General features: G+C 41.4%; 12 protein-coding genes across 18 annotated transcripts; 7 read left to right on the top strand and 5 right to left on the bottom strand.

Moving 5' to 3' along the window:
- The first annotated feature begins 12,848 nt into the window (after positions 1 to 12,848).
- Positions 12,849 to 63,579, top strand: micu1 (mitochondrial calcium uptake 1). Its single transcript, XM_080781642.1, has 12 exons — positions 12,849 to 12,981; positions 17,224 to 17,388; positions 20,870 to 21,062; positions 26,365 to 26,527; positions 32,070 to 32,113; positions 48,304 to 48,418; positions 49,935 to 50,017; positions 51,087 to 51,287; positions 53,733 to 53,870; positions 57,112 to 57,220; positions 61,460 to 61,549; positions 61,740 to 63,579. The coding sequence occupies exons 2-12, from the start codon at positions 17,225 to 17,227 to the stop codon at positions 61,901 to 61,903; spliced, it is 1,464 nt and encodes a 487-aa protein (XP_080637768.1). The 5' UTR covers positions 12,849 to 12,981; position 17,224; the 3' UTR covers positions 61,904 to 63,579.
- Positions 63,580 to 67,289: 3,710 nt separating this feature from the next.
- nolc1 (nucleolar and coiled-body phosphoprotein 1) lies at positions 67,290 to 76,189 on the bottom strand. 4 transcript variants are annotated; one of them, XM_080781821.1, is made up of 13 exons: positions 76,065 to 76,189; positions 75,652 to 75,707; positions 74,941 to 75,092; positions 74,722 to 74,831; positions 74,503 to 74,614; positions 74,142 to 74,236; positions 73,134 to 73,245; positions 72,523 to 72,621; positions 72,181 to 72,414; positions 69,562 to 71,412; positions 69,184 to 69,293; positions 68,965 to 69,045; positions 67,290 to 68,836 (listed from the first exon to the last, which is right to left on the bottom strand). In XM_080781821.1, exons 1-13 carry the CDS (start codon positions 76,173 to 76,175, stop codon positions 68,678 to 68,680), a joined length of 3,282 nt encoding a protein of 1,093 aa, XP_080637947.1. In that variant the 5' UTR covers positions 76,176 to 76,189; the 3' UTR covers positions 67,290 to 68,677. The 4 variants fall into 4 exon arrangements, with proteins under 4 accessions (XP_080637947.1, XP_080637948.1, XP_080637946.1 ...); XM_080781822.1 differs by having other exon boundaries at positions 69,562 to 71,301; positions 74,722 to 74,834; XM_080781820.1 differs by having other exon boundaries at positions 74,722 to 74,834.
- Positions 76,190 to 76,687: 498 nt separating this feature from the next.
- Positions 76,688 to 78,457, top strand: mrps6 (mitochondrial ribosomal protein S6). Its single transcript, XM_080781610.1, has 2 exons — positions 76,688 to 77,162; positions 78,348 to 78,457. The coding sequence occupies exon 1, from the start codon at positions 76,800 to 76,802 to the stop codon at positions 77,154 to 77,156; it is 357 nt and encodes a 118-aa protein (XP_080637736.1). The 5' UTR covers positions 76,688 to 76,799; the 3' UTR covers positions 77,157 to 77,162; positions 78,348 to 78,457.
- Positions 78,458 to 81,769: 3,312 nt separating this feature from the next.
- Positions 81,770 to 92,234, top strand: psap (prosaposin). Its single transcript, XM_080782589.1, has 14 exons — positions 81,770 to 81,932; positions 85,787 to 85,920; positions 86,076 to 86,150; positions 86,600 to 86,725; positions 87,557 to 87,766; positions 88,302 to 88,445; positions 88,576 to 88,632; positions 89,536 to 89,703; positions 89,826 to 89,918; positions 90,055 to 90,238; positions 90,324 to 90,487; positions 90,976 to 91,056; positions 91,190 to 91,297; positions 91,426 to 92,234. Exons 1-14 carry the CDS (start codon positions 81,899 to 81,901, stop codon positions 91,459 to 91,461), a joined length of 1,614 nt encoding a protein of 537 aa, XP_080638715.1. The 5' UTR covers positions 81,770 to 81,898; the 3' UTR covers positions 91,462 to 92,234.
- A 2,605-nt stretch (positions 92,235 to 94,839) lies between these two features.
- On the top strand, positions 94,840 to 102,274 carry bag3 (BCL2 associated athanogene 3; the record flags this gene model as incomplete). Its single annotated transcript, XM_080782333.1, has 4 exons — positions 94,840 to 95,040; positions 97,935 to 98,279; positions 99,296 to 99,634; positions 99,930 to 102,274. The coding sequence occupies 4 exons, from the start codon at positions 94,840 to 94,842 to the stop codon at positions 101,010 to 101,012; spliced, it is 1,968 nt and encodes a 655-aa protein (XP_080638459.1). The 3' UTR covers positions 101,013 to 102,274.
- A 1,169-nt stretch (positions 102,275 to 103,443) lies between these two features.
- inpp5f (inositol polyphosphate-5-phosphatase F) lies at positions 103,444 to 130,344 on the top strand. The gene is made up of 20 exons (XM_080782511.1): positions 103,444 to 103,986; positions 106,291 to 106,371; positions 107,504 to 107,640; positions 109,263 to 109,388; positions 109,946 to 110,125; positions 110,232 to 110,288; positions 110,640 to 110,838; positions 111,060 to 111,239; positions 111,768 to 111,835; positions 113,777 to 113,901; positions 114,002 to 114,079; positions 114,312 to 114,432; positions 115,928 to 116,056; positions 118,864 to 118,981; positions 120,377 to 120,575; positions 123,244 to 123,315; positions 123,406 to 123,479; positions 124,368 to 124,496; positions 124,992 to 125,079; positions 125,641 to 130,344. Exons 1-20 carry the CDS (start codon positions 103,890 to 103,892, stop codon positions 126,767 to 126,769), a joined length of 3,387 nt encoding a protein of 1,128 aa, XP_080638637.1. The 5' UTR covers positions 103,444 to 103,889; the 3' UTR covers positions 126,770 to 130,344.
- A 3,169-nt stretch (positions 130,345 to 133,513) lies between these two features.
- mcmbp (minichromosome maintenance complex binding protein) lies at positions 133,514 to 143,498 on the bottom strand. The gene is made up of 16 exons (XM_080781408.1): positions 143,331 to 143,498; positions 142,966 to 143,057; positions 142,625 to 142,765; positions 142,126 to 142,167; positions 141,422 to 141,511; positions 141,120 to 141,249; positions 140,684 to 140,835; positions 140,041 to 140,138; positions 139,772 to 139,944; positions 139,316 to 139,439; positions 138,440 to 138,557; positions 138,127 to 138,292; positions 137,448 to 137,581; positions 135,608 to 135,772; positions 135,005 to 135,093; positions 133,514 to 134,251 (listed from the first exon to the last, which is right to left on the bottom strand). Exons 1-16 carry the CDS (start codon positions 143,389 to 143,391, stop codon positions 134,125 to 134,127), a joined length of 1,902 nt encoding a protein of 633 aa, XP_080637534.1. The 5' UTR covers positions 143,392 to 143,498; the 3' UTR covers positions 133,514 to 134,124.
- Positions 143,499 to 144,345: 847 nt separating this feature from the next.
- sec23ip (SEC23 interacting protein) lies at positions 144,346 to 163,799 on the top strand (the record flags this gene model as incomplete). Its single annotated transcript, XM_080781329.1, has 18 exons — positions 144,346 to 144,478; positions 146,281 to 146,801; positions 147,189 to 147,408; positions 148,563 to 148,756; positions 149,229 to 149,318; positions 151,454 to 151,574; positions 152,355 to 152,444; positions 152,594 to 152,735; positions 152,867 to 153,075; positions 153,988 to 154,097; positions 155,566 to 155,733; positions 155,850 to 155,945; positions 156,397 to 156,576; positions 157,015 to 157,170; positions 158,114 to 158,216; positions 159,334 to 159,525; positions 160,092 to 160,254; positions 161,912 to 163,799. The coding sequence occupies 18 exons, from the start codon at positions 144,346 to 144,348 to the stop codon at positions 161,991 to 161,993; spliced, it is 2,970 nt and encodes a 989-aa protein (XP_080637455.1). The 3' UTR covers positions 161,994 to 163,799.
- A 143-nt stretch (positions 163,800 to 163,942) lies between these two features.
- Positions 163,943 to 170,268, bottom strand: csgalnact2 (chondroitin sulfate N-acetylgalactosaminyltransferase 2). 2 transcript variants are annotated; one of them, XM_080781330.1, is made up of 9 exons: positions 170,108 to 170,268; positions 168,661 to 169,367; positions 168,204 to 168,436; positions 167,421 to 167,637; positions 167,100 to 167,201; positions 166,793 to 166,971; positions 166,321 to 166,415; positions 166,101 to 166,182; positions 163,943 to 165,988 (listed from the first exon to the last, which is right to left on the bottom strand). In XM_080781330.1, the coding sequence occupies exons 2-9, from the start codon at positions 169,080 to 169,082 to the stop codon at positions 165,696 to 165,698; spliced, it is 1,623 nt and encodes a 540-aa protein (XP_080637456.1). In that variant the 5' UTR covers positions 169,083 to 169,367; positions 170,108 to 170,268; the 3' UTR covers positions 163,943 to 165,695. The 2 variants fall into 2 exon arrangements, with proteins under 2 accessions (XP_080637456.1, XP_080637457.1); XM_080781331.1 differs by having other exon boundaries at positions 170,122 to 170,266.
- A 1,091-nt stretch (positions 170,269 to 171,359) lies between these two features.
- Positions 171,360 to 182,100, top strand: tial1 (TIA1 cytotoxic granule-associated RNA binding protein-like 1). 3 transcript variants are annotated; one of them, XM_080782645.1, is made up of 12 exons: positions 171,360 to 171,560; positions 171,977 to 172,073; positions 173,996 to 174,094; positions 174,243 to 174,297; positions 174,397 to 174,484; positions 175,972 to 176,047; positions 176,333 to 176,441; positions 177,978 to 178,073; positions 178,524 to 178,608; positions 179,747 to 179,870; positions 179,965 to 180,143; positions 180,279 to 182,100. In XM_080782645.1, exons 1-12 carry the CDS (start codon positions 171,532 to 171,534, stop codon positions 180,400 to 180,402), a joined length of 1,161 nt encoding a protein of 386 aa, XP_080638771.1. In that variant the 5' UTR covers positions 171,360 to 171,531; the 3' UTR covers positions 180,403 to 182,100. The 3 variants fall into 3 exon arrangements, with proteins under 3 accessions (XP_080638771.1, XP_080638772.1, XP_080638773.1); XM_080782646.1 differs by lacking the exons at positions 171,360 to 171,560; positions 171,977 to 172,073; positions 173,996 to 174,094 and adding an exon at positions 175,158 to 175,227 and having other exon boundaries at positions 174,245 to 174,297; XM_080782647.1 differs by lacking the exons at positions 171,360 to 171,560; positions 171,977 to 172,073; positions 173,996 to 174,094; positions 174,243 to 174,297; positions 174,397 to 174,484 and adding exons at positions 175,158 to 175,227; positions 175,445 to 175,512.
- A 1,854-nt stretch (positions 182,101 to 183,954) lies between these two features.
- On the bottom strand, positions 183,955 to 193,445 carry pkd2l1 (polycystic kidney disease 2-like 1). Its single transcript, XM_080781891.1, has 15 exons — positions 193,131 to 193,445; positions 192,453 to 192,566; positions 189,881 to 190,008; positions 189,059 to 189,312; positions 188,285 to 188,509; positions 187,749 to 187,977; positions 187,486 to 187,656; positions 187,221 to 187,402; positions 187,015 to 187,135; positions 186,805 to 186,903; positions 186,550 to 186,671; positions 186,330 to 186,447; positions 185,334 to 185,467; positions 184,731 to 184,857; positions 183,955 to 184,188 (listed from the first exon to the last, which is right to left on the bottom strand). The coding sequence occupies exons 1-15, from the start codon at positions 193,411 to 193,413 to the stop codon at positions 184,060 to 184,062; spliced, it is 2,436 nt and encodes an 811-aa protein (XP_080638017.1). The 5' UTR covers positions 193,414 to 193,445; the 3' UTR covers positions 183,955 to 184,059.
- A 39,413-nt stretch (positions 193,446 to 232,858) lies between these two features.
- On the bottom strand, positions 232,859 to 233,314 carry atoh7 (atonal bHLH transcription factor 7; the record flags this gene model as incomplete). Its single annotated transcript, XM_080782889.1, has 1 exon — positions 232,859 to 233,314. The coding sequence occupies one exon, from the start codon at positions 233,312 to 233,314 to the stop codon at positions 232,859 to 232,861; it is 456 nt and encodes a 151-aa protein (XP_080639015.1).
- Between the last annotated feature and the right edge of the window lie 5,675 nt (positions 233,315 to 238,989).

Here is a 238,989-nt window from a genome sequence, read left to right on the forward strand (position 1 = left end):
TTTGACGTAAAGTGAGACAGACAGACAGAATATTCTGTACACTGCACTGTTTTTTATGTTTCCTTAAGCAATAGATTAATGTGCTCGTCCTCATATTTCGATGAGGGCTTCGGTCTCCTTATTTGACCATGTCACATGGTAACCTAACGGGACATCTTTTGTACTGCGTAAAATTAAACATTGCTTAATTTCCTTTATTTGCTACGGATTGCATTCCCACCTGCACCGAATCGAAATCAAGTGCGATTGGAAGCAAAGCGAAACCCCCGTTATTTGGCGGAGTAGAATGCGGTTCTTTGATGCGCATTAGGATTCGAATGAGCCTTCACACCTGCCAAACAAAGCGCATTTTCTGACAATACGCAGCAGGATTCGTTTTAATCGCAGTAAAGCTTTCTAGTGTGAATGTCACCTTAGTGACTTCGTCCTGCGGGATCCCGAGACGTTCCAAGGCCAGTGAGTCGATGTGTTTCCTCCAACTGCGCCTTGGTCTGCCCCGGGGTCTCCTCCCAGTGGGACGTGCCTCGAGGACCTCCCAGGGAGACGCCCGAGAGGCATCTTATAACCAGATGCCTGAACCACCTAAGCTGGCTCCTTTCCAGGCAAAGAAGCTACTCAGAGTCTCTCTCGTGTGACTGAAACCTATCTTTAAAGGCCTCTACATTGTCCGTTTTGTTCCTTGCGTGGGAAAAACTCATTTCGGCCGCTTGTATTCGCAACCTTATTCTTTCGGTCATGCCCCACACTTCATGACCATAGGTGAGAGTAGGAACGAAGATTGCTCGGTAAACAGAGAGCTTTGCCTTCTGGCTCAATTCTCTTTTCGTTACAACAGAGCGGTACAGCGATTGCAATACCGCCCCTGCCGCTCCGTTTCTCCGGCTGATCTCCTTCTCCGTCCTCCCCTCACTCGTGAACAAGACCCCGAGATACTTGAACTCCTTCGCCTGGGGTAATGTCTCATTCCCTACCCAACTCAATACAAAAACTGTTAACTGTGAGTGGACGACACCATAAAGCATTACACTTTGTAAGTGAGGGTCCACCGTTTTCAATTAATCATAACATTTAGAGATGTACACATATACACTTCTATCCACACTTTTCCTGGGCTGTGTGTGCTCCAGTTCCTGTTGATTTCATTGGATATCATTGGTCATCTGACCAGTTTCATTGGCTTTCATTGGATCAAATCGACAGGAACTGGAGCACACACAGCCCAGGAAAAGTGTGGATATAGCCAAAAACAGGAAATCATCATAAAGGGGAAAAGGGTGAGTGGGGGATTCAGATTTTACAGGGGCCAGTTTAGAATTGCAGCCGTCCGTAGGTGCCCTTTGTAACAGGTCTGGACCATTTGGTTCAATTTGAACACTCTCAGAGTTAATTAAGGGGGTCTTTGCACATAAGTTCAGTGAAGAAGTGGTCCGCACACAGGCTTTGCTCCAACATTGTTTATTTGTGTTAAAACACCATTCAATTAGGCCGTGAACGGCCTTCATCAGGTGATCTTTGCAATTAAAACATTTGAGAACCACTAGTACTATAGTTGGACTCCTAATGTGCCATAGAATCGTAGCAAATAATTGTCATACATATTCTGAAGAAAACCTGGAAAGACATTCAGTAAGTGGGTGTTATGATCAAAATAAGAACATTATAATGGTGTGTAAAAATATGTCACAGACAAGACCAAGTCTTTGCCACAGACACATTTGTCCGTGTACGGACATGTTGGTGACCCCTGAAAAAAACACTTAACACAAAAGGATGACACAAGAAAGCTGCAAGCATATTGTGGTCCCAATAGAAATAATTATGGTAGGCCTATGTTTGAATTTGTGTCAATGAAAAATATTAGCATGACAATTAACGGAATTAGTGCATGATACCATGCATTATTGTGGTGAAAGTAGGTTACTATAGAGACACTGACACGACTCAATTGATAACGATGCCCGTGGATCGAGTCATGCTTCTCTGGTTATGCACCACCCATTGTAACTGTCAGAGTGGCCTGTCTGTCTGTGTGCCATGGCCCATGTCTGTGTGCCCTTATGCGTTTTGGCACTCAGCCTTCTTCAGAGCACATAAAATAAAGTGGTATATTTGGTGGGTGGCTGCAAATTTAACTGCATCTTCAATCCAGAGATTCTTCTGAAAGAATGTTGAGCCCAGGGGGAAAGGCAGTTAGTGTTGCATCATAGTGGGAGATCGGATCGTATCGTCCTCTTTGGAAGATACAAAAACCTATCCTTTTCCGGTGGATGACCTGTACATCTTAGACTTATAAATCCTAGTCTGAAGACGTTATGCAAGCTAGCAGTTCAATTTGGTGGGAAATGTCTGCAATGAGCCCACAAAGCCCACCTAAAAAACAATATAGGATCTAATAACGGCATAGATCTTGACCTTCATGTTGCCAGTCTGTGATGTCAGTCATCTATGACGCATCTACAGTATATGTATGACTCCAGATTTTGTCAAGGTTTACATAACATATTATGAAAAAACAATGTGTGGAGTGGACTGGAGGTATTTCTTTGGCAAATCTTTGTGGGATAGCTCCACACACACACACACACACACACACACACACACACACACACACACACACACACACACACACACCACACCACACCACAACACACCACACTCTCTCTCTCTCTCTCATAAACAGCTAGCTATATAATATAGAGACACGCTGTAAAAGGAAGAACTAGAAATTCCACATCATGGTTGTATCGTATGTCTATCACCTTCACAAGAATGGGACAGATATGAGATCACAGTGAACTTAACCTTTGACCTTTGACCACCTTTGACTAGCAATTGCTACCTTTGTAACAATTGCATACAGGAATACAGGAAACCTGATCCTGGACCTTTGTGTTGGTACAAAACTAGTTTACTTCAAGTCTATGCTGCCACGTGACCAACCCAGTGATCATTGGTCACAATGAAAACCATTTCTAATAATTTCTTCCCTGAGTCCAAGTGAGGCTTCCTTAAAGCATTCCTGATCTTGTTCACAATCTTGCGACCGATGGACTGACAACCCGGAAACATACTGTATAATGCTACGCTGGTAGAGGCCGTTAAAAAAACCAGAAGTTCTGCATTGCAGTCGTATGCCTCCGCCGGCGCCAACCAGTCGCAATTTATCTGTATCTGTCCAGTATATCTAGTGCATGAAGACTATAAAAAGGAACTTACTGATCATGTTTTGTGAGATCACAGTGAGTGACCTTTACCCTTGATCACCTATTTTCTAATCAGTTCAAGCTTCGTCCAAGTGGACGTTTTTATCAAATGTCATGAAATTCCCCCGAAGCGTTCCTGGAATATCCCATTCATGATGTTGAGATTGAGACAGACGAGGTGAGGTCACAGTGTCCTTGACCTTTGACCGCATCATTATAATCAGTTCATCTTTGAGTCCATCTGGAGGTTTTTTTTCCAAATGTCATGAAGTTCCCTCAAGGGATTCCTGAGATGTTCACAATGTTGGGACGGTCGGGCAGACGGCTGGATGGACCAATGGACAGACGGATGGACAGATGAATGGACAGCCGGACAGAGGGATGGACATCAAGGACAAACAACCTGGAAACATAATGTCTCCGACCATGGCTGTCAACAGGGGGAGCTGCCTCTGAGCCACTGAAAATGTAGGGCATGGCTTTCACAAAAAGGCAAATAACTCACAAATGCTTCATGTAATAGCACAAAACAGAGGCCTATCATCATTATTTATTATCATAAAAATCCCATATTTGATAATGAATAAAAGATGGGGCCTATGAAAACAAAAGTACAGTGCTGTTTTACAGCAAATCCCTTAAGTCACACCAACATTGTTCTGGTGAAATAGTTTTGTTATGTCCATTTAAGTTTAAGTCTTTACTATAGACTGCCCACTTCCTTCACACATCACAACATGACACAGTAAGCTTGCAGACCACTATGGCACCACAGAATGTAGGCTAGGGCAAACTTTTACATTGAAGATTTATGCTAGATTAAAAACTCAGGGGCATATTAATCTCATCTGAATGTTGCTGTACTATGGTGCATCTTGGCAGTGCTGCTGTTGAATGCATACCATTATGTTATTATTAGTTTGTCCTCCACTCACCAGGCTATGTCACAGAGTAATACAGGTTCATGGGCATGGCCAATACATGTTCAAATCTAATTCCACTGATCTACCATGACCATGACTTTGAAAAAGGTGCTGGCCAGGCTACTTCTTGACAAATGCCAGCATTTTTAAGGATAATAATAGGAGTGGTAACATGATAACCATAACTCACCTTTAGTCATGGATTGTTGAGGAGCCGTCTTTATGATGGGCCAAGCCCTTTATTTGACTGTTGTTGCCACACCTGCATTGGTCGAGGCGTTAAAGATATGTGATTGTGATTGTGAATGTGTTACAATGCCATGAAATTGGTGACTTCTCTCTGCCTTAGCCTTAGGGAAAAAGATACACACCATTCTAAATCCAACACCACAGATTTAGACCGTGTACATACTGTACTCATATATGTACATTAACAGTGCAGTGCAGGATAGCATTACATATTATACAACAACAATGTGCAGTGCGTGTGTCAGCTGTTTGTGGTAAGAAAGTTGTTGAGACTGGTGGTGTGAGATTTGATGCTCCACTCCGGTATTGGTTTTTAGATGGAAGGAGCGAGAACTGAACATGAGCATGTGGCTAGCTAGTGTCCTTAATAATGTTTTGGGCTTTCCCTGAACTGAACTTGTGTCCCTGTACCAGAGGACACACTAGGGCTATAGGCTATAGCCCTAGTCTGTCCTCTGGTACAGTGCCAAATGTGTTGGTGGTCCAATTTAAATGCAAATTCCCAGTCATGGACGAGGATGTGTTCAAGGCCTTGGGTACATTGATTTACACAGTGAAAACTGATGTGTCGTCTGATTCATATTTTGTCGTACAGCGGCATCGCGTACAGAAAATATAAATGTAAATGTAAATACGTACAAATATATTTACATTTAATATATGTAAATATATTTGACTAGTCTGAAACATGCCACCAGCACCCACAGCACCCCGAGCGGGAATCGAACCCAGGACCTTCTAGCTGTGAGGCCAACTGTGCCACCGTGCCCTCTTTTTAGCCTTTATTGATAGTTACAAGTGAAGATAGACAGGAAAGAGGGAGAGAGAGAAGGGGAGAGACATGCAGCAAAGGTTGTCATGAGCAAGACTCAAACACGCGACACGCTGTCAGGCCTATATGTGGCATGCGCCTGGACCACTAGGCCAGCGGGTGGCGGGCACCCCGATTCCTTGATTCTTCATCCATCCGTGATAACAGCATACATTAATGCATGGTTGTGTAAGCGGTTGTAAACAACAGCGGATATAGCAAAGCGATGTCTTGTTTCATGAAGTCATTTGAGTCACATGTTTTGACTGCTTACTGTGTCGCACGTTACTTCAGATCACATGATGAATCTATAAAAAGAGCAGACTAACAGCTGTTTGCTCTATATGAAAAGGTCTGAGGCCCCACTATGCCATTGCAATCTAAATAAAACAATTTGAGTTATCAAACTATTTCCCTTATTTGGTTATGATCATTGTGATTAATATATAGGCTGGAATTCAATAGCAGAAATATGGATTTTGAATTTGACCCCAGCTACACCTAATTATACAAGAGAGAGAACTTTTCAACATTGCATAAATGCAGTCAAGTATTTGTACTTGAGGTGTGTATGTATCCATGTGTGCGCATGTCTGTGAGACTGATAACAAAGCCCTACACTGAAGTGTCTGTCAGCACCTAATGGATTATCCTCTCCCAGAGAACATGTCACACCCAAAGTGCATACACTGTACAGTTCAGTAAGAGATGGCTGAATAGTCCATAGTCCACTTTAAGTTTTATTGAAAATAAAGTATCTATATAAATATTAATTCCTACAATAGAACACAGAGAATCAGACAGACCAGCTAACCTCTCACTCTGTCTCAAACGTGTGTGCATGATGACACCCACACCCACACCCAAACACTGAAACGTGAACCTGGGTGGTTTGTCTATAAAGTAAACACACTTCCTCACTCACCAATTCAATGAGGGTCCACCTGAGCCATCTGTTATCATCAGGCATATACCACAGGTCACATTTCACAATACTGTAGTTTCTATTCAGATGTGTACTTGTCACACTCCACGTGCTGTAAAACCAGCAGTGCCGCACATCCTTCATACATTTCCAATTGTATTCTTAAGGGCTTTGCTAGGTAATGGTGGAAATAGAGGCCCTGTAATGAATCACTCAGAAGGGAAACACCCTCTTGAATCTAACACAAGCTAGATAATCCCCATCGTCACAGCACAGTGGTTACTTCAATGTCGAGCTGAGTTAAGAGGTCCTTCCACAGACCCGTCTTATCTCTTGTTCCACCTTTGCACTCTCTCTCACAAAAGATGGAAGGTAGCAAAGCGTGTTGTGCCATGCTGTGACAGCACAGCCCTAGCCTAGCCTAGCCAATGGTAGAAAAATCCTCATTTGAGTCTGACTAATGACCAGTGCATGAGCCATGAGCAGTTGAAACCTGACAAGATCAAACCAAGGTCTGTCCCTTCCTTGGCTCCCTCCCTATGAATGACACCCTGGCCAGCGCTCCGTGTCCTAGACTATTCTCCAGAACCTGGCACCCAAGCTATGGAATGATCTCTCAGTCAGGACTGAGCAGATTCACTCCCCATTTTCTGAAAGCTCAACTCTTCAGACTCTACCTCACCACCCGCCTAGTTAGCGCTCCTCATTTCTTGTATCAACTCGTCATAGTGTTTGCCAATGGCTAAGTAGGTTATTTAGATGCTAGGTTTTATGTTTACCTGGTATCCTAGTTTGCACTCCATTTATGGTCTATTCCTGACATGTATTCCTATATTGCATTTTGCAACTCTAAATGCTCAACTAAACCACTAGCAGATATTTTTGTTTAGTGTTTTTTCCCCATATAAAAACATTCCTAATTCATCACAGTTTTTCATAGTCTGGAAAAAAAAGTTATAGAGTCAAACTGAAGCCTAAGCTTATTATGTCTATCCCCTAGATGTTGTGTGTACTACATTGCTTTGTCATTAGATGCCATTTCACTGGATGTTTGATACGACCCATTTCTGTACTCTCAAAGCCTCAGCCATGTATAAATCAGGCTCAGCTTGTCTGTACATGTTAACTGATACTTGGAGTTCCGAGGTCTCATGAGGACAGAGTAGACTGTACAGTGCAGTATACACCATGTGTGCATAACTTTCAGGGAGATGGTGACAGTGCTAACATACATTTTTTTAGCAGCTTCCTTTCCACTGATTTACAACACAATACTAACACACAAACTTTGCAATATATCCACAAAGAAAACTATTACTATACAGATAGTGCTCAGAATTGTCCTTTCAGTAGGATACAAGTGGTGCGATTAATCTAAAAATAAAACTGAAATATGGGTCTAATTAATAATATGAAATAGTCCAATACCTCATGTGCCACTGCCCAAGCACTTTCCCGATCAGGGTTGGCCATTAAGTCTTTACTAACCAGGCAGATGGCTTCCGGGACAAACGTTGCTTTATGCCAGTTAGAGGGGTACCTGGGAGCATAGGCGGTGCCTGGCAGGGAGCTTGATTTGACTCAGGGTATGAGTGACCTGGTCCATATAGGTTCATGTTTGTTACAGGCTTTGACATTGTTGTACTAAGTTAGAGCCTCTTCAACAGTGTGTGCAAAAACATAATAATAAGGATCATGATAGTCATAATGACGCAAAATAGCAAAGATCAATATAGAGATCAATATATGCCTATATATGGGCACATATTGGCAATATTATTGCCCGCTTTTGTTCCCAGCTGACTGATTTGTTCAAGCCCCAATGTCACAAAGTCACATTGACACACTCCACATTTGGGCATAGCTGCATTGGGAACTCCTTATTGGTTATGGCTGAGTCATAGTGACGTGCGTGTGTGTGTGTGTGTGTGTGTGTGTGTGTGTGTGTGTGTGTGTGTGTGTGTGTGTGTGTGTGTGTGTGTGTGTGTGTGTGTGTGTGCGCACGCGCGTGTGTGCGTGTGTGTGTGTGTGTGCGTGTGTGTGAGTCAGTGAAATAACACATTACAGTTATTGCGAACTGTGTGTCTGTCTGTCTGTCTGTCTGTCTGTCTGTCTGTCTGTCCCGCTATCCAAATATGGAGTGTGTTGCATCAGCAATCACTCAGCTCCATATATGGGCACAAAAGGGGCCAGGTCCACTCAGCTCCATATATGGGCACAAAAGGGGCCAGGTCCACTCAGCTCCATATATGGGCACAAGAGGGGCCAGTGATTTGTTTGTTGTGGACCTGGCCCCTTTTGTGCCCATATATGGAGCTGTTTTCACTAATTTCACAGTACTACACAGTTCTCACTAATTCGTAATTTATTCTAATTGTTATTGCAATTTACGATCTGCGTTCGCTTCCCGCGTTCGCGCGTCTTACTTGTGTAGTAGTATCAGTTAAATGAACAAGTACAGTACAATGCAAACATGGTGGTGTGTCAGTATAGTATATATTATATAGGCATGATAGAGCATAAGGAGTCAAATATAATCCATGTCACTTGAGATCAGGAGTCGTATGGCCTGTGAATAGAAATGATCCCAGAGTCTGCTACTCTACATTGATTCTACATTTTGCCAGATGGTAACAGAATGATACTGTGCTGACACTCCTTTGGTGCAGATAAGAGGTCTAGCATGGCTGGCAGCTCAGTTCTGGTGATGTGACTATTGTGTTCATATTTATTTATTGGGTCAGGTGCATTTTGTGTTAATATTTTAGAATGTATTGCGAATATAGTAGGCTATACTACATTGTATGTTTTTGTGTGTGCATGGAATCATAACAGATCTGGACATGGGGGAACTCCCTTTTGTGAATTATAGTAGGCTAGTATGTGTTGTAGTACTGTATACACAGTGCTTAGTTTATTGTATATTTAAACTGGATAACCTTTCAAACGGACTTCAATTTCCTAATTGCTTGGCATCTGGTCCAGGCAATAATGCATTCCATTATAGTATATGGCTATGTGAGAGCGACAGAGTTTAGTGAATTAGATAAATGGCTTTCACTTGGAGCAATATGCACACAGTATACCATTGTGGACATCAGCTACTGTAGCTTGTGGGAAGAGTGCTATTTTAGGGAAGCTATTCAAGTGGTACGTTTTCCAAAGAGTGGACAGTAACATACTAACAGAGTTCTTGTGACAAATTGTTCACATTAATGAGCCATTCACTGGAGGACTTCAGGCACTGTTAAGTAGCCTCCCTCATTAAAATGAACAGAGACACAAAGAGAGTGAGAGAGAGTGAAAGAGAGAAAGTAAATTGGTTTGAAAATAGGATTGCTTGAGATAGATAGGCCTACTGTATTTGTGATTTAAAGTACACAGAGACAATATTATGCTCTTATGTCCAGGTAATTGCAATAATCCTACTGAGACTTTATTGAAAACAATACACTGTGACTTGCATCAGCATTGCAATAACAACATCAGAGGGCATGAAGTAGATCAAATTAAGCCCATAGAAAATAACAACAATAAACCGTTAATGTAATTTGACCTTAGTGTCCAAGCGATTAATTTGTTATTGTAATAGTCCAATTGATTAGGAGGCATTTTGTTTCGATTGCTCAAGTTCTGGCCATATACCTTCCTTTTAGGTCAATAAAGGCTTGGCAAATGCATTACATAATACATACTGTACACTCCTTATCTAGCTGAGTGGGTAGAGAGTAGAGACTAGATTAGGCTGTCTGGGAGAAGGTTAGAAGGTTCCAAGTTCGCACCTCGGTCTACAGTACAGTATGTGTGTCCTTGAGAAAGACAATTAAGTGTCTTATTAATGGCACTCAATGCTCCTAATTAGTTAGAATGGGTAAATGTAGAAGAAACATTTCATGTACATATACTGTGACAAAAAATACCTCAACGGAGTACCATGATTGTATTATCTACTATATGAATCCCCAGGGGAGAAACGAGGAAAACAATGTCCATTAGTCTATGAATCAATCTAAGACCATTTTTTGTCAAATATGTTTTTATTGAACAGATAAATTATTACAAACATTATTATATGAAATACTTTTTTTATGAAACAAAATGAAATAAAAAATAAAAAATAAAGACAAAAAATATAAAGAAATCCCTTAACCCTCCCACCCATACTGCTCAGTGACATTGCATACTATATAATAAGATGATAGAAAGCTCATGGAAAACATCTGAAAAGAAAATGGCGTAGTCAACCATATCAATGGTATTCTGTCTATTAATCGTTTCTACTCAGGTAATGGACAAGGGGCAGCCAAATCTTATCAAACTGTCTCTCCCTGTTTCTCAGGAAATTAAGACCATTAACCATATGAACCTTAGCATCCCTATTCTGAGCATGTCAGAAGAAGAAAGTACTTCACAACGCAAGCTTGTAGATCGGCTATTTCCAGCAGTGTAGAGTTAGACTAGAGAGGGAAAAAAGGAGAGTACCAATTATAAAACCAGAGCTTGATGCTACTTTCATAGCCACCAAACATTGCTTCACTAGTAGTAATATATTGATGCCTTCTTTGGCAATGTAAACGTATGTTTTCTCATGCCAATAAAGCCCTTTGAATTGAATTGAATTGAGTATTCTGGTGTTAAATAGACAGGCTTTACATACAATAATAACACACATAACCAAGGGCTGTTAATAAACAATGCAAATTGCATGTCTATATTCAAACTGGCAAAAAGGAGGACTGGCCGGAGGATGGACAGACCATAGCCTGCCCCAAGCTCACAGTTGTGAGTTACAGTAGGGTCGTACATCAGCACAAACTGAACTCAGATGTGAGGGTCACGTTGCGACTATAAGTGCTATAAGTGTGCTATTTTCGACACTTCTCATGCCGTATAGACTCCAGAAATGTGAAAGCACTGATCCACTTGTATTTTGTCACCTTATGTAGCTCTGCTATTGAATGTGCCACCAATATTTTATTAACCAGTAATTGTATGACCAGTCCACAAATGAGGAAATGTACTACACTGGCGATTATTGTCTCTCTTGTTAGCATAATCAGAATGGAGAAGCTGAAAGATCCCACACGTAGGCCCTACTTCTGTTAAAATAAACATATTAACAAGACCTTCCCTTTTTCCCCCACCCATTGTAGCATTGTATTCTGTCTCTGCTATGTCCATAACCTCATTAACATTGATATACTGATCAAACGGAAATATGATCTGTATGTTCATGACACACCACCTCACCTCAGGACCTCAGTAGTTCTGTTCATTGCCTGTCACATCATTTATTCAGCCTGGGAAATGTGTATTAGGCAATGGCATTACTGGCATACTGCACAGAATACATTTGGATTAAGAAAGGCCAAAGCTTTGAGATTCAGATTGTTACGGGGGCCAGTTTCGAATTGCAGCCGTCTGTAGGTGCCCTTTGAGAGCGGTTTTGAAGGAGTCAAGGGATTCGCATGTCTTAATGACTGTTCTACATTTTGGTGGCATAGGAGCGAAAATAATTTAGTCCCTTGTTTCTGCCGAATCTGGGTTGTACATCGTTGCACTCCCTCTGGTGTTGTGGGTGTGGACTTCGTTAACATTAAGACAGGTACATGGGTATCTTGGTGGTGTATCAAATCTTGTGGACCAGACCCATTGCAAGATGCTGTACTCTGTCGTCGACCCTAAGCCATTCCAGCCCGTCAAAGTGGGCAGGGGTGAGGTGGGTTCGGGGTTCAAGTAGGAGCCTGACCAGTTTGTTTTGGGAAGTCTGGAGCCTAGTTTTAAGGGCCTTTGAGGTGCCATGGCCATGGCCATGGCCCATATATACCAGCCAGCCCTGAGCTCGGCCAATCACAGCAGAAGTTAAGTAGGTTACTCCGGAAGAAGAACAACAACCACCACACTAATAAATAATAATAATAATTTACTAGAAAGGTGCAATTCTGGGAAATGTTCGTGGTTGCACCGACCACACATGGTATGATGTATGATCAGGGACAGATTAACCCCCACGAGGGCCCCTCATTTATTTTTTCGTTTTTTGGCCTACTGTATATGTAACACAATCAACGTATAGGAGCCCTTGTCAGGGGCAGGCCTGTGCGGTACAGGTTCTCCGAAGGGCCCCTGAGAGCTGAGGGCCCCTGAGGCCTGGCGCCACTGGCTAATTTGGCTTGTAAGATTATTGTGTATGATTATGTCATGAATGTATTGACCCACATGACGTCACTAAAACGTTTATGGATAATAAGTGACGTCAATTAGTGTTGACACACTAATTAACTTGCAACTAAAGCTGTCAAATACTTGTCCCAAACCACACCAATGATTCAAGGTTCAAGGTCAGGTCAAGGTTTCTTTATTTTGTCTCCCAAGGAAGATTCTCCATGCAACTGAGTACGAGTACGGTTGCATCATGCAACCATTATCCCCAATGGCAGTTGCAAGGGGTTAATACGCATTGTTGACATCATGTCAACTGTTTTGTTGCAAGGAGTTGCAAAAGTAGTTGCGACTAGTTGCATTGGTGTGGTTTGGGCCTAGTGGAAAACAAAAGTACAATTTACCTCTTTGATGTAGTGGAGTAGAAAAAAATAAAAAATACTCAAATAAAGTAATGATTAAATGTACATACCGTACTTACTACTTAGTTACTTTGTTTCCTCCACATAACAGGCACAGAGACATCTATGGGCACAGATGCTGATGCGCACGGTCGGGGGCGTGGCCAAGGGCGGGGTTATTGTTGTGGACACGGAACTCACTGCTGTTTTGGTCTCCTCCTCATAAGAGAAAAACGCACCTCGAAACGTCGAAGAAGCCGTCATTTTGGACTGAAAACAGCAGGACGCCTTTGCGGTGAACCTCAACGTGAGTAACAAATGCATTCCACAGTCGCAAGTCAAGTCGTCTTTGAAACGAAGCGCTACTTTGACGAGCGAAATACGAGAGAGTAAACAGTAAACAGGCTCAGTAGCTAGCGTTAGCTGTCCTGACTCCTACTGTAGCAGATCTGATGACATCTTATCTTCTATACCTGCTGTATTGATGATGACAGCTTATGAAAGCAGGCAATGACAATAGTTTATGTTTTGAATGCGCTTAGAGATTAGTAGCTTCGTTTCCGTGTGGTGTTTTGAGCAGCGAATCTTTGTAATAACGACAAGGTTAACCTGATGCTGCATCATCTGCATTGATCTACTCTATTATTCTACTGTATATTTGAAACAGAAGGACTGGGCATGATCATATGATCATGCCCATGCCCATATGGACAGAAACTTAGAGGTATATATATGCCCATGTCCATATGGACAGAAACTTGGAGGTTTTCATGTTCACCTAGCCCTGAAACATGACTGTCTGTGATTACATTATATATAATATATAATGTAATTATATATATTATATAATGTTCACCGGGCGTGCATTGACTACTACACTACCAACTTACCAAGACAGTGTTGGGTAATTCAGCATCAATCATCATTCAATGTGTTGGTCAGGCATTCACATTTAGTTGTGCTGCTGTCTGCTGAGTTAGCTTATAAGTGTTCTGATGTCTGACTCTGAACTAGCTGCTCAACTTACTACAGGACCATGTTGGCTTATTCTTTATATCATGAGTGGTGTATTGCAATTATGACAGTTGCCCACGAATGTGCAGCCTTCGTTTAGTTTTCCATCTTCAAGAGTTAGTAAACACCCTCTTCCAAAAGTAATGAAGGCTGTACTGTGGGATTTTTCTTTCCTGATTGTCTGTTCTTTTAGAACAGAAAATCTTAGAAAGACCAAAGTGCATGATGATGCTGCTGATAGTGATAACTGATATAAGATAACCTATGAAATATAACATCTACACCAGACCTCTTTGCCTACTAGGTGATCTACAAGCTTACCATGCCTCTAGCTGTGAGTGTGAGGTGTTGTGAGCTTGCCTTGTAGATCAGCTATTTTCGACTAGTGTTCCCCTCAGAATATGATGCAAGGGTTGAAGTGGTTAGTGTAAAAAAACTAGTTTCATTACCGGGTATGCCCCTTTTGTAATAACTGTGAGGACCGCCTAGGGGTCCCTGTTGGTAGATGGTTTTAAGTGGCTAACAACCTGTATTATAGTTTGTATATGTATTGTATGTATATGAGCTCTTTGAACTTGTAAGATGTGTCTGTCATTGATTGATTCCTAAAAATAAGGAAACAAAGTGTGTCCCATATCAGTTCAATACAGGACACGTCTTTTAGTTTCCAAATATGGGATGTTTCCGTATTTAAAGGGATTTGGCAACCCTACTCAAAACCTGTCCCAACAGTAATGTGTCCCATTACTGTTGCTAATTCGAAAACAATGTGTTTGGTTTGCACTACTGAATTGGCCAGATTGAAAGAACTTTAAATACTTGCTCCACTGAGATATAATAATGAGAAAACGTAGTGTTGTTTACTGAGACGCATTAACAAAACCAGTCATTATGTTATCTTGTCAGGATCAAGTTATGTGAGACAAGAGAATAAACTGGCTACTGAATGTAGTATCTAATGAAGTATCTAATTTTCTTGGCTCAGGCTTGATAAGAAAGGATTAGGCAAATCTTTATTCATCTCTGGAGGGAAATTCTGTCAAAGTAAAACAAACAAAAACAAACCAAGACAAATCAGATAGTTAATCTTAAATTAGACACAAAATATCTGCAATGGGTCTCTGAATGAATCTGTCAAGAAATCTGTAGAGTTTATCAAACGATAGTCATGACTAAGTTATCACCAATTAACGTACAGTATGAGTCAACACAACAGTGAATATATTAATTCATATTTGCAAATTAATATCAACAATGAATATATGAATGACTATGTCTATCAATCAAATTTATTAATATCGGAACGAATACGGTACATTAACCACTTAAACCCACCATCCATATTCTGTGGCTATTTTTGGGGACGATACATAAGTATAGGGTTTAAGGGTTAATATAAGTTAACAAGTGGTACAGCTTACCATTAAACAAGTGGTACAGTATGTCGATGTTTGGCTGGCAAATTGGCAATGTAGACCTAAAGTCCATGTGCCCATTGTCATGGGTTACTGATCACTCCAATTATCACCTTCCTTGTCTTCATTGTCTTGTTTTATTAATTCTGCTAAATCAGTTGGTGCTTGAATGGTGCCTGAACTGTGTTCTGTTGACAGGTAGTGTTGTAGGTCCCAGTGGGGTGAGCTCCACCATGCCTGTCACCGCCAGTACACACTACCACATTAGTACACACTAATGCAATTGTTATTCATCTTTCCGTGACAATGATGAATTAAAACCGCTGTGCTGTCGGAAGTTTTCATAGCTTAGCTGCACAGTTGGCAATTTGTTTTATCCTTTGATGATTGGGCTCTCCTTTTCATTAATCACGTAAGCTGCATTTTAATTCGTCGTACGATATTGTTGCACGGTGCACGCTGATCTACAAGCTCACACAATACAGTGCATAAGGATGTGCTTTGAGCTTGTGTAGATCTGCTCTTTTTGAATGTTTTATTTAACCTTTAATGACATGTTCAATGCCAGGTTGAAAGTGGAGGTGTGAGGATGACATTTTGCACTGATTTGCCTTAGGAGACAGGTTTGTCTGCAGTCAGTACAGAGAGAGAGAGAGAGCTCTGCAGTTAGTACAGAGAGAGAGAGAGAGAGAGAGCTCTGCAGATTGAAGGATTTGTTTTAAGCTTTGCTTCTTTAGGTGGGTGTTAATTAGTTTTGTGAAGAAATTAAATTCTTCTATGTCTTTACCCTAGACTATTAATGCTTAAGATTCTAAAAGTAATTTGGACAATGATGGGATAATAGTATTAGGCAATTTGAATCAGTTACATTATTCCTTCTCCTTCTGTTACATACATTATTTAGATTTTGTAGATTTTTGAATTCTGGACACTGCCAGAAATGATGTGACAGAGAACCAACCCACAATGCAATACCACATCTATCACACATAGCAGGGACTGTTGGGTACATTTGACTATGTTTAGATTTGGAGTAATGCAATCTGTGCAATACTTTAAATTGAATCAATCTGTAGCTAGAATTGATAGAGCAGTTCTGAATACTAGACGGCCCTCCTACCACAACTCATCTGATATTGAAATGCCCAGCTTCTCAGCCCAAGCATGTCTGAGATGACCAGAGTCCTGGGTATGATTTTTGACTCCGTCCTCTACTTCAATGGTCGGTAGTCAAAACGAAGCAATTCTTATTATTTGCATTTTTATTTGTTCATGGTTAGGGACAGGGTCTGTTGCCTGTGAGTTTCAGAATTGATTAGGACTTAGGGCCCTCTTGGTTGTTGGCAGGCAGGTTGCTCCAAAGAGCAACCTGCCTGCCAGTGCCTCGTTGCCTGTGAGTTTCAGAATTGATTAAGACTTACGTACATTCGTACAAGGCCAAGCTACTAGTTTCATTTTATACGCGCTGGTCCCGGATGAGCCTGAACTCGGCGTTAGATCCTCAGGTAGGTGGTTGTTCCTAAAACTGCCCTCATTAAACTCACCTCATTACCGGGGGCGGTTGGACTTATGCAGCGCAGGCACCAAAGCTTTGGAGTGCCCTGCTTGTCAGTGCCTGAGAATCTAAGGCTGTTAAAGTCAGCTTGTCCTCTTTTAAATCACTTCTTGTTCATCTCCATTTATGGCTTTTGAATACCTTCTATTCGCTTTTAATGGATGTACTTTATCTTTTTATTTTTCAGTTTACAGTTTTTTTAATCTCTTTTGTGTTAAAGGTGGTGTAGTTAGATTTTAGTTTTTAAGTTAAAGCTCTATATAGCTCATATGACTTCTCTCTCCTGATTGTATAAAATTGGTTATTTTAACAAAAGAAAATGACTTATTGCATCTTTAAGTTGTTACAAATTAAGTTAATTATTCAGTCATTAGTCATTCATAATAATGATTATTAGTCATTTATCATTCATCTTGCTTACGATGCATTATTAGACATTCTGAAGTCTTCTGAATTGGTGTCAAGAATAAATCTTTCGATTACCAGTGTTGCACACAGGACAAAAACTTAAGATGTCTCTTTCTTTCTTTCTTTCCTTCCTTCCTTCCCATCCACCTCTCTGCAGGATGTTCCGCTTGCGGGCATTGACGGCAGCTTCGGTGGGCCTGGCCCAGATGTCCCGGCGCTACCACAGCGGGGCAGTACGGGGGGCGGGCCGCCGGAGGCTGATGCTTGCAGCTCTAGCCGGGGTGACGGGGGTGTCTGCTGCTGCTGGACTGCTCTGGACCAGGTTGGTCTCTGCACCCACCACCAGTGCACTCGGTTGACTCTTCCCTTTGACTCCCATTCATAACCACTCCTGCGCCACTCCTGCGCTATTTCATACTTCACTGTATGACGGTGTCGTGCAAAAATAAGGATTTTCATCTATAATGACAGGCCCAAAATAGGGATGCACAAATAGGGAGCACTTTTCCCAATCCCAACCATATGTTCATATAACTGGTAAACACTAATGCTCATTTATAAGATGGCACCATTTCCTTTCTACTCGGTCTGTGTTTCAAGAGGTAGGTGGTCTGTGGACAGTTCAGAAACCCACCTACCAGTGACATCATTGGATTCCAAGCTAATGGAATTGACAGCCTTTCTCTTCCTGGAATTCAATCATATATCAATATTAATAGTTATTTTTTATATCAATATAAAAGTTTTAAATCTTTGTTTGAAACTACCACACTGAGTAGGCAGGTTTCTGAACTCATCACAGGTCACCTCTGAGACGGTATATAAAAATGCAATCCCCACAAAAGGCAGTCCAGAGCGTGTGTGTGGACAGAATGGGGCCATCCTAATGAGCATTAAAGTGAGGAGTAAAACTCCAATTTTCAACATAAAGGTTGAAAATGGGTGAAGAGCTCTGTAAAAGTGCTGCTTCTGTGCTGTGATATTTATAGTTTTAACTAAGCCATGCACTCTAAAAACAGAGGATGCTAAATATCACTAAAATGGTTCCAGAAGAGAACCTCTAAATTACAGTACAGGGGCTTAGCAGGTTCTTTGATCAGCAGTGCCCCACCAATATTTCTTGTGGGTGTTGGTTGGGTGGAGCAAATCCTGTTAGCACACCCTGGCCTGCACCTCACTAATACCCTTTTAACATAGTTTATGGTGTGCTCCACCAAAATCATTTGGGATTCAGCTGAAAACATATCTGGAGTTGTATGCACTGTTGGAAAGAGGATATTCTGCAATCATGCTAATATTGTTTGTACTCATAGGCCTGCAGAGTGCCCTTTGGTCATGGTTTCAGCACAGTGTTACTGCCATTGATTCCCCATTGTCAAATTAATGTTTGACAATGAAATAAAAATACTAAAAAGTATGTGAAAATGTTTTGGGGGTACACTTTGGCATACTGGAAGTATGCACAACACATCTGGTGCTGATCAGTACAGCGGTTTGCAAGATTAGCCTCGCACAAACACACGTACTCACAGACCCATTTCTAGACATCATTGCATCGTACAGAGCCACACATACGTAAGTATGCGATTGTTTTTCTTACAATCGCTCAGGAAGTGAGACAAGAAGACAACCCGGGCGGGAACAGTTTAGTGTTTTTCAAAATGCTGATTATCTTTTGGTCATCATTAAATAACTAGGTAAAGAAATACGTACAGTATATCACATTCTCTGTCATCACAGTTTATTTAAAATGTGCTGTTTAATAATAACATCTTCTGAAACTGACATTTTACTGTCAGACCAATGCATGGATCAGATTAGAGTTGCGTCCAAACAAAGAAACTAAACTGAGTTCTGTTGTCAAACTGCTTCTAGATTTCTCATCCAAATTGGGCAGTTATTTCCAAAGTGATTAAACCCAAGACTTTGTTTTATTGCATTCTAAAGAAAAGTAAACAAAATAAAGAAATCTCCTAGAAATCTCCAAATTATTTTAAGATCTGATTGATTTGAGCAGAGCACACACTAACATGATTATTCTTTTAAAGGCCTATCAATAATGAATCACAGAGGGAGGAAATATAATAAAATTGAATGTTAGCAGTTTACATAATCCGGTTGAAATTCATATACATTTTTTTAAACTCTTGAAGATGCAAACATCATCATCATCATCATTAAAGCATCATTAGAGAGCCAATATGGGTCAGGAGGTAGAGCGTCTGTCTTGGAATCGGTATGTTTCTGGTTTGATTCCCGGCTCCTCCTGCCTTTGTGTCAGAGTGCCCTTGAACAAGAACTGCTCTCAATGAGTGGCCCTGTGTGTGCCCTCGGACTCAGTGAGTGAATGCGTCTGGGTGAATGTAATGCACTTTCTAAAGCGCTTTAGATAAAGCAATATAAATGCATCTTTATTATGAGAAAATGAATGAGACGAACAAAGTTTTACATTTAAGGTGTGTTGATGAATGTGTGGCATCAACTCACGCATCATGCATTGAGTAACAGGCAATACGGTTTCTCCTGTATAGCTGAAAAGGCAGCAAACCATCCTTTCATTATTTGGAACAGAGGGAGCTTAAAACGGCTCTCTCCATGCACTGAGAGGCATGAGGGAGAGCCCACAGTTAAAGCACCCCAGATAACACTCACACTGAGTAAACCAAGCAACCAGTGCCGAGTCTGAGAACAATACACACAGTCACACACATCTGCAGATAAGCTTAAAGTCAACAGATAGTTACAATTAGTCAACATCCTTTTTTTTTTTTTCAAAACAAACATCTCACGATATGACTGGAAAATATTGCTCTAGCAACTACATTTATAATCTTCATCCTATTTCACTTGTCATGTCATGTAACTGTTTTTTCTTTATTGGGATCTATATGAGGCAATACTATATGTTGGAGATATGTATCTGTCAAAATCCAATAAACAAACAGTAAACGGAAGAAGAAAACATATAGCTTAACCATTTTATATGATATGTAAAGTACACGTTATCAACAAAATAATATTACTGGGCCCGCTACAGAAAATTGCAGATGAACAAAATGTGAATAATGGGATTTTCATATTATAGACATTTCCCCTGACTATTCCTCTAACAAATTGCCCACAATTTCACAAACAGGCTACCTCCTGCAGAGCCATTCCCGAAAAGAAATTGAATAGCTCTTCAGTGCTTGTTCAGCCTCATGCAATTGCTGCTCACTCTGTTGAAGTACATATTTCCTTCCTGTCACGTTCCGAAAAGCCACCATCCCCTGGGTGAGATGGGCTTTATGATGGCACTCCCATGACTAACAATACTAGTGTAGTTAAGATGCAGCGCTAGGTCTGCCACTGACCTGAGAGAGCTCTTTGGGGACACAATGATAAATAAAAAAGCAGTGAGCATGATGGATTGCACCATAGGGTGCTTGAAAGTGATAGGATGAGACCAATTCCAGGCCCCAACCTGAGGCCTAATGCTGGCCATGTCTCATTAAACTGAATTATTTAGCACCCCTGCGTGGGACTCTGCTATTTGTTATTATTACTATTCCGATTTTCAATTTAGTCTCAAAATGTCCAAGTGGGTACTTGTCCATGGCAAACGACACATGCACAAACAAGAATGCCCAGAGCAACAGAGCATCCCTCTCTCACTCTCTACCCCTCTCTCTCTCTCTCTCTCTCTCTCTCTCTCTCATTCCATTTATTTGTGCAGCTATGTTTGCATTAATGTCCGATTCTCCGTGCCAACCATACCTCCCCACAGGTCCTAACTTGAACCCTGTTTGCTTGTTGAAACGCAGAGCACATGCCGATGCCGGGCCATCCGTCCGTCACGCAGAGCAAGCAGAGGCAAAGGCAGCAGACTTTGCAAAAGATGCAGAGTCTGTCGTGGAGTCTGAGAAGTCTGTGGAATCCAGCAGTGAAGGAGAGGAAGGAGAGGAGGGCGGCGTTGAAAAAAAGATGAAACCACGCTCTGGATTTCGTGACCGCAAGGTAATCAATAAACGACAAACATCCAGACATATGCAGCCATTCAATCAGTCCACCATTTGCTGTAATTGGCCCGTAAGATGGCGTTTTTAGAGCACACCCCGCCCAATGTCCCATAAGACATTTTTGTATTTTGACAGTATATTTTATGGCGCTGCGCAAAAGCCAATCAGTGTACATATCCATTGTCATAAATGTACCACCCACTAAATGTCATTGCTGTTAATTAGGTTGTGGATGAAAAAGTACTATAGCAAAAGTACTTAATTATTTTCAGACGACGTGGCAGAAGAGAATGAAGCTGTAACAATAGGCAGAAGTTTGCTTTACAAAACATGCTGCAGTGGGACATCTTTCATGTATGTGTGTAGATGTGGAATGGAAGCATAAATCTCCTTGCTGCAGTCAGCTGGAAATGTTTTGATATCTGGAATGTCTGCCTAGAATAACTAGCCTTACAGTATATTGTCAATGAAAGGTGTGCTTTGTGAGCATAGTATGTCGGATAATGAGATAATGAGGCTAGTTTTTATAAAGCATGTTGTCTTTGAAATGTAAAGTGTGTGTGTGTGTACAGTATAGTGTTTTTCCTGGCTCAGAAAATGGGGCGGGTGACTGCACAACAGTAAGCATGAATGATTGGTCCAAATTATCATGACTACTAAACACATTGTGTTACCTTATTTGACAGCATTTTCCTGTTATTTAAATTCTGATCATTTCATCAACAAAAAAAAGCTTGTACATGGAAAATCACTGATCATTGAATATCAAATGATCTCCTGATTTTGAATCTGACATAAGGAACCGTAATAGACCATAAAGCTTTTCATTTGGAAGGCTTTGGTAAGCTGCCTGTAGCATTACGTTATTTTCAGAAGGTGTCTAGTAATTCATTTTCAATGAGAGGCGAGCGAGCAGGTAGCGAGGCTTAGGTGATCTGAGACGACAATCCAGTGAAACTGTCACTCTTGGGCTCGTTTCACACATGTGCCCAGTTGCTCACCCGTGCCAGAGTTGACGTGCTGGGCAAAGGGGTTGAATGGGCTGAACTTGAAACAAGCTATTAAATTAAACACACTTGCAGAGAATTGCTATTTTTACTCTCAATCATTTTGGTGCTGGTGATTTTCCTTTGGCGCTGACTAAAACGTCTTTGGGGGCCACAAATGTCTCTATGCAGGAAAAAACTGTGATACAGTATGCGTGCATGTTTACTTGTGTGCTGTAGACTGTGACAGCTCTAGAGTCTGTCAAAGTGTTGACGGATTTATTTTGTATGGTGTCTATACTGCTATCTTAGCAGACCTTATGATATTACACTTTTCTGTTTCTGTTATCATAATTAGAGTAGCTTGTATCGACAGTGAACTTTTGTTCTCATTGTCATTATTTATTTTGTGTACAACTTAATTACAACATGAATGCAACATTACTGTGTAATTGGAGTATCTTGGGCTTCAGTCTTCCTGTAATCGTTTGTGTATGTGCATGTGTGAGAGTGTCGGGCGGAAAAAAATGGGATAAGCCAGAGATGCTAAATCCTTTTTAAGAAAAAACAGCTTTAGCCTCCATCAATGAATGTGGGTGATGATCCTCAGATCAATATCCTGTAAGTGTAAATGAGATGAGAGCTACAGAGAGATGACATGGCTGACTCGCTGTCACTTTGGATATTCCCTGGCTGGCACCACCACTTCTTCGTCTATATGCTAATAGCTGTGGGTGATTCCCCCAAAGTCCTGTAGTCACTGCAGAATCGTGCGACGTGTTGTAAGGTGGCTATTTTTGGAAAGCAGATTTAAGTATGAGAGCTCGGCTTTAACCACATGAACAATAGCGCACCTATTGTCGGCCGAACATTTGGGGGAAATTGCAGATCTATAAGCTCACAATGTGTTGCAACTCGCAACGTTGCGTGTCGTGAGCCTGTAGATCTGACACTTTTGCAGATGAGATTTGGTCTCAAGGGAAAAAGTAGTGGACCAGGCGGGGACTCGGACAGCTAAGTCTATTGAGTATTGATTGAATACTTTATTATCTGTTTGCTAAAGGTACAGATGTTGGTTATACAATAATAATGCTAAAAGCATAATAGAAATACCTGAGACCATGAGATCCTGTGTATTCAATACATATAAAGACATACAACACTGTGCAAGAAATTATGAGTTTATAAGTGGCTGTGACACATGGAAGGTGAACTCACAGTGTTATAGTGCCTTTCCAAGGAACTTTATTGTAATTCAGTTACCTGACTCCTGCGTGTCACAATGTCACTTGGAACAATTTCATGAAATACAGTCAATGAAGTGAAAAGTGGTCAGGAGGAGATAGGTTAAAGGAGTTTGTGTCTCCTTTAAAACCGGAGGGCTTACCTTTGGGCATCTTCAAAACGGTAGGATGAGTTGTGGTGCCTTTGGCTTGGCCAGGCATTTCTCACACCATTGCTGGTGTGGGTGGAGACAGCGAGGGAATGTGTCCTTATTAACTGACTAACACTATTTTAAAATGGATTTCTATAGTATTAAATATGGCGTATTTTGGCCATAATACGAGGCATTATTGATTTCTTTTGATACATTATTTATTTGGATGTTTGGTATCGGCCATTGGCAGTTATTTGTGTATTGTGTGTTACTTTTGTATTTAAGTTTTTTGTCATATCTGCCCGTGCTTTTGTTTACATGGCCTTAATCTCTCAAGAACAGATTCTGGTCTGCGCTACCGAATTTTTCCGGCAAGGCCATTCAGAATGTGTTGATAGGGGGAATGGAAAACACAGTCACACCGCAGGAAGTGGAGGGCTGAGGCCTGGCCAAACGGGCCAACATCCTGTTATACACATTCTACTGGGCCCTAAATTGAAAGGAAACAAACAGAAGAGGGTGCTGTTTTTTCTTTTTTTGCCGATGGGTTCCAGGATTGACATGGCCTAAAAGCCACACAATGAAATCATTATTTTGATGACAATTAATCGTCAATAAAATGTCATAATCTTGACATGATGTCGTCATTTCATCGGAATGAGATGATGTATGATGATAAGAGCGCCCCTCACGTCACACAGGTGTGATTTGTATATCTGTGGTTCCCCCGTGTCACCTAGGGTAGATGCCCTCACAAAAAACATGCAGCAATCCGGCCTGCTCACTTATGTATTGAAGGAAGCATGAGCTCAGTTCGGGGCTTTCCCCAAGTTGGGAAAGTAGAGCCCAGGATTACACCTTAGGGCAATTGGCACCAGGTGAAAAATGAGTATAAAAAACGAAACAAAACAAACAGCTTCCTAGTGTGTGCCGTGTGATGTTACCCATTATTCATGCATGCTGCTGTGATTGAGGTGACCCTCACTTGGGGCAGTGCTGTTGGGAAAGGATTGGGGGAAAACACTGTCTGTACTCTGTCCCAAACAATGACCCCTGAGTTCCTTCAGCTCACTCCCTAAAACCACGCTTTTCGATTATTATGCTGTAATGGAGTCGGGGAGCTGGAGGCTGGAGTCATTGACAGCTCCATTTTCTGCAGCCGCCTACACTCTTGTATTCGTGTCACCCCCCTCCCTCCCTCCCTCCCCTCCACTCGGCTCCTTTCACTCTGTCTGGAGTGATAGCTAGGTTTTTTTATTTGACGTTTACACATCACACTGATTTTCAGCATTACGGTTTTGTTATCGGGTTAATATTGCATTAGAGTCAGCCATACCTCTGAGTGAGCAGTGTGTTTGTTGTGTTCCCTGAAACATTGCCAGGGTTGTGCTGAGAAGTTTTATTTCAGTGTTCTCACTGGGATACAATCTGTGAATGTGAAACCTTCACCACATGAACACTTCCCTGGCTGGGGCGATGTTTCTGTAAAAATAGCAGATGTTTGTCTATTTTCGGGCAAGAGATTTGTTGCAGAGGGAAGAAGTAGACCCCTGGGGGACCCTGGTCAACTAAGTCCAGGAAGTAAGTACTACTCGTACTTCCTGGTTAGTTGGGATCCAAATGGACACTTAAAGAAGAAATCCAGACCAAAATACATGTACCCATGTCCCATGTTGAACCATTATAATCCTGTCCCAACATACTGTACATGTTGGGTGCTGGCCTTCAATTGTTTTAAACGGGTGACAAACGGTTCATGTATGAGTACCAGGACACTATTAATAGACGATCCCCCCCTCCCCCCATAACATTACTAAACTCCTGGTTAGAACACACTGACCCAGTCTCACACACGCGCACACATAGCGCATTCATGCACACACGCACACTTGCACGCACGCGCACACACGCATCGCGTTCATGCACGCACGCAGCATTCATGTGTGTTGCTACGTGCTAGGCTAACGTTACTTTTTTGCTACTACAGTAGGCTGCACGCATGCACACACGCGCCACGTTCATGTGTGTTGCTACGTCACTCACTGGGGTGTTAACATCTCCAGTTCCCTGTGCTTTGCTGTAGTTTAGTAACTTTTGTAGCTGTTCCGAGCACAGCATACAGCCCATTCAACTCTGTGCGTGGCTGTGTTGCTGCCGCTGTTTGTAAACCGAGTGAGCACTATGTGCATCACATGATCACAGGAAGAAAATTGTCTCTCTCTCTCAAAATTGTACAATAAAAGACATACCGGTATATTTCGTCTATGCCTCTCTCTCTCTCTGTCATTAACAGGCAACAGTGCAACACTATCTCTCTGTCTTTGCGCCACTTTTGCCCCTACTGGTACTCATAGTCACATACCGTAGTTTAACACGGACATTGCTGTTCCTTGGAGTGGTTGCACCACTGAAAAAGTTTAGACCTACTAAAATTCCCGCATTAAAATGAAGGCCACTAGCTCCATTCTAACTGCATTTTACTGTGGGAGGGGTAGGGAAAATGGAGAACAGGGAAATAATGCAAGCCAGGCCAACATGTATGTTGGGACAGCATTATAGGCTGATTCATGGGAACATGTTTCGTGTTACGTGTTTTGGTCTGGATTTCTCCTTTAAGTGTCTGTAACTCCAAGAGTGTACAAATGAAAGTGTTCCATTTGTACACTCTCAGAGTAAAATGAACAAACATTTTACAGTGTACTGTAGCTTGGGGTCCCAGAGATAATCCTTCTTATCAAATGGTGCTCCATGGCCTAATGCATATCAAACTGGGGAGAACCACAGATATAGACCATAATGAGTCTTAACTCATCAGGCAATTAACTGAAATGCACATTAAAAGTGTGATAGCGTCCCTTTAAGTGCAAGTACATTACATTAGACACACCCGGCCGTCATGTCCTAACTGTCCTCTCTCTCTCTCTCTGCTTTACCAGGTGATGGAGTATGAGAACAGGATAAGGGCCTACTCCACCCCGGACAAGATTTTCCGCTACTTTGCCACACTGAAGGTCATCAGCGAGCACGGAGACGCCGAGGTTTATATGACGCCCCAGGACTTCATACGCTCCATCACACCCAACGAGAAGCAGCCAGAGAGTGAGTTATACCCACCGCCTCGGTCACTCCCGAGTCCTACCACAATTTTATGTTTTCTTTCTTTCGTTTCAGCGTATCGATTGTTTTTTGTTTCCCCCCCTCGTGTCTTATCTGTGTGGACGTGAGGCTCAGTCCGCGCCTCGACCAAGGCACTCGACGGGGCCCAATGATGAATCCTAAATGTATCCCAGAGACCTGAACAGCCTGGTCTAGAGTCTGTGTGCATTGTGTGTGCGCCAGTGGTGGAAGAAGTACTCAGATATTTCACTTAAATAAAAGTAGCAATACCACAATATAAAAATACTCTATGAGTAGAAGGCCTGTGTTCAAAATGTTACTTGAGTAAAATATTCTTAAAGGACCACTTCACCACTTTTCAACCTATCGTCATATATTTGGTCCTCACTAATATTCATGATAAAATGCCACTATTTTTTTCTACTGTGTCTCATAGGAAGGCTGTGGGCATTTCAGAAACCCGTCCACCAGTGACATTATCGTTAAGGATATTTTTCTTCTAAGATTTATTTTATTTAGATTTTTATTATCGTGAGCACCACCGTGAAAATATAAAGGTTGGGAACCCCTGCTTTAAAGTACCTAAAGTAAAAGTACTAAAATGCTTGATAATTGCAGATCTACAAGCTCACAAGTTGTGAGCTTGCATAAAATGGGGCTGAAGTGGTTAATGTAGCCTATGTTTTATATAATTTATATCTGCAAAGTAACTAAAGTTTCCATATAATTGTAGTGTAAGTAAAAGTAAAATGTTTGCCTCTGAGATGTAGTGGAAATGGAAGTAAAAGTACAGAAAATTGCTTACTGTACTTGAGTACAGTACTTGAGTAAATGTACTTGGTTACACTGCAGATAGAGACCAGATGGTCGTCGCTGAGGGCGATACATCGCCACTCTGGTATGGCCATTTAGATCACCCTTGCCTTACCCACCATGTCCAGAGTAGCTAAATGCTATGGGCCCCCTTCTCCCTAAACGTCTTTGCCTTTTTGCCCCTCCTATATACAGCTTTTGTCCCCACACGTCTCAATATTTGCCATTGACAATGAAAGGAGAAATTTGGTCAAATGTCCGCCAAATATGACGTAAATTTAACCAACCAATCACATGAATTCAGTTGTTCATGAGATGATGTATGGTGATGATATGATAAGAGCGCCCCTCGCTTCACACGGGTGTGATTTCTTTTTTAACTATTTTGAAAAACATTAAAAAAAAGAAAACGGCAAAGAAGTTTAGGGATAAGGGCCCGGCGGAAATTGGAGGAAAGAATAGAGTCCGCAACACTGGTGAGGATGCACAGCTCCACTGGTTTAGAGCGGCGGAAATAAGACCCCCACCCCCTCATTCCATTGACGGGGGCATTCAGACAATGTGCTTGGCATTCGAGGACCTGTGCCAGTTGCTGTGTTTAAAACCCCACCAACCCTGATCTGAAATATGAAGAGAGGCAGGAAGGTGGAGCAGAGGCAGAGTTGTCCAATTGGCTGTGAGGATGATGGGTCAATGGGGGGTGGGGAGCAGGGGGAGGGGGGGTGCAAGGGTGACAGCACAGCAGTTGGTGTGTTAATCTGAGGCATAGCACGCAGAGCTAGTGAGATATATTTGATCAGGGGCCACAGGTGGGTTGGGAAGGCAGGGAGCTTAACTTAGCATTGGTGTGTTTCAGCACTACACTTCACTTCACCAGTGTGGAATAGAGAATGCAGACTTCTCTGTGACGTTTTTGAGTGGTGCAACCACTCCAAGGAACAGCAATGTCCGTGTTCACCTACGGTATGTGGCCATGAGCACCAGTATATGACTATGAGTACCAGTAGGGGCGCTGTTGTGCTAGAAACAGAGAGAGAGAGATAGTATTAGTGCTGCACTGTTGCCTGCTAATGAGAGAGAGGGGAGAGGAGGGGGGGGGGGGGGGGGGAGAGAGAGGGGAGTTGCACCACTCAGTTCACACGGGTGTGATTCTTTTTGCAACGTAGTACTAGGAGTCTGTTGCCTCCATGGCGGGTCTATGCTCTATGGTTGAATCATGTGATGAACACCACCAACTGCACGCCTCAGGGCAGCACGTCCATGCTGCCCTGCTCTGCACAACTCAGCACTTCCAGATATTTATTGGTGTCAAGAATCTGGCCTAAGTTGGCTCTGCTCCAGCGCCTTCCATCTCCTGGCGCAGCGCTGTCGTCCAACCTTGGTTTTCTCTGTCCCTTCCTCCCTCTTACCAAACTTAAATTCAAGTAATAATGCGGAAGGCACTAAAGAGATTCTGCAGGGTGTTTTATTAAGTCATAGACAGTCATCTCCGCATCCTCTCCTAGCCAGCTCAGTTGCTGTGGGATTACCAAGCAGAATACTCCTGGGTCAGCCTTTCTGTTATAATAATGATAATAATAATAATAAGTCTCTAGACGCTCAGAGGCTGACAGCCCACTGATGATTCTTTTTATTTTTTGGCTCAGTAGGTTTTTATAGCCCATAGTGGTATGAAATGAAATTACTAAATGATAAATGAGGTTTTAACCCCTCTTTTTCCCCTATTTCCATTTTATCAATTTGGAGAGGGTCTTCAGATTGTCACAGTAGAGGCTTGCCATTGGCTTCCTGTCAGTGTTGACTGCTGACCTGAAGGTCAAGAGGTTATTGATCCAGTCAGAATGCAGTAATCCCTGTTTGCTTCCTGATCAGGTTTGATCAGAAACTGAAGTGGAAGGGATTTACTCAAATTTATAATGTGTCAGCATTCCAGCAGATGTGTTTTCACCCCCATGGCAGGGTTTGGAGAGAATTGTTGACAGACGTGAGAAAATAGCCCAAATTACTGAAATTCTGTATGGTGAGAGTCTAAATCCCTATCCCTCAAAGGCAATGCATTTGTACCCACTTCAGGCAGCTTAATTATTCTAGCCCTCTTACAAAATAAAGACTTTTCCTCCCCAAGCAATTAGTAATTTAGCGTGCCATGTAATTTGGCTATTTCACTTGTATGCCTTGGCAACGCTCTGCACCAAAAACCGAGGAACCAATCATGGCTCCTATTGCATGATGGAACAAGGGCCATCACCTGGTACGCCATCGACCCACACACCCCTGCCACCCCATAGCCCCTTTCCTGTAAAGCACTTGTTCTTTATTCTTGTTCTGTAAAGCATTTTGAGCTACATTTCATGTCATGAAAGGTGCTATACAATTAAGTTTTATTATGGGGCGGCGGTGGCTCAGGGGTAGAGTGGCAGGATGGTAACCGTAAGGTTGCCAGTTTGAACCCGGGCTCCCCCAGAGTTGCTGTCGAAGTGTCCTTAAGTAAGACGCTGAACCCCTAATTGCTCCCTATGTGCTGGTTGGTGCCTTGCATGGTTTCCGCTGCCATCGGTGTATGAATGTGTGTGTGAATGGGTGAATGTAATGCACAATCTCTGTAAAGCGCCATAGATAAAGGTGCTATATAAATGCAGTTAATGCACCATTTATCCATCCATCCATCTTCAACCGCTTATCCGGGATCGAGTCACGCGGTTAACGGTTCCAACAGAGATTTCTAGTTTTCCCTTTACAGAGCAATGTTAGCGACTTCCTCCTGGAGGATCCCGAGGCATTCCCAGGCCAGTGTGGCCTGGGAATGCCCCCCCCATCTGGTCCTTGGTCTGCCACAGGGTCTCTTCCCAGTGGGACGTGCAGTGAGGACCTCTCTAGGGAGACGCTTGGAAGGCATGCCCGAAGTCAAGGAGCATCAGTTCTACCTCTCACGCATGATCAAACTTCTCACCCTATCTCTAAGGGAGAGGTCGACCACCTGTCTGAGAAAACTAATTTTGTCCGCTTGTATTCGCAATCTCACTTTCGGTCATGACCCACACTTCATGACCATTTGGTTAGAGTAGGAACGAAGATTGCTCTGTAAATCGAGAGCTTTGCCTTCTGGCTCAGCTCCATTTTCGTCATATCAGTGCGGTACAGTGACTGCAATACCGCTCCTGCTGCTCTGATTCTCAGGCTGATCTTCTGCTCCGTTCTCCCCTCACTCGTGAACAAGACCCAGAGATATTTATTAACTTTAAACTCCTATTATTGTTGTTGTTATTATTATTTTGTGATTGGTTAAAAAAGACATTTCCCACTTGACCTGTCATTGCAATGGGATTTGTTTAACTCATTTGGCGCCTAGATCGCCTTTTGACGCCTCCCATCCAAACGCCCTCTGCGGTGAGATCGCTTTCGGACGCCTATTTTAATATCAATTGATTACACAACTGTGTCCTGTACGTGCTCATAACACCCCGGTTCCGGTGCGGTGGGAAAAACGAGTTTTTAGGATCGTAATATCTCTGATTCTTCTTTTTGGGTCAAAACAAGCTTGATTTGCGGATCATTTCTCTAAATGATATGATCCGCTCTTACATAATTCAGTCCAGTTCAGAGTCTATATTTAATCTCGAAAATCACTGAGTTTACACTCTGTTTCAGCAAAGTCAAGTGCATAATGAAAATCATTGCATTAAATAGAGAAACAGAGTTCTAAAATTCACATAAAAACGAAACAAAAAAAACAAACAACAAATTATCAAAACTAAAACACAGGCAAGATGCAATTATGTATACGAAATGTGGCTTCCTGTTAGCACTTGCGATGTCATGGAGAGAGCTGCACTTTGATGCCTGTCAGCGTGATGTCATGAGGTCACAACAGGCCAAGCGAGGGTCATCAATTGGAGGAGATGAGATGGAGGCGACGATGACACGGAAGTGAAAGGGGAGGGGAAAGGAATGGGGAAGGGCGACTGCAAAGATGTATTATTAATGCTCCCGAGTGTCGTTCAGTTTCATCATTCACTGTCTCGCTGTGACATAATGACATTGATTGACCCCACGGCACTGGGTTCAGGCCACCATGTGTGTTAAGTCATCGTATAGAAAGCCTACGTTCTCCATCATGTGAGCTCTCCTGCTGAAGATTGGCTCCTTCTAGCAGCTGTCACCATGTATTCCGCTTTTTCTTTATTGGCTTATTCAAAATGTATATGTTTTATGCCGAAAATACCAGCTCTACAAGCTATGAGATTGTACATTTTATTGTTGGCGCTCTACCCCTATGTATAAATCAGGCTTTTCTCTTTAACAAGCAAACAAGCCCCCCCTTTAGAATGTTACTATGATAAATGATCAGGGGAATCGATGCAGAACACTGTCAAGAGTTTATTTGAAACATCCTCAGTTGTGGAAATGGTTTGTTAATGGTCATTATTAATCCGCGGTACATGTCGGTGATTGCCCAGCATTACCGTAATGACAGCATGTAGTTGTTTGCACTCCCTATGCTGCAGATAAATGTAAAAAACACACATGTAATGTAACTACTCTGGCCCCTGTTTCTTCCTGGGTGCTTTATGGTCTGTAAACACATTCTCTCCCCCTCTCATTCTGACTCTTTGTGTCTCGCTCAATACCTGTCTCCTAATTGGTCTTTCTCTTCTCATGCTATCCCTCCCTCTCTCTCTTTTTATCTCCCTTCTGACTCCTTCTCTTTTAGACTTGGGTCTGGATCAGTTTCAGGTGAAGCGCTACGATGGCAAGGTAAGACGTTTGTGTTTGTGTGTGTGTGTGTGTGTGGGGGGGGGGGGGGTCGTCGGTGTGGGTTGGTGTGTGGGCTGTCAAGGGAACAAGAGTTCCCTTGACAGCCCACACACCAAGTAACCATGTATTCCAGTTGAATAATGGCAACAAGCACTTTCATTATCACCTTTCATATCAGCCCCATTCCTCAGCTCTGAGATTAATTTAAAGTTAACCCCTGGACCTTTCTCCCCCAAATGTCAATGTGAACTGAATTATAACCATCTCATCTGTGCTATGTATTTCGTACAGTATGTTTAGTTTTCCTCTCCCTGCTGTGTTTCTTATGAGCCTATCTAAGGGTTTTATTTCTCAGTTTACTTGGAGATCAAACTGTGAACATAATGAAAGTACAAAACAGATTATTGTGGCTTTACAAACATATTTTAAATTAATAACCTACTTGATCATTCTACAGTGAAACATAAAAGTATCTTATGTGATCTTATATAGATTACCAACCGGGTATTGGCCGTCGCCTGCAAACCAACCAAGAGTAGTTATATCAATTCATGATGCCCACCCGAGGTTGGATACGGAGAGCAACACTATATGCTGGTTGATAATTTGTACTTCACATAACCTTATTTTATCACAAAAGACATTTTAAGAACAAGAAAATGACATTTATCATCACTTGAGTAGATTATTAATGTCATTCCTGTACCCTGATGAATGAAACGGTATAGTCCAGCTGGGGTTTCCTGGCAGTGTGGGGAGAGAGTTGGCTCAGAACAAGGCAGGTGTTGCTTAATCTGTACCGTGTTGGTGTCGCTCACCGAAAATAGCCGATCTACAAGCTTACAACGCATCACATTGCTATGCGTGGTGTTTGTGTGTAGCCATTCTGTAACCTGCTGTTTGACACTCTGAGAGTTGACACGGTGTCTGTGAGTGATTCAGAGTGCACAGCTTTAGCTCGCCATGTAACCCATAGGGAAGATATACGGCTGCTGACCAATCACTCCCTCTCCCAGGACAAATAAATCTTGAGACTGCGAAATCTTAACGTGACAAATATGGTATAGGCCTACATAATAATAAATAATGGGTTAAAATGGTAAATGGTGCATTTATATAGCGCCTTTATCCAAGGCGCTTTACATAGATGCATTACATTCACCTATTCATACACCGATGGCGGCGGAAACAATGCAAGGCACCAACCAGCACATCAGGACCAATTAGGGGTTCAGAGTCTTGCTCAAGGACACTTCGACACTAACTCTGGGGGAGCCCGGGTTCGAGGTGGCAACCTTGCGGTTACCATCCAGCCACTCTACCCCTGAGCCACCGCCGCCCCGTGGACGGTATAGCCGCCGGTAAGAGAACAACCTGGCTCTCAACGTCGACAAAACAAAAGAGCTGATCTTTGACTACAGGAGACCTAGAGACCACTCTCCCATCCAGATTGGGGGTGCTGCAGTGGAAAGGGTCAGAGAGTTCAAATTCCTGAGGGTGCACATCACTGAGGATCTCACCTGGGCAGTACAGACTGGGAGTGAGTGGTGATGAAAGTACAACACCGCCTCTACTTCCTGAGAACGCTGCCATGCCACATTGCCAGCTACAAAGTCCTAAATGCTTTCTACAGAGGCACCACAGAGAGCATTCTGACTGGCTGCTTCACTGCCTGGTATGGCAGCTGCATCGACCTCAACCGCAAAACAATGCAAGCCACCCCAGACTGTTTGAGATGCTGCCGCATGGAAAACGTTTTTTGCAGTCTCTCAAAGGCGAAAGTCACTGGAAATAGACTGCAAAAAAGCTTCTTACCCGAACAATCAGATACATGAAGGAACTGATAAGAACCAGAGCGACACAGGGCAAAGGAAAACGCTAGCCCCACCCCTCGCCCTCTTCTCGCACTATTATGTCTTTCTAAACTAAATTGAATATAGCTTCGAATTGTACCTTTTTTAAACTACATTTTGTTGTATATGGAACGTAACCTACTGTGAAGCTGTTCACACATTCTTTTTACCTAACTTTGCTACTACAGGGAAAACATGCACATGTCATGCACATTACTATTTTTTTACTCTTTGATTGCTCTTTCTTGCACTCTTCATTCTATCCCTTTGTTTGCTGTGTTTTTGTTGTTTTGAATTTTATGTAATCTATTCTGCTGCATTGTCTGAACTCTGAAGCAAGCCAAACACAAATAAGTTTTGCTCTTATGTACCTGTACCACAAGATGTAACGATACAGTACAACATTTAATCTATCTGACAATACAAATATGAATTATTAATTTATACATTTATGTTAAATAAAGTGTGGTTCTCTGGGTGTCTGGGGATAAGCTGAGCTCTCGGTTACTTGGCTTTAAGTTTAATTCTAGGTATAATTATACAAAAGCAATTTGACTTACGGGTAAAACTGACAAAACCTTTCACATTGTAACCCACTCTGGCCTTCCTCATCAGCTTATTGTTGGGATTAATAATATTGCTGTCTGTCTATGATGACATTAAATTATTTCAACAATATTATTTTCCACATCTTGTTTTGTAGTGCCAGTTAAGTTAAACTTTACTGGCTTGAAGTCAGTCATAGTACAACTTATTATGAACCATTGTTCTTGTTGTTCATGCATACTGCTAACAATAAATGTGACTGATAAAAAAAGAAAACGAAAACGAGGCAAGAGGCTAGTAATGGCATGGCCTCCCTGTCCAATCCCCTGTGATCTTGATAATTAGGTAAGTAAATGGATGTATAGATTAACCAGGAAAGCATCTGTGTCATTTTAGAAAAATACAGATATACAAGCACACAGCGTGTCTACATCTGCACACACACACACACACACACACACACACATGATTGTAAACAGAGAAAGATGTCCACAGCGTATCAGAGAACCGTAAGCCATCGATACATAATTTTATGAGGGGCTGGATAATCGATACAGCATTGTGATGAATAATATGGTGATACTCGGCTGTGTCTAATTGTTTTGCACAGTGCTTCCCTGCACTGACAAACTAGCAGCTTGTGGGCACGTTGACTAGTGTGACTAGTCACTCACCACACTATTTCCACAAATGGAAATGTCCATCTTCAAACATACTTACTAACTTCAACACATAACATTGTTTTTTACAGTTTCAAATGCAACCCAACATTCATGGCTTTCGTGGATGCTTCCGTTTCATGACGTCATGCAGAGCAGATTATGCTGCTAGCTAGGTACATCATTACATAGGGTACATGCATACTGTATATGCGTGCACAGAAATGATTACGCCATTTTGCAGATTCATTCATATGCCCACTGGACTGTTAAAACCCAGTTTGTGACCAGATTGGGATCTTAGTCATTTAATCTGTTACAATAAGCGCTCCAATAAGCACTCACAATTAAGCTTTTGAGATTGCATGCAATGAAGGTCCATAGTCGCAATAACAAATGTCGATTTCTCTGCCAAAGCGTTGGAGCAAATGGAATAGAAACACACAAGTAATTATTTTGGTGACTTTGACAATTTGTCAATGCAGCATTAGTAACCTTCACAATGTAATTTGTGCTTGCCCATTTAAAATATGTGACATAGCCAATATATTAGTGCTATAACAATGGGCACAGAACAAACCAAACATGTTTCTATTTTTCTTATTCTAACTTGCCATGCACATTTGAATAAGCTGTAATGATCCAGACATTACCAAAGTGAGAAGCAGCTGTATTGAACAGGACAGTGGTTAGTGACATTTTACTTTCATAAAATATGATTGTGACATTTAATGTCACAGTCAGCCAGCCCTCTGGTGCCTAACAGAATAGATTTGACTTTGAGAGACCAGTAAGACGCGCAAACGCGGGAAGCGAACGCAGCTTGTACATATTTGGGTTTTGGACGTATAGCTGCTTTGGGGACTCCTTATATGGTTATGGCTGAGTCATGGTGACACAAATCACTCAGCTCCATATATGGGCACAAAAGCGGGACAGACACAGACAGACAGACAGGATCTGCTAGGTCTCATAGTAAGTGCTCATTGCATTCGCAATGAGACTCAAGAGGTTCTTCCCTTTATTTCAGGCACCATGGAAATATGTCTATTTTTGTGTTTTGTTTTTCTTGTTTGATTTCCTTTCACCCCTTGCTTTCTTCCTTTTCTTCTATGGAAACTAACGATACGAAAAACAAATTTCAGCCACTTCTTCACTTGTGACAATAAAGCTGATTCAGATACAGTACGTACCCATGGTACAATAAAGCTGATTCAGATACAGTATGTACCCAACAGCATTCAGTACATTGTGCCGCATGTACAAAATATATTCAGCTGGTTCAATATCAATGAAAATAACTTGAAATCCAAACTTTGGCTGGCTTGTTCTCATGCTTAAAAAATAGCCTTTAAATCTGCAGAATGGTCCTCATCATCATTTCCCAGGCAAATTGACTTGCTGTCATCTAAAAGCAAAGAATCATCAAAATATCACTCGGCAGTGCTCTGAAATCCTCTGCTTAGATGGAAAATGCCTCTCATGCCCATCCATAACTAATAGGATGCCAGCATTGCCATAGATAGATTAATTCCCATAACTCTTGATGACAAAAAATAAAAATAAAAACCCTCTTCTGTTCCGTCAATGATCAGTTCTTAATTTCGGCAGAATTCCGGTTTTCTCAGCAATGCATTTGACATTCATTTTTCACTGCATCAGCGTTCCCTTAAGAGAGTCACTTTCTCAGCTAAATCCTGTATAAAGGAGTATAAAGGTCGTTAACCACAGAGGTCATGATGACAAATAAGCACTATAGAAACAAGTATTTTGCATCAAAACTTTTATTCATACAGGTTGATGCCTTTATTCACGGTGCAAAATCAACCTTGTTCAGAATCAATATTATGTTTATGTCTGCATAATATTCACCTTCTAGATGTACGTGACGCAAACAACAGTTTGGGGGAAATTAAATCTGGCAAATGTATTGCTCGACTGCAAAAAACGGTTCCAGTGTGGAGAGACATTTTATTTTAACACTTTAACAGTACTGGATGTCTATAGTGACACAGTTGCTTGTAAGAGAGTACCTCTAAAATAATGCACAGATAAGTGATATGATGTAGTGTCTGTTCATTTACATCTAGAAGGTATACTATATAAGACTATAAGTATACCTTTTGATACTTGATACAAATATGAGCTTCTATATCTGTTATTTTTTAATAGCCAAAGTTTTTTTTGTAAAATTTAAGTTTTTAAACGGATATTTTCCTGGTTTTATTGGGTTAAATTGAATGGCATGAACTGTGATGTAGCGATATCATTTACACTTTTTGATCATTTCAGTTTTGAGTTCTCAATTTCCTGAAATATCCCAGAAATCTGATGTGAACAATCTGAAACAACGTTTTTAAACTTTTTTCTCATTTATATACAGTCACAATTGTTTACACCAAGGCAGGCCCACTTAATCCCTATTCAAAGGTTTTCAAAAATAGCTCAACTACAAGCTACAACATGCAATGGGTTGTGAGCTGGTAGATCGGCTATTCTTTTTTTTTATATATTTATATAATTATATACTATTTTCTAAGTTTTAGGCAAAAAAGATTAACATATTTTTTTAATGTTAAAAAAGAGGAAGTGCTTAAACCTTTGATTAGAATGCTACACACATCCGCCAACAACTGAAAAGCATACATGCTTCAAGTTCAACTTCAAACTAGTTACAGTAGGAGGTGCCTGACTTGCCTTAATCATTAAGAGAAACATGAACAAAGTAGCCCTGCCTAGTGCCTAATGATATGTTTAAGGGAAATAACAGCGGGTGGACTTTGGACAGGATGGGTCCCCTATGGCAACAGCTTGATTCACAAGTCACCGCACTCTGCAATAATGCTTCTCCACTCAACTGTAAAAGGCAGATGGACAGCAATTTGAATATGATTATGATTCATTATGATAAGTCACCTAGGCACCACTCCTCCTGTCCTGCCCCCTAGTTGGGTTTAATCACTCTGAGAACAGATTCCTATGAATCTCAACTAAACTCCCAGCATTCAGCCACGCACTCTCGTTGGGCATTACATTATCCAGTCATTAGTGTGTTGATTAAAGTAATGCTTCTAACCTCCTCATTGGTCCCCTCAGCCCCCAGGCTGGTGTGATGACAGATCACCATGCCTCCGCTGTCCATGTGCTATTCGAACCAAAAAACGCAACCAAATACCGCAGTGACGATCAACTGAGAACGTGACCCTCCTTCCTCCACTGTTTATCTCTCTCTAGTCCATACAGTCTCTACAACTGTGATTGTACAAATCGTTTTGGGATAAGCAAATATCGTGGCTATTATCCATTTAATAAAAGAATAATATTGAAAATCTGTGCTGGCCATTCCTCCCCCTCATAAAATCTAAATGGAATGCTCCAGATTTATGGCCCTTGCCCTGCCCACATGAAGGTCAACCATATCTCGGGGACTTATGTTGCTTTACTTGCCAGTCAAATGTGCTTTCCCTGATGATGTATAGCTTGGGTTTTCTCCTGAGATTTCCCTGCCCGGGTCCACTTAACCCGTCCCCTCCCACCTTGCCCTTCTCCTCTCTCTCTCTCTCTCTCTCTCTCTCTCTCTCTCTCTCTCTCTGGGCCTGCCCTCCCCCTCCTGCCAGCCCTGTGCCAATATTGGTTCGATAGTCACCCCTCACTGACTAAAGGAGTGGAAAAATTCCTCCACTCTCTCCCTCTCTCCAACAAAAAGCCAGGAAACATAGTCTGCATGAAGTAACACAGTAGAGAATTATGATACTGCTGCCCCCGTGAATATTCATATGCTCTTAAGATGCTCTTACGTCCTACCCCGAGTATGATGTATAAGAGCAAAATGTCTGCCTTGTGAGTGTGGTCAGTTTCAGCGTGTTTTTATTTATTTAGACAGTGTTTCCACCTGCAGATCATTGAGCCACAGCTCACTGGTGGGATGAGTGTGAGTGGGTGCATGTATATGTGTGCTCTCAACATCCCGCTCTGTTAACCCCTCTTTTTCCCATCTCGCAGCATACTTCTTGACGACACCAAGTTTGGCGAGGTAGTAATTTAACTGCGGGGGAAACAAACGTTTGCCGATGTTCGATTCAGCATTTCATCATTGCACGTTGGTGCACAGATCTGTGCACCAATGAAATGCAAAATTCTAAAACAGATTTTTATTTATTTATATCATAACGTTCCAATATTTGGCAATTAATTGTCACGTAAAACGTCGTGACAGCTAGGTCTATCATTCAGAATGAGTGCTCAAAGTGGAACCACGTATAAAACAATGTCAACATTTTATTTTTTGAAGTATGCTGCCAGCTTCTTTCAGGTTCAATGTACGTACATACACAGTATGTGTGCCAACATTATGCACCTCATTTTCATGTCTAACAATCGTGTCTCTTGATTGTAATTTATCCATGTTTTAATGTGGTGCTGTCTTGGGAAATAGGCCAACTCTCTCGTGTCAAATTTTAACAAGGTCTCTTGTGTTCGTTCTACCTGCCGTTTCATTATCATACCCCCTCTTGTTACTTCACAAAGTTTTTCTCCCCCTGCCCTCATGTGTTGTAATACATTGTTGTTGCAACTTGCTGTATATATTGTCGTAACTTGCCATCATTATGTTAGCTGTTGTTTAATTGCTTGTGCTCTCTCTCTCTTGCAATCATCCTCTTCTCTTTCACATAACAAGTAATGCCTCCATTTTCTCTCTCTCTCCCCCTTCCCCGTGAATAATTATCCTCAACTTCCTGTCTGCCCAAAAATCCTACCCGCTCCACCCCCACTTTTCCCCTCCTGTCTTCTCCCCCAATTCCTCCTCCTCCTCCTCCTCAATAAACCTCTGTCCGTCTCTCCATTCCCGTTCCGCCCCTCCCTCTCTGCAGGACTTCTGGCAGGTATGGGGCGTGTGCCGTGCAGCATGCGAGTGTGCCTGAATGACAAAATTGCACTATGTACACTCACTATCTACTGTAGTACTCCCTCTAATGTGCATCTCTCTCTCTCTCTCTCTCTCTCTCTCTCTCTCTCTCTCTCTCTCTCTCTCTCTCCTTTTTGGTAATTTGGAGGGTATTTCCATTCACAACCGCTAGTTCTGGGGGAATATAAGTATATAAGTAACACGTTCCTGGTTTTATTGCATCTCAGCTTCAGCAAGTGTTTAACCGGAGTCCCAGCCTCAATTATTACATCCACAAGTACGGCGGACAGGACAGAGGCCAAGATGTGCATTAAAAGAAACCCTTAGATTGGTAATAAAACTGTCCTGAATTTACATCAAGCTGAGCTCTCTTGTAGCAGAATATTTCTAGAACTCAGCAGAAAGGGGTGAATTTAAGTATTATAATTATGAGGATGGAATGATGCTCATCAAATGTCCATACAGTCGGTGTGTGCATTAAAATAAATGTAGTTTCCACCGACGGAACATCGTGTTTTTAAAGCATGACTTTGGTGGTTTGAAAAGTTGTGCCGAACTACAAGCACACGATTGTGTCCCGTCACAACGCATTAAGCATGTATTCTAGATATTCTATTTTCAGCGTGCCACACCTTATGTATATATATATATCTATTAAATTAGTTGAACTTTAAGCAGGTGTGTGCATGACCCTTTGCTTTGCCAGGGGAACTAGGAGACAAACGGAACAACAAAGAGCCAGTTACAGCCTGTATACGTTACAGCAGCAACACCCCATTGTGTGTGCCTGTCGACTCATAAAGCCCAGTTGCATTTGTTTGAAGACCTGCCTGGCGTCCAGTGTAAGGCCTTATGGAAGCGGTATGGCTGCCTTTACCTTCTCTGGTGAATTATTGAAAGAGTTCTTTCTCTTTGTGCCCCGACTGCCCCCACACAGAGATAATTAAACACTCCTGCTGCACTATTGAATTATTTAACATGCGGTAGGCGGACTAGCCAGTGCTATGTAGAATCAAAATCCTACACAAACCGCTCAAGGAATATGTAAATGTTAAGTCTTGCAAAGCTGAGATGTAATGAGCAGGTATAATAAGATATTTGTATAGAACTTATTTCTGTCACTGCCAAGTGACCGGACACCCCCCCTCCCCCATCTTATTATTCTTCTCTTGCTTTATAGCTATTCTTTTTCCTCCTTCTCTCTGCTGACAATTGTTAAATGAGCTCTAGCTATTTGCCTTGCTTTGGCACCGCTGTAGCTCGTTCCCAGCATGCACTGCTCCACTTGCCTGTGTCTGAACTGAAGTGGGAGAATGTAGTTGTAAGTGCCGTGGCGCCCCCTCTCTGCGCATGGTGGTATCACAGAGTGGTCTCGGCCCAGGAAATGGCTCTGCCTGTCAGCCAATGATCAAGCTATACTGATGTGCTTGATAGACACCCCCTCCCCCCCACCTCACAAATCCGTTGACTGGACTATCCAGACGGCAATGATGCATGATTTCTATAGCATGGTCTAGAATGGTTACAAACATGACTTTGTTACACTGTGTTTCTGAACCGAACCGAACCAAAGCCTCTTTGCACTCGCACTGGCCTTTTCGCTCTGCAATACCAAGGCCTCTACTCTCCCACGAGGCCTCTAATGTGACTGAGAGGGGACGTCTGTCACTCGGAAGGAATGCTGAGGGTTGGAAACAAATCTCTTGTTGCACCAACTGTTCTCATGATAACTCTTTCTGTTTCAGCAGGGAAGTCCCACAGGAAGCTGTAGGGACTGCCATGGCTGCACCTCTCGCTTTTTTACACCGTCACTTTCTGTAAAATCACCTACAGTATCTTCTCAATAGTGCACACACACACACACACACACACACACACACACACACACACACACACACCGCTCTATTTCTCTCTCTCTCTCTAGTATACTCAACTTTAAAACGTGTGGGAGTGCACACCTGGTCGGCAATTTGCTCCCTCTCTCGACTCGCCAGGACAGCTGCCACTCCTTAGCAGCCATAATTGTTTATCGAGCGTTCCATGCCGGTGTCCATTAATCTGTATGTCTTCTCCGCTTCTATGAATAATTATGAGTTTTTAGAAGCACACCTGCTCATTAATTACCCCTGGGACTGGAGGGGGAGACCTAGTGCATTAGTCTTCCCCGCCCACCTAGCAGCTATTCTGTCCCGGTCATCATCACAATACTTACATGCACTGAATATTAATGCTTTGTTACACCGGTGATGCTACAGTGCAGAGTTTAGTTTTCGGCACAACATCGGATTTAGCTTTTGTTAGTGATAGTGAGAAAAAACACTCCTTGGGAGGAAAACAGCCATAGCCGTCATCACAAATGTGATGAGGTCAGCACATTTGGTGGATATGGCCGAATTTAGCCCAATGAGTGTTTTTTGTGCAAAACTAATGCTTGGAATGTTTTCAGAATCATGAAAACCCCCTAGTTTCATAATGTCACATGCTACTGACATTTTGACTTTAGCCTTATATAGGATGTCAATGGTATGGTCACATATTATGCTAATAACTCCCCCCCCCCAATCTTCCTCCGGCAGCCCACCTGAGAACACTGCCAATAATGTGTTGGTTGGAGCGCCTCACCTTGCATGCACTGCAAGAAAATAAATGAAAAGAACCATGCCTTAGTTGTAGTGAAGCACAGTCCAGCTGTGCTGGGTGACTGGGGGCCTTTGGTCCCACTTCAGACATTCAAGTCGCTCTGCTCCAAATGGCCTTTTCCTGGGGCCACTCCCTTTTCTTCTGAAACACTGGTCTTTCATAGTATACCCCCTTCTAACTCACTGCCCGCTGTGTCTGCCTGTCACATTATGCTCCTCCCGTCGTCCTGTTCCAGTCCATGGTTGTGTGTCGGTCACACAGCCATCAGAAGGGGCTCACCTGTACAGAAGATGAGAGCAGTCAGCCACTGTCCCCTCCCGGAGACTCACGGATGAAAAGCATCCTTCCTTCCTTTTGTCTCTCTGCATAGCCTTGGGTTTTCATCTTCAGAAGCTGTTCACATCGTTTTATGTCTTGGCGCCCAGAATACAGTGAACTGGACAGAAGCATACGGCACTCGGGACATAACCTTAGAAAGCTTCGCCTTTCTTTTACTGACAGTGGAAAAAAACAATATAAGGCCAAATTCTGGATCAGAGTTTGTACAGTAAGAGCCACAGCATTTGATTCCCTCGTCCCTCCCTGTGCAGCCTCTCCCTCTCCCTTGCCTGTTATCAGTGTTTCTGCAGCTGCAGCAGCGTTGGAGGCCGGGGGAGCAGATCTAATCATTCACAAAACACTGCAGTCTGTCTGTACAGTGGCATTAATTTGGGCCATGAGGACCAAAATGCCACTGGCTCCCAGGCCAACCGCTAGGCCACGTGCACTCACGTGTGTGCGCGCGCACTCTCTCTCTCTCTCTCTCTCTCTCTCTCTCTCTCTCTCTCTCTCTCTCTCTCTCTCTCTCTCTCTCTCTCTCTCTCTCTCTCTCTCTCTCTCTCTCTCTCTCTCTCTCTCTCTCTCTCTCTCTCTCTCACACACACACGTGGTAGGGTTTTCACAATTCATACATAAAGAGCAGGAGTGTGTTTGACAGTTGGCTTGCGTGTTTAATATGGTTATTTTGGCAGTTCTTTTGACGCCCGCATTGAAAAGGATTGGTCTATTATGTGTTTTCATTCAAAGTGGCTTGAACAGATGTCTGTTTTCCGTTGTAATGCCACAGAGACAATGCTGGATCATCATTGACATTTATGTCTCTTTGCCATCATCTGCGGAATGATTGAACCCATTAAAGCAACAATTCAGATAGACTATAAAATAATTCAGCTCAAATTATTTTCCAAACACAATTTCTAATGTTATCCTGAACCTAGTGATGCAATATTTTCACCCTAGATGCAATCGTGCATACTAAATAGCCTTTTTATGTAGCCCGACTTTTAAATGGAGTGAGTGAAAACGGTTTACTGAACTATAACCATAATATGAGCAGAGAGTTGACATGCAAGCTGCTAGTTATGCTTAGCATCCATCATGAGTCCACTCCTAAACTTCTGGCCACGATGAACTTGATTGTGGGACTGCTACAGGTCTGATCTCTAGGCTAATACATTAGGAAGCTGACCATACACTTAACTGAGCAAGTGTGAATGTGTGTGTGTATGAGACAGCTAAATCTGACTGGCTGCCCAGCCCCCAGCCCTGTCACAGCTCTGCATTTCTGCATCAGCTCCCAGAGGACTCATGGCTGGGCAGTGTGTCATTTGGAGTCAAGCTTGCAGAACTGGCCGTGGCGTGACTGACCCATCCAGACACAGCCTACATTCAAAGTAGACTTCTCAAACGTAATAAAATGAAACTGGCTCACAGAAGCACCGACACAGAAGACACGCAGACCGGTCGACTGAAGTTCAGAGTGTGTTGAATGTTTGGTACAACTGAGAGCGGAGAAGTTGGGGATCCTTTTGGATAATTGTGTTTTAGAAGTACCACCGTTGACGAATCAAATGCAGGAGCCAAAGAAAGGAGCACTGAGGCTTGATTTATACTTAATTGAGTGCGGTGTTGAAGTATGAATCTGCTTTATCTGTTTACCAAGCCTGTGTGCTAACCCTGAGACAGAAACGGTCCATGCATCAGAATTATAATTGTGTTTCGGAGCTTGAGTTTGTGTTGCGTTTGTTTATTGGCTCATGAAAGAGCCTCTATTCTTCCTGGGGTCCTGAACAAAGCAAATACAACACAAATGTACAACTAAAAATACTAAAGTTCTCCCATGGGGTCCTCGTCCAAGAGAGAACAGATTTGATGGGGGGTTGGGGGGGCCTCCAAGCCATCACCAGTCATGTAGAACTATGGAGGATAATGCCCCTGAGCTGCACACACTCCCAGTCGAACGGGCTACGGAGCCTAAAGGAAACCTAAAGGGGTGTGTGTGTGTGTGTGTGTGTGTGTGTGTGTGTGTGTGTGTGTGTGTGTGTGTCATCATGCATGTGTTAATGTGTCAGAGACGCATGGCAGCACAGGGGATTGTGTGTATGTTTGAGAAAGAGATGTTAGCTTTAGCTATTAACCGCCAATGCCATCCAAAGATGGAATGGCTCCGGTGTAGGATGTTGGACATGCATGTGCTACAAGAGAAGCTGATTATAAAAGGACTATTTGTTTGTGCATTAGCTCCGATTGTGTTTTTTTTCGGCCACCCACACACACTCGCAGTGTTGTAAAAAAGTAAAAAAAACAAACAATTTGCTCAGTTGATTAGCCTTTTAGCACCTGTATGTAATCCTTAACCACTTATGCCATATTCAAAAAACAAAGGGAAAATATATCCAACCCCAACCTACAAGCTCAAAATGTGTCTGTTGCGTTGGCAGGTTGTACATTTCTTTTAAAAGATTTACACAATTTATTTGTGTGCCTAGAATGACATCCCCAACATAAGGACACCAGGGTGAAAGGGGTTGAGGTTGTAGTACTGTATTTGGTTGTGCTGAATGTCACTGAAACTATACCATGGGACTATATTTGTCCTTGACTATTACACTATGAGTTATTATATTCAGTGTGCCTCCATTCCGATCGTACTAATGAGGCCCCCGTGTGGTTCCATGTCTCATTTCTTGTGGACGGGCGGGCAGTCAGGTCTTTTTTAGTGAGTGGAGATCCTCCTGGTTGTCTCTCACTTAAGGCCCAGAGAGCTGTGTGTGTGTGTGTGTGTGTGTGTGCGAGTGGCATCATCACCACAGGGCAACACCACTTACTGTACGTGTCTCTCTTTAGCCTGAGTCATACTTGGTGGTGTCGTGCACCGACAATAGCCGGTTTACAATGTTTTTAGATCGGCTAATTTAGGCTCTTTTCGACAAAGCCATTTGCCATTTCTTTCCCTCTCTCTTGCTCAGCCTCCTTCCAATACAAACACACATACACGTGAAAACATGTGCACACCAACTCCTGCAGCAGCTGGCTTCATCTTTCATCTCTCTTTGTCTCTCTCTCTCTCTCTCTCTCTCTCTCTCTCTCTCTCTCTCTCTCTCTCTCTCTCTCTCATACTCATATATATATACAGTATATCTCTGCAGTACTACTTTTCCAGTAATAGCCCTCTCTCTACAGTAACTTTCTCTTCCTACCCTGCTCTCTCTGACCCACTCACTCCTCTCCTCATTACGCATAGGGGCCATTAATTATAAATGTTGCTGTAAAACATTTTTCTATATCTGCGCCAGTAACATTAATGAAGATCTATGCCAATTGGGGATGGCGATATAGTTCATAAAAGCTATATCACTTGCTTTTAGCAGTCATTTTATCTCATGCGGAAGGAGTGGGTTCATGGGAGGGGAAGTAATTTTTACATCTGGTCATAACTTTCTCTTGCGGAGACCACCACTCAATTTCAGTATTCAGCTATGTTTGTCATGCAATGTATATAAATAGATCCCAGCGCAGATGTCACATTGCGAACTCGCTTTCTAAATTGTCCCCCTCACCCTCCCCATTGCTGGAAAATAAAATACAGTTTTACCGTCTGCTCCAAATTGTAACTTAACACCAGTGTACGTACGGTTCCATTGTCAATATCACTTGATTGTGATTGTAGTTTTACACACGCGGTTAAAATGCAGTAGCTCATTTTAAAAGCTCATTCTGTGAGGCGGTTCCCCAGTCATTGTCAATGGAGCAGCTTCAGGTGGTAGCCTTGCATCTCAGGAACATCACAGTGTTGTGATGGTCTGTCTGTCTTGTCGTCTATAGCATAACCAGCGAGTTACCCATGTACACAAATGTACAAATGATGAATTACACACTGAAATTGAGCAGTGCTCTCCTGAAATCTTATGTTGGGGGGGAAATAAACGTTTTTCTCTATGTGCATGCATGTGTGTTAATCCAGCTTTTGAGAGCGTACGAAAAGAGTACGTGGGTTCATTTGGTTACATTCGTGCACTCTCAGAGTTGGTATTAACAGGAGGATGTTGTAGTGTATAGGTGACGTGAAAGCACATATGGTGCCTTTTTGTTGCCCATGGCCTCTCTGCTAGAGAAAGCAGAGCACCGGCTGCTCTTTAACGTTTGTCTTTGCTCCTCCTTCCTCCTCCTGAACCGGACCTCTTACAGACGGAGGTAACTCCACGTGGGCCCGTACAGCCCCCTCCAGCCCCGTACCCCTCAGGCATGCTCTGTCAACGTCTGTCCTCTTCTCTTCTCTTGTGTGTGTGTGTGTGTGTGTGTGTGTTTTGGTAGAACCACCTCCCCAGTATAGCGGGGGATCTGCGTTTACCACCTGTGTGTGTGTGTGTGTGTGTGTGTGTGTGTGTGTGTGCGTACGTGTGTGTCACTGTCGTGGGCATGTGGATTAAAACAAACCTTTCATGCAATGCTGTAACTATACACATGTTAACAAGGAGTGTGTGTGTGTGTCTGTGTGTCTGTGAGTGTGAGAGAAAGCGGGAGAGTGTGTGGCAGCGAAAGAAAGGTCACTTTCGTTGTTTTAAGGATTAATACATTTCCGGGTTGTGTTTCCACATATAGTTAATCAATAGTCTCTGTGTTTGTGCCACAGTGTTTCTTTCTTGGTGTTGTCTCCCTCTCTTTGTGTCGATTTCCACACTGTGAGTACAGCCACTGTTGATAATGTTCCGGGGCACACTATACTAATAGACTAGCATCCCGCATCGCTGCCCTCTCTGCCTGTTCGGCTTCATGTGTATGCACAGCACTTGCATGACAGTTGTTGGTATGATCCGACTTCCCCTGGCCTGTTGTTACCTTCCTTAACCATATATTTTCAACGGTCGTGTTTTTGTCTGTGTCTGTGCACTTTTGTGTGTCTGAGCTCAGCCACGTGGGTCTCCTCTAAAACCACTTCAGCCCCGATCCCGTACGCTTTGTCATACGTACGACGGACAGCGAACATAGCAGATCTACGAGCTCACAACTTGTTATGACGCGTTGTCAGCTTGTTTTATTAAACGTTTTTGACAGTTTCTGACATCTCCAAAATAGGGATGACAGATTGTAAGTGGTTTCAATGAGCCTCAGACACACACGGAAACACACAGACACACACACACAGGAACCTGTCATCCTTCCATGGGTCCATTTTAGACGCTGTAGGGAGCCCTGTATCGTCCCACGCTGTGGGTTCTAACACAACTCTCTCTCTTCTTGTCGGGTCCCCTCCTGGCACCCGAGCAGAAGATCGCCCAGGAGAGGGAGAAGTTTGCCGATGAGGACAGTATCTTCTTCACGCTGGGAGAATGCGGCCTCATCTCCTTCTCCGATTACATCTTCCTTACCACCGTGCTCTCCAGTATGTATTCTGATTGAACCCTATGCAACCTCAACCTTCTAAAATAGCCGATCTACAAGCTTTTGGATCAGCTTGATTGTTGTAGATGTTTAAATAGTATAAAAGTATAAAATAGAGCTCCGTCAGAGCTTTGACTAAATGTCGCAAATAGACTATTTTATTTTATATTATTAATTATTTTATAGTTTAGGTTTGTTATTTATTTATTTTGCATTCGTTTACATTTTCTCCAAAGAACATTGCCGAACTTACCTGAATAAGTGAGTCAATTATAAATCATGGCCGTTTTTAAATTTGTTCACAAAATCAATCTTTTCTCCGGGGATTTATTGTTGGCTCCCCTGCTACTCTTTTCAAATCAATCCACCAACACTTAAGAAAATCATTCAAATGCATGACCTAACTTTGACCCAAAATTACCTTGCAATTTAGCGTGTTGGATTATCTAGCTCGAGCAAGTTTTCGGTCTCTGCAAATTGATTTTCATTCCGAAATGAATGGAATCCACTGAAAATCAACCAAACCACAGCATGCGTTGGGAAACGGTTTGTAGTAATCAATGGGCTAAACACGTCAGACCTCTGCTGGTAGGGTCAATTAAATACTGTCAGGATTGCTTGTTTGTCCCGTATGCTTTGTCTTTGTTTCCCTGCTTTGCCAGCTAAAAAAAAGAAAAGAAAAGAAACAAGCACAGCCTTGGGGATTTCACTGTTCATTCTGCTTGTCTAACAAATGTCTGATAATAATTCTAGCTAGGCCAGAATGATCCTCCTGCTCAGTGGAGTGTAAATCACTGTCAGGTGTTACAACTGATAACGGTTTGTCTGGCAAGTTATCTATACTAGTTATCTTGTTTCACTGAAAGAGTGTTACTGTTTTGTCTTTGTTTTATCCATAACTGATCTACGGCTATATTGATTGATGTATTTGCCTTGAGACTGGCATTCTATTATTAATGTGTCGACAGTCCAGACTAATAGCAGTTGGGCTCTAGGTCCCCTCTTTTCTAAAAGGCCAGTAAACTTTTATTCCCAGCTTGACTTGAAATGTTGACCATTCAACATTATAAAATAAACGGTTATGGCGTTGGTATGAGATTTTCACTGAGAGATTCTCAAGGACAAGTCGTTCATTAGCACACAGGCAGGACACCTTATGCTTGGTCTCAGTCCATTTAACACTCTAATTTTTCTTGCCGTGATACTGACGCACTCACACACACACACACACACACACACACACACACACACACACACACACACACACACACACTCACTCACTCACTCACTCACTCACTCACTCACTCACTCACTCACACACAGCCTGTTCCCACCTCCCATTCATCTTTATCGGCCATACGCAGTCTCCAATGCATCCCATATCTGATCGAGTCTGTATTGAACCTTTTCTGGTGATACAGTGAGCCCTATTGTGTGGTCCTATGTTGTCCTGTGTCGATCTCAGCATATGAGCTGTGTCCCTGACTTTCTGTATGTGTGTCTCCTGTGGTGTCTAGCTCCCCAGAGGAACTTTGAGATTGCCTTCAAGATGTTTGATTTGAACGGCGATGGAGAGGTGGATCTGGAGGAGTTTGAGCAGGTTAGGCTTCAGCAGGCAGCACACCCTTGAAAAATACAATTCAGATATACCACATCGGCAACAACAAAAAAGAGCACGCCTGATCATTACAATGGAATATACCACTATATCCACATCCAGATTGTATTGGCCGTGCACCCCCCAACGCCAAGTCTCGTTGTATTTGGCTGAAAATTATACATTTTTAATATGATTATGGCAAATAATCACAGAATGTCACTGCACTGAGAGACTGCAGCTCCTGTATACTCCCGCGGCTGCTCTATACATCTCCTTACAACAGTGTTTTACCAGATTTTGCCGTTTGTGCTGCTAAATAACAGCGTGAAACCGCCATTACCCTTTTCATGTCACACACCCCCTAGAAGGCGTTCGTGCACCACAAGGGGTGCACGCGCCACCTGTGAAAATTACAATAAGCCATATTACACAAAGGGGTAATAAGGATAAGCACTGTCCTGATGTACTCTACTATCACAAGAACAGAGTAAAAAGAGCAACACTATTCTATTACAGACTAATAACTCTCTGCCATTACTGTAGGTCTGATGGGCTTTTCAGTATCACTGCAGCATTACCACTGCTCCCATTATCGCTTTTGTATAGGGGTGTTTTTTCAAATGTCACTCAGACCTCGTCAAAGAGGCTTTTATGTTCACTAATAGCTTTTATGTTCACTAATAGACTTGTTTAAAATGGGGGAGGCAACTGAATAAATTGTACTAGCTCATCACCTTTACTTGGGACATCCTCTTTTCTTTTTCTTTCTTTTTCTGTTTCTAAGGGACTTCAATTCACTATACATACAATTGTTAACAATTAACAATAACACAGATGACTGAGACTGAGATGGATTTGAATCCTCCATAGTGCCTCCAGCTTGGCTGGGCATTCCAACTGAACTGTTAGCATTGACTTATCACTGCTAGGAGTTAGTAGTGACTCAAATACACAAGGAATCGAGTATTAGCATAATTACAAAATGGAAAGAATGTAAATAGAAGAAATGTGTTAATATAAAGGTATTTTTTTTCTTTGCTGAATATCATCATGTCTTCACGCTGTCCAGGTACAGAGCATCATCCGCTCTCAGACCAGTATGGGCATGCGACACAGAGACCGCTCCACCACGGGGAACACCCTGAGGACGGCTGGTTGTAGCTCCGCACTCACCACCTATTTCTTTGGAGCCGACCTTAAGGGCAAGCTCACTATCGGCAGCTTCCTGGAGTTCCAGAGGAAACTGCAGCACGACGTGCTCAAACTAGAGGTTTGATTTTATTCCTCCGTTAACCTATTCTCATGTTGTTCTCGTACAGCAGTTTTGCCAGGTGTGCTAAGAGTTGTCGTCAAAAAAGAACCGTGGGTAGTCATGACCAAGGCTAACGAAAGGAGAGAAAGCTGCGTTCACATTGGACATGGATGCGCTACAAACTGCTGCTATAATCATACACTAGATGCCCACAATATCACCGAACATCAGGGGCAGGATGTGGAGCTGTGCAATGCTACTTTGGCAGTATGAACGGTCCAATCGATTAACATGCGTTGCCAAAAGGAAATTGACTATAGGGCACCCATCGCCTTGCAGCAATTCATGCCACTTCTATGTCCAGTGAGTGAACCCAGCGTAACAGGTGAAGAAAGCTGAATAACTAGTAAGGTGTATGTGCAGAAGAGCTTGTGAGGGGTATATTACTGTATGTCTGGGCTTTGAAAGTTGAGTTATACTCCCTTTTCCTTCCCCCTCCCACCTGAGCACCCCTTGCATGTCTGCCTCCACCGTAACAAGTGCTGATTGCTGTGTTTGGAGCATACCATATGGTTCCTCTTTTAATTAGCGTGGACGCTAGTTCTGCCGACATGCCATCCGAAGCGACTTCTTCTGCCAGAGACCCGTCGTGTCGTTAATGAACTCCCTGCTCTGCTGCTTCAAGGAGTCAAATGATAAAACAGCAGTTAACACTGGACCATCCTCATCTTTAAGACTCTGTGTCAATGCCTCTATCTCTATACCACTCCTCCCTCCCTCCCTCTCTATCTCCCCCTCCCTCTCTATCTCCCCCTCCCTCCCTCCCTCTCTATCTCCCCCTCCCTACCTCCCTCTCTATCTCCCCCTCCCTCCCTCTCTATCTCCCCCTCCCTCCCTCCCTCCCTCTATATGTCCCCCTTCCTCCCTCCCTCCCTCCCTCTCTATCTCCCCCTACCTCCCTCTCTATCTCCCCCTACCTACTTCCCTCCCTACCTCCCTTTCTATCTCCCTCCCTCCCTCCCTCTCTATCTCCCCCTACCTCCCTCCCTCCCTCTCTATCTCCCCCTACCTCCCTCCCTCCCTCTCTATCTCCTCCTACCTCCCTCCCTCCCTCTCTATCTCCACCTCCCTGCCTCCCTCCCTCCTCCTTCTACTCTCTCCCTCTAATTGCTGATGCTGCATCACTGCTTGGGCTTTAATTCAGCACCTAAAATAAATCATTTTCATGGCCGGATGTCTCGTTTTCTCTGTTGCTTAATTTACACTCTGTTGAACACGGGCCAGAAATACCTGATCTACAAGCTAGTTTCCGTTAACTATCATAATCTTGAATGCAACGTGTAGTTCATTTATACATTTTTCGGCACGCGATACCGTCGTACAACAAAGTATAAATCTGGCCTCACTGTCTGACTCACTTCTGTATTTTCCTATATATTCCATGTGTGCAGTCACACATTGAGTGTAAAATCGTGATTCAAATTCACATGCGTAAAAAGGGCAGATCTTTTCGATGGAGAGGGAGTGAAATGGGAGAATCGGGCAACCAGAGGGTATGTTCGTGGTTCTTTCTTTATGAGCCTACCCGAGCGTGTCCATGCACAGTGAAGTGAAAAAGCCGTGCTGCAGTCGTTTAATCAGCCCTTCGACTCACCAAGACGGACTTCCATGTGTGCAGGAACGCGTCAGGGGGGGCAGCCCCGCAATACTCTGCAAGTCATTCCCTTGCAGGCTTTATTTTGGCCTTGTCATGCCTCGTGAAACCGCTGCTGTCAGAAGTGTGTTGGAATTAGCATTTTGAAAGCTCGCCGAGGGGAGGGGAGGGGAGGGGAGGGGGAAGCCTGAGCAGGAGCCGCGGCTGTCAAGCGGCCACAATTGTAAATCAGCCGTATTGACCTGACACGGCCAGGCCCACTGCTGCTATACGCATGCTCCATTGGAACGCTATAAAAATGCACATGCAGAATTAATGTCGCCGCACCAACCCCCAGGCGTGATTCAACTTGAAGGCTGACACCAGTATTTACTGTTTCATCTCTCTCTCTATTCCATCCACTCCTCCCTTCATCCTGTGCCCGGCACGCAATCTTTAATAGAGCCCCACCGATGTATGTGTTAAGTCCATAATTCAATCTGACCCCTCCCCAAGTGTACATTATGGATAATTATTAATATGGACTTGGATGGTTCTGTTCTTCGTCTCAACTGCTCGCAGCCGATGTGTCCAGTTTTTAACCACTTACAACCTATTATCGGGGTGTCATTTTAGGCACAAATATGTTTAGAAAGTTTTAAAACATTTTCAGAAATAGCCGGCAAAACATTCATAAAACGTTGTTTTTCTTGTTTTGTTTTACAAATTATCGGTAATAATCAGTGGTCTAGGATTCTCCAAAATCAGGAATGGACCCAAAAATCTACCACGGCTCCGGCTCTAATTTCTCTCTCTCCACTCCTCCGTAGTTTGAGAGGAACGACCCCGTGGATGGTCGAATCACAGAGCGGCAGTTTGGAGGCATGCTGCTGGTGTACAGCGGAGTCCAGTCCCGCAAACTCAAACTGATGCAGAAGGGCCTGAAGAAGATGTTCAAGGATGCACAGGTGTGTGTGTGTGTGTGTGTGTGTGTGTGTGTGTGTGTGTGTGTGTGTGTGTGTGTGTGTGTGTGTGTGTGTGTGTGTGTGTGTGTGTGTGTGTGTGTGTGTGTGTGTGTGTGTGTGTGTGTGTGTGTGTGTGTGTGTGTGTGTGTGTGTGTGTGTGTGTGTGTGTGTGTGTGTGTGTGTGTGTGTGTGTGTGTGTGTGTGTGTGTGTGTGTGTGTGTGTGTGTGTGTGTGTGTGTGTGTGTGTGTGTGTGTGTGTGTGTGTGTGTGTGTGTGTGTGTGTGTGTGTGTGTGTGTGTGTGTGTGTGTGTGTGTGTGTGTGTGTGTGTGTGTGTGTGTGTGTGTGTGTGTGTGTGTGTGTGTGTGTGTGTGTGTGTGTGTGTGTGTGTGAGTGTGTGTGAGTGAGTGAGTGATTCAGTACTAATGCGTGAAATATAGCACTGGTTCTCAAGGACCCAGGGGTCCTTGAGGGGGGTCCAGAGGGTTCACAGCTAGATGATTTATAGTTAGGAACCGGTAACGGGTCTGTAACACTGAGAGAGTGTACAAATAGACACACTCACAGTTGAATGAATACAGGATTTTATAACAGGATTTTACAATGTAGATTGTAGAGAAAAGGAAGTTCATCAAATGAGGGCCACTGGTTTAATGCATATCAAACAGGGTTGTTGAAATGAAAAAGATTGAGAATCACTGAAATATTAACCTGACTCCGCCAGATGGGGCTGTATTGAGTTCACAATAGAGGGTATGCACGTGACATCATCAAACTCGGAAGTTATGCAGGAATGCCTACTGAGTGGCAAAAAACTACTTTCTGGCCGTGACAACCCATGCATCAAAACAGAAAAGTTTTGATGCATTAAACAACGTTAAACAATGTTAAACTCACTTTGCATGTTGCTTTGCCACTCGATGTGCCATTGACTTTAAGCATGCGCATACCCTCTATAAGTTCACAATACGTGAAGCAGGCTTCTTCCACCTGGCGGAGTCAGGTCACTGAAATATAGCATTGTGAATGTGGAAGTAGACAAGGGAGTGCATGTGCCTGACGGCAGGGCTCCACTGGGCACGTCTGCGTCGCGTCAGCGTCACAGAATGTTCCCTTTTTAATCAATGAAGGGTGGCTCCACTGCCCACGTTGCGCGTGCGTGCGTCACCATTAAAATTGAACCGGTTCGTTTTTTGACGCACGAGACGGAGACGCAACGCGCCCAAACGCGCCCAGTGGAGCCCTGGCGTGAGGGATGAGCAATCAGTCGTGTGTGCGTGCGCACACTTGTGCATGCGCGCACCTGAGTGCCTTGCTCTGATGACCTGCCCGACGCTCACACTCTCTCTCAGCTCCATCATACAAAGTACCCTGATCCCACTTCTCTCTGAATAGTCTGAACCACTCGGCTCAGCTCTGATATTCATCAACTATCCCAGTGGAATATTGGCAACTGGTAGCGCAAGGTGGTCACGGGGAAACATTTCTACTTTTCCTTTGCTCGTGCCTCTGGTGTAGTGTTCTCTCTCCTCCCCCCCCCCCGCCCCCCCCCCCCCCCCCCCGTCAGAGACATTGCCACAATGCAGTGAGCAAGAGAAATGGCCTGCTGGGATGCATATGGAAGGCAGGAAGAAAAGCACACACAGCAACACCGGCTCCATTTCGACTCAAGTAACATTTACCACGTGAACACAACACTACCGTCCCTATTCAGGGTGCAAAACGGGGAAAAATACATGTTTCATTGGGATGTTCTAAACGGGCTATTTTCCGGTGAAGACATTTGATGAAGTGGGGAAAAAAGGAGAGAGATGGTTAAGACACCCTGGGGAACCCAGTTAACAAAGTGTATAGGGTTTATATATGCACATTTTACTATGCAGTATTCAAGTATGCAGAGAGAGTGTATAAGCGCTCCCTCTTACTCAAGCGGTTGTTGTGACAGGTGGTCTCGGACCGCCGGTGCCCACGTCACAGTAAATGAGCCCCGTCACTTAATTAGCTCTATTCATGTTACACCTCCAGTATGCACATGCCCAAAGGCACTGCAGTAATCTCTCTCTCTCTCTCTCTCTCTCTCTCTCTCACACCTCCCCAGGATAGCAAGCATGTAATGTGGGGGCTCTGTGATTTGCATACATGTATCACAGATGTCAAACTTGGCTAAGGCTATCACTGGTTAAATTTCTCAATTAGCAAAAAGAGACGAAGACTGAGGGGTGGAAACGTACGTGTGTGTGTGTGTGTGTGTATATACATACATACAGTACACACACACACACACACACACACACACACGTTCTATATATATATATATACCTATATTCCTCTCGGGCTACTAGGCAGAGCTGCTGAAGCTCAGCCTCTCCGGGGAATAAAGACTTGCAGTCAGCATCTCTCTTTCTCATCCTCCCTTTCTCTGCTTGTCATCTCTTCTTATACGTTTCTCCCATACCATGAGGTAAATTAAAAGCACTCACTGTACCACCAGCTGCTTTTGAAGCATATGCCACCATCAGTATTGTGACAGTTGGGGGTGTGTGTGTGTGTGTGTGTGTGTGTATGTCGTGTAACTTCAGTGGTATTCAGTACTATGCACTTATTCAGAAAAAAATGTAAATGGTTAAGTGTGTGTGTGCTAGAGCAACTGTCTACCTCCGTTCGCCCTTGTCTCATTATTTATCTGTGTGTCAGATGGTTCCTCACAGCTGTTTCCTAAAGCCTAATTTATATTTGGCAAATGTCGTATTATCCTGACCCTTTACTTCAGTCGAAAATATGTACATTTCGTTTACACTTAATTGGGCTCACACTATAGAATAAGCTAGGTGATTTTGGGTAGTCGGGATTCTTCCCTGTTCTAGTCTGATGGAGGGTTCTGTTCTAGTCTGATGGAGGGTTCTGTTCTAGTCTGATGGAGGGTTCTGTTCTAGTCTGATGGAGGGTTCCCTGTTCTAGTCTGATGGGGAGTGATTATCTGGCAAGATTATCCTTGTATTGTGAGCAGTTCAAACATCCAATCTTAAACCTCCTGATTTCTGGGGCTGTCCTGGCAAATTTCAATTGCGTTTGATATTTTTATGGATGATTACATCACTACTGTGGGCCTTTCCAAGTGCAAGGGCAAGAGTGGCGTGCGACAGAGAAAAACAATACTATACAATACTACGAATACTCAAACACTACCAGTTTTCACCACAAAAAAAACAATAACTCCCCCCCCCCCCCCTCCTCTCTCCTTTCTAGGGTATCTCTTTTGAGGAAGTGGAGAACTTCTTCACGTTTCTTAAGAATGTGAACGACGTGGACACGGCCCTGAGCTTCTACCACATGGCCGGGGCGTCCATAGATAAAGGTACACCACCTCGTTAGCCCTGCTCCCTCACCTGGTCTCTCTGTGTCTGCCTCTACACTTTTCTTTTTAATGTTCTCGCACCCAAACGTTGCTACTTTAAATTCATCCTCTGCCCAGGCACTCTAGCTGGGTCCCACTGTTGTGTAAACCAGTGGTTCCCAAAGTGGGGTCTGGGGACCCCCAGGGGTACTTCAGGGAGTTCCAGGGGGTCCCCAGCTAAATGATAGTTAGGAACCAAATGGACCCTTATGGGTCTGTAACTCTTAGTGTACAAATGGAACTTGTACACTCTCAGTTAAATTAACTTTGATTTTACAATGTAAATTTGGGTCAATGGGGGTCTGTAGACTAATATGCATGTCAAACTGGGGGTCCTTGAATTTAAACGGGTTGAGAATCACTGGTCTCTGGAATATAATTTTCTAATGGGGAACCGCAGGCTAATAAATATCGATTTGGGGGTCCTTGACATGAAAAGGTTTGGGAACAACTGGTGTAAACGACAGATGCTCTCTCTGCATCTCCTGGCCTTACTCCCACTACTAGTTCTGCTCTTCTTCTCACATTGTTGTTGAACCACTTACGCCCCAAACTACCAGTGTATATGTTTGTTTTTAAAGCAAACATTTTAAACTAAAATATTTGCTTCTGCACAACAGTGACACGTCATCGAAAATGTTCCCTGCCTGTTTAGCCGACGACAACGAAAATCTTAAAACGTTAATAACTTGCAATCTAAATCATCCTACCTAATTATAAAAAAATGTTATGTGTTTGACAGGCCCCCGCTGTCCAGTCGCTAGTCTCTTTACCTCTATTGTTAGCTGCTACACAGACATTCACAACAACATCCGATAAACGATGGGCACATTTTATTAATGGATTAAATAACCCCGGGCCCATAGACATCAATGGCGGTGAAGCGTTGGATTTGAAATTACGTCTGTAGACCTCAGTGGCAGACTAAACCTAACCTTAACCAATGTCTAACCAATGACTAGTCTAAACTAAGTATGCACCCCAAATAAATGCCCTTCCTGCATCCCATTTTCCTGGCCTTACACCCAGTCCACACTATTCTGAAAATGTTCCATTTCCACTCATCCTCCTCCAACTTCAAAAACATGTTTTTGACCAAACTGAAAGACCACTAGTCTGGGCCAAGTACACCTGCAACACAATATACGCCAAAATGGTCGGGAGGCATGAGGTTGCACATAAGTGCATGAGACCTCTTATCGCCACCAGCAGCATCATTATAATTCCACACACACACACACACACACACACACACACACACACACACACACGTGTCATTATCAGGGGACTGCAGGTTCCGGCAGAAGGTGATAAACAATCGGCAGGTAACGGCCTCACTCTGTCTGTCCCCCTGACCATGTTATTACATCAGGTGTGTGTGTGTGTGTGTGTGTGTGTGTGTGTGTGTGTGTGTGTGTGTGTGTGTCACATACCTGTGTTCTTCAGAACGCCTGATTGTCTTTTATCAAGGTGAAGTTTCGTCATATTGATTGCAGTGACTCAGCCCCTGGATTAGAGTCCAGATGTGGCCTGTCAGCAGAGCTGTTAGTTCTTACGCGCTGATGGCACGGCTGCCCTGAAGCATGTCTGCACCTGCACAGTAACAAGCACTAGTCTGTGTGTGTGCCTGCCCGTGCACGTCCGTTAACCTGTGTCTGTAGGTGAGATTTGTGTGCTGGCTGAGGGGGGGAATGTTGACAGCGGCGGTCTGGTCTTAGGCTGGCTCTGTAGAGATCCACCAGGCGTACGTCTGCAAAACTAGGAACAGAAATCGTCGTACCGAAAAATACACTCTTCTCCCCACCATTCATCCGCACCTTGTTTGTAGACCCTTGTACTGTATCTCAGTGTAGAGTGACATTTTAAGATTCACTTGTTTGTGTTCGAAGCCTGTAACGGTCTTGCACATCCCTATATTGTGGAACTTTTAGACCAATCCCCCCAGCTCCGAGGTCACTCAGATCTGGCAGTCAGTTGTATATGAACACTCCATGGTCTTGCACAGTGGTGCGGGTGACCGCCTTTGCTGTGTTGGCACCAAGGTTGTGACACGAACTCCCTTTAAGGATAAAAGCTGCCCCCACCCTAGGGACTTTTAAAACATGCTACTTGATTGAGATAAACTATGACATTTGTTGTAGGCCTATTAATTATGACCCCACAAATAATGTATAGCACATACTGTACTCTTTATACTTTGATACAATGGGTTGTATTTTATATTGTTGTCCTGTTATCTTACTTTTTCCTTTTGTTTCTTCTCTATTCGCTGAACTCTGAATTTTGTAACTGCAAATCGCTTGCCATGTTTTGTTCCATCTTCATTTACAAACATTGCACATCACGGTGGGTCTTTGGTGGTTAGCACTGGAAAGTAAACATTCAAACACAGCAAAGCTACAGTATGTGATCGCGCACCAGCTGGTAGAAGAAAGGTCTCAGTCTCTCCCCAAGTCCCCTTTTTAGGGACATGTGAAATATGCCCTCTGTTCAATCATCTGCCCCATTGTTCCTCTTTGGCTTTGAATGCAGCCACTCTTTGATCTGCCAATTTAATTCTGTTTTCCATTCTCAAGTGACAGATTTAGTTAATTGAGAAGGCTGAAAGTGTCGCACAGGTAAGCAAGTTTCGGTACACATTCCTCATCGCCGTCAGTGAAATGAGCTACCAGCTGGGAATTTTTGAATGAATATGAATATTTATAGCTCCAATTGTGCTCAGTGAAGACTTGGAAATTAATCTGAGTCTCACTTTTCGAGCCATTACATTAGGTCCTGTTGTATTGTGCCTACTGAAAAGAAGCAGGAATGTTTTCGTAGTAATCTGTTACAGGTTTGTTGTGGCCATGAATGTTGTTGTTAAAATATTAACATTTAGCACGTCGTTGAGGTGCTGAACTGATTGGGGGTCTTAACGAGTCACGCACAATGAGTTTTAATGTTAATTACTCTTTTGTTTGATTAAGTAGGCCAGCTACCCAAAACAATAGTGAGAGATGGCAGCGTGGCCTGAGGGCAGCTGTTCTACAGATACATAAATGGTCATAAACATTGTCATTCAGAGCTACAGTGTGCCGTCCTTTCTTGCTTTTTGATCTCCGTTCATTTTAGATCCAGCACCTGCCTTCAAAGGATTTGTGGATATGCGTGACTTCGTTTGATCTTGTTTGATATCAGAAATAAAAGACTGGTGGTGTGGACTACTAGTGAATGGGCTCACGTACCCCTGACCCTGATCCCAGGTACCACCTGGCATGGCAGGTGAACCGGGAGCATTTTGGTTATGCGAGTGTTATGCGATTCTGTATGGAGTGACGCACTGCTCTCCACGTCTCGCCTTATGACCTGGGACTATTTTCTCAGCACCCAGCCCTTTCCATCAGGCGGCCCAGTGTCGTTTTTCATGCTCGTATGCCGTATTTCACCCTGCCTCCTCCTCTCCTCTCCCCTTTATTTTGTACTTCAATAATCATTGCTTATGATGGAGCTTTTTTCATCTCTCTGTTTTTGCCTTTCTTCTGTTATATGACCCTGGTGGTCCGTCTCTCTTCCTCTCTTTCTCCATTTCACTCAACTTCCCTATTTAATCCTCTCAGGTGGTTTGGCTCCTGCCCCAGTGCTGTCTCCTCCTGCAGGAAAGGAGGGGTCCTTTCTCACATTCATCAGATAGGCTCCCTGGCAGGGGGAGCTCTGTCTGCTATTGATTCCAAGCAGCTTGACTTGTACACAATGTCCTCTGAAGTCTGAACAGGTCATTTTTGAGCCAGCTCCTGTTTGTGCATGTCCTGCATTAACCCATTAAGACCTGAGACGGGATTCTACAAATATCTTCTAAATCACGTTTCTATGTCGGTGGTTCTCAAACTCATGTCAAGGACTCTCACAAAATGTATTTTGTATCTCGAAATACTTTTGTTCTAGGGACCCCCCAGAAGTAAATGTATAATATCATTATATTCAAAGATGCACACATTTTCACATTCTTTTTTTAACAGATCTACAAGCTTGTCACTATGAGCTTGTATATCTGCTATATTTCAATAGCTAAAGTTGCGTTCCAGGTCTTAATGGCGTATTACTTCTCAGTGCAAATGGTAAATCTCTGTCTGTCTCTCTCGCTGTCTCTCTGTCTCTCTGTCTCTCTGTCTGTCTGTCTGTCTGTCTGTCTGTCTGTCTGTGTCTCTCTCTCTCTCTCTCTAGCCACTATGAAGCAGGTAGCTCGCACCGTGGCTAAGGTGGAGCTGTCGGACCACGTGTGCGACGTGGTCTTCGCTCTCTTCGACTGTGACGGTAAGTGGCCAACGGTGCTGTCATACTAACACAAGGTTGTCGCGACAGCCAATCGGCGCACGGCAGCTGACATTCCTCTTCATCTGATCCTCTTTACTTAACGTCCTTTCTCATCATTTCATCATAATTTCCCCCCTCCCCTCTCCTTCGCACTACCCACCCCACCCTGGCATCCCGCCATCGTCCTCAGGGAACGGAGAGCTGAGTAATAAGGAGTTCATCGCCATTATGAAGCAGCGGTTGATGCGTGGGCTGGAGAAACCCAAGGACATGGGCTTCACTCGGCTGGTGCGCGCCATGTGGAAGTGTGCCCAGGACACGGCTTGGGACTTTGCCACGCCCAAGACTCAGTAGAGGCGTGTGTTCGTGTGAGTGTGTGTGTGTGTTCTGTGAATGGCTGAATGTGGGATAAATCGGAATTCACAACTACCGCCAAAGGCATCCTCCTATCTCCTGCACTTGGAGTGAATGCAAGGAAGTCATCAAGACTGCAATTCTGATAATAAGCATAATCAATATGCACGCATGTCATTGTGGTTTAGAGCATTGCAAACACAGCGATTCAAACACGTTTTTGCTGGGGGAGCACATCCTGAGAAGAATGTAAAATCCTGAGTTCCTCACAAGTCACTAGTAATTAATGTGTGTAAAAATGGTTTACATGCTCAGATTTAAAGCTGCAATCCCTAAAATGTAAGTCCTTCCCGGGTTTCAAACCTTAGCCAGGGGAGATGCCAGTGTTCCTATGTGAGTACTGAATTTCTACATTTCTCAATAAGACCCGGGAGTCCACCTCCAACCGCTGAAGCACATTTAGTTATATTGTAACTAGCCTGAGCTAACGCTAGACATTTCTGGCCTAGATGGGAGGGCCGCGGCTCAGAAAAACATGCACCCTTAATTGGTTCACCGATCTGTCCGTCAGCCCCGGTCTCTCCTCCCCCCCCAGTGCAGCACTGGTATTGTGTCGACCAGAAGAAACCACTGGTTGCTGGAGTATACCATTCTAACGGACTGTCAAAGTTATTTCCACAGAGTCGGCACACGTTGGTTTTTATCTTAGACGGTGTGGTGGGTTATTCAGCCATTCTCCTCATTTTCCTCGCATAGCCTCGTTTGAAGTTCCACTGGTAATGATTTCCTCACGGTGTTATTTTGAGGTGTGCACACCGCTCAGAGCCCTGACGTCACGTAATTTGGAGTGACGCCTACGCGGAAGGGTTGACTCCCACTTTTAGACCAGTGCAGCCCATGCGTAAATCCAGGCTTTCATTTTTCGCGCAGACGAAATGAAAGCCTGGGTATCGAGGCTATATTGTAACATACTCTACCATACAGATTAGTCAAAATAACTGTGAATCATTTTATTCGCAGAATAGAAGTTCCTGATTGCAGTTTTAAATTGACACTAAAAAATGTGTAGTGCAGGTGTGTTGCCTGTCAAAGGCACTGTGAGTACTTTCTGGTATATTTATTTTTGCCATATATTCTGTTAGGGAATTTAGTTCGCTAAGCAGGCCAGCAAACACCCATGCTAAAAGCAGCACTTAATAACCGCAGTTAATGTGATTTAGCGAATTCAATATTGCGTGACCTTCAACTGTATATGTACCACAGCATGTTCCATTCTATATTACTTAAGTCCCGGTTAGGATAGGACCTTCTCTAAATTGTGTGTTGGAGCAGAGTGAGACGGCAGCTGCTAATCTTGTTAAGCACTATTCATACTTAAAATAGCCAACCTATAGGACGGATTCTGCTCTGTGGATACTGCTCTGCTATTTTCTCTGAGCTACACTGTCATGCCAAGGAGCATAAATTAGGCATTAGTGAGTCTTTCTTCCTGACCTTTGGTTCAGAGCTGTCTTCAGGTCTAGTGTCTCTTTCATTTGGTCACAAACGGATCCACGGCACCTTGCTCTACACAGTGTGTATTATGAGTGTTACTTATTGAATGACTTTATATAAGATGGATATATAATAAAACAATTGCAATATTAAATGTTTTTAATAACAAAACTGTTACATAATGTGGTTGAATTGATTTGTGCCAATTCAGTTCCTTTATCATCATGGCAGGTGCAATAAAATAAAATAAATCAGTCGATACACTAAAGAAATATACAAAATTATTTCCACGGGAATAATTTGAGATAAATAAAGACATTTCAACCTAAAGCAAAGAGAGGGCTGTACAAATAAAATAATATAATATTATACACATTTCATTTATATAAAACCAATGTTTGGCTGCCAGGATGCACAATGTGAGATTATTGAGACTAATCTGAGGCTGTAAGAAGTAATTTGTCATTGTGTGGCATGAAGAGAGCAGGAACCGTTTTGAGTAATATTCCATGTGTGTGTGTGTGTGTGTGTGTGTGTGTGTGTGTGTGTGTGTGTGTGTGTGTGTGTGCGCGCGCACACACGCACGCTGTGTGTGAGCAGCAATAGTCAGCAGTTTTCTGTAATTGAAATGGACAGCATGGGCAGGCTCTGTTGCCATTAATGAATTGTCCTGCTGCTCTTCGTGCACACAGACTACTGCAGTGACCTGAGAACAAACACCCCCCCCCACACACACACACACACACACACACACACAGTGACTGATGGATGGTAATGGTGCTGAGGAAAGGAGGGATGGGGATGAGATTAGGTTGAAATGTCTTTCATCAGTATTCCCAGCCAGTGGTGTTCCCAGAGTTTGTGCCAGGACAGACACGTAACATTCAAATACATTACTGGCCAATAGAATTGAAACGTAAGCTCTATTTTATACTTGAAATCCCACAATTTTGCAACTCATTTCTTTTTCACCCAGTGTCAATTATCTAATGTACTCGTGGGACTCCCCAGATTGTTAAATCCGTGTGATATACTGTAGTGTGTAGGGATGTCCTGATCACGTTTTTTTTGCTCCCGATTCGATTTCCAATCATTTGAAAAATGACGATCGGCTCCAATTTCCGATCACCCAATCTGATCGGGACAACCCTAGTGCAGTGCTAGCGTGTTTGTCTGGGTCTACTGGGCCATGCAGGCTGCATACCAAACCACATCCCATTACAGATATCTGCCTCCTATGCTACATTTGCCTCTCAATCAGGACAGCTTGTCATTTTGTATCTGGTCACATGAAACCACAATGACTTTTGCACATTAGTCTTGGCCAATTATTTATAGACACCGAATGACCTTAAGTCTGTCCTGTGACATCAGGTGAAATGGCAAGTGAGAGCTCAAGAGATGTGCTGTGGCCATGCAGCTTCAGCAGAGTGGTCTGACTGCCATCAAGTGGCTCTTAACAGTATTGTCACTCTGTGGCGGTTTCTCCAGATAGAACACTGGTTGTTAATGTGGTCGTTCCAGGGGGTCCCCGGCTAAATGAGAAACACCCAGTCCTACATATGCCTAATTAAATCAGTAGCTGCCAAAATGATGGCCACAGAACCTCCCACCCTTAAAGGGACACTTCACCCTTTTTGCAAAAAAATACATGTTAATGACGTTTAGAAGCTTTAGATCAGGGATACTCAAATAGATTTACCTGTGGGCCACATTACAAAAATGGCAAGGGGCCAGTAGATAAAATTACGACATTAATGATACTTGATAACTTCTCTCTTTCAATTGCTTTATTTTCGCAAAATGTATCAAAGTACAATGTGCATGCACACAATATGTAAATAAATAAATGTGTTACATTTTCTTGCATAAACACAAAGAGCTGTTTCCATAACTGCACAAATTATTGCACATAACATAATAACATAACATGAGTAGCTCTTTGCCTGCCTGCCTGCCTGTCCATGAGTAGTTATTTGTCTGTCTGTCAATGAGTAGCTGTCTTACTGTCTGCCTGTCTATGAGTAGCTGTCTGCCTGCCTGTCTATGAGTAGCTGTCTGTCTGCCTGCCTGTCCAATTGTCCATGAGTAGCTGTCTGTCTGCCTGTCTGAGTAGCTGTCTGCCTGCCTAATTGTCCATGAGTAGCTGTCTGTCTGCCTGTCTATGAGTAGCTGTCTGCCTGCCTGCCTAATTGTCCATGAGTAGCTGTCTGTCTGCCTGTCTATGAGTAGCTGTCTGCCTTCCTGCCTGTCCAATTGTCCATGAGTAGCTGTCTGCCTGCCTGCCCAATTGTCTATGAGTAGCTGTCTGTCTGTCTATGAGTAGCTGTCTGCCTTCCTGCCTGTCCAATTGTCCATGAGTAGCTGTCTGTCTGTCTATGAGTAGCTGTCTGCCTTCCTGCCTGTCCAATTGTCCATGAGTAGCTGTCTGCCTGTCCAATTCTCCATGAGTAGCTGTCTGTCTGCCTGTCTATGAGTAGCTGTCTGACTGCCTGCCTGTCCAATTCTCCATGAGTAGCTGTCTGTCTGTCTGTCTGCCTGTCTATGAGTAGCTGTCTGCCTGCCTGCCTGCCAGCCAGCAAGTTGGTTAACAGAAAATAAATTGTTATGGCTGAGTAAAATAAAATACAATAAACACAATTTGCCTGAAAATAGATTACCCAGCTATGACCTTTTTCATGAAAAAAAATGAGTAGTGATATGGCTGACTGAGTAAAATAAAACAATCTACCTGAAAATAGATAGCTATAAGTGAAGAGCAATTTCCGCAATTACCATTTCCGCAATTTCCTCAATTTCCATTTCTGCAATTTCCGCAATTTCCACCATTTCCGCAATTACATTTCTGCAATTTCCATTTCCGCATTTCCACAATTTCCACCATTTCCGCAATTTCCATTTCCATTTCCAACTATTAATGGCAGCTGGGTTTCATCATTCAAATAAAATAGAATTCTGTCCGTTTAGCTATAAAATTATGTCAGGGAATAGGGATACACAGTATGTCTTTCATTTGCATTGCATCTCCCCCCAAGCTTTTATTTTCGTTCGAGTAATAGTACAACTCTAATAGTATTACTTACTTAATAATGTAATTAAAGATAACTTCATTCAGATTTATTTATTTTTATTTCATTTTCCAGATTTTTTTCCCTTTTTTTTAGATTTTCATTGGTGGGCCAGTCATAATGGTCCCGCGGGCCTGAGGTTGAGTATCACTGCTTTAGATCACTTTCCTGGGGGTCTTTGTGTGTAATATGTGGTTTTAGATATTTTAGATTGTAGCAGTGAGCCTGTTGTCTCTGCTGTCATGGTCACTGGTCTCACTACCTTCCTGGACTACAATTCCCATAATTCTTTGGTGCACTGCTCCTCCTGGATAGGGGGGGGAGAGCTGTCTTACTGAGACATGTAGTCCAGGAAGGAAGTGAGCCCAGTGTCCATGACAGAGACAATAGGCTCACTGCTACAATCTAAAATATCTAAAACCACATATTACACACATAAAGACCCCCAGGAAAGTGTTCTAAACGTCATTAACACATATTCTTTTGCAAAAAGGGTGAAGTGTCCCTTTAAGATAGTTTCAAAAGTCGATACAAGCTCACAGTGCAGTGGCACAAAGTGACTGAGCTGTACATATGCTTTTTATTAAACGTTATAAATGCTACATTTTCTGAGAAAACATGTTGCTATATACATGATCTAAAATGACACAGATGCTTTCCCGGTTTTAATGGGTCAACTCTTGAGCAAAACTGACAAATTGCTCTTATGGGGGTCATAGTGAGTCCACAGCCAACTGCATATAGAATACATGTGGGGGTCGTTAACTTCACATAAAAATATAACCACTGACCTAGAACTGGCTAATCAGAAAAAAGAACTATGGTACCCTTTTAAAGCTTTATTTAAGTAGATCAAAAGTACTTGATAAGAAAAAGAAAAAAAAGGGGGTACATTACAGTAGAATTCAACTGAAATTGATACAATTAAAACAACTTTGAGGTGTGTGTGTGGAGGAGAGGTAGTCTCGCCTGTCAACTCTACACTGGTGATAAAGCAAACCGTAACTAATGGTCTCACAAAACAAGATGGCTTGAAGAGATAGGCCTCATTCACACTGTTGCAACATTTGTCTTGTCCGTGTTTAATGGCCAATGGAAGTCACATGGTTTGACAAAACATTTGTTTGATGGCTGTGTTGTGCCCCCTCCCCCGCATCAAACAAAAATGTTTTGTCAAACCATGTGACATGCATTGGGGGCGGCCATTAAACACGGACAAGACAAATGTTGTATGCATGTTGCAACAGTGTGAGTGAGGCCTTACATGGAAAAGATATGGATGTTGAGATGGACTAAAACTGTTCAATAAATACTTATAAAACCCAAAGTGTTCTCATGTACTTTCAGAGACAATGCCTACAGTCTCCTCCTCACAATTAAAAGGAAAACAAACGAATGACACCCCAATTACCCAAACTCGACAAGAAAACAAGCATCTTCAATTTTTTTAACTAAGACCTTTCACAATAGATGGCCGTTTCAAAATTCGTATACAAATAAAAAAACTAACAATTCATTATGTCACAATGCATAATGAAAGAAACTCAACAGAACTGGAAACTACAGTTTTTTCAATATCCGAACAAGCAACAGAGGGACCCAAAACATAACTGCCAGGTTAACGGTAATTGGTGGTTTACAGCCACCTAGTGGCTAACATGAGTGCAGCGAATGGACCATTTCAACTTTGTGACGCTATCTGGAGGAAGGCATGGTAGAAGACAACTCTTCTAGGCAGCCTTATCCTACACTACACTGTTGGCTTAAAATGAGAACTCAATGGACTAATCTCCATTATCAACTAGAAGCAACTGATGACATCATCCCTGCTCGGCTCTGGGAACACATTCCTCAGTCAGGGTGGTGATGATATTTAAAGGAGTAGTTCACCCAAAATAAAAAGACACAATTTATATAAATTCCATACCCCATGAAGCCTTGAATGTATGGAGATTGGTCCCATGTCCTAAGCCAATAATGTGTGACAATCCGCCAGTCACACATTATTGGTAGGATTATTTGCTTAAGAATGCAACAAATACACAAAACTATCTCCATGAATTGAAGGCTTCATTGGGGTGTGGAATTGATAGAAAATAAGTACATTATTTTTTGGTGAACTACTCTTTTAAGGGAAATAGTCTGTGGGGACTAAAAAGAGGAGTAACACTCCAACAGTCCTATTCCAGTTAGGAAGTTGTAAAAAGGGCTCTCAGTCACTATCAAACTTAATTGAATTGATTGTAGTAGAGATTGCACCTCCCCGGTAGCTTCCTCGCTTCTTCTTCGTCTTTTCGTGGCGGAACGACTTGCCCTTGGTGAACTTGAGTGAGTCGTTGGCTTTCGAACCCCAATCACCAGTGGCTCCACGCTGGAAGGACAAGCACAGCATTGCTATGGATGGAAATGTCCATACTAAACATTCACTTCTACTTCTTTTGATAGTGAACTACTAGAACAGGGATTTGGGGCTCTCTAGGAGACTGGAAAAGAGCTCACCTTGGCTTCAAATGAGTTGTCTGCGAGACGCTGGTTCACGTCGACCTCCTCCTCCCTTACTCTACGGAATGGTACATTATACTGTGTGGCAAATAGATAGAAAAGGTTGCATGCAAGTCTGCTGGTTCAGAAGGCCAGCAATTACTGAAGCAATTTTGGGTTCCCAGAGCCGATTAAAACATTGATTTAATATGTTTTAATGGTCCGAGAAGGGCTTACCTTCGGATTGGCTTTTGGAAACGTTTGTGGCGTGGCGAGCTTGTTTTTCTTCCCCTTTGGTGTCTTCACTTCAACTTCATCCTCAGGCGAGTCTTCGTTGCCATTTGTACCTGTGCAAATCAAGAGGGTAAAGATCTGCAGTGTCAGACGGGCTGGTGACATTTAGCAGTGAAATGTATTTACTGGGCTTGACTGCATGCATGGATAGACAAGAGAGAGCGTGCTTAGAAAGGGCAATACAAACGGGGGAGAAACAAACAAGCATGACCTTTTAAATAATGGTCATTTTTTAGAGACTCCATATACCGTCTCGCTATAACCACATTGTATTTCCCTTGTAAATACCCAACAACAGATTCAATGTGTTTAATAGTTTACCATTTGTTGTGGGGGTGGCGAGTGCTGTGGGAGCTTTAGGTTTCTCTTCCTCATCCGAGCTACTGTCACTAGACGAGGACTCAGCCTTTTTAGCTGGGGTGGTCTTGGGTGTTGTGGCTGGGGTAGCAGGTTTCACAGACTTCTTACTGGCCGCTGCCTCTTCCTCGTCGGAGCTACTGTCGCTAGATGAGGACTCTGCCTTCTTGGCTGGGACAGTCTTGGGTGTCGTGGCTGGAGTAGTCTTAGGAGTTTTGGCCGGGGTAGCGGGTTTCACAGACTTCTTACTGGCCGCTGCCTCTTCCTCGTCGGAGCTACTGTCGCTAGATGAGGACTCTGCCTTCTTGGCTGGGACAGTTTTGGGTGTCGTGGCTGGAGTAGTCTTAGGAGTTTTGGCCGGGGTAGCGGGTTTCACAGGCTTCTTAGTGGCCTCCTCTTCCTCGTCAGAACTACTGTCACTAGATGAGGACTCAGCCTTCTTGGCTGGGGTGGTCTTGGGTGTCTTGGCTGGGGTAGTCTTGGGTGTTGCGGCCGCTGTTGTGGGTTTCACAGACTTTTTACTTGCCTCCTCTTCCTCGTCGGAGCTACTGTCACTAGATGACGACTCTGCCTTCTTGGCTGGGGTGGTCTTGGGTGTTGCGGCTGGAGTAGTCTTAGAAGTGGTAGCCGGTTTTGCAGGTTTCTTACTGGCCTCCTCTTCCGAGCTACTGTCACTAGATGACGACTCTGCCTTCTTGGCTGGGGTGGTCTTGGGTGTTGCGGCTGGAGTAGTCTTAGCCGGTTTTACAGGTTTCTTAGTGGCCTCCTCTTCCTCGTCTGAGCTACTGTCACTAGATGAGGACTCAGCCTTCTTGGCTGGGGTGGTCTTGGGTGTTGTGGCTGGAGTAGTCTTAGGAGTTGTAGACGGTTTTGCAGGTTTCTTACTGGCCTCCTCTTCCTCGTCTGAGCTACTGTCACTAGATGAGGACTCAGCCTTCTTGGCTGGGGTGGTCTTGGGTGTTGCGGCCGCTGTCGTGGGTTTCACAGGCTTCTTAGTGGCCTCCTCTTCCTCGTCAGAACTACTGTCACTAGATGAGGACTCAGCCTTCTTGGCCAGGGCCTTGGCTGCTGGAGTGGCAGCTTTAGGTGTGGCAGCCTTACCATTGTTGACTGCTGGCTTAGCAGGGGTGGTCTTAGCCTCTGTGTCAGAATCAGAGCTGTCTGAGGAGTCAGAACTGCTCTTTTCTGTCTCCTTTGCTGGGGCAAAAATTACCTGGACAGATGCGGTCGTGCCAACACATATATCTTTTTCGTCACTGTCAGAGTTGCTCTCTGCCGCAGGTTTAGCTGCAGGCTTGGAGGCCTGGGGAGCTGGTTTAGCTGCGGTCGGCTTGGCTGGTTCCTCCTCTTCATCCGAGGAAGAATCAGAGCTGCTCTCTGCTGCACTAGCAGGCTTAGCCACAGGGGTAGCAGGAGTGGGAGCCTGTACGGCTGGTTTAGATGCTGCTGGCTTGGCCTTGGCCGGCTCGTCGTCCTCTTCAGAGGACGAGTCAGAGCTGCTCTCTGCAGCAACAGCAGGTGTAGCAGGCTTGGAGGCTGGCTTAGCGGCGGCCGGCTCTTCTTCATCTTCAGAGGAGGACTCAGAGCTGCTCTCTGCCGTCTTGGCTGGAGGTTTAGGGGTGGAGGCAGGTGTAGGTGTGGCTGCAGGCTTGGTCTTGGGTGGGGCTTCATTTTCAGAGGAGTCGTCTGATTCAGAGCTGCTCTCTGGGGGTTTGGGGGTAGAAGCTGGAGTTGACGTGGCAACAGGTTGAACTACAGTAACAGGCTTAACTACAGATTTCGCAGGGGCCTCGTCTTCAGAACTGCTATCCGAGTCTGGAATAGATTTATGAAGAATAGAGAATACAAACAAGGTAAAGAGAAGTCCTGTGTGGAGTTTGCATATTCTCCCCGTGTCCCCTAGGGTAGGTACCCTCACAAAAAACATGCAGTAATCCTGGTCTCTAAACTTCCTTCAGCTTGGACTCCTCATGCAGAGAAGGAAGCATGAGGTCAGTCCGCTGCCCCCCCAGGTTGGCAGAGGAAGTGTAGCGCCCAGGATTACATTAGATAATTGACACTGGATGAAAATCGTGGGACAGAAATTATAGAAAGAAAAGAGAGAGAAGTCCTGCACGAAGGTAGAAGGGCTCATAGGTGCTCAACAGGGACAACTTGCATCAGGAAAGACTACCCAAATAAAATTAACTGAGTGACTAAACCCTGCAAAACAATCATTACTCCCTCCCAGTCAAACTCCTCAGTTTGGAATAAAGGGAGTCTACCAACGCGCCTCAATGCTCTCCTCCTTCGTCCTCAGTGTTTTTGTTTTGAATGCAGGGTGGACATGAATAGTTGCGGTGGTGTGAGTATCGCTACATTGTTACTCCCTCTCAGTCAAACTCATTTTTTTTTTGCATGCATTACTCCCTCTCCGTGATGTCAGAGAGATGCTCCTCCTCAATGTCAGTTGAAAAGAGACTCGCAACCCTATTGGAGGAGACATGTGGTTGTCTATACCCTTCCCAAGGCCAACCATAGGGGTTGGCAGCAACTAATATAACTAATGATGAACTGTTAAGTCCTCATATTTTGCTCTCTCACCTGAACTTGAGGAATCATCTTTTTTGGCTGGGGGTGTCTTGACTGGTGCAGCTTTGACTGCAGGCTTCTCAGGCACCTTTTCCTCATCCTCAGAGCTAGAGTCTTCCGATGAGGAGTCATCAGCAGCTGCAGCCTTGGATGGGATTACTGCAGCTGGAGTGACCGTAGCTGGGGTTGCTGCAGCTGGAGTGACCTTAGCTGCAGGCTTCTTTTCCTCTTCATCCGAGCTTGAATCTGAAAAGAGGCACACGCAGCATTAGCTTGTTAACCTACCTCAGCTCGTGTTGGAGAATGCATAATACATAAGGTGCCAATGACTGCAGCTGAAACATGAATCTTTACCCGAGCTGTCAGAACTGGACTCTTGCTTCTTTGCAGCGGCTGGGGTGGTCTTCACAGGGGCAGGTGCTGGAGCAGGAGGTGGGACGGCACTATAAGCTCCTGTCATGAAAGCAGGGAAGCTTATCAGCACAGTGGTTCATATATTATACAAACATGTGAAGGAACACATGTAGTGTAGGCTGTCAATTATTTTCTCAGAGAATACTCTATCGATTACTTTTTCAAGTAATAGAATAATTTAGTAGTGTTTTTCTTTTTTTACTATTTCTATTTCTATTTCTTTTTGACATCTACCAATCACAATATGGAGAAAATGTGGACTAATCGATTAGTCTGATAAACCAAGTTAAGCCCCATTTTACAGCATCAAGCAATATCTTAAATATATGTGTTGGTTGGAAACTTCATATACCACAACTGTTACTTTTCAGTATTCAAATAAAAAACAAATCAGATCTACAAGCTGAAACGCCACGCTTGGAGCTTGTGGATCCGCTGTAGTAGTATGTAGTAGGGCCATTCATTTACAAAATAAAATCCACAAAAAGTTTGAAAATGATATACATTTTTTAAATGATAATCAATTTACTGTTGCACCCACTTAAACACACCTTTGGGTTTTTTGCTGGGAGGAGCATCTTCCTCATCTGAAGACGAGTCCTCACTGCTAGATTTGGCGACGGCCGTGGTCTTAGCGGGAGCAGTGGGGGGTTTCACTGGAGCCTACCGGGAAGACATCAGGTTATCAAGCAAAAGTTCTACATAATATGGTCTGGTAGGCAACAGGTAGCCATGGAGAGTGATAATGGCTGTACTGGCAATTATTTTTTATAAATAATGTACAATAGGCAACAGTCTCACCTATAGGCTATAACGTCCAAATAGAGATTTTAACCAAACCTTAAGAATGCTCATTATACATGTTGAGAGAGAATGACAGGCAGCGAGGTCCCCATCAGCCATCATAGTAGAATAAATAGGATGTGAAGAGATAAGACAACAGCTTTGCATTGATGACATCAGGTAGTATTGTCTGGAAACTGATGACAGCGTGAAGTCACAGCATGACATCGCCTTATATAAAGCGACGTATAACGAAGAAGTGCATTGGTATAAGCATAATATTGGAAGTAGGAAGGGACTATCTGACTAGACTTCAGACTCAAGTGACTCCCTCCTATCTACCAGCTACAGGTTTCCCTAATGGAGAGCCTCATCCACTGAAGGCCCTCTCCAATAACGGTCTCAGCAACAGGTAGGATGAAAGCATTAGTCTTTGAATGCTATGTTTCACTAGAATTTTTGCGGTTCTCTTGCATTTATAAAATAAAACAACTATTAGTTTATTAGTTTCACATGCCTTAACAATACACTTGTTGCAGCACCAGGTTCTGTTCTCCATTTCTAAGAAGAGACCATGAACAATCAAATATTTCAGTCTCCAGATAAGTGTTTTTTAGTAGTATGCAGTGTAATAATTCAGACAGTGCCTGATCTGTAGTCTAATTTATAATTTTCTATATGCCAAAAACTCATTTGTCAGGTTTTTCAGCTGGGTATCCGTACAGCGACGAGGGAGACAATCGTGCAAAAACGTATAATTGAGGTTTTAGATGTACCTTTGCTGCATCTTCATCATCAGAACTGTCCTCACTGCTGTTGCTCTCTTTCTTCTGAGCTGCAGCTTTGGTGGAGACAGCAGGTGCCTTAGGTTCTAGAGATCAGAGCATTGGCATGTAAGATACACAAGGATGTGAGATCAATATGACTGACACCACGTCGTCCATCCATGTCCACACAACGTGTTCACTTTAAAACTTTTTTGAAATGAACATACCCCTGTCCATATAGGTGTTTTAGGACCAGAAACTATCTCCATCCATACCAACTCACACCTGAGCCTTGTGTTGAGCTCTTATTTAAATCATTAATGATAGTAATTTACATTTGATGTAAATAGTTTGTCCATAATAAACTCACTAGGTGCAGCAACTTTGGCTGCTGTCTTTTCATCCTCTGAATCCGATTCTTCACTGCTAGAGCTGGCATCCTTTTTCCTCGTCGGTGCTGCAGCTGCAGGTTTCAGTGGAACCTGCGTTCAGAAAATACTTTTTTTAACAGTGGAACAGACACAAAGTGACATGATAACTCTGCATTGTCAGAATGTTTTATTATTTGATTACCCCCCTCCCCCCCAACCTTTGCTGGAGCCTTGACAGTCACTGCTTCATCCTCACTGGAGTCCTCGCTGCTGCTAGATGCTTTAGCAGCTGCCTTAGCCGGTGCTACCTTAGCAGGTGCAACCGTGGCTGCTGGAAGCACATGAAAGCATCCGATAAAGTTACAAATGTTTGCAGTGGATTTAACATCACATCTTGTTTTAATTCAAGGTGTCCATTAGTTGAACAATAGACATACCTGCAGGCGCAGTATCTTCTGCCTCGCTGCTTGACTCCTCACTGCCAGAGCTATCTGCGTTGGTCTTTGCCTTTTTGGCAGAAGTTGGACCACTGGTATCTTCAGATGGACCATTGGTATCTTCAGCTTTTCGTTTCTTATTTTCGGGCGACCTGGGAAGAAATGTTCGTAATGTCAGAAGCACTACCAGTACCGATTAAACGTGGAGCGTGTAGAGCTGGGCGATAAAACGATCTTGATAGTGATGCAGCACAGTTAGATGGTTGGTGCTAACCCAAACAGGAGGAAACTAATATTTTCCAAACAGACGCATTGTCTTTTGCCCCTTATGGAAAGTGATCAAAATGAGCAAGGATATTCATCACTATTATATATATATATATATATCGTCATAAACAGATGGAAAAATTGATCATGATAATCATATTTTTTGCCATATTGCCCTGTTGGGTGTACATGTTAGTGTGTGTGTGTGTGTGTGTGTGTGTGTGTGGGGGGGGGGGGGGTACTTTGGACATTTAAACTTACTGTATACTGATGTACAGTAAATTGTTGTCATGTGTATCAATACATCACACCCTAAAAGAAAATAGCTGCAGGGGTCAGTGTTAACATTACGTAACCCCCCCCAAAAAAAGAAGAAAAAAAAGAGGGGGGTCCAGTGGTCGCCCCACTGGACAAAATGTGCCAAGCAGTTAACAAGTCACTCACTTCGCCCAGAAGTTGTAGATGTTGACAAGGCTCTCTTCATTTTGATCTTGTGGATTCTGGGGAAACACATATTGCAATAAATCATGAACCCTGAAAATCTAATAATTGTACTTTTATCTGGCTGGCACATATCCGTTGAAGGCATCAATATGATGCGAGCTGATAAGTGTGTAGAGACATCATTAATTCAAACTGGACAACTAGCGGCTGCAATACAAATGACCTAAAGACAAGCCAACAATTAAATACAACACATATAAGCTAGATCTGGCATTGTGAGCAAGCGACACCGTTGTACGACATACGAATCCCTCCTCGTGTGAGTCAGAGGCAGATCAGTATAGTTAAACAACCTAAACTTAGCGACAGAGCAGCTGTAGATTAGAGACAAACGCGCACAACGATCCTCTCACCACTTTAGCCTGCTTGATGAACTGCTGGGCAGCCTTGGCGAACTTGTTCTCCAGTAAAAAGGAATAAACGTGCTTGAACAGATCACTGGGCACTGCATTCTGCTCCGCCATTTTCACACCACGCTCGAAACGCGACGGTTCGTGTTCGGTCACATGTGGGCGCGGTGGGCGTGTTGCTGAACAGCGAAACAGGCGGCGCACAATAACCACATCATCATCATACTGTAAATGTGTTTGATTTGTTTCATGAAATATTTCTGCTTTTAGATATGGTCCCCCCCCCCCCCCCCCCCACACTATGTCTTATAAGTCTGGGTTGCGTTGTCAACGCTTTACATATTGTTCTATAATGCTTTATTTCGGTCGTATATGCCTATGGTCGTTCCACTAGACTGGGATCAACTCACTCTGCCGTTTGCGTATCCTGTCTAGAGCGGATATGAAAACCGCGCGTGTGTGCACGTGCATTATATGTGTGGAAATGGACGGATGCTGTAAACGCTAGGCGGGCTCTAGACCAGATGTGAGCTCTTCAACAGCAAACAGCTTGGTGGCGTTTGTTTCCTTCCACGGTCCCATACATTATACGTAAACAAACTCCTCCTCTTCCTTAGAGTCATTAAACAAAACATGGACGTCTTTCATTCTATTTCTAACCCAAAGCTTTAGAAATGACATTTGTCTTCGTTAGTTTGATAAGCATTGTTTTGTGTGTGTTCTGTTCACCTTGAAGCCATGCCCCGGTACGAGCTTGCCCTCATCGTGAAGGCCATGCAGCGGCCCGAGACCGCAGCGGCGCTCCGGAGGACGGTGGAGACCTTGATGGAGCGGGGCGCAGTGGTCAGAGAGCTGGAGAACCTGGGAGAGAGACTGCTGCCCTACAGGATCTCCAAACACAACGAGCGGCACACACGAGGCTCGTACTTTTTGATTGATTTCCACGCAGCGCCCAACGTCCTCACGGGCATTCTGGATCACATGCAACGCGACGTGGACTTGGTGAGGCAGACTATATTGAAGAAAGACCCCGTGGTCTCCAAAAGACCTTGCTGTGGTGGCCCTCCTAAAGCCCAGAACGACGCCCAAAAGTGAACGAATGTAAGCACTATATTTCCTGCACTATACGTGCATCGAGTGATCTTGGCACATAGAAGTTGATCTATTGAAGATCCTGACCTTCAAAGTACATACTGCAATAACAATGTAAAATGTGTTAGCCTTAAGGCCATTGGAGCTAGGCTATTATAGATGTGTGATACAAGTGTTCTGTAGTGTAAAGGTCCGTCCAACGGTCCAACTGTCCAAGCTTCTCCTCGGTGGTCAGTAGGAATACAGTAGGCCTACACTGAGGACACTAGCAGCACTGACTGTACTCGTCCAATGTAATTTCGATTATGCAAGAATTAAAAGGCAAAGGTATCCAAAACAAACCTGCAGAGTGCAGACTAATACAAACTGGTCGGGTTACTAGTAGCCTACTAGTAGACCTTACACCCAGAACTCAGGGTAAAGCAACTTGTAATGGGCCTGGTCTTCAAGATGCTGGGCATGTACCTAAATAAAAATCACACCTGTGTGAAGTGAGGGGCGCTAATATATTAAAGTCTAACTCATGTTGATTAGGTGATGTAATGGTTTTGTAAAAAAAACGGTGCCAACACAAACATTAAACGCCATTAACAATAAAGAGACAATATGACGTAAACGACACATTATGACGTAAATTTTCCCTTCATTGTCAATGCGTTAAACCTGTGTATAGGAAAGGCTAGCGCCCCTCAAAAACACAAACCAGAAGGAGCCCCACTGATCTCACTGAACCCATTTTCGGCACAAAAAAAGTGGTAAAATTTGTTCTAGTGCTATTCTGCCAGAATGTGGAATGTCAAAGTGTGTGACTCCATACCCCCGCCAAAACAAAACAAAATACCTACAGGTTGCTGCAAATTGTAACTGGCCCATGTAAAAAAAGAAAAAAGTCCAAGCTTATCAACGGAAATGTTTGTACATTCACTCAGATACTCATTGTTGATAATCAATCTATCTATCACGCATTATGTCAATGTTAGCCAATGTACAGTATATTCTGCAAAAGACAACCAGATTAGTGTAACCGTGTTCGAAGGCTGAGATAATACATAGAGCAAAAGAAACAAGACATGTCTACCTGAGTGATCACAACACTTCCACATCCAACACAGATGGTGTTGGATGTGGGTGTGTGTGTGTGTGTGTGGTAATTTCTGTTTCATGTCTGTAATAACGGCTGTCTTTGTTTTACAGGGCTTTGACATCACAGCTAGAAGACATGCAATATGAAGTTTCCCTCTTTCATTTCTCACGTTGGCCTGCAGTTGGTGATATATTGTCATAAAACACTTTTTTGTACCTTACATTTATGAGTTCTGCTTTTTTTCTCCATTTGAAATGGACTTTAGATTACCGGTATGTTTGTGCCAGTGAATACAGTTTCAGTGCTCGTTCTCACCAAATCCTCTTTCTAGTTTTTTCTACTGCTAACTCTTTTTCAGTCTTTCCCTGGATGTGCTAGTTGACCATTAACCTCTTAAGCCCTGTATCATTGTATGACAAATTGCATAAATAACTGATCTAGACAGTTGCGATGCACCGCGTTGTGAGCTTGTAGATCTACTATTTTAGAATAAAAATAATAAATAACTGCTCAAAATAGGAATCCCGGGGTTAAGAACCTCCCTGTCCCCAGTTAACCCCTGGGGTAAAAAAAAGGTTTTTGGCTAGAGGGCCCATCCTTCATCCAAGGATAGAGAGGGGCCTTCCTCCAATAATGATCGAGCAGAGGCGGGCCTTGTTGTGCGTGCTGTTGGCCTGTTGCGCGTCCCCCCACTGTAGAGCGTGTGCATGTGCACAATCATCTGTTACCGGGGCAGACCAGGGGCTTTTCCAAATCACTGAATGCTCATCTACTAGAAGTTGAAGTACTGTAGAACATTTCAGTTCTCTATCAGATGTTCCTCTTTATGGTTTTATATCCTCACAAGGACAACATACCTAATTGTATTTAACCCATTTTGGGCGGGAACCCCTTTTGGTGTTTTAAAGGAGAATTCCATACTAAAAGGCTTTCTTACCTTTCTTTGTAGTCGTTACGTCCCCACCAAAGAGGTCCAGGTGTTATTTTGTGAAATATGAAATGAATTGCATTGAATTGAATGGGATGTATGGGGTGTTGTGCTAATTCGCTTATTTCCATCGAAATAAGTAGTAAAGTGTGCCGCTTGGGTTATTATTTACATTATGAAGAGAGGATATATACAAAAAAATTATAACTTTGAGCGATGGAAATAAGCGAATTTGCACAACACCCCATACATCCCATTCAATTCAATGCAATTCATTTAGGGCTTATGGTAGGGGAAATAGCCAATAAGGAGCTTTTGCACAAAATAACACCTGGACATTTTTTAATCTAATGTGCTCTCGGTCGAAATGGGTTAACTTGTGTGACATTTGCTATTTGTTTGCAAACTGAACTTGTAACCGCATTATAGGGATAGTTCTGTTTTTAATTTTTGGTTTTATAATACACTTCCCAAGGAACTGGTCAAACGTCAAAACTCTTTTAAATCTGCTTTTCTGTTACTGATATTATACAGTATGTCCACTGTAGGTTTGTTGTCATGTTTTAGCAATGCTAATGGAAATTAATTGTGTTAGCTAATAGCTAGCCATTATTCTGCTTTTAATCTACTAACCTAAACCAGATACAGGCTACTATTTGATAGGAGTGCTACAGTACAACTTGCTAACAAGCCTCATGTGGACATTTCTCATTAACCATAGTGCTGTTTTTTAAAGGGTTTTACCGTGGGAAGAATGATATCAAATCAAACCCAAATATTAAAAACAGAATTATAATGCAAGCCATCACAAGCATATCTGTATGCTTATGCAGATGAAAGTGAATCAGACAACACACATACTTTTCAGAGACGAAGACAGGTCAAACTTGTTTTCCTTGCAAGAGTAAAAAGCCAGAAACGGGAAGAATGATTGTGTTTTGGAACCAGATAAAAGTTGTTTCACTTAAAGTCAAAAAGTATTTTCACAAAAGGACTCAGCAGGTGAAATAATAAAGATTAATTCAATCCAGAGAGAAAAGATGGCCCTGAACATACGATTTGTCACGTTACCGCAGTGAATTCTTTTGCATTTGACCCATCTCTTGGAGCGGTGAGCCGCAGCCTAGGGTTGGATTGATCACCCAATCCAACCCATTGATGCTGAGTGCCAAGCAGGGAGGCATTGGGTTTTTTTCACTATATTTTTATTTAGTCTTAGTCTTTTGAATAACACACCATTTGGTCTTAGTCCTATTTTAGCTCTAGTCCATACTCCATAGCCTAATGCACTTTACTGCCGTTGCATTTAGGCTATGGGACTGTTCTCTTTCCTGGCTCGCATGAAATGCAGACCAACCTCTCCTCTGTAGCGGTTTGTGTAATTAGAAAGCTTACTTTCCTTAGTGGACGCACTCTGAGACCCCCACCACACATATACACATATAAAATGTACTTTTAGGCCAGAAAGGGATTTGTTTTTACCGGAGGAAAAATCTTCTCTATGAGGGTTTTCTCTTGGCAATATTGGTAGAGGGCGCAGTGGAGTAACGAAGCATTTTTGTCCCGGTGGAAAACAAATCCCTTTCTGGCCAGAAAGTGCATTTTATACGTGTGGTGGAGGGGAGGGAGGCTCAGAGTGCGTCCACTAAGGAAAGTAGACTTTCTAATTACACAAGACGCCTTTGTATTGGTGAGTAGGTAAAACGTTCTTAATATTTTCGCTACAGAGGAGAGGCTGGTCTGCGTTTCATGTGAGCCAGGAGTGGAGAATAGTCCCATAGCCTAAATGCAACGGCAGTAGTCCTATTTAGTAAACCTTAGTCTTTAGTCTTAATGCAATGTTAATTTTGCCAGAATTAGTCTTAGTCTTTTGAATAACACACCATTTAGTGACAACATTTTAGTCTTCGTCCTATTTAGTCTTCTGAAAAACCTTAGTCGACTTAGTCTTTATAGTCTTAGTGAACAAAATGATTACTGCCCTGCCAGGGATCAAACCCCAACCTCGCAGTTTCAGGGCCAACACTCTAACCACTAGGCCACTGTGTGATAGAATAACTCTCCAAAGGTCCATTACAGCTCGTTGTCAGTCTTGTTGGTGTTTTTTATCAGCTTTAGATCAAACGATATCCTTCTATGTCAAAGTTTTATATTTGACATGCATAATGACAGATCATCAACATCTTGAGGCTACTGCAATGTTGATTCAACACTATACAAAATTATACACAATCAGAATCTAACGTACTATTGATTATAAAATATATTAACAACAATGTTCGTAATAGTTGCGATGGGTTAAATGCAGATTACACATTTCACATGAAAAAATACCACAAAATCAACTCAAGGGGACTAATTATTATGATTATGATGAAGATGTAGATGTATACAATCTGTCAGGATCAACAGGATCATATGGTACGACCATATGACGCTAAAAGGATAACACAAAAAGCTATAAGTATAAGGTCTTGTTTTCATTGTGATCCCAATCCCATGTATTCAATTAATCAAGACAGACTTTACAGACAGGAGGTGAGGAGGACAGAAGGCTGTGAGTGACGTCACAGGTCATGTGACATGAGTCATCATGTGACAGTGTGGTCATCGTCAGAAAAGCATAAAAACAAGGCCTCACGCTGCGCATTGCAGACAGAAGAACACGACGTCCTCCTTCAGCCAACAACAAACTGAACAACAGCGAATAAAGACGCCAACAAAACAGCAGTCATGCTGCTTCTAGCTCTGCTTTTCGTCTCGTCAGGTAACGACGGCCAGAAACGTAACGTAATGTTGTGGTGTTCACTGTTTATTACTTTGTCACTGGTGTTTTGCTTTGTAATGGTGCTTCTCATTTAAGTGCGGAAGCGTTTGAAACCTTTTTCGTATTGCGGTGCTGTGCAGCAAAAACGGCAGATCTACAAGCTCACAACGGGTTCCACCGGAGCCGTTGGGAGTTTACAGATCTGCGGTTTTCGTTAACGTTTTGATAAACAACATCAACAATGAGGTCACATCATTGCTAACTTTGACTAGTGTAGTGTAGATGACAACATGCCACTTGTTTCACGTTATTTGTACTGGCGACAGACCTGTTTGTGTTGGTCACTTTGCACTGATAACCATTTAGCCTACTAACGTTTGATTGCGTGTTATCGATAGCAACACGGCTAGGCTAATTAACTGGCTGTGCTAACGTACGTAACGCCCCAGGCCCCCATCACATAAAGAACGGAGATATGATGTCCTCGGCAATTAAGAGACTTATTTAAGTAACTATTAACTAGGTGAGATATTATACATCCCAATGCTTTGTCTCGTCTCTCGTACCTGGCTGTTTTCCCGAATCAGTTCCTGGAACAAAAAAATAATTCGGATGTTTCTTCATTGGGGGTTAAAGTAGCCTTGATTACATTGATCGAGACTATCATAGATGTGTTTTTCGAGTTTGACATTACGAAAGTAAGGCAGACTATTCAATTCATCTATGATAATCTTGATCAAAGGCTAGGGTTTAAGCCTAAACTATAGGGTTTAATACATAAATTACAAAAACATTAAAGGTAGTGTAAGTGATACTTTTTGGTTAAACCAAAAGTATTTTTTGTATTTACCCTGGATAAATGAGTAAATAAATAGTAATAGTAATAATTATTATAATGATAATGGGGAAAAAAGTAAAGCTCGCCTCTATTCTATAGTATATTCTGATCATTGAGTGTTTGTTCAGTAACAGTTCAGTTCACTTCTGTAGACTTAGATAGCATTTGAAACAGACTTATAGCATGTTATGTAGACAGCACTAGAATTGCATTGTATATAGTCATAGCACGCCATAGTACATATGTATAGCATAGTAGTATATATGTAAAGTTTATACGTATAAATTTCATTATATAGATATTCCACTGTTACTTTCTTAGCTTACGCATGTTTCATGATGAATGTTTTTATGTGATGTATTCCCATGCTTTTGTTCTTGCTTAATGTAAGTCGCTCTGGATTAAGAGCGTCTGCTAAATGCCTAAATTGTAAATTGTAACAGTCCCTGTCTCAAACTCAATGTCAGCACCATACAGGGAGTAATAGTTGAACAGTAACTAAAAAATGCAGAAGTGTAAAATGTGATCTAGTTTCAATTCATCTTTTCACTGAAGGTCACAGCACAGGTGTCTTATCTTTGTCACATTCTTCTGTGGAAAGGAGTTTTGTTCGATGTTGTGAATTTATCTCCTAAAATTGCCCAGCTAAAACATACTGGTATGATGATGTAGGTGACTGGGAGCAACTATGCTGTTTACAATGCAACTGTGGGTTTTACTTTGACATGTTTGAACATGAAACTGCAATGCGTTTCATTCATTGTCAGCAAACAGTAGCACTTTAATGCAGGGCATTAGCACTATCGGTTCCTGAAATTCATGGGATTTGCTCTTTGTGTGTCTGTATATAGCACTTATCTGACTGACCTGGCAAAATAATCTTTAGTCAAGTCCTGTCCTTTGCTCCCCAACTCAGCAGACCCAACCTGTATTTACATGGCTGCAACATTGAATCTCAGAAAAAGTAGGCCAGATACTTTTGTTGAGCAATGCGTTTCCACAGTTCTAATCTTTTGTGCTGCACAGTAGCATGTGATGAGTTGAGTTCCTCTTCCTCATAAAGTTTAGGCTCATGTTTGGCTTTGCATTAGTCTCATAAATGGATGTTTGTTGCTGAGTTTCCTTTGCGTAAGTTTGACCTGCTTTGTGTGAACTTTGTTGACCTAGTTGCCAGGACAAGATGAATTCAACAGTCTTAATGGGGTTTCTTTCTAAATCACTTAGGAAAGCAGCTTATGCAACTTTTGATGTGGTCATCTGTTTTGTCCCCTACTACACTAGGCACATACTCTTAAAGCCGTGCTATGTTTTGGCCTTAATGTTCACCCCAGAATAGGGACACTAAGGTTCAAGTGGTTATTTAATGCTGTTAACTTTTAGGTTGACGCTAAGGTCTCAGAGGCACCCGAAAAGTAAACATCCATTCCATTGTAAAATGATAGGTACAATTTGAATTACCGAAGTGTAACGCTCATTTATTATTGGTTTGGGTTGTGTGATACAAAATGTCATACCTCAATTTTATGCCAAATACCTACATGGTTATGAATATGACTATAGTATGGGTTCACACTTGTTGTTTTATATTATGTGTAGCAATAGTGATAACAGCAGTGCACATTATAGGTAAACTTTCCACAGACCACTTTCCACAGACCAGCAGACAAAGTTCAGGTGTTTAGACAGATATTTCGTGTTGTGTTTAATTGTTTATAGACTGTTATAGACTGTTGTGTCCACTCACACGCAAATGAGCACTTGCCCGGTTGGGCAACCTGATGGCAAACTCCACCTGCCCGGAAGTTTTGTTTTTTTTACCCGGCAGGGGCAGGTGGGCAAGTTGACCCTTACGGCTGTATTTTGCGTGTCTTAAGTACCAGGTCTTATTCCCTAACTTGAGTAAACTAAATACCTGGAGGCGTGATCAATGCTCTTTGGCCACTCTGAATAGCCAAATGGCATTGATCATGCCTCCAGGTCTTTAGTTTACTCAAGTTATGGAATAAGACCTGGTACTTAAGACACGCAAAATACAGCCCTTAGTGTCAACGCCTGTTTGTCCTGGAAAGTGAGCGAGCGGTAAACCTTTTGCTGTGTATACCGTAAGTTGGTGGTTGTACGATTTCTTTGTGAGAGGATTTAACTTGGCTTTGTCATGAGGACAAAAGGCCTGTTTGGGAACGGCTTGCTTGTCGTTTTGTCTGACTGTACAAAACATGTGACTCACAAGAAGAAAGCGAGTTGTGGGAGGGGCCTGCACTGTATCTGTGTGGAAGTGAATATAATTAGAGAATGGGAAGTAACTCCCGCAGCATTTTGTTGGGAGGAGGGAGGACTTTGATGCCTGGAGTCTGATTGTTCCTTGTTACTTACACCTGTTGCATCTTGTCAGTCAGTAGTAATGACAATTCTAGGAGTCTGAATCCAGGCATTTTTAGCTCATGTTGTTTGTCCTTGCACAGTGATCTTTTGACATTACATTATAGTATACATACGTTATGCTGTCTTTCTGTTGACATCGATTTGAAGACAATTATTCCAGTTCCATTTGAATAACCCTCTTATATAACCTTTTCCTCTAATTATGATGGCCTCATTCCTTAATGACCTGGATGTCTAGAGTAGCAGACATAATACTATTATAGGTAGGTTTAGAATTAGAACAACTTGTTTGGAATCCATTTAACTCTTGGATATGTGAACTACCATGTTTTTGTTCGTTTTCCATTTATTTTAGAGAAAACGAAAGCATATTCATGATGAGAATCTGATGTTTACTTTGGTAGATTAGGCCTTTATCGGCTTTGGGGAAGTTGTGCAAGAATGAAACCAGTTTTATAACTTAATTAGAGAAACTCAAACAACAAACTCGCTGCAGATTTAGCTGGAGAAAAGCCTTGTTGCATGTTTTGTAGTAAAAAGTTGTTATTGCACTCTAGTGTTAATTTTTGTCCCATTTGAACTCATGAAAAGATAATTATATACAATACATGATTACTTTTATTTTAACTTTCAGCTGTGGCAACTCCTCTGCTCGGCACTGAGCAGTGTGCTCGTGGTCCCCCCTATTGGTGTCAGAATGTGAAGACTGCATCTATTTGTGGAGCCGTGGCACACTGCACACAGAACGTATGGAACAAGCCCCAACTGGTGAGCTCACTGCTGCTTGGTGCTTGCATTGATGCATTGACGCACTCCTGGATTTTCTGCCTGCCGTGTTTGTATTTTTTCATGGATCTGGCATACGCTTGAATCGGTGATGCACAAGTGATTGGTTACATGCATAAATGTTTTCCTCCTTACAGAAATCGGTGCCATGTGAACTTTGTAAGGAGGTTTTGACTGTGGTAGAACAGCTGTTGAAGGATAATGCCACTGAGGTGAGTGAGACCGGATGATCCTTCTCTCTGTACTGTTTGATGCTGCTTTTGCCTATTGAACCGGTACCTTTAACACTTCCTAGTGTCCATATTCTCCATAAGGAGAAAAGTGTCATATGTACTACCAAAAACCTCATCACGCCACAGCAATGATTTGATTGTCTTGAGCAAAGTATATATTAGAGGATAAAATGTGAGCAGAAAATTGAAGACACAAATTGTAATTGGCTGGATGTATGATCAATTCAACGTTATTTATATAGCACATTTAACTGAAATTGACAATTAATTATTTATTTTTTACATGAGACATGGACAACCGGAATACATAAACAAATTATATCGTATAACATTAACCCATTTTGGACTGAGGCCCATTCTAAAAATGCTTTCTAAATCCTGACCCAAGTTGTGTTGTCGGAAACCTTTCTCCAATGTATGTTTTGCAGTCTGAGCTCCTTGGATACCTGGAGAAGGCATGTCAGCTGATTCCGGATGAGGGCTTGACTGCAGAGTGCAAGGAGATGGTGGACAGCTACTACCCCATTCTCATTGGAATAATCACTGGAGAACTGGTGGGCAATAGCAACTTGGATTTGAACTCTTGTCTTGTATTCAGCTTCTTTAAATGGACTTGTAAAAATACCCGGGAAAGTGTTGACTAATGAAAGTGCTTCAACTTAACAGAGGTGACATTTTTGGTCTTTAGTGCATGGCAGAAGTTTGATGGCTGCTAATGGGCAGAGGATTACATTTGTTAAAGATAACCTTGACTGATTCTTCCTGCTATTTATTTGGTGAGTTAAACAGTTTATCCTCCTGAATTGGGCCTCATCTCAGACTCTTTAAGAGGAGCTTTGTGAGTCAGGGGAAGGCAGAAGAGGCTGAGAGGAAGTGTAGGCTGATTCGGCTGAATAAGGGCCATTGACTGGGAAGTGAGTCCAACACTAAAGGGGAACAGAGTAACCATTGTGTCATATAGGGCCTCTCGTGACTGATCACATCTGATATCTAGTAAGCTTTTTTTTTTGGTCTAACCTTTAACAATAATTCTGAAATCACAAGTTGAACACAAGCCATTGACCAATGTGCCCGTAAAGTATCTTATACATAGACAAAAACTGCTACATGTTGCCGTCATCTCAGCTATTTAAAGACGAGAATGACTCGTCATAACTGCCAGGTGCAGCAAAGAGACTCACATTGGCTTAGAGGATATGGCTTCATGTTGCAGCTATGGGGTTTTTATCTCACGTAGGGCGCGTACGGAAATGCGCCCTGAACGCACTAGTGTGCTCTATTGCCGTTTGTTTATTCAGTGCACTCAGTTGTTAACTTACTTGGCTTTCCTGTTTCATGAGCTCTCGGTGTCAGTTATTGATATGACCAAATCGTTTGTATTTTAGGATGATCCTGCTGTGGTGTGTAGCGCCATGGGTCTGTGTCGCGCTCAGCAGGCAGCCCTTGCCCAGGAAAAGGAGCAGCTTCAGTCCAATGACATTCCCCTGGTGGACCTGGCCCAGCGGGTGTCCCCCTTCATCCTCAATGTGCCCCAGCTCATCTACCCCCAGGACAAACCCAAGCCAGAGACACTCAAACAAGAAGCTCCACAACATGTACTGTACACTACTATATTAAACCACTCTTTAACTTTGCGACAAGGCTACTTGTCCGGTGTTTGAAAGCCAAATCAACAGCTTCAATTCTATGGAGTAACTGAACTTATGGATTTAGGAAGGTTTACATTTTAATACAGTATGAAATAATTACATTATAGACTAATCGCATGTCTAAACAGTGGAGGCACAGTGGCCATGAAATTCCATGCCTACATTTTTCACACATTGTAACAATGCACAAAACTGTCTTCACAAACCACTAGGCAGTTTGTTATTTTTCTGCACTGCCATATTGGCGCTTGTAGTGTTCATAGCTTCCATTTAGGAAGAAGGCTGAGCTCTACACAAATACAAATACTTCAGTACCATCACAATGTCACTGTTTGCTTTTAAGAAGTGCTGGATAGAAATTGTCAGTCTATCAGCATATATGGCCATCTACTGGATTATTTTATTGTCTTTTTTGGTGTGTATTGACTAGATGTGGTCCTAAATGGACATATGGTTAATTTACTTCTCATGCTGTCTGTAGGAGAGTGGTGACGTGTGCCAGGACTGTGTCAAGTTCTTGACTGATGCTCAGCAACAGGCGAAGGAAAACGAAACGTTTGTCACCTCTCTCATTGAGCGTCTTCAGAAGCAGTGTGATGTCCTGGGACCTGGCATGTCTGATCTGGTGAGTCCTGGCTCTCTGGGTTCTAGATGGAGTCAAAGATGCTTTCAATGTGATATTGCTGTTTTAAATGGAATGTATAATTGTGGTAGCTGTCTGCACTGTATACTGACCGTCCCTTCCTCCTTTGCAGTGCAAGCAGTACATCAGCCAGTATGCTCCTGTTATTGTTCAGCAGTTCATGTCTATGGTGAGTTGTCTCCTCAAACTGTTGCAATAAATGTTTAATTGAGCCACATGTGTTAATGTTCAAGTCTAATGCCCAGTGGGTGAGCATCATGCAGCACCTCATGGAAGCGGATCTGTCTTATGGCACCACCTTGTCTGCTGTTTTCAATTCATTCTCATCTTTAATAATTTAATTTCTTTCCCTTTGTTTTTTTTGCTTGTTCCCTATTTTTCTTCTATTCTCCACACCATTCTTCCATCTGACTTTCTGCACTGTTTCTCCTCCCTCTGCTCTGGGTTTTGTGTGCTGATCCCCAGGAACAGGTAGGACTCTGTGTTCAGCCAGCAGCCTCTTAACCCGTAGCTCTTGCTTCCTGTGCTGTCCACTATTAGTACTACTCACCCAACATTCTAGAACTGCATGGAACTTCTTATTTTTGACTTATCTGACCACTGTAGGAACTAGTTTCTGTTGAGCACCGGATCCAAAAACTACTGAAAGGGACCATTTCTTGTTTGCTTTACTCTTTGTATTGTTTTGCATAACAAGAAGGTTTGCATAGCAGAGGGATGGATGCATGCGTTTTAAATTAGTCTTGACTCTTTCCGTCAAAGTATGTGTTAAATTCATACTTCATATAATCGGATCTTAAGAGGCCAATCCTGAAGAAGCTGAACTGTTGTGGGTGCATGTTAAAATACTGCTGGCAAGGCACTAATTGCTGTGTTGGATATTTCTCATTAATAATAATGGTTGGAAACACTGCATGAATGCCTCGGTTAGTTTAACAATATTTAACTGTTCCTTAAGTTGCATACATATGGATCGTTTATTCTCACTTCATGTTGTGTGGCATGTCTAGTGGGCTGGGGTTTAGGCAGCAATAACTTGTTGTGTCTAATATACTGTCTGTTGTTCCCTCAGCCACCTAAAGAACTATGTGTCCGTGCTGGTTTCTGTACTTCTGAGAAGAAGTCTGTTCCCATGTTGAAACTGCAGCCTGCTAAAACTTTACCTGCTGTCAAGACGTTTCCTGCTCTGAAGATGACCCCTGCAATCAAAGTGGAGTCTGTTCCTTCCAAGCCTGCTACGGTAAGCCAGGGCTTTGAAGAAACTGTGGTTTAATGCCTGTTGTTCATCCATACTTGACTGATTGAGAGATGAGGCTTGTGTTATTTCCCAGACTTGTGATGTTTCTTTGGTCTGTGTTGTAGCCCATGGTTCGTGCCAGAGACTCCCCCCAGTGTGCCGTCTGTGAGTTTGTGATGAAGCAGCTGGAGGAAAGGCTGTCTGACCAGACAACGGAGGTGTGTTGTATGCAGCTCCATGCAATCTGGCATAGCCTGCAAGTCCCTTGCAAATGTTTACTGTTGAAATAGTTCTACAATGTTGTAGCTATTGCACTTTGCTTTCAAACTGAATCCCTCTTGTCTGTCTTCACAGGAGGAGGTGATCCATGCTGTGGAGAAGGTGTGCAAGCTGTTGCCTTCCTCTCTGACTGCACAGTGTCAAGATTTGATTGAGGCCTACGGCCAAGCCATCATTGAGCTACTGGTACAGCAGGCTGATCCTAAGACTGTCTGCACCGTGTTGGGGCTGTGCAAGGAGGCCAGCCGTGCCTACATCCGTAAGGACTCGACCTGATTTCATGACGCCTAATGCATGGACATGTTACAATTAGAGTAATTTGACTATTTGCTTTGCTCCTCTAGCTGAAATGGACCAGGCTCGCTTCAAGGTCGGTGGCTTCTGTGATGTGTGCAAGATGGCCATCCGCTACGTTGATGGCATCCTGGAGCAGAATGCTACCGAGGCACAGATTGAGGATGCTGTGAGAAAAGTATGCAACTTCATGCCCGAATCTGTCCGGACTGAGGTAATGATTGAGCGATGTGCTTGTATTGTACTTGTGATTTTATATATAGCTCCATTTCAATGAATTAGAATATTTTGTAAAAGTTAATTTTCTTTCATATAATTCAAAAAGTGAAACTTTAATATATTCTCAATTAATTGTGCATAAAGTGAAGTATTTAAAACATTTTTTTTTCTTCATTATGGCATACAGCTCTTGAAAATCAAAAAAATCCTATCTTAATGAATTAGAATATTTTACGAGACCACTCAAATGTTGTTGTTTTTTTAAACAAATCTGATGAAATAATTTCTTCAATAGTAGCCCAGACCAAGTATTAACTGCATACATTAATATACTTTTCAGATGGTCGACATTTGTCGTTTAAAAAAATCATTTTTTTAGTAGTCTTGTAAAATATACAAAATATTCTAGTTCAGTGAGATGGAGCTGTATTTTAAAATACACATGCATATTATCTCCAGTATAATCATATCCTGTGTCCACAGTGTGACCAGCTGGTTCAGCAGTATGAGCCAGTCCTTGTGCAGCTGCTGCTTCAGATGCTGGACCCTGACTTCGTGTGCATGGTGAGGGCTGCATTCTGAAGAAATACTGAATTATATGCAATTCCCAAATTATGTTTTAACCAATATTGCAATCCTGCCTTTCTGGTCTAGAAATTGACCCTGTGTTGTGTGTGTTGATTCTGGTATCCCACAGAAAGTAGGAGCATGCCCTGAAGCTGTGCAAAGGCTTCTTGGAACAGAGCAGTGCAGCTGGGGTCCAGCGTTTTGGTGCAAGAACATGGTGACGGCATCACGATGCAATGTGAGAACTAAAAGCACACCAGACGGTTAATTTTATACAGTGTATATATGTATTTGTATTCCTGGATTGAATCATAAAATCTGAGAAACGTTTGCATCCAGTCTAACCAGTTTTGTTTTGCATTGCAGGCGGTGGCTCACTGCAAACGTCACGTGTGGGTATAGAAGAAGACGAGCTCCAGCACAAACTGACAACTTAGGGAATTAAAAGAGAAAATAAATAGCGCTGCTCTCCAGTTTTAATACATTTGTCTTTTCTTTTTTAAATGAAATGGACTTAATGCAATTTGTTTGAATGGAGATATGGGGAAAGGATCTGGAGTTTTTTTCTCATGGTGGAAGGAGGGGGCATATAAATGTTTAGAGGCCTAAAGGCTCAGTCTATTTTACTTGCTGCTTCACTCCTTGCAAGTGAGACGAGTCTTCCCATTAGGTTGAGTTGCATCAGTTTGGCTGGAATGATTTATATTGTTTCTTGGTTGTGTGTGACACTGTTTGTGACTGTGTGTCCGTGTGACTGACTGTGTCACTGTTTTCACACATTGCACGAAATGGATGAGATAATTGTTTGCTCTGCGTCTTTTAGACTCTCCTTCCTGACTTAACTGATTGCCAACGGACCTTAACTTCTCAGATTGTTTATTAACAATGCCTGGTATTGGTTTTAGCAGCACGTTTGATTCTAGAGCAAGTTAAATTTATTTTTTGTGTGAGATCTGAAATCTTGTATGCGTGTGTAAGGAGCTAGTTTAGTGGGGTGAAGATGAAACCATGTACCCTCTAGCTCGCCTCTCCTTGTTTGCACTCTTCCACTCATTTTGTAAATCAAATGTATTTCTAATGTACTGAAAGCATATTGTTCAATCATTGCTTCATGTCCTGAACCTGCTGTCTGATCTGTACGATTTTTAACAATTGAATTAAAGTGATCAAAATCCGCTCTGGCTTAATTTATTTGTACTTTGTGAATGGATAAAGATATTTGTAAAGACTGTACAAATATCCATTTGGGATTTGTTTTTTCTTCACTTGTTGTGCAGTTAATATCCCGACCGGGTCAGCCAATGTGCTGCTTACTGCTTTAAGAAGCAAGTAAATAAGTCTGCCTCCTTCAGGCTGTAAATTGGTTTATGAATTATATCTAAAATGTCCAGACTTCCCCAATATGTTGTATTAAAGAATCACCACAATGTCGGGCATAGCTGAATGAGGTTGTAACCATAGACTTATATGGTTGTAACCAGCACTTAACTGGTAAAACGCTATCAATTTGTTTACCCATGGTTTGAAATAACCCCTGTGGTTTCCGAGGCTACCAATGGTGCAGCCATGGGCTCTGGCGCCCATTGCCGTCATCAAAATTGGGCAAGTGGGCAGGGCCGTTTTTAGCCCAATGCCAATGAGTTTTTATTTTTTATTCTTGGAATGGATTCTGCATCACCCTTGTTTGACATGGCAGATGCTACATATAATAAAGCATGATGACATTTTGAATATTTTGCCTTCAATCGGTTGTTAATGATATGGTCACATGTGGCAATTATGAAAATTGCTGGGGACCCATACAAAACATTTCTAACATAAAACGTTGGTGTACTCAACATGCCTGGGTTCACATCATGGGGTTCACATTCTGGCAAGTGGAGGAAACTAGAAATCTAGAAACCATTACATCAATCTGACGCTAGATGGCAGACTAAACACACAGAAAAACAGGCTGATCCTGTTTGGGTTCTCTCGTATCCCAACAAAAGTGGCGCTGTTGTGCCAGAAACAGAGAGAGAGAGAGAGAGAGAGAGAGAGATAGTGTTGCACTGTTGCCTGCTAATTACAGAGAGAAAGAGATATTGTATAACTATCTCTGACAGAAAATGCACAATCTTAGTTCACACGGGTGTGATTTTTTGTTGAGCGCTGCACTGTCTGTCTCGGCTGGCTAACATGTTATGCATCCACGTCAGTTTGCTTGATAGTTTATAGTTGATTGTTTGATAGAAACTCCAGAAAATGAAATCCTTCCTTCTGAAGTTCTTCTGTTATTATGGAACAAGTAGGCTATGAACTGAGCAGCGGCGGTGGATCAGGGGTAGAGTGGCTGGATGCAGTTCGAACCCGGGCTCCCCCAGAGTTAGTGTCGAAGTGTCCTGGCTTGAGCAAGACACTGAACCCCTAATTGCTCCTGATGTGCATGGTTGGTGCCTTGCATGGTTTCCGCCGCCGGTGTATGAATGTTTGTATGAATGGGTGAATGTAATGCACATATATGTAAAGCGCCTTGGATAAAGGAGCTATATAAATGCACCATTTACCATTTGACTGACTTGAGCAAATCTGAACCTAACTTTCTAAGTCAATAAAGAAGTATGTAGCATGGGAAGGTCACTAGTCTGTATCGTCATGCCCTCACTTGCTATGACAAAAGGTAACACCCTCCCCCCACATTTTGCTGGGCCCTATTTATTTATTTATTTGCAATACTGTTGTAGGACTATTCACACAGGCCAGGGTCACTGGACACTACAGTCACACTGTCACAGTGGCCTGAACCCGACCCTCCCAGGGATGTTTCCAGAAGCTGATAAGCTGTCTCTGTTCTGTGGGAAGAGAGGGGTCTCGTACGGGGTCTCGTGTCTTTGAAGCACATGCAAATTGTCCTAATAAAATGTTTCGCGTACACGGTAGGCCTAGAATGTGACTGACTATGTATCCATACCCAGAAATGAATCGTTTTAACAGCCTATTACACGAGCCCAACTTCATCAGTAGCCTGATGAATTGAAAATGCATGGAGGAATGGACCTCCCTGATAAACATGTCTTTAATAGTGCTTTTTCGGGTTTTTATAGCAGTCTTTGTATTGACCTGTACTTTCTTTGAACTGTATCCTTACAAAGGGTGAATAACATTTTCAATCAATCAATCAATCAATCAATCAATCAATCAGCCTATTGTGGTGGATAGACAGTACACTGACTGAACAGTTATATTAATGACATTTATAATTCACTGCGTTCTTGCCCGTGTTTTATATGGTTGTTCCTCTCACCTTAATGCAATGCATAGTGTGTTACCTTTAAGAGTAAAGAAACACACCTCCGAGGTGTTGACTTAGTTACCGGTTGACGTATTTACTTATGCGACAAGTTTGTTGTCCTCTCTCTCTTTTTCTGAAATAAACGGAGTGCCACCATCGTTGGCTTTTCCAATCCGAGAATAAATCTCCCTCTTCTCTCTGCCTACACCGGTCCGGCACTCCTACACTATAATCAAATGTATGGTATTGGTGCTAGGCCTAACAGTTATAGGACGTATAGTTATGACCTAACCATAGGCAATAAACTCGTCATGCATAAAAGCATTGTTATGATCGTATAGTCGCATTCATGAAATTGAAAGCGATAAACGGATTCATGACAAGTCTAGACTGGAACACACGCTAGTAGTCTGCCGACTTCAACATCGATCGCGCTATTTCGAGAAACTTCCAGCCCCCTTTCCCACGTCACTTCGAAGAATCTTTAAAGCGTCCGTCCCCTGTATAAAATGGCTCAGTATTCACCACCCAACGTCATGAACATTATGAGGACACAGTCGCCGATAGTAGCAATGGCAAATAACAATAACCACGATCCTCTACCCCTAGGCTGGGAAGTCAAAATTGACCCACAGACAGGATGGCCGTTCTTTGTGGATCATAATAATCACACGACAACCTGGAACGACCCGAGACATGATGTCAAAAAGGTAAGTGAGCCGAGAGTATAAAGTTCTTCTGAATTAATGTTAACTCCATCATCTCCATGTGTCCCCCCCCAATATTATTCACATAGGCTTATTTACATTTTATTTCGTCGATGATCAGTTTATTTATTTATTTTCTATTGGGAAAGGTGGTGAAAGCATAAATTCAGCTATAACTGCCTGCGTTGTTTTTTGTTTTGTTTTTCTTATTTTAATCATGTCTATGTTGCATGTGTCATAGGCCGCGCTATCGCCTCCCCCTCACAGACAGCTCAGACGCCTAATATAACGGGTGATTGCCCCGTTATATTCTTGCGTTATGATCTAAGCGTGTGATCGCTCGATGACGCACATTGCAGTATGTTAGGATATATACCTATATGAGGTTATACCATTGTGATTAGTCTGACGTTTTATTTCAACACCCGCTGGTCTAATGTCCACATTCCCACCCAGTTGCAAAAAACTTTTTCCTTACAAGGATTTGTGCTTTGAGGTGCGTCCGTTCGCAGTTCGCCTACTGAGTAGGAGGCGCTGCTGACCTGCCTGCAAAAGTGCAAATGACAGTCAACATGGATTATGGGTTTATGGTGGTTTTCCTCTGTAAAAAACACGGTCTGTAGTGAACTGTGATGTTGAGAGATTGTGGTAGCATTGCAATTCATTTCATGATCGACCAGTTGCCATCTGCGTTTGAGAGATCGACACTTGCTGTTGTCCAAAGTTAGTGCCTCAAAGAATCTGCTGGAAAGGAACAGCTGTCAGGACATGAGATAAAATTGGTGCAATGCTGCTGGCAGTGAATCGCGTCCCATGCTGAAATGGCAGAGGGTAAAGGGTCGTTCCGAATCCGAACTATTTCATAATTAATTGTGTTCTCTCTGAAAGAATATTGAATTTTATTAATTTTTTGCAGTGGTGTGGTGTTTGGACTATATGTTTCTTTTTATTTACTTTTGTTTTGTTTTACAATCGAAAGCCACACCTTTTAGTCACTCAAAGTTTTATGAGATTTAGCATAATATGTGAAACCATTTTACAAAGACATAAAAAAAACAATATACATGATTAACAAGCCTACCTTAAACAAAAACAAATCAATAGCCCCTATACTTAAAGATTTGTTTGTGGGAGTTGTTTTGCAGATTATGTGTCGCAGTATGTCTGTTATAAAACATTACAAGGAATACTGGACAGTGGACACCCTCATTACCTGTAGACTAATTATTTATAAAAAATAATCCTCACACAAAAAATATCTTTAGTGTAAACCAAGCTATTATCTGATTTGTTTTATAAAGCTGAGGGAATCATCTTATCCAACTCAGAGTTTAGTACCTATATACAGTATACACCCATGAAGAAAACAGTTGCTGGTCAATGCAAATACAAGCATGATATCATATGATCACTTAGAAAAACTCAGCAAAGCTTATTCAACTGCAACGTCAATTCAAGTTGTTAGTCACTGAAACTGAAACAAATGCTTATTGGATTTGAATGCTGCAGGTTCTGAAATACCAGCTCAAGCAAGGCTGTAAATTCATCACCTAGTCCTAGAGTAAGTCAACATTGGAGCACAATGAATTAAGCAGTTGTTCAGCCCCCCACTGTCTGACAGCTATACTGTAAATGTTTGTTACCCACAGGAACCCTGTAGTGTCCCTATTCTGGGCATGGGATTGTAGCTGAACACTTGCCAAAAATAGGGTGAAAAATCTGTCAGAATAGGCAAACCTTCAGTGAAAAAAAGTAGATCTACAATTTCACAAGGCGTTGCAAAGCATGTGTTGTGAGCAAGATGCTATTTTCACTATTTGATATACAGTATATATATATGTGTGTGTGTGTGTGTGTGTGTGTGTGTGTGTGTGTGTGTGTGTGTGTGTGTGTGTGTGTGTGTGTGTAGTGGTTAATTGGACATTATTCACCTTACCGTGCATAATTGCATGTAAGGCCCATTATCTGGACAGCTGACAACAGCATGGCATATTATCAGCAAAATACTTGATCTAGACTCTGGATCATGTCGTTTGCTGATAATATACCCTACTGTTGCCAGGGCAGCTGTCCAGGTCAGTTTTAAAGCTCATGATAGTCGAGCATGCCTGCCTACAGCACTTTTTGACAGCTGCGTAGAGATCTTTTAAAATGAGAAACACATTGTAGAAGAAGTTGCTCATCAAGGTGCCAGAACAATAATTACTGTGGTGTTTTACTTATCCTTGGGCCATTTATTTTGTATTGTCATTTTAAAGTTTCAAGACATTTTGAAATGTATACAGTAAATTTAAATATTTACTGGACTGCTTGTAGCCCCACATGCTGCACTATCAATAGACCTGTTGCTTTTACTCTTCTTGGCTTCTATAGACAGGTGTATAAACTGACAGCTCAGTCTGTTGTCTTATGGGCTATCCCCCCAGAATATCATTGAATCTCATGACTACCATGATTAAGACACCACTGTGTCCACTGTTTGGGACTATCTGTCATTTTCCTCTTTTAATGGTCAGGGAAGTGATACTTTTGCCATCCCTTCTAGAAATTTCACATTATCTATAGGCCTACGTAACTATCTCTGTGCACTGCAGTGAAGACCTTCTCAGTTACATTTTGTCTTTAACTTTACTTGCAAAGTTTAATAGCTTACTATACTGTATATTTTCAATAGACGGTACCTTGTGTAAAATGTGAATCGTAAATGTTATGCAAGGACAGTGTATTCAGTCAGTCAGTGTTGCTGAAGTCCTATTATCTTGTATGTTTGTAGTAGTTAATTATGTAGCCTAATTGGTTAAATTCCATTTCTGTCCAGACAAGTAATGGCTCATTAGAATGTATTATTATTATTAATGTTGATCATAATATCTTAAATTATTTCCGTAATCTTTCAGGTTAGCCCAGTGTCTCACAACGGATCCAGCACATTGAGCACAACACCAGAACCGAGCCCTCAAGAGGCACAGAAGACCTTCGTAAGAGAGATGAAACATCCCGTTCTTCGCCAAGGCTACGTCCCAATACCCGTCTTCCATGAGGGTGCAGAGCTCCGCCAGCAGCAGTACCCATGTCATTCCTACATCCAGCCAGCGACTCTACAGAATATTCGATCCGATGGACGGGCCCCCTCCCCCACAATAGGTCCCAACCTCAGGCCTAGATCTCCGTTACAAAGTCCCCCAGAAAGCGGCCCCTCTGAGCTTGGCATGCCCTGCTCACCTGTTTCACAAATAGCTGAGGTGAGATTTGCGTAAATATATTATTTTGTTTTAGTCTTGTTTAGGAAGCTAAAGCCAGAGAATGGGGTAAGAATAGAATCCTTGCTATCAGGGGCGTCATTTGAGGTCTCCGGGGGTGTGACAATTGTCACCCCCTAGTGTTCACTTTTAACATCAAATTCTGTTATTTTATGCATATTTCCTCCAACTTTGAACATTTTTTGCAGATTAATCTGATTTCAGATGAACGCTGTGAATCAATCTCAATCCATGCCGTTCATCTAGACTTTTGATTGATTGATTGAATACTTTATTAGCAGTTTGCAAAGAAAGTACAGTGGTACTATACAGTTTTATACAAACAGGGTGCTAAAAGGATAACCCCAAAAAGCCAGGGCCTGTTTCCATTGAGGTCCTGTGTATTCTACATGTGACATGCAACACACATGCTAATGTTTGTCTTGTTTGCAACCATACATTCATTAACTTTCAACTTGGTGACCCTTCTTTGGCCATGTCATTATAGGCAAACATTTTCAAACACCTCCAGCGTGTACTCAAGCTATTTTGGAAATGGAGCTTCAGTAGTAGCTTATTTTTGCCACCACCACCTATTTCATCTGAAATGACACCTCTGCTTGCTATTATGTATAACACTCTGGACGAGTGCATGCAGTGTAAAGGATGTTTCATGCATGTATCGGACATGGACATGGTGGATGGATAACAGTCAGTTTTTGTTTTAGGATTGGATTTCTATGAGATGATGTGGCACACAAACACACACACACACACACACACACACACACACACACACACACACACACACACACACACACACACACACACACACACACACACACACACACACACACACACACACAGACAATTGTGATCTTATTGTATTTCCATATTAGTCCACACTGTGTTGAGAACGCAGTGCAAGCGAGTACAAGAATTTTACTTGCCACAATGTTGACACAGCTGTACTGTGAGGGCATGCGAAAAAACCTTGAAACTTGTTTTGTATTATTCAGGCTTACAGTGCTCCTCTGTACCAGCCTCCACGGCCCAGCAGCAACAGCCTTCATGCAGGCTACATCCCCATCCGGGTGATCCATGAAGGGGGAGGAGGCCAAGCACAGCCACAGGCTCAAATAAACCCCAGCGTCTACTCTCAGCGTGTCCCTTACGCCGAGCATCAGCCATCCTTCCATCGCTATCAGCCAGATGACTGGGCTGGTCATTATGGGCCCAGAGAGAGGGCCTCTCCCATTCTGCTGTCCCAGCATCGCGATGCTGCTCCCATACACCTCGCACCCCACATGAGGAGCCAGTCCCCTGTCATAGCACAGGTCATGGGGGAGAGGCCGCAGGTAACGTCACTCATAAGATTGATAAATTGATACTTGAACAATGATTGGTGATCATTTTTAATTGTTCTTGATGATGTGTGACCCAAATGGCCAGAGATGGTGAAGTCAAGTCACACATTTCGCACACAGTAAAGTTCAGCAATTTTAACATAATTATACTAATAAAATGTAGATATTTTTAAATAGGTACAAGAAAATGACTGCAAGGATGCTGGCTAACAGTGAGAAAAGGAACACGAGGAGAATGAGGGATCGTGTTGATGACGATTTACTTTAATTACTTTAATGTTCACAGGCTCAGCAACATGTCCTCACAAGAGATCTACCCCTGAAAGTGGAACAGGAACAACCAGACAGTCTACAAAGACCTGAGAATCACCAATTGCCTCAGTCTGTACACACAGAAGCTACCAGTCAGTGGCCACAGCAGCCACATCCTCAACAGTTCCAGCAACTGCCATCACAACAAGCACAACAGTTCCAACAACCACAGCAACAGCAATCACAGCATTTCCCACAGCCACCGCCTCAGCAAGCACAGCAATCACCATCACAGGAGATGCAACAGCCGCCACAGTTTTCACAGGAACAACAGTGTCAACAGCCACCACAGTCGCCAATGCAACAGTTCCAACAGACGCCACAGTCCCCACTGCAACAGTTCCAACAGACGCCACAGTCCCCACTGCAACAGTTCCAACAGACGCCACAGTCCCCACTGCAACAGTTCCAACAGACGCCACAGTCCCCACTGCAACAGTTCCAACAGACGCCACAGTCCCCACTGCAACAGTTCCAACAGACGCCACAGTCCCCACTGCAACAGTTCCAACAGCCACCACAGTTCCCACAGCAACAACAGCCCCAGCAATCTGAAAAAACACATCAACAACAAGAGTTCCAGCAATCACAGCAGCCACACCAAACAGCGAATATCACAGTCCAAATACCTCCTAAAACAGAGACCCAGGACTCAGCAACTGTTCCTGCAGAGGTCCCATCTGGTAAGGTTGAGGGTGAACCGGCAGCTCAGTTGCCAGCTCACCCAGGATTGGCAAAAGTACAGCAGATTGTTGAAAGAGTTGCCAAACTGGAGCAGGAGGTGAAATGTTTCAGTGGGAAAAAGAATGATAAGAAATACTTACTACTGGAGGAACTGTTGACTAAACAGCTTTTAATGCTGGACTCTATAGACCCAGAGGGACGTGTGGATGTGCGGCAGGCGAGGCGCGATGGAGTCCGTCGTGTGCAGACCATACTGGAGACCCTGGAGCAATTGGATGAGCCACTGCCTGAGCCTCCCTGCGAGGCTGAGCTCAGGGAGCTGTCAGGGGAGGGTGACAGTTTACCAGAGAAGGGGGATCCCATCCTAGTATGATCACCAAGGAATATGTTGAGGTGGCATGAGAGATATCATAAGGGAAAGAATACTATTGTATAGATGAAGTCTAGCAATCTATCTTTCTATTGGCTATTGTTGAACTTTCGGTTGCATGTGTTGATTAATTAACAGTATTGTTATTTCCTGGCATTCACCACTAAGTGTTAGTATTTCCGTTCAGTCATGTTTTTCAGGCCAATGTTCCTGCCTTCTTTGTAGGGCCAATGTCTTCATAATCATGACAACTGTCATGGTCAAGGTGCTGGCAACGAATTTTATTAAATATGAAAATTCAATATGAGGCCTTTATTGATAAATGGAAGAATTCGTTATGTGTATGTGTAGTTGCCTTTTACTTGATAATTGTGAAGCCTTTTTATATTCACTCAAAAGAACGCCATCTAGTACCACAGGACTTTGGTTCGTGTTTAAAAGCAATTGCACAAACTGTAAGACTCTCAGTCAGCAGAAAGCCATTTGTTCAATCTAGTCACATAGCTGCTTTGTCCCAGAACACAGTGAAGCTGTTTGTTAGATGCTGCTTTTTTGGTGCATTACCTATTTTCCTATCTTTGCACTTTTGCCACCATTTTTGAAATGTAACATGCAGCTCAACAGCCTTTGCATTTCATTTGGTATATTTCAGATACACAAGTTTTGGTTGGTGTATTGTTTATATGTGTAATGGTTTACTTGTCACTTCAACACATTATATCAATATAATATTGTAATTGAAACAATTTAGTAAGTAAGTCATATAAGTTATGATTTGGTTTTTTTGGTACATTTAGTAATGTAACGACAGAAATGGATGTGAGCTGTATATCTTACTTGATATGTGAGACAATCAGCACTTGCTGCTAATGATGAATTACAGTTTAAGAGTGTTTATATAGCTGTCAAAGCCACAATCTGTAAAAGGTCATACAGCAAAATGGCATTTATCAAGCAAACAAATTATCAAATTCAGGGAAAGACATCTGGGTAGAATGACCCATGTAGGCTATAAACAGCATAGAAATGTATACTTACACTCTGTTTGTATGCACTGATATTATGGGGTGTTGCTATAATAAGCCAAACTGTAAGTTGTTTGTAGCTCTCCTACAAAGAGTTTCTTGGTATCTATTTTAACTTAAAAAACAGATTTACAAATTATGGCTTGTGGCTTAATGCTTGTCACAGCTGTAGCAGGTGGGTAAAGTGTTGAAGCCAAGTCACATTGGTACGGTTGCAAATAAAACTATATTTGACATTGATTTTGAACAATGTTTGTTGTCGTCATTCTTGCCACGACTGTGGCATATTGAGAAAATGTTGACACGTGAGTTTTTACAAAACCCACAGCATATAAAGATATGGCATTGGTAGATTAGATAGTAGGCCAATAAAATCCAAGTCTATTTTTTCCTTTGGCTTTTGTACAGTAGCTATTCATTATTAGTGTCTTAGATGTGTCTCTAGGACCTAGGTCATCCTCAGACAAGCCCTCCATCATCGCTTCCAGTCATCCCGGTTCTCCATACATCTGACCAGTTCGTTGATACTTTAATTGCGCTCCTGTGTCTTTCTTGAGTACATCCACATATTATGTTAATGTAGGACGTCCTGAGTCGTGACCGGGGTCCTCCATGTGTTGGTTCCCACAGCACTAGTTTTCTGGCTGGCAGCTCTTGGTGTCTTTGGCAGTGACACTGCCGCAGTGTCCTGCTAGTTTCATTCTTCTGGCACACCCTTGGCATTCCATTCATACAGATTCTTAGTGGTAATGTGTACTCTTAAGTAGGACTACTGCATGCAGCATATTGGTGTAGCACCCATCTAGAGACTTCTGCAGGGTTGGCTTCAGAGTCCAGCATTCACTGCTGTATAGGAGAAAAGGATCGTATACCTACCGTACGTTGCATAGAAGAAGCTGTGGGGCCATAATACTGTATATCAATGTAACTGAATTTAATTCATTTATATCAGTTTCTGTGGTTTTCACTGTTTTACTGCTCTGCCTAAAGTTTCCACTTAAGTAGTCTCAAATGTAAGAATAACAACTGTCTAATCTTTACTATTATTTCACTGTGTAGTAAGTGTGAGATCATACACTGTAGTATGGAAATACAAATACTAATATTAGACACACTGTGTCTGACTGTATTTATTTCAGTCACAAATTGCTCAGCCACCCCCCATTTAAAGATTAAAAAAACAATTTACATTGTTTCTAAAAGTAGAATGTGAAATCTGATACAAAATATAAAATGTTAAAATAGTGTGTCATTACAGTGGTGGTGCACCGAAAAAAAACATTCTAGTCTATAATAATAATATAATAAATACAGAAGAATATTGTAGCAACAAAAACAGCACCTGCTGCTTATGACGAGTCAGGTACACGTCACGTGACATTGTTTAGAGCAGGAAACCGACAGTTGGCGTTAATGCGTCCTGAATGGAAGAAAAAAAAATGAAAATGAAAAACATCGTCTGGAACACTTTCACACCCACTGGATGTATAGAATGCGAGCATCAACAACATGTCCACGGGATGGAACGCCTTGTTCATGGAAAGGGTCATTATCACCATTAATGTGTACAAACACATCAGATCAGTCGAATTAACAGATCCGACAACAAGCATCCATCCAGCTGCTGCTGCTAGCATGCTAGCCAGCTAGCTCAGCTCCGCCTGAGGTGGGAAGGGAACCGATCTGGGCGAGCTAAGCACAGCTAGGCGGTAGCTGGGTAGGGTAGGGTAGGTAAAGCTGCCTGCTGTGGCTCTACCAGGACATTAATTAATCTAACGTTAATTAAAGCCGACCGAACGCAACACCTTTCTGATCCACTGACTGTACACTGTATACCACATTACCGGGGGACATCATGGAGCTGTTTCAAGCCAAGGACCACTACATTCTGCAGAGCGGAGACCGTGCTCTCTGGTGTAGCCGACAAGATGGGACCATGAGCGTTAGACCTGGTAGGTATACATACAACACTGGTCTGCTAACAAGACAACCCGCACATTTAGTTGTTAGCCTTGACACTAAAGACTAAAGTCATCAAGCCCAGAGGATTACATTTAAGGATAATGTCCGGCATGCCTCTATTTTAATGTCACCCTAGTTGCAGTTTCTAACCTATAGTTCAGAGTCGTGCTTTACAATACATGTCGTGGATATATAAGACTATTGGTCAACACCATCATTTAAAATGCATTGTGCTACTTGCCAAGTTGACGGTACACCGCAAAGCACAGTACACATGGACTAAAAAGTCCTGCTGTTTTGCTTCTAATGTTACACCCACTGAAAGTTAAACTATACCACCGGGCTACTACCCTGATCGTAGTACAGACAGAAGTGTCACCTTTTCTTATCGAGTTACGATATGGTGTATTTGAACCTGCACAGTTCAGTTATAATATGTGAACATTTCCCTACGCATTCTCAATTTAAGAGGCCCCTCTAGGTTGGTTGTCTCATGAATTACAATCAGAACATGTTACAGTAATGTAACAGTATGTACAGGAGTACAGTACAGTAACTGATTTACAGCACTTCAGGTGATTGTTTAGCTTATACACCACAATAGATACTCATAATCTGTCGGTTTCAACCTTAACTTTGAAATGAACAAAATTAAAGTAGAAACCCACACATTTAATGTTATTAAAGTTAATGTGTCATTCATTGTTAGTGGAGCAGTTCACACAACATCACATATTAGAGCGGCTGCGCCAGGCTAGCCCTCTTGGGCAATGGGAGTAGTGTATATACAAAAAACCCTGAGTTGTTTTAGGCCAACAGCCCCAAACTTACAGAAAAGTGCCATCAGAGATACTAAAAGGTTGTGAATGTTGCGCTCCTTATTGGCTGAAGTCATATGGGTGTGTGCAGCCAGCCTGAACAGGTTTGGGTTGCACCACTCTTCCATTATTTAATTGGAAAGGGGTTTCCACTCCTCATGTGCCCTGCTAACACTAGTGCAGTGGTGGAATTTCCATAATATTACACATTCTGAACCAGGCTGTGTTTTTTAATACATACATCTATTCTAGACCTTCCCCACTGGTGGGCCCACACAGACAATTCCCTTGTACATAGAGTTCTCTGGCTCATATAACAGGAAGAGTCATTGTCTTGGGCAGCCTACAAAACATTCTCCCCACCCACCCTTTGCTGCCAGCTCTTGGCTTCAGTTCCTTACTGTCTTTGGACACACCCTTGCCATTTTTCTAAATTTCTACACTATATGACTCAATTCTCCATCAACCCTGAGTCCTGACCTAGCCAGTATTCCTGACATTCCATTAAGACTTAAACTGGAATTCAGGTCAAGCATTTCCATGGCCATGCTTTGCTAGATGCTTGAAAAGACTAGTAAATGAAGTAAGACTTGTTCCTGATTGCCATTGCTCATTGATTAAATACTTTATTAGTCTGAAATGTAAACAGCACAAGGTACAGTCAAACATTAAGGGTAAAAGTATAACACAAAAAAAGTCATGGGGACTTGTTTCCATTGTGGTCCATTCAATGAATTAACAGTAAACAGTTATAGTAAACAGAATAGTCAAACTGTTTATCCAATTGAAGAGTTGAAACGAAGAATCTGTTCTTGGAACTTGGCAAGTATCCAAGCCCTGTAACAGACTTAGTAAAGGCCTTCTGCTCATAGCATGACATCACATGTCGCACATGAACTCTGACAAGTTGCACATGTACTCTTGAGTGACTGTATCACAAAGCATGGGAAAAATGTGTTGCAGGCAGCACCAGCTAATATATCCAATAGCCTCAATAAATAACATAGTAGCCTTGCCGAGCCATGAGGCCCATAGGGCAGGAGCCTATGTCCTGTTTCTGTAGCATGAGGCAGCTTGATGTACAAGTACACCCCCTGGACATGACGCTAGTATGTCGCAGGGACTTACCCCCAATCCAACCCTTGATGCTGAGTGTCAAGCAGGGAGGCACTGGGTCCCATTTTTACAGTCTTTGGTATGACCCGGCCGGGGATTGAACCCCGACCTCCCAGTCTCAGGGCGAACACTCTAACCACAAGGCCACTGAGTTGGTTAAATAACATACTAAACAACAAAAGATATTTCTTTGCTTGTTTATTTATACAAGGTAATATTTGCATAAGGTTTCTGAATTCTCGATTAGTTTACATCTTTACAGCCAGCTTGTATCTGGCGGCTGGCCTACCTTGTACTATAGCTCTGCTTCATCTGCTCTTCACCTGAGAACTGATTTCCATTTTCAATGTTTCATTTCAGCAACAGACCTGTTGTTAGCTTGGAACCCAGTATGCTTGGGTATGGTAGAGGGCATCATTGGAAAAATACAACTTCACACAGGTAAGTGAGTTATTTGAGCACATGACCCTCAGTTGTTTTCTCTGCTTTGCGTAACTGAGAGACATAACATACATGCATAACATATTTCCTCTGTTGACGTGAATGGGATAATTAAGTCATCTGATTGTACAACTACAATGCATTTGTCACTTATGGAATGTGATGTGAAGGAGGCCTACTGGGGGGAAGCCACACTGTGTGTCGTAGGCTCAATATGTCAGTTTGACACATTCAGTAGATCCCGTGATCTTTTGTGGCCAGATGTAATTTATTGGGGTCTAGTAGGACTATAGTATTTAGCCGCATGCTCGAAAGCCCCCGCCCCCCTGTCAAAAACAGCTAAAATCCCTAAAACGAAAGAAAGCAGCAAATGAACACTCATCTTTTACTTTCTCTAATAACAACCTAAAACTAAAGTTGTCACTGCAACTTGACCTAATGAATAATGATGATACGCACCATCAATTACATCACATACTGTTAATCAAGAACCTGCAGTACCAAATAATCAGATTATTTCTAATCATCTATTCCTCCTATTCATATCCCAGTGTAAGCAACAAGCATAATAAATAGATAGTAAATGTATTTCTATATGTATTTCGACATAATGTATTGTACAGGATGTCCCTGTTAACTTGAAATACAAATGTAATCTGCTTGTTATAAATTAGAATATCATGTTTTCTATCTATTCCGTCTCGCCTACCTCTGCATACCATCTTCCAGTCACATAACATGCCTTGTTCTCCAAGCTCGCTTACAGATGAGTAATTCAGCTGAAGGACCAGTCACCACCTTAATAGACGAAACACAGGATTAGATACAATTATGCACTGTACACGTCTACACAATGGTGTAGGAGGTTGATCATTGGGGGGTGTGTGTGTGTGTGTGTGTGCGTGCGTGCGTGAAGAATTGCATCATAAAGACATTGCATGATCAATTATATTATTCTAACAAATCATGTGGATTATCACAACTTAATGTCCATTTGTCATTTTATTGTTTGTTTTCTATAGTTTAGCTTCATCATAGTTTGAGTTTGTCAGAACAGCTGGTTTTGGTCACACCTTTAAATGTGCAGAATGTAGCGCTCATGATGATGCCCCCCCCCCTTCCCTGTTGACAGATCTTCCCCTCGGTCTCGTATTAATCCGCCAGAAAGCGCTGATCGGACAGATGCCGGGGGACCACAAGGTCTACAAGATCACCAAGATAGCTGTCATTCCACTGTCTGAAGAGGAGCCCCTGGAGCTTGAGCTGGAGGTGTGCTAGCTTCTGATCTGAGTCATGTTAAGCTCTGCTCGTGGGCAGTGGTGGACAGCAAACTAAGTGCATATGCTGGAGTTCACTGCATTACATTTATAGGAAGGCAGGGACTCTTGGCACCCAAACTTAAAAAGAATAACTATATCTATCTAAAAACTATATAAACTATATATCTATAAATTAGGGATGCCGCTGATTAATCGATAATCCTCACACAATGCTGTTACTTCTTCTTGCCCCCCCCCCCCCCCGTAAAGCATCTTTGGGTACTCAGAAAAGTGCTATATAAGTTAGAGATATTATTGCCAACAAATAGAACGTGAATCTACAAGCTCACATGTCACATCGTGTTGTGAGTTTGTAGCTTGGCCATTTTTCTTGTAAATGAAGCCTGACTGTTGATACACATATTCTTCTTCAGTGTACCCATCCAGGCCTTTTATGTAGTTAGTAGTATATGGTTCATCTCTCAGGATGGGCTGCCACTGCTACAAAGAGAAATTGGCTGCAAAATAAATGTAATTAAATCTATTTAAATTTTAAATGAATGCAAAGAGATCTCAGAGGAATCAGTATATTGCTAAGATTTCAGTCTTTCAGGGAAACTTCATGGATGACGAGGAGTTCTTTCAAGTGAGTAATATTGCAGTTGGATAGTCCTTCTTAGATGTGTTTTTAGACGTCTGCCTAAAATACACCCTCCCCATACTGCAGACTGATGATCCCTCTCCCGCTAGAGATCCCTGTATCTAGTTATAGGTTTGTTTTAAGTGTGATTATCTGGAATACTGTCATTTTTGCTATTGTCGTAGGTCTGCTCTAATCCTAGTTTGAACACTATTCTGGTTGTAAATCCCAATTCCACCATAGCTTTGATCCATAGCGCTTCAGTTTTGAGTGATTTGAGTGACCGTTGTGAGTTGAAGCCATCAATGGTCCCATTAATACAAATTCTGAGCATGCAAGCTCTTCAGGAGCAATAGAATCTGAGCCGAACCCCATTGACCATAGTAAACCGCAGAACTGGGACCAGCAGAGGTCTCGCATGCATTTGTAGCCAGGTCCTCGTCCAAGCAGTAAAGGGGTAAAGTTCCTGCCCACTACCATGTTTGCAGGTATTAGGTTGTATTAGGGTGAGGTCACTGAGACACATGGTTGTCTATGTCTACACCCCCCCAATCCAACAAGTAGGGGTTGACAGTGACAGACTATACACATAGCGGGAATGGCAATGACTAAATAGTGGATTAGGAAAACAAATTGCAAATGTATAGACATTTGACTAAATTTCTACTTTCATTATTATTTTTCAATACCTTTGTTTTTTTGAGGTTCTAAAATTTCACATTTGTTCTGTTCCAGTATAATTTCATTTTTTCTTTACATAACATAGAAAAATAGCAGGTACCACAATATACAGACATTACATTAAACAAACAGAAAAAAGACATACAACAGGTACACCACCATTTTTGTTTTTCCACATATAATGTTCAATAACGTACATTGAAGCTCAGTCTGGAGTTGTTTGCAGCATCCAAGACTGACTGCCATACCCTTGTGAATCCAAAATGATTATGGTATTATAAAACTGGTCCAACCATAAAACCTTTTTTCAGCTGTGCAAGAAGCATCACTTTGGAATCGACAGACCAGAAAAATTGACACAGTCTCCAGATGAGTCCAAGTTTATGAAAACCTTCAGTCAGATCAAATCCAATGTGGGCGGTCCCATCAAGAAAAAGGTACGCTCTGTTTTTTCCCACTACGTGTTTGTAAAATTACGATTTTGGGGTTTTTTCCCCATACGCCTTTTCCTGCACAGTAAAACCCTCAGTGTCTTTGTTATCATTAAGCCATTAAGGCCTGAGACAGATTCTATAAAATGTCTTCTAAATCCTGTAATTTTTTGGAAAAACGTATGTTTCTATATCAGTTTTCTATATCACTTTTTCATGTCAAGGACCTCCAAAATTACGTGTATTTGGTGGTCGTGGACCCCATCTAAAATTATTTAGTTCCAGGGATCTCCCAGAAGCAAAGATTTGAGTTAAAAACATTCACTCTGAAAGAATATATATTCAAAGATTTGGGCCACATTTTTACAATTTCTCCAAAAAATAGCGAAAGTTGAAAATAACGGTTAAAGTGGTTTAAACGCTTTAAGGTGACACCGATGTGGCCTCAGGTCTAAATAGGGTTAAAAGGTGAAAATATTCTCCTGGAACTGCAGACTCCTTCTTCTCTGCGTCAACTTATTGCTGTCTCTCTCTACTCTTTTGTCTCTATCCATCCAATCTAGTATACCCCTGCCTTCAAAGAGAACAAGGAGAAGGAGCGTATGGAGAGGAGGTTACTCGACGAGCTCTACAAGGTCTTCATGGATTTTGACTCCTTCTACTACAGTTTGACCTATGACCTCACGAACACCGTTCAGCGCCAGGGAGACTGTGACAGGTCCAGCCTGCCCCTATGGAAACAGGTTAGACACTGTTGTTATTACTGAGCACACAGACATGTGTGGAAGGTGTTGATTTCTGTAATTTGTAATCTGTAATCTAACAAGTTCTTAATATTTTTTTTGTCAGGTGGATGACAGGTTTTTCTGGAATAAACACATGATCCAGGAGCTTATTGACCTTCAGGTAAAGGACTCAATGTTGCATCGTTAAATATATATCTTCTGTAAAAGGCACAATTATTACACAAACGCCTAGTTTTAATTATGAAAAAATGTCTTCTAAATCTAGTCAACAAAGCCTGCAGTAGGCTATGCACTCTCTCTACTCTTGTCTCTATCCATGACGAGATGACGAGCTGACGAAAACAGAGCCGATGTAACCAGCAGAAGCAGCGCACGCACACACAGTGCACGCCCTGTTTTTTCACCGCACCACCATGCTTCTCTGTCAATGTGAACGAATGATGACTTTATAAACTTTATGCGGAAAATGCGGGGATTGTGAAATCAAGCTTATATATATATAATGCTCCAGGTCCCGGAAGTGGACTTCTGGGTCCTGCCAATCATCCAGGGGTTCGTCCAGGTGGAGGAGCTGGTGGTAAACTACAACGAGACCTCTGATGAGGAGAGGAGCAGCCCAGAGACCCCGCCAGGTCAGCCCACCTGCGTGGACGACATCCACCCCCGCTTCACCGTGGCCATCATCTCCCGCCGCAGCAGACACCGCGCAGGTACAACGCACAGCTAGAGCAGTGTCTCTCTCAGTCGTTTCTACACTAGACCGGGCAGCGCACCCCCTCCGCCTCCCCGCTCTTCTGCCCAGTCAACACACACACACACACACACACACACCCTGCAGACCCTGCATTTTGTATTATTGCCTAATATGCAGTAACACTAACATGAAGGATACATTATGGGTACGTTAATAAACATTCCTTTCTCACCAAAGGGATGCGGTACAAACGCAGAGGAGTGGACACGGATGGCCACGTGGCCAACTACGTGGAGACGGAGCAGCTGATTCACGTGCACAGCCACACGCTGTCCTTTGTACAGAGCCGTGGCTCAGTGCCTGTCTTTTGGAGCCAGGCGGGCTACCGATACAACCCCCGGCCTCGTTTGGAGAAAGGTCGGTGTGCTCTGCCGCAATATTCTGAACTTTTCCCATGGCCTCACGGAGCTGTACACACCGCGCTGCTTGTTTTCGCTTTACTGGCAAAAATTGCCACCTAGGCACTTAAGGTGGTAAAGTCTGTGCCCACCACCCGCTTTGTTGGAACACAATTGGGGAGGGAAGCCGGGCAGAGATGGTGATAAGTGTCATTGCACATACTACGGGCTGTGGTGGCGGCACCTGTCAGCGTGGAGTGTTGGTCGGGAGGAGTAGGACAAAAAAAACTACCGGTAGTCCTCCTGTTGGGGGCTCCTCACTGGCAGATGAGTCAGAAGGATACAACAGCAGTGACGACACAGGAATGTGTGTGGGGAGGTTTGGCATAACGACTAAATTGGGGAGAAAATAGAATTGTCTACTCTAAATAATAATAATAAATATATAGCACCTCACAAAGATGTAAACCATCCCACAGAATGGTTTGCCTGTAGCTCTATTCCTGCTTAAAGAATGATCTACAAGTGTACTTTTCTGGCGTTTCAGGGGAGAAAGAGACCATTCCTTACTTTGCTGCCCACTTTGACGAACAGCTTAGGCTCTACACAAAGCAGGTGAGATTCACGACCAGTATGCATCTGTGTATGGTAAAGATGTGAAGGGTTTTGTATGTATTCCGTTGTCTTAAGGGCCTTTCAAACGGGAAGCGATATAACGTGCCTATAGTTCATTTTCAATGAGACCTGCGTTTTTGCCCGGAGCAGTCGCGGTGCGACAACGCAAGCGTATTTACGTGAGCGCGGCCCCGTGAATTTGTTGCGCACGTGCTCGTGTCGTGCACATGCCCGCGACTCACCAGACCTGGATTCTGTTTAGCTTTATTTTTACGATTGCGTTGTTGCGCCCCTCTTGAGAAGACCTGTAGCAGACCTCTTGTTGATCCAGGCAACAACGTGTGCGTTCCTCGCTTCCCGTTTGTACGGCCCTTTAGTCTGTGTATCAACCAAACTATTAGCAAGAATTTGCTAAACCCAATGTAATTTATTTAGCCAGTCTCACCATGTGTTTCCATGTGAGTGAGTGGATGAATTTGTTGCCATTTCTCTTATCAGTTTACATTTACATAACTGCCTATGTTTATGAATACCGGCGGTAGTGTCTATGTTGTAATAATTAGGTTGTGGTGGCTTAGTCTGTATCAACCATGCAACAAGAGGCAAGAGCGTTTATCCCCTTTACAATGCACTAGACTAGACCCCTTGCTGAGGTGCTACGCCACACGTACAGTTTGCTCCAAGTACAACAAGTAGTTACCCAAGCTGTGCTATGCAGAGTTGGTAGTGCCCGAATAGCTGTGATTTATAGTGCTGATATTGGTAGACCAATTTACAATTTAGGCATCTAGCAGGTGCTATTATCCAAAGTGACTTACAAAGTGAACCCCTTTCAGAACGGGAACTCCTTTTGGTGTTTTAATGATTATGTTATACTTTAGCTATTGAAAAATAGCAGATCTACAAGCTCGTAGTGCAGCACCGAGTACCAAGCTTGTAGATCTGCTATTTTTGAAAAATCGTGAAAATGTGGTGCAAATCTTTGAATATACTGTATATTCTTTCAGAGCGAACGTTTTTAACTGAAATCAAATCAAACAAATGCTTAGTTAGTATAACAAGCATCTATCAAGAAAGTCCTAGGGAGTGAGGTATAGCCTGAAGAGGTGAGTTTTCACACTGCAGTGGAAATGGGGAGTGAGTCTGCATTCTTGACTGAGGGGGAGGTCATTCCACAGCTTGGGAGGCAGGAGAGAGAAGTTTCTTGGACGCGACCAGACTTTTCCTACCCGATATCACACACAATTGGCGACATCTCCTTCTGTGCCCCTCCTGTCATGTGTCACATTGCAGGTCAGGAGGACAGCATTGCCCGGCTTTGCTCTGTGGTGGGAAATGTTGCTCTGTGTTGTTGGCATTGCAACTCGGACGGGGCTGAGTCAGCTTTAGCGAACTTGGCAATGCTCGACGTGGCAACTTGGTGGCTCAAGTTAGCTTGAGACGGCGCCCCTCCGTCGCAGTCTTAAACTATACTTTATCGGACAAAACGGTGGTTATTGGAATAGTAGATTCGATCCCGCAAGGTGTGGATTGAGAGTCTAATGATTAGTAAAGCATGCTACCGAGCTGGCTGCCAGAAGGGGGTTTTCTGGCTGTATTAGAACGTGAGAATGCCCCGCCCCACTACTTCCTACCAGTTGTGTGTGGTATCGGCTAGGAAAAGTGTGTTTGTGTCTAGGACGCTTGGAGCAATGCTTAGGCTGTCGTAGGGAAGGCACGTCCTGTGTTAGCTGATATAATTGTACAGGAGTACTACACTTTCCTGTCTCTGTACGTAGCATCTTTCTTTCTTAATTTAAGCCAATGTCTATGTTTTGTGTATAAGGCATGGCTGCATTAGATCATTGAACAGATGGGGCGATATTGTACCGGGCTAAACGTAGAGGGCTAATTAAATAGATCAATAATAATTGTTTTTTCTAACTTCTCATCATGAATTAGGTCATCATTAACTTAGTGGACCAAGGTGGACGAGAGAAGCTGATTGGTGATTCATATCTCAAACAAGTCCTCCTATACAACAATCCAAACCTCACATATGTCTCGTTTGACTTCCACGAACACTGGTAAGAGATGCATTACGGAAAGTAGACTTTTTACCCATCTTAACGATTCTGTAGTGTATTTACTGTAGTGTATTTACCCTATTCTTTTCCCGTTCCTCAGCCGAGGTATGAAGTTTGAGAACGTGCAAACGCTCACCGATGCCATCTCTGACATCATCATTGACATGAAATGGGGCTGGTGAGTGTCACTGACGCAGTTTCACGATACTTTGAAAACATGCTAAGAACTTTCTCTCATTATTCTTTGATGATAGTAGCATGATTGTAGTGTACTATATGGAAAATAATACTGGTTACCTTTAAGCAGGCTGTAATGCATGTTGGGATTCCTCCCTTGTTATTGGGATTAAAACATCTGAAATGAATGCAACATTCCATGAATGCTAGATGAGTGTATCGTCCTCTGTTAGGGTTGATCAAGCAGGAGTCATATCCCGGCAGGAAGGCATATTCCGGGTCAACTGCATGGACTGTCTTGACCGGACCAATGTGGTCCAAGCAGCTATTGCTCGAGCAGTGATGGAACATCAGGTGAGATTATTTTTATGACCCCCTCTAGCCTGTGTCCAACTGTCCATCCCATTCCTTTTATTTCTGCTGTATCAGATTAGAGTGTATAGCGACTGGAACCTAAGGTCAGAGAGAAGAGACATGTGAGCAGGGGAAATCTACTCAAAGTACAATTCCTCCTATAACAAATTACCCAGGTAAAAGTCAAAATGACCATTTGAGAAACCTACTCAAGTAAAAAGTACCTTGTTGCTTTTCTTTCTAGCATTTTTGGGGCAGCCTTTATTGCACCATTTATTTTATTGTATTTTCACAGACCACAGTGGAGGCGGGCTTCTATCGAACTCCTATGTCGGTTATAGGAGTTGGATTCGAACTTGGGTCCTCGCGACTCATAAGGAGCATGTGGTCCATGCACAAACTGGTTGAGACACCAGGGACCCGCTGGGTCCATGCCTTTAGAATGTAGGGGTAGAAGACCCTCCGCTGCGCGTCAGGTCTGCCTACGCCCCCAGCCAGTGTAAAATACCTGGTAACCTGAGACCTCTCGTGGCTTATTGCTTTTCTAAAACGGTTACAAACATGATTATAGCAATATTAACCTAATAAAACTATTACATTCACAAAAGTATCTACGCTTTGCGCCACCAGAGCGAGCGAGCCAGAGCCACAGCACTTCCTTGTTTTTCCCAGCAAGTAGCCTATGTGACGGGAGAATAGCGCTTGATATATTTACGGGGCTGCCTGGAGCCACACATTCACAGTCATATGAGACGGGCGGTGCTTAGACGCCTGCACGGCATGTGTTTGTAAAGCAATGAAGCGCTCCCCTTCCTCAGTTCAGCTACAAGGCTGCAGTTTGATACAAAGTGATTGAAGGAGTGGGTTATCGGTGAGTTTACACCGGTCATGTGACGGTAACCAGCCAATCAGAATGAAGTATTGGGACTACCCGTTTTAGAATAGAACATTTTTCACACAGCCATGTGACCATAGGAGCTATGATTCATGAGGACTGGCACCATAATCTTTGGGGCTGCTTGTTTGAATTAATCTCTAGCTGGACAAGCAATATTTCAAATCTGAGCCTATCATTACTTAGCTGCTTTGCTGGCATGAAGACAAGTACATACAGGATGGACAATATTCAGCATAGAAATGAGTTGAGAGCTCCATGCATCAAAGAACAGCCTTTTCAGTTGGTATTGTGACTTTATATATTGTCAATTACTTGCATGAGAGGGGGAGAGGTTGTGGAGTTAGCTGCTTTAGCAGACATGTTGAGGGTCCAATGGAGTTAAGAGGTTTTGTCCGAAGCACTTTTTAATACTTTTCATTGGTTCAATATTTTCTTTTTTTTAGGTGGTTTCCTCCCAACAGCAACGAAATAGGAAATTGAGTCAGGATATGACTTCCAATGTGGATCGGATGGACTGTGATATCACTCACAGTAGTGACAAAGTGTGACTTTGGTGACTAATAGCTCTCTCTTTGTGTCTACCTCATGGTGGTGCAGCTGAAGAAGCTGGGTGTGATGCCTCCAGAGCAGCCCCTTCCTCCTAAGTGCTATAGGATCTATCAGGTCATGTGGGCCAACAATGGAGACACCATTAGCAGACAGTATGCCGGCACAGCTGCCCTCAAGGTACCTCATTATTTCTCATGCAAACAAACTCATCTCTGTGTCAGTGGTCATTTCAGTTTGTCATCGTCCTCGATAGTTTTAGGCTATTCATTTTAGACAAAGTCATATTGTTTCTGTCTCACTTGCAAGAGTCCTCATTGTGCAGTGCAGCAGACAGTGCATATGTTATGTTATGGCTCGTGCTGGGTTCTGAGTCATCCAGCTATATGTCACCTTATAGCTTTAAACCACTTAAACCATTATTTTAAAATGTAGCTGTTGAAAAATAGCAGATCTACAAGCTCATATTGTGGTGCGCTAAGAGTTTGTAGATCTGCTATTCTTGAAAAATCGTGAAAATGGGCAAAATATATATTCTTTCCCAGCGAACGTTCTTAACTCAAATATTTGCTTCTGGGGGGGTCCCTGGAAGAACATATTTTGGGGGGGTCCGTGGCCAATTTCAGATAATTCTATGGGTCCTTGACATGAAAAGGTTTGAGCACCAGTGCACCAAAAACTGGCGTCAGACCAGGCTTTCCACCTCGGAGGAAGGCCTGGTCTGTGTTACTAAATTGCAGTGTGATCCTGTCGGGAACGGATGATATCGTTACGTCATGTTGTAGTCATTGTTTTGTAGTCATCTGGCCGGAACCCTCAAACCAGAACTGCCTTTCCCATCAAACTGGAAGAATAAGCATTTCAAATTGCGAGAGGCAACAGTCTGGCAACACAAGGCTACTTTTATTTGGAATGTATTATTCTTCTGGTTTGACGGGAAAGGAAGTTCTGGTTTGAGGGTTCCAGCCTGATGACTACAAAACAATGACTACAACATGACGTAAGATATCATCTGCTCCCAACCGGATCATAAACCCGAAAAGGAATGCTGCCCAGGCTAGAGGCATGCCATTAAACTTGAAAAACCATGTTTCAGATTAGAAAGCATACATTGGCTATAACCGGATAAGATTTACGTATTTAAAGCAGGGTCTAGTTCTGACGGCTACTGTACAAGAATTTCACCCTGAGGGATCAATAGAATGTTATCTTATCTCTTATCTTAAATGAGCACATTGCAAATGTCCTTGTCCTGTTCTTGCTACTAGAATCTGAGTTGTTTTTGAGCGGCGCTCCTTTACATGGCTATGTGTGTCCGTCTGTTCGTCCGTCTGTCCCTATGAGTGTTGAACCTATGAGTAGGACCTTTGACCCTGCTGTTTAGACAATTTACAATTTACAATTAAGACAGTAAGACCTATTGACCCCTACAGATGCCGAGCCATTCCTAGCTAATCACACACACACGCACGCACGCACGCACGCACGCACGCACACACGCACACACACACACACACACACACACAAGCAAAATATAATTGATCATTTGAATTTAGTTTTTCGCAAAGCCGATTGATTTGAAAAGTATCGTGTAAATAGACTATTGAAATTGAATAATCCATGACTTAACTGTGCAATTATGTGAGTACTTTCAGTTAGATATTAATCTTTCAAAAATAAAGCTGTCCAATTGAGAGGAAAATGGTCTTTTATTAGTATGTATAATACAAATGCTCACGCTGTGAATATACGGTACATACATTTATTGTACCCACTATGGTCCTTAAAGGGACACTTCACCCTTTTTGCAAAAAAAAAGAAATGTTAGTGACGTTTAGAAGATTTAGAACACTTTCCTGGGCGGTCTTTATGTGTGGTTTTAGATATTTTAGATTTTAGCAGTGAGCCCAGTGTCTCTGATGTCATGCACACTGGGCTCACTTCCTTCCTGGACTACAATTCCCATAATGCTTTGGTACACTGCTCCTCCTTGTGGATAGGGGGAGGGCTGTCTTACTGAGACAACATGTAGTCCAGGAAGTAAGTGAGCCCAGTGTCCATGACATCAGAGACACTGGGCTCACTGCTAAAATCTAAAATATCTAAAACCACATATTACATACATAAAGACCCCCAGGAAAGTGTTCTAAATAGGCCTGTCAAAAAAAATCGATTCGAGTTAGAATCGCGATTCTAATGCTGTCCGATTCAGAATCGATTCTCATTTTCCAAAAATCGATTTAAAAAAACAAAACAAAAACAAACTTTTTTTTTTCTTTTTTTTTTCACAAATGTACCTGTGCATGCAATGCATTATGGCCTGGGTTTCTGCATAGTGCATTTACTACCAGCTAAGCTAAGCCTGCCAATTGTATTTATTTTACACCTGTTTTAATACTAATGTATTGTTCTGGTTTTGAGTGAGAAGAGATTTTGTAACTTTTGTACTGGTTCAAATTTGTGCAAGCTAAATACATGAGACATGTTCTTACTCTTGGATTTAACCTTTGTGTGTTTAAATCATTCAGTTGATAAAACCTTTACAATTATACAAGCTTTTTACTAAATGTACTCTGCTTTCATGCCAGAAGACTGGAGTAGATCATGCTAAAATTCTATTTAATTGTTTTTAATAAAATAAAATAAACTGCTTTAGAATCGAAAAAAATCTTTTTTGAATCGAATCGTCACCCCAAGAATCGGAATCGAATCGAATCGTGGGACACCTAAAGATTCGCAGCCCTGGTTCTAAATCTTCTAAACGTCATATATTCTTTTGCAAAAAGTGCAAAAGTGTCCCTTTTAAACTCTGAAAAGGTTGCAGAAAGTTCTGTCTGCAAATGGTCAAGAGTATTATTAGGAGTTGGACCACATTCATATGAACACTGCTTTGCCCTGTGTTTGGACCACATTCATTTGAACACTGCTTTGCCCTGTGTTTGGACCACATTAATATGAACACTGCTTTGCCCTGTGTTTCACTGTAGGGTGATTTCACCAGAACAGGGGAGAGAAAGCTGGCTGGTGTGATGAAGGATGGAGTGAACTCAGCCAATCGTTACTACCTGAACCGCTTTAAGGACGCGTACAGACAAGCAGTCATTGGTAGGGGAAAACTAGTCTGTGGCATTCCAATTTTGCACGACTCCAAAACTGTTTTTTTAGACCACTGTTTCCCAAACAGTGGGTCACAGACAGATTTTTATGGGTCGCTTTAGTTTTTGTTTCTTACATAAAACAATAAAGAAAAAAATAATTTCCAAAAAAGCTAATATTGTGATATATATGATTTAAAAAGAAAATGCTAAGATTTTTTACAGTAAGAAATGAAAGAAAGATCTAAGAAAATGCATCAATAGAAAGAAAAATATTACATATATATTACAATATAATATAAGCTCTATATTGTGATAGTACTCATTGCTATAGAGTGTTTGTTGCAGTAACAGGAGGCTCCATGTCTCTCCAGACATCTCCTCTTTTTATTAAACAGAAAATGCATTTTCAGAAACTGAAAAATTCAAATTTTATCCAATCAGGATAGAGAATGCATTCAGGATACAAATTAAACAAGTGGAATTGTAAGTGATGACACAAAGAACTACTGGAACACTCATTCAGCTCATAAATAGCTACTCTTTCATTTGATCCCTAATTGGCTGACATTTTTTCACCTATCTGAAAATGTTTTTAAGTGGTGCAACCACTTCCTTAAGTGACTGTGTGTGGCTGGGTGGGTGGCTGGCTGGCTGGGTGCGTCTGAGCACGAAAACAGCATTGTTTTTCACCACCTGTGCGCAACCAAACACACACACACACACACACACACACACACACACACACACACACACACACACACACACACACACACACACACACACGCACATATTAAATTTATATATGGTGATTTTGCGTGTGCCAGTACAGTACAGTGACAGTACAGTACAGTACAGTGGAGGGTACAGTAGAGGGACCCCCACACGGTAACTGTCATTTCTCAACCGTTTCGGACACGGGGCGGCTCGCCGGAATCAGGCCGCCACCCTGGGTGGGTCTGTAACTCCAACCCCCGGCGACCCCCACACGGAGTTGCACCACTTACTTCACACAGGTGTGATTTTTTTTCCAGTTTATTAAAGAGCTGGAGAGACTGGGAGACCCCTGTTACTGAACAAACACTCTATAGCAATGATTACGATCAGAATATAGTGATTTAACCTTCTAACAAAAAGCTTTTTGTTTTGACCAAAAATTATCACTTACACTACCCTTAGTACACTACCCTTAGTAGTGTACAGTAAGTAGTGAAAATAGCCGATCTACAAGCTCACAACGCGGCACGAAGCGTCGCATTGTGAGCTTGTAGATTTTCACTAGTTTGGGTTCCTGGGGCCAAAAGTCTAACCTCTCTTTTGGGTCACAGGCTAAAACGTTTAGGGAACCACTGTTTCATCCCTGATCACCGACGAACCTTTCTCACCTCTCCCTCCCGCCCAACAGACCTAATGATGGGCCACCCGGTGACAGAGGACCTGTACTCCATCTTCAGCAAGGAGAAGGAGCACGAGGAGAAGGAGAAGGAGAGCCAGAGGGGAGCTCAGGAGCAGGTCAGCCTCCTGCTGCAGACGTACATGCAGCTGCTGCTGCCCGACGACGAGAAGTTCCACGGGGGCTGGGCCCTCATCAACTGTGACATGAGGTCAGTGGCTGGCAGTGGTGGAAAGTAAACTAAGTGCACATACTTAAAGGGCCCACTTCGTCCCTTTTGCAACCAGATCTTATTTTAATGATGTTTAAGGACACAAGAAACACTTTCCTGCGGTTTTTTTGTGTGCAATATGTAGTGTTTTATATTTTAGTCACTGCGCCAGTCACTGCGCCACCCATGTTCATCAAAATGTGGTCTCACTTCCTTCCTGGACTACAATCCCCATAAGGCTTTGGTCCACTGCTCCTCCTTGTGGATAAGGGGAGGGCTGTCTTACTGAGTAGTAGTCTCGCGTTACCAGACTGTTGCCTCTCGCAATTTCCAAATGCTTCATCATACAGTCTGGGCAAACGGAAGAGCTGTCATGAGTAAACTATAAAGCGGAAGTGGAGCCTCCTCTCCACTTCTGTTTCGTCTTTACAGTCGTGCACATTCATCCTACTATAAATAGAAAACATCTAAGCATATAATATAGCTTTTTGCTTAGCAGAAAATGAAATAAAATAATAAGCTCTAAAGATATTTTTAAATATATTTTCGTGAACGGAAATGGCTGCTTCCGTTACTCAGCTCATGGGGGTTGTAGGTCCAGACTATATAGCATTCCGTTACTCAGCTCATGGGGGCTATAGTTCCAGACTATATAGCATTCCGTTACTCAGCTCATGGGGGCTATAGGTCCAGGCTCTATATAGCATTCCTTACTCAGCTCATGGGGGCTATAGTTCCAGACTCTATATAGCATTCCTTACTCAGCTCATGGGGGCTATAGTTCCAGACTATATAGCATTCCTTACTCAGCTCATGGGGGCTATAGTTCCAGACTATATAGCATTCCTTACTCAGCTCATGGGGGCTATAGTTCCAGACTATATAGCATTCCTTACTCAGCTCATGGGGGCTATAGTTCCAGACTCTATATAGCATTCCTTACTCAGCTCATGGGGGCTATAGGTCCAGACTCTATATAGCATTCCTTACTCGGCTCATGGGGGCTATAGTTCCAGACTCTATATAGCATTCCTTACTCAGCTCATGGAGGCTATAGGTCCAGACTAGAGGGCAGCACGGGTCCGAAACGGACCTGGTGATATCAGAACCGAACCGATCTGGATCCGAGAAACATTCTAATTGGCCGCACCCGGCCCGGAACCGGACCCGAAAGTTTTGGATCCGGTCCGAAGCGGAGCAGAGAAGGATTTGACTGTTTTGACCAAAACGGCGCTGATCCGATCCGAGATCCGGACCCATAGTGTGTTCTCTGCAATATTATATGCTTTAACATGACATGAGACTGCTCTCTATGAGCAGCGTGCACCCCGCCGCCTCTCGAGACAGCGCAGCGGAGGAGGAGGGTTGCAAACTTGCATAGGATATAGTGAATTTTTGCGCACCGACATTCTTACCAGAGCTGTTGACAATCCCAACAAAACTGTCCCACATTTTTCCTCCGAGGTGGAAAGCCTGGTGATGCGAGGTTAGTCCCACATTGCTTGTTACTTTGCGTTTCACTTCGCTCGCTGAAGGGGGCCGCCATGATTGCATTAATATAGCCATGTGTTTGTGCAAGCGAAAGAGAGAGAGAGATTCCTTACTCAGCTCATGGGGGCTATAGGTCCAGACTATATAGCATTCCTTACTCAGCTCATGGGGGCTATAGTTCCAGACTATATAGCATTCCTTACTCAGCTCATGGGGGCTATAGTTCCAGACTCTATATAGCATTCCTTACTCAGCTCATGGGGGCTATAGTTCCAGACTATATAGCATTCCTTACTCAGCTCATGGGGGCTATAGTTCCAGACTATATAGCATTCCTTACTCAGCTCATGGGGGCTATAGGTCCAGGCTCTATATAGCATTCCTTACTCAGCTCATGGGGGCTATAGGTCCAGGCTCTATATAGCATTCCTTACTCAGCTCATGGGGGCTATAGGTCCAGCATTCGGAGATTGTGGAATAGTTGTCTGGCTACGCGAGACTAACGGAGTAGAGACAACATGTTTTCCAGGAAGGAAGTGAGCTCTGTGTCCATGACATGGAGCCCATGGACACTTTGAAATACTAAAATATCTAAAAACACACATTACCCACATAAAAACCCCAGGAAAGTGTTTCTTGTCTCCCAAACATCATAAGATCTGGTTGCAAAAGGGGTGAAGTGGCCCTTTATGTACAATTTTGAGGTGTACTTTACTTGAGCATTTCCGAGTTCCAATACGTTTACTTCTGCTTCACTACTATCTCGGATCCAAATACTGTACTTTTACTCCACTACATTTATTTGAAAACTTTAGTTACTAGTTACTTTGTAGATTTTTGGATTATTTTTGGATTATTATTACAAAACATTTACCGCTTCAGCCCTATATACATTTGAAAATAGCAGATGTACAAGCTCACAATGTGTTGTGATGCGACGCATTGTGCTCTTGTAGATCTGCTATTTTCAAATGGGACATTCTGCATAATTAGTTCTTTAACTTTGGTACTTTAAGTACATTTTGATGCCAATACTTCTGTACTTTTACTCAAGTACATTTTGAATTCCGGACTTTTACCTGTAACAGAGCATTTCTATATTGCAGTATTGATAACTTTGACCTAAGTAAAACATTTGAGTGCTTTTTCCACCACTGATAAATGCGCTCTTCACTAGCCTTATAGATACAACACACAAGGATGTGGATGTTCTTCTGCTTCTGTCCAACAATGCTTACTACATCGCCTAGTAAGTAATACCTCCAATAGTTGACATTTGTTTTGCAGTTAGTTATTGTGGTGGCCAATTAACATTTGTGTTTTATTTCCTCATTTCCAGCTACGATGACGAAGCAGACAAAGTCAACCAGTACCAGCGCCTCAATTTAGATGGTTTGGAAAAGATTGAAATCGGTAAGGAGTGAGTTATGTTGAAAGAACTATAGTGAGGGGTCTCATTCTGTTCATTCAGGACGGGAATACCTTGTGTGTTTTAAGCATTATGTTATACTTAGTGCCGCGCTATGAGCTTGTAGATTTCCTATTTTAGAAAAATCATCAAAATGTCGCGCAATTCCTTGAATATATATACTTTCAGAGCGAACGTTCTTAACTCAAATCTTTGCTTCTGGGAGGTCCCTGGAACTACATATTTTCAGATGGTGGTCTGCGGCCAAATACAGATAATTCTGTGGGTCCTTGACATTAAAAAGGTTGAGCACCACGCACTGACGTAGAAACATAGGTTTTTCACAAAACTGTCAGGATTTAGAAGCCTTTTTTAAAATCGGCCTCAGGTCTAAATGTTTCCCTAAAGTTCCTCACAGTTTCCCCCCCCCAGCAACCTATTAATTTGCATTATAGACAGTACCGCCCCTTCAAGAGACCCGGGAAAGAATTCCCCATTCATTTTCCTCATAGACTTTTCAAAAAGTATTTATTTAAAGACGTTCACACCGCGGACAAAGCCAACGCTTGTCGTGACAAATCATGACAATAAACACAATGTTTTGGGCCGAACAAATAATTCGGCAAGTCTAAAATCAGCCATTTCAACGGCATCAAGGCCCGCCAAAATACATTTTAGTCGACTAACACTAAAGCATTTCAGATGACTAAAATATGACAAAAACTAAATTAAGCTTTATTCCAACGACTATGACTAAAGTAACTAATGAAACTTTGCTGACAAAATCAACACTGTGCAACATGTGAGCTTGTAGGAGCACAAACGGGACCTTGTGTAGAGAAGACAGCACACCAATAAAACGCTGATTGTATGACCTCTGTGCTCCCATGCAGGTCCAGAGCCCACGCTGTTTGGGAAGCCAAAGTTCTGCTGTATGCGCCTGCACTACAGGACCGAGGAGACCAGCGGATACTTTCACACGCTGCGAGCAGCTACTCGCAACCCCGAGGATGATGGAAAAGGTAAGTGTGTGATTCTCCTTCCATTTGAACCCATTGAGACCTGAGACCGGATTCTACAAAATGTCTGCAAAATGTATGACGGTTTTCTGAAAAACGAAAAAATATTTCTACATCACTGGTGCGCAAACTATTTTGATATGAAACAGAATATGTATTTGGCTGCGACCCCCCATCTGAAGATATGTTGTTCCAGGGACCTCCCAGAAGCAAAATAAATTTGTTGAAAACATTCACTGTGAAAGAATATACAGTTAAAGATTTGCACACATTTTCACAAATTTTCAAAAACAGCAGATCTACCACGCTACGAGATTGTAGATCTGCTATTTTTCAACATATAAAGTTTTAAATAATGGTTAATGTGGTTAAAAGCTATTAGGTGACACTGATGCGTCCTCGGGTCTAAATTGGTTAAGGACAACACCATACACTGCATGTACTTCGCATATTAAAGACAAACTTGTTTGTGACTTACTTCCATCGTGATTATATCAGACACGCTACAGTGCATTGCTGAGATGCTTCGGATAACAAAACAAGCCATGGGGCTGGACCTGACAGTGGTGGAGAAGAAGCTGGAGAGGTGAGGAGTCATTCATTTTGTTTTCCCATACTTGCCCTTCCTTTTTATTAATGTTGGTTATTTTCTTATACATTTAATAAACTCCTTCCTACATGTATGTCATCATATCATAAAGTTTTTGTCCACGGCTAACAAAAGCTATAGCCAGTAGGGCTGGGTGCAATACCGCCATACCGCGGTTATTATAATTGTTTTATTTTAAATTTTATCCCACGACTTTGTAACATATTTTTCATCCGGTGTCAATTGCCTACGTGTTATCCTGGGCACTACTCTCCTTCTGCCAACCCGGGGAGAGCCACGAACTGAGCTCAATGATGCTTCCTTCAATGCACGAGGAGTGAGCAGGCTGCTTACTGCGCCACTGTGCCCCTTATATTATTATTATAACAATTATTATTATATATATTTTTTTTATTTCATTCAAAACAACTTTTGTTTAGGTATCGCTCAATACCGCCATACCGTCGGTAAACAGTGTGTTATTACCGCGATAACAAAAAAATCATACCGCCACAGCCCTAATAGCCAGTATACTCACAATGACTGCATCTTTTCCAGGCGGCAGAGCAAACCTCACGAGGATATAATGGGCATACAGAGCAGAGCTACAGACCAGGTCCATGGCAGCTCTGGACTGGCGCAGGGAAAAAGCTTTCTCCTCAATAAATTCTCCTCGCTCAATCAGAAGGTAAAACAGACGGGCCCATTCAAGCCCCTCGGAAAGCTCGGCAACTTCTCCAAGCCTGACGTGAAGGTGAACTTCCTGAAGCCCACCATGCACGTGAACCTCTGGAAGTCGGACAGCAGTTTGGAGAACCTCGGAGCCGGGGCCCACAAGGACCTCGGCGGTGACAACTCGGAGATCTCCTCTGATTCTGACTCGTACAACTCTGACCCAGAGCACCCGTGCTCTGGCTCCTTGGAAAACGTGGACTATGTGCTGCCCAGCTGTGGCATTGTGGCCTCAAACTCACGGCTTGGCAGCCGCTCTCAGTCCATTGTCAGCACGGATCTGAACATCCCGTCTGTCATCCGCGTCACTGGGTGTGAAGACAAGCAGGAAACCCTGTACCAAGCCGGGGACGATATGTCCCCTGGAGCTGCCTCGGTGGGCGAAGAAGCCATCCTGATTGACTTTGGAACGCCCATTGAAGCCTACTGCCACCAGTTTGCTCAGGACGCGCAGACCAAACCCGTGGAGGTGTTTGGCGAGGAGCAGCCAGCAGTTGTTGGCCCACAGAAACCCTCAGTGCCTCTGCAAACTAAGGGCCCGTCAGACTCAAACGAGCAGCCTGGAGAGCAGGACCAGGAGCCCCAGCTCCCCAGGCCGTCCCAGCTGGACGTCCAGTCCACTACCCCCGGCACGACAACCCAACTGACGGTACAGAAGCCCTCCTCGGCCGTCTCGGGAGGCCCTCAGCGGAGTCCCGCTTCTCAAACGGAGGGCAACGTCCTTGGTCCCTCGCCCGGCGACGGCAACGGCAGCCGAGTGGTGTCCCCCTTTGCCAAGATCAAGAGCTCGATGGTGCAGGTGGCCAGTTTCACTCAGGCGGGTCTTACCCAGGGCATAAACTTTGCCGTGGCCAAGGTGCAGAAGAGCCCAGAGCCGGACGCCGTCAATGAGGCCCAAGAGAGCGACCTGAAGGCAATGTTTACACAGTGCCAGACCAGGATCATTCAGATCTAGCTCCTTCCTTGTAGCTCCAGCAGGATTCTGTAGTAGTATACATGTTAACTTCCACTATGGTAGCAGTAGCATAAGCTTGCACAAAAGGCCACCACTCGGCTAAGAACCCTGCTTTTAAACTGACCCCTTAGTTAAACTGAAAAATGTTTACAAAGAATCTTGTACAGAACATAAGTTTATCCAATTCTGACAAGACAATGACTATAGTATGTTTACATGCACACAAAAATGCAATTATTCCTTAAATTCCTTCCTCCTTGGTTAAGCTATTGCATGCATAGCAACAGAAGAAAGTGTCATTCTCATTCAGTCACACATGCTCAAACCAGTTGACAGAAATGTGTCGGTTGCCTTTAGGCTATGAACAATATTAATAAGTTCCCTCCTTTAGTAAACGCCAATGTTGATTAGGTATGATATTTATGTTGCTTCCAAGTTCCATTTATATCTTTCAGGCGTATCCCTTTACTACTGCTTGAGAAGTATGTAGCCAGGCTGGACGTGAAGATGTAGATAAAGAAAATGTATAGTTGCATATATTGTACATACAAATTGGCATGTAAAGTTAAACAGTGCAATATGTTCAAGATATGACAGGAATGTGTCATAACTATAGATTTGCTGACATGCTCAGGTTCTGGTTTGTATATACATCCAAAATCTAAAATATAATTAATATTGCAGCATTCTGTGTTTTTAAGTTCCATAATTATGAAATACTCGTGTTATGAGTAACTTGCGTGATGTAATTAGAGACAGAATTAACATGATTCATGTTTTAAGCCATACATGTACACTTCAGAATCCCATGACCATATTATTCTAATTGGAGAATTGATGTGCTTGTAAACATATGACTGTCCTTAGTCCTTGAGTTTCGAGTTACTTTTCAATTGGTTGCCCTCTGTGGTTGCATGTGAGGTTAAATGTAGCTGGTAAATACTGACTGAATGGTGAAAGATCAACTGTAGCTCCGTACCGTATACGTGATCCCAAATGTGCAGGTCACTTAGGCCCCTTTTCCATTGGCTGGGGACCGGTTTTTTTGTTTCTTAGTCCATGAGCCAGACCTCCAGAATTGGAACGTTAATCATGAATTGAGTGGGCAAATCCATACCTATAGTATCAATATAAGTAGTAGCCTTTTCATATAATAATAACAATATTTAAATTTACAATTTTCAGAACTTTTAACCTTTTTCCCTGCCACAAAACATAGCCTGAGTTATTTGTCGGGAAGCGATGCTGCCATAATACGTAGCTACGTTTATTCAGTTATATAAATGTGTTATATATTGTCTTCGGATGGCTATCTGTTGTTGGCTTAGACACTGGACTATGCGCCATCTTGGATTGGATTGCACGCACGTGTGTGCATGTGCGCACACGCTTTCAGTCGCTTTAGTCTCCAAATCCCCCTCCCAGGCGGCATTTCTGGTCAAAACAACGCTTATTGCACGGAGCCTAGCGGTCGCAGCAATGGTGCCAGCCTATGCTTCTCATCGTCCATCAGCAAACGATAACATCTGGTGAGACAACACACACACACACACACACACACACACACACACACACACACCATTAAGCTGACACAACATCCGGTTGGATCTTCAAAATAAGGCTTGAACGGCACGATATCCTGGCATGTTATTAATTAATCCTGGCGGGGAAACGGTTAATACAATAAATCATTGTCTTTGTGTTAGTAATCAAATGGGGAAGGTTCATGGTGATAACTATTAATTACAATTTTACCTATTCACCTATCACATATAGGCCTACTGTAGCTGAAAATGACAATGTGTGATAAATATGAAAAAGCTACTCCTGTGGATGGGTTATCATATATTAATTTACTTATATTTACCCTATAAACAATTTAATATAGGTATGGTTTTGCACACTCAATTCATTAACGTTCCAATTTTGGAGCTCTGGCTCATGGACTAAGAACCAAAGATAACTGAACCGGTTCCCAATCGGTGCAAAGGGGGCCTTATTGGAATCATAGCCCACATCTATAGGTGCATTTCTAAACAGTGGTGGTAGAATCTGACCAAATGTGTTGTGATTTCCAAAGGCAGTCCCGTGTTTCATATTACCCTTTGTATAGCCATAAGAAAACAAACAAGGAGAGGTTAGTTGGGCCTATGTAATATCAGTGTTGTCAAGTGTAACCTAGGAAATAATATACTACTGTAGAAATTAATGACCACACACAGAGCTTAGTAAGAGTATACTGTTTGATATGTACAGTGAGTATTGTATGTAAATCTGTTCCCTGAGTAGAACCTTTAAATTTTCCAATTATATATAGTATATACGTATATATATATATATACAATACACATATATTTATGAACATGAGGGGTATCTGCATACACTTTGGCTTTTTGTATTGATGCTAGAGTGGCAGCTTATGTTTGAAAGGGTATGAGTATTTTATTTCCACGAAGAATGCCCAATTCGATGACCCTTAATCATGAATAACCAGACGTATACTGGTTAGAGCTGTTTATTTTAATTTTTATGTGTGAATAGAATTTTGTTAATATGCTAAATGGTTGTACTAAATGTCTCTGACGGTGCGTTTGATCTAAGTTCTCAGTCGGCGTTATACATTAATGTTGCATGTTTGACAAAGACTGAAGAGTAGCATATAGGTATATGCAACGAGCCCCGCCCGAACATTAGAAACACTGTTTGATGCTTTATGCACTCCCCCAAATCTAAAACATACTGTACTTGCCTTAACGGGAACTTCAAGTGGGATTATGTGTATCAGGTATTTATGGCAAAGATCTACCTTTTTAACTCTGTTACATTGTTTTTTCTGTGTAATGTATATGGTAGGAAATCCTGTTCAGGGAGGGTTGTTTTATGTCGATAAACTTTTTCTTGGGATATTTCTAGCAGCTTTTGAGGAACTGAAAGGGTCTGTTGTTGGTTGGCGTGTATACAGTAGGCACTATACTGTGTGGGGGGGCTTTTATGTTGGAGCATCCCTGCTGCTGCTGCTTGTATTTAGGTGTGCTCTCTTTAGACTTCTATAAGATTTACCATGTGCTACTATGCTGCACCTGGCAGTATATTATATACTACGGTTTGTTAACCTCGTCAGATGAGGATTCGCAAGCATCATTTACAGTAAGGCTTGGGAATGGTCTCACTCCCATCGGACCGAAATAGGAGCTACGGTATAAGAATCTATTCCAGGACACTTGATTCTGGTGTCGTAATGTATATAATATTGGTATCTATTTACTGTATAATATTGTCTTAAGTAGGAATATCCCAAGATAAATATGGACATTTAATGTTTTGTGTCTTATTTAATTGTTTTTTTAATGGTGACATTTGCCACTCTGCTCTGCATTCAGCTGGCACACCAGATTCTACAAAATGTCTTTGAAAACCTATGTTTCTATATCAGTGGTTCTCAAACTATTTCATGTCAAGGACCACACACATAGAGGCCACCGACCCCCATCTGGAAAAATGTTGTCCCAGAAGCAACGATTTGAGTTAAAAACGTTCGCTCTGAAAGAATATATATTCAAAGATTGGTGGCACATTTAAAATAGCAGATCTACAAGTTCGTAGCACGGAACCGAGTGCCGTGCTATGAGCTTGTAGATCTGCTATTTTTCAATAGATAAAGAATAACATAATGCTTAAAACACCAAAAGGGGTTCCCCGTCCTGAATGGGATAAAGCCTAATGACAGATGTATTTTTGTGACACGTGGCTGGACTGTCCTGCTTTGTGGACAGTGCATGGTGTTGTGGGCTGGCTCATCAGTTACTAAACCTGCTGATATTGTCTGGTGTTGCCAAAAGAGCTTTAAGACTAGAGTGGGAGAATAATAGTTATGTTAAGGCTTTAGCATAAGAGGAATGGGTGTATTTTTTTTAAAGCAGTTCATGAAAACAATCTTCATTCAACTGCAAATGGTGGAACTGCTCCACAGGAGCAGAAGCTGTTACCTAAATTTAAATCTTTAAAAGGATCATTTATCTTTATTAACATTCCTATGAGATTTGACCACAATGTTAAATCCTTTCCTTTATATGCAAAAGCTGTCATATTGTCTTACTTTTGCTAGGTGAGATTTTCTTTCTTTTTTAACACCAAGTGCTTTTGAAACCAACCTTTCATTTGTCGTCTGTGGTTGACTTTACCCATGAAGATCCCGTCCACAGATAATGTACAATGATTATTTTTGATGAGAGGTTTAAATGTATGATTGCACTGCATTAAGCACATTTTCCAACATTAGTATCACGTCCTTATGAATGTCTGTGGTTGTACTTCACTTCTTTAACAGCTGACTGTTGTCATGTTTTTCCATGGTGTACTCACATTTTATTGATTAAAAAAATATTTATTCTTACCATCTTCAGGTGTGGTACTCGGTACAACAAACATAATTGGGGCATATCAGTAGCTAACTGGTTATTGCATTAAATATTTATTAAGAAAAGCCAATCAGGATGCAGTATGAATAATGTGAATGACCTGTTTTGTTTAATGGCTATAGACTATCATTCAATTCAAACCATATAACTCAAAAGCAATACAGCCTCATCAGTTGGTGTTGTGACTTTATATATTGTCAATGACTTCCATGAGATGGGGAGAGGGAATAAGAGGTTTTGTCCAAAGCACTTTACTACTTTTTATTGGTTCAATATTTTCGAAACAACCCATAGATGTAAAGGGTGTTCAATAGAGCGTCGTAGTCCCACCCCCTTTCAGAATGGGGCCTATTAAATAATTCCCCATAGGCTTTTCAAAAAGTATTTAAAGACGTTTACACCGCGAAGCAAAGCCAACTGGGCTCGTGACAAATCATGACAATAAACACAATGTTTTGGGCAGATCAAATAATTAAAAAGAAAATAATGTGAGCCGTCTGAAGTGATTGGTGCTGTACTGTATATTCTACTGTACGAGCCCTCTTCCCTGGCCTGTGTGCGTTAGGCTGCGCAACATTAACACTTGGTAGTGAACAAACGCTATTTTCGTGCTCTGACACAGCCACACACCCTTTTAGCGTTTAAAAATATCGCAGAATCAATGGATCCTGGACGGCTTGATCTAGGTTTAAAATAATTCATATATTCTTATAAACCTTTATCGGAAAAATGAATGGCCGATTTTTCAGTGGGTCTGTAAAAAAAACACACCCACTGCTATGTTCTACCTCAGGGATACTCAAATAGATTTACCTGTGGGCCACATTACAAAAATGGCAAGGGGCCAGGGGCCAGTAGATAAAATTACGACATTAATGATACTTGATAAATTCTCTCTTTCAATTGCTTTATTTTCGCAAAATGTATCAAAGTACAATGTGCATGCACACAATATGTAAATAAATAAATGTGTTACATTTTCTTGCATAAACACAAAGAGCTGTTTCCATAACTGCACAAATTATTGCACATAACATGAGTAGCTGTTATAATAACATAATAACATAACATGAGTAGCTCTTTGCCTGCCTGCCTGCCTGTCTGTCTGTCCATGAGTAGTTATTTGTCTGTCTGTCAATGAGTAGCTGTCTTACTGTCTGCCTGTCTATGAGTAGCTGTCTGCCTGCCTGTCTATGAGTAGCTGTCTGTCTGCCTGCCTGCCTGTCCAATTGTCCATGAGTAGCTGTCTGTCTGCCTGTCTGAGTAGCTGTCTGCCTGCCTAATTGTCCATGAGTAGCTGTCTGTCTGCCTGTCTATGAGTAGCTGTCTGCCTGCCTGCCTAATTGTCCATGAGTAGCTGTCTGTCTGCCTGTCTATGAGTAGCTGTCTGCCTTCCTGTCTGTCCAATTGTCCATGAGTAGCTGTCTGTCTGTCTATGAGTAGCTGTCTGCCTGCCTGCCCAATTGTCTATGAGTAGCTGTCTGTCTGTCTATGAGTAGCTGTCTGCCTTCCTGCCTGTCCAATTGTCCATGAGTAGCTGTCTGTCTGTCTGTCTATGAGTAGCTGTCTGCCTTCCTGCCTGTCCAATTGTCCATGAGTAGCTGTCTGCCTGCCTGTCCAATTCTCCATGAGTAGCTGTCTGTCTGCCTGTCTATGAGTAGCTGTCTGACTGCCTGTCCAATTCTCCATGAGTAGCTGTCTGTCTGTCTGCCTGTCTATGAGTAGCTGTCTGCCTGCCTGCCAGCCAGCCAGCAAGTTGGTTAACAGAAAATAAATTGTTATGGCTGAGTAAAATAAAATACAATAAACACAATTTGCCTGAAAATAGATTACCCAGCTATGACCTTTTTCATGAAAAAAAATTAGTAGTGATATGGCTGACTGAGTAAAATAAAACAATCTACCTGAAAATAGATAGCTATAAGTGAAGAGCAATTTCCTCAATTTCCATTTCCGCAATTTCCATTTCCACCATTTCCGCAATTACAATTTCCGCAATTTCCATTTCCAACTATTAATGGCAGCTGGGTTTCATCATTCAAATAAAATAGAATTCTGTCCGTTTAGCTATAAAATTATGTCAGGGAATAGGGATACAGAGTATATATCTTTCATTTGCATTGCATCTCTCCCCCCCCCCAAGCTTTTATTTTCGTTCGAGTAATAGTACAACTCTAATAGTATTACTTATAATGTAATTAAAGATAACTTCATTCAGATTTATTTATTTTTATTTCATTTTCCAGATTCTTTTTTTTAGATTTTCATTGGTGGGCCAGTCATAATGGTCCCGCGGGCCTGAGGTTGAGTATCACTGTTCTACCTGATGCATGGCAGCCAGTGAGCATCTGCGTTTTAAATGTCATCCTGCCAAGTAGAGCAAAATCACTACCAAATGATCTAATGGTCAAGTTTTGCTTAAGTTTATTGACAATGCACCACATCAGAATGCCCAACATGGCTGCACCAAATCTTTAACACCTTGGCAGCATTTGTCAAATAGTGACGTTAGTGCAGGAAAGAAAATATATTGAAGGGAATAATTATCTTGCATACCTCGCTGCTTTATTTACATCGAGACAAACAGTCAAGCTAATCAAGCGATATGAAACGGAAATTGGTCTGGAAGAACATATGGAAAATGGTTAGCTTTATATATTGTTAGAATCCCACTAACAGTATTTAAATTGAATGTAAGGCTTCGGTGATGCATGACAATTATAGACTTACAGTACTATGTGTGCACCTAACCCCATTAATACAACTGTTATGTTATGAAAACGGCACCAAGGCAGAGCACAGCGTGAAGGTGGAAAAGACAACATGAACTATTTTATACAAGGAACAAAAACATTTATTTTAAGCACTTTGTTTTCCTTTTCATAAGCAGTATCAAAACATGTTTTGTCATTTTTCCACATGTGGCGCGTTAGTGGATCATGGCTCGTTGCCGTTGACACACTTGGGCTGTTCCGTCCTGCTCATCCTCTGCATTTCAACCTGTTTGGCCCTCGTCCAAGCTTCCTGTGAAAGACTGCTCTGTCCCAGGCTGAGAGACAGCAACCTGAGGATGATGGTAGCAGGAGTTAAAGCCTCATTAAGACCTACTGAGACCAGGCAGATTCTACAGTCTTAAAAAGGTCTTCTAAATTCTGAGTTTTCTGGAAAAACCTATATTTCAGTGGTCAAAGACCCCCAGAATTATATGTAATTGGTTGCAGACCTCAATCTCAAAATATGTTGTTTCATTGACACACCAGAAACAAAGATTTTAGTTAAAAGCGTTCACTGGGAAAGAATATATATTCAAAGATTTGCGCCACACTTAAACAAAGCAGATCTACAAGCTTGTAGCGCGGCACTCTGTGCTGCACTACGAGCTTGTAGATCTGTTATTTTTCAATCGCTGAAGTTTAAACGAATGGTTAAACGCTAAAGCGACAGATGCGCTCCCGTCCTTAATGGGTCAATGCCTCATTTATACTTCCGTCTCACGACAGTCACGTGCTGAAAATAGCTAACAACCCCTTGTAGATCTATTTTTGTAGATCAATTTTTGGTTGCATGTGTCATTCATGCTCATTTCCTCATGTGAATGAGGATTTTAGGATAGGCAAAGAATCTACCACGGCAATGTCACAAAACCCTACGTAGTTCCATGAGACAGCAGCCAAAATATTCTTAACTGAGTGTCAACCATTTTATTCTTTGTTATTTGGCTGTATTCTTTTTGTAATATCGTCAAATTTGATCCACAGATCAAGTTGATTATCAAAGATATGCCATAATGAGGTGGAAAGTGTAAACCACAGCGCACCTTGCTACCACAAGCAACCTATGGAGGTCTTCAGCAGAAACACTCTGGGGATCGTCCTTCCGCATGTCTACGAAGTCGTCCTCAACTGCCTGGAAACATATTGAACTAATTAGTGTGCAGAATGATGACTGAAGGCAAGAATTAAAGCATGGTCTCTCGCCCCCCCTCCCACACCCAGATGGTCATTTCCAGGTTAGTTCCCCCTTTTCTATGTGAATACTGCTATCAACTACTAGACCATACATGGGCCACATGCGGCCCCCACCTTCACTTAATGTGGCTTAAAATCGGAATACTGATATTGATTTCAGCTTAGATATAATTGATTTAGTATTAATGTTCATAAAGTTAACAAGTATATAAATGCATTTGAAATTTGATAAAAATGTAACTTTTCAGGATGCTAATTCAAAAGTAGCTCAAATTAGCCGATCTACAAGCTCAAAACACGTCACATTGCGACGCGTTTTGAGCTTGTAGATCAGCTATTTGTGCTACTTTTGTGTGACAGAATGACAAAGTTGGGCATTAATTTACAAAAACAAAAAAAATACAGATATTAGAGGTTTAGACCCGGTAATGAAGCTCTCCTATACATCCCACCTTTGTGACCTCATCAGAGATACTGTAGTCCGCGGCTCGGGCCACCGTCAGATACAGTCGGAAGTTGTTGAGCCGCGACGGCGTCAGCATTTGCACGGCGGTGGCCAAATACTCCTCCAGGTTGCCTGGGCTGACCTGGGGCTGCATGTGAACCTGACAGTCTGACTGTGTGGTCAGGACAAGAGGAGGAGGAAAAAAAATATTTTACCCCCAAACACATGCATTACTGAGCTCTCCCCTGGTTGGCAGAGGGAGAGTAGCGCCCAGGATTACAATTTAGGCAATTGGCACCGGGTGAAAACAATGTTACAAAATTGTAGGATAAATATTTTAATAAAGAAAGAAATACATATATATTTTGCCATTATCATACCCCAAAAACAGGAATTATGTGGTCAACGAAAGTTTTGTCTCATTACTATATTTTTCTGGACACTGGTCCTCTTTGGCTGTTTTTGTGATCCGCCGACTTCTCTAGTGCCAACAAAAAGACCATGTACTTCTGACCTGTACTCTGCAGCCTGTGTGTTTATGTCACACTGCAGCCAAATAGATGGCCTAGTCTGACGCCTCTCCCAGGATTGTCCCTGTGTGGCGCAGCTGCCGCCATGGCAACTTGTTAGACCAACAACACAGGAATAGCAACACGGGTGCATTCCACAGGCTGCTCGCAACACAGTGCCACCCGGGCGTCTAAAGCCAGAGCGCTAGGTGGCGGAGCCTGCTGGGGACCAATGACTGTCGAGATGCCAGCATGACGTGGAGTGGAAAACAACCCCCCCCCCCCCCAGCGTTCAGCACGTGTCTGTCTCCCGGGAGGCTGACAGAAAACTCTATACACCCCGATAGTCCCTGAGTAGAGTGTATTGCAGCCGGCACCCATTTTTGGGGTCGCTGACCCATTTTTGGGTCGTAGGAAAATATCCCTTGTTTTCCTACAAATTCTTTTAGCATTATTTCGATTAAAGAAAAAATAAATATCAAAGAAAAATCTTTTGACATTTTCAAAAACAATTGAAACATTTGTCAGAAAATAAATTAAAGCTGTTATTTTCACTATTAAATAGGTGCTTAATCCATTCTGGGCGGGAACCCCTTTTGGTGTTTTACCCCCTCAGGCCGGGAATCCATTTTTGGGTTCTGTACAGTATGTACAGTATTAAAAAAATGTATGCTGCTATATAAATATTTGAAGTTTTTCAGAAAACTTAGGTCAGGCTTTAGAAGGCGTTTTTAGAATCGGCCTTAGGCCTAAAGTGATTCATTCATAATATTTTTTTGTACGTTTGGGTCCCAGGGAGAACCACTTTTCAAGTGGTCCTCACTGTTCAGTGAGTCTGTGTCTCAGAAGAGTGGGCAGTTCAGCCATACGTCCACGGTTAGGCAGATTAAAAAATAATACAAGTGTAGTGCCCAGGATTACATTAGATGATTGACACTGGGGCTAAAAAATGGGTTGAAAAATCGTGGGATAAAAATGATATAAATAAATAAAATAATATTTAAAATAAATATATTTAGATTTTTATTATCAAGAGAACGATGGCTCCCATTATCGTATTGCAACTTTTCAGGAATAGAAAGCCTGCAGTTTCTTAGCTTGGATTCCCCATCGATGATGTCACTGGTGGACGGTTTTCTGAACTACCCACAGCCCTCCCATGACACACAGACAGAGTAGGAAAACAATGTGGCATTTTATCATGAACATTAGTGAGGACCTATATGAAAATTGGGTTCCCAGTAGGGAAGTGGTCCCTTAAGGGTCTCAAGCTAAATCATTTGGGAAGCACTGTCGCTAGAGCACATTGCTTTTGGTCCCCGGCAGTCTGTAACTCACCGGCAGCAGCGAGCGGGCCTCTGACGCGATGAGCACGTTAATATTGCAGGGGAATTCCATCTGGTGGTAGTTGAAGTCATAATCAACCTTCTGCCATGAGATCAGGTTGCCAAGGGCAGTGATGTTCTGCACACCTACAGCACAAAAAACAAACCATCGTCTCTCAAGACTCACATTGCTGTATGACAGTACAGAACTTAACAGCGTTCATAAATATTAAAAGAACACTAAGTAGACTAGTTACACAGTACATACATACATAGTCTTTGGTGTGATTATTAGCCAGTGACACGCGTCTCAATGTCCTCCTCTAGTGGTCAACCCATTTAGACCCCAGAACAGATTCTACTAATGTCTAAATCAGGCAGACAGTTTTCTGGAAAACCTATGTTTCTGTATCAGTGGTTTTCACCCCAAAGATTATATGTAATTGGCCATCCTGAAAATATGTTGTCCCAGGGACCCCCCAGAAGCAAACATTTGAGTTAAAAACGTTTGCTGTGAAAGTGTATTTACTATTTATGCAAAGATTCGTGCAATGATTTTTTTTTAAATGAAAATGGCAGATCTACAACGAGCTTGCAGATCTGATATTTTTCAACAGCTAAAGTATAACATAATGCTTAAAACACCAAAAGGGGTTCCCCCTCCTGAATGGGTTAATTCCGACAGGCCTCACCTGCTGTGTCCAGCTGTCCCTGCTCTAGTTGGGTCTCGTCTAAGAAGAGGGAGGTATTCCTGGCCAGCTGCAGGATCCCGCTCACCAGTCGGTTGGCAGTATAGTCCTTCTTAGGCACCATCCGCAAGCGGTTCATGTTCTGGAGGCTCATGCACAGGCGGTACGACTGGCAGAGGGGTTAGAAATATTTAAAACCCATTTACCAAATGTGATGAAAGGGGGGCCACCATGTGTTATTGCATACTGACCCATGAAACTAATTTGTTCAAAAACAGGATATAAATAATGGTAATCGTAGCGATAGTTAACTCACACAAGGCACCAGGTTTTGGAGGGCTTGGTACAACTGTTCAGTGTACGAGTTGGGAGTAGGACAGCCACTGAGGTTCAATGCGAATTTTCCAAGTGGCAGAACATCTCGCCTGGCGTACCTGCAAGTGGACAAAAATGAACACCTTGGCTATTTTTGTTTTAGTAACAGTTACCATTCCAAAAAGAAACTGAAGTGAAACCGAAACAGCGCTCGGGTGGCACAGTGGTAAAATCCCTGCCTACCACCATGGAGGTTGTGCGTACGAATCCACCGTGGTACATCCGGCTTTGTCGCCTTGTCGGGCGGCTATGCAAACACAATAGGCCATAGTCACACGGCAGCCATGTTTGCATTGAAAAAGCAGCGTCGTGAGACAGACAGGTAGACGCCTCCTTCGGTTCTGGGGCGTCTGCATGGAGCTAAATAAAATCTCAAGACTAAAAATCGAATGATGTTTTTAGGCCGAATCACAGATTTGAGGAAGATGCTGCTAAACTTGTATTATATTGATAGTTTGATCACGTCAAATACTCTATCTTAAAATAACTAAAAATATCTGCCAAATATCTGCATATCTACAAGCTCACAACACGTTGCGCTGCGACGTGTTGTGAGCTTGTAGATCAGATATTTTCAGTGCGCAGCATGCTTTCAAGATACGCTGGGCTTCTTCTGGGAATCCAAATGACTGAAATCAGTCATGGGACTGAGAACTTTAATCCATGCGTACTCAAGTGAGGGCAAGCTTCCACGTTGGTGCCAAAATCACGTGATCAGGGGCTGGGGCGGCACCTGTCAGCAGGGAGTGATTAGGGGCTGTGGCGGGAGGAGTAGGACGAAGGCTCGCCCTGAAAGTAGGAAAGACTTTTAGCCTACACAGTGGAGATGAGGTGCAGGAGGAGGTACTCGGCCGCCAGTGTGTCTCCCAGGAGCAAGTGAGTGAGGTAATTCAACAGCTCCGTCCTCACAGAGGCCATGTTACTCAGGGTCGAAGATACAACTGGAGATGACAAAGAGGGATGAAGAGTTAACCCATTTAGACCTGTGGATGATTCTACAAATGCCTTCAAAATCTTGACAGTTTTCTGAAAAACCCAAGTATCTATGTCAGTGGTTCTCAAACATTTTCATGTCAAGGACCCCCAAAAACATATGTAATTGGCCGCCGAACCGCATCTGAAAATATGTTGTTCCAGGAACCTCCCAGATGCAAAGATTTGAGTTAAAAGCGTTTGCTCTGAAAGAATATATATTTAAAGATTTGTCAGACACTGTCAGAGGGTCTGTGTGGCTGGGGGTCCTTGGAATACAAGTTTGGAAAAACTGTCTTACAGGCACGGTTGTCCTCCAAAGCAGCAGGGGGCAGCAAAGGGTTGTTGAGGGGCAGGGGTTTGGCATACAGCATGTGAAGGCGAGGCACTAACGATGCAGGTGGGCAGTGAACCCTCTGCTCCTCTGCCGTCTCCATGCACTCTGCAGGCTCCAGGAGGGACGACGAGGCATCTCTGTGCAGCGTGGACGCATACGGAACAATGAGCCACATGAAAAGACGGAATCAAATCAAATGACACATTGAGACTTATTTCACAAAGGGGCTTTACTTCTCGTCCGCCAGTGCGCTGAGGGCAGGACTGACCGACAGGATCCCGTAGACCTCTAGAGTGTCGTTCACTTTGAAGCTGTCCCACCCTTCGTACACCTGTCAACAGAAGAGCCATCTTTTAAACCGCTATGGTCCTTCCTACGTCCAGCTTTTGGTGTGTGTTTGTCCTAACACAAACATTACATGCCATTGACAATGGACAATTTTGAGTGTTTGTGTAAACGCAAACATTGAAGACGAAGGTGAGGACGCAAATTATGACTGGCCGGAATGAGATGACGTATGATGATAAGAGTGCCCCTCACTTCACAAGGGTGTGATTTTTTTATCATCAACAGTGCAAGTGGTGAAAGGTGGGGGGTGGGGGTCTGAAGAGGTGATGCCTCAGACAATTGGGATTGATCGATTTCTTGACTCTAGTTGACCTGTATGTAGAGTGTTTGCTCAGTATGTGCTCAGTATGTTGGGTTGAGCTGATTTAAGTGAGTGGGAAGGGTTGTGGAGCTGGATCATGTCCTGAAGGTATGGGGCTGCAATGCCTTTGGTTGCCTTGTAGACCAACAGCAATGGTTGTGTACAAGCTACAGTTCAAACTGATGAGGGAAGGTGCCTCAAACCACCAGCAGGGGATGATACATTACCTTGACAAGGCAAGACGGGCCCTTCTCTCCTGGCAGGGGGAAGTTGAGGTCCAGATGGGAGGCAGACGTGGTCTGGCTCGAGGGAGCCTCTGTCTCCTGGCGCTTACAGTTGCCGTTGCCATGTGGCTCTGTGGGGTTATGACTCTGAGGACCTGCAGAGCCAAGGACAGAGTGTGCTGGCATTTTACAAAGAGACTGAGCTATATACATTAGACACGAAGGAGACGGTTTTACACACATTGAAAAAAGATCTCTTCACAGGAGGAGCCACACAAAAGGAAAGGTCAGCTGAAATAAGGAAGAACAGTTTTACCAAGTCTGTTGTTACAATGGTACAACGATGGAAGGCTCGTCTGAGGCCGAGAGTTTGCACAAAGTGAGGAGTGGACAATACTTCATATATATTTTTAATCTTTATGATACAAAGAGCTCATACCGTTATGTGGGTCCCTCTGTTTCTGGGGCTGTGTGTCCATGTCATCATCCTCCTCGTAGCTGCGTTTCTGTCTGCTGGGGATATAGGAGGTGGAGGGGACCACTCTCGCTTGGCTGGGGCAGGCATAACCGTGTGACAGAGTTAAGGAAAACTATGGACTAGCTAGCTATCAAACAAATAAACTAAAGATGGTAAAAAGAATACCGGTACTTCAAAATCCATGTTCTCTCGTTCATGTGTGAGCAACACATGCACCATCAACAGATAGCCATGTGAGGCCTGCCTGCTACAAATAAGGATATCTCTTTCACCCAGGGATTCTCTCCAGGAATAGGGACACAGTAGAATGTCTGCCGCTCTGAGGTCACAATGTCTTTGGAATTGAAATCCACCTGTACATAGAGTAAACTATGAGGGAGTATACTCTTTCAAACAGTTAATCCAAAAATGAAAATTCTGTCATTGTCTCCTTTCCTTGTCTGCATAACAAGTTGACCAGCAAAGCATCATATACAGTAACCGACCATACAATTAAAATGTATTAAATAAAATTACATACTGCCTTTGCAGCATAAACAAAGTCTTCTGAAGCCACACAATTGTGCGTTCACAATGACTCATTTGAGTCATTTTGGAGAAAGGTTAAAGGACAACCAAGGTTCCTGTTTGTGATCTTTTGTGGCCAGATGTAATTTCATGGGGTCCAGTAGGTCTATAGTAAATAAATAAAAAAATCGCTATAAAATTGTGTAAAGAAATACATATTTAGCCCCATGTTCGAATGCCCCCGCCCCCCTGTAAAAAATGGCTAAAAAGAAAGAAAGCAGCAAATGAAAAAAAAATGACACTAATCTTTTACTTTCTCTAATAACCTAAAACATGAACCTTGGTTGAAAAAAACTAAAGTTGTCCTTTAAGTTTGTAAAATTCCTTATTTCAACTGACATGAGGGTGAACAGTATAGCTCATGAGAAGAGAACATACTGTAATATATAAAATTACTTACGCCACATTCTGTGACATCTTTGTATTTGCCACATCTCAAACCCTGGAAATTGACAGAAAGTAACATCAAACACTGACAGAACCCATATCACAAAATGTAGAAAACACACACTAGAAACTGTAGGGATGGACATAGACCGGCTAGAATGTCTGTGATCATTCATATACTTCTTAAATTCTGTATCACAGGCATAGATCCCTTGCACCCGTTCCGAACTTTCACATGGATATGAAACTAGAGGACCATATTTCACTCCACGTCATTGGGTGAGTACAAACAAAGCATTTATCACATTTATCCCACGCATCTTTCATTTCTACCAGGACGGTTGCAAGGGATCTATTGCTCCTGTATGTGGAATACTGTGTGGAATAACATCGGAGACATTCTAGGGCTAGGGCTGGACAGAGAGAAGACCATTCCATTTTTGCACAGACTCAAATGAAAGCCTGGTACTGATCAGGCTAACCATTCCATGACGGATTAAGCGACTGCTTACTCTGGCATTTGTTGATGGGTCAACAGTCTCATATGCTCCCATGTAGAACTCTGGATCAAACATGTCTTGTATTAAACAACGGAACTTCACCAGGCTGTTGGGTTTCAAGTAGTGTAGGGGAACATCATTCAAAGATGGAACCTGGAAGTTTTAGGATACACCATATGAATTAAAAGCCAAGTCAAATATTATTATTAGTATTACTATTTTATATGCAGATCATGTATTTGATCAAAACCAATAAATTAAAACAAACATTAAGAAGGCGACAAGAGAATGCTGGACTGTCAAGTTTCAGTCCACTATCAAGTTATCAACGATGATTTTGTTGTGAGTATTACCAGGGTGTGAGCATCCTTTTCTTTGAGCTTCTCTTTGAAGAACTCCACTACTTGAACCTCCCATCCAGAGCTTGGATTGCTCTGAGAAGCAGCTGCAATTGGGGAAACACAAACACACGACACGAGTTTGTGTCCCACACACAGTGAGTAGATCCTGCAGTGTTTCATTTATTCAGTTGTAACTCTAAGACGGAGAGGGTACAAATGGAAACACACCGGGGTCCATATTTGGGTTAAATTACTCTACCTCGGTACATGTGATGGAGCATGGTGTTATAGCAGCATAGCTAACATTAGCCTCGCTACGTCCACATGAACGAGATAGCTGTCACACAAACAAAGTCCTGTTTGAGTCTGTTTCTTACCAAACATCTCTTCGACAACGCACAAAGCGTTGTTTATCCAGTCGTGGGTGGAAGCCATCATGGAATGGACGCTTCTGGAATGAATAGAATACAAATGAAGTTGATCTAATATCAAAGTAGTAGTAGTAACAGTTTGTTGACTCTGACTACTACTTTCTTCTTCTTCTTCCACGAGACAGAATGCTCTCTGGTCTGAGCTCTGAGGGCGGGAAACTTGCGTCACCGGTAGCAGGATGTAGTAGTGTTTTGGACACTGGAATCAATTGACTTTGCAGGTTGCAGATCCGGTCTAAGGCTGAAGTGGATACGGAAACGGTACGTGCGTACCGTACGTGTGCGTTCAAATGACCGGATACAGTTAGCGGGCCTAGACCGGATCACGCTGCTTCATTTAGAAAAGAAAACAGGCTTTCCCATAGGGCAGTGGTTTTCAACCAGTGGCCCGGGGACCATCAGTGGACAGTGGTCCTTGAGGTTCCAGCTGGTCCCCAGCTAAATTATGGAAAGTTCGTAACCAAATGGACCCTTATTAGATAATATCTAATAAGGGAGTGTGTGTGTGTGTGTGTGTGTGTGTGTGTGTGTGTGTGTGTGTGTGTGTGCGTGTGCGTGTGTGTGTGTTAGGCTGCGCAACAGAAAACCAATCTAAAAGCTATTTCCGTGCTCGGACAGACCCAGGGACCCAGGGACACAGGGACCCAGGGACCCAGGGACACAGGGACCCAGGGACCCAGGGACCCAGGGACCCAGGGACCCAGGGACCCAGCCAGGGACCCAGGGCAGTAGTCAGCCACGCCTACAGGTGGCGCTATTATCGAATGAACTGACATACAAAACAAGGACCGCTGCGCCGAAATAGCGGATCAACAAATGCTCTGCATGGTCTGTTAGACTCTGTCGTGCTTTACAGATCAGCGATTCATTTTTTTTCATAGCCGGGGACGCAAATATCCGGGTGCCGCACCACCGGTGTACGGACTACGGATGTAGGCGACGTGTTAATTTTTGGGCGAAGATGGCTGACAGGAAAAATAATAATGTGTCAAATTCCAGTGCAAATCTACTGTTTAGCGCAGCTCCGGAGTTCAACTTCAACCTGCCATTCATACCGGTCAGCCAGGCCAGTGGCCCCGCTGTGTTGTCAGGAGGTAAGATGTCATGTTATTTGTGGAATTGCAATAAAACGCGAGCTTTAAACGTTTGCAACCGTACTAGCTACTGCTATTTAGGCTGCTGGTTTATCAGTTTATCATGGAAAGATCACACTGAAATTGCAAAACAAAACAAACAATTGATTTTCTTCGACGTCAAGTCTGATTAGGACAATGTTTACTACAAAGTACAGTACTTGGTATAAATCCACCAAATGAAAATCTGTTCAAAGAGTGTACTAGGCCAACCACTTGAGAAACTGCTAATCAGCCTTCAATGGTCTCATTGACTGAGTCCAATCAGTCCATGTCATGTTTACCGTCAGGCGTCAGCTACAGCAGTGGTTTTCAAGCCTTTCCATTTGGCCATTGAGATGCACCATCTCATTTTAGAGGCACAACATTACATAGCCTACATCACAGTGCAGTTACACAATACACAAGTACACGATACACACACATGTACAGATGGCTTGCTCGTCTTCTCCCACCCACATCCCCATACCAGCCCTCAACTCATTTTAGACAAATACATGGAGAGTACAGTACAATAACTTGTGTAAAGGTCAGAAATAAGCAGTAGCACAAGTAATACTAGTAGCATGAACAGGTTGTTTCGAGGCGTTAGTACAAGGAAGTCCTGAAGCGGCCAAGAGAGGTAATCGGATCTGAGAGAAAAAGACACAAAGGAAGATTATTCCAGTCAAGTGGAGCTTTGTAGTGGAATGACCCACGTCCAGATTCAGGAAATATTTTATTGGGAACAGTAAAGTAGGTATGTGTGTGTTTGCAGCCAATCAAGTGAACTGGGAACAGTGGTGTGTTCTGCATAGGGATCATGTAATACTTTACATTGAAAGGTTTGAGAATAGTTTCTGTGGTGTTCTGATAGACTTTATCAGTGTAATCTACAATGGTAAATTATTCTTTTCCTCTCTTCACAAGTGAGAAACAGTCAAAGGTATAGTGAACACAAACTGTCTATTATTTATTCAGCATTTGAGCCACGACAGCCCACAGACCACCATTTGATGAGATTTAGCCTCTCCGACCCAAAACGGATAATATTTCGTTGGATAAGATTCCATATTTCCATGCTGTATTGATGTTGGTACCATTGGAGAGATTACATTCTCTAATTGTGTAGATGTCTTGTAAATTAAGCAATGCAGATGTTTAACAATAAGTTAACTCGTGAGAGCTTTAAATGAAAACCAAATTGATCCGTCCTGTACGGGTCCATTTGGTTTCATTTTATGCTTTCAAGAGTTAAAGATCTATAATGGACCGGGTCCATTTCGTTATCATCATTCTTTAGCTGGGAACCACCAGGAACCCCCTCTGTGTGTGTGTGTGTGTGTGTGTGTGTGTGTGTGTGTGTGTGTGCTGGGGATATTCAGTCACGACACTGGGGTTTAGCATTTCCCCTTGCCAAATCATTCGTGTGTAATAATTGCTCCTGGGAAGAAGCTTTTTAGCAGCTTCCGTTATGCAGCAGAATCTGAAACAGTCCATGGTTGGGTTAGCTTGGACGTATAATCGACGATGTATTCCAGTGTTGCATAGTACAGTGCTGCTAATGACGGGACACATTTTGCAGTCTCTCTGGATTAAGAGCGTCTGCTAAATTGTAAATTGGATCAGTCAGTGTCATCAAGCAATCGATCAGTACTAGACAGGAAACAAAAAACAATCTGTCTAAACTGTCTAAATTACCAATTCTGTGTGTATAAGATATTAGTTAGATTAATTTGTTCAACTGTTGTGAAAGCAGACATGTTATGATTGTGTTCTCATAGATGATTCAACTGATGTGGGAGAAGAGGACAGCTTCCTGGGACAGACCTCTGCCAACGTCTCGGCTCCCTCCACGTTCAACTACTTCTCCAGTCCCGTAACCAGCAGTGACCCGTTTGCATCGATAGGCCATCAGCCATGCCCGCCGCCCGCACAGTCAGTCGCTCGTCCGGCCATGACGGGCCCCGCTTCTGTCCCCAGCAGTGTCCCCAGTGCCCCACCACCTCCCGTCCCTCAAGCTAACCCTGTTGCACCTGTGTTCAACAATAGCACCGTTTACCAAAGCCCCATGGGCCGACAGACTCCTCCCCCTAGCTCAATGACCCCACCGCCTCCCCCGGCGCCCCATCAGAGTTTTAACCCGTACCGACACACTCCTGTCACCAGCAGAGTCAGCCCTTATCTTGCAGCTCCGGAGGTGCAATCATCACCCGTACCACCACCCCCACCGCAGCAGAACCCCTATTCTCTTGGCCCGCAACAGCAGCACACATTCCAAATGGCAGGCCCCACATTCACAAAGGTAAACGCAAACATTGCTTAACACAAACACTGCTGACGAAGGTGAGGACACAAATTGTGATTGGCCGGAATGAGATCATGTACAGTATTATAATGTACGATGATAAGAGCGCCCCTCACTTCACACGGGTGTGATTTTAGTTTTTTCTCGTACCTTCTTTTAACTATTTAAACCGTATACTTAGCTGACCTTGTTCCTGAGGGCCCTCTACTAGGCCTCCTGTTTTTTCTCTACATCTACACTAAATATCTTTGCAGAAAATAGCTGATCTACAATCTCGCAATGCATCGCAAGCTTGTACATCCTCCAATGAATGGAGGAGGAAAAATAAGATGACTATAATTGGGATAATGGATACATGGAGTTCTGGTCTTTCTCTCCTTGCAGCCCCCTCCCACACAGATGATGACACCCCCACCTGCCCCGCCACCGACCACAGCTGGACCATTGGTTCCTGCCCATCACCCCATGATGCAGCATTACACCTACAATATCTATGAGCCTGTTCAGCCACACTGGTTCTACTGCAAACTAGTTGAATCAAAAAGTGTCTGGCTTCCCTTCAGCATCATTGACTCTATTCAGCTGGAGGAGACCTACAATTCCGGTAAAATGGACCTCATAACATAATTTCCTTAAACATGTTTTACCTAGTCTTTTAGCTTAGCCATGTTGGGTCCCATGATATTATTGATCACGCATCGTTATGCTTATGATGTTGCTTACGCTTCTTTTATTGTGCTTTATTTTATTAATGCATGCTTTGTAGCACTTTGAGATTCGTGAGAATGTAAAGCGCTTTATAAATAAAAATGCACGATTATTATAATGTAATAGGTAACGATTAGGGATGTCCCGTTCATATATTGTTGGATCTCCCGATCCGATTCCAATCATTTTGATTTTGAGATCTGCCGATACAGATGTTTCCCGATCCGACCTTTATGTTTTATCCAGTCTAATATCTTGATATGGGTGGCTGCAGACACAGACTTAGAAGTGGAGCTGCATGTGGATGTAAATATCCATGCATAGTGAAATAAAACTTTAATCAGTTCAGGACAACTCTAGTAACGATGTTGGGTACGCATCCATTAAAATCCAAAAGGATGCAGCAAACGCAGTAAGGTGTGTCCACGTGACGGGTCGCAAGGATTTATACCTCAAGAAACGGAGCGAATCAGGGAAAAGGTAAACGCTAGCCCCCCTGCACCTTTGCACTCTTCTCGCACTATTAAGCTCGAATTGTACCTTTTTTCTAAACTAAATTTCTTGTATATTTAAACTCGAATTGCACCTTTCTAAACTAAAATTGTTGTATATTTAAACTCGAATTGCACCTTTCTAAACTAAATGTATTGTATATTTATGGAACGTAGCCTACTGTGAAGTAGGGCATTTAGCGACTAGTAAATCCACTAGTCGACCTTGTTGGTACTAAAAAAAAAAAAAGTTATAGTCCCCATTTTCTTTTGCACTCTATATTCCATACCTTTTTGTTTTCTGTGTTTGATGTTATATTATATATTTTCTGCTGCATTGTCTGAAGGAAGCCAAACTAGGTTTGACTGTTTTGTACCTGTACACAAGATGTAACGATAAAGTACAACCTTGAACATACCACAGATGGTCCACAAACTCCACATGGCTTGCGGGAAATCCAGGCTGAATTTGTATTCCATATATATTTCTGCTGGATCCTTTGAAACTGATAAGCCCTCTAGTAAATATCCTCTTGGGCCTTTCTTCTCCTCCTTGTAGTTCAACCGGACCCGGAGAATGTGATCGTGCGCACGGACGGAGGCCGCTACGACGTGCAACTGTATGACCGCATGCGGACCGCTGTCTACTGGGAGGAGGAACCCACGGAGATCCGACGCTGCACCTGGTTCTACAAGGGAGACTCGGACAGTCGCTTCATTCCCTACTCAGAGGATTTCAGCGACAAGCTGGAGGTTTGTACAGTCACCGTCTAACTCTAAACCAGTTGTCGGAAGCCACTGTAACGGAAGTCTGGGGTCACAAATCTTGTTTACCCATTTAGACCTGGGAAAAAATCTACAAATGTCTTCTAAACAGTTTTCTGAAAAACCGGCACTGTAAAACAAGCGTCCCATCAGCGCCCATCGAAACCGAGGCTCTGCGTAAAAGCTGTCCCTTTTATGCCTATATATGGAGTTCTGACAACCGTGGGTCCGACCGACTCGACACCGGCGGGCACTGCACCCCTTGCGGTCGTGTGACACGTGTGTGTCGAATTTGAAGTCGTTGGGGCCAATGGTTCTCGAGTTATGTGGATATACACACACACAGACAGATATAGATAGATATATTTTTTTAATATTCTCCTGTAACAACATGCCCAAAAATGTCGATGCCAGCGTTCTAGTGGTCGAAGTGAATGATAAACACGTTTTCTTTCTCCAGGGGGAATACAAGAAAGCTGTGTCTACCAACCAGTGGCACCGCAGGCTAGAATTCCCATCTGGTGAAACCATTGTCATGCACAATCCAAAGGTAAGCCTTGTTGTGAGTAGCTTTTGAAAATATTCCGCTGTAGACTGCTGCTGTAGAAGTCCATGTGGCAGTATAGTATAGCATAGATCAGGGGTGGGTAACTTTGATGATGGAGAGGGCCACATTATTTCCAAACTCACTCCAGAGGGCCACATTATTTCCAAACTCACTCCAGAGGGCCACATTATTTCCAAACTCACTCCAGAGGGCCACATTATTTCCAAACTCGCTAAGAGGGCCACATTATTTACAAACTCACTCCAGAGGGCCACATTATTTACAAACTCACTCCAGAGGGCCACATTATTTACAAACTCACTCCAGAGGGCCATATTATTTCCAAACTCACTCCAGAGTGCCACATTGCATATTGCTGTCGTATCAAATCAGCAATTTTTTGCTCTTACTGGTACTTTAATTGAAATCCTGAATGTTTTGCTATCACCTTTAGCTAAGCCCCGCCCTCTCCCACTTAGACACTTTCCAGCCGGGCTCATTCATTCCAATGTAAATATCATGGATTTTACACATTAAATACTGGTTCATTTTTGGAACCAGACCTTCAAAATCTCTTCCAAATACGTCAACAAGGCCTGCCATATACAGTGGAAAAATATGTGCGTGACATTTCTTTTTAAAAACGTTGAATCATTTGTCTAACCATGTTATGCTTAGCTGTGATTGGATATTATGGATCATAGCAGTTTGGGGCGGGGAATCCTGATAATTTAATTTAATTTAATTCAAACATTTTCTTTTTGACGCAATTGGTCAGAGCTACTGTCAGTCAAAGGTCTCAAGCATTGAACGTCACTGTACCAAAGCCCGCCCATATTGCATATCGTGTCCCGATTGGCCACACCGTAATCCGCCGGCAGGCGGATTACGGTGTGGCTGATTCGGTCTGGCTTATTAGCCAGGCTAACTGCGTGCGGGTCCAGCACACACACACTCATTTAGGGCTGGAGGGTGACACACACACACACACACACACACACGTCGGTATATACCGTTAATAGCTAAGTCTGAGCATAGGAAAGTGCGCACAGAAAGACACAACAATGCACGGGCGTGCAAACGATTAAGCACGCACAGACAGAAGTTTGCAGAAGCACACTCATGCATGCAACATGTTATGATTAGCGGTTGTTGTTGCGCGAGTGAAACGATTATGCTTTGCGGCACGTGTATCATCTGAAAGTGATGTGCGTTTTCTGTGTGGCCTGATGTGTGTTTTTGGAGGTGATGTCGGAAGTAATAATAATAAAACTATTTGTATAGCACCTTTCATGACATGAAATGCAGCTCAAAGTGCTTTACAGAACAATGGAGAATAAAAAAGAAAAGCAAGGCAACGACATTAAAAAACAAGCAGTTATACAATACAGTGAGGACATGAATAACAAAAAATAAAAGATCAATTCAAATCAATGTTGTAGAAGTGGGTCTTGAGCTGTGCTTTAAAAATGTCTACAGAGGCTGCCTGACGAAGGTACAGTGGGAGCTTGTTCCATGCCGACGACCCGTAGAAGCAAAAAGCTGCGTCCCCGTATTTTTTAGTTGGCATTTTTTTAGGCAAAGTGGAAGGGAAGTCCACTTCTTTGGAGAAGGATGATGTGGAAAGTTCTGACGATTTTGACGTCACAGCAAGCTGGGCAGTTGGTTCGTGTTTTGATCGTAAACAATATTTGTATAGTAAATATGACAGTTGTGTGGATGCAATGTAGTGCACCTGGATTCGGGTGGCATGCAGATTTCTTTGTGCATGGAGAGATGTGTGCTAACAGAGTGGTTTGGTAGGAGAAGGAGGACGGATAAACGGCCATGTGCTTGTGTACCCCCTGTCCATTAGGGTAGAAGGATGTTAACTTTATGAACTAAATACAAATACATTGGACATAAAAAAGACAATAACATTTTTATACTAGTCATTCAGCTACTCATTTAGACTGAAGATATTAAAGCGGGTTATGTTTGCATGTTTGGAATTGTAAGCTGAGATCAATATATCAGTTTTCTGATATTAACCTGCATTAAGTGAAGGTGGGGGGCTGCCAGTTGCCCATGTATGGTATAGATCCTGTGTTTATTTTAGTGTGCAATGAGAGGCCCTGTTGTGTTTTTTTGTCGACCAGGTGATCGTCCAGTTCCAGCCCTCTGCCATGCCAGATGAGTGGGGCACAACGCAGGACGGCCAGACCAGGCCACGAGTGGTGAAGAGGGGCATCGATGATGACCACGACGAAGTGCCCGATGGTAGCAGAGATCCTCTTTTTGCTCATAAGTTGACAAACATTTAACCAATGAAAAGTATTAACCTATTGAGACCTGAGACCACATTCTACAAAATGTCTTCCATAATCCTGACGGTTTTCTAAAGCTCATAGCTCATATTTTTCAGAAGCCTTTATTGCCATGACATGCCCTCCCCAAAGCCCTACTCCTAAACAGGGCCTCAAGGGGGGGGCAAAGGGCAGCCAATCACCCTCTCTGCTGATCGTATGACCCGCTGCAGCTTGGCCTTGTCCTTGGCCGCTGCAGCGCAGAACCAAACAGTGATGGCGAGGGTGATGATGGACTCTATGATTGCAGTGTAGAAATTAACCAGCAAGGTCCGAGGTGGAATTTCCTCAGCTGTCTCAGAAAAAAACAGTCAACTCTGGGCCTTTTTTGTGAGGGTGTCGATGTTGGGCCCGAGAGACTGTCACCCCGAGGAAGCGGCATGACTCCACAGTGGCGACTGGAGTGCCTCCCAATATGATGGGAGGGGGAGGGACGGAGGGGCCGTATTCCTATGAAGTCCACGATCAGCTCCACCGTCTTGAGGGCTAAAGTTTAAAAATAATGGTTAAAGTGGTTAAAAGCTATACGGTGACAGAGATGCGTCCTCAGGTCTAAATGGGTTAAAAAAGAGCTTGTAGCTAAATAACAAACATTGGGTCCATCGGAGCACAGGTTCTATTTTCTATTTTTGTTTAAAAAAAAGTTAGTTTTTTAAATGACTAGAATGTCATGCATGTTGTTTCTGTATTTCAGGAGAGCTACCTAAGGCGGATCACCTAGTGTTCATGGTGCATGGAATTGGTCCTGTGTGCGACCTGAGGTTTCGGAGCATGGTGGAGTGTGGTGGGTTAGCGTACCATACTTTGTTTAAATGACAAACGGTCGCAAATGACCGCAGACAAATCGCTTACCATTGATGTAGACTGATTTTTTGTTGTTGATGTCCCTGTTAACTAATACTATGACGAAAAATGTGTGTGTGTCGTTTTCAGTGGACGACTTCCGTAACGTGTCTCTGAAGCTGCTGCAGAGTCACTTTAAGAAGTCCCAGGATGAGCATGTGATCAGCAGGGTGGAGTTCCTCCCTGTGCAGTGGCACACGGCTCTGCACGGGGACGCCACAGGGGTGGACAGGTGAGGTTACCAACTCTCCATTTAGCTGGGGACCCACCTGGAAGCTTTAAAAAAACATCACTTACACTACCTTTAAGTGGTTAAAATATGGAATGTTCCTCTACTCTTGTTGTGATGGATTGTGCGTGTAGGAGGATAAAGAAGATCACGTTGCCCAGCACTGGACGCTTGCGACACTTCACCAACGAGACGTTACTAGACGTGCTCTTCTATAACAGCCCCACGTACTGCCAGACCATCATGGACACAGTTGCCCTAGAGATTAACAGACTGCATGCCCTGTTCATGGAGAGGAACCCCGATTACGGTGGAGCCGTGTCAGTGGCTGGACACAGCCTAGGTAACCACATCTGCATCATTTTCATGTTGGAATTATGAAGCTAGACATTTTGTCACAATTAAGAGTTACAATTTTTATTTGGCTTATTTGGATCGAATAAATCGTTGCACTTTTACGATTTTATAGAGAAAGGGAGTATTTTCTGGTCCCATGGGGGAAGAGAATTTTCATTTTCTGCTCAGGGACACATAGACTGGGCAAGCCAGCGGTCAAACCGGCAACCTTCCAGGTGGCCTCTCCACCAATTTAGCTATGGCCGCCCTAACAAACTATGTCCTACATTAAATAGATACGGTAGATAGATTATTTATCAGGCACACTGCTGAGTTTTTCGGATTTTTAGCTGCGTTTTCCATCAGTTTTCCGAAAAACTCGTCCAGTGTGCAACCACCTTTATAGTCCGTTCTTTTCCCACCACACGGCCATGAGTTATAGATGAGCAGAGACATTATTTACACGCTAAAAACTAAAACGTTTGTTCAAAAGTGCTATATTTCAGCAGACAAGTGAACTCTGAGCCAGTGTTTGAAACTTTCCTTGGTACAGTAACTGTTGGCCTATTGGCATAGGCCAGGGTGACCCTTTTTAAGAACCCGGGTGTAGTACAATGTCTCCAGCTACTTCTGATGTCATACATACCTTAATGCAATTGCTACACTACAAAACGCAACCGGTGATCAAGTATATTCACAACTATATTAAAGCATTTCTTCCTCAAAATACATACATCAATAATATGATCTATTAAATCACATTACCCACACTGTACATCATTTCATGTTCATATATCAGAACGGGTAAGGACTAGTAATACTAATTGTATCCCCACCAATCTGGCTTGTGCAGCAGTACTTGAGGTGTTATTCCAGCACGTATAGACCTCCGGTTGTCACACATTTCATATCTTTGCAGGTTCCCTGATACTTTTTGACTTGCTGTCCAATCAGAAGAATGGCTCCTCAGCATCGGCCATGCCAACCGTGCCAACTACTAATGAAGTCCCTGCTATAGACAAGAAACAGGTACTTAATCAGCAGCCATCAACACGATTAGGGGGAACGTTTCTAGACATGTTCTGTATTAGTACGTTTTCACCTCAGGTCTGATACACTGTTGAGCTCAGACAATAAGGTGACTTTGTGTTTAAGCCTTCATACTCTGCTCCATTGCATCACAACAGCATTATACTTTGTCACACAACACTTTTGACAAGTGTCAGTCAGTGCTTTTAAAGTTGAAAGTGTCTCTTCCTGGTTAGCATCACTTGTGTGACCAAGTATGAATTAGTCTAAAAGCAGCCCATGTTCATCCTTATCCTCATAAAATGGTCCTCACTAATGTTCATTTTAAGTTGGCAGAGTAGAAACTAAACCTTCTTTCTGGAAAGTCAGCCTGCTGAAATGGAAGCCATTCTTGCATTAATAAAAGTTTGAAATCTTTGAAATGATCAAACCTGCCTATAGTGCCTACAAATGTTGCTGGAAGGCAGAAGAAGACAGCCAGCACTCAATAAACCCTAGGTTTCTGAACTGGCCACAGCCTTCCTTTTGAGATACAGAGCGAGTATACAGATTTGGTGCCATCTTATATAAGCATTAGTGAGGACCAGTGTTGGGTATAACGGTGCTATTTAAGCTATTGAAGACTTATATTTCCTTTTGACACAAAGGAAAAAGAATCCATTTGACACATTTTGCGCTGTTTCCTGAATCAATGAGTTCTCTGAGCCTCTCTCATGTCACGGAGAAGTGACCGACTACAGTGAGCATGCACTGTGTCACAGCTTGTTACACGGACATTAGTGACCCATTATGCTTTGCAGTCTGTGGTGATTGCGTAATGATTCTAATGTACAGGAACAGGATTCAATAGTTCACTACTTTTGGTGTGACACAGCAGACACAGCTCTTGTTTACATTCCATTGTCAACAGTCAACACGTGTGCTGACAACGGCAAAGATTGGGAGAAGATGGATACTTCATCCTTTAACCCATTTTGGTCAGGAACCCCATTTGGTGTTTTAAGCATGATGTTATACTTTAGCTATTAAAGGCTGTGGAAGTATTCATTCACCCATTTTTTGGGGATTTATTGGGGAAAGGAGGAGATCGTTTTCAACACAAGCTTTACAACACTGGTAGGCTGCAGTTGTTTTTCTTTTCCTTTTTTCTCTCGAGGTGCATGGGTTATTGGGTTTTAATGGTCGGTAACGCAAAAATAATGAACAAGTTACTTTTCTCAGAAGGTAATCTTGTACCGTAATGGGATTATTTTTTATAGGCAGTAACCTAACAACGTTACTTTAGAAAGTATCAATGCCCAACACTGGTGAGGACCAATAATGAATATAGTTTGAAAGTGTAGTGCTCCTTTTAAGCTGTCAAAATGTGAGCGTTTGAAGAGATCTTTCAAAGTCATACCTCATCCCAAGGACGAGATTGAGGTGTGAAATAATAAATAAATGTATACTATATATTTTTCCCAACCAGGATCCTCCCATTGCTCAGCAAGCCAATGCCCTCACACCATCTCCTGTCGAAGAAGACCCTAAAGAGGAAGGCGAGGAATATGAAGATCTCCCTGCTGTCCTGCAACATCTGGGCCTGTCTGAATACAAGAGCACCTTTGATGAGGAGAAGATCGACATAGAATCTTTTGTAAGCATAGACTTGATGGTTTCAATCATTCATCATCTGTAGTGGCGACACTCAAACGGCATTGTGACTTAGCGGTCTTTACAGTACGTTTCACTACTCTCTTATGTTCAATTCAGCTCATGTGCACAATTGAGGACCTGAAAGAGATGGGAATTCCCTTGGGACCCAGGAAAAAGATTGCCAAATTTGTCAAAGACAGATTAAATAAACAGGTGAGTTTTGCAATAGAGTGCTGCTACGCTGCAGGATTCATGTGTTTTTCAAAGCCAATCAATTAAGACAGTAAGCTCTATACTATAGCAGACTAAAGGTCATTACACACTGGCGAATTAGCGATCTGAAAATGCGAAATATTGCATGTTGCAGTTCGCCTGTGAATCTCTGCAAAATACGACACCAGAGCGAACAAATAAAGAGCGAAAACGGTCGAATTTTCGCACATTCGCCACTGATGTGGAAGCTTGCATGGACTTCAATTGTTTGTTTTTTTAATGCGAATTATTCGCACAAATATATTGCGTCGCCAATTCGCCAGTGTGTAATGACCTAAAGGCTTACCGGTATGTTTTATTCTCTATTAAACAGCACACTTTTTAATGATTTTTTTTCCAAACTCAATTGTCTTGGTTCACCCGTCTTCATTTTACTCACCCACTGTGACAGGCCACTCGTCAGGCGGCTCAAGAGAAGAAAGTGGAGGTGAAGGAAATAAGCCAAGAGGTGGTGCCAACACAGACGGTCCCTGAACCCCTCCCTGATCACACCGCCACAAAGCTCCCTGTGGGCAGGAGTCCACATCCAGTCCATGTCGATTACAATTACTTTGAAGTCGGCACTGGACAGGTAAAAGACAAGTCTAATACATTTATATGTATGTAATGTAGACATGAAATTAGAGATGTCCCGATACTGTATCGGGAAAAGTATCGGATCGGCCCTTATTTGTCATATCGGTATCGGCGAATATGCCAGTCTAACCACCGATCCGACACAGGGGTAAGGGGTTGATACTATGGCAGGTAAATAAAATATTGGGACTTGTGGAGTTTGCTTTGGAGTTGCCCAAACTGCACATTTGAGTGAGGAGTCTGCTATAAACGCAACACGAGATATATAGCTATGAACACAACATGAGATCACGACACTGCTATCGGTATTCGGTATCGGCTAACACAGAAATTGATCGGGATCGGATCGGAAAGCGAAAAAAGCGTATCGGGACATCCCTACATGAAATATAAGAATATGTTGCTATAATGGTTGTTATAATTTGCTGCGTAGGTTTCTGTGGTCTACCATGCCCTGGACTTCAAACCAGTGAATTTCTTCGCCCTGGGTTCTCCAATCGGCATGTTCCTGACAGTGCGAGGTCTGGAGAAGATTGACGAGACATATCGGCTGCCCACGTGCAATGGTTTCTTTAACATTTACCACCCGGTAAGAACGGGAATTTACGTTCGTCACTGAAAATGGTATCGTGCTTACAATGCTAAGTATTGTAAATATAGCTTTATAATATAAAAACTAAACCTTGCGATGCCGTTTTAGTGCTTCTGACAAACGAAAGTCTTCGAGTGCCTCGGAAACGATTGATTATTACTTCCGGTTCTTAAAATCAGCTGGTAGCTCTTAAAGGGAAAGGCTCTTATGAATGGTGGTCGCCAATGTTCCCATCTAGTCCACCGGATCATCAGCAAAGACCTCTGAACATTGCACGTTTTATCCAAACCATGGAGAGCTCCGTAGATTTCGTGTTATTCAGCTTTTTAGTCAGCCTGTATAAAGGGAGGTGAACGGCAGTGCGGTTGCGCAATCCGGTCTAGGATCGCTAAAGAAGGAAAGGCCAAGCCAAAAAAAGAAAAATCAGCGATCCGGTTTGATATCAATAATTCAGACGGAACGTTATGCCAGAAGCAGTTGCCGGTCGGATTCCAACTGGCGGAAGCTTCCGTCAGAAGCAGTAAATTTGTTAAATGTCGGTGGGGAACAAGTTAAAAATGTTTTATATCATTATAACACTACTGGTATGTTAACAATGTATGTAGCCAACCAACATTAACTAATGTTGCCAAGTAACTACTCTTGGGTAGTACAATTAGGTAAGTAGTACATTTAAGTTGTGTAAAGTTGCACAAACTTGATTGAGTTAGGAATGGTTCGATAAAAAACTAGGAACTTCCAATGTCCGACTTTGAATGGAATGTACAGTTGTGACTGGGATAGCGCTGTGTCATATTTTATCATATTTCAGAAAATACTTCATATTCTTGCAGAAAGAAAATAAACATTATTTTACAGGATAATACTATTCCCAGCCACTACATATCCTGTGTTAACCGATGCCTAGATTATTGGTCAGCCGTGTTTCCTTGTGTTTTAGCTGGACCCAGTTGCATACAGGATCGAACCCATGATCATGCCAGACTTGGACCTGAAGCCTGTTTTGATCCCACACCACAAAGGGAGAAAGAGGCTCCATCTTGGTATGGAACTCGAGCTTTATCTTGAATTCCTCAATGTGCCTCAATGTTGTTAGAATCCATTTTGATGAAGGAGACGTGACATTAACTTCATCGCGTGCCGATTTCTCGTCATTATCGCTGAGGTCCACGTTGCCCATGACGGGATTCTCGTTGTTTTTATTGTTTAGTTATTCAATCGGGCACTGTCTGAATTTAGTGTAGGCCAGTGTTGATTTTGACAGCATATTTTGATTTTAGTTTTAGTCGGTAGTCTCTTGAATAGTTTATTTAGTTTTAGTCACATGGAATGTTTATTTTGGCGGGCCTTGATGTGGTCATAATGACTGCTTTCACACTTGCTAAAAATAGCCCATCTACGATCGGCCGATAGCAGATCTACTTCTCTAGATCTGATATCTGATCCAGATCTACTACTCTAGATCTGATATTTTCAGCATGCAACCAATTATAAAATAACTTCTGTGTTTTACTTTTACTGGATATCTTGTACACTAGTCCCTTCCTAACATTTTAGTCTAGTTTTGAAAATTGTAGGCGTCTTTTTCTCTTTTTATATATTTTTTATCCCACAATTTTGTAACTCATTTTTCACCCCTGTGTCAATCATCTAATGTGATCCTGGGCTCTACACACCCTCCACCAACCTAGTCCCCATATATGGGGGACAAGGGGAGAGCAACGGAATTGAACTCATGCTTCCTTCATGCCTGAGTGTCCAAGTTGCTCCTTTACACCTGACAGGGGGGAGTTTCCCTGGTTGGACATAGCGCGTGGAAGGAACACGTTATTCCAACCAGTTCCTTTCCCCTCCATCAGGCGCCCCAGCTGGCCAGGGGGAGGCAGTTTAGTGACCAGGATTACTGCATTTTTGTGAGGGTACCTACCCTAGGGGACACGGGGAGAACATGCAAACTCCACACAGAAAGGCCCTTTCGCCAACCCCGCCTTCGGGTATGGGCACTGATGACGTGGAGGAGGAAACACGCCACCAGCACCCACAGCGTCCCGAGCGGGAATCGAACCCAGGACCTTCTAGCTGTGAGGCAACAGCACTACTAACTGTGCCACCGTGCCCCCATCTGGGCGTCTTTCTAATGGGACTGTGTTTTTGTTGCAGAGCTGAAGGAGAGTCTCTCTAAAATGGGCTCAGACCTGAAACACGGCTTCATCACCTCCCTGAAGACGGCCTGGCAGACGCTCAACGAGTTCGCTCGTTTTCACACCTCCTCTGCCCAGCTGCAGGCGGAGCTGGACATGGTAGCCAATCAGATTAAAGAGGAAGAGGAGAAGCATGTACACGCGTGTACAGGTGAGATTGACTTTCCTGTATAAATAGTTCAGAAAATCAAGACACGGTGCATTCGAGCATGGGGCTAAATATGTATTTCTTTACAAAATATTATAGCATTTTTTTTATTTATTATTTACTATAGTCCTATACTATAGTCCCAATAAATTACATCTGGCCACAAAAGATCACGAGATCTACTGAATGTGTCAAACTGACATATTGAGACTACGACACAGTGTGGCTTCCCCCCAGTAGTCTACCTTCACATTCAGTAGATCCTGTGATCTTCTGTGGTGTAATTTCCGGGGTTCTAGTAGGACTATTAGAAATAATAATAAAAATAATCGCCATAATATTTTGTAATACAATACATATTTAGCCCCATGTTCGAATGCCCCTGCCCCCTGTCAAAAACCGCTAAAATCCCTAAAACGAAAGAAAGCAGCAAATTAAGAAAAATTAACACTCATATTTTACTTTCTCTAATAACAACCTAAAACATGAACCTTGGTTGAAAAAAACTAAAGTTGTCCTTTAACCACAGTGAGTGATTGCTAACATCAAATTGTTTTGTTTTTTTACAGAAGGAAAGATCTCAGACAGTCCTGAGCCCCAGCGAGAAGAGGAGGTGGAGGTGAAGATGGGGATGCTGAACAGTGGGAACCGCATCGACTATGTGCTGCAGGAGAAACCCATTGAGAGCTTCAACGAGTACCTGTTTGCCCTTCAGAGTCACCTGTGTTACTGGTACGTACGTACTCATGCCCAGTTCTAGTCATAGTCTCTTGAATAGTTTTCATTTTGTTTTAGTCACCTGGAATGTTTTAGTGTTAGTCTAGTTTTAGTCGACTAAATATCATAACATTTTAGTCGACCAGAACTAGTTGATTTTGTCGACTAAAATGTATTTTGGCGGGCCTTGATGCCGTCGTAATGAGACAAAATCACAAAATAGCTGATCTACAAGCTCACAACACGTTGCAGCGTGACGTGTTGTGAGCTTGTAGATCTACGGGTTTGCAGCTGTGTGGTTGTCGGACTAAGGCCCAGGCTACACGTATATGGATCCTCCGTTTTAGAAAAAATCCCTGCCCATACGACATAGATATCTATGTCCACACACAAACGCAGTAGCAGGTTTCAATTATATTTGATTTTATATTTACTTTACACCAATCATATTTTTTAATGAAGGAATAAGTACCGCATTTTAAAAGCCACCTAAATTGTGAGTGGAAGTGGAACATGTTTCTTTCATTGTCTGTCAGCATGTCGCACTATGTGCGTAAATCTCCAAATCCCAACTCTTGACTTTACTCTCCATATCATTTAAAAATGATAGACACTTTACCATTGCGCTGGCGACTTGGCAAGTCCTGCACAGAAAATATTAGCAGAGTCAGACCTATAGAAGTGTGAGTGTCGCGTCCACCAGTTGTGATCTTGTAAAGTGGCTATATTTTCCAGGTGTATAATAAATGTCACGTTATAATGTAGGCTAATAAAAGTTCACGCACGCACATTGTCGGCATGCAGCAGGTGCAGTGACAACGGAATGCAGTCAAGGGTGCGCCCTTTATTACCTAAACAGGAGAGAGATGTGCCATATGCGCACGGCGACCCACTTTATACTTTCTTCTCACCAACCACGCTGTTTGATGCGAATCTATTTACACCTCTCTCTCTCTCTGCACCCTCTCTCTCCTCGCATGACCATGACCATGAAATGGAGAGCAAAATACAGCACGAGAATATAGTTTCACATGCGGCTATGCACACACCATGCATAGACTTGTTGGTGTAGGCCTACTGCACAATGGCATTTGACCTGGATCCTTATTGGTAGGTTAATATCCACAGTTTATCTGTAGCGGTCCGCAATTAACCTATTATTCAAGCTTCGCACTCGGCACCAATACAAATGAAATCACCAGTCCGCACTGGACTACTAGGCTGATGTATTTATTATTGGATGCAGCAGAGCAGAGCCTTTGCTTGCTGCTGCATATGATAAGTTTTAAAGTTGTTAACAATGATATATAAACATGAACAATCGAATAGATATACATGTAGTTTCCATCCAGGCACAAGCTGCATTTCTCACCTAATTATAGTAAAAATGATATGCGCTAATGAGCGGTGACGTCATCGTTTCTCAGCTCACACAGCTCCACTGATCCGGATATTTTCGAAAATCTTCACTTATTTATCAGTTTAAAAAAACCTCTGTTTGAGTGGCCGAAAACGCCGTTTGTGTGTGGCTGAAAGGCCCAAACGTACACAAAGATATCCGTTTTGCAAAAGATCCATATACGTGTAGCCTGGGCCTAAATGGCTCAGCTCACTAATGGACTGGGTTTGTCAATTTGAGGTTTTCGTATTCCATTTATTTATTGTCTTGCAGGGAATCGGAAGACACAGCCCTGCTTATCCTCAAAGAAATCTACAAAACCATGGGCATCCATCCTGAGCAGTTAGTACATTAATAACAATCATTTTCAGTACTTGAGGATCAATAAACCAGACTGAGAACTCATTACAGTGCATTTCCTCATGTACTGAGCGGTGCCATCTTTTCTTTTTGTTTACACTGTCCATTCATTTTTTATGGAGCAGGCAAAATTGCTGTGCACAGGGTCTTGGGATTGGGGTTGAATGCAAATGCATTTCTGCATTGAGTGACACTAGACGGCAACACAGATGGCTTCAGATGATCAGCTTAACTGGACTGCTGAATGCTAACACAGTTTTAATCTAGCAGTTGTACAGGAGGCATGACATTAATCAATGTTGAGCAACTACATGGTTTATTGTGTGACTACAAGTATAGATTGTCTACAATGCCTGTCAAGTAACTGCCTTGAATTTAGGGGGCCGGGCGTGCCGATCCACGTCCGAAACAGTTGAGAATTGACAGTTACCGTGTGGGGGTCCCTCTACTGTACCCTCGTGTGTGTTAGGTTGCGCACAAATGGTGAAAAAAACCATGCTGTTTTCGTGCTCAGACCCACCCAGCCACACACAGCTCTGTAAGGGAGTGGTTGCACCACTAAAAAATGTGTAATTGTTACTAGTTTCACTCTGAGACTGAGAATGTACAAATTGAACCAAATGGACGGATGCAGCCATCCCCAGCAGTCGAGAAAAGACGCTCTGCTATGTCTATTACACAGCTTGATTGTACACAATCTATACATTTCTCACTTGCTGGATTAAAACTCTGTAATAAAAACTCCATCCAGTCAGAAGCCATTGAAGGGGAGTTTCAAGAGTTCATGCAGCACTGGAGTGTGACAAGCTGGAGTTTGAAATACATTGTTTTCAACGAGGGCGGCGCAAATATCAGTAATTTTAGGCATGTGTGCAACATGGCAACAGTTTTAAAGTATTGTACAGTGACAACTAAAGTCTCTGTAATGTTTATGTTGTACTATTATTAAACTAGTGATGCCCCGAATATTCGGCCGCAGAAAATATTCGGCAGAAAAGGGCTAAAAATGCATTTTCGGCCTATTCGGTTTCAGACAGAATAGGCAGAAAATATATCACCGAATAGTGTATGCAATTAATGCATTCAAAAGAGCTGAATAAATGTTTTATGGACCCATAATAGTGATTAGTATTTAAATTAAGTTTTGCCATAACCATTTATTTTGCCATAAATCAGATAGCTTTAAGGTACGGCCACGACAGCAATGGTAGGAAAAAGATATTAATATATTAATATTAATATTAATCATATTCGGTTTTCAGCCAACTGCACCTTTCGGCGCATCCCTACTAAAAACGATCTAAAATAAATTTCAAGTACAAATTTGTCACACTTGGCCAATAAAAGTCTATATGTAGAAGAGCCGCCATTGGACTGGCCCCAGGCCCCATGAAGTGAACGGAGTTGTCAAACTCTCGGCGCTGCATCCAGTAGTCTGTGGATACACCCACTACAAGCACATCTGCTACATGCCCACCGGCATCATCGAGCAAGTGTGATACTTGGTGCATGTGTAAACGCACCATTAGGTTCATCCCATGTTAAAGATTTTTTTATTTTTATTGTAGTTTATATTATATTATGCCATTTGTCTTAAATTAAGAGAAAATAAAGTTAGTGAATTCAAAGACATGACTATTTTGGATTTACATTTTCTTTATGCAAGTCATAGAACTGGTCAATGGCATTGAATGTATAGAAATGTTTATCACATTAAACATCAATGACGATTACATAACATTTATTACAATTTATTTCATGGTCATAACGTTATAAAATAAACACTTCCCTTATACACGTCGATGCATTTATTTTTGTAACATTGTGTACCGAGTATGCAAGGAAGACATTTGAGAAATCTTTACAGGATGAGTTGAAAAGGAATGTGATTATCAACCAACAGTTCAATCATTCAGTAAAACACAGTATAGAATATATTAACTACCTTACTATCCTTCTGCAAAGAATAAAGCACTTTGTTGCGCTAGAAGAGTTGTCAACAGTACTCTGGTGATGCTTCTTTCACTTTTGATGCCCCGCCTCAGTGACCCATTTGTTCTCTTCAAGAAATATATTTTACAGTATACAGCTATGCATTTCAATGGCCTAACAAGAACACACTTTAAGCATGGAGGCACATACAACTTAGATATTAAACTCACAATTAAGAAGAAACAAAATGTATTGTAGAAATGTATTTACATTGAGCGGGTGTAACATTTAGCCCCAGTCTTGATTTATAGGAATAGTCATGCCGTGAATGATTTTCACAAGGCATAAATGAAACTATTACAGCCTCCGTACACCAGGAATCAATGCCTTAAAAAATATTTTTACTGCTGTCTTGAACAATGTTTCATCATGCTTCGCTATAATGGATCAATAGTTTTCAAAGCAAAGGTCAGTGACTGATTGTCCCTTTCAACAGACTATTGACCATAGTAGTTACCCATGTGTACACAGGTCACAACTTCAGTGGGCCTAACAAGGACGAGTAATCTCTTTAACATTTCATATCACTAAAACCAAGTTAAACCAAGTTAAAACTATACTTGGTACGCTGCTTTTCCTCTACACAAACGCTTTGCCAAAAATAGCCAATATACAAACTCATTGTTGCATCAACACTTCTGTTAGTCGCCCCAGAATAGGACCGCTAGGGTCCATGTGCTGTAGGACTCTAGAGTGTTTGATTTGATCCTGTTCTGAAAAGTCCTTTGTGCCATCGTTTTAAAAAGTGCTATACAAATAAATGTTTAATTATATTAAGTATTAATAAATGCATCCCGTCTGAGTTTGAATATGGTCAAAGCAAAAATAAAAAAGGTCCCTTTTTAACCACTTGGAACAATTTGATCCCATTTTCAAATAAAAACAGAAATGTAACTATGGCTCTGCAAACAACGTAAGATACTGAAAGAAATTAAAAAAGAAAATCTTCATGAACTGCTCTGCCCTGCTTACAAAGAGGACGACAGCCTTGTTAACTACGGGTAGGAATCAGCAGGGGCCAAATGATCCCTTGAGTACCTGATTCAATGCAATGTGAGAAAACAGCTAGTTATCTCTTAGGGACAGAAAGCAAAATAAACGATTGGTTAAGTCACCTTCATTTAGTGTTTCATTATAGCACCTTGATAAAGTATTATATCAAGTTGTGAATTGAGAATCACACCAAATTTGGGACGCTTTTGGAAGACATTCCTAGAGGTCACAGCAAGGTGTGGAAAGGACAAAGAAATTGTGAGAATTGCTTTGAAGAGGTCCGAGTAGGCGAGTGCAGGTCTCACGCATGTGCACAGGGCTACAGTTAAGATATTTCTAATCTTTCCAATTACACTAATTGCATGCTTCTAGAATTGATTGTAATAGTTTGAATGTTACATTTAAAACAAGATATTCTCCCCACCTCTCAAGGCTATTACTCTCAAGGTTTAATGACCTCCAATGAATGTCACTTGTTTATATTGCTGCTCTTTAGTGTTGTAAGGGTGCTCCCGGGTTTCACATTAATCAACTATTCGACATTTTTGTACATTCATCTTCGTCTACAGCTGAGCGGTGAAGTGGAACAGTGTCTGTGTAAACAGGTCTTCTCCTTTAGTGCATTCATAACGGCATGGGTAGTTGAGGATTCATCACAGTCTTACTGTTTGTCGAAATGTCGAACGATCAAGACTATATCAGGGCATCGTTTTCAGTCCTCCGATTTGCCTTGGGTCTTGAAGGCCTGTTTGCGGAGATGAGTCTCGATCTCCTCGCGGAACACGAGCATGCCCAGGTGGGAGTGCGAGGCCTCATTCATGGCTTTGGACTGAATGCACATGCGGTATTGCTCTGGCGTCAGCTCATCCGCACACTGCTTCTCATGCCAAAGGTGGAAGAGGCCCGACACCGGTGTCCGAATAACGATCAGCTCACTCCGGAGATATTTTCTGTACAGGTGGACATCTTCTACGCCCCAGCCTTTTACTTCAAGATCGAACCCACCTGGAAGGTGAAAGAAAATGGGGAAAATGCCGTTTAATATTTATGATCAGAGGTGTACTGTATATCTTAAGCCAAATGGTCCAAAGTCTTGTCATTATGACAAATTGCTTACCGATATTTAGAAAATCTGACCGATACTGACAAGTCATTCCAAAGCCAAAATCTCTCCAGAATCCTGCATCTTTCTTGTGAATCTATTTGAGGAAACAGATTATTATGTCAGAGATGTCACGCTTAAACTGATATTTTAGTACATCACTGAACAGAAATAAAAGTAAAAAGAACAATTATGCAATATTTCTCTAAATCAATCATGAAAAGGTTGTTCGTACCAGCTGGAGTTCAATGGGTGGAGCCAGCTCCAAATTTCCATAAACAATGGCAGGATTATATAGACTGAAGACAACTGGATAGAAGACTTTCTTGTCTGCAGAACACAAAAGCAAGCAGCATTCAGTTCAGTATATTATGTGACACCACTAACACTCCCTACTGTCAGTAAAATAATTCACCCACACCGATTTAGACCTAAGGACGCATCTGTGTCACCTTTAGCTTTTAACCATTATTTTAAACTTGAGTTATTGAAAAATAGCAGATCTTTTTTTCGTGCAAATCTTTGAATATATATTCTTTCACAGCAAACATTTTTAACTCAAATCTTGGTGCTCGACATTAAATAGTTTGAGAACCACTGATGTTTTTCAGAAAACTGTCAGGATTTAGAAGACATTTTGTAGAATCAGGTCTCAATGGGTTTTATAATGGGATGAATGTGAGCTGTACGCTGGTTAGGACACCTACTGGGAACAGCATGAAGACGACAGGCATTAAGGAGCTCCGGTGTGAAGTAGATGTCCACATCACAAAAGAACATCAGGACGTCACCCCTCTTCCAGGCATGGGCTCCGATGTCCAGACCCCGTCCTCTGGAAAACTCCTCATCCACTGGGACCAGAGTGTAATTGGAGAAGCTTTCTTCCCTAAACGGTTTTGTTTGTTGTAATCAAATTAAAATAGACTTCAGAGTGCAATGGATTTAACCTCTTGGTCACATTAAATATTAAGGTTAAGTACATTTTGAAATGAAATGCAATGCAATGACACACACCTGGACAGTTTCTCCAAAGAGGACTTGACTTCTTGTAAACCCTCTTGTCCAAAGTAGACTACGGTCAGATGCACACGCCTATCCTGCTGTATACACACTTCCCTAAAAACATTGATATTCAAAACAATCAAAAAGTGGGCATCATTGCATTTGTGGAAACCCCCATAAATGTATTTAAAAATATTAATGGTAATATAATTTCTAAACTTTTGGATCAGACAATATACACCCTGAGAGCAGAGCACCATTATCATCCTTGTGACACAAGCAAGAGATGGCCATCTCGCAATAAACATTGAATGTATGACCGACGGAAATCACCTGAAGCTGTGCAGGAACTGCGAGAAGGTTTCTGTCCTGCCCGCCAGCGGCACGATGATGTTAATGACGACCCCCGACGTTTCGACGGACATGCTCCGGACTTTCATTAGCGGGCCGAACGGACGGAACAGCGTGACGTGACGGAAGCTGCTGGACTCCTCCTTGGCGAAGAAGAGCTCATAGAGCGTGCCTTTGTCCCGCTCTGTCCTGTACAGTCCTGAACGCAGAATAATACACATGTTAGACCATTGGAACAATCGAATACCTTAAATGTCCATTATTATTCTTAACCCATTTAGACCTGAGGACGCATCTGTGTCACCTTATAGCTTTAACCGTTATTTGAAACTATCTGTTGAAAAATAGCAGATCTACGAACTTTTATGTTTATTGCGAACGCAGTGAGCACTAACTATGAGACCCTGCAGATCATGTCTGTTTGTCTGTGTGTGTCCCGCTGTTACACCACCCGCCCGCCACCAGAGCAGCTGTATCACACACACAAAATAAACATGCACGCAAAATAAAAATGAAAAATGTGTGTCAGACTGCCACAACAGCTGCGTTTGCTTCCTGCGTTAACGCGTCTTACTGGTCATTTAATTTTTTTGGTGCAAATCTTTGAATATATTATTCTTTCACAGCAAACGTCTTTAACCCAAATCTTTGCTTCTGAGAAGACACTGGAACGAACACATTTTGAGATGGGGGGGGGGGGGGGTCGTGACTATTATTGTAAACTTGTGTGTAGCTGACGGTTGCTAATCCGCATGCGGGCGTTACCCTCGGTAAAGTGACTCTCCGTGTAGAGCTGTCTCTGCATCGGCACGTCGTCCTCGACACCGTCCTCGTCGTCGGGGTTGTTGATGATGTCCAGCGCCGCCTCCACCACCTCCACCAGCTCGTCCCGGCGGTCCTTGCGGACGGGCTTCTCCTCCGGATGCCGAGTCAGTCCCATCTCCAGCTGGTACACCTTGGACGAGGTGAAGCTCTCGAACGGCACCAGGGCGTACTCGCTGGTGGGAATCAGAATCATCTTTATCCCATTCAGGACGGGGAACCCTTTTTGGTGTTTTAAGCATTATGTTATACTTTAGCTATTGAAAAATAGCAGATCTAGAAGCTCAAGCTTGGAGATCTGCTATTTTTGAAAAATCTATCTTAAAAAGAAATGAAGCTTGTTCCACACACACACAAACGGGGTCTCTTTTCCACAAGAAAAAACAAACATATATAGTACCTGGGCAGGCGCGCGCCCGTGTTGACCTCGGCCTTGTCGATCTGTGAGTGGAGATACTCCAGCAGGTCGCCCGGCTCCTGGTCCTTGTTGGTGTCGGAGAGGCCCTGCACCCCGGGGAGCTCCTTCTTCTCCTGCAGCGCCTTGAGCTTCTCGCTCATCTCTTGCAGCTCCTGCTTGAGCTGGGCGATCTGCCGCTTGAGGCTGGTGGCGCGGCTCAGGTGGCGCTCCTCCTGCTCTTGGAGCAGCGCCTGGTAGTAGTCCTTCCCATAGGGCTCGCCCGCCAGGCCGGGCAAGACCAAGCTGACGTCCGCCGGAGGGGTGCACTCCAGCAGGTAGGCGAAAAGCAGCAGCACCAGGAGCAAGAAGAGGCCCAGGAACAGCCAGCGCGCCCGGCCCTGGGGCGCCAAGCCTCGCCTGGGCATCTCACACTGGCACACAAGCTAAAGCCAGTAAATCTTCTGCATTCCCTTTTCCCATCCAGGCACCTTCAAAGTGAATTCATCACTCAACCTATGTGATTATGTACCCGCCTACACATTGTCTCGGTAATAATGTCCACAGACTCCACACTGGTGAGCACTCGTCGTTAAAAGTTTATGCATATTTTCTAGTTTAAAAAAAAGAAAACTAAAAGGTCAAAAAGAAATGTACATCTCTTGACTCACTCAATGTGCACTGTGCAGCTCTCTGATGCAATAGATGTCACCCTAAAACATAAAACAAATACAATTTAGTGACAGGCAGTGACTGTTACTAACTATACCTCCATGCAAGCGTCATCTTTAAACTTCAGAGTTATTAGATGCTCTCTCTCTGTGTGTGTGTGTGTGTGTGTGTGTGTGTGTGTGTGTGTGTGTGTGTGTCACAGTTCTTTTGGATTTCTAATGTGGTCAAGACAAAAAGTGGGAGGTTAGCAGTTAGGTGCTGCGTGGGCCCTTGTCTTCCTGGAAAAAATGTTCTAACATACCCATTCAGCCAATTTCGGTAGTCACAATTATTTTCTCGATCATCACTGGTCAAATAAATGTTGCTGCCTAGCAAATAGGAATTCGTAACTTGTATTACAATCTTTTTAAAGACGAATGGAAAGTGAAAAGGGCAAAAACAGAGGCAACAACATCGCTTTCGATAGCATAATCCAGCTAGCTACTGCTGCTAGACAACAGTCCGTTCCTTCATCATGAGAGGAAATCTGGAGAGCAGCACTCACTGTTCTCAGCAGTTTACAGGGATTTTAATTCCGTCTCTCAAAGCCATACTCTTTGATATAAAAAGGCATGGGGAATAATTGTCTGATTTATAATAAAACAAATCTTAAAATTTGATGAGTGATAGTGATTGATTGAGAGTACACCAACATAATCGAAGACCACCCCCTCAGAAATAATACGTGACAACTTGACAAGGCAACACATGTTGTGTCTGAAATGAAATCTCACCACCTCACCTGTATTTACATACATGCGAATGCTCTGCTGCGTATGCTCTTTGTTCCCCGACATTCGCGAACAACTGTTGCCATCCAATCTTCTACACTTTGTACACATACACAATGAATGTCAGCCCAAGAGTGCTCTGTGAATTTCCACGGATGTAATTCAGACTGGGGGAAGAAAAAAAGTGAGACTAGTCTAGGTATTATTTTGAAAGATCCAGACCGGAAGTCCCACTGCTAAAGCTCTGCGCCCACCTATTGGTGTTGCCAGGTTTTGCGAGAGAAACAAGCAACCAGGGCTATGAAAAAAATGTTCAAATTTTCCAGACCCTCACCTCATTGATCCCTACCCAGAAAATGAGGTGAGGGTATGAAACAATTTTAGCACAATTTTAGTCATCTGTTGGGACCTCCCAGAACAGTAGCCTATATGCCAGCCAGTTAATGTAAATTTCTTTAAATAATATTATAGTTGTTTGTTTTGAATGTTTTAATACATTCTGAGTGGATTTCTTACACTTTTAAAGTGTCCAGAAGAATATTTTCTGACTTTTGGTAGGGATATGTTTCCTCACCTGGGACACCCGGACTGGCCTATTAATATTCTACAATATTGTATACTGAGCTCAGAGCTGAGTCCTTCCAAAACTTGTTAGTGTGCAAGTCATTTATGTAAAGTTTCATAATAACAAGTGCAGCATTGTTTCTGCATGCATGGGTATTTCACACAAACAGACACACATATCTTTGTGGCCTTCTACTATATGGTGCAGATGTAGCCTAATAATATTTTTACACATAATATAATAATGTCCGAAAATAGCTGATCTGCAAACTCAAACCGCGTCGCGTCCGCGACTTGTTGTTGTGAGCGTGTATATATATATCGGCTATATTTTCGTCGCGCGTCACCGTCGTACGACGGACGTACACATCCGGCTACTGTATGGCAGAGTATCCCACTCGGCTGTAACAGTACAGTACATAATAATATGTCCATAATCTCGCGTTAGCCAGCATAAACCTCCGTTTGTTAGCCTTCGATGTAGACAGAGTTACGACAACTCGGTTCACTTCATGGGGCCAGGCTCTTCTACATAGACTTCCATTGAATCAGGCAATGGGGACAACCGGAAGTTTACGGAATGCATTAGTCTATGCTCGCGCAAATCCATGAACCACGTGACCAGGCTGTTTTCTGCCCCCTCAATGACTCGCAACTCTGGCTCTGGTTAAACTACGATCTGGCAGCGGGCTACCTACGCGAGATTACGATTACGTATGCCATTGCCCCACCGCCCCCGGTTAGCTAGCTATTGAGCTAGTTAGCTAGTTGGTTTATTTCCCCCCGAGTGGGTTTTTAACCCATGGTTTAACCTTTAGGTAAACTACCTAGTGACTGAAGAGTGCTAGCGTTTCATTTAACAACACTGACCATGGACGACGACAGCCACCCGAAAACATTGTAAGTAAACCAAGCGGCCCAGTATTGGCTAACGTTAGCTAACTGGTAGCGGTTGGCCGCTAGCTAATGTTAGATAGTGGTCAGAGATAGCGGCGTATCGCTATAACGGTGGGCCGATTACTTTATAGAACTTTATAGGTTATAACGTACTAACTGTACTGTAACGTTGACATGTTGTGTTGGTCATATTCGGCCACGCGTGACGCATGGTTAACGCGAACGGCTGTAACGTAGCCATATGTTTAGCCATTATTAGTATTATTAGAAGAGTATCTGCCTTCTGCCATCATATTTTGATTGTATTATATTATTGATTGATGTATAATATATCAGAGAATCTTGGTGGTGGACTGTGGAGAGTGACTGCATTGTGTTTTGAATAGTCATAGATCAAATTACTGTCCAATATTCTCCAGGTATGTGGGCAATCTCTCCAGGGATGTAACGGAGATCTTGATTCTGCAACTGTTCACCCAGATAGGACCCTGTAAAAGTTGTAAAATGATCACTGAGGTAAGTAGCTAGTAGGATATGGCTGTTTTCTACAGTACACGGTGAAGTGTCCTATCACATCAAATAAAGGCTAAAAGTTTCCAATTTGACATAATTTTGAGCAGCAAATACCTGTAGAATTTGTGTGTGTGTGTGTGTGTATATATATATATATATATATATATATACCGGTGTGTGTATATATATATATATACACATACATACAGGGCCGGTTCTAGGCATAAGCGAACCAAGCAGTTGCTTCCTTAGGGCCACAACCACTGAGGCCCCTTTTCCACCAGTTCTTAGTCCTTGAGCCAGAGCTCCAAAATTGAAACGTTAATTATGAATTGAGTGTGCAAAACCATACCTATATTAGATTGTTGCGAACGCAGTGATTGCGAATGCAGTGAGCACTTACTATGAGACCTAGCAGATCATGTCTGTGTGTCCGTCCGTGTGTCTGTGTGTCATGCTTTTGTGCCCATATATGGAGCTGCTTTGGGGACTCCTTAGTGAGCACTTACTATGAGACCTAGCAGATCATGTCTGTGTGTCCGTCCGTGTGTCTGTGTGTCACGCTTTTGTGCCCATATATGGAGCTGCTTTGGGGACTCCTTATATGGTTATGGCTGAGTCATGGTGACATTGTTCGCTTCCCGCGTTTGCACGTCTTACTTGTTATCACCATTAAACTTCCCCAATTGAGTACTTACATGAAGACAATGATTTATTGTATTACAAATTTTAAATATGCAAATGAGGCATTATGTAGGAAAATATGCAAAATAATCAAAAAAGAAATAAAAGCTACTACTGTGGAAGGGTTATCATGTATTAATTTACTTGTATTGATCTTATAAACAATTTAATATAGGGTATAGTTTGCCCACCAATTTTGGAGCTCTGGCTCATGGACTAAAAACCAAAAAAAACTGAACCGGTTCCCATTGGGAACCAACCGGTGGAAAAGGGGTCTTGAGGGGGCCACGTCACAGGGAGAAGATTTTTTATTTATTTTTATGGATCGCCTATCCCTTACATGGGCTACTGGCCACATGTGTCCCCCACCTTCACCTAATGTGGCCCGCAGGTTAATATCAACTGGTGGCCCCCACCTTCACCTAATGCGGCCCGCAGGTTAATATCGGAATACTGATATATTTGCAAACATGACCCGCTTTAATTACTTCAGTCTATATTAGTAGCTTAAAGACTATAGTAGGCCTTTCGTTTTTGCCTTGGGACACAAGCTTTCATCCAATCAGGATAGAGAACAAAAACGAAACCTACGGTTTTTTGACCCCCAGGGGTTAACTGGGGACAGGGAGGAACTCCTTATATGGTCAGCACACTCTATAGTAGAGAGGATTATCACAACAAAACAAAAAAATAAGTGATATTTGAATTAAGTGAAATCACTGACTCTACCTTTAAAAAAGAGCAAAAATAGCAGATCTACTAGATCAAAACGTGTCGCAGTTTGAGCTTGTAGATCAGCTATTTTTTACTATATGCATTGTGGCCCTCTTGAGTGAGTGTGGAATATAGTTGCCCTCTCTCTGAGTCTCCATCATCAAAGTTTCCCACCCTATCCAAAAACTAGTTATAGATCTCATTGACACAAGACACAACAGAGTTGATAATATGCCACATGCAGTTGAATGCAAGTTGCAAATTGCATTATTCAATACACCTGTGGCCCACAGCCCACAGGTGAAGTTGATTTCAGTCAATAGTACAGTAAAGATGATAATAATCTAATGTGATGTGTGTAGTTCTTTATAGATCTAGGCACCAGTTTGAAAGGAGAATTCTCTCTTTAACACTGATTGTACTGTGTGTTTGTTACTGAGGAAAGCCAGGAGGCTATCGCAAATAAAGTATCAAGAGGGTGAACTCTTCTATCTGGATTCTCTTTCCCCCTTTCTTTCATTTCGCAGCATACAAGCAATGACCCATATTGCTTTGTGGAGTTTTTTGAACACAGAGATGCTGCAGCAGCCCTCGCAGCCATGAATGGGAGGAAGATATTAGGAAAGGTAGGCTAAAATATTCAATACAAATAAAGTATGTTCTCTACAACTACTCCTTTCTTCTCCTTATCTACTTATCTCGATATTATAGACATATAGATTGTCCTCCTCCCCACCATATTTATGTACTATGTGCAATCTCCTTTACCTTCAGGAGGTCAAAGTAAACTGGGCAACCACTCCAAGTAGCCAGAAGAAAGACACATCCAGTAAGTTGTCCCCCTGTGTATTCTCTTGTTTTCAGTTAAATCCACTCCCCACAGACTCGTAGATGTCTTTTGCGCTGGTTTCTATTTTGTTTTTTTCAGATCACTTCCATGTTTTTGTGGGTGATTTGAGCCCTGAGATTTCCACAGAGGACGTCAAGGCTGCATTTGCACCTTTTGGGAAAATCTCGTAAGTTATTCTACATTATTTTAGTAGGGGTTATGGTTTATTTCACAGTTGTACTTTGGCAGTGGTTAAGACATTTGTTTATTTGCCTTTCCTGACCCCTGATTTTTACATGGTGTTTATTTGGTGTTCACAAATCAAAATAAGAATCTATGCTGACTATGTTTATATGCACACTTTTGTAATTGGGCGTTACCCTGATAAGAAGGATAATAACGGGTATGCGTCAGTATATATTACAGTGTTTTTGCGGAATTATTAAAATTTTGCATTAAAGACTGACTGTCTGATTTGATTGGGGGGGAAAAGTCCTGCAAGTTATGTAGAATAAGCAACACTCACTCAATTTCACAATATATTCTCTAACATGAGGCCCAGTTGGCCTTCATCAGATGAAGACAAAGAAAATACAGATATATAGATAACACAGGTGACTCAATTTGTAAGTTGATCATCTATGTTACCTGCATACTGATTGATTCAGTAGCATGCTGTCGTCGTCATAAAAAGTATCAGTTCTTTGCCTACTCTTCCATTCTGCTATATATGGTTATGGTAAGTAAGTTGCATTGAACGTCAACTCAAATATGAAGTTCTGTGTATGAACCTGAATAGCTTTCAACTTCTCTGTAGTTGTGGGTTTCAGTGAAGTAATAGCACTTTGGTTATTTTACAGAAATGCTCATAGGATTGGACAGGAGCTTGAAGGCTAACAGCAAGGAACTGTGCACTCTGGAGACTCAGATGTAGTTTTTTTTCTCCTCTATTTACTACTTTCCAAATGTATTCATTGTAGATACTATGTTATTAACATGACCTAGCATAGATTAACAACCTCCAATACTCAATGTTCTCCTCTAAATCTTTGTTATAATTTGTCTAATTTTGATCTGCATAGTATTGTTTGTAGTGTAATGCTCCTCTCCAAAAATTCTGAAAATGTCAATTTCTCAAAATTTGCAGCTCCCCAAACTCCATATTGGTGGTAAAGAATTGACCAGGAAAAATAAAGAAATCTGTTAACAGGCCATGTATGCCGTTTAATTCCTTTTTTTCTCTTTGATATTTTTTCATATATTTCTATTTGTAGGACGAGCACCAACAGCAGATTTTTAGGAATGCATGGTTGGTAATCCATATAAAGTTCCTTTTGTGAATTTAAAATCTGTAGACTACTAGTGTGAAGATTGAACAAGAAGTGGTGCTCTAGTGGTGAGGGACCCTTAAGACATCTGAAAACATGTAAACCAACAGTGTAGGCTGCATGTTTGTACTTGTTTGTACTACTTTTGTTTTTCAAGTGTTGCTTTGATGTTAGTCTTACCACTACCAGTCAGTGAAGTAACGGTGTAGAATAGATAGTTAAAGTACATTGAATATAGGTCAATGTAGAGGATTCACAGTTCAGTGTGTTTGCGTGGTTCCTTTTTATTAGATGGAAGCCTCCAATATAGAAAGTGCGCTGACATTAGTTTTACGTTTCCCTCCAGGGATGCCCGTGTTGTGAAGGACATGACGACAGGAAAATCAAAGGGGTATGGATTTGTGTCCTTCTACAACAAACTGGTAAGGCTCCAGTGCAAGAACACAAAATGAAGGTTATTTCTATTTTCTGTTTACTATCCTACTAGCAATACATTTGAAATAATTTTAAGGACAGAATCATAGTTTGAAGTGAATTATTTTAATTTAAATTAAAGTTTCTAAGATGACTTTGAATCAGTTTTAAATCACTTGTGCATTAGATTATAAACATTAATAAATTGGATACTGAAATGTCACGGTATCTCAGCAAACGTTTTGAAGCAGTTGGTTCTGAAGGGGAAACTGACTTTATTTTTGGATCCACAGGATGCAGAGAATGCCATCGTTCACATGGGGGGACAGTGGCTGGGTGGGCGCCAAATTAGGACGAACTGGGCTACCCGCAAACCACCTGCCCCAAAGAGCATTCAAGACAGTAAGTTTTGACTGTAATTTTCTTTTATGCTACTATACATTTTCAAGGGACGTTTACTACAAGCAGATTTCAACGTCGCAGCAAAAAAGTCTCACTAATAGTGGGCTCTGAATGGTCAGCCACAACTCTGGGGTGAGGGAAATGTAATTAAAACTGAGGCGGTGCCAGACCAATCTCCCCCAGGGATATTTTATGACAGATTCGTCTGGTTTCCAGGCTATGTCTGTAGATCTCGAGAACCGTCCGACCAACTAACTTAAAACTCGGTGTGTGCGTCGCCAATGACCAGAGAGTTCCGGGCGTCGACTCGGTCATTCCTAAGTAGGCCCACAGGATCCTTAATTCAGTCACTCTTGCTGAGTGATGAACAATGAATTTCACAACTATATTATAAGAAGTATTCATACTTGAAGTAATGAGGACGCTTTTTAAACTTAATTTTAAAAATGAATGAAGAAAATTGGAGAATATAAAATGTTGGCATGCTTCAAGACAGCTTAAACTGGATTTGGTAACGAGATTGATGTTGAACCTTGGGGCTACCTGGATTGGCATGATGTACTGCATGTCTAACTATTGTCAATCTTTATCCGTGGCTGCTGTGCTCTGTGATAAAGAAACCACAAGCGGTGATTCTCCATCCAATCATATTAGTATTGCGAAACAGGTCTCAAAATCACCCTTTAAGCAGATAAACTCAGATGAGCAAATCAGATTCTGCCGGTAAAGTAATTCCCGCTACTGCACTTAGTTTTGGGAAACTGAAATGTTCATGTTGTATTGTTCTCTAGCATCACATAAATGGATAAGTCACAAATATTGGTGTAATTAGAGCAACAAACCATGTACAACCCAGATTCGGCACAAACAAGGGACTAAATTATTTTCGCTCCTATGCCACCAAAATGTGGAACGCCCTACCAACAGTCATTAAGACATGTGAATCCCTTGACTCCTTCAAAACTGCTCTCAAAGGGCACCTACGGACGGCTGCAATTCGAAACTGGCCCCTGTAAAAATCGGAATCCCCCCCCCCCACCGCCCCCCCCCCTTTCCCCTCACTGTATATGTTTCTTTTCCTTTTTTGCTTCCTTTATGATGAATTCCTGTTCTGTTCTTTAACTATATAGTGTCTATTTGTACGTCTCTAAATGTTTTGATGAATTGAACAATGTGGACCCTGTTGTAAACTAGTGTAATGCTTAATTGGGTCGTCCACTCACAGTTAACAGTCTTTGTATTGAGTTTGTGCTTGAAATGTACTGTAATTCTGCAAACTGTTAATAAATATTTCAATCAAGAAAAATATGAAGATTTTTTTTTAATACCAGCAATTATATTGGTAGCATTATGATAAATTGTATTTTGAGACCTGGTCATTCATTTATACAGTGATAGTGAAAGGAATCACTACCGTACTTATGATTCCTTAATCACAGAGGAACCGGATAAAGATGATTGACAACCGGGTAGCTACCTAAGTTCAACATGACTGTAACCTATATGAATGAAGAACAACCTCTGTGCTCTTTTCAGACGGCTCAAAGCAGCTGAGGTTTGATGATGTGGTGAGTCAGTCCAGCCCGCAGAACTGCACTGTGTATTGTGGAGGAATCCAGGCAGGATTGACGGGTATGGTTAGATTTTGTACAACTGTGATTTGAAATCTATTATTTGTTATTTTTCCTCTAAACATACAAAGTGCTGGTAGATGACACTTTTAACCCTTTAATACCCAGATATATTTCTACTTGCATTTCTACTAGGACTTTGCAGAGGAAATTATGTTAAAAAATAAGTTTTATGCTAATGTTATGCACATTTATAATAATTATTAAAATAAATGAATTTACATTTAGGGGATATCTTTCACAATAATAAATGTACATGTTCTAGACATTCTAATGGGCACAAAAAATATATATTACAGGCATTTTACTTACTTTTGTCAGGGTTAAATGTTAAAATGTTCAGAGCCAGAGATTTTGAAGTTGTGTGAATTTCTGCCTCTGTGGGGGTATTTATATGCAAATATGACCAATGGCATTGCAAGACTAAACATGTGTTTATGTAATCTTACAGAGCACCTAATGCGACAGACCTTCTCGCCTTTTGGTCAGATTATGGAGATCAGAGTTTTCCCAGAGAAAGGATATTCTTTCATCAGGTATTGTCGTCAGAGGTCAGGTGCATTACAGCATCTCGTCCCTAGATGTCACCACAAACGCATGACTCGATGATAAACCACTTTAATGTAACCACTTATAGTTCTGAGGCTTTCACTGACAAACACATCCACACTGATATAGCTCATTATCTGCACTCAATAAGCTGACAATAACAAATAAACTGTTTAATCCATTAAGACCTAAGAAAATGTCTTCATGACAGTTTTCTATTTAATGTGAACTGAAGGAACCCCAAACAATCTGAAAGTATGTTGTTCCAGGGACCTCCCAGAAGCAAAGATTTGAGTTAAAAGTGTTCGCTCTGAAAGATATATTCAAAGATTTGTGACACATTTTAAAGATTTTTCAAAAATAGCAGATCTACAAGGTCGTAGCACGGCACTCAGTGCCGCGCTATGAGCTTGTAGATCAATCTGCTATTTTTCAATAGCTAAAGTATAAGAAATAGACCTGCACACCTACAATGGACAGGTGCGTCGGATAACTGGAACTGATAAGTAGATGGCAGTCAGAACTGCAGCATCACTCCCAATCTTCCGCCGTAGTCTGAAAACCCACCTTTTCAGACTCCATCATGGCCCATACCCTACGCCCTTAGATAGCACTTCTGTAGACTTAGATAGCATTTGAAACAGACTTATAGCATGTTATGTAGACAGCACTAGAATTGCATTGTATATAGTCATAGCACGCCATAGTACATATGTATAGCATAGTAGTATATATGTATAGTTTATATGTATAGTTTCATTATATAGATATTCCACTGTTACTTTCTTAGCTTACGCATGTTTCATGATAAATGCTTTTATGTGATGTATTCCCATGCTTTTTTTCTTGCTTAATGTAAATCGCTCTGGATTAAGAGCGTCTGCTAAATGCCTAAATTGTAAATTGTAGAGAAAAAGAATCCCGCACACTGTCTTCACTTGAGTTTAGATTTTATTGAGCAATGTTTTGGTTGTTAGACCTTCATCAGGCATCTTATATCTCATAGCTAATGTCTAACATAATGCTTAAAACACCAAAAGGGGTTCCCGTCCTGAATGGGTTAATCACAGCTCTCCTGCATTGTCCGGTAGAAATGTTTTAGCTTTGGTTTCCCTTTTTTAAAAGGTTCTCCTCCCATGAAAGTGCTGCCCATGCCATCGTCTCGGTGAATACGACAGCCATTGAAGGGAACATGGTGAAGTGCTACTGGGGCAAGGAATCTCCTGATATGGCTAAAAGCCCACAACAGGTATAGGAAAAAATGTACATTCGTTTTGGGGGTATTTTAAATGTGGGTAATTAAACTAATTGTGACCATTTTCTTGCTCTTTGTGTCATGACAGGTGGAGTATGGGCAGTGGGGACAGTGGAACCAGGTCTATGGGAATCCCCAGCAGCAACAGCAGCAGCAGCAACAGCAACAGCAGCAGCAGTATGGGCAATACATGACCAACGGGTGGCAACAAGTCCCATCATATGGCGTGTATGGCCAGACATGGAACCAGCAAGGATTTGGTGTAGAGTGAGTTAACCACTTAAGTCATTTTTTTTTGCACAGGGGGGGGAGACGGAGACGGCAAACGGCAGACGGACTACAACTTTTTTTTTTTACCTGTAGATTGATCATGTTTTCCTTTTTGTTTCTACCCATTTTTAGGCAATCCCAGTCACCAACCTGGGTGGGAGGTTTTGGGTCCCCACCCTCTCAGCCTCAGCCCCCTCCCGGCTCTGTAATGTCAAACCTGGCTAACTTCAGCATGGCTGGCTACCAAACACAGTGAGCTAGCCTTCACTTCAGTCTCACAGTTACATTACGGGGGGGGGGCTGGGGCACAGCATGTTTACATCTGGGCAGGTGCTGTGAGGAATACAGGGGCTACATTCACAAAGCCGTATACCAGTTGTTCCCAGCTAACCAAAAGAACATGTCCACTTTACGAAGGTGTATATGTAAATAATGTTAAAGGTTTCAGTGAGGCTGTACTCACAAAGCTTTCTAAGGTGAGGTGGTTTAAAGGGTGACATTTTGGGTAACATTTAAGAGTGGTTGTTGTTCTGATTATTTAAAACACATACATACTGCTATGGCCCCAGAAGCCATAACAGGAACATTGTTTTAGTGTAGCTAAAAGCATGTTTACTAGAAACGACACTACACCGAACAAGTCATTCACCTTCAAATATCCATGTTTAATGGATGGTGGAAATATACACAGAGACATGTCTTTGTTTTTGCCTGAATTTTATATTCAATATATTTGTCACTCTTTTGGTCACAATATTGTCATTTGAGACACCAGAACATGTGACCACTGACCAGCCATTGTGGGTTGTATTCCTTGGAAAACAAAAAAAAAACTAATTAGAATGTGTTTTTCGTTTTGTTTCACATGGCATGCAATGAAAAGTTTAATGGAAAGAGGTGGTGGCCTGGTGGGTATGATGGCCTCATGAAACAATGCTGTGACTATTGTTATTGTACTGAGCCAAGTTGACACCCCAACTCACCATAAACTGTCCCCAGCTTAGATAACAGTTCATAGCTTAGCGTTCTAGCTAGAAGTTCCGATTTCTGAGGTACTTTTAGAGGTAAGCGGCAGGAGAGTCGTAGTTTACCTCCAATATGTTGTATTTGTAGTGGATGGAGAGATCTTCTTAGACAGACATTTTTTGTGTACAAAGAACATTTCAACTATACATCCATAAAAGCAAAAAATATAAGAAAAATACTGCTTTTTCAGGATTTTCTATCAGAGTGATTGGCATGTTCTTAGCAAACCTTTTGAGGAATTTTAGTTTACAATGATGTAGCTTAGCTCAGTCTAATTTATAACCTTGAGTGTCTCATGGGAAATAAAATACTATAGCACATGCTCATTGAGTCATTGTACAAAGAAAATATTGTAAATAGCTGAGCCCTCAAACGTTTGAAAGGTAATTGATTATATGATGCTGTTTCTGCAACTGGTTTCCTAGAATGTTCTTAAACAAAAGGTGTTCTTTGTTCTGACCTCAATTAAATTTCCCTCTATGCCTTTTAATGCCTCTTTAAAAATATCTCATAAGGTATAAATATATTTTGCAAATTTGTTTTATGAAGAAACAAATTGACTAACATTTTAGGAAACCAGGCCCATATCATATTAAATGTTTGAATTGATTTGTCTTTTTAGTCGCCCATTTTGCATTGTTTCAAGGTCATTTTCTATTGATAGTTGAAATATTCATTAATATATAATATGCTCTTAAGTTCTGAATACATCCTGTCATTCAGTGCAAAATCTGCAAATGCATTCAGAATGATCTGTACGGCTTTTTAAAGATATATTCCATTATATCTCAGTTGAACCATTTAAAAAAGCACTACTAAATGGTCATTTTGATTTTGTGTGCCATGATGTACAGCCTAGTAGAGTATTTGTTATCTTCACTCTATTTTTGGTGTTGTATTAGCCAACATACTTAGTTTAAGGGGGTAAGGGACACTTGTAAAAAACAAAACGGGGTCATGTTGACTACATCAGTGGTTCTCAACCTGTGGGCCGGGCCTCACTGGTGGTGCGCTGGGAGAGTGTTGCATGTGAGCCCCCGTATAAAAATGACATGTTTCTTTATTATTATTTGCTTTTTACTTATTTTGTTTTCATGTGATACCAAAACATAAGAACTTAAAGTATAGCCTACTATGTTTGTTTCATTGATCCAAGATGGAACACAATTGATTGATTGGCCATAACATGTTCTTTAATTGGGTAGTAGGCAGTGAAAGCGTTTTCAAGTGAGCCCTGATCCACTAGAGGTTGAGAACCATTGGACTACACGTATAAATATGAACACCTAGCTACCTTCATGAACGTTTTTGAAGTGAGTCTGTACATATGTAGGTAGACGGACGCATTTAAAATTTCCGTCGTTAAACTTCAGCAATATAATTTATGAAGAAGCCTTAATTTGCTATGTTGGTAGACTGCAACATTTGTTTTACTTACTGAGGCGCCATTAGAAGGCTAAATTCATATTTTTAAGTTTGTGCCATTACAGTGAGTATCAGGAAGTGATGTTTGGTTTTGAATTGCACGCTTATGAGTTATGACATGTAATATATATTTTTCTTTTGCGTAAAATATTGAATGTAATGGCAAGCTGATTTTATGACGGTAACACATGAACTGAAATTCAGTGATTGATGAATTCCATTACTGATTTGAATGGAGAATTAAATTAATAAAAACGTGAAACTCTTCAACCTGGTTGTTAAATACATTTTATTATCTGATGCATTGTGCTGTCTGCCTTGCACATCAATATTAGTCTCTTAACACAAAGCATACATTTAGCTGTAGTGGATTTTCAGTAGGTACAGTAGTTCTACACCTATTAAATGATGCATGTAATTGCTGTTGAAGTGATATATTCAACTGTATACACAATAAACAACATCACTATATTTTTCAACAAGAAAAACACAACCCCCTTGATTTAAACATTTAAGTAAACCATCAAGGAGGGGAATACCTTTTATTATTATTATTATTATTATTACAGAAATAGCGTTTGTACTGTACCATACTCCAAAAGCTGCTTGTCAACATTCAACGATTAAACAGACAAATTCAACCTGTATACTGACAATCATTTAGTCACGTGAGGTTCAGCAAGTACTTGTCTAGTACAGGAATATATTGCACATATTTAACATAATCCTAAACCTAAATCGCAAAAACCTAATAATCCCAACAAAAGGATATTGAAAATGAATTATAGGTTTGATCTACAACTGTCACTGCTATTTAAAAATGCAGATTTCAGGTGACACCTTTGAGCTCAATGACTTTTTAGCTAATACATCTTTCCCAGTATGCAATGAATCCATTTAAATGTCCTACCTACTGTAGGGTTTGCAGTACAGTGTACCCATTGAGTTGCAAAGTATTCTGGGTTACTTTAAGTTGCTGAATGTGGAGTGGGCAGGTTTAAATCATTGTGTATAGTATCATTTCAATATATCTATGGTCTACTGGTCCTCAGTAATAATGTTTGTACACCATCTGACTGTTGGATTTATTGGAGAGGCAGATGTTGGTGTACTTTTCAACACCCATGGAAAATGTCACAGGCTAGCACGTACAGTACATGCACTGAAGCAGTGTTTAAATTGGAGCCCTGCTATATATGCACTGTATGAGCCTTTATATTCTTTAATTTTATACATTTAGCAATGTTATCGTTACTTTACTTCACAATGATTTTACATGTGGGAGTTAACCCATTCAGGGCGGGAACCCCATTTGTTGTTTTGCATTATGTTATGCTATTTTAGAAAAATCGTGAAAATGTGGCACAAATCTTTGAATATGTATATTCTTTCAGAGCAAACGTTCTTAACTCAAATCTTTGCAGAGTGAACCCCGGGTTGGGAAACACTGGTGCAGAATAGATCACATATGACTCCGGTAATCTCCAGTGAATCCTCCAGCTAGAGCTGCAGGTCTCCGTGACAGCAGCTCGGCTCTCAGGCCTCTGTCCATGTGTGCTGAGACTGCACCGACCGGCGTGGTCGCATCATCCTGGATTGGGCACAAGTGGAATTATGAGATTTTGCTACGGTAAGCATGACATAAAAATGGTTTATCAGCATATTGAAATAGCAAACACTAACCCTATACTTTGGTGTCTTCAACTAACATAAGAATGGAAGTGATAATTAGTTAAGTTGCGCTTATGTTGAACTACTGACATGATATATAGGTTGACCTTTTCATATTTAAATGATCAGTTTTGTGTTAGAATTTGTCCTAAATACCATAGTTCTATACTCCCATAGTGTTTGTTCAGTAATAAGTTTGTCCCCGCTTCTTTAGTAAACAGAAAATACATTTTTAGGAGCGAGAACTTCTACAAGCTACAGGATGACGTGTGAAACTGGAAGTGATCAAACAAACACATGAGCAGACAATATTGGAACGTTATGGAACCAGATGAAATTGTTAGCTGATAAAAATAGGTTCTCACTCTTACAAATGTTCAATGATAACTATCAGAATATGCAAACCAAGTTAAACAACAAACAAAAGAGTTTTATATTCCTTACAAGGCTTACAGCACATACATCATTATTGGACATTGTTTCTTTGGCTTTTGTTCTCTCGTGTAGTTCCAGCTTCACCATAATCAACTCAATCCTGGACATGATGGCTGTTACAGAACCTTCCAGTTGGAGAACCTGCCTGGCCAACCTTAGATGGAATGAAAAGTAGGTTGCATTAGCCAATAATACAAAGTAAACACAATCATATATATTTTTTTGTTAATATTTTATACGATTTTTTCAATAAAATACTTGTGGATTGCAGCTCTAACATTTTTATTTGTTTTTAATGTACTGGTACTGATGGAACTGTTCATTTTAAGAACAGTTCCATCAGTAAAAGAAAAGGAAGAACAGCTAGGCTGTCTTTCTAAAGTCTTCTTAGATGGTTAAAATGGAGTTTGAAGTTCAATGGGTTTAAATTAATCAAAATCCAAATTAATCAAATATCTAAATATTGAATCAAGCAACATAAAAACTGCCTGGGGGGCACACAAAAGCCTGAATAGACGTTAAAAAGTTATTTAAAGGGAACATATCCCTTTTAACCCATCGCCTATTTATGACATTCTGTCTTTACCCCCAATTTAAAATGAATGAGTTAAATGTGAGCACTTAACCCACCTTTGAAACTCCTCTTTCTCTGTGAAGGATTGAGTGGGCATGTTCTTCTGCTCATTGATGGCAACAGTATCTTGGTCCATCTGGTCTTTACCATAGTCTATTCCAAGTTTGTTTAGCTCAGCACTGAGAGCATCCTGAAGAGAGGGAAATGAAACACTTGTGAAAATCATTACTATTCTAAAGCAGTGGTTCTCAACCTTTTCTGGATTAGGTCCCAATCTCTAATGTGTTCACGGCCCACTAATGTCATTAGGCTAGAGTATAGACGATTATGAATTGAATACCCAGGACCTAAATGGAAACAAGACCGCAAATACTTTTTTCAGTGATTCCTTTGGACGTGTGTTTGACTGTACCCTGTATTGATTACGAATACCAAACGACTCGCCCCTTTACCAACTCGCCCCAGGCGTACAGCCGGCAGAACTACGTGGCCTGGTATTCCTAAAGTAACCTAAGTGAATTACCATAATTTCCGGACTATAAGGCGCACCTGAATATAATGTTATGTTAGCTCAGAGCCTGCGTTAGCTGTAAAAATCCATAGATTAGCCGCACCGTTGTATAAGCCGCAGGTTTCAAATCATGGGTAAAAAGCCGCGGCTTATAGTCCGGAAATTACGGTAAGTGTTCATTTAACTCAGAGTGTAGCCGTAGCCTCGACGACCTTGCAGGCGTATGCAAAGGCTAACACAATTTACAATAGATAGCATAATATGTAGACATAGCATTCTATAGTGTATACATACTCATAGTTTCATTGTACGGATATTCTACTGTTGGACGGATTTTAGGTTTTTAGCTTACTTAATATGATCCTTGATGACTATATGTATTTGATGTATTACCATGTGGTGTTCTTGCTTACTGTAAATCGCTCTAGATTAAGAGCGTCTGCTAAATGCCCAAATTGTAATTGTAAATTGCATTTGGTTCCATTTTGTACACTTTCTTGAGTTGACCCTACAATGAGAACCTGGGATTTAGTCCACAAACCCTCTTTTCTTCCAGTTCCCGTTTCATCCTCTCTTGCTCCTCGTGGTCCAGAACTTGGTTTCCGTCGCGGTCAAATCGGGCGAATGCTGCAGAGATTTCATGATCAGCATGTCCCATTCTAAGACGACATCAGATGGGTGAAGGTTCAGTTCAAATGCAGTTTAAACTTCTGGGTTAACCTGCATGTTTATGTGTTTTGTTTAGCTTTTTAATGACTCACTCTTTCAGAGTTTCTCTGAAGTCCTGAAATTCAATTTCTCCAGACCCAGACCGCAGGGCTTTTTGAACATCTGATATCTTCTCCTTTTTAAGTTTCAGCTTCATGAATGTCCTTGAGTAGCTCTTAATACAAAAATTTGTTTTATTGCTTTATTATTTGTAGTTTAATTTGTAGTATCCTGATACTGGCAAACAAACACACTAAATACTGTATCAATCATGACTGTATATAGTTAGTATTCAAGATCTACTTTACCTGTTTGATTATGTCTGTAATCTGCAGCTCGTCTTTCTGTGATGAGAGCTCCTCCTTAACCTCAGAGTACGTGTCATTAATGATAGCTAGAAACATGTTCTAGGGTATGTTAAAGAAAGAAAAAATAAAAAACTTTTAGTAATTATACATTTAAAAATAATCCAATCTTCGATTGTAAAATTGATTATTATTTGTGTATCGATAACTCACCAGCAGTACAAAAAAGACAAAGAATACGTAGGTGACAAAGTACATTGGACCAAGAACTCTGTTGGCACGCTCAATGGCATCATAATCAAAGTCTCCTAGAATAATCCTGAACTGTGTGAAGCTACAGGAAGAAAGGAACAGAGCATAAGAACTCAACTTCAACTGTTATTATCATCCTATTTGTTTGGCTTGATTACTCGGCTTACATGCACTTGACAAAGGTACTGAAAGATTGGACTTCTGTTCCAAAGAGGAGATAGCCAAGTTGAGCATAGGCGAAGAATACTATGAAGAACATGATGGCAAATCCCACTATGTCTTTAGCACATCTACCCAAGGTCGAGGACAGTTGTGTCATGGTCTTATTGAAACTGATGTACTTGAAGACCTGCAGTAGCAAGAAGAACAGTCAAACAGTGGCACACCCTATGGTCTAAAATAGTGACTGTAGACGGTGGTATAGTGTTTTACCTTTATCCAAGCAAAGAACAAGTTCACTGCATTCATGTTGTTGTACTGCATTTGCCAGAAAGCCAGAAATTCAAAGTCTGCATAGATATTAGGTTGTTGCAGCAGTTTGCCAAGTAACTTGTCCACTTTTATGGTGCGGAAAATGTTGAAAACGATCGCTACAATGGCAAGCTGGAAAACAGAATAGTGTTTTTTTTCACTGTTCAAACCAAGGAGCTCGGCTTATGCAAAATGTGTATGTGAATAATAATTAATTATCTCACCATTATGACAACAATGTCCAGTATGTTCCAGATGCTGTTGAAGTAGGACAACTTGTGTATTCGTAACTCAAGAATCTCCTCTACAACATAGTAGAGAATGAAGACACAGAATACCATCTCACAGGCTAGGATGAAATAATCCCAGTAGGTGATGTATCGAATGAGTCTGACTGTTCGTATCTGGTAGGAAGGGATAGCTCCTCCAGTCGCTGGGAATTCAACCAGCAATCTTTCAGGGAAAACAACAACAACATGGAATGTCTATAAGCTTTTGGATGAAAAGCTATTGTAGGAAAAAGGTGCTTGCAAATAATGTTCACTACCAAGTGTGGCAAGTGGTGGAAAGTAACTAAGCACATTTACTTAAGTACTCTACTTAAGTAAAATTGTGAGGTATTTGTACTTTACTGTACTAGTACTGTACTATTTTCAATTTCCAATACTTCTACTCCACTACATCTCAGAGGCAAATGTTGTACTTTTACTTTTAAACTTTAGTTATTAGTTACTTTTTCCACCACTGTCACTACTAGTACCTGATGACACAAAACATATTGATGTTGGCATTGTAGGTGGAGAAGTCGATGAAGACCGCTCTGGTTCCACGGTCCAGCCACAGGTTGCTCTTCAGGTCCGTCAGCGTGGCGGTGCTCTCCTCCTTAGTTGTGGTCAGGTCCTGATAGAACCCTGCCCCACTGTATGTGGTCAACAAGCCCCAGTGAGCAGAACCTTTCACCTCTTTCTCTGTGTGATATGTCCAGCTGGGGAAGGATAAGGTCTTGTAACAATAATGTGAACATACTGTGCTAAAGCAGTGGTTCCCAAACCTTTTCATGTCAAGGACCCCCAAATTAACACTAATTAGCCCACGGACCCCCATTTGAAAACATATGCCCGGGACCCCCCCATGAGAGAAGATTTTTACAGCTCTAACAGAGTTTCTCAACTCGTTCAATTTCAAGCATCCCCTAATTTAGCTAAAGCTCAAGTAAAAACAACGACAACAAATCAAGAAGAACCTAGACGCGTGCATAGTATGAGCTCATTACCAGCTGACCTCAGTGTCCCTGATCTTAGTCCACCAAATTGCACAATATGTCAGATATTTGAGTTAGAGATGTAGTATTTGAGTGGATTGAGTCGTTGCGGACAGAGTGACACACTAGTGTACACTGTGTACAGTATACTGTATGTATGTGCATACAGTGCATGCACACAAATAGACTCATTACAATAGTCTCACAACTGCTTCACAGCTCGACAGCAGTCGAGCTTAGAAACCAATCAAAAGACCAAAATGTGTAGCTTACGCAGTGCCATTGATGAGACCAAAGTTGTCATCGTTCTCTTTCTTCTCATTGTAGACATCAAAACATCCCGTGATTTCATCTTGGAAGTCGCTGTGGACCTTACAGGAGTTGTTCTTGATCTTGATCTGCCTCATGCGGGGGACGCCCAGCAGCATGTTCTCATAATAGATGAAGGACTTGTCTCCACTATCCAGAGACTGGTTGTTGTACCACCTAGTCCAGTAGAGGCCATCCAACAACGGGCCCTGGGAATACTGTTCAGATTCAGAAACAAATGAGGATGAGGATAGAGGTAGGAATACAATTATGAATCAATCATGATCTATACAGCAGTGGTTCCCAAACCTTTTCATGTCAAGGAACCCCAAATGACACTCATTAGCCTGCAGACCCCCACATTTGGAAATATATGCTAAGGACTCCCATAAGAGAAGATTATTTTTACAGCTCTAGCAGTGATTTTCAACCATTTTTATTTCAAGGACCCCCAGTTTCATATGCAACAGGCTTTAATGACATTTATATCTATGAGACCCCAATTTATATTGTAAAATCAATGTTAATTTCACTCTGAGTGTGTACAAATGGTTCCATTTGTACACTCAGAGTTACAGACCCATAAGGATCCATTTGATTCCAAACTATCATTTAGCTGGGGACCCCCTGAAACTCCTTCAAGGACCCCTAGGGGTCCCCGGACCCCACTTTGGGAACCACTGCTATACAGTACATATCTTGCAAACTCAACCATGTCATATTTCATTCTGTGTTTATTTGTTCACAGAGCTTGATTCTTCATTGGAGAATATAGAGACTACTCACAGTCCAGAAGTCGGCCATGGTGCTAATGGACTGAAATTTAACCCCACCTTCACCGGCTGTATTCACAAACAGGTCTGTCATGGCTTTAGTGTAATAGTAGGTGCTTGAGCTTGTCATGCCATATGTCACTGAAAGACAACATGATGACATTGTTATGGTTAACCACCGGTTCATGTCAGCCTTTGCTCAGGTTCAGCTTGAAACGTTAATTGCTGCATTCAGCTGAAGATAAGGCGACTCTGATACAGACATGCACTGCCTCATTCACAATTCGTCCTTTGGTTGTGCTCATGTCACAGCAGTCAAATACACCCAGATCAGACGCGGTGATTTGTTTGAAGAGAGAGCACATTGGCTGACGCAAATGTTCTCATCAAACAATGTAAATCCCGACCCAGACAAAGGAACAATGGCTCGGCCCAATGCTCTTATCAGTGAAAGGCAAGAGAGCAGCGCGATCTGTTCCTTTCACTCATAATGTTTAGCAGGACAATGCCATTTAAACGGGATGGGGAGAGAATTTATAGTGGCCTCCAGGCAGGGAGACACAGCTGACGATAAATCAACATTTCAAACAGGCTCATGTACTGTAACATCCTATTTAAACAAAACATAATATCAGTTTAACAAAACAAGGACTTTTCAGAATGTAATGTTATGTAAACTGAGAATGATACGTTACCGTTTTCTTTCTATCTTTATTATAGTTTTTTCCAATCTATTCAGGGACCATAATCTCATTATGGGTACAAGTACAGAACGTGTAGAAATTCTTAAAACTATTTGTTTAATGATTCATGATTATGAAGCTATTGAGATGCCTTACAGTAAGGCCCAAACCACTCCAATGCAACTAGTCGCAACTCCTTGGAACTCGTACAAATAACTCCTTGGAACTCGTACTAAAAATACTTTTCATGGTGTTTTATTGGCCTCAGTTTCCAGGGTGGGTGTTTTCCCTGCAGGTAAACAATGAGAACCAAATCCATGCCCACATATCCTATCAAAGTATAGACAATCAGATAGTAGTTCACCACTTAAACCCTATAATTCATCGATCAGTGTCTCCCAGGGATCTTTACTAGGCCCCCTATTTTTTAAATGGTGCAACCACTTCATTAAGTAGCTTTGTGTGTGCCTGGCTGGCTGGCTGTCTGGGTGCCTGAGTCTGAGCACGAAAATAGCATTTCTTTTTTCAATAATATTTTGTATTGACCTTTTTTTATAACATACATTACATACAGTACAATACATTCACACACACACACACACACACACACACACACACACACACACACACACACACACACACACACACACACACACACGCACGCACACACACACACACACACACACACACACACACACACACACACACAGATATTGCACTTGCACTTGTATAAACAAAACAAAAAATAAGTATCTAAATAAGAATACATTTAATAAAACATTTGTGTAGTTCTTTAGTTTTCAGTTCTGTTTCTTTTCCTCTTAGATAATAGTCTGTATAGTATTCATATATGTCTCCCACAGCTGGACAAAATCATTCCGTCTGCCCCTAACTATATACTTAAGTCTTTCCAGTCCAATACAGTTCATAATTTAATAATGCTACGAAAATAGCATTTGGTTGGTTTTCAAAACCAAGTCACTGTTGTGCAGCCTAACACACACACATACTTAACTGTATATATGATGATTTTAGGTGTACTGTACTGTACTGTACTGTACTGTACTGTACTGTACTGTACTGTACTGTACTGTACTGTACTGTACTGTACTGTACTGTACTGTGACCCCCTGGGGACCCCCACATGGTAACACTGTCATTTCTAAACCGTTTCGGACGTTGGGCGGCTCGCCGGAGCCGGATCGGCACCCTGGACGCGTTCCTGTGGGTCTGGAAGTTCCGGGAACCCCCCACACAGAGTTGCACCACTTACTTCACACAGGTGTGATTTTCCTTTCTACACCAAAATAGCCGATCTACAAGCTATATATGGGCTTCAATTTCCCTTGAATGTTCGCCTATGATGACATGCCCAGAATTGGGATGCTCATGTGGCTAAAAACCAACAAATCTGGTACTAAATTAAAACAATAATGATTAGGAATTTGCAGTGCAGAAACACCAGTTTTGGGCCTACTTTAAAATCCTCAATGGGTGGTCACATCTTTTGAGCTAAACTTTCACTTAAAAAAACACACATTGTTCATTTCGATACACCTGCTAGCTAACATTGATTTGTATAATGTTTTATATACAACACACACACACACACACACACACACACACTCACACACACACACACACACACACACACACACACACACACACACACACACACACACACACACACACACACACACACACAATTTACAATTACAATTTAGGCATTTAGCAGACACTCTTAATCCAGAGCGACTTACATTAAGCATTAAAAAAAGCATGGCATACATCACATATATAAAAAGTACTTATCATGAAACATGCGTAAGCTAAGAACACGCACGCAAGCACGCACACACACAGTTAGTCAGCCATTGACAGAGTAACCAATGTTATACTTACAGAGACATATATCCACAAGGAATAGCAGATAAACTAGTAGCTCCCTTATCGTGGTCCTGACGAACAGCTCCCTGTTGTCAGAGGTGTTCTCAGTCAATGTTGTGCTCCATAATCCTACACAATATAGACGAAATACAATATATGGAAAATCTTTGATCATTTTAGTCTTTATGCTCCCCTAGGTATGAATAAAGTGTATGCCTGTATAATACAACACTTCCTCTGTACCCCCATTTATGATAAAACATTGACAATCTTTACTTTGTGTGAACCTGCTGATGTATAAAGTAACGTGTTAAACCAAATTCAATTGCTTGATTAGCACAACTGTAAATGAAAAGAAGCATACTACACATTTGCACATTATTTGATAATGATATAAAAACTTAATAGACTTAATACTGAAATGTTATGGTCACAGTTTCAAATAAATATGCTCAGGAGGAACTAATTGGAACTCTTTCAGCCCATTTCCATTTGTCAATAATGTGTACTCACTGTACTGTACCTATAACCATTTCACATTAAAACATGACAAACTGTTGGTAAACCATGCAAAATATAACGCCAAGAAAGGATTTTGTTTTTGAACAATTATGACACGGGTAACAAATAAACATGATAACTTGACTTAAGTTATACATGTACAACGAGGGGGGAAAAAAGAACAGTTCCTACCTTTGATAAAAGAACAGCAACCTGCACGTTTCTTTAACAGGCTTCCGTCCAGGGATGCTGGCTCCTCAGGAAAAGGGCTGCAGGGACTGTCCAGTTTGGACATGCTGTCCATGGAGCCCGGGAAAAGGGCCTGTGGATTGTAGAGGGTGCTGACAGCCCGAGGTATGGGTGATGGAGAGCCGCAGAAGCCTTGGTTCACCCAGGCTCCATTACTCACACTGTTCAGCTCACACTCTACCTGGCCGGTGAAGTGGCTCTCAGCTCGGTTGTTCAAGCACTTCATGTTGTTGGGAGTCAACTGGACGTCTCTGTGTGTGTGTGGAGGAACTGAGACGATGTCGTCCAAAGTAAAGAGGACCAAATGAAGCTGGAGCGTTTTCAGCACTTGCTGGTGGTAAGACGACATGACGAAACAATGACATAAGCATGATAAGCATCACAGGGGGAGGTGTCACCAGTCTGCTGCTGCTCATTTGGATGTTGTAAAGACTAATGAAAGTATAGCGTTGGTTACAACATGCAAATGAGCAGTCCACAGTAGGCTATGTCAGCCTATAAGTAAGGCTGACATACGCATGTTGGTCGTATGCGCACATATACGTGTTGTATTATACATTATAAGCATCTGTTTTGTGTGTGTGTGTGTGTGTGTGTGTGTGTGTGTTTGCATGGAACAAAATTTGTGGCGCTACCCCTAGCGGAGTATCTATGCACATCACAAACCCTTGAAAAGTATTTGAATAAATACTTGGGTGCCTTATTTTCACAATCCTGTGAACCATCATCTGCTATTTTTGAAATAATCGTAAAAGTGTGGTGCAAATCTTTGACTATATATTTTTTCAGATGGGGGTCAAATAAGGATAATTCTGGGGGTCCTTGACATGAAAACGGTTGAGCACCACTGACATAGAAACAGGTTTTTCAGAAAACTGTCAGGAATTAGAAGCATTTGTTTTAGAATCAGCCTCAGGTCAAAATGTGGTGATGTATGTTAAAGCTCCATGATTTTGGTGACTACAATCTTATTTTGTCAGTTCAGTTAATTGACCACAGTGTTATTTTGTATACAATACAATAGACCGTAAACATTTGAGGTGGTTGTAATTTGTCTCCCTGCTCTTCTATTGAGACATTTGGATCCTGTGTGAGGGTCGAGGAAATCAGGGCAGCGTTAAGTAGTTATGGACATGCATCTAATCTAAATTTATATTGGAGACTCAATTGCACACGTCACTACTGCTGTCATTATAAGCGTTTTCATTTACAGAGTAAAATCCTAAATGTTAGCTCTGTAGTGTACATTTGGGCAAAAACCATGCAGTGGGGCTACAGCCAAAAACACTAAATGATTTCAGGTCAAATGTATTTTCCTTGCCAACTGTTGACTCTCTCTGGTTCCCTACATAAACACAAAAGCTGTGCGATAGCCTCCTGCTCGCCATCTCATTAGCATGAATCTTTTGACTCCATCATCTGTTATGCATTTTACATTTTTAACATGCCAACTGTCAAAAACATATTAGGCATTCAAACAATCAACATTTTAATTGCTGTGGCCATCTGTATTGTTTGCCACTTTGCACTTGTCACGCACACATGCGAGCATGCACATACATGCATGCGCACACAGAAGCACGCACACACGCACGCACGCACGCACGCACGCATGCACACACGCACACACACACACACACACACACACACACACACACACACACACACACACACACACACACACACACACATACACACTTTGTTTTACTTTGAAAATTCTCAAAGAAATATCCATAGAGAGCCTGAACTGATATAGTTCATAATGCATACAGCTAACGGATCAAAAGACTATACAATTGACAATGTGAACAATGTGAAGATGAATATCCTTCGGGACAATAAAGATTATTATTATTAATTAAAAAATACTAACCACCTAATCCTAACTTAATGGGTTGTGTATAAAGCAATGGCAGTTGGACAATACATTGAATGCATTGATATGTCTATATTATGCTACAGAGTTTGGATGCAGCCGTGCAGGTTCATGCGTGAGCAGCTCTGAACAGTGTGATTACACACAGCCATTACACAACAATAGACTTTTAATTGGTTGGTGCCGGGTGGAAACCATGTATGTCCCGGAACCGATACTTTTTAATTTAGTATTTTACGAATCCAATAAAATAGTGAGAATAGCCGATCTACAAGCTCACAACGTGTCGTGATGTTAAACGCTATACGCTTGTAGATCTGCTATTTTCACTGCTTTGTGCTACATTCTTGCATGATGAACTATTCTATTATGCATTCATTAATTTTACAATGAAGTCAAAATATGGAGATACAAGGGTTCTGCCTGATACTGTATAGCTGAGGTTAGCGGTATATTATAGGGACCTCTCTTTATAAATTAGCGGTGTCTTGTGCCATGATGGTAACAATTTTGTTTTCCACAATTAAACAACCAGGACTTAACAACCTATCCCCATATATAACAAATGGCGAACATAGCAGATCTAAAAGGCTCACAATGCATTGTTATGTGAAGTGTTGTGAGTTTGTAGATCTACTATTTTCTGAAAATAACATTTGTTTTAAAATGTGACCAAAATATGGAAGCCAGGGTTAATATGGTTATGACAGAATAGTGTGTCAACTGCAGACTGCAAGTGGCAGAGGAGGCTGAAAAACAGCCAAAGCACATAAAGTAAAGATATTTCTGGGAGCAGAAAACAGAAACACACACACACACACACACACACACACACACACACACACACACACACACACACACACACACACACACACACACACACACACACACACACACACACACACACACACACACACACACACACACACACACACACACACACACACGCATGTACACACGCACGCGCTCACACACACAGAGTCAGGCATTATCATGTAAAACAAAAAATAGAAACAAAAAGGCTGTGGGGTCACAGAAAGGACTTGGTTTTGCGTTTATATTTTGGTCCCTATTGACGTATAGCCTTATCTCACCACACAGGAGGGATGGACAATAGGATGCTTTTATCCCCTCAGTGTGCAGGACGAGGCATGGCATGTGGCCATCGCCTGCCATCACTAAAGGGTGTCCTTAGAGAAACCTTGTGTCTCCACATTTCAACTTTTTACGTGTTATCGCAGATGAATACCTTACTTCGTCACGCAAGAGTGTCGCACAAAAGTATATAGAGTGAAAATAACAGATCTACAAGCTATACGCATTGTGAGCTAGTAGTTTGGCTATGTAAAACAATTTTAACTCCCAACTCACATCAGAGCTGCCCCCACCTTCGAAATGTTCAAAAGCACACTCAAAACCCACCTTTTCAAACTGGCTTTCCCTACATAACCCCCCCCCCCCCACACCCACACACACACACACACACACACACACACACACACACACACACACACACACACACACACACACACACACACCCTTCTTTTGATTTTTATTTCTAGTTTTTAACCTTTTAAACTTGTAATTTGTTTTCTAATAAATATGTCTGTATACTTCTTTCTGTAAAGCGACTTTGGGTATCTAGAAAAGCGCTATATAAATCGTATATATTATTATTATTATTTAAAAAGGAACGGCGTCGGTTTTGGACATACAAGTTTTCCACCCGACATCAACGCTATGTTGTGTAATCCTCATCCTCCATACAACTCCCTTGTTTTCACAGCTATAATGCATGCACACACACATACTCTTATTATAATGTAATCATTCATAAATACACTGATAGATATTTTATTTTATCATACTATAATTCAGCGAATGTCTGAATGTCTGTCTGAATGTCTGAATGTCTGAATGTCACTGATAGTGCGTTATCTCATCATTGACTGCACGAATCACTCCCACTTTTCACACAGGCATGGACCATAATTATATGGAGGGCGTAACGGAGCCCTTTTTTCCATTTGACACATTAATGATTAATAATGAATTTATTAGTGAATAAAAACAGCCGTTTACAGCCGTTTACAGCCGTGGTCTTTGTCCGTGGTCTATCTCCGACCGAGCCACACTATTAGCACACATCTCTCCATGCCAAAAAAAATCTGCACGCTCCCAGAATCCAGCTAGGCTACTTTTTACAGACGCAACTGTCATATTTACTGTACAAATATTGTTTTTACATCACCACACGATGGGCAATGTGCCCGGGCACAGTACCCCCCACGGCCACAAGATGGGGGCAAATATCTCACAACGGGTAAGGGCTAGTTATGTTTTATTATTTAATATTTTTGTGATCACATCTTATAACAATGTTAAAAATATCTTATGTCTGTATGTGCATGCAGGACCTCTTTTTTAATTTCTTCATTTTCAAAATGTTATCGCTATCCCTCAGGGGTCTGTACGCTACTTGGTCCTTTTCACCCTGTACACCAAACGTCTTCACCGAAAATAGCTGATCTACAATCTCACAATGCAACACATTCTGTGGCACATATGGTGTCCGATCTGATATTTTTGGGGAATGTTTGGAGATTCATTTATTTATCTAATGTTCATTATACTCAGAAAAGGGTTGCTAGGGTTCATGCTATAGACCAGGTGTTCCCAAACTTTTTTGGACCAGGTATCCCTTTTGGAGTAGATATTTTTCCAGGTACCCCCTCATCCTCACAACACGGATAACAATATATTTACAACCACAAGCAGTGTTTCCTGCAGGAAAAAGCTTTGGCATGGTGCTGGGCACAGGCCGCAATTTTGATTAATTAATTAATTTTGATTAATTAATTAATTTTGATTAAGATTAATTTGTATTATTGCTCTTGTATTGCTATTGGAGACACTGGGGGGACACTGGGGGACACTGGGCAGGCACTGAGGAGGCACTGGGGAGACACTGGGGAGGCACTCAGGGGCACACTGCAGGGGAGGCACTGGGAAGGCACTCGGGGGGCACACTGGGGAGGCACTCGGGGGGACACTGGGGAGGCACTCGGGGGGACACTGTCTAAATGTATACGTCTAAATGTATACGTCTAAATGTATACGTTTAAATGTAGACGTCTAAATGTAGACGTCTAAATGTAGACGTCTGTCTAAATGTATACAGACGTCTAAATGTAGACGTCTAAATGTAGACGTCTGTCTAAATGTATACAGACGTCTAAATGTAGACGTCTAAATGTAGACGTCTAAATGTAGATATATAACCTCACGACGCACCATGTTGTGAGCTTGTAGATCAGCTTTTTTCTAAGACTCCAGGGTTTAAGTGGTAACAATGTCAAAATAATCTCTATAACAAAGAATGCTCCATGTCATAAAATATGCTCTCAGACAGTGCACTCTCAAAGGTGTGATCCAAGGACCCTCATGGTTCCAAATGGACCCATTACAGGTCTGTAACTCTGTGTATACAAATGGAACCATATGATACTATGATCCTTACAGGTCTAACTCTGAGACATCAAATGGGACTCTTGTGGGTGGGTTTTATTTTTACATCTAGAGTTATTGGGGTCATTAAAAGGGCTTGTGGGTTATGTATGGGCTAAGTGGGCAAGGGTTAGAACAGGTCACCAACACCTGGGTCCTTTATGGGTTTATATGGGCTAAGTGGGCATGGGTTAGCACTGGTCACCCATGTATGGGTCCTAGGTTATTTATGGGCTTAGTGGGCATGGGTTAGAACTGGTCACCCATGTATGGGTCCCTTGTGCGATATATATGGGCTAAGTGGGCGTGGGTTAGAACTGGTCATCCATATATGGCCCTCTTGTGGGATAATATATGGGCTAAGTGTGCATGGGTTAGAACTGGTCATCCATTTCTGGGTCCTATATAGGTTATTTATGGGGTTAGTGTGCATGGGTTAGAACTGGTCACCTATGTATGGGTCTCTTGTGGGATATATATGGGCTAAGTGTGCGTGTGTTAGAACTGGTCACCCATTTCTGGGTCCTATATAGGTTATTTATGGGGTTAGTGTGCATGGGTTAGAACTGGTCACCCATGTATGGGTCCCTTGTGCGATATATATGGGCTAAGTGTGCGTGGGTTAGAACTGGTCACCAATGTTCCTTCAAACACCAGGCTATTTTTCAGGCCAAGGACCCCTTAGCTGAGAGATGGAGACGAACGACCCCCACTACACATTGTATACAATTTAACAAAATATGTTAAATTGATTTCATTGTGAGCTTGTTGATCTGATATTTTGGGGCGAATTGGATTGGACGTTTCCCCCTATAATGGTGATAGGGTTCAAGTGGTCTCCCTATCGAAGACCAATCACCCACCCACCCGCACGCACGCATGCACGAACACACACAGCTGAACAATGTCATGTAAAACTAAAACTAAAATTTGCCATGGACAAGGACATGTCTTGACACATGACCCCTGCATTGGCACCCAAACTATAGGCCTACCCTAGAAAAGAATATGAGCCAATTAAGGACACGTTTTTTTGTCTTTACAACTGTCTGTCATACTGTAAACAGGCCTGTCAGATATAGGCCTGGGGTTCGAAAATAGCCGATCTACAAGCTTACAAAATGTAAGCTTGTAGATCAGCTCTTTGGCAAAGGTTAGGAATTAAGGGAATTCAGCATTTAAATATCTGAAAATACACATTAACATGAAAACATGTATTTATACAAGTGTATATGAAGCTATGAAATCTATGGAAATGTTTATTTTATTCTGCAACACAATTTTATGTATGTTATAGAGGTCCCTGCTTCATCTCTCTGAAGGGGTTATTGGCCTGACAAACGTTGAAGAGTCTAGCTGCTATCTCAATGCATTTTAATAATGTTCCTGCATTAATAAAACGAATAGGACTCAAATAAACTACATATCGTCCCAGAATGCATTGCATTTCCGTTTGAAACGCGAATGCGATTGGTTGTCCTGGGTCACGTGCATCACTGCTCAGGAAATGACATGACAATGACGTGACATAAACATGACGATACAGGTAAGAGCATGCTTCTTGTTATCTGCTGTGCATTTTGATTCAATAACTAAAATGCGGGATTATTTAAAGACGGTTACGCCGCGGACAAAGCCAATTCGGATCGTGACGAATCATGACAATGAACACAATATTTTGGGCCGATCAAATAATTTATAAGACGAAAAATAAAACAAATAGTGTTGTCTCCTGACTTTCTTTTCTTCTTTCTAATGATTTGATCGTCCCAAAATATTGTGTTCATTGTCATGATTCGTCACGATCCGAATTGGTTTTGTCCGCGGCGTAACCGTCTTTAAATAAATTATATTAAAAGTGCCGATGGGAGAATGCATGGGGCTTCCACTTCCTGGGCCACTCGCTTTTCTGAAAGGGGGCGGGGACTGCGGCGCTCTATAGGCCTAAATCAAATCAAACTTTATTTATATAGCACATTTAAAACAATAGAAGCTGACCAAAGTGCTGTAGGCCTACAGCATTTTGCATTTATCGAACGAACGTCGATTAATCAATGTTTTTGTTTTTGTTATGTGTTTGGTTCATTCTTCTCTTCTCTTTGTCTATTGTTTAAGTAAATTGGAAATGAAGATGTCCAGTGATCCAGTCCACAATTTACTAGCTGTGGTATGTGTCCATGTCTGGACATAACAAGAAGTTCCAAAACCTGTTTCTTTTTCATGGTGCATAAGGTAAAATTGAGTCTTTAAAATGTAAATTTCTACATGAGACCACATTCTACAAAATGTCTTTTAAATCCTGCCAGTTTTTTGAAAACCCTATCAGTGGTGCTTGAATGTTTTCATGTCCCTGTGGACCCCCAGCTGAAAATATTTTGTTTCAGGGACCGAACAGAAGCAAATATTTGAGTTAAAATCGTTTGCTGTGAGTGTGTGTGAAAGAATATATATTTAAAGACTTGCATTTTCTTCCAAAAATAGCAAATCTATAAGCTTGCATATCTGCTATTTTTCATTAGCTAAAGGACAGGTGCGTCAGAGCTGGCAAGAAAATGCAAATAATGAGAGGAAAGATGTCCCGCACACTGTATTCATTTATAGAGCCTCAGTTTATTTCAGCTGAGTGACAACGTGTCGGTCTAAACGACCTGAGATACCTGATGAAAGTCGTTTAGACCGAAACGTTGTCACTCAGCTTTCCTCTCATTAGCTAAAGTATACAATAATTGTTAATGTGGGTAAACGCTAAAGTGACGAATGCATTCCAGGCCTTAATGGGTTAAACCATTTTGGACTGAGGCCGATTCAAAAAATCCTTCTAAATCCTGACCTAAGTTTTCTGAAAAACTTCAAATATTTATATAGCAACATCATTTTTTTTTACCGTACATAGTGTACAGAAACACAAAAGGGGTTCCTGACCAGAAGGGTAGCGTTACAAAAAGGGGTTCCCGCCTAGAATGAGTTAATGATGTAATTTTGCAAAACATTTGATGTACACTAGTAAAAGCATGCCACAGCATACAGCTGCTATGTAACTGGTGGAATAGGGAGTGCGACAAATCTGTAAATAGGCCACTGTTAGCATTTCACATAGTTTTTTAATATTGTCATCATAAACCGTAATCGTAATCGTAAACTTGTTACTTTTGACAAGTTTCCCACCAGTAGCTTTTAAGCTTTTACAAGGTGTAATACAACACATGTGTAAGTAAGTAGGCCATGAGAGGCTATATGATAGGCGTATGATAGCCCTATGCCATTCAAAGGTTCGGCATAATATTGCTTTAACTTTAATGTCTCTTTCCCCTGTTTTTGTGCTCTTTCTTTTGAAGACACATGCGTCAGAAGCAGAGACTCCATCTGATGTACAGACTGATGTTGAAACGACCGAGGAGGTAACAATGGCTGTTTTAGGGCAGTGGTTCTAATAATATTTTGTGGCAATATAAGGCCGTGGGGGTCCTCGCACCCCACTTTGAGAACCCCTGCATTAGAATATGGACCACCATATCTGAGAGTGTACAGTTATGGTGGTCAAACAAAATGGATTTGGTTCTCGGAGTTGCAGCAACATTAGGGTCCATTCGGATCGCAACTATCCATAATTTATCTAGATACCCCTGGAATCCCCTCAAGGACCCCTGGGGATCCCCAGACCCCACTTTAAAAACCACTGTGTTGGGGTGTTTGCCAAGTACATTGGCACACAACCTGGAATTTCCCTTCTATTATTAGACGGTGACCTTATTATTTGTTAGGTTGGCATACTATTTTTGAACACTTGGTGGCGGGCTTTAGATTTGACAGCACTGGGTGTGTATTTTAAAGGGCACTCAGGTGCAGTTATTCAGTTTAACCTAAACGCTTGGGTTTAGTCTTCCTGGGGTCCGACGCAGACAAACATTTAACAAAGGCAATACTTACAATTGTTTACAAACACACTAACTCAAAATAAAACATAGTAAAATAAAATATAAAATAAGAAAATTAAAAACATAGGAGAAATAAAAAACAAAGAAAAACATAGCAAAAAAATCACTTTCAAACAAATTATACATTTGAATTATTATTTTCCCAGGGTTACTGCAGTATGGTTCACATAAGGTGTTCTTTTAACTTGATTTTAAAGATGAATTTCGTTGTGAGCTTGTACAGTAGATCTGCTGTTTTGATTATTATTTTGTGTCTTGAGTGAATCAGCTGACTAAACGATTTAGTCAATTTAATACTATACTTCGAAACATGAAGAAGTATCAGAAACCAGTGGATTCATGGAAAATTTATGAAAATAGTTGCCACCCTGTGTGACACAGTGTGGTTTTTGGCAGCAGATTTAGATTTTAGTTTCAGTCATTAGTCTCTTGAATAGTTTTCCATTTAGTTTTAGTCACATTTTAGTCACCTGGAATGTTTTAGTGTTAGTCTAGTTTTAGTAGATATCATAAGATTTTAGTCGACTAAATCTACAGTGGATTTAGTCGAACAAAATGTATTTTGGCGGGCCTCGATGCTGTCGTGATCATTGGTTTTTTTTCTCCACTTGCTGAAAATAGCAGATCTACAAGCCCACGACACGTCGCAGCGCGACGCATTGTGAGCTTGTAGATCTGCTATCAGATTTTACGGGGGCCAGTTTCGAATTGCAGCCGTCCGTATATGTGCCCTTTGAGGTTCCCGCCCTGTGTGATATTAACGCTCGTCTCTCCTCTTCCCTCCACAGCCGCTGCGCGGAGGCGGCGGGCAGCGAGGAGCAGAACATCAACATGCCGCTCAAGAGGAAGTCGCCGTACATTCTGAAGAGGCAGGTGACGCACAGCGGCAAGTCCCGGAGACCCTACATCCTCAAGCGAAGTACGCTTTACTGACGACAGACAGACAGACAGACAGACAGAAGATGAAAGGGTGTTGGGGTTTGATGATGCTACGTTATGTGAATGTGAATAAGTGGCAATGCTTTGTTGTTGTTGTTGTTTTGTTTTCCTTCTTCCCTCGTAGAGGCAATATTTGTACTGTACTGTACTGTACTGTCACTCAGTGTTGTTTTCGTCGACTAAAACTAAGATGAAAAATGTTCGTCGACTACCTTTTTTCAGACTGACTAAAACTAAATAAAAACGAATCTATGATGACTAAAACTAAGACTAAATATACTGACAATTAAACAAATAAAAACTAGACTAAAATGTTAGGCAGGGACTATAGTGGACAAGAGATCCAGTTTTATGCTGGGTTGCATGCTGAAAATGGCAGACATACAATATGCGCGACGCGTTGTGAGATTGTATATCTGCTATTTTCAGCATGCAACCAAAGTGTAAAATATGTCATTACAACGACATCAAGGCCTGTCAAAAACACATTTTAGTCGACTAAATCAACTGTAGATTTAGTCCAGTAAAGTCGTATGACATTTAGTCGACTAAAACTAGACTAAACACTAGAACATTCCATTCGACTAAAATGTGACTAAAACTAAGTGAAAACTATTCAAGAGACTAATGACTAAAACTAAAATAGAAATGTGCTGCCAAAAACAACACTGATGTCACTACTGTAGCCTACTGTATGTCACTATAGTGTTTGTATGTTGTCTTTCTGAATCACACTTTTTAACCCACAAAAAAAGTTATCCTCGTTTCTCATCATTTTGGACCATGGGCTATAGCCTATATCGTACGGCATACTATAGCGCGCCGTTTTTCATCATTTTTGATGATTTGACAAAAATGAAAAAATAAAAAAACGATGGGTTATAGCCCATGTTTTTTGAAATTTTGGAAAAAAAAACGTATCCTCGTTTCTCATAATTTTGGACCATGGGCTATAGCCCATATCGTATGGCATACTATAGCACGCCGTTTTTCATCATTTTTGACGATTTGACAAAAATGAAAAAATAAAACGATGGGTTATAGCCCATGTTTTTTGAAATTTTGAAATAAAAAAGTTATCCTCATTTCTCATCATTTTGGACCATGGGCTATAGCCCATATCGTACGGCATACTATAGCGTGCCGTTTTTCATCATTTTTGAAGATTTGAAAAAAATGACGAAATGACAAAAACGATGGGTTATAGCCCATGTTTTTTGAAATTTTGAAAAAAAAAGTTAGCCTCGTTTCTCATCATTTTGGACCATGGGCTATAGCCCATATCGTACGGCATACTATAGCGCGCCGTTTTTCATCATTTTTGAAGATTTGAAAAAAATGACGAAATGACAAAAACGATGGGTTATATCCCATGTTTTTTGAAATTTTGAAAAAAAAAGTTAGCCTCGTTTCTCATCATTTTGGACCATAGGCTATAGCCCATATCGTACGGCATACTATAGCGCGCCGTTTTTCATCATTTTTGAAGATTTGAAAAAAATGACGAAATGACAAAAACGATGGGTTATAGCCCATGTTTTTTGAAATTTTGAAAAAAAAGTTAGCCTCGTTTCTCATCATTTTGGACCATGGGCTATAGCCCATATCGTACGGCATACTATAGCGCGCCGTTTTTCATCATTTTTGATGATTTGACAAAAATGACGAAATGACAAAAACGATGGGTTATAGCCCATGTTTTATGAAATTTTTGAAAAAAAAGTTATCCTCGTTTCTCATCATTTTGGACCATGGGCTATAGCCTATATCGTACGGCATACTATAGCGCGCCGTTTTTCATCATTTTTGATGATTTGACAAAAATGAAAAAATAAAAAAACGATGGGTTATAGCCCATGTTTTTTGAAATTTTGGAAAAAAAAACGTATCCTCGTTTCTCATAATTTTGGACCATGGGCTATAGCCCATATCGTATGGCATACTATAGCACGCCGTTTTTCATCATTTTTGACGATTTGACAAAAATGAAAAAATAAAACGATGGGTTATAGCCCATGTTTTTTGAAATTTTGAAATAAAAAAGTTATCCTCATTTCTCATCATTTTGGACCATGGGCTATAGCCCATATCGTACGGCATACTATAGCGCGCCGTTTTTCATCATTTTTGATGATTTGACAAAAATGACGAAATGACAAAAACGATGGGTTATAGCCCATGTTTTTGAAATTTTGAAAAAAAAAGTTAGCCTCGTTTCTCATCATTTTGGACCATGGGCTATAGCCCATATCGTACGGCATACTATAGCGCGCCGTTTTTCATCATTTTTGAAGATTTGAAAAAAATGACGAAATGACAAAAACGATGGGTTATAGCCCATGTTTTTTGAAATTTTGAAAAAAAAAGTTAGCCTCGTTTCTCATCATTTTGGACCATGGGCTATAGCCCATATCGTAAGGCATACTATAGCGCGCCGTTTTTCTACATTTTTGAAGATTTGAAAAAAATTACGAAATGACAAAAACGATGGGGTATAGCCCATGTTTTTTGAAATTTTGAAAAAAAAAGTTATCCTCGTTTCTCATCATTTTGGACCATGGGCTATAGCCTATATCGTACGGCATACTATAGCGCGCCGTTTTTCATCATTTTTGATGATTTGACAAAAATGACGAAATGACAAAAACGATGAGTTATAGCCCATGTTTTTTGAAATTTTGAAAAAAAAGTTAGCCTCGTTTCTCATCATTTTGGACCATGGGCTATAGCCCATATCGTACGGCATACTATAGCGCGCCGTTTTTCATCATTTTTGATGATTTGACAAAAATGACGAAATGACAAAAACGATGAGTTATAGCCCATGTTTTTTGAAATTTTGAAAAAAAAAGTTAGCCTCGTTTCTCATCATTTTGGACCATGGGCTATAGCCCATATCGTACGGCATACTATAGCGCGCCGTTTTTCATCATTTTTGAAGATTTAAAAAAAAATGACGAAATGACAAAAACGATGGGTTATAGCCCATGTTTTTTGAAATTTTTGAAAAAAAAGTTATCCTCGTTTCTCATCATTTTGGACCATGGGCTATAGCCTATATCGTACGGCATACTATAGCGCGCCGTTTTTCATCATTTTTGATGATTTGACAAAAATGAAAAAATAAAAAAACGATGGGTTATAGCCCATGTTTTTTGAAATTTTGGGAAAAAAAACTTATCCTCGTTTCTCATAATTTTGGACCATGGGCTATAGCCCATATCGTATGGCATACTATAGCACGCCGTTTTTCATCATTTTTGATGATTTGACAAAAATGACGAAATGACAAAAACGATGGGTTATAGCCCATGTTTTTGAAATTTTGAAAAAAAAAGTTAGCCTCGTTTCTCATCATTTTGGACCATGGGCTATAGCCCATATCGTACGGCATACTATAGCGCGCCGTTTTTCATCATTTTTGAAGATTTGAAAAAAATGACGAAATGACAAAAACGAAAGGTTATAGCCCATGTTTTTTGAAATTTTGAAAAAAAAAGTTAGCCTCGTTTCTCATCATTTTGTACCATGGGCTATAGCCCATATCGTACGGCATACTATAGCGCGCCGTTTTTCATCATTTTTGAAGATTTGAAAAAAATGACGAAATGACAAAAACGAAAGGTTATAGCCCATGTTTTTTGAAATTTTGAAAAAAAAAGTTAGCCTCGTTTCTCATCATTTTGGACCATGGGCTATAGCCCATATCGTACGGCATACTATAGCGCGCCGTTTTTCATCATTTTTGAAGATTTGAAAAAAATGACGAAATGACAAAAACGAAAGGTTATAGCCCATGTTTTTTGAAATTTTGAAAAAAAAAGTTAGCCTCGTTTCTCATCATTTTGGACCATGGGCTATAGCCCATATCGTACGGCATACTATAGCGCGCCGTTTTTCATCATTTTTGAAGATTTGAAAAAAATGACGAAATGACAAAAACGAAAGGTTATAGCCCATGTTTTTAGAAATTTTGAAAAAAAAAGTTAGCCTCGTTTCTCATCATTTTGGACCATGGGCTATAGCCCATATCGTACGGCATACTATAGCGCGCCGTTTTTCATCATTTTTGAAGATTTGAAAAAAATGACGAAATGACAAAAACGAAAGGTTATAGCCCATGTTTTTTGAAATTTTGAAAAAAAAAGTTAGCCTCGTTTCTCATCATTTTGGACCATGGGCTATAGCCCATATCGTACGGCATACTATAGCGCGCCGTTTTTCATCATTTTTGAAGATTTGAAAAAAATGACAAAATGACAAAAACGAAAGGTTATAGCCCATGTTTTTTGAAATTTTGAAAAAAAAAGTTAGCCTCGTTTCTCATCATTTTGGACCATGGGCTATAGCCCATATCGTACGGCATACTATAGCGCGCCGTTTTTCATCATTTTTGAAGATTTGAAAAAAATGACGAAATGACAAAAACGAAAGGTTATAGCCCATGTTTTTTGAAATTTTGAAAAAAAAAGTTAGCCTCGTTTCTCATCATTTTGGACCATGGGCTATAGCCCATATCGTACGGCATACTATAGCGCGCCGTTTTTCATCATTTTTAAAGATTTGAAAAAATTACGAAATGACAAAAACGATGGGTTATAGCCCATGTTTTTTGAAATTTTGAAAAAAAAAGTTAGCCTCGTTTCTCATCATTTTGGACCATGGGCTATAGCCCATATCGTACGGCATACTATAGCGCGCCGTTTTTCATCATTTTTGAAGATTTGAAAAAAATGACGAAATGACAAAAACGAAAGGTTATAGCCCATGTTTTTAGAAATTTTGAAAAAAAAAGTTAGCCTCGTTTCTCATCATTTTGGACCATGGGCTATAGCCCATATCGTACGGCATACTATAGCGCGCCGTTTTTCATCATTTTTGAAGATTTGAAAAAAATGACGAAATGACAAAAACGAAAGGTTATAGCCCATGTTTTTTGAAATTTTGAAAAAAAAAGTTAGCCTCGTTTCTCATCATTTTGGACCATGGGCTATAGCCCATATCGTACGGCATACTATAGCGCGCCGTTTTTCATCATTTTTGAAGATTTGAAAAAAATGACGAAATGACAAAAACGAAAGGTTATAGCCCATGTTTTTTGAAATTTTGAAAAAAAAAGTTAGCCTCGTTTCTCATCATTTTGGACCATGGGCTATAGCCCATATCGTACGGCATACTATAGCGCGCCGTTTTTCATCATTTTTGAAGATTTGAAAAAAATGACAAAATGACAAAAACGAAAGGTTATAGCCCATGTTTTTTGAAATTTTGAAAAAAAAGTTAGCCTCGTTTCTCATCATTTTGGACCATGGGCTATAGCCCATATCGTACGGCATTCTATAGCGCGCCGTTTTTCATCATTTCTTAAGATTTGAAAAAAATGACGAAATGACAAAAACGAAAGGTTATAGCCCATGTTTTTTGAAATTTTGAAAAAAAAAGTTAGCCTCGTTTCTCATCATTTTGGACCATGGGCTATAGCCCATATCGTACGGCATACTATAGCGCGCCGTTTTTCATCATTTTTGAAGATTTGAAAAAAATGACGAAATGACAAAAACGAAAGGTTATAGCCCATGTTTTTTGAAATTTTGAAAAAAAAAGTTAGCCTCGTTTCTCATCATTTTGGACCATGGGCTATAGCCCATATCGTACGGCATACTATAGCGCGCCGTTTTTCATCATTTTTGAAGATTTGAAAAAAATGACAAAATGACAAAAACGAAAGGTTATAGCCCATGTTTTTGAAATTTTGAAAAAAAAAGTTAGCCTCGTTTCTCATCATTTTGGACCATGGGCTATAGCCCATATCGTACGGCATTCTATAGCGCGCCGTTTTTCATCATTTTTAAAGATTTGAAAAAAATTACGAAATGACAAAAACGAAAGGTTATAGCCCATGTTTTTTGAAATTTTGAAAAAAAAAGTTAGCCTCGTTTCTCATCATTTTGGACCATGGGCTATAGCCCATATCGTACGGCATACTATAGCGCGCCGTTTTTCATCATTTTTGAAGATTTAAAAAAATGACGAAATGACAAAAACGAAAGGTTATAGCCCATGTTTTTTGAAATTTTGAAAAAAAGAGTTAGCCTCGTTTCTCATCATTTTGGACCATGGGCTATAGCCAATATCGTACGGCATACTATAGCGCGCCGTTTTTCATCATTTTTGAAGATTTGAAAAAAATGACAAAATGACAAAAACGAAAGGTTATAGCCCATGTTTTTTGAAATTTTGAAAAAAAAAGTTAGCCTCGTTTCTCATCATTTTGGACCATGGGCTATAGCCCATATCGTACGGCATACTATAGCGCGCCGTTTTTCATCATTTTTGAAGATTTGAAAAAAATGACGAAATGACAAAAACGAAAGGTTATAGCCCATGTTTTTTGAAATTTTGAAAAAATAAGTTAGCCTCGTTTCTCATCATTTTGGACCATGGGCTATAGCCCATATCGTACGGCATACTATAGCGCGCCGTTTTTCATCATTTTTAAAGATTTGAAAAAAATTACGAAATGACAAAAACGATGGGTTATAGCCCATGTTTTTTGAAATTTTGAAAAAAAAAGTTAGCCTCGTTTCTCATCATTTTGGACCATGGGCTATAGCCCATATCGTACGGCATACTATAGCGCGCCGTTTTTCATCATTTTTGAAGATTTGAAAAAAATGACGAAATGACAAAAACGATGGGTTATAGCCCATGTTTTTTTAAATTTTGAAAAAAAAAGTTAGCCTCGTTTCTCATCATTTTGGACCATGGGCTATAGCCCATATCGTACGGCATACTATAGCGCGCCGTTTTTCATCATTTTTGAAGATTTGAAAAAAATGACGAAATGACAAAAACGAAAGGTTATAGCCCATGTTTTTTGAAATTTTGAAAAAAAAAGTTAGCCTCGTTTCTCATCATTTTGGACCATGGGCTATAGCCCATATCGTACGGCATACTATAGCGCGCCGTTTTTCATCATTTTTGAAGATTTGAAAAAAATGACGAAATGACAAAAACGAAAGGTTATAGCCCATGTTTTTAGAAATTTTGAAAAAAAAAGTTAGCCTCGTTTCTCATCATTTTGGACCATGGGCTATAGCCCATATCGTACGGCATACTATAGCGCGCCGTTTTTCATCATTTTTGAAGATTTGAAAAAAATGACGAAATGACAAAAACGAAAGGTTATAGCCCATGTTTTTTGAAATTTTGAAAAAAAAAGTTAGCCTCGTTTCTCATCATTTTGGACCATGGGCTATAGCCCATATCGTACGGCATACTATAGCGCGCCGTTTTTCATCATTTTTAAAGATTTGAAAAAAAATACGAAATGACAAAAACGATGGGTTATAGCCCATGTTTTTTTAAATTTAAAAAAAAAAAGTTAGCCTCGTTTCTCATCATTTTGGACCATGGGCTATAGCCCATATCGTACGGCATACTATAGCGCGCCGTTTTCATCATTTTTAAAGATTTGAAAAAAATTACGAAATGACAAAAACGATGGGTTATAGCCCATGTTTTTTGAAATTTTGAAAAAAAAAGTTAGCCTCGTTTCTCATCATTTTGGACCATGGGCTATAGCCCATATCGTACGGCATTCTATAGCGCGCCGTTTTTCATCATTTTTTAAGATTTGAAAAAAATGACGAAATGACAAAAACGATGGGTTATAGCCCATGTTTTTTGAAATTTTTGAAAAAAAAGTTATCCTCGTTTCTCATCATTTTGGACCATGGGCTATAGCCCATATCGTATGGCATACTATAGCACGCCGTTTTTCATCATTTTTGACGATTTGACAAAAATGAAAAAATAAAACGATGGGTTATAGCCCATGTTTTTTGAAATTTTGAAATAAAAAAGTTATCCTCATTTCTCATCATTTTGGACCATGGGCTATAGCCCATATCGTACGGCATACTATAGCGCGCCGTTTTTCATAATTTTTGAAGATTTGAAAAAAATGACGAAATGACAAAAACGATGGGTTATAGCCCATGTTTTTTGAAATTTTGAAAAAAAATGTTAGCCTCGTTTCTCATCTTTTTGGACCATGGACTATAGCCCATATCGTACGGCATACTATAGCGCGCCGTTTTTCATCATTTTTGAAGATTTGAAAAAAATTACGAAATGACAAAAACGATGGGGTATAGCCCATGTTTTTTGAAATTTTGAAAAAAAAAGTTATCCTCGTTTCTCATCATTTTGGACCATGGGCTATAGCCTATATCGTACGGCATACTATAGCGCGCCGTTTTTCATAATTTTTGATGATTTGACAAAAATGGAAAAAAAAAAAAAAAACGATGGGTTATAGCCCATGTTTTTTGAAATTTTGAAAAAAAAAGTTAGCCTCGTTTCTCATCATTTTGGACCATGGGCTATAGCCCATATCGTACGGCATACTATAGCGCGCCGTTTTTCATCATTTTAAAGATTTGAAAAAAAATTACAAAATGACAAAAACGAAAGGTTATAGCCCATGTTTTTTGAAATTTTGAAAAAAAAAGTTAGCCTCGTTTCTCATCATTTTGGACCATGGGCTATAGCCCATATCGTACGGCATTCTATAGCGCGCCGTTTTTCATCATTTTTAAAGATTTGAAAAAAATTACGAAATGACAAAAACGAAAGGTTATAGCCCATGTTTTTTGAAATTTTGAAAAAAAAAGTTAGCCTCGTTTCTCATCATTTTGGACCATGGGCTATAGCCCATATCGTACGGCATACTATAGCGCGCCGTTTTTCATCATTTTTGAAGATTTGAAAAAATGACGAAATGACAAAAACGAAAGGTTATAGCCCATGTTTTTTGAAATTTTGAAAAAAAAAGTTAGCCTCGTTTCTCATCATTTTGGACCATGGGCTATAGCCCATATCGTACGGCATACTATAGCGCGCCGTTTTTCATCATTTTTGAAGATTTGAAAAAAATGACAAAATGACAAAAACGAAAGGTTATAGCCCATGTTTTTTGAAATTTTGAAAAAAAAAGTTAGCCTCGTTTCTCATCATTTTGGACCATGGGCTATAGCCCATATCGTACGGCATACTATAGCGCGCCGTTTTTCATCATTTTTGAAGATTTGAAAAAAATGACGAAATGACAAAAACGAAAGGTTATAGCCCATGTTTTTAGAAATTTTGAAAAAAAAAGTTAGCCTCGTTTCTCATCATTTTGGATCATGGGCTATAGCCCATATCGTACGGCATACTATAGCGCGCCGTTTTTCATCATTTTTGAAGATTTGAAAAAAATGACAAAATGACAAAAACGAAAGGTTATAGCCCATGTTTTTTGAAATTTTGAAAAAAAAAGTTAGCCTCGTTTCTCTTCATTTTGGACCATGGGCTATAGCCCATATCGTACGGCATACTATAGCGCGCCGTTTTTCATCATTTTTGAAGATTTGAAAAAAATGACGAAATGACAAAAACGAAAGGTTATAGCCCATGTTTTTTGAAATTTTGAAAAAAAAAGTTAGCCTCGTTTCTCATCATTTTGGACCATGGGCTATAGCCCATATCGTACGGCATACAAAGCGCGCCGTTTTTCATCATTTTTTAAGATTTGAAAAAAATGACGAAATGACAAAAACGAAAGGTTATAGCCCATGTTTTTTGAAATTTTGAAAAAAAAAAGTTAGCCTCGTTTCTCATCATTTTGGACCATGGGCTATAGCCCATATCGTACGGCATACTATAGCGCGCCGTTTTTCATCATTTTTGAAGATTTGAAAAAAATGACGAAATGACAAAAACGAAAGGTTATAGCCCATGTTTTTTGAAATTTTGAAAAAAAAAGTTAGCCTCGTTTCTCATCATTTTGGACCATGGGCTATAGCCCATATCGTACGGCATACTATAGCGCGCCGTTTTTCATCATTTTTGAAGATTTGAAAAAAATGACAAAATGACAAAAACGAAAGGTTATAGCCCATGTTTTTGAAATTTTGAAAAAAAAAGTTAGCCTCGTTTCTCATCATTTTGGACCATGGGCTATAGCCCATATCGTACGGCATTCTATAGCGCGCCGTTTTTCATCATTTTTAAAGATTTGAAAAAAATTACGAAATGACAAAAACGAAAGGTTATAGCCCATGTTTTTTGAAATTTTGAAAAAAAAAGTTAGCCTCGTTTCTCATCATTTTGGACCATGGGCTATAGCCCATATCGTACGGCATACTATAGCGCGCCGTTTTTCATCATTTTTGAAGATTTAAAAAAATGACGAAATGACAAAAACGAAAGGTTATAGCCCATGTTTTTTGAAATTTTGAAAAAAAGAGTTAGCCTCGTTTCTCATCATTTTGGACCATGGGCTATAGCCAATATCGTACGGCATACTATAGCGCGCCGTTTTTCATCATTTTTGAAGATTTGAAAAAAATGACAAAATGACAAAAACGAAAGGTTATAGCCCATGTTTTTTGAAATTTTGAAAAAAAAAGTTAGCCTCGTTTCTCATCATTTTGGACCATGGGCTATAGCCCATATCGTACGGCATACTATAGCGCGCCGTTTTTCATCATTTTTGAAGATTTGAAAAAAATGACGAAATGACAAAAACGAAAGGTTATAGCCCATGTTTTTTGAAATTTTGAAAAAAAAAGTTAGCCTCGTTTCTCATCATTTTGGACCATGGGCTATAGCCCATATCGTACGGCATACTATAGCGCGCCGTTTTTCATCATTTTTAAAGATTTGAAAAAAATTACGAAATGACAAAAACGATGGGTTATAGCCCATGTTTTTTGAAATTTTGAAAAAAAAAGTTAGCCTCGTTTCTCATCATTTTGGACCATGGGCTATAGCCCATATCGTACGGCATACTATAGCGCGCCGTTTTTCATCATTTTTGAAGATTTGAAAAAAATGACGAAATGACAAAAACGAAAGGTTATAGCCCATGTTTTTTGAAATTTTGAAAAAAAAAGTTAGCCTCGTTTCTCATCATTTTGGACCATGGGCTATAGCCCATATCGTACGGCATACTATAGCGCGCCGTTTTTCATCATTTTTGAAGATTTGAAAAAAATGACGAAATGACAAAAACGATGGGTTATAGCCCATGTTTTTTGAAATTTTGAAAAAAAAAGTTAGCCTCGTTTCTCATCATTTTGGACCATGGGCTATAGCCCATATCGTACGGCATACTATAGCGCGCCGTTTTTCATCATTTTTGAAGATTTGAAAAAAATGACAAAATGACAAAAACGAAAGGTTATAGCCCATGTTTTTTGAAATTTAGAAAAAAAAAGTTAGCCTCGTTTCTCATCATTTTGGACCATGGGCTATAGCCCATATCGTACGGCATACTATAGCGCGCCGTTTTTCATCATTTTTGAAGATTTGAAAAAAATGACGAAATGACAAAAACGAAAGGTTATAGCCCATGTTTTTTGAAATTTTGAAAAAAAAAGTTAGCCTCGTTTCTCATCATTTTGGACCATGGGCTATAGCCCATATCGTACGGCATACTATAGCGCGCCGTTTTTCATCATTTTTAAAGATTTGAAAAAAATTACGAAATGACAAAAACGATGGGTTATAGCCCATGTTTTTTGAAATTTTGAAAAAAAAATTAGCCTCGTTTCTCATCATTTTGGACCATGGGATATAGCCCATATCGTACGGCATACTATAGCGCGCCGTTTTTCATCATTTTTGAAGATTTGAAAAAAATGACGAAATGACAAAACGAAAGGTTATAGCCCATGTTTTTTGAAATTTTGAAAAAAAAAGTTAGCCTCGTTTCTCATCATTTTGGACCATGGGCTATAGCCCATATCGTACGGCATACTATAGCGCGCCGTTTTTCATCATTTTTGAAGATTTGAAAAAAATGACAAAATGACAAAAACGAAAGGTTATAGCCCATGTTTTTTGAAATTTTGAAAAAAAAAGTTAGCCTCGTTTCTCATCATTTTGGACCATGGGCTATAGCCCATATCGTACGGCATTCTATAGCGCGCCGTTTTTCATCATTTATAAAGATTTGAAAAAATGACGAAATGACAAAAACGAAAGGTTATAGCCCATGTTTTTTGAAATTTTGAAAAAAAAAGTTAGCCTCGTTTCTCATCATTTTGGACCATGGGCTATAGCCCATATCGTACGGCATACTATAGCGCGCCGTTTTTCATCATTTTTGAAGATTTGAAAAAAATGACGAAATGACAAAAACGAAAGGTTATAGCCCATGTTTTTTGAAATTTTGAAAAAAAAAGTTAGCCTCGTTTCTCATCATTTTGGACCATGGGCTATAGCCCATATCGTACGGCATACTATAGCGCGCCGTTTTTCATCATTTTTGAAGATTTGAAAAAAATGACGAAATGACAAAAACGAAAGGTTATAGCCCATGTTTTTTGAAATTTTGAAAAAAAAAGTTAGCCTCGTTTCTCATCATTTTGGACCATGGGCTATAGCCCATATCGTACGGCATACTATAGCGCGCTGTTTTTCATCATTTTTAAAGATTTGAAAAAAAATACGAAATGACAAAAACGATGGGTTATAGCCCATGTTTTTTGAAATTAAAAAAAAAAAAGTTAGCCTCGTTTCTCATCATTTTGGACCATGGGCTATAGCCCATATCGTACGGCATACTATAGCGCGCCGTTTTCATCATTTTTAAAGATTTGAAAAAAATTACGAAATGACAAAAACGATGGGTTATAGCCCATGTTTTTTGAAATTTTGAAAAAAAAAGTTAGCCTCGTTTCTCATCATTTTGGACCATGGGCTATAGCCCATATCGTACGGCATACTATAGCGCGCCGTTTTTCATCATTTTTGAAGATTTGAAAAAAATGACAAAATGACAAAAACGAAAGGTTATAGCCCATGTTTTTTGAAATTTAGAAAAAAAAAGTTAGCCTCGTTTCTCATCATTTTGGACCATGGGCTATAGCCCATATCGTACGGCATACTATAGCGCGCCGTTTTTCATCATTTTTGAAGATTTGAAAAAAATGACGAAATGACAAAAACGAAAGGTTATAGCCCATGTTTTTTGAAATTTTGAAAAAAAAAGTTAGCCTCGTTTCTCATCATTTTGGACCATGGGCTATAGCCCATATCGTACGGCATACTATAGCGCGCCGTTTTTCATCATTTTTAAAGATTTGAAAAAAATTACGAAATGACAAAAACGATGGGTTATAGCCCATGTTTTTTGAAATTTTGAAAAAAAAATTAGCCTCGTTTCTCATCATTTTGGACCATGGGCTATAGCCCATATCGTACGGCATACTATAGCGCGCCGTTTTTCATCATTTTTGAAGATTTGAAAAAAATGACGAAATGACAAAAACGAAAGGTTATAGCCCATGTTTTTTGAAATTTTGAAAAAAAAAGTTAGCCTCGTTTCTCATCATTTTGGACCATGGGCTATAGCCCATATCGTACGGCATACTATAGCACGCCGTTTTTCATCATTTTTGAAGATTTGAAAAAAATGACAAAATGACAAAAACGAAAGGTTATAGCCCATGTTTTTTGAAATTTTGAAAAAAAAAGTTAGCCTCGTTTCTCATCATTTTGGACCATGGGCTATAGCCCATATCGTACGGCATTCTATAGCGCGCCGTTTTTCATCATTTTTAAAGATTTGAAAAAATTACGAAATGACAAAAACGAAAGGTTATAGCCCATGTTTTTTGAAATTTTGAAAAAAAAAGTTAGCCTCGTTTCTCATCATTTTGTACCATGGGCTATAGCCCATATCGTACGGCATACTATAGCGCGCCGTTTTTCATCATTTTTGAAGATTTGAAAAAAATGACGAAATGACAAAAACGAAAGGTTATAGCCCATGTTTTTTGAAATTTTGAAAAAAAAAGTTAGCCTCGTTTCTCATCATTTTGGACCATGGGCTATAGCCCATATCGTACGGCATACTATAGCGCGCCGTTTTTCATCATTTTTGAAGATTTGAAAAAAATGACGAAATGACAAAAACGAAAGGTTATAGCCCATGTTTTTTGAAATTTTGAAAAAAAAAGTTAGCCTCGTTTCTCATCATTTTGGACCATGGGCTATAGCCCATATCGTACGGCATACTATAGCGCGCCGTTTTTCATCATTTTTAAAGATTTGAAAAAATTTACGAAATGACAAAAACGATGGGTTATAGCCCATGTTTTTTGAAATTTTGAAAAAAAAAGTTAGCCTCGTTTCTCATCATTTTGGACCATGGGCTATAGCCCATATCGTACGGCATACTATAGCGCGCCGTTTTTCATCATTTTTGAAGATTTGAAAAAAATGACGAAATGACAAAAACGAAAGGTTATAGCCCATGTTTTTTGAAATTTTGAAAAAAAAAGTTAGCCTCGTTTCTCATCATTTTGGACCATGGGCTATAGCCCATATCGTACGGCATACTATAGCGCGCCGTTTTTCATCATTTTTGAAGATTTGAAAAAAATGACGAAATGACAAAAACGAAAGGTTATAGCCCATGTTTTTTGAAATTTTGAAAAAAAAAGTTAGCCTCGTTTCTCATCATTTTGGACCATGGGCTATAGCCCATATCGTACGGCATACTATAGCGCGCCGTTTTTCATCATTTTTAAAGATTTGAAAAAAATTACGAAATGACAAAAACGATGGGTTATAGCCCATGTTTTTTGAAATTTTGAAAAAAAAGGTTAGCCTCGTTTCTCATCATTTTGGACCATGGGCTATAGCCCATATCGTACGGCATACTATAGCGCGCCGTTTTCATCATTTTTAAAGATTTGAAAAAAATTACGAAATGACAAAAACGATGGGTTATAGCCCATGTTTTTTGAAATTTTGAAAAAAAAAGTTAGCCTCGTTTCTCATCATTTTGGACCATGGGCTATAGCCCATATCGTACGGCATACTATAGCGCGCCGTTTTTCATCATTTTTGAAGATTTGAAAAAAATGACAAAATGACAAAAACGAAAGGTTATAGCCCATGTTTTTTGAAATTTTGAAAAAAAAAGTTAGCCTCGTTTCTCATCATTTTGGACCATGGGCTATAGCCCATATCGTACGGCATACTATAGCGCGCCGTTTTTCATCATTTTTGAAGATTTGAAAAAAATGACGAAATGACAAAAACGAAAGGTTATAGCCCATGTTTTTTGAAATTTTGAAAAAAAAAGTTAGCCTCGTTTCTCATCATTTTGGACCATGGGCTATAGCCCATATCGTACGGCATACTATAGCGCGCCGTTTTTCATCATTTTTAAAGATTTGAAAAAATTACGAAATGACAAAAACGATGGGTTATAGCCCATGTTTTTTGAAATTTTGAAAAAAAAAGTTAGCCTCGTTTCTCATCATTTTGGACCATGGGCTATAGCCCATATCGTACGGCATACTATAGCGCGCCGTTTTTCATCATTTTTGAAGATTTGAAAAAAATGACGAAATGACAAAAACGATGGGTTATATCCCATGTTTTTTGAAATTTTGAAAAAAAAAGTTAGCCTCGTTTCTCATCATTTTGGACCATGGGCTATAGCCCATATCGTACGGCATACTATAGCGCGCCGTTTTCATCATTTTTAAAGATTTGAAAAAAATTACGAAATGACAAAAACGATGGGTTATAGCCCATGTTTTTTGAAATTTTGAAAAAAAAAGTTAGCCTCGTTTCTCATCATTTTGGACCATGGGCTATAGCCCATATCGTACGGCATACTATAGCGCGCCGTTTTTCATCATTTTTGAAGATTTGAAAAAAATGACGAAATGACAAAAACGAAAGGTTATAGCCCATGTTTTTTGAAATTTTGAAAAAAAAAGTTAGCCTCGTTTCTCATCATTTTGGACCATGGGCTATAGCCCATATCGTACGGCATACTATAGCGCGCCGTTTTTCATCATTTTTAAAGATTTGAAAAAATTACGAAATGACAAAAACGATGGGTTATAGCCCATGTTTTTTGAAATTTTGAAAAAAAAAGTTAGCCTCGTTTCTCATCATTTTGGACCATGGGCTATAGCCCATATCGTACGGCATACTATAGCGCGCCGTTTTTCATCATTTTTGAAGATTTGAAAAAAATGACGAAATGACAAAAACGATGGGTTATATCCCATGTTTTTTGAAATTTTGAAAAAAAAAGTTAGCCTCGTTTCTCATCATTTTGGACCATGGGCTATAGCCCATATCGTACGGCATACTATAGCGCGCCGTTTTTCATCATTTTTGAAGATTTGAAAAAAATGACGAAATGACAAAAACGATGGGTTATAGCCCATGTTTTTTGAAATTTTGAAAAAAAAAGTTAGCCTCGTTTCTCATCTTTTTGGACCATGGGCTATAGCCCATATCGTACGGCATACTATAGCGCGCCGTTTTTCATCATTTTTGAAGATTTGAAAAAAATTACGAAATGACAAAAACGATGGGGTATAGCCCATGTTTTTTGAAATTTTGAAAAAAAAGGTTATCCTCGTTTCTCATCATTTTGGACCATGGGCTATAGCCTATATCGTACGGCATACTATAGCGCGCCGTTTTTCATCATTTTTGATGATTTGACAAAAATGAAAAAAAAACAAAAAACGATGGGTTATCCTCGTTTCTCATCATTTTGGACCATGGGCTATAGCCTATATCGTACGGCATACTATAGCGCGCCGTTTTTCATCATTTTTGATGATTTGACAAAAATGAAAAAAAAACGATGGGTTATAGCCCATGCTTTTTGAAATTTTGGGGAAAAAAGTTATCCTCGTTTCTCATCATTTTGGACCATGGGCTATAGCCTATATCGTACGGCATACTATAGCGCGCCGTTTTTCATCATTTTTGATGATTTGACAAAAATTAAAAAATTAAAAAAACGATGGGTTATAGCCCATGTTTTTTGAATTTTTGGAAAAAGAAGTTAGCCTCGTTTCTCATCATTTTGGACCATGGGCTATAGCCTATATCGTACGGCATACTATAGCGCGCCGTTTTTCATCATTTTTGATGATTTGACAAAAATGAAAAAATGAAAAAAACGATGGGTTATAGCCCATGTTTTTTGAAATTTTGAAAAAAAAAGTTATCCTCGTTTCTCATCATTTTGGACCATGGGCTATAGCCTATATCAGTGGTTCTCAAAGTGGGGTCCGGGGACCCTCAGGGGTACCTGAGGGAGTTCCAGGGGGGAGCCATCTATTTTGTTCATGTTCATAAAGTGCTAAAGTGTTTAAAGCAGTGGTTCCCAAACTTTTTCATGTCAAGGACCCCCAAATTGACAATACTTAGCCCGTGGACCCCCATTTGAAAAGATATGCCAGGGACCCCCATAAGAGAAGACGTACACATTTAGAAGTCTACATTTAGACGTACACATTTAGACGTCTACATTTAGACGTCTAATTTTGAAAAAAAAAGTTATCCTCGTTTCTCATCATTTTGGACCATGGGCTATAGCCTATATCGTACGGCATACTATAGCGCGCCGTTTTTCATCATTTTTGATGATTTGACAAAAATGAAAAAATGAAAAAACGATGGGCTATAGCCCATGTTTTTTGAAATTTTGGAAAAGAAAAGTTATCCTCGTTTCTCATCATTTTGGACCATGGGCTATAGCCCATATCGTACGGCATACTATAGCGCGCCGTTTTTCATCATTTTTGATGATTTGACAAAAATGAAAAAATAAAAAAACGATGGGTTATAGCCCATGTTTTTTGAAATTTTGAAAAAAAAAGTTAGCCTCGTTTCTCATCATTTTGGACCATGGGCTATAGCCCATATCGTACGGCATACTATAGCGCGCCGTTTTTCATCATTTTTGAAGATTTGAAAAAAATGACGAAATGACAAAAACGAAAGGTTATAGCCCATGTTTTTTGAAATTTTGAAAAAAAAAGTTAGCCTCGTTTCTCATCATTTTGGACCATGGGCTATAGCCCATATCGTACGGCATACTATAGCGCGCCGTTTTTCATCATTTTTGATGATTTGACAAAAATGAAAAAAAACAAAAACGATGGGTTATAGCCCATGTTTTTTGAAATTTTGAAAAAAAAAGTTAGCCTCGTTTCTCATCATTTTGGACCATGGGCTATAGCCCATATCGTACGGCATACTATAGCGCGCCGTTTTTCATCATTTTTGAAGATTTGAAAAAAATGACGAAATGACAAAAACGATGGGTTATATCCCATGTTTTTTGAAATTTTGAAAAAAAAAGTTAGCCTCGTTTCTCATCATTTTGGACCATGGGCTATAGCCCATATCGTACGGCATACTATAGCGCGCCGTTTTTCATCATTTTTAAAGATTTGAAAAAATTACGAAATGACAAAAACGATGGGTTATAGCCCATGTTTTTTGAAATTTTGAAAAAAAAAGTTAGCCTCGTTTCTCATCATTTTGGACCATGGGCTATAGCCCATATCGTACGGCATACTATAGCGCGCCGTTTTTCATCATTTTTGAAGATTTGAAAAAAATGACGAAATGACAAAAACGATGGGTTATATCCCATGTTTTTTGAAATTTTGAAAAAAAAAGTTAGCCTCGTTTCTCATCATTTTGGACCATGGGCTATAGCCCATATCGTACGGCATACTATAGCGCGCCGTTTTTCATCATTTTTGAAGATTTGAAAAAAATGACGAAATGACAAAAACGATGGGTTATAGCCCATGTTTTTTGAAATTTTGAAAAAAAAAGTTAGCCTCGTTTCTCATCTTTTTGGACCATGGGCTATAGCCCATATCGTACGGCATACTATAGCGCGCCGTTTTTCATCATTTTTGAAGATTTGAAAAAAATTACGAAATGACAAAAACGATGGGGTATAGCCCATGTTTTTTGAAATTTTGAAAAAAAGGTTATCCTCGTTTCTCATCATTTTGGACCATGGGCTATAGCCTATATCGTACGGCATACTATAGCGCGCCGTTTTTCATCATTTTTGATGATTTGACAAAAATGAAAAAAGAAAAAAAAAAAAAAAACGATGGGTTATCCTCGTTTCTCATCATTTTGGACCATGGGCTATAGCCTATATCGTACGGCATACTATAGCGCGCCGTTTTTCATCATTTTTGATGATTTGACAAAAATGAAAAAAAAACGATGGGTTATAGCCCATGCTTTTTGAAATTTTGGGAAAAAAAGTTATCCTCGTTTCTCATCATTTTGGACCATGGGCTATAGCCTATATCGTACGGCATACTATAGCGCGCCGTTTTTCATCATTTTTGATGATTTGACAAAAATTAAAAAATTAAAAAAACGATGGGTTATAGCCCATGTTTTTTGAATTTTTGGAAAAAGAAGTTAGCCTCGTTTCTCATCATTTTGGACCATGGGCTATAGCCTATATCGTACGGCATACTATAGCGCGCCGTTTTTCATCATTTTTGATGATTTGACAAAAATGAAAAAATGAAAAAAACGATGGGTTATAGCCCATGTTTTTTGAAATTTTGAAAAAAAAAGTTATCCTCGTTTCTCATCATTTTGGACCATGGGCTATAGCCTATATCAGTGGTTCCCAAAGTGGGGTCCGGGGACCCTCAGGGGTACCTGAGGGAGTTCCAGGGGGGAGCCATCTATTTTGTTCATGTTCATAAAGTGCTAAAGTGTTTAAAGCAGTGGTTCCCAAACTTTTTCATGTCAAGGACCCCCAAATTGACAATACTTAGCCCGTGGACCCCCATTTGAAAAGATATGCCAGGGACCCCCATAAGAGAAGACGTACACATTTAGAAGTCTACATTTAGACGTACACATTTAGACGTCTACATTTAGACGTCTAATTTTGAAAAAAAAAGTTATCCTCGTTTCTCATCATTTTGGACCATGGGCTATAGCCTATATCATACGGCATACTATAGCGCGCCGTTTTTCATCATTTTGGATGATTTGACAAAAATGAAAAAATGAAAAAAACGATGGGCTATAGCCCATGTTTTTTGAAATTTTGAAAAAGAAAAGTTATCCTCGTTTCTCATCATTTTGGACCATGGGCTATAGCCTATATCGTACGGCATACTATAGCGCGCCGTTTTTCATCATTTTTGATGATTTGACAAAAATGAAAAAATAAAAAAACGATGGGTTATAGCCCATGTTTTTTGAAATTTTGGAAAATAAAACTTATCCTCGTTTCTCATCATTTTGGACCATGGGCTATAGCCCATATCGTACGGCATACTATAGCGCGCCGTTTTTCATCATTTTTGAAGATTTGAAAAAAATGACGAAATGACAAAAACGATGGGTTATAGCCCATGTTTTTTGAAATTTTGAAAAAAAAAGTTATCCTCGTTTCTCATCATTTTGGACCATGGGCTATAGCCTATATCGTACGGCATACTATAGCGCGCCGTTTTTCATCATTTTTGATGATTTGACAAAAATGAAAAAAAACAAAAACGATGGGTTATAGCCCATGTTTTTTGAAATTTTGAAAAAGAAAAGTTATCCTCGTTTCTCATCATTTTGGACCATGGGCTATAGCCTATATCGTACGGCATACTATAGCGCGCCGTTTTTCATCATTTTTGATGATTTGACAAAAATGAAAAAATAAAAAAACGATGGGTTATAGCCCATGTTTTTTGAAATTTTGGAAAATAAAACTTATCCTCGTTTCTCATCATTTTGGACCATGGGCTATAGCCCATATCGTACGGCATACTATAGCGCGCCGTTTTTCATCATTTTTGAAGATTTGAAAAAAATGACGAAATGACAAAAACGATGGGTTATAGCCCATGTTTTTTGAAATTTTTGAAAAAAAAGTTATCCTCGTTTCTCATCATTTTGGACCATGGGCTATAGCCTATATCGTACGGCATACTATAGCGCGCCGTTTTTCATCATTTTTGATGATTTGACAAAAATGAAAAAATAAAAAAACGATGGGTTATAGCCCATGTTTTTTGAAATTTTGGAAAAAAAAACTTATCCTCGTTTCTCATAATTTTGGACCATGGGCTATAGCCCATATCGTATGGCATACTATAGCACGCCGTTTTTCATCATTTTTGACGATTTGACAAAAATGAAAAAATAAAACGATGGGTTATAGCCCATGTTTTTTGAAATTTTGAAAAAACAAGTTAGCCTCGTTTCTCATCATTTTGGACCATGGGCTATAGCCCATATCGTACGGCATACTATAGCGCGCCGTTTTTCATCATTTTTGATGATTTGACAAAAATGACGAAATGACAAAAACGATGGGTTATAACCCATGTTTTTTGAAATTTTGAAAAAAAAAGTTAGCCTCGTTTCTCATCATTTTGGACCATGGGCTATAGCCCATATCGTACGGCATACTATAGCGCGCCGTTTTTCATCATTTTTGAAGATTTGAAAAAAATGACGAAATGACAAAAACGATGGGTTATAGCCCATGTTTTTTGAAATTTTGAAAAAACAAGTTAGCCTCGTTTCTCATCATTTTGGACCATGGGCTATAGCCCATATCGTACGGCATACTATAGCGCGCCGTTTTTCATCATTTTTGATGATTTGACAAAAATGACGAAATGACAAAAATGATGGGTTATAGCCCATGTTTTTTGAAATTTTGAAAAAAAAGTTAGCCTCGTTTCTCATCATTTTGGACCATGGGCTATAGCCCATATCGTACGGCATACTATAGCGTGCCGTTTTTCATCATTTTTGAAGATTTGAAAAAAATGACGAAATGACAAAAACGATGGGTTATAGCCCATGTTTTTTGAAATTTTGAAAAAAAAGTTAGCCTCGTTTCTCATCATTTTGGACCATGGGCTATAGCCCATATCGTACGGCATACTATAGCGCGCCGTTTTTCATCATTTTTGAAGATTTGAAAAAAATGACGAAATGACAAAAACGATGGGTTATAGCCCATGTTTTTTGAAATTTTGAAAAAAAAAGTTAGCCTCGTTTCTCATCATTTTGGACCATGGGCTATAGCCCATATCGTACGGCATACTATAGCGCGCCGTTTTTCATCATTTTTGATGATTTGACAAAAATGACGAAATGACAAAAACGATGGGTTATAGCCCATGTTTTTGAAATTTTGGAAAAAAAAGTTAGCCTCGTTTCTCATCATTTTGGACCATGGGCTATAGCCCATATCGTACGGCATACTATAGCGCGCCGTTTTTCATCATTTTTGAAGATTTGAAAAAAATGACGAAATGACAAAAACGATGGGTTATAGCCCATGTTTTTTGAAATTTTGAAAAAAAAAGTTAGCCTCGTTTCTCATCATTTTGGACCATGGGCTATAGCCCATATCGTACGGCATACTATAGCGCGCCGTTTTTCATCATTTTTGATGATTTGACAAAAATGACGAAATGACAAAAACGATGGGTTATAGCCCATGTTTTTTGAAATTTTGGAAAAAAAAGTTAGCCTCGTTTCTCATCATTTTGGACCATGGGCTATAGCCCATATCGTACGGCATACTATAGCGCGCCGTTTTTCATCATTTATGAAAAATAAATTAATGAAAACAAAATTTGTATGTCTACTTCGAAGTTATGCACATTTTATGATAGGCCACTCCCATTGCATCTCCCCCACCCCTTTTAGCCAATTGGTCTGAAAGCACATGACCTTCATGCAACATTTCAGTCTTCTACAGCAAATATTGTAGCTGCTAGAGGGACGTTTAGGAAGATTTGACAAAACCGCTGGTGGCCATTTTGAAAAATGGCTGCCACACCCACCAGAATAAGAATTTGGGATGGCCAAATATCCAGTTTCGTTACCAATATATCTGTCAAAACTTATGCCAAATTTGGCGCTTACGTCATAAAATGAACGATAGGTTAGCTATGCCGCCTCACTATGGAACGAAAATCATTCCGAGACCATGGGCTATAGTCCATGATCTTGGAATGATTAGTCTATTTTTTCAAATCCTCCAAAATGAAAAACGGCATACTGAAAAACGAGGATTTGAAAAAAAGTTCCATGGACTTCTAATATGGACCCCCAACCCCCAACTGACTGCCGAGTGTGACCGTGGACTGCCATTTTTGGTGGAAGGAGAAGAGAAAACCAAGAGTACCTTCGGGCTTGTCCCTAAATAGACTTGTAACCCAAATGTAGAGAGTACAAACGCAGTAAAGAACCTGGGGGTTATCATCTCTGAAAAGGCAACAATGAGCAGAAAATGAACCATGTAAATACAACAAATTGAGGGCACCGCAGGGAGTTGAACCCCATTCTGGTAAACCAGTAGTACCACACCAGTGCCTTAGTTTGTTTTGTTGTAATTTACAGGTCCAAAAGCAATCACATTCATAATAATTTGAATCATAATGGACTATAAATGATAGCCATGATTATGTCTTACAATTGAAATCGAGAAGAAGACTAAGGAAAACTCCTCAGACATAAACTAAGAAAATATTTTATTTTTCCGTGCTCATAAAGAGCTGCAAAGTGCTAAAAGTGAAAAGTGCAGCAGAAAACCTTTGGGTCATAGGCCCATCGTCAATGCCTCGCCTACTGACCGGCATGAATTAAGTTTTAGCTGCAAATGGCAGCATAAATAAATCACATCAATACACACCACATAATGTGATGTGAACTGACACGATGAAGCTTCACTCGCACATTATAAAAGACATACATCACATCAATCCACATCACATACCTAACCCTAGCCCTAACCCTAAATTCATCATGTGATGTGGGGATGACGTGATGAAGCCTTACTCACCAATGTGAAATGATACGAGACAAACACACATCACATACCGGGCCTGTGTTCATATGTGATGTGGGCTTAGATGAAGCTTTATACTCACAAATTGGATCTGATAATATAGCACAAACAATGCTCTTATGACCTAGAGGTTTGCTGCTGGACTTCTCACTTAAAGCACTTTGAGCGCTTTATGAACATGAACAAAACAAAAAGATTCTTGGTCTCCGCCCAAGCAGTTGGCCTTAGGTTTGTGGCCAGTCTTTCTAGCCAGTTGTCCCACATTTCTATTTTAAAATCTACATGTTTTCAAAAGAATTGCCCACATTTAAATATACATTACAATTTATGCCATTTGTGGACGATTGACAAATTATACGAGGTGCAAATTATGCAATGGCAGAAGCATTCTTTGGACCCCAGTATTTGTCAGCAATACAGCAACACTATGAACATGAGAACACATACATACAACACCGAGGATGACATTAGAACACAAGAGCAATGAACAGAGTGCATGGCGTGCAACGAGCTATCCGCAATTTGTGAAATAATCACATAAAAATATCACATAAATGCACATCACATACCGGCCTGTGTTCATATCTGATGTGAACTGACGTGATGGCGCTTTACCAGCAAATGACACAACGCAAATGACGTGAAACGATACAGCTCCAATCAAATGATTAGAAACTGTATGAGAGACACGACCCGACACACGCACCACATACACTAGTGAAGAACTAGTGATAGATAGGAAAGAAAGAAATGACTTATGAAAAATAAAGCAAAATGCGATTAAAAACTATGACCAGAAAAAACAATAACTTTATTAAAGCAAAGAATAGAAGAGAAGATGAAAGGTCGGGGTAGAAACCGTGCATGTTCGATACTAATAGGTTATATTCAATAATGGATGATCTTTGCATCGTGAGCTTGTAGATCAGCTATTTGCTACTTTAGTGTGTGACACTGTAGCATGACCAAGTAAGGAAATTAATTTACAAAAGGTTGAACTATGGAGATACAAGGTTTCTGCCCGACATCAAAAGATAATAAACTACACCCACTTACCTTCAATATCAGCACTAAACAAAACAAACTAACCAACAAAGAAAATCTGCCATAATTTTCTTCCTGTTAGTTTGGACAGATCTACAGCATAGAAGGCTGTAAACAGTGTTAAGCAGGCTACATGCTACCATAATGATACCGGAAATAAGTCGCATGACGCCAAATCACATTTTGTACACACAGTCCACTAGTGAAGAACTAGGGCAATGGGCAAGGAGAAATAAAAAAAATACTTTTTTTTATTAAAAGAGAAAGGAAATAGAAATTCTAATAACTCGACACAGAAAACAGCACAGAAAGACTACAACAGAACATACATAATGTGATGTGACGTGACGCGACAGCTTTACCCGTAAATTATGTTAAACAATACATAAATCACATTGCGGCATGTGATGTAGAGTGGCATTATACACAGATTACGTGAAACGATACACGGTGCGAATGACAACCTATGGTATGGTAGCATGTAGCATGTAGCCCACTTACACAAGCATCAGGAATCAAAAGGTTCATTACTAACCTTCACTGCCAACAGCACCCAGGAGTGGCAACAGCACTGTACCTTCAATACCGACGTCGCCTTGTCAGCTTCACGTTCTGAAATGACAAGAAAAAAATATATCTATTTAGTTGTCGGCCTACAGGATGACATTTTGTAAGTCATAACAGTCACTGAAAGCTGTGTCACCAATATCTTACTTTATTATTGTCACAAATTGTGATTAAAGCTCCTATAAGCAATAATGTCAATTTTAATGATTTTTATTTCATTCAGCAATGAGTAAAACACATGATTTAGTCTCTGCGATACATCTAGGGGCCACAATCTGCAGTCAAAGATATTCCTAGAAGCTTTGTCATTGGTCAGAGAAAAAAAAAGAACCCGGTCAAAATGACTGACCAATCAGGAAGTAGACAGGCAAATCGACCAATGACAAAGCTAGGAACATCTTTGAATGCAGATTGTGGCCCCAAGATGTGTCAGAGACAATATTGTTTTACCCATTGCTGGCAGTCTGAATACCAATTTTTTTTAAAGTAATTACATTTGACATATTGCTTATAGCAGCTTTAATGATTCAACCCATTAAACGGCGACTTCACCCCTTTTGCAACCAGAGCTTATTTTAATGATGTTTGGGAGACAAGAAACACTTTCCTGGGTTTTTTATGTGGGTAATCGTCGTTTTTAGATATGTAGTATTTCAAAAGTGTCCATGGGCTCCATGATGTCATGGACAATGGGCTCACTTCCTCCCTAGACTACATGTTGTCTCAGTAAGACAGCCCTCCCCTATGCACAAGGAGCAGTGCACCAAAGCATTATGGGAATTGTAGTCTGGGTAGGAAGTGTCCATGAAATCATGGACACATTGAAATACTAAAAACACATAAAAACCTCAGTAAGGTTTTTCACCCAAACATATGTAAAATCATATGTATGACAATGAATGGTCAACTTGACATGTAATGGTGACACTGCCCTTGTTTCTACTACAGCCACATGTAATCCAGGTACATACCATGGGGGGTGTATTAATAGAGCCGCGTAGGTTGTATGGCACAATACGTCCCGAGCACCGTACGCCTCGTAATCTCAGGGAGCGTTCGTTGACACCGTTATACGTTTCAGCTCAGCCGAGTAGACACTCTATTATCAATACCAGCCATCTCCTGATGACCCCATCCAAGGTCACACATGACACCAAGGTCACATGATTAACCTGCAAGACATAAATAAAAACAACATTACTCTTTATCCAGATTTCATACATTGTAAAATTCATATAATATTAAAAGGATATTTCACTTTATCGTCTACTCAGGTTTATATGAACACTGCAGACAGCTTTTAAGTTGCTTGATTCAGTATTTAAATATTCATTTTAGCTTTTTAGCATTTTAACTTAAAAACTGTCTGTAGTGTTCACATAAACCCGAGTAGATAATACAATGACAAAAAGTTAGTTTTTTAAAGTGAATTGTCCCTTTAAGATATTGGTAAAAAAAAATCTAAACTTCAAAATCTACATTATATAACTTGAGTCAAAGTTAAAAGGTTTTGGCATCAAAATGTACTTAAACATTTCAAATGGGACAATCTGCATACTTGGTCATTTTGAACAGAAAAAAACCATTTGAAAATAGCAGATCTAAAAGCTCACAATGTGTCACATCACATTCACAATGCATTGTGAGCTTGTAGATCAGCCATTTTCACAGACAAGACAATGCTTTTGTTGCGATCAAGGCCCAAGGCCTCAGTCACACATAAGCATATGTTCTGGGCTCTGCCTGTGTTTGATTGCCCCCCAAAATCAAACACAAATGTTTGGTCAAAGCATGTGCCTCCCATTGGAAATGCATTGGGGCGGCCATTAAACAGACAAGACAATTTTTTTTGTGTGATCGAGGCCCAAGGCCAAAGAACGAGTCCTATAAAAGGACAAACATTGCTGACATTGTCCATTTAGTGTCACAATAAACAACAGTCTTATAAATACTGTTTAAACAATAAACAGTCCTATAAATCATCTTAATGTCTAAACAACAACAGTGCTCAAGGATAAAACCGTGTTTCTCAAACAAACGCTTCTTACCTTGGAACAAACAGCTCTGCTCACAGACAGCATGAAGTGGATCCCAAACCAAACAGCATGCTGGGAAAAAACATGGCCGCTCCTATTTAAATCCAAAGCCCCGCCCACTGGATCCGGTCACCTGTTCAACTAGTCCGTCCGTCATTGGTCCGTTAGTCAGAGTGATTTGTGTTTGGACTTTGGATCATCCACTGTTGATGTAACTGCTGTGTGCACCACACACACACACACACACACACACACACACACACACACACACGCACTCATGCACTCACGCACGCACGTGCATTATTTCACCCTTTGGTTGGTTATAAAGGCTTATATTAATAAACACAAGGACGTGTGTGTCTGTGGCTGTCTGTATCAGCCTTTATAGGTTTGTTTATTCCGCCATCTTGTTTGATATTTGTTTGAGTGTCACCACCATCAGCCTTTAACAGGTGTTCAATCAGGCAAATGAGCACCAGCAGCCATCTAGCAGCTGTCTGCCTTCCTGCCTGTCCAATTGTCCATGAGTAGCTGTCTGTCTGTCTATGAGTAGCTGTCTGCCTGCCTGCCCAATTGTCTATGAGTAGCTGTCTGTCTGTCTATGAGTAGCTGTCTGCCTTCCTGCCTGTCCAATTGTCCATGAGTAGCTGTCTGTCTGTCTATGAGTAGCTGTCTGCCTGCCTGCCCAATTGTCTATGAGTAGCTGTCTGTCTGTCTATGAGTAGCTGTCTGCCTTCCTGCCTGTCCAATTGTCCATGAGTAGCTGTCTGTCTGTCTATGAGTAGCTGTCTGCCTTCCTGCCTGTCCAATTGTCCATGAGTAGCTGTCTGCCTGCCTGTCCAATTCTCCATGAGTAGCTGTCTGTCTGCCTGTCTATGAGTAGCTGTCTGATTGCCTGCCTGTCCAATTCTCCATGAGTAGCTGTCTGTCTGTCTGCCTGTCTATGAGTAGCTGTCTGCCTGCCTGCCAGCCAGCAAGTTGGTTAACAGAAAATAAATTGTTATGGCTGAGTAAAATAAAACACAATAAACACAATTTGCCTGAAAATAGATTACCCAGCTATGACCTTTTTCATGAAAAAAAATGAGTAGTGATATGGCTGACTGAGTAAAATAAAACAATCTACCTGAAAATAGATAGCTATAAGTGAAGAGCAATTTCCGCAATTTTCAATTTAGAGCCTTCATTAGTATCAGCGGTAACACCTGTGAAGGAAGTAGGGAAGGGGCCCAAGTTCTTTCCTAAATACTGTGTGTGAATATAGCACCATTTAAGATATATCAGTATTTTTAAGAAATTTTATGAAAAGGAAAAATAAAGAAAAAACTTTGATAATGCTGATTTATAGAAACAAATCACATTATTGTGTAAGCATAATCCTGCACATGATGAGGAAAATATAGCATAGGCCTATCACCATTCTACTTATATGGTAATTAATTATTGATTGAAAATTAACATTGGTTAGATGAGGCCGATATGCCAGTGTGTAAGAACCCAATCTTTTTTTCCATAAAATTACTTTTATTTTAGGTCAAGAACAACAATTAAACAAAATAGATGTCTGCATGTATAACACAAGGATATATATAGTTTACAAAACCACATTTCATGGCTATGGCTAGCCTATACACAAAATAGATCATTGTTATCACATGACTTTAACAATGCTTCTGTTGTAAAAGTGACAATGATTTAACCAGCATCCAATGAAAATTGCACATTTAGGGCCATATCAAAATGTTTGATTCAAATACATCATAGCCTATGTTTATAGTACAAGCTAATTGTCATATACTAAGTAACCACACAGTGTACATACGGTATATCATACTGAAACAGTCAATTTTCCCCATTTCCTACTTGAACAAAACCTGCTCAATATGGGTTTACAAGCCAAAACAAAAGGCAAAATAAAAGTTTCAAAATAAAATAGAAACCTTTTTCAATGTCATCAAAAAACTAGATAAATTATACAAATAAATGCAATACAAATGTATTTACTTAGTCCTGTGTTATGAAGTAGGCACAGTGTCATTTTCATACTGTCATTCACATGACATGTGTGATTAGCAGTTGGCCACAGTAGAATACGTTGGGAGCGCATGGCCCTCAAACTGAAATGGGAATGAGGAGTCAATGTACTCCTGCTCCATAGAAGAGTCATACCTCATGAGGCAAGGATAGTTGTCAGGCTGCACACTGCAGTCAAACTCCAGGTCCAGCCACTGTCTGTGGGGAGCGTTGTGCCTCCTTGAATCTGTCAAGATCCGATTAAGGGCCATGATGTAGCTGAGGGCCATCTGCAAGGTCTCGTACTTGGACAGCTTCTTATCCTCCCCCCACTGAGGGACCACTTTGCGGAGGCAGTCAAAGGCTGTGTTTAAGCCCTGCATCCTCTTCCTCTCACGGGCGTTGGCGGCCATCCTTCGCCGTGTGACAGTCTCATATTTCTCTGGACTCTTGGAGTCGGCCTCTGAAGACTCAGAACCAGAGTCAGTGCAACTGGGTCGGCGGCACTTCATGCTTTTTTTGCCAAAAATATTGCTCTCCAGCGGTGAGTGGTGACAAAGACCCAGACGTGAGAGAAAGGCTTCGGCAGATAGTTTGTCAAGTTCAACCTCAGGATTGCAAATTATCCTCAGGGTTCTTCTGAGCTCATGTCCATAAGAAAGCCTCGCCGGTGTCCAGTATAGTGGATGTCCTGAGCATCAGAAGGGTCCAGGGGGTTTCTGATGTTAGACATACTGGGGGAGCGGCTTTTATAAGACCCCACAGATGAACAGGTGGTAGCAGGTGGGGTCCCCCTCCCCAAAGCCATCTCCGTCCTCAATACTGATGGAACAGAAACACACCCATGCAGACTCACAAACACCCACACCCACTCACGCACGCCGCACACACGCATTTTGTGCGCGCGCACACACACACACACACACACACACACACACACACACACACACACACACACACACACACACACACACACACACACACACACACACCCTTAATGAAATTCCAATTAGCTTGGCCTGGTCTATCTGGTCATGGCTTCACCCAGAGCCTACCATCTGGTCAGCAGCACAATTTACTGCTGTTGACCATGTTTCTTCTGCACGTGAAGCTAAGCTAATACAGAATTACTGGCTTTGATTACTAATGTCGCTCCCATGGTTTCAATGTTGCCCAATTGAACTGAATTTTTGTAAATAAAACCTGCATTGAGTGCATTCATTACAATTATCACTAATGGTGAACAACAAACAAACAAAATAGCACTATATATTTTTTTAATATATTTTCTATATCTATATATTTTCGTTAAAACAAATTGCACGTTCACTATTTGCTTTCAATGCGCTAAAGTCTTATCTGTGAATAATGATTTTACCGACAACAAAACATACGATAAAATAAATACATTTAAATAGCATTGTATAGTAGTAGTAGTAGTGTTTCTCATATTTCTTTTCATAATTAAACTACACAATGTTTGACCACAAATCCACATGAGTAAGGTTTTGATAAATTACATAAGTCATCGAGTAGCCTCGGGAACCCAGGCGTTTTGTTAAAAAATAATAATCGAGAAGACCGACCCCTTTCACTTCCCACAGTAGCATCCTGCTACTGTCCTCATGATAACAATGATAATCTGAGATTAGCCTGAGGCAACAGAAGTTAAGTGTAAGTGTGGCCCCTAACCTGGGGGGGATTGAAACAACATTCAGCTGCCTTTTGCTGGAAGGGATTAGATTAGTGGTTTAAAACAATATGGAACAAGATGTTACACATATTTCTACAACATTTGAGATCGCAGAAATTATTTGTCCAATACAAAAGCATCTCTCCAATTACTGTAGGTTACGTGTGTTATGTGTGATCATGTTGGACATTGTTTGTCGGTGCTGTACGTGTTCTTAATTGATTGAAAACTTTATTTCAGACACAATGGTCCATATACAAACAACATGTAAAAAAAACAGTAACTACAAAAACAACAACACAGAGATGGCCTATGTAACAGGCTATTTTCCCTCCAGGCAGTCCTTGTCAATTAAAAACATATAAACATTGTCTCCAGTGTTTCCAGAAACATGAGGAGAAGACTGTGTCACTCTGTGTGATCCCTGTTAAGGCCATAATTAGTACATTATTTGATTCCCTCAGTCTACACATGAATCTAAACATAAAATTTCTCAGTACAGCATGAAATGTGGGTACATTACTGGTCACAAACATTTCACTAGCACTGGTCCATCTTGGGAGTCTCAAGAATATTCGAAAGGCATCATTATATGCCACCTGAAGTTTTTTCATTTTCGCTTTGCTGTATCGGCACCACAAGTGAGCTGTATATAGTGGAGTGCAATAGGTTTTAAAAAGTGCTATTTTGACATTGTCTGTACACATAGGAAACTTTCGTGCCAGCATGTTGGCTTGACCATAAAGTTTACAGCACTGGCGCTGCACATCATCATCATCACATAGATCTTCCCTGATTATGTGCCCCAAGTATTTAAACTTTGTTACCACCTCTAAGACTTCACCTGCCAGATAGGAGGGAAAGGTGAGCTTTTGGTCGCCCTTTGATCTACTGATCATAACAACACTCTTTTTAGAGTTGAACTTAATATCATATAAAAAGCCATATTTTGAACAGACCCTAAGTAGCTGCTGTAAGCCAGCACTGTAAGGTGAGAGTACAACCAAATCGTCTGCATAAATCATGTGATTAATAAGGTGATCCCCCACCATGCAGCCAGTTTTACACTCTTTTAACTGTTTTGATAAGTCATCTAAATACAAATTAAATAATATAGGCGATAAAATTCCCCCCTGGCGCACGCCATTGGACACTAGAAAGGGTGTGGATATACTAGTTCCCCACCTAGCCTGCATGGTTTGGTGTGAGTACCAAAACTGCAGGATCCTTATCAGGTATAAGGGGACACCTCGCTCTTGTAGCTTTAGAAACAGTTTACCATGATGGATACGGTCAAAGGCTTGCGACGCATCCAGGAAACACATAAATACTGTACTGTTGCATCTACTATACTGACTTACAATTTCCTTAAGTGCATAGATACAAAGATCAGTGCCATGCTTTTTCTTAAAACCGAATTGGTTGTCGTAATGAAGCACAGTATGTGGCATGCATTAGTGGTTTGCATTCTGGGGACCACATGTGAAATTAATAATTGATCTGTCAAGTGGTCCGAGGAAATGAGATAGACAGAATAACTTCTTCAAGAAGTGTGAAAGCATACATGGAGGGGGCGCACACACACACGGACGCACGCGGACACACGCACGCGTGCTTGTAGATCTGCTATTTTCAAAATAATTGAGAAATGTCGAAAAAATTATATAATAACAAAAATACCTGTGACACCAAATAAAATACTGGAGCACGTTTTATTTTTGCAGGGGTGACTGTGTTGAAACAATGATGCACTTATATTTTGATGCCAATACTTTTACACATTTACTCGAGGAGAAATTTGAATACAGGCCTTTTACTTATAATAACGGTATTATTACTTTTACTTATAAGTAAAGAATCTGAGTACTTCCAACACCACTGTCTTACAGGCAGAGGAAGAAGTGAGCTTTTTCCTCTGTTTTCTGGTGTCTGTAACATAACATTTTAACCGGGCATCGCTGTGACAAATGGGACACTAAAAGCTTGGGGTCATAGAAGCATACTGAATGATTAATCACTATTAGAAACCACAGGATAATGTCTGTTCCTAATATTGGGTCATGGTCGCAAACTGGTGCTGTCTGGTCATTTCAGGCATAGGCTGTGCAATTAGGCATATAATCCCATCTACCAGTTGGTTCATTGATTACAGATTGATGTAGTTGGCCAGCTGCTGCTTGTCGTGTCTGAGGGTCTCGACTCAGACATGGGCCTAGTCCTACCGGTCGTGTCTTAGAGGCTTGTTTTTTTCCCCCAATCCCTCACGTGATTGGCTTGTCTGAGCACTGTACGTCCAACACAAAAAAAATAAACTTGCTCATAAAGCCATATGTCACAGGAGAAGAGTGACCCGCCTGTTGTGATGGTGTCAATTATCAGAATTAATCCAGAAAGGAGGATATGGAGAACAGGAGAAGTGAAGATTACGGCATGGGGCATATGATTCCGTCTGGGAGAAAGTTGTGGAGGAAAAAAATGAATTGGCTATTCTGAGCACGGATGGCTTGACTTTATAAATGTAACTGATAAATTGCATTACATTCACATCATCTATTGTGAGATTAAGCATATTCATTCATGGCATACATTGCTTTCAATGACGAGCATGTAGTCGAAACATTGCCTGCACAGATAATGCTGCCATCAAAGGGAATACCATTCAATGACAGTAGTAATTTCTTGTGTTGTAATCATGTCACAGTACCGTCCTAGTTGTTACATACAGTACATTGTCTTACTTTTTTCCTCTCTGCAAGAGAGGAGCTGTGAAGTATGTATTGTCAATTGTCAATACTATTGTCAATGTATTGTGTGATCTGTCTGTCCTATCCTGATGACTGCTTGGCAGTAAATGAATTTCAGCAAGGACAAATAAAGTATCTATCAATCAAACTTGCATCCATTATTAGTGACCACTGTATTTCCCCAAATACTATGGTTTTAATTGTTTTCTGGTCAAGCATGGTCTAAAAAGCCAATTATTAGTATTACTCTGGAACACATCCAATCAGCTAACAAGAAGTCCTGGCAGCTGGTCAGATGAGCCTGGGGGGTGTAAGTGGGTCACACAAGGTGAATGTAATTTCATGCCTATTTGAACTTTATTCTCCTCTAATTGGACTGATTAGCAATGGTTAATTGGTTTACAAGGTTTGCCATTTGTGCATACTATGGTGTCAGCGTCACTGGAAAGCTTGTATTATAACATGGTCATTATAGCATTAATGGTTGTGGAACATTTCACCTTAGGAAAGAAAAAGTGTGCAATTGGGAGGAGATTAAATAACACAGTGGTGAAAGTAACCAAGTGCATTTTTTTTGAGTGGTGCAACCACTCCTACAATCAGCAATGTCCATGTACCTACCTGTGTACCTGTGTCTTTGAGCCTCAGTGGTGTGCGCATGCGTGCGCGTGCACCTGCGCGTGCACCAGTGGTGTGCGCACGCACCCGCGCCCGTGTGTGTGCGTGCACCAGTGGTGTGCGCACGCACCCGCGCCCGTGTGTGTGTGTGTGTGTGCGTGCACCCCCGTGGCAACACAATCGAAAAAGTCCAAAAGTTTCGCAAAAGTCCCAACTTTCTCCTGTCATAGTGGTATGTGGATCGACTGTGGTAGTCGTCGCTAAACCACGCGACAATCATTATTATGCATCTTCAACAACACTGGGATTATTTATGGACCTGCAGCAGTATTATGTGAGTAATTACTTTTATCTATGTTGGACGTTTGTGTTGCTGCATCATGAGCTTGGAGATCTGCTATTAAAAAAGCTCAGAATACGACCCGAGTAAAAATTTAAATTGTCTTTGATGAGACCATCGGCACGCGCAAAGTCAAAATAAAGTTTTCTTTCGTCTAAAATATAAATATCACGTGCGCAAATGTTTTGGAATGCATCATCGCGAGGACACGCACGGCACAACACAACACAGCATGGACCTGTGCAAAGTATCTGTCGTCTGCCCGTGCAAGGCACCGCCACAAATAATTCGATCGAATACTAAATAATTTGCAGACATAATTAAGGAGGAGACGCAGGGCACAACACAACACAGCATGGACCTGTGCAAAGTATCTGTCGTCTGCCCGTGCAAAGCACCCCCCCCCCCCGGGATGACGTTATGCTGTAGTCTCCAAGGGGGAGAGATAAGCTAACGTTAGCATGAACAGAGAAGCTAACGGTTATCTATGTTGGACGTTTGTGTTGCTGCATCATGAGCAGAATACGACAGAGTAAAAAATAAAATTGTCTTTGATGAGACCATCGGCACGCGCAACAACACAACAAAGCATGGACTGTGCAAAGTATCTGTCGTCTCGTCTGCCTGTGCAAAGCACCAGCTACAGGCTAACATTACACTGTAGTCTCCATACAGGGTGTTTACTTATGATGACCATAAGATAACTGAAGCTACATGAATACATAATAATAATACAACTTTATGCCATTGTTGGTTTAAGTTAATTTGTTTGATCCAGGGATAGCCAGTAGC

The sequence above is a fragment of the Protomyctophum bolini genome (assembly GCF_963924005.1).
Source record: "Protomyctophum bolini genome assembly, chromosome: 14".
NCBI lineage: Eukaryota > Metazoa > Chordata > Actinopteri > Myctophiformes > Myctophidae > Protomyctophum > Protomyctophum bolini.

Coding starts and splice junctions, on each gene's coding strand:
- micu1 (XM_080781642.1), top strand. CDS start 17,225: ATGTTCCGCTTGCGGGCATTGACGGCAGCTTCGGTGGGCCTGGCCCAG. Junction 21,063..26,364: donor CTGGATTTCGTGACCGCAAG/GTAATCAATAAA, acceptor CTGCTTTACCAG/GTGATGGAGTATGAGAACAG. Junction 57,221..61,459: donor CGGGGCGTCCATAGATAAAG/GTACACCACCTC, acceptor CTCTCTCTCTAG/CCACTATGAAGCAGGTAGCT.
- mrps6 (XM_080781610.1), top strand. CDS start 76,800: ATGCCCCGGTACGAGCTTGCCCTCATCGTGAAGGCCATGCAGCGGCCC.
- csgalnact2 (XM_080781330.1), bottom strand. CDS start 169,082: ATGCCCAGGCGAGGCTTGGCGCCCCAGGGCCGGGCGCGCTGGCTGTTC. Junction 167,202..167,420: donor CAGTTCCTGCACAGCTTCAG/GTGATTTCCGTC, acceptor CAATGTTTTTAG/GGAAGTGTGTATACAGCAGG. Junction 165,989..166,100: donor GTCAGATTTTCTAAATATCG/GTAAGCAATTTG, acceptor TTCACCTTCCAG/GTGGGTTCGATCTTGAAGTA.
- tial1 (XM_080782645.1), top strand. CDS start 171,532: ATGGACGACGACAGCCACCCGAAAACATT. Junction 178,609..179,746: donor AAAGGATATTCTTTCATCAG/GTATTGTCGTCA, acceptor CTTTTTTAAAAG/GTTCTCCTCCCATGAAAGTG. Junction 180,144..180,278: donor CAGCAAGGATTTGGTGTAGA/GTGAGTTAACCA, acceptor ACCCATTTTTAG/GCAATCCCAGTCACCAACCT.
- nolc1 (XM_080781820.1), bottom strand. CDS start 76,175: ATGGCGGAGCAGAATGCAGTGCCCAGTGATCTGTTCAAGCACGTTTAT. Junction 74,835..74,940: donor AGAAGATACTGCGCCTGCAG/GTATGTCTATTG, acceptor ATGTGCTTCCAG/CAGCCACGGTTGCACCTGCT. Junction 72,622..73,133: donor TCCCAGCAAAAAACCCAAAG/GTGTGTTTAAGT, acceptor CTTTCATGACAG/GAGCTTATAGTGCCGTCCCA.
- pkd2l1 (XM_080781891.1), bottom strand. CDS start 193,413: ATGAAGTGCTTGAACAACCGAGCTGAGAGCCACTTCACCGGCCAGGTA. Junction 189,313..189,880: donor CCATGGCCGACTTCTGGACT/GTGAGTAGTCTC, acceptor GAATCTGAACAG/TATTCCCAGGGCCCGTTGTT. Junction 184,189..184,730: donor AAACAATGTCCAATAATGAT/GTATGTGCTGTA, acceptor TGCCCAATCCAG/GATGATGCGACCACGCCGGT.
- mcmbp (XM_080781408.1), bottom strand. CDS start 143,391: ATGATGGCTTCCACCCACGACTGGATAAACAACGCTTTGTGCGTTGTC. Junction 141,250..141,421: donor AGAATCCCTGGGTGAAAGAG/ATATCCTTATTT, acceptor ACTCTGTCACAC/GGTTATGCCTGCCCCAGCCA. Junction 140,836..141,119: donor ACAGAGGGACCCACATAACG/GTATGAGCTCTT, acceptor TTGGCTCTGCAG/GTCCTCAGAGTCATAACCCC.
- psap (XM_080782589.1), top strand. CDS start 81,899: ATGCTGCTTCTAGCTCTGCTTTTCGTCTCGTCAG. Junction 85,921..86,075: donor TATGGAACAAGCCCCAACTG/GTGAGCTCACTG, acceptor TCCTCCTTACAG/AAATCGGTGCCATGTGAACT. Junction 91,298..91,425: donor TGACGGCATCACGATGCAAT/GTGAGAACTAAA, acceptor TTTGCATTGCAG/GCGGTGGCTCACTGCAAACG.
- inpp5f (XM_080782511.1), top strand. CDS start 103,890: ATGGAGCTGTTTCAAGCCAAGGACCACTACATTCTGCAGAGCGGAGAC. Junction 110,839..111,059: donor CCGCAGCAGACACCGCGCAG/GTACAACGCACA, acceptor TTCTCACCAAAG/GGATGCGGTACAAACGCAGA. Junction 111,836..113,776: donor TTAGGCTCTACACAAAGCAG/GTGAGATTCACG, acceptor ATCATGAATTAG/GTCATCATTAACTTAGTGGA.